Source organism: Mesoplodon bidens (genome assembly GCF_964165515.1).
Source record: "Mesoplodon bidens genome assembly, chromosome: 3".
Lineage (NCBI taxonomy): Eukaryota > Metazoa > Chordata > Mammalia > Artiodactyla > Ziphiidae > Mesoplodon > Mesoplodon bidens.
In genome coordinates this window covers 80,530,645-80,819,002 of record NC_138178.1, presented here as the reverse complement: position 1 = coordinate 80,819,002, position 288,358 = coordinate 80,530,645, and the positions used below count along the sequence as shown (strand labels likewise).

The 288,358-nt window shown below is 41.3% G+C and overlaps 1 protein-coding gene, 1 long non-coding RNA gene and 1 pseudogene across 14 annotated transcripts; 2 read left to right on the top strand and 1 right to left on the bottom strand.

Annotated features, from left to right (window-relative positions):
* Positions 1-143,333: 143,333 nt before the first annotated feature.
* On the top strand, positions 143,334-156,773 carry LOC308613932. Of its 6 annotated transcripts, XR_014015348.1 has the most exons (7): positions 143,334-143,673; positions 144,039-144,073; positions 144,197-144,234; positions 145,964-146,032; positions 146,592-146,677; positions 151,560-151,629; positions 156,407-156,773. It is a non-coding gene; the product is annotated as an uncharacterized lncRNA (long non-coding RNA). The 6 variants fall into 6 exon arrangements; XR_014015347.1 differs by lacking the exon at positions 144,039-144,073; XR_014015349.1 differs by having other exon boundaries at positions 144,039-144,234.
* Positions 156,774-158,985: 2,212 nt separating this feature from the next.
* Positions 158,986-281,809, top strand: CHD2 (chromodomain helicase DNA binding protein 2). Of its 7 annotated transcripts, XM_081227791.1 has the most exons (40): positions 158,986-159,519; positions 159,868-160,000; positions 177,436-177,667; positions 181,050-181,136; positions 182,852-182,913; positions 187,428-187,490; positions 189,309-189,416; positions 192,123-192,263; positions 193,545-193,678; positions 194,903-195,128; positions 196,445-196,545; positions 197,737-197,781; positions 197,922-198,133; positions 200,084-200,208; positions 203,133-203,349; positions 205,235-205,324; positions 206,191-206,381; positions 215,885-216,073; positions 223,629-223,791; positions 224,131-224,283; positions 226,772-226,843; positions 229,897-230,046; positions 230,814-230,962; positions 231,994-232,090; positions 232,756-232,848; positions 234,960-235,130; positions 236,062-236,237; positions 241,462-241,503; positions 242,084-242,223; positions 247,297-247,435; positions 247,629-247,779; positions 248,900-249,022; positions 250,685-250,813; positions 251,726-251,866; positions 253,561-253,695; positions 257,410-257,588; positions 259,602-259,701; positions 262,393-262,606; positions 272,832-273,078; positions 278,232-281,809. In XM_081227791.1, the coding sequence occupies exons 2-40, from the start codon at positions 159,939-159,941 to the stop codon at positions 278,563-278,565; spliced, it is 5,583 nt and encodes a 1,860-aa protein (XP_081083917.1). In that variant the 5' UTR covers positions 158,986-159,519; positions 159,868-159,938; the 3' UTR covers positions 278,566-281,809. The 7 variants fall into 7 exon arrangements, with proteins under 7 accessions (XP_081083917.1, XP_081083920.1, XP_081083916.1 ...); XM_081227794.1 differs by lacking the exon at positions 187,428-187,490 and having other exon boundaries at positions 158,987-159,519; positions 197,955-198,133; XM_081227790.1 differs by lacking the exons at positions 158,986-159,519; positions 159,868-160,000 and adding an exon at positions 163,035-163,806 and having other exon boundaries at positions 197,955-198,133.
* Positions 193,687-194,681, bottom strand: LOC308613777 (translation machinery-associated protein 7-like; annotated as a pseudogene). The gene has a single exon. The product of its transcript is annotated as a translation machinery-associated protein 7-like (transcript).
* Positions 281,810-288,358: the final 6,549 nt, after the last annotated feature.

Sequence of the window (288,358 nt, the reverse complement as noted above, 5' to 3'; positions counted from 1 at the left end):
CCTTCTGGTTCATATACATCAAGTGAGAAAGAAAAACCCTTCTTCCAATCGTGGAATAGAAACCCTCCTCTTGGACTTCCCTCGTGGCTCAATAGTTAAGAATCCTCCTGCCAATGCAGAGGACTCGGGTTCAATCTCTGGTCTGGGAAGATCCCACATGCTGCGGAGCAACTAAGCCCGTGCACCACAACTACTGACTGAGCCTGTGCTCTAGAGCTCGTGAGCCACAACTACTGAAGCCCACATGCCTAAAGCCCATGCTCCACAACAAGAGAAGGCACTGCAATGAGAAGCCTGCACACAGCAACGAAGAGTAGCACCCACTCGCTGCAACTAGAGAAAGTCCGCGCACAGCAGCAAAGACCCAACGCAGCCAAAAAACAAACAAACAAACAAACAAAAAAAAAAAAGAAACCCTCCTCTCAGTCTGATTGGTCCATCTTGAGTTGTAGCCCATCAGGGGAATGTCATGCACTGATTGGATGGGATCTGCCTCAGAACTAGGGTTAGGACAGCCCCCTGAGGAAAATAAAAGGAGAGGGAAGGTTCCGTTAGAGAGGAGGAAGAGAAGATACGGATGCTACATAGTCTTCCCCTCCCATTCCAACAGGCAAGAAACAGGGAACTGAGTCTGGCTGGATTTCTAGAACCAAAGCCAAAATCAGACCCCAGGAAGGATCCTGTTAGGGAAGCTACTGACCAGTGGCCCTGCCCAGCAGACGTTCTGCAGGCTCCACCATCACCACTGCCGCCTCTGTAACTGGACATAGACGCCACTGCCATCACCACTGCCGAAAGAGTGAACCTCTAAGCTGCTTTTGAATCTCATCACTCACTTGAAATTCAAAGTCCTGGGCTGGAGCATCTGATTGGCTGCCCTAAGTCACATGTCATTGTCCCAGCTGTTCAAGGAGGGGAAGAGGGCATATTTCACCCCCTTCAGCTCCGTATGAGAGGTGGAGTCCTGCTTCACCAAGGCTCACACACCACTGAGGGAGGCCACTTCAAACTTAGATGAAAATTCTTCTGAAATAATACAAATCAAACGAGAAGAGAGAGAGAGAGAGAAGGATAGATAAATGGAAAGATAAGAGGTACTTATATATACATGCACATATATGTATATATATATTTATATATATATACACAGCAAACACAAGAGAAGTAATTTAGTCCCAGTACACCATTTACTAGCTGTGTGACCTTGCTTAAACCTCTTATGCCTCCATTTCCTCATCAATAAAATACGGATAATAAGAGAACCTATCTCATGAGAGTATTTCCAGGACTAAATGAGTTAATACTTATAACATGCTTAACATGACATCAAAGAAATGGTACATGCTCAGCCAATGTTAATTATTAAGATATCAGAGCAATGAAGAAGGAACATTGAAATAACTGAAAATACTTAACTATACATTGTTTTTCCAACCTTGAAGGCTCACCAGTACCCAAGGGAAAGAGTTTCCAGTATCCTGCTTGGGACGCCTCCAGGGGCAGCAGCTGAGGAGCAAAACTAGCTACCTTAGTTAATAGTCTAGATTCCTTTGAATTCAGAGGAGGAACAGCCATGGGGCAGCTCTCACCTATTCCTGGTTTCACATCTGTCAGCCCTGAGGAGATTGGTCTCAGGCAAGTAACCTAACCCTTCAGAAGATCAACATTCTCTGTTCCCTGGGACTAACAGCTGACTTGAAATGGAAAGACACCCAAGAAAAAAGATTGGAAAGAAATATATCAACACATTAACAGCAACTATCCCTAAGTGTGCAGTCAGTCATGGGGCATTTGTATCTTCTTCTTTTCCTTACAGAATTTTCTAGTCTCTACAATAAGCATGTATTAATTTTATATTTTTTAACCTGTAGTATATATTTTAATCTGAACTACTTTGTTGCCTAAAATGGATAATGACATGAATCGCCTTCTTCTTAATATAGCTTTGGGGGAAAGGTTTAACAAAGGTGACCAGAGATCAGACTTCAGATTGTGGGTAAGGAAAATGGGAAAGGTGGGCTCGAGAACCTCAGAGCAGGCTCCCTCCCTTTCTGATCCACCCCCAACACCCAACACTCTCTAGTGGAAATAATTTCTAAGGACACATTTAATGGGGGTAAAGAAGTTCCAGATAATAGTGGCCAGTATTCACTGAGCGTTACTTGCGTAATCGCACTTAACCTTCCAACCTTATTTTACAGATGAAGAAACGGAAGCTCACAGCAGTGTCTCAGTTTAGGGACTTCAGAAGGACACACGTGCTTCGGCAATGGGAGAAAGGGCTGGCCTGGAGAGGGGTGGCTTTCTTGCTCCCATTTGGAGGAGGAGGTGAAGGGCACCCATGGCAAAGAAGTGGATGCAACTCAGCAAGAAACCCGGAGGAGGTGGGGGGCGACCCCAGAGTGACTTGGCCAATCTTTCATCTTTTCCTCATTATGTCAGCAGAGCACATGTCCTCTGGAGAGCTTCTTACCACAGCAGCAGATATTTTATAGGCTGGGCACCACAGAGGGGGAGGAAGCATGTGACATGTGGCCTCTGGCCTTAATGAAAGCCATTCGATTTGCAGACAAGACCTACTGGCTGGTAATCTAATCACTAGTAAATAAAGTTTCCAGACCCAAGAGAAAAGGGTCAGGGAGAGTAGGTAATAGGTTTTGAGTGTACTATACAATCATTGCTGGAGAAGTTCAAACAGAGAGCTAATATTTATCGAGTGCCCACTGTGTACCAGGCTCAACCTCATACACGGCATTTCTTTAGCCGTCACAGCAGCCCGCTGTGGTCTGCTTCCCTTCCCACACGCCTGGGGAAATGCCCTGTTCTTGGCTGCTGAAGCCTCCACAGTGCTGTGAATCTCAGAATGCATTTAGGAGAGCAGTGCTGGCTTAGAGGGAGAAACTTCTGGAACCTCGTTCAAAACCTCTTTTGCACAGGCCTCGGTCACTCGTATAAAACATACTCCTGGAATACCAGTGAAATGCCATGTTCAAATGGAATTCTAAAATGGGCCCCTTTATACACATTTTTTTGCCCTCCACATAATAAAAGGAATTGTATCTCTTTAATTTTTACGTGCTTGTACAGTTCGTCCCATTTCTCTGGGGTCGGCTGGGAGGCTTGGAGTAACCCCATGGAGAGGGGGCAGGTGGCAGGGAGGAATGGGAAGGCCCGGACTCACAGTCATTCTGTCACAATACTCTATGACCAAGTGGCCAGGCGGCACAGATGGAGTCACGCAGAACTTGCTCCGGGAAGGTAAGGTGGCCCTCTCCTCCCCTTTCTGCGTGCCAGGTAGGTTAGTGTCCTCATAATCTGGAGAACAGGTAACCGCACGCAGGCTGGAGCTCTGGCCCCGTGACACAGTCTCGGGATGAGAAGGGAGGAAAACTAAAAGCGGACAAATTCAACCCAACCTGACTCAGGAGGGTGACCAGGCTCCAGAGTGTTTGGTCTGGGGGTTCCCAGGATGCAGGACTTTCCATTTTAAAAACAAGCAACTATATAACGATGGATGGAAACTAAATTTTTGATGGTGAGCACACTGTAGGGTATGATGCAGAAATATAATGTTGTACACATGACAGTTATATTAAAAACTAATGTTACCTCAATAAAAAAGAATTCTAAAATAAAAAGAAAATTTTTAAAAATAAACCAGGCTGGTCCTGGACAAACCAGGAAGAGTTGGTCACCTTACTCAGCCTCTCCGTGTTCAAGTACTGTGATCTCTGCCCACATGCACACCCCACCCTGTGTGTTCCCTAGCGGGCAGGCTCTAATAACAGCTAATGTTTATTATTTACTCAGCGTTGGGCACTTTCCATATTTGTCTCATTTGCTCCTCAACACAGGCCTAGGGAGAAGATACAATTATCACCTCCTTTCACAGATGAAGAAATTGAGGCTTAAGGAGGGTAAATAACTTGAATACAAATAGTTCCATAAAACCAGCAACTGCCCACACTTGAATTTAGAAAGGATCTCTGTACTGTGGTTTCTGAAGTTCGCCAGAGAGAGATGGAGGGAGGGAGAGAGGAAATAGGAAGAAAGGAAGGAAGGAAGCGAGGAAGGGAGGAAGGAAGGAAGGGAGGGAGGGAGAGAGGAAATAGGAAGGAAGGAAGGAGGAAGGAAGGAAAGGAGGAAGGAAGGAAGAAGGAAGGGAGGAAGGGAGGGTGGGAGGGAGGAAATAAGAAGGAAGGAAGGGAGGGAGGGAGAGAGGAAATAGGAAGGAAGGAGGGGAGGGTGGGAGGGAGGGAGAGGAAATAGGAAGGAAGGAAGGAGGAAGGAAGGAAGGAAGGGAGGGAGGGAGAGAGGAAATAGGAAGGAAGGAAGGAGGAAGGAAGGAAGGGAGGAAGGGAGGGAGAGATGGGGAGAGGAGGGGAGGAGGGAGGAAGGGAAGGATAAGAGAGAGAGCGTGAGTGAGGGGGGGAGACTTGACCATCCTCCCAAGAGAAAGAGCTGCATCTCAGCAATCAGCCCCTTCTGAAGGCTGCAGCCCCGCCCTCAACTGGCTGCCGCTCAGCTCTCCTGGGGAGCTGACGGCACCAGCTGCAGCTCATTTTACTCCCTGCTAGAACTCAGGGTATTATCATATGATATTCATGCCTATTTTTATAAATAATTCATCTTTTTTTGCACGAAAGTAAAATAGCCTGAAGCCAGAACATTTAAAATGAACGTTGATGCCTTATTCATAAAATAATAATGTGCTGGTTTGCCAGACAGTTTGTAAAAAGTCCTGAAGCTAAAATACACTGAGTTCTAGGTCTATTTTTAGCCTGGAAAAGGCCTCCCGATGTCTTTCTCAGTTCACACTTGATAAGGGCAGTTGTTATGCTTTCTCTGAAACTGGGCTTTCCCAAATCAGTTGCATTCACACAGGGAAATCTAAAAGATAACTTGGCAAATAAGCATATTTATGAAATCCAAACCCCCAGTACACAAATGCTTTTTTTTAACCGCACAAAAACGAATTATAAGCAAAAGGCTGATGGAGTCTCTGGTCAACCACAGTTATGGGAAATGGGGTCACAGACTGTTACCGTTTACGGGACTCTTTTTCCCAAGCCTGACAGGGAGATTTCTTTTGCAGAAGAATAGCAATTCCAGAGCTGGAAATACTTAAAACAACTGTTAGATGATAAGATTTGTGCCCCCGTGTTATCATGGTTTCCTCCTTCCCCAATACTATGCGCTAGTCATTTACGACATCTTTATTTTGTCACCCGTGATGATTTTGTAAATAGTAAGGTCACTCTTGTCAAATTACCTCCAGAAGGACACACAACAGACTCATAATGTCAGTTGTCTATGACATTGGGTGACCAACCAGTTTGCTAAGGACTTTCAGTGCTAAACCAGAAAGTCCCAGACAAACCAGAACCAGTTGGTCACCCTACCTTTGCAGAGGGAGCTTGAATTGCTGGGATGGGGCGGGGGAGAAAATGGTGACTCTATACCCTTTCACACATTTGGAATATTAAACCCTGTGAGTTCACTACCTGTTCAAAAAATTAGGTTAAAAATATTCTGTCAGATGAATGGATAAAGAACATGTGATAAATACACACACACACACACACACACACACACAATGGAATATTACTCAGCCATAAAAGAGAATGAAATAATGCCATTTGCAGCAACATGGATGCACCTAGAGATTATCATACTAAGTGATGTTAAGTCAGACAGAGAAAGACAAATATCACATATCACTTATATGTGGAATCTAAGAAAATGATACAAATGAATTTACAGAACAGAAACAGACTCACAGACGTAGAAAACAATCTTATGAAAAAAAAAAAAAAGAAACTATCTTATGGTTACCAAAGGGGAAGGGAGGAGGGATAAATTAGAGGAGTTTGGGATTAACAGATACATACTACTCTATATAAAATAAACAACAAGGGCCTACTGTATAGCACAGGGAACTATATTTAATATCTTGTAATAACCTATAATGGAAAAGAATCTGAAAAGAATATGTACATACATATATATATATGTATATCACTTTGCTGTATACCTGAAACTAACACACTGTAAATCATCCATACTTCAATAAAAAAAATTCTGTCAGTATCAGGTGAGAGGACTATTTACTTAAATTAGTAGATCTCTAAGAATGACAACAGTCTATTAGACCCAAGTGAAATTAACATCACTACATTTAAGTTCTGCTTTGTTTCTTATTTCATTTGTTTCTAAAATATACCCTCCAATTACTCTTTATAAAAGAACTCAAGGGCTTCCCTGGTGGCACAGTGGTTAAGAATCCGCCTGTCAATGCAGGGAACATGGGTTCGAGTCCTGGTCCGGGAAGATCCCACATGCCGCGAAGCAACTAAGCCAGTGCACCACATCTACTGAGCCTGCACTCTAGAGCCCGCGAGCCACAGCTATCGAAGCCGACGAGCCACAACTATTGAAGCCCGCAAGCCGCAACTACTGAAGCCCGCGCACCTAGAGCCTGTGCTCCGCAGCAAGAGAAGCCACTGCAATGAGAAGCTCGTGCACCACAACGAAGAGTAGCCCCGGCTCGCCGCAACTAGAGAAAGCCCGTAGGCAGCAACGAAGACCCAATACAGCCAAAAATAATAAATAAATTAATTTATTTAAAAAAAAAAAGAACTCAAAATTTTGCAAAGTCCTTTAACACTCATTCTCACAACAGAAAGTAATTAGAGCTTGTATTATTGTTCCATTTCAAAGATGAGGAAACGGAGGCCAAAGGAGGTTATCTAACTTGCCCAGGGCTGGACATGAGTGTGTGAGGGCCTTCTCTCCCCCCGGGCAGCCCTCCCCTTTGCTGGCCGACTTTACATCTGGTTAGTATTGTCAAACCATGGAAACAGCAGGCTGTTGCCAAAGAGAAATATTTCTATCAAAGTTTCTCAAGTGTCCCCTAGGAGAGCCCGCCAACAACCAGTAATGACATAGCACTGGCTGATGGAGCCCTCCCAGCCGGTAACGCTGCGGAAAAAGTGCCACCCACAGAGAAACTTTTAATGGGATTTTGAGAGGACACAAAGTCCTGAGGTGCAAATGTGGGGAGAGCCCCAGTCTCTGAGCTGAGGGCGGACTACCCACAGCTCCTTCTGCAGTTCAGTTATTTGTCTCCTACACTTCAAAGTCACGTTCACTCGTTTTCTGCTCAGAATGAAGACTTTTGAGAAGCAAAGACCACCTGGGCAGAATTAAACAGGCTACAGACTTCTTTCCCCAGAAAAGCTGAGGGGGAGGCGGGGGCGGTGGGAGGGGCAGTTCACCCTCCCGATGGCTGTTTGTAAAACAAATAGCGAATGTGAGGCAGACTCCAGGCTGCTTGTTGAAAATTCACCAGCTGTTGTCTCTGCACGTCTCAGGGTCACCCCCACGTCCGGAGACATCCCCTGCATGCCTATCCCGCTGTGATCCCACAACGGGCATTGTCAGCCTCTCACTGAAGGCCAGAATTAAGTTTCACATTTGCACAAATACATGTTTGAATTCCCAGGCAGAGCTCTTGAAGAGATGGAGACACAGGACAGATCAATTTTGAGGTGATCCCGAGTGGCACTTCTCCCAACCCCCACTGTGTGAATTTCAAACCTCTACCTCTCTGGACCCTTCCATCTCACAAACAACCTGGCCATCTGCTTCCCAAGAAGCGCGGCTCTGCATCCCCACCCATCTTTCCTTGCTCCCTTCTGGTCCCTGGAATATGCCTGCCCGTTCAAGACCACTCCCTCTGCCTTTCCTCTGGATCCTGTCTCCTCCATCTCCTCCAAGGCGTTGCTCCACGATTTGCCTCCACTTTCTCCTGTGCCTTCAGTCCTATACTAGATACTTCCCATTCTGGGCTCCCATCGCTTTCAAAAAAATCCCCTCAACTTTGTGTGTCTCTGTCCTGGCCCCCAACATCTCTAGCTGCTCCTTCCCTGGGCCTCTAAGTGGCATTTGATGATGCTGGGGCTGCCTGCCTTGAAGCTCTCTGCTCCCTGGAGGGCCAGGGCCTCTTTCTCTCTGGGTTTTCCACTCTCCCTCTGACCTTTGTCTCCCTCTCCTCTGCCCTTTGTTCCTCTGCCCTTAGCTCAGTCTACAGGGTTTCCACCTGAGACCTCTTCTCACTCTGCACCCTCCCCCGGGGTCCTCAACAATGGCCCCAGCTTTAAATGACTTTCTCAACTTGCCCCGTGACCATCCTTCAGAGCTTTCGACGCCAGGAGACTCCAATGCGACATGTCCAAAACTGGGCTCTTGTCCTCCCCCCAGGTCTGTCCCGAGCTCTGTGTCTCTGCTGACAGTGCACAGCAGATGGCAGAGCCAGAAACCTGGATGTCCCTACACTCCTCCCCACACCCCTCACTCCCACATCCCCAAATCCTTTCTCTTCTCCCTCGAAATGGAGTCTAAAGCCATCCACAAGTAAGTTATATTGACTGGTTCGTTTGCTTATCCATCTTCCCCAAGCACACACACACACGCACAAATGTAACAGCCATCAAGTCAGGAACTGGGTAGGTTTTGTCCACTGCTGTATCCTCATTAGCCAGAAATGTGCCTGGCACATAGTCAGTGCTCCATAAATGTTGCTCCAGTGAACGAACAAATACGCAACGCCTTAGTTTTCATCAGGTAATGTGTGGTTAAGTGTATGTGAAATCAGAAAGCAAGAGTTTGCATCTTGGCTCTGCCATTTACCCTGTGCGACTTTTTTAACTAAATTAATTTCAGCTAAGTCTGAATCGCCTCATCTCTTACAGAGGCATCAAAATAGCAGCTGACTAAGGAGTTCGATGTTAGGATTATACGAGATAATGCATGTGAAGGGCTCAGCACGGTGCCTGGGACATATCAGGTCATCAATAGGCATTAGATATTGTTGTTGCTATTGTCATCATCCTTTCCTGTCCTCTAGTCTCACCCGTGTTTGAAGAGTCTTGCAACTGTAACTCCCACCCTACTCTCATAACCAGCCTTATCTTTTCAAACGCAAAATCGAGCGTAATTCTCCCTTGCTGAAAACCCTTAAGGTGAGCTCCTTGCCCACTAGAGTCCCGCTTCCTTAATGTGGCCCCAGCTTCCCCATCCCCAGCTTCATCAACCCCCCCCACCCCCATGCACCTCAAACTCTTTAACTCTACGAAACTGCTTGCTCTCCTCCCCTGCAAGCCTTAGACGCCAGAGCTATTTCCTGGTTCTTCCACCAGGAACGCTCTTGCCTATCCCCCTCCCCTCCATTTTTGACCTAAAAGAACTCCAAGTTATTCTATAGAAAGACATAAGCTCCTTTGGGAAGCTTTTCCTGATCTCTTCTCCACGATGCCCCCCACCATCCATGCAAGCCGCAGCCCACATACAGTGAGTGCTCCGTGACAGCCAGGGTGGCCAACTGTCCCAGTTTGCCCAGGACTGAAGAGTTGCCCAGAATTCAGGATTTTAGTGCTAAAACCAAAGAATCCTGGGCAAACAGGGGCATTCGGTCACCTTGATAGCATTGATCACATTGTTTTGGAATTAGCTGTCTTTCTGATAAGATTGGAGAGCAGAAATTTTGCCTCGCTCATCTTCACTTCCACAATATCTATCCTAGGGTCAGGCACATATATGGTCCACAGTCAATAAATATTTGTTAAATGCGTTCATTTAGGGCTTCCCTGGTGGCACAGTGGTTGAGAGTCCGCCTGCTGATGCAGGGGACACGGGTTTGTGCCCCGGTCCGGGAAGAGCCCACATGCCGCGGAGCGGCTGGGCCCGTGAGCCATGGCCGCTGAGCCTGCGCGTCCGGAGCCTGTGCTCCGCAGCGGGAGAGGCCACAACAGTGAGAGGCCCGCGTACCGCAAAAAAAAGAAAAAAAAAGCGTTCATTTAGATAGCAATTAATTGTGACAGCGGTAGAGCTAAAGGCCGTGGTTCAGATCCTGTCCCCCTTCCTGCATGACCTTGGGCAAGTGATTACTTTCACTTATGTATTTATGTACTTGTCCTTGAGTGATTTAAGGCAAATTCCTTGGTCTCGCTGAGCCTACATTTGTAAAATGGAGATAATAACATCCATTTCACAGAGATGCTGTGAAGGTTAAGTGGATATCAAGTGATTAACATAACACCTGGCATATAACAAGCTTTCAATAAATAGTAGCTGCTATTACTATTTATTATTGTTATTTAAATAGTGAGCACAGTGCACTCCATAAGGTTTGGTTCCCTTGCCCCTATTAAAGAAATGAATACAGGTGGCCTTATACGTAATTATACCATAGAGAAAGCTTCCCTTCAAACACTGGTCGGCCACCTTGGCTATACATTAGAATCCCCCAGGGATCTTTTGCAAAGACTGATGCCCAACCCGACCAATTAATTCAAATCTCCAGTGATGGATCCATGCATCAACTCCGTTAAAGGGTGATGCTAACAGGAAACCACGTTGAGAACCTCTGCCTTAGGGCACTGGATTAGCTGCTCTTTAACTTTTGTGTGTGTGTGTGTGTGGTATTCGGGCCTCTCACTGTTGTGGCCTCTCCCGTTGCGGAGCACAGGCTCCGGACGCGCAGGCTCAGCGGCCATGGCTCACGGGCCCAGCCACTCCGCGGCATGTGGGCTCTTCCCAGACCGGGTCACGAACCCGTGTCCCCTGCATCGGCAGGCGGACTCTCAACCACTGCGCCACCAGGGAAGCCCTGCTCTTTAACTCTTAATTGCTGCCCTGGGTCTTTCCAAATAGTTACCCCTAATCTAGCTGTTGTCAACAGCAAGTACTTAATTTCCTTTGTCCCCCCTCCCTTTGCCTTCAGGGCAAGAACTGGAGAATTCTCAGCCCACCTGAGGGGAACAATATTGCCTCTCCTCTTAACCATTCCAGGCTGGTACCCTCATTCCTATAGCCCTTACCTAGGCCTCTGCCTCTCCATTCCTTTCAGAATCTTCACAGTTTGATATTCTCTCTGGAATTTGGAGAAATGAATAAGAGGTCACTTTATCTGTGTCTTCCCTAAGGGTACATAGAGATGGTTTCATTTTCTAGCCAGTGTTTCTCAAACTGGGATCCACAGACATCTCAGGGATCCACCCTTTCTGCATGACAATTTTCTGTTTGCATTTTCAGTTTGCTAATATATGACTATTGTACATTATCTAGTCGCCCTTTTATAAGTTACCTGCAAGATTTGAGTGCCCGTGCTTGTATTTGGTAGCATAAAGGCAGTGTACATATGCAGATTTTGAAGTAGTCCAAGCAGAAGGACCAAGGCACAAAGCAGTAGAAGCAGACAGATTCGAAGCGATCAGCAAGTAGCCATTAGTGTCAAATTAGCTGCAGAAACGGGTTCAGTTTGTGCGTCCTGTCTACACATAACAATTTGTAATAAGGATTAAATATACATTTAAGATATTTTCTTTTCCCATTCCAAAAACAGTAAGAGAAACCCCATTTAAAGTAGATTTTAATAAGGCTAACCATATCTTTTCATGAACATTAGCCATCTACAGATTACCAAGTGATACTTCATTAAAATCAACACTTCGGAATTACTCACTGGCCAAATTTTGGTCATATAGTGCCTGATGGTCCAGCATTAGCAAATACAGTCATGATTTTATCAATACCATTTGTGCCTCATTCCTATGAGAAGAAACAGTCTTTGTGTTAGTATTGTTAAAGTGAAAATACAGAAGCAGATTCTAGAACAAGACCCAAGTCTACATCTTTCCATTATTAAGCCAGCAATAGTGATTTATTTTTAGTAGATCCTCATCATAAATCCCATCAAAATAATGTTGTTTATTTAGGTGTTGTGCCCATTTACTCTTGGCCTTTTTTTTCTAAAGTTGTTTTCGGTTTGATAGGTGTATAAGAGCAGTAAGCATGAACAATGTATACCTAGTTTTATTGAATCCCTAATTAAGAGATGATAAAATAATTCTAGTTACTATTGTCCCTTGTCAATTATCTTTTCCCTCCTGGTTTGAAACACTTGTCCTGGCTGTAGAACAGAATCAGCTGGGGCGCTGCCAGAAATTCAAGCTCCCAGGTCCTGCTCTGGGCAACCAGAGGTTAGAGACAGGAGTCTCTAGGAAATGACACTTCCTGGGCTCCAGGGAAATCAGTTCCATTTCCTATGACCAGTCCCCCTGGCTCTTTTAAATTCTAAATGCTCTTCAACTGATTGATTGATTGCTTTTATAGGACCTTCCTTGTCTCAAATTAATTGGTAAGCTTCTCCTTTCCAGAGTAGTTGGTTTCTACTTCTCTGATTCAAGGTCCTTCTCACCTCCATCTGGCCTCAAAGATATGAGCCTGTAACTAGAGAGATGGCAACTGGATTCTTACACTACTTTTTTTTAAAATTGGACCTCAGATGTAGGGGTTGAATTAATCACACTCTTCAAATATGACCTACGATCATCCTGGGTTAGTGCAAAGCCCTTTTTTGTTTTGTCTTTCCCTTTTTTATCCCTTTCCCTACTTACACACACTTACGCACACACACCGCCAGATTTAACAACCATTCTAATGTCTTTCATGTGAATTTTTTTTTTTAATTTACCATCTTAACCATTTTTTTTTTTTATTTTTGGCCGTGTTGGGTCTTCGTTTCTGTGCAAGGGCTTTCTCTAGTTGTGGCGAGCAGGGGCCACTCTTCGTCGCGGTGCGTGGGCCTCTCTTGTTGCAGAGCACAGGCTCCAGACGCGCAGGCTCACAGGCCTAGTTGCTCCGCGGCATGTGGGATCCTCCCAGACCAGGGCTCGAACCCGTGTCCCCTGCATTAGCAGGCAGATTCTCAACCAATGCGCCACCAGGGAAGCCCCGTGAATTTTTTATAAGTATTTTTCTTGTAAACTTAGTACTGCCAGATAAAATACAGAACATCCAGTTCAGTTTGAGGTTCAGATCAACAATACATAACTTTTAGTGTAAGTAATAATTTTTAGTATAATTTTTCGTTTTTTATCTGAAAGTCAGATTTAGCTGGACATTCACTTTGGGTTGTTGTTTTGTTTTGGGCTCTATCTGGGAACCCTAGGTAAAATGTAAACTCTCACATACATAGATATTAGGCTACAGGGTTCAATTCCTTTTTTATTTCATTCAGATCTAAGTTGACTCATCCATGTGGCTGTTTTTACATAGTCCTCCATGATGTATGTACCACTTTGTATTATTCATGCCCCCATGGGGACACAGCAGTCTCCTCCAACTCCCCACTACCTTGAGCAATGCCACAATGCGCACCTTTGTCCGTGTCTCCTAGTGGACTTGTGTGATCATGTTTTTGACATATAAATATGGTATGCACATCCTTAATTTGGTTAAGACTGTCAGGTGGATCAGAGCTGCTATGTAGGTCAACCCTCCCACCAGCAGTGCATGAGTCCCTGTGTCCCCACATTCCTGCTAACAGGTGGCATAATCCACGTGTCTAAGAGTGCCTCTAATAAATATCACCTGCCAGCTCTTTCTTATTCTGGTTTGCATTTCTCTTATTACTAATGACTGAAGCATCTTTTCATAGTAAAGTTTGGTTTCCACTTCTATAAATTGCTCCTTTGAATCCTTTGCCCATTTTTCTATGGAAATGCCTATCTTTTTCTTCTTTTTTAGGAATTCCTTGAATTTTTTAGATATTAGTCCCTTGTCATACCTTAAGCATTGCAAATATCTCCCTCTGTCCTGTTTTCTATTAAGTTGAAAATGATGTCCTTTATTTTGATATGATCAACTATACCTTGCGCTGGGAAGTTTTGTCTAGACAGTCTTTTTCTATCCATAAATCACAGAGATACTCTTCAACATCAACTTCTGTTAACTTTGTTGTTTACCTTTAAATGTTATGTATTTAATTCATCTGGAGTCTACCTTTGTATGTGATGTTATGTGGGATCCAGTTTTATTTTTCTCTATTTAATAAGTTTCCCGAACACCTTTGATTAAACAGCCCATCCTTTTCCCATTATCCTTTTTTTTTTTTTTTGCATTAAATTCCCGCATACGCTTAGATCCCTTTAAGAGCTGTCCTCTCTGTTCTATTGGTCTATCCATTTTTCCGTTAAGTCCATTCCATATTGCCTTTATTATTAAGGCTTTGATATTGTCCTAATACCTAGTGGGCATACCCCTCCCATTCTTTGCCTTTTTTTAGAGTTTGCTTACTTTTTTGCGGACCGGTGTTCTTCCTTACATTTTGATTGTTTATATCAGTTTAAATCGTTCATATTTATAGTTTTTGAATTCATCAAAATATACAACTGGAATTTTTGTTGGTGTTACATTGAGTTTACAAATGAATTAAGAGAAATTTAACAATATTAAATTATCCCAACAAGAGCATGGACTACATCTCCATAGATGATCCTCTGATTCTCAGAGGTTTTTTTTCCAGAAAGATTGTGTATATTTTTAGATATGCCAATATCTAGATATTTGTTGACACTGTCAGTGGTATCGTATTTGTACTGAAATTTTTTTTTTTTTGGCTGTGCTATGCAGCATACGGGACCTTAGTTCCTCAACCAGGGATCAAACCTGTGACCCCTGCATTGGGAGCACAGAGTCTTAACCCCTGGACCACCAGGGAAGTCCTGTACTGAAATTTCTAATGGAATATGACTGATGTAAGAAATACTATTGCTTTGGGGTTTTTTTTTAGTGATCTCATATCCAGCAAGATCTTGCCAAGTCCTCTTATTAGTTCTAATGGTTGATCCTGTTGGATTATCTACGTAGATATTCATATCATGTGTAAACAGTTTTATTTTTTCCTTTCAACTCTTTATCTTCTTATTTATTTCCTATCACCTTAAACAGTAGCTCCATTCTGTGTTAAACAGGGCTATCTTAAACTAATATCTCTGGCCCCTCTTAGGAGTGAGACATTGGGCAAGTTTCTTCACCATCTTTTTTTTTTTTTTGCGGTATGTGGGCCTCTCACTGCTGTGGCCTTTCCCGTTGCGGAGCACAGGCTCCGGACACACAGGCCCAGCAGCCACGGCTCACGGGCCCAGCCGCTCCGCAGCACGTGGGATCCTCCCAGACCGGGGCACGAACCCGCCCCCCCTGCATCGGCAGGCGGACTCTCAACCACTGCGCCACCAGGGAAGCCCCACCATCTTGACTCTCAGTTTCCCCAGCTGATAAGTCTTCCTCATAGAGTTGTGATAATCACGATAAGAAATTCAAAGTTCCTGGCACACAGTGGGTGCTCAAAGCATAGAGTGTAGTTTTACTAATTCCCCTAATAAAACACAAGTCACCCATTTCCTTGGTATCCCATTCCCACTCTTACAGAAAGTTGTACCATTTAAAATATGTAGGATATCTATGTCAAAGAGTGTCCTGCCTATGTTTTCCTCTAAGAGTTTTATAGTGTCCGGTCTTACATTTAGGTCTTTTAATCCATTTTGAGTTTATATTTATGTATGGTGTTAGGGAGTGTTCTAATTTCATTCTTTTACATGTAGCTGTCCAGTTTTCCCAGCACCACTTATTGAAGAGACAGTCTTTTCTCCATTGTATATCCCTGCCTCCACTGTCATAGATTAGGTGACCATAGGTCCATGGGTTTATCTCTGGGCTTTCTATCCTGTTACATTGATCTGTATTTCTGTTTTTGTGCCGGTATCAGACTGTTTTGATTAGTGTAGTTTTGTAGTATAGTTTGAAGTCAGGGAGCCTGATTCCTCCACTATGTTTTTCTTTCTCAAGGTTGCTTGGCTATTCATGTTTTTTTGTGTTTCCATACAAATTGTAAAATTTTTTGTTCTACTTCTGTGAAAAAATGCTAGTGATAATTTGATGAAGATTGCATTGAATCTGTAGATTGCTTTGAGTACTATAGTCATTTTCACAATATTGATTCTTCCAATCCAAGGACATGGTATATCTCTCCACCTGTTTGTGTCGTCTTTGTAGTATATTTCATCAGTATCTTATAGTTTTCTGAGCACAGGTCTTTTGCCTCTTTAGGTAGGTTTATTCCTAGGTATATTATTCTTTTTGTTGCAGTGGTAAATGGGACTGTTTCCTTAATTTCTCTTTCTGTTCTTTCATTGTTAGTGTATAGGAATGCAAGAGATTTCTGTGTTTTGATTTTGTATCCTGCAACTTTACCAAATTCATTGATTAGCAGCAAGAACTTTTTTGATCCACCTCCTAGAGTAATGAAAAAAAATGGGATCCAATTAAACTTAAAAGCTTTGAACAGCAAAGGAAACCATAAACAAAACAAAAAGACAGCCCTAGGATGGGAGAAAATATTTGCAAATGAAGCAACCAACAAGGGATTAATCTCAAAAATATACAAACAGCTCATGCAGCTCAATATCAAAAAAACAAACAACACAATCCAAAAATGGGCAGAAGACCTAAATAGACATTTCTCCAAAGAAGATATAGAGATTACCAACAAACACATGAAAGGATGCTCAACATTACTAATCATTAGAGAAATGCAAATCAAAACTACAATGAGGGACTTCCCTGGGGGCGCAGTGGTTGAGAGTCCGCCTGCAGATGCAGGGGACATGGGTTCATGCCCCGGTCCAGGAGGATCCCACATGCCGCAGAGCTGCTGGGCCTGTGAGCCATGGCCACTGAGCCTGCGCATCCGGAGCCTGTGCTCCACAACGGGAGAGGCCACAACAGTAAGAGGCCCGCATACTGCAAAAAAGAAAACTAAAATGAGGTGTCACCTCACACCGGTCAGAATGGCCATCATCCAAAATGTACAGACAATAAATCCTGGACAGGGTGTAGAGGAAAGGGAACCCTCCTACACTGTTGGTGGGAATGTAAATTGGTACAGCCACTATGGAGAACAGTATGGATGTTCCTTAAAAAACTAAAAATAGAACTATCATATGACCCAGCAATCCCACTCCTGGGCATATACCCAGCAAAAACCATATTTCAAAGAGATAACATGCACCCAATATTCACTGCAACACTATTTACAATAACCAGAACATGGAAGCAACCTAAATGTCCATCAACAGAGGAATGGATAAAGAAGACATGGTACATATGTGCAATGAAATATTACTCAGCCATAAAAAAAGAACAATATAATGCCATTTGCAGCAACAGAGATGGACCTAGAGATTATTATACTGAGTGAAATAAGTCAGACACAGAAAGACAAATATCATATGCTATCACTTATATGTGGAATCTAAAAATAAGGGTACAAATGAACTTATTTACAAAACAGAAGTAGAGTCGTGAATGTAGAAAAAAAACTTATGGTTACCAGGGCATAAGTGGCGGGGGGCAAATTGGGAGATTGGGACTGACATATACTGATTACTATATATAAAATAGATAATTAATAAGAACCTGTTGTATAGCACAGGAAACTACTCAATACTCTGTAATGGCCTATATGGGAAAAGAATTTTTTTAAAAAAAGAGTGGATATATGTATATGTATAACTGATTCACTTTGCTGTACCCCTGAAACTAACACAACACTGTAAATCAGCTATACTCCAATAAAATGTAAATAAATTAATTAATTTAATTAAATATGTAGGATATCTAAAGTAGAGAGATGGTCATTATTATCTGAATCCAAAATGAATGATATACATGACTGGTGGAAAGGATTTCAGCCCCCTACCAACTCTAAATCATTGTTCATGGAAGTTATTAGCCAGAGGGAATTAGCAATAGCAGCAGCAGATGCATAGATATCCCAACTTTTCACTCTAACTTCATAATGTATGTGTCAGCAAACTCATTATGGACACATTTTTAAAATAAGCTCTCATGATCAAGATGATGGTCGTGGAGAATCTGAAATAAATTGAATTTCAATTATATGTAGAATGGATAAACAACAAGTCCTACTGTATAGCATAGAGAACTATATTCACTATCCTGTGATAAACCTTAATGGAAAAGAATATATATATACATATACATATATTATATATAACTGAGCCACTTTGCTGTGCAGTAGAAATTAACACAACATTGTCAATCAACTATCCTTCAATAAAATAAACCTTAAAAAAATTTTAATATTTATTTATTTATTTATTTTTGGCTGCATTTGATCTTCGTTGCTGTGCGTGGGCTTTCTCTAGTTGTGGTGAGCAGGGGCTACTCTTCATTGCAGTGCACAGGCTTCTCATTGTGGTGGCTTCTCTTGTTTCCGAGCACGGGCTCTAGACGAGCAGTCTTCAGTAGTTGTGGCACGCGGGCTTCATTGCTCCGCAGCATGTGGGATCTTCCCGGACCAGGATCAAACCTGTGTCCCCTGCATCGGCAGGTGGATTCCTAACCATTGCACCACCAGGGAAGTCCCAATTTTTTTAATTTTTAAAAATTAAAAAATGAATTTCATATGCTTGACACTAAAGGGCAATGATTGAAAGTGAAAAAAAGCAATGTAAATATTAGTTTTTTATTTAACCTAAATATTTTGGTGAGGAAAACACAATTACCTGTTATTTATCATATGCAAAGTTTTAATTTGTATATAGTAGACCAATGCTTAAAGTATTATAAGTGATATAAATGCATTAATAAATTCTAAATTTTATTCAATCCTTTTTTTAAACAAGGTACAAGCCATCAGGCAATTTTCTTTATTAAATTAGATTTTTAATTACATTAAGCAAAGGTAGTAGCTCCTCTAATTGTTGATACATGCTCTTGCTGACGAGCTGGTCCTCCCTTCTCAAGATGCATGTTGAAATGCTGATAAGTGGATCACCAACAGTAATTATAAATATTCTGGGGATGTGATTTCACAGCGCTGATTTTCAGGAAATTGTTGTTGTTGTTGTTTTCTCTATTTGGGTGGAAGCATGTTTGCAGTAACAACTTAGTAATAAACACCATCTTTGAAAACTATTCTATTCTTTGATGTGGCTGCAGGGACTTTTCTCATGGCTGATGGCTAGGATTTTAAATAACATTTGCACAACTTGGACAGATTTTCTATTCTGCTTGGAACTGGGTGACTTAGCGATTCCCTTTAGTGACATCATGCTGAACAGAACAACGATAAATATGATTCCCTCCCAGGGTGCACATTCCTCACTGTGCCTGATGGATGGTTAGAGCTGTGGAAATGGAGCTTGATCCCCTCCACAGACTGTTCTGATTCTCTAATCTCAGCACCTTTCCCCCTGTGATCCTAAGCTGGAAGATTGTTTCATATGTGAACTACACCACAATGTGTTTAGAGTGGAACTGTAGAATTAGTTTTAGAAATTACCTTCCACATCAACTCTCTGTATCCCTACCACCTACACCATCTCCACAAACATGGAATAGAGGAGGCACGCAAAGAATTTTTAGGTATTTGAAAGCTTATATGAAGTACGAGCTATAAGCCTACCTCCCTGAAAGGGGATTTAGCCTTATTCTATCATCTCCCTTGTGAGATAATAAAATATATATGTACTGGCCTCTGCCTCCAGTTCTGGCACAGGTCTCCTAATACCCTTGTAATTTCCTAGGTGATAGAAGTGTCTTTTGTTCGAATGAGGTGACTCTGGGTGAGCTCCTGGGTGACCCCTGGAGGGGGCTGGTCACTGGAAAGACGAAGCCTTGATTAGAAGCTTGGAATTTTCAGCCCCACCCCCAAGTCTCTTAAGAAGGAAGGAGAGTTGGAAATGGATTTCATAGTCAATCATGCCCCCATAATAATCCAAAACGTGTGAGATTTGAAGAGATTCCAGGTGGGTGTACACATCCATGCCAGGAAGGTGATGCATGCCATCCCCATGGGAATAGAAGCGCCTATGCTCAGGACCCTCCCAGACCTCACCCTGTGTATCTCTTCATCTGGTTGTTCATCTGTATCTTTTATCATATCCTTTAATAAACTAGTAATGTTAAGTGTTTCCCTGAGTTCTGTGAGCCATTCTAGCAAGTTAATTGAACACAAGGAGGGGGTCATGGGAACCTCCGATTTACAGGCAAGTCAGGCAGAAATTGTGGCTAACCTGGGGACCTGTGACTCACAATTGGCATCTGAAGTAGGGAGCAGTCTTGTGGGACTGAGCCCTTAACCTGTGGGATCTGACACTACCTCCTGGAAGATAGTGTAAGAATTGAGTTACATGGTAGAACACCCAGCTGGTGTCACAGATCTGTTTGGTGGGGGAAAAACCCCCACATCTGGTGTCAGCAGTGCTGTGAGTGAGGTATTCCTGTGAGAGCAAAGGAGACACACACAGATGGATGGGGTCATCCCGAGTACATCTCCCAATGGCCTCTGAGATGGTTAACAGCAATAATAACAACAAAATCACCAATAATAGCTGTTGAGAAAGCACATCACAGCAGTTAAGAGCCTGATCTTGAGTCAGAAACCCTGTTTTTAAATCTCAGCTCTGCCACTTAAGTTGTGTCACCCTAGTTTCTTAACCTCTTTGTGCTTTGGTCTCCTTGTCTGTAAAATAGGAATAATAATAGCACTACCTCAAAAGGCCATGGTGGGGATTAAATGAGATAACGCAGGTGACGTGCTATATCAGTTACAAATTATCTTCAGCTGCAAACGACACGGTTTTGTTTTTCTCATGTAAAGAAACACCCAGAGGTGGGTGAGAGTTGGGGCTGGTCCAGCAGCTTAAGGTGCTGGGACTGAGGCTTCTAGGCCTCCTCCTCCTTGTGGTCCCAAAACAGCTTTTGTCCAGCAGGCCATCACATCCAGATTCCTGGCAGGAAGCAGGGGAGTGGGGTTAACCATGCCCCACAGTAGAGTCATCCCAGCCCCTGAAATTGCCTTCCCAGAAGTTCCTCTGTTCCTTCTCACTTCCCACATTCTCCTTGACCTCACCAGGCTCTGGCCCACCTCCTCACTGAAACAGCGCTTCCTAAGCTTATTCATGACTCCACATTGCTAAATTTAGCAGACGTTTTTCATTCCTCATCTTTCCTGACCTCTCTCTCTCTCAGCAGAGATAGATGCCTTTCTTTTTTTTTCTTTTTTTTTTTTTTGCAGTACGCGGGCCTCCCACCATTATGGCCTCTCCCGCCGCGGAACACAGGCTCCAGACGCACAGGCCCAGCGGCCATGGCTCACGGGCCCAGCCGCTCTGCGGCATGTGGGATCCTTCCAGACCAGGGCACGAACCCGTGTCCCCTGCATCGGCAGGCGGACTCTCAACCACTGTGCCACCAGGGAAGCCCAGATGCCTTTCTTGAAATTCGTTCTTCCCGTGGCTTCCATGAATGACACTGTGCTCTGCATCTCTCCCTGCATCTCTGGTGGCTCCTTCTGGCCCCTTTGCATGTTCGTTCTCCTCCACAGAACCACTAAACACTGGTGTCCTCAAGGCTGGGCCCAGGCCCTCTTCTCTGCTCCACTGACTTCCCTCTTTGGGCATCTCAGCCACACTGCAGCTTAATTTCCACCTACACACTAATGATGCCCAAGTCCCCTCTTCAGCCCAGACGTCCCCGCTGAGCTCCAGATCTGTGCAGCCACCCCCCACCCCCGACTCAAATCTTCACCAGCTGGTTCCAAAGGCTTCTCATACTCAAAACATCCAATAGGGGCTTCCCTGGTGGTGCAGTGGTTGAGAGTCCGCCTGCCAATGCAGGGGACACGGGTTTGTGCCCCGGTCTGGGAAGATCCCACATGCCGCGGAGTGGCTAGGCCTGTGAGCCATGGCCGCTGGGCCTGCGCGTCCGGAGCCTGTGCTCCACAACGGGAGAGGCCACAGCAGTGAGAGGCCCGCGTACCGCAAAAAATAAAAAATAAAAAATAAATAAAATAAAATACAAACACACATGGGGCTTCCCTGATGGCACAGTGGTTAAGAATCCACCTGCCAATGCAGGGGACATGGATTCGAGCCCTGGTCCAGGAAGATCCCACATGCCACAGAGCAACTAAGCCCGTGCGCCACAACTATGGAGCCTGCGCTGTAGAGCCCACGAGCCACAACTACTGAGCCCATGAGCCACAACTACCGAAGCCCACTCGCCTATAGCCTGTGCTCCACAACAAGAAAAGCCACTGCAATGAGAAGCCTGCACACCACCCTGCTCGCCGTAACTAGAGAAAGCCCTGCGCAGCAACGAAGACCCAGCGCAGCCAAAAGTAAATAAATAAAATAAAAATCTAAAAAAAAATAAAATACAAACACACAAATACAAATAAAAGGACATACATCAAACATATTAGACTGGTTGCCATTAGGAAAATTGGAAAATGGACATAGAGAATAAGATAAAAACGTATAAAGATAAGTGAACAAGAAAGGGACATTGCACTGACCAACAATGAGGTGTCATTAACTCAACCCTCTGTCTCTGAGGTCAAATAAAGTGCTTACACACAGATGTGAGGATTAAATGAGATATGTGGGTACTATTCTTGGCACATCATAGATCCCTAATAAATGTTCATTTTCCTCTGTTCCTTTTGACTCCCACCATCTTCCTGCTCTGCTAAGGAATAAACGTGATCTGATAAGTTAATTCACTTTAAGGTACTAGGCACAGGTAACAGCTTTATCCTCCTGCCTCCTCAGCAGACGCTTTCCAGAGAGGGCAATACTTACGAAATGAATCCCTAATCAGTGAACTCCCTGCATTGCAGCAGAAATCTTCATTTCCTTAGGGCCAACATTGCAAGGGTGATTTCGGGAGAGCTTGGATCCGCCCACCAGCCCACAACTCTTCAGGTGGCAGTCTGGGTTTGTTTCCATCTCCTTTCTTCTAAATCGAATATATCAACACTAAAAAGCCCACCACCTGCAAGCTCATCCCAGGAATCAGAGAACTCTGGGTTGCAGCTTGGGCTTAAGTGAGCATTGAAGTGAAATATTTATGTGCTGAGCTTTGCCCTTCCATCTAGCTGGAAAGATTTCCGATTCACGCCCCACCCAACTACTGCCAGAAGCCAACATCTACCATTTCCTCCTCTGCCTCTATGACCATGACTACCATGTTCCTTCCAAGCAACGTGTGAACTTTTAATTCAAAATCACGTTTCGGGTGACCGGTTCACTGAGAATCACTCAGAAGTTACTAGTGACTCACCCTGTAAATTGGAGGCCCAGCAATTGCCTTGGAGTCAGTGGCACCTGACAGCTGCTCGGCAACTGAAGGAGAAAAGAAGCAGAATTCTACATGGGTTTATGATAAATAGACACTCCTGGTCCATCTTACAAGAGCTGTTGGAGTGAAAACTGATCAATTAGCCGTGTTCTTGGCTTCAGCTTGGCCCCAACAGGTCAAAGTTAAGGTCAGCTGTCAGCAGAGGGAAGGACATTTCACCATCTGAATAAAGCCCAGCCCATGTACACCTCTTTACCTAGCATATTCCAAGTTGTCTGTCACCATGCTGAAAGACCCTGAGAAAAGTCACTCTAAGACCTTTGCTTTTGAATTTTTAATAACCTAGCGAGGGATATAGAAACCTATATAGAACAAATTGAGACAGTACAGCTAAGTAACCATATAACTAGCTGGCATTCACCTCTGTCTGGAATAACTTTTCCCACCTTAACTGGTAGACCTGAATTCTACACATGCCCAAATGCCACTACCTACACAGAATCCTTCTCTGGCGACTTACCTTGGCACTCCATTTTCTGCCTGGCCCCTCTGAGGTAGCAGGCTGGGACCCCCCAGGATGCACAGACCCTCCCCCTGCCCTCTGGAGCCCAGCCCTACTCTTAGCTGATCACTCATGTGTTAAAGAGGAAGAGAAGAGTGTAGTCAAGGTGGATTCTGATGGCGTCTCTATGTTTGGGTGGGAACTGGTGAAGTCCCCTCTCCAGCTCCTTGCTTCTTGAATCCAGTGTTATTTTGAGCAGATGCACCTGTGTACATTATCAGGCGTACTGACAGTAACAAGTAACTGACAAAACCATCCAGAATCACGGGCAAGAGCTTTGACTTACAGGGCCAGGCGCAGATTACATTCAGAGTCATTAATCTCCCCCACCGGCAGGTTAGGCTTAGACTCTGCTGCGTCTGGACCGCTCAGCCACATTTGTATTGCTGGGAACAATGTCCCAATTGCACAGCTCAGAGGTCTAATATCTGTCACAAACGGTTCCTGGACTTATTCTTCTCTCCCCTCCTTCCAAGCCTCTGAGCAAGCAAATGAGGGCTTTCAGCCGTAAGTGACTGAGTTACCTAATCAAACTGACCAGAAAATGGTGGAAGCAAACAAAATAAAAGCTAAAATTTGAATGTAGCCAAAGGAATCGTACAACAGGGAATAGCTTTTCGATCTGAGAAAGCCAAAGGTAGATGTTAAGAAAATTAACTTAGGCATTATTCATGCATCAGGGGCTCCGTGTTAGCCAAAAGAGCTTAGAATCTTGGTTGGGGCATTGTCTTTAGAGACAGTGAATGTGAGAGGATTCGGGACAACCCAGCATGGATGCTTGACGCAGACCATGAATCTGGCTCTCTCCATGCTCAGCCATCTTATCTCTGAAAGCTGTGATGAAGTACAACCCAAAAACAACAATTTCACTTTAAAAGTCCATTACTTAGGATAATGGACTACTACTCTACCAGTTAGAGTATTTGGTGAAGCAAGCAAAACCACCTCTCTTAAACAAAATGGGAATCTTTTGGAAAGATACAGGATGGCTTGCAGGATGGAATGTAAAGCTGATCCATTGGCCCTGGAAAGGTCAAAATCAGACCCTCTCTAAGGGTCTGGGGAGCTGAGGGTGATTGACAGCTCATGGAGGCCCTACTGCTGAGATAAATATGGAACCCATACATTTTCCCTGTGTCATTCCTACTCAGGATTCAGGGTTCCCAAAGAGAGTCTGACTACCCAGCCCTTGTCCAGGATTGGTTCAGGCACTTTGACTGACAGCCCTAAAAAGCCAGCACACACTGGGGAAAAGGGAAGTCCCACAAGGAAATCTGGGCACCATTACCACAAGAAAGGAAAAGGAAGTCAGGCAGGCAAACACATGTCACTTAACCGCCTCTTACCAAATCCCATGCAGTGAAGAATAAGGAGGTCCCAGCGTGTGTTTTTACATAATTTCATGTACTAATATAAAAGACTGTCCTCCCTAAATGGCTGTGTTTCTGAGAGAAAGACACTTAACCTCCCTGAGAAGCAGTTTCCTCAACTACAAATGAGAAAGTTGAGCCAAAGACGTTTCAAACTAGAAGGACCTCGGGCAAGAACAAACAAAGGACTCTGAGGGTCAGTCTCATTGGCTGAGTGGTGGCTGAGGACACAAGGATGGTGACAAAACGTGGCTTAAGATCATCCTCTGTCCAGCAATATTATTCTTGTGTGAAGAGAATAGGTCAGAACAACATCACTGCCCAGATTATGGTGAAAATAAAGGAGAATGGACAACACCAGGGATATGAGGGCCCACATCATAGAGAATATAGTAGGAAAGAGGAGAGCAGAGAAAGAGAACTGGGAGGCAGAACTTTTTGTAAAATGAAGCTACGCAGTGGCCATAATCCTTTCTTCAAACTGACCATGGAATTTCTCCACCTCTAATCTGGATATTAGGGATCTCTCCCAAATAGACAGTCGGCTGACTGCTGGCAACAACACAAAGTGGTTGGGGCGTGGGGCACCTTACTCATACACACCCCAAGTCTCCATCAGTCCACTCCCACCACCACCTGTCTTTGATATGGGCAACTGAGGCTTTCTCAGTCATAGCAAGACCTATATGAATACAGCTTCAGTGCAAAACCCTTTCAACCTGATTGCTGCCCCAAATCCCCCCACCTCAGATAGAAAATTTGAAGTCACCATTGGATGTCTCCCTAAGAAGTTCTGACAAACTTGGACACTTCTGGCTACACGACTATGCAATTTACATCCCGGAAGATGATGCTACGGAAATCCAGACACACACCATTGAAATGTGTCCAGCAGTTATTGTAGAGTTTGGTTAACCAGATCCTTGGATCAATTATCATATGTCCCAGTGGCTGCTGACCCCAGAATGCCACAGGTCAGTAGCCAAGACCAGCAAGTCCTGGCTTCTCAGAACCTCGGGTTTTGTGGCATTGGCAGGACGGTCTCATGTGATGCTTTGTGTTTTAGGAGTGCTCCCTCCCCCTCAGCAGCTGACCAGACAGAGGTTGGAGGTGAGTTTGAGCTACGAGGTGTAACAATTCTTACCTTTTATCTCCCTTTCCTGTGGTTTATCAAGAAAGGCACATTTATTTCAATTTTGTGATCACTAGGGCAACATGGAGGCAAAGGCAGGAAAATCTGTATGGAGATCTAAGGAACAGGGGAGACCTTCAAGATGGAAGAGGAGTAAGACGCGGACATCACCTTCCTCCCCACAAATACATCAGAAATACATCTACACGTGGAACAACTCCTACAGAACACCTACCGAACGCTGGCAGAAGACCTCAGACATCCCGAAAGGCAAGAAACTCCCCACGTACCTGGGTAGGGCAAAAGAAAAAAGAATAAACAGAGACAAAAGAATAGGGACGGGACCTGCACCAGTGGGAGGGAGCCGTGAAGGAGGAAAGGTTTCCACACACTAGAAGCCCCTTCGCGAGCGGAGACTGCGGGGGGCGGGGGGAAACTTCGGAGCCACGGAGGAGAGCTCAGCAACAGGTGTGCACAGGGCAAAGCAGAGAGATTCCCACACTGAGGATCGGTGCCGACCAGCACTCACCAGCCCAAGAGGCTTGTCTGCTCACCCGCTGGGGCGGGCGGGGCTGGGAGCTGAGGCTCGGGCTTCGGAGGTCGGATCCCAGGGAGAGGACTGGGGTTGGCAGCCTGAACACAGCCTGAAGGGGGCTAGTACGCCACGGCTAGCCGAGAGGGCATCCAGGGAAAAGTCTGGAGCTGCCAAACAGGCAAGAGACCATTGTTTCGGGGCGCGTGAGGAGAGGGGATTCAGAGCACCACCTAAACGAGGTCCAGAGATGGGCGCGATCCGCGGCTAACAGCGCAGACCCCAGAGATGGGCATGAGTTGCTAAGGCTGCTGCCGCCGCCACCAAGAAGCCTGTGTGCGACCACAGGTCACTCTCCACACCTCCCTTCCGGGGAGCCTGTGCAGCCCGCCACTGCCGGGGTCCCGTGATCCAGGGACAACTTCCCCGGGAGAACGCACGGCGCGCCTCAGGCTGGTGCAACGTCATGCCGGCCTCTGCCACCGCAGGCTCGCCCTGCATCCGTACCCCTCCCCACCACTGGCCTGAGTGAGCCGGAGCCCCCGAATCAGCGGCTCTTTTAACCCCGTCCTGTCTGGGCGGGAAGAGATGCCCTCAGGTGACATACACGCAGAGGCGGGGCCAAATCCAAAGCAGAACCCCAGGAGCTGTGCGAACAAAGAAGAGAAAGGGAAATTTCTCCCAGTAGCCTCAGAAGCAGCGGATTAAATCTCCACAATCAACTTGATGTACCTGCATCTGTGGAATACCTAAATAGACAACGAATCATCCCAAAATTGAGGCAGTGGACTTCGGGAGCAACTGTAGACTTGGGGTTTGCTGTATGTGACTCACTGGTTTCCGGTTTTATGCTTATCTTAGTTTAGCATTTAGACGTTATTATCATTGGTAGATTAGTTTATTGATTTGGTTGTATGCTTCTCTGTGTGATTTTGTCTGTATAGCTTTGCTTTTACCATTTGTCCTAAGGTTCTGTCTGTCCTTTTTTTTTTTTTAGTATAGTTTTTAGTGCTTGTTAACATCAGTGGATTTGTTTTCTGGTTTCGTTGCTCTCTTCTTTACTTCTTTTCTCTTTTTTTAAATTACTTTTTAATTTTTTATTTTTAATAATTTTTTTAATTTTTTATTTTAATAACTTTCTTTTATTTTTTTCTTTCTTTCTTTCTCCCTTTTCTTCTGAGACGTGTGGCTGGCAGGGTCTTGGTGCTCCAGCCGGGTGTCAGGCCTGTGGCTCTGAGGTCAGAGAGCCAAGATCAGTACATTGGTCCACCAGAGACCCCCCAGCTCCACATAATATCAAATGGTAAAAGCTCCCCCAGAGATCTCCATCTCAACGTTAAGACCCAGCTCCACTCAACAACCAGCAAGCTACAGTGCTGGACATCCTATGGCAAACAATGAGCAAGACAGGAACACAACCCCACCCATTAGCAGAGAGGCTGCCTAAAATCATAATAAGGTAACAGACACCCCAAAACACACCACCGGACACAGTCCTGCCCACCAGGAAAACAAGATCCAGCCTCATCCACCAGAACACAGGCACTAGTCCCCTCCACCAGGAAGCCTACACAACCCACTGAACCAACCTTAGCCACTGGGGGCAGACACCAAAACCAACAGGAACTACGAACCTGCAGCCTAGAAATAGGAGACCCCAGACACAGTAAGATAAGTAAAATGAGAAGACAGAGAAAAACACAGCAGATGAAGGAGCAAGGTAAAAACCCACCAGAACAAACAAATGAAGAGGAAATAGGCAGTCTACCTGAAAAAGAATTCAGAGTAATGATAGTAAAGATGATCCAAAATCTTGGAAATAGAATGGAGAAAATACAAGAAACGTTTAACAAGGACCTAGAAGAACTAAAGAGCAAACAAACAATGATGAACAACACAATAAATGAAATTTAAAATTCTCTAGAGGGAATCAATAGCAGAATAACTGAAGCAGAAGAAAGGATAAGTGACCTGGAAAATAAAATAGTGGAAATAACTACTAAAGAGCAGAATAAAGAAAAAAGAATGGAAAGAATCGAGGACAGTTTTAGAGACCTCTGGGACAACATTCAATGCAACAACATCCAAATTATAGGGGTCCCAGAAGAAGAAGAGAAAAAGAAGGACTGAGAAAATATTTGAAGAGATTATAGTTGAAAACTTGCCTAATAGGGGAAAGGAAATTTTAAATCAAGTCTAGGAAGCGCAGAGAGTCCCATACAGGATAAATCCAAGGAGAAACATGCCAAGACACATATTAATCAAACTATCAAAAATTAAATACAAAGAAAAAATATTAAAAGCAGCAAGGGAAAAACAACAAATAACATAAAAGGGAATCCCCATAAGTTTAACAGCTGATCTTTCAGCAGAAACTCTGCAAGCCAGAAGGGAGTGGCAAGACATATTTAAAGTGATGAAAGGGAAAAACCTACAACCAAGATTACTCTACCCAGCAAGGATCTCATTCAAATTAGACAGAGAAATTAAAACCTTTACAGACAAGCAAAAGCTAAGAGAATTCAGCACCACCAAACCAGCTTTACAACAAATACTAAAGGAACTTCTCTAGGCAGGAAACACAAGAGAAAGAAAGACCTACAACAACAAACCCCAAACAATTAAGAAAATGGTAATGGGAACATACATATCGATAATTACCTTAAATGTAAATGGATTAAATGCTACCACCAAAAGACATAGACTGGCTGAATGGATACAAAAACAAAACCCATATATATGCTGTCTACAAGAGACTCACTTCAGGTCCAGGGACACATACACACTGAAAGTGAGGGAATGGAAAAAGATATTCCATGCAAATGGAAATCAAAAGAAAGCTGATGTAGCAATTCTCATATCAGACAAAATAGACTTTAAAATAAAAACTATTACAAGAGACAAAGAAGGACACTACATAATGATCAAGGGATCAATCCAAGAAGAAGATATAACAACTGTAAATATTTATGCACCCAATATAGGAGCACCCCAATACATAAGGCAAATGCTAACAGCCATAAAAGGGGAAATCGACAGTAAGACAATCATAGTAGAGGACTCTAACACCCCACTTTCAACAATGGACAAATCATCCAAAATGAAAATAAATAAGGAAACACAAGCTTTAAATGATACATTAAATAAGATGGACTTAATTGATATTTATAGGACATTCTATCCAAAAACAACAGAATACACTTTCTTCTCAAGTGCTCCTGGAACATTCTCCAGGATAGATCATATCTTGGGTCACAAATCAAGCCTTGGTAAATTTAAGAAAATTGAAATCGTATCAAGTATGTTTTCCGACTACAATGATATGAGACTAGATATCAATTACAGGAAAAAATCTGTAAAAAATAAACACACACATGGAGGCTAAACAATACACTACTTAATAACTAGAGATCACTGAAGAAATCAAAGAGGAAATTAAAAAATACCTAGAAACAAATGACAATGAAAACACGATGACCCAAAACCTATGGGAGGCAGCAAAAACAGTTCAAAGAGGGCAGTTTATAGCAATACAATCCTACCACAAGAAACAAGAAACATCTCAAATAAACAACCTAACCTTACACCTAAAGCAATTACAGAAAGAAGAACAAAAAAAAAAACCCAAATTTAGCAGAAGGAAAGAAATCATAAAGATCAGATTAGAAATAAATGAAAAAGAAATGAAGGAGATGATAACAAAGATCAATAAAACTAAAAGCTGCTTCTTTCAGAAGATAAACAAAATTGATAAACCATTAGCCAGACTCATCAAGAAAAAAAGGGAGAAGACTCAAATCAATGGAATTAGAAATGGAAAAGGAGAAGGAACAACTGACACTTCAGAAATACAAAGGATCATGAGAGATTATTACAAGCAACTATATGCCAATAAAATGGACAACCTGGAAGAAATGGACAAATTCTTAGAAAAGCACGACCTTCTGACACTGAACCAGGAAGAAACAGAAAATATAAACAGACCAGTCACAACCACTGAAATTGAGACTGTGATTAAAAAGCTTCCAACGAACAAAAGCCCAGGACCAGATGGCTTCACAGGAGAATTCTATAAAACATTTAGAGAAGAGCTAACAACTATCCTTCTCAAACTTTTCCAAAATATAGCAGAGGGAGGAACACTCCCAAACTCATTCTACGAGGCCACCATCACCCTGATACCAGAACCAGACAAAGATGTCACAAAGAAAGAAAACTACAGGCCAATATCACTGATGAACATAGATGCAAAAATCCTCAACAAAATACTAGCAAACAGAATCCAACAGCACATTAAAAGGATCATACACCATGATCAAATGGGGTTTATCCCAGGAATGCAAGAATTCTTCAGTATATGCAAATCAATCAGTGGGATAAACCATATTAACAAATTGAAGGAGAAAAACCATATCATCATCTCAATAGATACATAAAAAGCTTTTGACAATATTCAACACCCATTTATGATAAAAAGCCTCCAGAAAGTAGGCATAGAGGGAACTTACCTCAACATAATAAAGGCCATATATGACAAATCCACAGCCAACATCATTCTCAATGGTGAAAAAATGAAACCATTTCCTCTAGGATCAGGAACAAGACAAGGTTGTCCACTCTCACCACTATTATTCAACATAGTTTTGGAAGTTTTAGCCACAGCAATCAGAGAAGAAAAAGAAATAAAACGAATCCAAATCAGAAAAGAAGTAAAGCTGTCACTGTTTGCAGGTGACATGATACAATACATAGAGAATCCTAAAGATGCTATCAGAAAACTACTAGAGCTAATCAGTGAATTTGGTAAAATGGCAGGATATAAAATCAATGCACAGAAATCTCTTGCATTCCTATATACTAATGATGACAAATCTGAAAGAGAATTTACGGAAACATTTCCATTTACCATTGCAACAAAAAGAATAAAATACCTGGGAATAAACCTACCTAAGGAGACAAAAGACCTGTATGCAGAAAACTATGACACTGATGAAAGAAATTAATGATGATACAAACAGTTGGAGAGATATACCATGTTCTTGGATTGGAAGAATCAACATTGTGAAAATGACTATATTACCCAAAGCAATGTACAGATTCAATGCAATCCTTATCAAACTACCAATGGCATTTTTCACAGAACTAGAACAAAAAAATTCACAATTTGTATGGAAACACAAAAGACCCCGAATAGCCATTCTTCAGAAAGAAAAATGGAGCTGGAGGAATCAGGCTCCCAGACTTCAGACTATACTACAAAGCTACAGTAATCAAGACAGTATGGTACTGGCACAAAAACAGAAACATAGATCAATGGAACAGGATAGAAAGTCCAGAGATAAGCCGACACACATATGGTCACCTTATCTTTGATAAAGGAGGCAAGAATATATAATGGAGAAAAGATAGCCTCTTCAATAAGTGGTGCTGGGAAAACTGGGCAGCTACATGTAAAAGAATGAAATTAGAACGCTGCCTAATACCATATACAAAAATAAACTCAAAATGGATTAAAGACCTAAATGTAAGGCCAGACACTATAAAACTCTTAGAGGAAAACATAGGAAGAACACTCTATGACATAAATCACAGCAAGATCCTTTTTGACCCACCTCCTAGAGAAATGGAAATAAAAATAAACAAATGGGACCTAATGAAACTTAAAAGCTTTTGCACAGCAAAGGAAACCATAAACAAGACAAAAAGACAGCCCTCAGAATGGGAGAAAATATTTGCAAATGAAGCAACTGACAAAGGATTAATCTCCAAAATTTACAGCAGTTCATGAAGCTCAATATCAAAAAAATAAACAACCCAATCCAAAAATAGTCAGAAGACCTAAATAGACATTTCTCCAAAGAAGATATACAGATTGCCAACAAACACATGAAAGGATGCTCAACATCACTAATCATTAGAGAAATGCAAATCAAAACTACAATGAGATATCATCTCACACCAGTCAGAATGGCCATCATCAAAAAATCTACAAACAATACTGGAGAGGGTGCGGAGAAAAGGGAACCCTCTTGCATTGTTGGTGGGATTGTAAATTGATACAGTCACTATGGAGAACAGTATGGAGGTTCCTTTAAAAACTAAAAAGAGAACTACCATATGACCCAGCAATCTCACTACCAGACACGTACCCTGAGAAAACCATAATTCAAAAGGAGTCGTGGACCACAATGTTCATTGAAGCTCTATTTACAATAGAAGCTCTATTTACAATAGCCAGGACATGGAAGCAACCTAAGTGTCCATCAACAGATGAATGGATAAAGAAGATGTGTCACATATATGCAATGGAATATTACTCAGCCATAAAAAGAAATGAAATTGAGTTATTTCATTTCATAGTGAAGTGGATGGACCTAGAGTCTGTCATACAGAGTGAAGTAAGTCAGAGAAAAACAAATACCATACGCTAACACATATATATGGAATCTAAAAAAAAATGGTTTTGACAAACCTAGGGTCAGGACAGGAATAAAGATGCAGAAGTAGAGAATGGACTTGAGGACACGGGGAGGGAGAAGGGTAAGCTGGGACGAAGTGAGAGAGTAGCACTGACATATATACACTACCAAATGTAAAACAGATAGCTAGTGGGAAGCAGCTGCATAGCACAGGGAGATCAACTCAGTGCTGTGTTACCACCTAGAAGGGTGGGATAGGGAAGGTGGGAGGGAGGCGCAAGAGGGAGGGGATATGGGGATATATGTATACATATAGCTGATTTACTTTGTTGCACAGCAGAAACTAACACAACGTTGTAAAGCAATTATATTCCAATAAAGATGTTAAAAACTTAAAATAAAATAAAATAAAATGCAGGTTCTGCCTGTTCTGTTCCACTCATGTGTCTATTAGAGGGATCTACTGAAATGAAAGATGTCAGAGCACTTGGAAAATATTGAAGTGTCATTCAACTTTAAGGAGGTGGTGTCAGCCATCGACAAGAAAGAAGCCACAAAATAATCTGCTGGTTTCCACATGCTATTCCTCTTCAACTCAGCTCAGCTATTTATAGATCAGGTAGAGGTGGTCTAGAGATTGAAACCAAGAAGAGGAAGGAAATGAGGGAGACCAACAAAAAGACAGGATGTAGCACATGCTGAAATAAGCTTCACGTTATTGGCCAGTGATTTACACACAGCACCAGCAGCCAGGAACCAGTGGTTCAGTGTCTTACACTCCAAGAGCATCACAAAATTCATATATATGCTGTATGTATTATTTATAATATTGTATATGCTATATATACAATATAAATACTATATATACTATTGTATACTACACATGTCTATATTATATGTAATACTATATGTATAGTTTTTATATATACCTACACACATATATAATACTATACATAATAGTGTACAAACACTATATATAATATACTAGTATATACTATATAATATACAGTATAATATTATATATATGCCAGTATATAGTATATATATATGTATATAATATACATATACCCTAAGAGCAGGTGCTTCCTTTGGGCCTTCAGTGCCTCATCACCTCACCCTAGTCCTGGCCCTGGCCAGCTCACTCCTGTCTCCTGTTTCCCATTAGTCAATGTTCACCCCACAGGGTGACCCTCCCTTGAACTTGCAGATGCTAGACCTCATAACTACAGTGGTGCTGCTGTTTATTCAAGGCCAGAAATTCTGGAATATGGCTGGTTGGCCCAGTTGCATGGCAGAAGAAAAGGGATGGGCCCAACATTCTCAGGGCAGGTGACTGGTTGACTGCAGTGGTGGCAGTAATATAACCCAGGAGGTGCCTTCAGATAAAAAGGAGGCAATTGAAAGAATCTAGGATGATACAGATACAGGAATTCCCTGGCGATCCAGTGGTTAGGACTCCAAGCTTCCACTGCAGGGGGCACGGGTTCGATCCCTGGTCAGGGAACTAAGATCCTACAAGCCACGTGGTGCAGCCAAATAACTTAATAAGATGGTGCAAATAGACATAGGATACATGGACATAGTCAAAGAATACCTACATCAAGAACCATTAAGTTAGTTATCAGAAATGAGAGAGGGGAGGGAATTCCCTAGTGGTCCAGTGGTTAGGACTCTGTGCTTCTACTGCTGAGATCCCGAGTTCAATCCTTGGTCGGGGAATTAAGATCCCACAAGCCATGCAGTGTGGCCAGAAAAAAGAAGAAAGAAAGAAAAGAAATGAGAGAGGGAACATCACTACAGATCCTGCAGTCAGCAAAAAGATAATAAGGAAATGTTAGAACAATGTTATGCCAATAAACACAACTTAGGTGAAATAGACAAATTCCTTGAAAAAAAAGACTAAGTTGACATGGCCCAAGGCTGTAGAACAAATCTGAAACTTCAATTGCAAATGGAAGGAAAATGCCATCATTTACACATCTACACACTGACACTTTCCCACTTTCTCAAAACCATTCAAATAAGAACATTCATAAATTTAGCAAGCCTCATAATTTGAAATCAAATAGCAAAATTCTTTAAGACAAGGTCTTAGCAGAGAGACTCAAATGGAAGCTTACCTGCCAGGCTTAAGATGAATACCAAAAGAGGGTTAATAAAACCAGTCAAGGGAGTTGAGTGGGTAAGACAAATCTGGAGAAGAATCTAAGAATACTAAAACCATACCCCAACTGCTCCAGAAAGTTTAATCCAGAAAAGTACTGTGATGACAGCTGGTTGCCAGGTCTTTTACATCAGAGATGGCAAACTGGGACGCTAAAGGGGTCACAGACCAGCTGGGGCATCAAGGAGTGCAGTGGTAAGATGCTGACATGCTCCTTGCAACTCCAAGGCTCCATCTGGTTTTGCAACTACAAGGGTAGTCAGGGACTCCAGATTTTCCAGATTGTTATTTGAAATCCCCCAATGTTTAAATGTTGGCTCAAATTGGAAAGAAAATAAAAATACTGTGTGGGCCAAACAAACACATCAGCAGACCAGACACAGCTGCACCCTACCAGTATGTGGTCTTTACTTCATGTTCTGCTTTTAGGAGGTGGAGCGTGGAAAGGGGGGACTGGGGGTGTGTGCTTGCTTGTTTGTTTGTTTGTTTGGACTTTTTCTTATTTTAAAAAGCTAAGGGGCTTCCCTGGTGGCGCAGTGGTTGAGAGTCCGCCTGCCGATGCAGGGGACACGGATTCGTGCCCCGGTCCGGGAGGATCCCACGTGCCGCGGAGCGGCTGCGCCCGTGAGCCATGGCCGCTGAGCCTGCGCATCCGGAGCCTGTGCTCCGCAACGGGAGAGGCCACAGCAGTGAGAGGCCCGCGTACCGCAAAAAAAAAAAAAAAAAAAAAGCTAAGAACTCACTCTTTGGAAATGTTTTTCTTTCTTTGTCATGGCCCTTGGGGCTTAGGGACTTCAGAGCGAAGGGAGACAGCCACTGTCACACACCTAACTCCTTCTCCCCGCTGCCTCCAGGATCCAGCAGATAAGGAGCTAAATCCTAAGATTTGAAGAGGCTAGGTTTCTTCTCTCCCCTTCAGGCTGCCACGAACTCACAGTCCTGTCTTCAGTTTTTGAAACACAGTGGTGGTTTTGTTTACTGCGGTTTCCATGTGGTCGAGCCACGTGGCAGGGCGGGACAGGGGGGTGGTGTGTGGAGGACAAACACTGAGGTTTCATTTTACTCTGGTAAGTTGTTATCCTGTGTCAGGAAACAAAATGAAAAGGAAATGTTCCTGAGATTCCTGAAAAGAAAGCAGACTAATTTGGGCCTCCAATCCCAGGCACTGATGTGCAGAGCTCCCGTCATCTTCTGAATCTGGCTCTCATGACCACCTGTTCAAACTCCAGTGAGCCAACCCAAGGTAGCTGGCTCCTACTGTAGGAGATGCTTCAAACGGGCACAGCCGGCTCCGTGGAGAATGCCTGGCACTAATGAGCCATCTCCCACCAGCACCCGGTCTCCCGGCAGGAAGAAAACTTTCCAGCATCACCATGAAGCACGATGGTTGTAAGGCAAAAATGAGATGAAAGGGCTCAGGAAGACAGGGCGGGGGTCCCAGCATCCCCCGACCTGTCAGAGAGGAGGCTGAATACTCAGAAACTCAAAGGGCTATAAGAGCACTGCGGGGAGCCCATCAGAATGCAAGGGGATGCTGAGAAAATGTCCTCAAAGCTGCTCTCCCAATGCACTTTGATGGGCCCAGCCGAGCCCCCCACGGATCCAGCCCTACGCCCCACAGAGCAGCCCTGAGCAGTTCAGGCCCCAGTTGTCCATGTCCTTTGTGTGTCTCCATCAAGGCCACTCAAGCCACAATTTTCAGCAATAATAATCAGTAAGCTTGCAGCAAAAGCGTCTCTTTTCACACCAGCTCAAACAGCAGAGGGTTTCCGAGGCGTCCTGCTGCTCCTAGTCTACCTGGACTGACTTCAACTCTCCCAGATCCGTGGAGGAGAGGCTGAACCCACCTCGGACTTTAACAGTTTCCACCCAAGCTGTACCTGGAGGAAATAGGGAGGGCGTGGCTTCACAGGACAGGCTGGCAGGGAGCCAAGAGGGTTCTTCAGGGGAATTAAGGGCTGTGCAAAGGCTTGAGGTGTCGAGAAAGAGCTCCCCACACATAACCCCTGCCCAGTCACCTGGAGGCCAGCTGTCCCCTAAGTAAGGCAGGCTTTGTTCCCGGGATGGTCTTCTCTGGAAAAATGAGAGCATATTCAGAGAATGAGCCACATTAATGTTCCAGGAAAGAAAGAATTGAAAGGGGAAACAAGTAGAGAAGTATTCCTACTTGTCTAAAGGTCTTCCCAAATCCTGAAAGAAGTTTTGCCAGAATCGTAGAGTTGAGTATTTATAACGGGAAAAGTATCAAAGTCAAGGCAGATAATAGTACCTCAACTTAGAGTGAATGTGCTGTTTTAAGTATTAGATATATGAACTCTTTGTATCCTTACAGCAATCCTATGTGGTAGGTACTGACACAGCTCTCAATCCGCTAATGAGGAAACTAGAGCACAGAGAGGTTAGGTAACTTGCCACAGTTACACAGCTAACAAGCAGCAGAGCTGGGAGTTGAACCTAGATTGTCTGAGCCTCTATGCACGGCTGCCTCCTGTAAACGAGATGAAAACAAAAACTTAAAGAGTGTGTTCTCGACAAAACTGTAATTTGAAAAGATACATGCACCCCTATGTTCATAACAGCACTATTTATAATAGCCAAGACATGGAAACAACCTAAATAGCCATCGACAGATGAATGGATAAAGAAGATATGGTCCACATATACAATGGAACATTACTCAGCCGTAAAAAAGAATGAAATAATGCCATTTGCAGCAAAATAGATGGACCTAGAGATTATCATACTAAGCAAAGTAAGTCAGAAAGAGAAAGACAAATACCATATGATATCACTTATATGTGGAATCTAAAATATGACACAAATGAGCATATCTATGAAACAGAAACAGACTCACAGACATAGAGAACAGACTTGTGGTTGCCACTGTGGAGGGGGGTGGGGGAGGGAAGGATTGGGAATTTGGGATTAGCAGGTGCAAACTATTCCATATAGGATGGATAAACAACAAGGTCCTACTGTATAGCACAGGGAACTATATTCAATATCCTGGGATAAACCATAATAGAAAAGAATATGAAAAAGAATGTATATATGTGTATAACTGAGTCATTTTGCTATACAGCGTAAATTAACACAACATTGTAAAGCAACTATACTTTAATAAAATTTAAAAAAAGAATACTGATCAAAATTTGAATCTAAATTGAGGTCAAACTATAAAATAAAGAAAATCAATCTGGATTTAAATCCCTTGAAGATGGAAACAAAAGAGCATGTTCCGGGCTTCCCTGGTGGCGCAGTGGTTGAGAGTCCGCCTGCCAATGCAGGGGACACGGGTTCGTGCCCCGGTCCAGGAGGATCCCACATGCTGCGGAGCGGCTAGGCCCGTGAGCCATGGCCGCTGAGCCTGCGCATCCGGAGCCTGTGCTCCGCAACGGGAGAGGCCACAACAGTGAGAGGCCCGTGAAACGCAAAAAAAAAAAAAAAAAAAGAGCATGTTCTAACTAACAAAGTGCTTTCACTGATTTATTCGTTCCCTCAAAATATTTTTGTTTAGAACCCACCGAATGCAGATCCCAGAGATAGAGTAGTGAGCAAGTGGTACCCAGGTCCTTCCCTCATGGTGTTTCTCCTGGAGTAGCAGAGGCAGACCAAGTCACCCACTCCTGAAATTAAACATAAAGGCAGTAAGTGCTAAAAAAGAACGGATATAAGGGTCATCACTTTCTGAAACAAATATTTTCTTGATTTTACAGATAAGGAAACTGGGATTTCAGAGTGAAATGCAATATAATAAAAAAAACACCCTTTCTGATTATGTTTCATGTCAATAAAATTTACTTTTAAAAGGAAATAAAAGAACACCCTAAATTTAAATTTTTTTAATTTACTTATTTTTAGTAGATTCTCAATTTATCCATATGATTTGACATTCAAAAGGTACCAAAGAGTATACAGAGAAAGTCTCCCTTCCACCCCACCCCAGCCTCCCAGAGGCAATCAGGGATGGGAGACACACATAAGCAATCAAATACACACACGTTTTCTTTATTTACACAAATTATAGCACTGATCTGCACCTTGGGGTTTTTCTCCCGCAAATAAACACACCATACACTTCTTCATTTTCTCCTGGCCTCATGGCATTTCATGGCCTGCTTTAGCCAGTCCCCTACAGATGGTCATTGAGGCAATTTCCAATCTTTCACTAGCACAAACAGTGCTGCAGGAGCCCACTAAATAAACAGACTACTTCACACACAGGTGAGTGTACCTGCATGATAACCTCCCAGAAATGGAATTCCTGGGTATATGGCCATGTGCATTTGTAATTTTGATAGGTATGAATCATATTGTCCATCTCTGAGATGTCCATAATTTACACTCACCCAGCAGTGCGTGGGAGTGCCTGATTCACCAAACCCCAACCCAGTGAGAGCGCACTGCTTGAGAATCAAATGACCCGGGAGCCCACTCCTTCCCTGGTTAACTGTGGGCCTTTAGCCTCTCAATCTCTGATCCTCAAGGACCTCACAGGAAAAGTGGGCTTAGTAGTGACCCCTGCCCCGTGTTCCTGAGATGTCCAACCCACAGCCCGTTGGAGCCAAGGTGGGAAGTACTGGAGTTCCCCAGGAGAGCAGCTCACGAGAGATGTCCCCAAGGCCAAGGCTGAGAGCGCCAGCTGCACTGGGCCAGGGGCCAGACAGGGCACCTCGAAGCCCATACCAGCAAAACGGCTCAGGCTCTGCAGCCAGACCGGCCACTGCACAGGCTGCGTGACCTTGGCAAGCTGCTTCCTCTCCACTTTCCTCCCCTGTAAAGAGTCAGGCAGGCGAGCACGTGAAGCACCGAGCACAGAGCAGAGGCTCCAACGCCAGTCATGGTCACTGGGCAGACCCAGGGGCCTGAACACATTCCTGAACACACCAGCACTTCACCCCCATGACCACCTGTGGCTCCCTGCTCAGGGTGACAGGACTGCTCTGCCCTTGAAGGGGGGACAGCCCTCAACCAATGCAGGATAGGAGCTGGGGACGGAGAATCCGGCTTCCCTGTCCCTGGGAGAAGGGGCACTGCAGTGTGTTTGGCACAGTCTCCCAGAGGCCCTCAGGGGCACTGCACCCAGGTGCCCACAGCGATAATGGCTCATCAAGCTGTCCTCCTGGCTCACTTCCCTGTCTCACCTCTGACTCCCCACCAATGCATCCTGGGACACCCCTCAAATCAACCACTTGCACTAGGATCCCATCTCAAGCTCTGCTTCTGAGGGAGCCCAACCTAAGACCGTCATTTTATCGCTGAGCAGAGGAGGGATGGACAGACGAGGGAGGGAGAAGTGGCCAGACACGGAGGGGTGTAGATGAGGCAGCCACGACCCAGGCCAGAGCTCGTGGTTCTCAGGGCCGAGAACAGCATCATCTTGCGTGTTGGGCAGGGATGTTCCCGTCAGGCCTAAGGTAAAGCCTGCTCAGGGGAAGCCGCTGGGAGACACTGCTCTCCCCTGCGCCGCCCACCCTGGAGGAGCAGGGCCAGCATTTCTTGACTCTCTAAGTAGCAGCCCACCAAGCTACTGAAGGCATGTTTGGGGTAGGTAGTAAACCCCAGGGTGTTTTCCAGAAAATTCTATAACTGGCTTAGGCCCCTGGAAGTGTGAAGAACACCCCAGCTGTGTGGTTTGGTTTCCTCTTCTGGGTCACTGAGGCAGCTGGGGGATTGCAGAGATCCTCAGGGTGCAGGGGTAACCACTAGAAGACCAGTTTTTAAAGCATCAATGTAATCTGTTCCAGGCTTACATCCTGGTGGGCAGAGGGAATGTGTGAGAACCACGGCAACCCACTTCTGCATTCTAGCTCGTTCCCACAAGAAATTTAAGGACACCAAACGTCATCTCCAGGGTGTGGTGGTGCCACAGGCAAATTAAAGGAGGATTCAGAGCTTGGAGTAGAATCTTGGTTGAAAGCCTGTGGCTAGAAATGGGTGGAGAGTTTGCAGGACAAACTTTAACGTCAAGATAGAAAATAAGAGAGAAGTCAGAGGAAAAGAATCTAATAATGATGAGATAGCTACTGTCCTTGCCCTGCCCACACCCTGTGGGCCAGTGCTCTGGCTGACTGCCACTGCCAGTGTCATCTCTTTGCTCGAGGCTCTCTCAGAGCTGTAGAAGATCAGCAGGCATTCAAGGAATCAATACCCCCAGCTCTCAACCAACCCCTGACAAGTTGGAGTATAAATACCGCCACTCCCTTGCCCCTCTGATGGGATAATCTTCTACTATTGATACATCCCACATTTCAAGCTCCAGCTGCCCATGGTGGGAACTGGCTTCCTAACACCCCTTTGTTGGCTGCCTGCCCTCCCTTGTCTCATTTCCCCCAACTTCTTACAGTATGTCTCAGGTTTTGCTTCCGGGGGATCCCAGACTAAAGAAATTGGGCACCTGCTGTGTGCCAGGCACCAAGCTAGAGGCTTTATATATACCGTGCAGACCTGATACAGCTTCTATCAAGAAAGGAAAGCACACAACACCACCACACATAAAGGGAAAGTCCAGGTCTTTGTTTCAAAACAAACGTCCGAGATGACACAGGGGGAGTGATCCAGTTTGAGGCCAAGCCAGGTGAACAAAATGTGACTGAGCAGATCTTTTTCGGGTCATGAAAGCTCTGACAGAAGAAAAACAAAGCCAATGGAGGGAGAACCAGGTTTCCAAAGTATATCAAATGCACACCCATTGTCTGGGGTTGTGTGTCCTTGCTGAGAACACACTCTTTGGGGAAATCGTATTGCCAAAGTAGTTGGGGTTTAATCTGCCCAGCCTTTGCAAATCTGCCCCTCGCTCCAGGGTTGGCCTGAATTCACCACAACACGTTAGAGGAAGAGGGAAAAAAAGAGTTTTCTGTACCTCTTCCAGGAAAGGCAGAGTGAACTCTAGTTAAGTTTGGGAGCTGATCATTAGCATCTCATTAATGACTCTAACCTCTCCTAAGCGCAGAGAAGGCACAGAAAATCATTGCCTAAGCCACGAGCTATAATTGCTGCCATCCCTCTAAGCAGGGGGAAAAACAGGCCATGCTTTGTGGCTTCTCTCGAACAAAAGCCCCGTTCGTTAATGAGGTTTCTTAATTTAGGGCAGGAGAAAACTTTTGGGTTATTAATAGGCCACAAGTGAAGGCTTGTGTTTCACTTAACTGCCCCACTTAACAAAAGAAAGTTTGCTTTGGTAATTAAAGAATTATTTTTAAGTGTTAGAGGCTTCTGGATAACCTTGAATGAAGCCTCACACTGTAAAGAGGCTTTGGTGCCCCATCTGTAAATTTAACAAACTGGGGCAAACGATCCCAAAGGCTTTGTCCAGCTCTAATGATCTATGGTTTTGTTCATCTCACTGCCTTCCCCTCATAGAGATCCCTTCAAAATCCACATCCTAATGTTATCTGTTCTTTCTAACACTTGGGGTCTTTGGATACTGTTGGGGACCACAGCACCTCCGGTCTGTCAGGCATCTCCACTCTACTTCCCACAGAGGATCCCATCTAAGGGCTAAACATCTCACCTCTGCCACCCATGGAAAAACTTTGTCAGTTTCTGATGTTAAGTCATCGTGTATCGTCTGAGGTCTCCTCCTGGCTGAGTGAACAACACAAATCATCGCCGCAGGAAGAAGTTCATGGGTCCTGGAGAGGGGCAGCCCTGCATTATGAAGGCTTTAAAACCCATACTCATAAAATATGGTGGGGAAATTCATCTTTGAGGTTTACAGCCAACAAAACCTGCGATGTCTCTTTTATGGATGCTTTTAATGTTCTCTGCAGAGCGGTGAGTGGCTGACCCTGGGGGAAATGTAGGGTTGAGCTGCTTCCTGAGTGGAAACAAGAGGTGGTCACCGTGTGTCCCCCATCGGTGACCCTGCCCAGGCTGGTAAACCAAACACCAGGCTCCAAGGGATAACTCACCCTAGAGTCTTCTCAAGACACCTGGCTACACACAAAATGAGATGCATTCAGTTCCACCATCCAGGGTATGGGGGCTTTCCTTCAGGCATTTGTCTGGGAAGGGGTGTGAGTGACCCCAGAATGACCAGCTACCCTCATGGGTTCTCTGTCTGAGGTCACCATGGAGACAACATAGGATGCTCTTTGGGAGCCCTTGTGAGCATTTGCTCTCCTTGCTACTAGCTCTTGACTCCAAAGCCACCCACCATTCCCATCACACACCTAAGCACCTCGAGGAGCCTGGATCAGGCCATGGGGAGTCATGCGAGGTCCCTGTGTGCCCTGAGCCAGCCCTTCCCATCAGCCTGGCCCTCCCCAGTTTGAGCCTCCTTGGTGAGCTGGCATCTTTCTGCTGCTCCCTAATTGCCCTGTGCAGATACTAAGCATTGTTCCTTCACAATAAACAGTAAACCTCCTGGCAGAGATCCAAAAACCAATCATCCTGGAAATTTATCACCGGCTTCTCAGGAAAAAGGCCCCATGTCCTGCCCCAGCCTCTCTCCTCCCAAGCTTCCTGACTTCCGGTGAACTTGCTGCACTCTGTTTCAAAACACTTCTCACTCTGTTCACACTGCAAAGGGCAAAGACATTTAATGAAGTTCGAGCCAACCCATTTCCTCCAAGCATCACTCCATGTTTTCAGTAATGACAACACTTTGTCTCCTTATGAAGCCTGCTGGCTCATATTCCTGGCGTTAGCAGACCCTTCCTGCCCCAGGGAGGAGTCTTTTGCAGAGGAAGCTGCGTTGGGCAGATGGAAACTCCAGGTGTCATCCAAGCGTTTTAATTGGTCTAACTGAGCCTTCAGGGTGGGAACCCTGGCACGCGTGTCATCATCTGGAAGGATGAATGTGGTCCAAGAGCTTCAAAGGGCTCCCAGATCCTAGGGAGATGCTGGTGACACTGGACTGTTCCAACTGAGAATCAGAAATCGGCTCGGTGACCTCCAATGACAATCTTAGACTCCGGTACTGAGAAGGAGGCTAGAAACAAGTTAGTGCAGGACTCAGCGTAGGCTCCTCTCTGCTACAGATGCCTCACACAGGGACAAGATCTGGGGGAAAGCAGTTCTTGAGGAAAGGAATTGGAAGTCTCTCTGTGGCCACGTCAACCTAAGCAACTCCCTGGTTAACTGAGTATGCACTGGGCTTCTATATACGTGGCTACTGTTTCTGAGCATTTACTGCATGCCACGAATTGTGCTGAGAGCTCTTTATGCCCTATCTTGTGTATTCCTCCAACCAAGCTATGTGGAAAGAATTATTATGAACCCTATCCATCAGGTGAGGACATTGAGGCTCAGAGCAGCTGTGGCTCACCAACATCATAGAGCTGTTACATGAGGGCACTGGGAATCTCAGGGGACCACACACTGGACCCCAAACTCTTCACCACCAGGCCACACTGCACAAGCCCATGACTGAAGAAAGACTCGTGACTTAAAATAAATAAATAGAAACCAATTTCTCCAGGAAATGTAAATCAAAACCACAATGAGAGACCATTTCGTGCCCATTCGAATGGCTATTATCAAAAAAAAAAAAGAAAGAAAAGAAAAACCACAGAAACTAACAAATGTGGTCAGGATGTGGGGAATTTGGAACCCTTGTGCATTGCTGGTAAGAATATCAAATAGTGCAGCCACTGTGGAAAACAGTATAATTGTTTCTCAAAAAATTAAACAGAGCATTCTTATTTGATCCAGCAATTCCACTTCTGGGTGTACAACCAAAAGAATAGAAAGAAGGGACTCAAAGAGATATTTGTACACGCATGTTCATAGCAGCATTACAGTAAGTCCCCTACATATGAACTTTCAAGTTGCGAACTTTCAAAGATGCAAACGTGCATTCCATCAACGTCAGGTGTGAGTGAAATTGCAGCTTGCCCTCCTTCTCCTGTTGCTGACGACCCTTCAGCTCTACCATCTCCCACCTCCTCTCCCTGCTCCAGTCAGCAACTCTTCTTGCCAGTTCACTCGATGCCAGCCCCTGGATGCCAGCTGTTGTACTGTACTCCTATACTTTTCAAGGTACTGTACTGTAAGAATAAAAAATGTTTTCTTTATTTTTTGCGTTTGTTTTTTCTGTATTATTTGTGTGAAGAGTATTATAAACCTATTAAATACAGCACTGTATAACCAATTGTGTTAGTTGGGTACCTCGGCTAACTTTGTTGGGCTTAACAAACAAATTGGACTTATAAACGCGCTCTCAGAACGGAGCTCACTTGTATGTAGGGGACTTACTGTATTCACAATGGCCAAAAGCTAGAAGCGACCCAAGCATCAGCGGACATTTGGATAAATGGATAAACAAAGTGTGGTCTATACATACAATGGAATATTATTCAGCCGTAAAAAGGAAGGAAATTCTGACACCTGCTACAACGTGGATGAACTTTGAAGACATTATGCTCCGCGAAATAAGCCAGATACAAAAAGGATAAATGCTGTCTGATTCGTCTTACATGAGGTCCCTAGGGTCGTCAAATTCATCGAGACAGAAAGTAGAATGGTGGATGCCAGGGGCGGGGTAAGAGGGGAGTGGGGAGCTGTTGTTGAATGGATACAGAGTTTCAGTTTTGCAAGATGGAAAGTGATCTGGAGATGGAGATGGTGGCTGCACAACACCGTGAATGTGCTTAATGCTACTGAACTATACACTTTAAAACAGTTAAAATGGGGCTTCCCTGGCGGCGCAGTGGTTAAGAATCCTCCTGCCAATTCAGGGGACACGGGCTCGAGCCCTGGTCCGGGAGGATCCCACATGCCGCGGAGCAACTGAGCCTGTGCGCCACAACTGCTGAGCCTGCGCTCTAGAGTCCGCGAGCCACAACTACTGAGCTCACGTGCTGCAACTGCTGAAGTCCGTGCTCCGCAACAAGGGAGGCCACTGCAGTGCAAGGCCCGCGCACCGCCATGAGGAGTAGCCCCCGCTCACGCAACTAGAGAACGCCTGCGTGCAGCAGCGAAGACCCACGCAGCCAAAAATAAATAAAATAAATAAATGTATTTTTTAAAGTAAAATAAAATGGTAACTTTCATGTTCTATATTTTACCATAATGAAAAAGGTTTTTTAAAAAAAGATGAATATGTTGTTTTATGTTATGTATATTTTACCACAATTTCTAAAAAACAAGCTCTCCATTCTTTAATTGAAAAGGTGGGCCCAGGGACTTCCCTGGCAGTTAAGACTCTGCTCTTCTAATGCAGGGGGCGTGGGTTCGATCCCTGGTTGGGGAAGTAAGATCTCGCATGCCATGCTGCACAGCCAAAAAAAAAAAAAGAAAGAAAGAAAAGAAAAGAAAATGTGGGCCCAAAGAGGAGAAACGACCTGTATATATGGACTTCTCCTCTCTACCACACGTGGCTGCTTCTGTTCCACCCCTTTTGTTAGCCTATAGCCACCAGGAAGCAGAGATGTGTGGGCCATCCACTTGTGAGAGGTACTGCTGGGCAAATGCTCAGTCAGGAGCAGCCTGGGAAGCAGTTCCACTCCTCTGCCTTCTTCTCCCCCTTTCTCCATCTACTGCTCACCGCCTACCTGCCTCTTCCACAGATTTTGAGGTTCTGAGGATGGGCACCAGGGCTGAAAAGTTTGTGGAAAGCTTGTGGAAAGGCTTCCTGAAGAGACTCGAGGCTGTGAGAGTGGGCAAAGGCGAGTGCTAACTCCCCCTGCTTCGCAGGGCCCCAAAATGCCATCTCTCACCGCAGGTCACCCCTTTTTTTTGTTTGTTTGCTGGTTGGTATGCGGGCTTCTTACTGTTGTGCCTTTTCCCGTACACAGGTTTAGCGGCCATGGTTCACGGGCGCAGCTGCTCTGCAGCATTTGAGGTCTTTCTGGACTGAAGCACGAACTCTCGTCCCTTGCATCAGGGAACGGACTTTTAACCACTGCGCCACCAGGGAAGCCCCAGTTTACCCCGCTTTTTACTTCAGGTCTTTCTGGTCCCCTGGAAGCAAATCCCTCTCTACTTTGGCTCTCTGGCGCCATCTTGTGTTATTTTTTAAACAGCCACAAAGATGATATATTTTTTTAACGAATATCTTTAAAGAACAAAATAGTTTTCTAAGTTTTATCGTAGAAGAACTTCTGCAATACTCTATAATAACATAACAATATAACAACACTAGTCTAGAAGAAAATCAGCTTCACCCACTGTTTTAGCAGCAAGCGGTCAAAGCCTTTTTTTCCCTGAACGTATTCATAAATATTTCAAAGATAATCTTAAGTGTAGAAGTTGGTTTTATTCACCCTGCCTTTAGCATGCCTTTGACAGAGAAACCAACTGTGAAATAAAAAGGAACCTACAGGGCTTTCCTGGTGGCACAGTGATTAGGAGTCCGCCTGCCAATGCAGGGGGACATGGGTTCGACCCCTGCTCCGAGAAGATCTCACATGCCGCGAAGCAACTAAGCCTGTGCGCCCCAGCTGCTGAATCCCGTGCGCCTAGAGCCTGTGCTCTGCAACGCGGTAAGCCACCGCAGTGAGGGGCCCGCTCCCTGCAATGAAAAGCGGCCCCCACTGGCTGCAACTACAGAAAACCCACGCGCGCAGCTACAAAGACCCAATGCAGCCAAAAATAAATAAAAATAAAATAATTTTTTTAAAAAGTAAGGTACATTTTGTGCTTAAAGTTTTATCACAGCCAGAAGAGGAGCAGTGTAAGTAAAAGATTTTTTTTTCTTTTTTTTTTGGCTGCGCTGGATCTTTGTTGTGGAGTGCAGGCTCTTCATTGCAGGTTTCTCTCTAGTTGCGGCACACAGGTTTAGTTGCCCCGCAGCATGTGGGATCCTAGTTCCCCAACCAAGGACCCAACCCACGTCCCCTGCATTGGAAGGTGGATCCTTAACCACTGGACCACCAGGGAAGTCCCAATAAAAGATATTATAAACCCTCATCTTTACCTGGTGTCTCAGCTCCACACATTGTATGTGGGCATGACTTCAACAGGTGCTAGAAAAACTGTCTTGTTCATATAAAGAAAATGCAGTCCAAGGACACTCCATAATGACTGAATCTGTACTTACAGATCTATAGGTCTATGCGGTGGGTTATGTTGTTAAAACCAAAATTGATACCTCAAAGGGAAGGAGGAGGAAGCAAATGACACCTAACTATGACAAGAAATCAATCACTGGTTAATCTAGTAAGATCTAATATCAGGATTGTAAGCACCTGCATGTCAGAAGTTTCCTGAGCCTTTCTTATTCTTGTGGAATTGCAGACAAATCTGCCCTTGTTTCACAAGGAAATCAAGAAATGAAAAGTGCTCCTGGAAAGCTGCACAGGAAAAAAAAGAAAGGCACCACTTTGGTGTTATAATCCCACCTCGTGTAATCTGTGACATTGAGAGGGCTTTAAAATACCCACTCTACTCACAGGAGGCCCTAAGCCGAAGGGACACTCACAGACCTGGACTGTGTTCTGGAGATCCAGACCTTTTTCCACTGACCGACTCCATCAAGCCTTTGGAGTTCACATAGAAGAGAGAGGCCACAAGACCCCAGGAAAGGGAGGGAAGCTGGAGTCTTCCACATGGGCAACCAAGCCGTAAACCAATTTATTTTTAATTTATGAAAGTAAATCCTTACAACTTGAAGTAGAGAAATTCTCAGAAAGAAAACACAACACTTACCCAGAGAGAAGGAAAGCAGACAGAGGCCTCATTTTTTTTTCTTTATATACATGTCACATTTGTCAACCCTGCAGTAAAAGGAGTCGGGCTTGGAGGTCAGAAGAGTTGACTTTAAGGCCTGCTTGTGTCGCTGTCTGTGTGATTTTGAACGGCTTTGGCAGCAGCTCTGGGCCCTAGAGGCCTCATCTTGACACTAAGGTTAACAATACCTGCCTCGGGAGATTGAAAACAAGCGAAGCACCCCTAAAACAGAGCCTGACCCAAGCAGGGGCTCAGTAAATGACTGGTGGCATCTTGATGATGATGACCATCCTACAGTTCCCCTCCTCTTGGACCACCATCCTCCCAGACACAAACCTGCCTCCTTTTCTAACTGGCAGTCATATTCCCTTTATAGCAATGGCTAACATCCGTTGAGCACTTACTATGGGCCAGGTGCTGTGCATTAAATTGTTTCACTTAATTCTTAAGATACCCAAATGTAGCTATAGCTAATACCCACCTGTACAGGTAAGGAAACAGTTTCACAGAGATTGGGTAATGTATTAGGGTAGGCTTACTGCTGTCAGAAATAACCCCAACCCTTCAGTGACTTGACATGGTGAAGGTCTCCCTCTCCTCCATGTCCTTGTGGGCAGAGGGCATGGAAGAAAGGACTCACTCTAGTAGTCTTTCAGGGACCCAGGCTCCTTCCATATTGTGACTCCACCACCCCCCTCACCTAGGTCCACCTCTGGCTCCTCTGCATCTATCTAGCAGGTGAGAAGGAGTGAGAAAACCCATGGCTCTTATCTCCTCAACCCAAGGTGACACGTGGCACTTCTGCTCTCACTCCACTAGCTAAAACTAATCTCTTGACCCCCCCATACATGCAAGGGGTTGGGAAATTCTGTACTGGTGCTCCCAGGAAGAAGAAAACAGAGATAGATATTGGCAAGCAACAATAGTTTCTACCACAATGAACTTGCCTAAGGTCATGCAGCCAGTGAGAGCAGATGTGAGATGTGATCCCAGGTAGTCGGAGTCCAGACCCTAATCTCCTAACCACTTGGCTACACTGTCATCTAGGGAACTGTGGCAATTTTAAAACACAGCCCCCAGATTCTCTACCATTCCTCCAATCATGACGTGGTGTCAGTGTTGAAACTGGGCTATGTTAGTCCTTGGCCAATAGAACAGAGCAGAAATGACACTATAATGGTGTCCAGGCCCTCAAGACACTGGCAGCATCTACTTCCTACCTCCTGGGATGCTCACTCTGGGAACCCAGCTGCCCTGCTATAAGAAAGCCCAGACTAGTCTATTCAAGAGACAATATGGAGCAGTTACCTTTATTTGTTGGAGAGGTCCCAGTCGTCATCCAGAATCACTGACCAGATGTGTGAGTAAAGATGCTGCCATTCTGGATAAAGAAGATGTGGCACATACATACAATGGAATATTACTCAGCCATAGAAAGAAACGAAACTGAGTTATTTGTAGTGAGGTGGGTGGACTTAGAGTCTGTCATACAGAGTGAAGTAAGTCAAAAAGGGAAAAACAAATACCATATGTTAACACATATATATGGAATCTAAAAAAAAAAAAACAATGGTTCTGAAAAACCTAGGGTCAGGACAGGAATAAAGATGCAGACGTAGAGAATGGACTTGAGGACACAGGGAGGGGGAAGGGTAAGCTGGGATGAAGTGAGAGAGTGGCATGGACATATATACACTACCAAATGTAAAACAGATAGTTAGTGGGAAGCAGCCACATAGCACAGGGAGATCACCTCGGTGCAAGAGGGAAGAGATATGGGGATATATGTATATGTATAGCTGATTCACTTTGTTATAAAGCAGAAACTAGCACACCATTGTAAAGCAGTTATACTCCAATAAAGATGTTTAAAAAAAGAAAATAAAAAATAACACGATGGATATTTTGGCAAAGAAATCTTCTTAAGCTAATAACAGGATGGATATTGAAGCATTTTAAAATGTAAAAAAAAAAAAAAAGATGCTGCCATTCTGACCAGTGTGAGGTGGTACCTCATTTTAGTTTTGATTTGCATTTCTCTAATAATTAATGATGTCGAGCATCTTTTCATGTGCCTGTTAGCTATCTGTATGTCTTCTTTGGAGAAATGGAATGCTACTCAGCCATAAAAAAGAAGGAAATAATGCCATTTGCAGCAACTTTGATGCAACTAGGGATTATCACACTAAGTGAAGTAAGTCAGAAAAAGAAAGACAAATACCATAGGATATCACTTATATGTGGAATCTAAAATATGACACAAATGAACTTATCTACAAAACAGAAACAGACTCATAGACATACGGAACAGACTTGTGGTTGCCAAGAAGGAGGGGGGTGGGGGAAGGGTGGATTAGGAGTTTGGGATTAGCAGCTGCAAACTATTCTACAGAGAATGGATAAACAACAAGGTCCCACTGTAGAGCACAGGGAACTATATTCAGTATCCTGTGATAAACCATAATGGAAAAGAATATGAAAAAGAATATTTATGTATAACTGAATCACTTTGCTGTACAGCAGAAATTAACACAACATTATAAATCAACACTACTTCAATTAAAAACAAAAATGATGCTGCCAGAGGATTCCAGCCCCCAGCAGTCAAGTCATCCCCAGCTGGAGCCCCAGACACCATGAAGCAGAGACAATCCATCATGGCAGTGCCAGCATTGAATTCCTGACCCATGTCATCTGTGAGCACAAGAAACTGATTTATGCCACTAAGTTTTGGAGTGGTTCGTTATGCAGCTGTAGTGACAGAAAAGAAAATTATATAAGAACTTCATGTTACTTCGCCCCTGTTATTTCTGGGGGGAAGTGTTTCCAAAGTCTCTTTTTTTTTAATTTATTTTATTTATTTATTTGGCTGTGTTGGGTCTTCATTGCTGTGCGTGGGCCCTCTCCAGCTGCAGTGAGCGAAGGCCACTCCCCACTGCAGTGTGTGGGCCTCTCACTGTGGTGGTCTCTCTCGTTGTGGAGCACAGGCTCCAGGTACGCAGGCTCAGCAGTTGTGGCGCAAGGGTTCAGCTGCTCTGCGGCATGTGGGATCCTCCCAGACCAGGGCACTAACCTGCATCTCCTGAGATGACAGGTGGACTCTCAACCACTGTGCCACCAGGGAAGCCCCCAAAGTCTCTTTATACCAACCTTTTTATCTTCTTTTTTGTGCTAGTTGATATTTTCCACATTTCCCACAATAAAACTTTATAACTTTTACCATCAGGGAAAAAACAGATTTTTAAATGACTCACTCTCTGCTAATCACTAAACCCCACTAACCTCTGTGTGCTCTTGTCCCTTGACTGCCAAGAAAATGACACTATTTGGTCCACATGGTAAAGCTGGGTGGCTCTGTAGATCCTAGGGGTCCTTATGCCTGTTCCAGTAGGTCCTTGCTGTTTATGTCTTTTATATATAGTAGTGTGTGTCTGCTAATTCCCCCACTTTCCCCTTGGGTAACCATGAGTTTGTTTTCTGTCTGTGAGTCTGTTTCTGTTTTGTAAATAAGCTCATTTGTATCATTTTTTAGATTCCACATATAAGTGATATCATATGATATTTGTCTTTGTCTGACTTCACTGTATATGATGATCTCTAGGCCCATCCATGTTGCTTGTTGCATTTTTTTTAATGAAAATACATAGGTGTTCAATTCTACCATAGGTTAACTAGTTATTTGGTGCTAGCTCCAGCCTTAATATGATTTATATGAGGAAATACAACTCAAATCCTAAAATCCAATGATATATATGAACAAGTATAGTACAATCACTTCTTGGGTTTCACATGCTTACACTCTAGTACTATTGTTTTTAAATTTTTATTTTTGAAGCACCAGAATAACTATTTTATCATGTAAGAGCTAAGCAGTGTCCCAAAATGAAGAAAATATATAAAATTGGAGCTTCTGTGGCTGAAGGGGATGAGGCCAGAGTCCAGCCTCTTCAGCATCCTCATCCCTCCCTTCATATTTCCTGGCATCTACCGTGGACCCTGGGACTCCCTGGGACACAACATTATGTTCATAAATTAATCTGCATTTTCAAGATCCAACACTAGTGGGCCCACAGCTGAGCCTCAGCTGAGCTCTCAATTCATTATTCAATCGGTGCCCAGGATGATAAAGTTTCCTGTTGCAAACAACATTTCTATTTTATTATTTTTTTCTTTTTTAGGCCATGCCATGCAGCATGCAGATCTTAGTTCCCCAACCAGGGATCGAACCCACATCCCCTGCATTGGAAGCTCAGAGTCTTAACCACTGGACCACCAGGGAAGTCCCAAACCATATTTTTGAAGAATCCATTTTCAGAACCTAAAGTTTAACTCTTTTGGAAATACAGGTCTCCATTACAAAAGCAAAAGTTGGGACTTCCCTGGTGGCGCAGTGGTTGGGAGTCCGCCTGCCAATGCAGGGGACATGGGTTCGAGCCCTGGTCCGGGAAGATCCCACATGCATCGGAGCAGCTAAGCCCATGTGGCACAACTACTGAAGGCCACGCACCTGGAGCCCACGCGCCGCAAAAAGAGAGGCCCCAGCAATGGGAGGACTGCACACCGCAGGGAAGAGTAGCCCTCCTCGCCACAACTGGGGAAAGCCAGCACGCAGCAGCGAAGACCCAGTGCAGCCTAAATAAATAAATAAATAAATAAATTTTAAAAAACCTTCAAAAACAAAAGTTGTTGTAGAATGCCCGGGAATATTAAACAATTGAGTAAAACCATCCTTCAGAAGATCAGACTTCTGCAAACCTCAAACAGGAAAACAGCTAAAAAAAGCATTCAATGAGAAGGCAATACACTTGGGCCTTGATGGGGGACAAAACATGCACAAGCTTAGAAAATAATTTTTTAAAAACATAATAAAATAATTATATTAAGTCTTTAAACATAATGAAACCATCTCATTACGCCTAAATTAATTTAAAGGTCAACAATGCATAATTTATGTAGGCTTATAAAATGCATTATGCAAATGATGATTAAACCAATAGCTCCTTTTTCTTATCTCTATCCTATTAACTCTAAAAACACTAGAACAATGGTGTATTTTATGTGATACTAACAAATTTTAAAGGTATGATGTTTTCCTAAGGTTATTTCTGATAAAAAGTAACCCAAACTCCACAGACTCCAAATTCACTGACATTTTATCAAATTCCAGTTTGTGTCCAAGGAGATCAGCATTGTAGGGAAGGAGCTATAGGGAAGACTCTATAGGAGGGAAGAAAAATTGCCCAAGATGAGATATGCCAGTTTCATAATATGGCTGGGAACTGCCCTAGACATTCGTTTTCAGTACTAAGGAGCTGAGCCTATATGAGTCTCAGTGGAGAAAGATTCACTCAGCATTCATCTGTTCCAGGCCCTGGGAATACAGATGTGACCAAAAAAAAACAAAACTCCCTGCTTTCATGGAATTTACATCCTGGTGAGGGGAGGCAGTTAATTAACAACTTGATTGCAAGCACTATGGAGATAAACTAAATCAGGGGAGACGGTAAAAAACTGTGAGAGTAGGTAGGACTGAAGGGATTTACAATTTCAAATAGGGTGGGGGAAACCTATTCCAGGAAGAGAGAACAGAAATGGTAAAAGCCGCAAGGCAAGTGCAAGGAATAGGAAGAGGGTCAGGTTGGCAAGAAGACAGTGATTAAAATGGAAACTAATAGGGACACCAAGTCAGAAAGATAAGATAGGGTCAGGGTGGGGAATACATTGGAGGACATGCAGCTGACTGCAATGGTTTGGGCTTTATTCTGCGGGAGGTGGGTTGCCAGTGGTTGGCTTGTAAAGAAAAACTAGCATGTCAGACTTAATGTTCTAATAGGATTACTCTGGCTACTAGGGTGAGAATAGGCTATAGGGGGCAAGGGTACAAGAAAGCATATGACAAAATTACAGGCAAGGGCTTCCCTGGTGGCGCAGTAGTTGAGAGTCCGCCTGCCGATGCACGGGGTATGGGTTCGTGCCCCGGTCTGGGAAGATCCCACACGCCGCGGAGCGGCTGGGCCCGTGAGCCATGGTCGCTGAGTCTGCGCGTCCAGAGCCTGTGCTCCACAACGGGAGAAGCCACAACAGTGAGAGGCCCACGTACCGCAAAAAAAAAAAAAAAAATACAGGCAAGAAATAATAGTGGGTTGGTAATAGCACAGTAACTCAGCATAATATCAGACTACTCCTCCTGATGGGCTCAGCTATAAACTCTGGACTTTAATAAATACAGCTGTTGAGGACTTCCCTGGTGGTGCAGTGGTTAAGAGTCCAAGCACGGGGCTTCCCTGGTGGCGCAGTGGTTGAGAATCTGCCTGCATTAGCCCTGCTCTGGGAAGATCCCACATGCCACGGAGCAACTGGACCCGTGAGCCACAATTACTGAGCCTGCGTGTCTGGAGCCTGTGCTCTGCAACAAGAGAGGCCGCGATAGTGAGAGGCCCGTGCACCGCGATGAAGAGTGGCCCCTGCTTGCCAAAACTAGAGAAAGCCCTCACACAGAAACGAAGATCCAACACAGCCATAAATAAATAAATAAATAAATTTAAAAAAGAGTCCAAGCTCCCATTGCAGGGGACCCGGGTTCAATCCCTGGTCAGGGAACTAGATCTACATGCATGTTGCAACTAAGAGCCAGCATGCCGCAATGAAGACCCGGTGCAACCAAATAAATAAATATTTTTAAAAATAAAATAAATACAGCTGTTTAAAGACACTGTAGAATGACCAGAAGCAGACAGAAAAATAAAGAGATTTGGCATTTGGAAAAAAGAGAATCACACCAAGTAAGGTCCACGTGTATAGGGCTCTAGCCATTGCAAACTCCCCAGTCTGTCTGGCAAGGCAGATAGCGTCAGGCAGAGCCTAGAGATTTTTGGTCTGTGGAGTCATGAGAGAAGTTCAAGGCTGCAAAAGCAACTGGTTATTGAATAGAGGAACTCACAGAATTCCACAGAATGGAGGAAGCCACAGAAGAGGTAAACTCAAAATCTCCATAGAAACTCCTCTCAAATCATTGGCTGACACCAGAACTGCACATGTGTAGGGCAAGACTACAAAGAGCCCAAGAGAAAAACAACTGGAAGGACAAAAAAGTCAGGCTGAGATTTTAATACATGCCCACTACAGGGAAGAAAGAGTCTGTAGGTCAAGTCCTCCCAAGTTAGAAGGGCTTTCCATCAAAAGGCCACATGTAGCAATAAAGACACCTCCCAAGACTAAGGTATTCACTTTAGAAGCAACAGTAAAACTAAAATTGACCTGCCCTAACAAGTGTAAAATCAAGCCTCCAGAAGATTATGGTGATGTAAAGTAATTTAACTACCTCCTAAAACAAAACTCAACTTTCTTCAAAGGTAGAAGACAGATTTGAGATTCTCTACAGTACATCTCCCACAAGGTCCGTATCAATAAAAAAATATTAGAGAGGTGAAAACAAAAGAAAATGAGACATAATAATAAGAAAAATAATAAACATAAGAGAAAAATAAGTCTATAGAAACTAATTCCAAGATGACTCAGAAGTTGGAATTAGTAGACAAGAACTTTAAAATAGCTATTATAGGAGTTCCCTGGTGGTATAGTGGTTAGGATTAGGCTCTTTCGCTACCATGGCCCGGGTTCAGTCCCTGGTTGGGGAACTAAGATACTGAAAGTTGTGTGGTGTGGCCAAAAAAAAATTTTTTTTAATGGCTATTATAAATATGTTCAAAGACTTAAAGAAGAATATGGTCATGATGAATGAACAAATTAAAATATTATCAAAGAAATGGAAAATCTAAAATGGAAATTCTAGAACTGAAAAATCCAATATCTGAAATTGAAAAAACAAAACAGAAGCCACTGAATAGCTTAGTGTAGATTGGACATAACAGAAGGAATCATCGTGACCTTGGAAATTAGTCAATAGAAACCATATAAACCGAGGTTTGATAGTACTCACCAAGTTTCCAGAATAATCAGTAAAAAGGGATTCACACAGAATCAGTGGAGAATTTAACCATCATTATCATCCCTATACCTAAAGAGGCAAGAGGGTGAGGTATTAGAGTTGTAGAATGAATGACCTCATCCTCCTGCTCTTGATCTCCCCGTGCCTGCCAGTGGCCCAACCAAGCAGAAGCTCAGGGGCATGGGAGTCGATTGATTCAGTCTGCAAAAATCCCAGGGCCCAAAGCAGGGTGGAGAATATGGAGACTGGATCTAGAGAGGCAAATGGAAAATATCTAGATCACACATCTAAATACATCTGAGTAAGTGATTTAAAAGACAAAGAGATAAAAACAAACCAAAAAAAACACTCTAGCATAAATCCTAGGTCACTTACAAAGGACTAAAACTCACACTTGCCCAGAGTTCCTGCAGCAATAGCAAGACATCCCGAAAGACAATAAAGTAATAATATCTATTCAATTTTGAGCAGAAATGTTGCAATCAAACATTTTAAAATCTAGTCAAAAGGTTTTTCACGCGTAAAGGCAACAGAAAGTTATTCTCAGATGTCCAAGGATTAGAAAACATATCCTGCACGTTGCTTTTAGAAAAAATTATTTGAAGACATACTAAGGCCAACTGAAAGAAAAGCCAAAATTAAGAACTCAAAAACAGGGAATTTGTGGTATAAAAGAATTTCTGGGGGCTTCCCAGGTGGCGCAGATGGTTGAGAATCTGCCTGCCAATGCAGGGGACACAGGTTCGAGCCCTGGTCTGGGAAGATCCCACATGCCGCGGAGCAACTGGGCGCGTGAGCCACAATTACTGAGCCTGCGCGTCTGGAGCCTGTGCTCGGCAACAAGAGAGGCCGCGATAGTGAGAGGCCCGCGCACCGTGATGAAGAATGGTCCCCGCTCACCGCAACTAGAGAAAGCCCTCGCACAGAAACAAAGACGTAACACAGCCAAAAATAAATACATACCTTTAAAGAAGAAGAAAGAAAAAGAATTTCTGTAATGATTTAATTTATGCAAGGAAGGGCTTGCACATTAGCATTATCTATTCTTTTTTTTAATTTACAGTTGAACAACATAAAAGAGATGATGGTATGCATCTCACCCATAGCCTGCTCCTAGGGTGGGAGGAAAGAGTGGGAGGCTTGGAATCACCACAGAGACAAGAAGTTTGAAGAAATGGTCCATGTAACTCACCCATAGCCTGCTCCTAGGGTGGGAGGAAAGAGTGGGAGGCTTGGAATCACCACAGAGACAAGAAGTTTGAAGAAATGGTCCATGTTATGTAGGCACTGGGCTATTGGATCTTCCTTGCCTCCGCTGGGCACCAAACTCACCAATCCCATTAGATTATGTCCTATCTGATGGAATCTGGAACTTGGGGCAAGGCTTGGCCTTGCATGCTTTACTCGTGTTCCCATTCTGGACCCGATCCTCCCCCACTGCTACGTTCTTCACCCTGCAAAACATACACAATCTCCCATGTTTGATTCCCTTGAAACAATAACTGCATTGCCCTGCTCCATGACCTTCTAACAATGGCTAAACTTTTTAGAGGATTGGGACACAGTGCGAAGAATCATTGAAAAATCTCCACAAAAATTGAGTTGTAATAAGGAATCACACAATAGCTAATTTCATTCTAAAGAAATGATTTTTCTTATTGAGTGAAGAAAAAAAATCTGGTGGAATATATGTCAGACAATTAACAATGATTACTTCAAGGGGTAGGATTATGGCAAACTTGGACTTTCCACATTAAAAATTGTAGTTCTATAATTCTTCTCATTTTTTGCAACAATCATGTTATATACGTTAACTAGAAAAGCTTTTAAAGATAAATAATTTTAAAATAAAATAAAACACAAGGGATATAGGAACTAATTAAACAGCAGCACAAGGAAACAAACTGACAAATCCAAATGTAGGATATATTCTAAGACAATTGAACTAGTTTTTGCAACATGACAATGGCAGTGAAAGGGGATAAGGGGTTGGTTTAGATTTTAAAAGAATTAAGGATCAACAAGCAAATATAATATACTGACCTTGTTTAGATCCTGATTTAAGCAAATCCTCTAAAATAAGACTTTTTTTAGGTAAAAAGGGAAATTTTATCGTGGACTGGAAGATATCAACTTTTGTTGGGTATGATTATGGTGTTGTGGCTATATAAATAAGACTATATTATTAGATATGCATACTAAAGTATGTGGCAGCAAAATGACATGATCACTGGAATTTGCTTTTAAAAGAAAAAAGGAATAGATCCTTATGTGGGAAAATTTGATAATTATTGAATCTGGGTGAAGGGTATATAAAGGTTCATTGAATTATTCTCCTTATCTTTGTGTATCTTTGGACATTTTCATAATTAAAATTTTTAGTGAAATTTAAACATTACTTTTAAGAACTAAATTGCTAGTATTGGTAACTGTTGAAGAGAAGTTAACTGCCAGTAGCAGAGATTACCGGTCACCAAGGCTTATTTTGTATTGTCTTTCATCTAAGACCTTATCTATTCCTATGTTAACTTTACTGAAAAATAAGTATATGCACTGGTTTTCATTATGTACAAATTGCAAAGAAAAAAAGACCCTAAGATATAAGTAATAATTTTTAATGAGTTAACGTTTATCACATGCTTATCACAAGCATTTTCTAAGAATTAGTTCTTTTAGTTTTCATAACAGCTTCATAAGGTAGATTGTAAGATATCTTCAGGGGGACCTAGGTGAGAATTCTGGGCCACATAACTCAGACCTGTGGTCTGGAGTCTTAGCTCTGTGCCAGTCTACCTCAGGAATATTACAGATTTCTATCTCTTACCATATGTTAAAGAGTGTACCTCAGTGACCCAATGTTCATTGCAGCACTACTTACAATAACCAGGACATGGAAACAACCTAAATGTTCATCAACAGAGGAGTGGATAAAGAAGATGGGGTACACACATATAATGAAATATTACTCAGCCATACAAATGGACCTAGAGACTGTTACACAGAGTGAAGTAAGTCAGAAAGAGAAAAATATCATATATTAATGCATATATGCAGAATCTGAAAAGATTGGTATAGATGATCTTATTTACAAAGTAGGAATAGAGACACAGACGTATAGAGAAAAAACATATGGATACCAAGGGGGAAAGGGTGGGGGGAATGAATTGGGAGATTGGGATTGAGACATATACATTATTGATACTATGTATAAAATACATAACTAATGAGAATCTATTGTATAGCACAGGGTTCAAACCCTGGTCGGGGAAGATTTCACATGCCTGCCACGGAGCAACTAAGCCTGTGAGCCACAACTACTGAAAGCCCACATGCCTAGAGACCGTGCTCAGCAACAAGAGAAGCCCCTGCTCACCGCAACTAGAGAAAGCCCGTGCACAGCAACAAAGACCCAATGCAGCCCAAAATAAATAAATAAATAATTTTTTAAAACTCTAAAAAAAAACATATATATATTCTTTTTCAGATTCTTTTCCATTATAGGTTATTAAAAGATATTGAGTATAGGTCCCTGTGCTATACTGTAGGTCCTTGTTGGTTATCTATTTAACATATAGTAGTGTATATATTTTAATCCCAAACTTCTATTTTATCCCTCCCCCCTCTTTCCCCTTTGATAACAATGAGTTTGTTTTCTATATCTGTGAGTCTATTTCTGTTAGGTAAATAAGTTCATTTGTATCATTTTTTAAAATTTCACATATAAGTGATATCAATGACATTTGTCTTTCTCTGACTTACTTCACGTAGTATGATGATCTCTAGGTCCATCAATGTTGCTGCAAATGGCATTATTTCATTCTTTTTTATGGCTGAGTAATATTCCATTTTCTATACATACCACATCTTCTTTATCCATTCATCTGTTGATGGACATTTAAGTCACTTCCATGTCTTGGCTATTGTAAATAGTGCTGTTATGAGCATTGGGGTGCATGTATCTTTTCGAGTTAGAGTTTTCTCAAGATAAATGCCCAGGAGTGGGATTGCTGGATCATATGGTAACTGCACTGATTTTTATATGCTGACCCACCCTTGCATTCCTGGGATAAATACGCCTTGGTTGTGGTGATAATCCTTTTCCTATGTTGCTGGATTCAGTCTGCTAGTATTGGGATGAGGAATTTTGCATCTATGCTCTTAAGAGATATTGGTCTGTAGTTTTCTTTTCTTCTGATGTCTTTGTCCGGTTTTAGAATAGTAGAAAGAATGAGAATATTTTCCCCTCTTCTGTTTTTTTGGAGGACTCTCTGAATGATTGGTATTTATTCTTCCCTAAACATTTGGTAGAGTTCACCAGTGAAGCTATCTAAGCCTAGGTTTCTTTTTGTGGGAAATTTTCTGATTATTAAGTCAATCTCTTCACTTTTTATAGGTCTATTCAAATTTTCTATTTCTTCTTGAGTCAGTTTTGGTAGTTCGTGTCATTCTAGGAATTTGCCCATTTCATCTAGGTTATCTAATTTTTTGGGATACAGTTGGTCATAGTACCTCCTTATAGATTCACATTTTATTTCTGTAAGATCAGTCGTAATGTGTCCTCTTTCATTCCTGATTCTAGTAATTTGAGCCCTCTCTGCTTTTTTCTTTATCAGTCTAACTATAGGTTTCTGAATTTTATAATTATGTTAATGAGATTAGAAACCAAAATTTTCACTATAAGGGAAAACAGGTACAAGGATAAAACCTAAGAAGTTACGTAAATGCCTTGGAATGATCAATTGGAATTGTAAGTATCAGTATTAATGCATTATTTGTTTGTTTGTTTGTTTGTTTATTTTGCCACTAAAAAGGTCTAGAAGCAATGAAAAAGCCTGAACAGTAGTACAGAGTATTGTACAACTCAGACTGTAGTCTCCAACAACGATTCCTCACAAGGGTAACCAGAGATCATGCAGAAATACCTGGTTCCAGGTCTGAGGAAGGAAATGCCTGCGACAGCTATACAGAAAGCAGGGAAGCTATCTAAGAATAAATAATGGGATCATTTCAAAAGGACACAAAAGCCAACTTAAAAGGATCCTCATTGGCTGTAGACGGTACAGTGTGAATATCAAAGGCAATTAAGGGCTTTATTTGAATAAACTTGGTTAATCCTTACATCAACCCTGTGAGTTATCTCCAGACTATAGACGGGGCAACTGAGACACAAAAAGAGGTTAAAAGTCACTTGGCCCCTTTCTCACTGTTGGGAAGTGGTGGACCTGAGCTTAAACCCAGGCCCCCAACCCCAGAATGTGCACTTAACTTCCATTTTTATCTGCCTGTCAATAGTTATTTTATCATCAGAAAGAGAAAATGTTGTTTTTCAAAACTCTTACCATATACTCTGTAAGTTTCCTAAAGTTGAAATTATGAAACTAGCACTGACTTTTTAGCATTTGAACTTGGCTCTTTGGGTGAAATGCCTCAAACTAATGGTAGAGGCGGAGCATTATTTAAGATCATGGCTTTCATATTCTTTGGCTTGGTAAGCAGAACTGGGTTCCAACTCCAAGGTGCTGTCTGGAGGTTGCCCAGTTCTGTGCTGGAGGCTTATAAATAGATAGATACATCAAATGCCAGATATTCAATCCATGGCAGCTCTTATTAATATGAAGATCCCATTTACAAAGGGCTTTTTCTACCCAATTGAATTGGCCCAGTAAAGTAATCCTGTTGAAAAGAAAAACCTGTCTCCAGAGTCCCAGGAGGAGTTGCATGTTATTTCCATAGATTTGCATATTAATTAATAGCTGGTGAAATTCCTCATTAAGGGGTGGATTTCTCCAAGCTACTGAAATCCAAGGAGGCAAGTATTTTTCAACTAATCAATGTAGTAGATTGGAAGTAACCTCTCTTTCCCTGCTACCAACCTCTCACCTCCAAAAAATAATAATAGTAAGTCTTCACCCCAAACCCAGGTTTTCCCTGGAAATTCTAATATGGGGTTGGGAGCTGGATGTCCATTGGTTGAGGATTCTGAAGGAAGGAGGCAAGAAACACACTTTAGGCCAGGAGCCAGCTCAAATCCAAAGGTAGCATCCTTCTCTGAGATCCAGACCCTGCAAAGGAAGCCCAGACCAAGGGCAGGAGCCCCTGGCTTCTCCACACCATTTCTTTTCTCTGGTTTTCCCTCTCAGCTGCCTTATCTGATTTCCCTCTGCCTGTATCCAAAATTCCTTTAGTTCCATCCTTCCTTTCCCTCACATTCTTCCCCTCATCTTCAGTGTCCCCCTCTATAAAATGAGGAAAACAATAGCATGACCTCAAGGATTAAGGAGGGAAGGCCTAGCTCTATACATTTTTTTCCGAAAGTTTTATTGAAAAATAGCATCTGTGGCTAATTTAGGATACAAATTTGGATTCTTTTTGGCTCACATCTTATTTGGCTTTTATATATATATATATTCAGAGAAATTTTTGATTCAGCAATTACTTATGAATAAAAAGAAAAGTTAAGAATATAACAGAGGTAATTCCCTCGTGGTCCAGTGGTTAAGAATCCACCTTCCATTGCAGGGGACAGGGGTTCAATCCCTGGTTGGGGAACTAAGAACCTACATGCCGCGGGGCAACTAAGTCCATGCACCGCAACTACTGAGCCTGAGCACCACAACTAGAGATCCTGTGTGCCACAACTAAGACCCAACACAGCCATAAATAAATAAATAAATATTTTTTAAAAAAAGAATATAATAGACAATACTTTTGGGAAAATAGCTAATGCTAATCCTAAATATTAAAATCTAAGTGGCTGGGATCACATTGAATCTGCAAACCAAATTATGGATAATTGACATCTTAACACTATTATCTAGCACTATACTGCATAGAATAATCAAGAAATGTTAGCTGTTTGTCTGGGTTGTCTGCATAAAAAACTGCCTTATGACTTAGTGACATAAAACAACCATTTTGCTTGCTCAAGATTCTGTGAGTCAGGAACTCAGAGAGGGCTCAGCTGGTGGCTTTTCTGCTCCACATGACATCTCCTGGGGTCATTCACTCAGCTGCATTTGGCTGGTGCTGAACTGGAGTAGAATTCTCAAGGCTTCATTCCTCTGTGCTTTTTCATGTGGCTTCTCTCTTTTCACATGCTTAGCTTGGGCTTCCTCAAAGCATGGAGGTCTCAAGGTATTCATACTGTTTACAGTCTGATTCAAAAGGCAGCATTTTGAAGATTCTTCAAAAGAAAGAATTCCAAAGAGGAAAGCAGAAGCTGCCAATCTCTTAAGGCCTAGGCTCAGAAGTTACACAGTGTCACTTCCATTGCTTTCAGTTGGTCAAAATTAGTCCCACAGCTAGCACAGATTCAAAGAGCAGGGAAATAGGCTCTACCCGTTGATGGCAGAGTGGCAAAGAATGAGCATCCATCTTTTTAATCCACCTCATTGTTGTTTGGCAATGTTGTCCACTTCTATGCTCTGACTATGTGACTATCTTCTAAACATTTATCTATGGCCCTGGAAGTTCTCTCAAACCTGAGATCACAGGTCTTTTCAAAACACTCACTTAAACATGTCATCCTCTCTCTATTAAAGCCTTCTAGGTTCCCACTGTCTATGGAAGAGAAGCCAGATTCCCTAGCTTGGCATTCAAAACCTTTCATAAATTGCTGAGCTCTGCAGCCTAACCTCTGGCCACTCCACACACACACATGTGCAAACATATTTCCTCCCAGAGACACTCTCACACAAGCAAGCACGCAATACACACACTCAAACACACACACGCTGTTGACTGCCAACTTCCCAGAAGGACCACCAGAATAGCCTGTGCATCACACAGAGCCATGTCCTTTACCTAACCGCAGTCAGAGACAGCAGCTCTACCCTGACCAACCCCAGGAGGGTCTCAGAAGGGGGAGACCAGGGCAGATACCTACTGGTTTTTGGGGTCTGAGCTCAAGTGGTTCAAGACTGGGAAGAGTTCATGATGTTATAGTTTACAACTGGTGGCCACACCAAGGCAAGAGCCCTAGAGCAAGTCTTTATAAGTAAATGGTTGTTTGGCTAGTGGACTTCTTGCCCAGGTGAGCAGCCAGTTGTTCTGAGAATGGGGCTATGTGCCCAAATGTACAAGTCCTTATTAAATAAACTGGTTTTCAGGAATTTCCAAAGCAAACAGTGAAATAGTTAATTGTTTACAGTTTTATCTTCCTGTGCAAGAACTTTCTGGAATACACAGCAATCTTGTTGACACAGTTGGTTTCAGTCTTCCATCCTGAGAGCTAACCCAAGTGTGTCTCACTCCTAGCATAGAGTCACATGCACCCACCTCAGCCAGACTCGGAGTGGTCTTGCTCTTCCTCCAGCTTTGCATTTTCACGTGCTCACTCTCTTTCCTTATAAAGTTTATTTTCTCTCTTTATAAGTGTAATGTGTGCTCATCCCTGGAAAGTTTGACAAGAAAAAAGGTTAAAAGAAGTCATAGTGTACACCTGGGGGTTAATGGAGAGAGATGGGGTTGTGTTATTTTCCTAGGGCTGCCAGTAACAAATTACCACGAACTGGGGGACTTAAAACAAAAAAATGTATTCGCTCATAGTCCTGGAGGCTAGAAGCCTGGATTCAAGATGTTCGCAGAGTTAGTTCCCTGTGGAGGATGTAAGAGAATTTGCTCCATGCTTCTCTTCCAGCTTCTGATGGACCCCAGAAACCCTTGGCTGTCCTTGGTTTGGGTTTGTCTTAACTCCAGCCTCTGCCCCCACCTCCACCTGGCCTTTTCTGTGTGTGTCTCTGTGTGTTTTCTCTCCTCTTCTTACAAGGACACCAATCCCTGGATTTATGGCCCACCCTAAATCCAGGATGATCTAATCTTGAGATCCTTAACTCAATTACATTTGCAAAAACTATATCCAAATCAAGTCACATTCTAAAGTTCCAAGTGAACATGAATTTTGGGAGGCCACTATTCATCCACTGTAGGAGTATAAGAGATTCAAATCCTCATCTACCTTATCAGGAAGCCAACAGATGATGTCTAAAATTGATAAATCAAGAAATGTCAACCTAAGCATTTTATCGTGACCTAGGGGTGGGGAGAATTAAAGTCTTGAACAGGGTTCCCCAGGAGACTAGGGAAAAGTTGGACGGGGGACCATTCTTTTTCATACTTAATGTTTTCCAGTACTTCTTGACTCTAAATTATCAGATTACATTTTTTGATAACCCAAAATTAAGAAGAAAGTCACCCATGTGCTTTTTATTCATTATGCTTTTCTGCACTTATCTAGAAAAAAATTTTTTTTAATTTCAAGTGAATGAAAATTCCTCTTATCCGGTGATAATTAGAGTTAGCATGTTGGTGTATATATATTCTCCCCAGACTTTCTAGGTTGATCAGACTATGCAATAGTGAAACCAGTTAATTTCCACCTAACTTAATAATATAAACATATCTTCATGTTATCTTTGTATCATAATGAACATTATTTTTATTGGCTACATAAAATGCCATATAGTAAAAGAACCATAATTTACTTTAAATTAGTTCCTATTTTTTCACATTATAAATAACAGTGAAATAAATATCTTTGAGCAGTTTTTTGCTGTATTCAGATGACTTCCTTGAAATATATTCCAATTTCCAGAAGGTTCTATTACAGAGGTGTGGCTGTTTTGAAGACTTTGGATATATTTACCAAAGTACATTTTGGGGGAGAAAGAGGTAACAATGTGTCCTACCACCAGGTCATATAAAATTTTGGTCTTTCTTCTCAACCTCCTCTTCTCAGTGAAAGCCTATATAATAGGATATTGATTACATTTTTCCTGCTGCCCCCAAATTTTACTTATAGTCCCAAAGCAGAGGACTCTGATAGTACCCACAGGGCTTACTGAAAAGTAGGCAAACTGTCCTTCAATGCTTACCTCCAGCCAGCCAATAGAAGTAGAAAACTGAAGTCCTTTTGACAGATCCCCATCCATTTTTTTGGTTTTAGTTTCCTTCTGTTCTGTTTTTTGATCACTTCTTTACTTTCTGTCACTACGAGGTGAACCAGGGTCATCTTATATTTTCCCTACCCCAGCCCTAGAATCAACCATTTCTTCAAGGAGCCCTAGTTCCTTTTATTGGAGAATGTGGTTTAGAAATTAAGATGCGGGCTTTGGGGCTTCCCTGGTGGCGCAGTGATTGAGAATCCGCCTGCCGATGCAGGGGATACGGGTTCGTGCCCCGGTCCGGGAAGATCCCACATGCTGCGGAGAGGCTGGGCCCGTGAACCATGGCCGCTGAGCCTGCGCGTCCAAAGCCTGTGCTCCGCAATGGGAGAGGCCACAACAGTGAGAGGCCCGCGTATCGCAAAAAAAAAAAAAAAAAAAAAAAAGATGCGGGCTTTGAGTATGCTCATTGTTACCTGAGTGTCACTCTTTCAGGCCCTCTGGGCAGAAAGAGCTAGGAAATATATGTATCCATACCACCTTATGTTATTAAACCAGCTTAGGGCATTTTTTGCTTTATACTGCTAAACTTCAGGTGCTGAGGAAAACATCAGGGCTTGAGCCATCCTGAATTTTCTCTGTCCAAGAAGGCAACCTGCTAGCGAAAAAAGGGACCCCAGCAATTTTTTGTTGCATGTACTACTGTGGTAGATAAAATAAGTCTCTCAGTTAAAGTGGCATTTCAGATAAATAACAAATAAATTTTTAGTATAAGTATGTCCCATGAGAATATTCTTTATCTGAAATTCCGATTTGCATGGAGTCTTATATATATATATATATATATATATATATATATATATATATATTTTTTTTTTTTTTTTTTTTTTTTCAGTACGCGGGCCTCTCAGTGTTGTGGCCTCTCCCATTGTGGAGCACAGGCTCCGGATGCACAGGCTCAGCGGCCATGGCTCACGGGCCCAGCCGCTCCGCGGCATGTGGGATCTTCCCGGACCGGGGCACGAACACGTGTCCCCTGCATCGGCAGGCGGACTCTCAACCACTGCGCCACCAGGGAAGCCCTGGAGTCTTATATTTTTATTTGTTAATTCTGGCGACCTCACAGTGGGGGCAGAAGTTGAAGTAGGGGTTATAAGAGCTTGGATAGAGGAAGCATCATCACATCAAAGAAGTACAAAGACCTGAGCTCCTGCATAATCTCTGTACCTGCTCCCAACAGGGCCTGTCATATAAAGGGCATCATGAGCCATGAAAAATCTATAAATAACACCAAGGTCAATAAACTTGGTACACCTAGCTGTCCTTCAGAAGGCAGTTCAAATGTCACATCCTCTTTGAAGTTTCTTTAACTCTCCCCCAAGCCAAACAAACAGCAACTTGGCTGTGTTCTCCAAAGCCCCATGTCCACGTTCCCATACAGGCCCTAGCAATCTAAAGAAGAGGCAGGCATTGTTGTTGGACCATTGAGGTGATTGCCCTGCAGGTCTCTGAGCTCTCCATGTGCAGAGCTCTCACTCTGTCAATCTCTGTAGAAACAGTGCCTACCATAGTCCCAGAAAGAGTCTGCAGAGGCTCTATAAACGTTTGTTCAACGAACAAGTGAATAAATGAATGATCGTTCCCATTTTAGAGATGGAGGAACCAAGACCCAGAGAAATTCAATTCAATTTAAGTCCACACTTTTGTTTGGTTCTGGGTTTTGTTTTTGGTGGGGGGGTCTATTTTAATGGGTCCATCATGAACAAGAATAATAAATGATGCTTCAGAAGCTGGAGTGGAGGACCTTGATGTGCAGTGATGGGCACAGACGTCTGCTGTGAAGGACACTGAGCCCTGCCCTTCCTAGCCTGGGGCCAACATGGCAGTGAAGGTGGCAGGCCAGCTGCTGCCTTTTGGATTGAAGTCAAAAGCTTCAGGTTCCATTCTGACTCTGACCTTGGGCAAATCACTCTGTCTCCATTTTCTCCTCTGCAAACTGCCAGGAACGATCTAAACTAAACAATCTCTGAACGGCTTTGGGCTTGTTTCTCTGTTTGTTCATCAACTAGCATTTGTTGAGCCCCTTCTGTCTGGATCTCTGAGGATACAAATTGAGATACAGTCCCTGTCCTCAGGGAACTCGCGGCCTACTGGAAAGACAGAGAAGTGAAATTAACTGGTCTGCAGTATGGCTGGTACCATGATATTAAAAGCAGTGGCCTCCATTTACTTTGCAGGCACACTCACCATGTGCCAGCCACAGCACCAATTCCCACTGTCGTCTCATGACTGGGTGTCATTTTAATCCTCATTTAGGGAGGTGACATGACTTGGTCAAGGTCACTTAGCTAGTAATCGCTAGAGCTGCCATTGAAACTCAAGTTTGTCTGATTCAAAAAACTAGCACTCGTAACCAATCAGGCATGCAGCTTCCCTGATAAAAGTATGAAAAGAGCAATGGAAGGTGCAAAGTAGGGCATAGGGAAAGTTTCTTAAGGCCTTTCTAACTATGACACAAAATCTGGGAGCAATTTAAAATAATTTAAATAATAATAGGTATCAAATATAGAATTCACCATGTTCTATAGAGAGCACTGTTAAAACTCTTTAAATATATTAAATATATTAAGCATTTAATCCTCAAAAAAGCCATATGAGGTCGGTACTATAATCCCCATTTCACAGATGAGGAAGATGAAGCACAGAGAAGCAAATTTCCAAAGTCACACAGCCTATTTACTGGCAGAGCTGGAATTTGAAGCTAGACAGTTTGGCTCCAAAACCTGTGCTCTGATCCATTATGCTATAACTCCATAGAAAAATAGGCAAAGCTTATGAATAGACAGCTCACTGAAATAAATACATATACGAAAAATGCAGATTTTAAGTCTGCTGAGCTACCATTTCTCAATGACCAGATTGGCAAAAACCCAAAAGTTTGACAAAACACTCTTTTGAGGCTGTGGGAAATGGCCTCACATCCATTACTGGGGGGAATGCAAATCAGTATAAGATCTATGGATGGCACTTTAAAATGGCAAACCTATATGTTTGGCAATTCTACATCTAGAAATTTTTCTCCAGGTAACTCTCCCATGCAAAATGGCATTAATGCAAGGCTCATCTTGCAACCTTCTTTGTGACAGCAAAGTCCTGAAAACAACCTTAATGCCCATCAACAGAAACTGGTTGAATACATTTGGCACATCCATATAATGGAATACTTTGAACTTTAAAAATGTTGAAGAAGCACTGTATGGATTGATATGAGACAATTTCAAGATACATGAAGGAAAAAAGGTGCAGAACAGTGTGCGTGATATATTATTCTCTTGTGTATATTACATATTCTTTTGTGTAAAAAGAAAAAGAAAGGAATATTTCTTGTATTGACTTGTACAGATATAAAAAATACCTTTGGGGCAAGAGAGGAAAGGGGTAGATGGAGGGCAAGGATGGGATAGAGAGCTTCCTTGTATATCTTTTGCATTTTTTGAGTCTTGAACCACATATTTGTATTTATTATATTTAAAATTTAACAAAGAATTTTTAAATGAAAAAAGAAAGGCCTTTCAGAGGAAGGGTCATTTTAGGACTCTGGCTCCAAGATGACAACTCAATGGTCCTGTAATGAGATAAACTCTTAATGAACCCATCAGGGTTAAAAAAACAAAAGGGATATTAAAGATCCCCATGGGTGCAGGGAGATCCATTGCCTTTCCCCATTACGCTCCTGAGGCTCATTCAAAGCTAAGACTCGGGCTCCCCTGGTGGCGCAGTGGTTGAGAGTCCGCCTGCCGATGCAGGGGACACGGGTTTGTGCCCTGGTCTGGGAAGATCCCACATGCCGCGGAGAGGCTGGGCCCGTGAGCCATGGCCGCTGAGCCTGTGCGTCCGGAGCCTGTGCTCCACAACGGGAGAGGCCACAACAGTGAGAGGCCCGCATACCGCAGAAAAAAAAAAAGCTAAGACTCAGGCGTCACTGACATCTGGTAACATAGGTAACCGTCGGCAACCAGGCTTCTCTCATGGTTGTCATGGCAACGGTGATGTTCCTACAGTTGGGTTTTCATTGTGAGCTAATTATCAAGCCTTGTGGTGGGCTCCTCCACATTTGCTGTTATTTACATCAATGACTGTTATGTATGAGCTTAAATCAGCTGCAATTTCAATCAAACTGTTAAGAGAGGCTGCAAACTGAGTCAGATTTACATATCTTTCCAACAAGGCTGGCAAACCTTTTGAATTGTATGCCTGGTGCAGTTCAGGGATGGGGGACCACTTGCACAGCAGCCATCAAGCCGCTGGATGGCCAGAGACCTCCCATGCTCCAACCCAAGATGGACAGTCCTGTCCTTTCCTCCCCATCCACTGCAAGTCGTAGGAGCTGACCCAGCAGGCTCTTGGTTTCAACCCAGTATATAGAACAAAATTTCTGATTTATCAGAACTTTGTTAAACCCATAGCCCTATATAATTAGCCTTACTTTACACTAGAGAAATCTCAAGTTTCTGCTGCCCAGAGCATCTCCCCTGGAAAGTGATGGACCCAGGATCATTGCCACATCTCCGAGCTCCTTCCACTCTTGCTACCTCACTCAGGGGCTGGAGATGAAAATTTTCTTTGTGTTTGGAAAGTGACACTGATTTTCATAAAGTTCATGTGTCTTAGTGAAAAGAACAAGTGCTTCTGCATCTACCAGCCAAAAGTCAGTAGGAAGTGGCTTGGTCCTGGCAGCCAAAGATCCTGCTTGTCTCTGACAAGCTCCCAGTGACTCTTAACCCCATATACACCTTTCACCCCTGATTGGAGTGGATACATTATGCTCACTGTTGACTGAAAAAAATTGCACAACCTAAAAGTTGAGAATTGTGTTTTATTTGGTGGACTTACTGAGGACTTAATCCTGGGATACATACAGCCTCTCAGATAGCTCTGAGGGACTATTGCGAAGAGGTAAGGGAGGAGCCAGAATATATAGGAGCTTTTGCAAAAAAAAAAAACCAAAACAAACAAACAAAAAAACCCAGGTGGTCAAACATCAAAGATTACTGCTAATTAAAGAAAAATCTCAGGGCCTCCCTGGTGGCGCAGTGGTTGAGAGTCCGCCTGCCGATGCAGGGGATACGGGTTCGTGCCCCGGTCTGGGAGGATCCCATATGCCGCGGAGCGGCTGGGCCCGTGAGCCATGGCCGCTGGGCCTGCGCGTCCAGAGCCTGTGCTCCGCAACGGGAGAGGCCGCAACAGTGAGAGGCCCGCATACCGCAAAAAGAAAAAAAAAAAAAAAAAAAAGAAAAATCTCAAATTAATGAATTTAGCAATTTTCTATGCATGGGAAGATGCAAGAGCCTGGGCTTAATGAAATTATTCCTTTGATAGGCACCTTAGCCATCTAGGGCCAGTATCCCATTTTTCTCCATCCTGAATCCCCTGAGGGTGCATCATCGGGACAGCTGCAGTGGCCAATTGTTTGATGGCAGCAACTTCCTTTGTTTATTAATATGACAGATGCCAATCTTTGTCCACATCACCCACATTCAAATACATTACCATCTCTCCCTGTGCTGTATTATTCGACTCCTCTGCTATGTACTCTCTTAGAAGTGAATCCATTTTGATGGCCCATCATTGAAATACAATTAAAGGAAGGAAACAGAAGAAAGGAACTATCTGGTAGGTTTTTTGGGTTTTTTTTTTTTTTTTTTTTTTGGCCGTACCTTAGTTCCCTGACCAGGAATCGAACCTGTGCCCCCTACAGTGGAAGCTCAGAGTCTTAATCACTGGACCGCCAGGGAAGTCCCAGAACTATCTGCTGTTCGGAAGAAGCATTGACTATTCCCCAACCTGTCCACACTCCTGCGCCAGGTAGGTGACGTATGGCTTCCTTTGAGCCTCAGTCATGTGGGGCAGCTCCAACAAGAAGAGTTGGGGATGAGTGAGGAGGACAATGGGGGCAGGGACCACGCACTGCTCTTAGCTTTGACTGGTCCTGCATGTGTGAGTCCCAGCAACCAGCTTTTTGGCTTCAGAAGGAAAGAGGATGGTGTCAAAAAGCCATAGAAAAGCTCCACATACATTCTACCTCTTATAGTTTTGTTTGGATCAACCAACCCTTCTTGACAGGCAAAAAAAGTGCCCTGAAGAAGTTCCACTCAGGCAACCTTCATCCTCAGGGTCAGGGCAAAGGTTCTTAACCTGGGATTGAGCCATATATCCTTGGGTGGGTTTCCAATACCAATGAACCCAAGGATAGTGTATACAAAATGTTCCACATGCAGCAGGTGTGAAGCTGCAGCCACCAATGCGGGTGTGTGAGAAATTTAGCAATTCTTTACTTTTGCTCAATGGATTTAAATCTGTGTCTAAACGTTATACATTTGGTTTGGCCAGAAATTCAGACATTATTGGTCCTCCTACCATACTATCACCTCTACCTTTATCCCACACTTCACCTCCATTTTGTGATGGTCTTGGCCCACGTGCAGCAAAGAGGCATTAGGAAGTCCCCTTGGTCATCGATTCATACTGTTTATCACTGAGATGTCTCCTGTTCTAGCTCACATGGTTCTCAGATTCTGGAACCGTGCTGTGTCTGTGCCACATTTGGGCATTGGCTCTCCAGTGTCCCCTCTGAGGACTTAGATCCCAGGTACCAGTGGGAGCCTTCAGATCCTTGACCTCAATACTAGGATTTAGAACTGAATTTGTGGACAGCAATAGGATATACTGTGGGAGAGGGTGATATAAAGCAGGGGTCTTCAAACATTTTTGAAGAGGGAGTGTCCCCCCAAAAGAGTTTTATAAATCTGTGCCTCTTCAGAAATTTTAAAGTTAGCATGCAAATGTTTTCATTCCCCAACTACATAGTTGCAAATTACATAATTTCCAATATATTAAAAGAGCAGCATTTTATTTTTTCTTTTAAAGTTATCTTTTCCACCTTTTTTTTTTTTGGCTGCATTGGATCTTCGTTGCTGCTCACAGGCTTCCTCTAATTGTGGCGAGCGGGGGCTACTCTTTGTTGCGGTGCACGGGCTTCTCATTGCGGTGGCTTCTCTTGTTGTGGAGCATGGGCTCTAGGCACGTGGGCTTCAGTAGTTGCAGCACGTTGGCTCAGTAGTTGTGGCCTGTGGACTCTAGAGCGCAGGCTAAGTAGCTGTGGCGCACGGGCTTAGTTGCTCCTCGACACGTGGGATCTTCCCAGAGAAGGGCTTTAACCCATGTCCCCCAAATTGGCAGGAGGATTCTTAACCGCTGTGTCCTGAGGGAAGTCCCAAGAGCAGCATTTTAAAACAAAATTGTTACACTACTCTTTTAAACATAGCCAGTAGAATCTAAATATAGTGAGTTGATACCCATCATTAGTCTTTTAAGAAATACATGAATGAGCTCTTCATCAAAAAGCAAAAAACTTTTCTCAGTGCTCCCCAGCTAAAAATGATCAGAAACAAAGCTGAGTTTATTGACTTTTCGGAGAACACTTACCATGGGGAACTGTGGGGCATCTCAGTGTCAGGGTATTAGAAAGGACCCACAGGATTTGGCTCGTGTTAGGTACTTTACGGAGAATTCAAGGAAGTGGGTCTTTGCTCTGAATTAGATGCTGTCAGGATGCAGTGGTAATTCCATGTCGGGTTAAATACATCTTAGCTAGAAGGAGGGAAGAATAAGGAAGACTAAAGCTTTCATTGGTAGACAAGCAATCACTCACAGTAGCTGGGAGAGCAGAATTATATTAGTTTTCTTGCTTCATACAAATTACCGCAACTTTAGCAACTTAAATCAATACCATTTAAACTTTTTTTTTTAATTTAGTTTTGGTTGTGTTGGGTCTTCGTTTCTGTGCGAGGGCTTTCTCTAGTTGTGGCAAGCGGGCGCCACTCTTCATCGCGGCTCGTGGGCCTCTCACTATCGTGGCCTCTCTTGTTGCGGAGCACAGGCTCCAGACACGCAAGCTCAGTAGTTGTGGCTCACGGGCCTAGTTGCTCCGCGGCATGTGGGATCCTCCCAGACCAGGGCTCGAACCGTGTCCCCTGCATTGGCAGGCAGATTCTCAACCACTGTGCCACCAGGGAAGCCCTATGCCTATTTTATTTTTTATTTTTTTAACATCTTTATTGGAGTATAATTGCTTTACAGTGGTGTGTTAGTTTCTGCTTTATAACAAAGTGAATCAGTTACACATATACATATGTTCCCATATCTCTTCCTTCTTGCGTCTCCCTCCCTCCCACCCTCCCTATCCCACCCCTCTAGGTGGTCACAAAGCACCGAGCTGATCTCCCTGTGCTATACGTATGCCTATTTTAGATCACTGATCCCGTACACATGGATAATTAGATGGCTTCCAACTTTCTGCTATTTCAAACAATGTTGCAAATTAAATCCTTGGATAAAAATTCATTCTCTGTATGAAAGGATAAACAAAATGTGGTATATACATACAATGGAATTACTCAACTTTAAAAAGGAAGGAAATTCTGACACATGCAACAACCGAAATGAACTTTGAGGACATTATGCTAAGTGAAACAAGCCTATCACAAAAGGACAAATACTGTAAAATTCCACTCATATGAAGTATCTAGAGCAGTCAAATTCATAGAGACAGAAAGTAGAATGGTAACTGCCAGGAAATGGGGAGTTAGTGTTTAATGGGTACTAAGTTTCAGTTTGCAAGATGAAAAATGTCCTGGAGATGGCTGGTGGTGATGGTTGTACAACAATGTGAATGTACTTAATGTACACTAAAAAATAGTTAAGATGGTAAATTTTACCTTATGTGTATTTTACCACAATTTTTTAAAATCCATTTTCCGTTTTCTTATTTATTCATTCATGCATTTGTCTAATCATTCCATAAACCTATGTGTGCCAGAATCACACAGAGTTATGTAAGGACTTATCCTTGAGCTAAGAAAGACAAAAAGGAATTAAACAAGCAAAGAAATGACATGGGGACATTCCAGGCAGAAAGTTCAGGATGTCAAAAATCAAAAAGCTGCACTAGAGAGAAGAGGATGGAGAGGTAAGCAGGGGCCAGACATAACAGCCTCAGGTAGGGACTTCCCTGGTGGCGCAGTGGTTGAGAGTCCGCCTGCCGATGCAGGGGACACGGGTTCATGCCCCGGTCCGGGAAGATCCCACATGCCGCGGAGCGGCTGGTCCCGTGAGCCATGGCCACTAAGCCTGTGTGTCCTGACCCTATGCTCCGCAATGGGAGAGGCCACAACAGTGAGAGGCCCGCGTACCGCAAAAAAAAAAAAAAAAAAAAGAATCTGCCTGTCAGTGCAGGGGACGTAAGTTCAATCCCTGGTCTGGGAAGATCCCACAGTCCTTGGAGCAAATAAGCCCGTGAGCCACAACTACTGAACCCGCATGCTGCAACTACTGAAGCCCATGTGCCTAGAGCCGGTGCTCCACAACGAGAAGCCACCGCAATGAGAAACCCACACACTGCAACAAAGAGTAGCCCCCGCCTGCTGCAACTAGAGAAAGCCCGTGTGCAGCAACCAAGACCCAACACAGCAAAAAAAAAAAAAGACCTCAGGTACCTTGCTAAAAAGAGGGGGTTTTATTCTGTAAGAATAAGTAAATATTCTGAAAGGTTTATACAGCACATCAACCTAACCTGTGTGTTACAGGGCTCTGGCTTCTGTGTGGAGGCTGGATTTGAGGGGGCCGGGCAGGAGGCCAGACCCAGAGGAGATGAGTGAACAACCCTGCCAAGAAATGATGACAACCTCCACCAAGGCTCTCAAATTCACACATCCACACAGGCCAGGCACAGACATTCCCAAAAAGGCCACATGAGCCAACACTGTTGGACCACAGGACCTACAGCGGCCACCAGTGTAAGACCTCTCAGCTGGCCATGGCAGATGTTGTTAATGAAGTCCTCCAGAGCATCAGACGAGCCAGACCCAGGTTCACTGACTGCTGCCAGACAGGAGCCATAGAGACTGAAGCTGAAAAGGAATCCCTCTGTCCTGCTTTCCTCCAAAGAATGAAGAGTAGCAGTGATGCCTGGGGAATCTTGACCTGTCCAGACAAAGGCAGAAAGCAGAAACAGGTGGCAGTAAATTAGGGTATAAGTCGCTGCTCTAGCAGTTTTCAAAGTGTGGTCTCTGGATCAGCCACATCAGTGTCTCCTGGGAGCTGGTTAGAAATGCAAACTCTCAGGCCTTCCTGAATCAGGAACTGTAGCATAGCCCAGCAAGCTATGCTTTAACAAGCACAGGTGATTCTGATGCAAGTTCAAGCTTAAAACCATATCTCTAGAACATAATTCACCACAGGTGTCTTTTAAATAGCATGTTTCAGGCTTCTCTGGTGGCGCAGTGGTTGAGAGTCTGCCTGCCGCTGCAGGGGACGCGGGTTCGTGCCCCGGTCCGGGAAGATCCCACATGCTGCGGAGTGGCTGGGCCTGTGAGCCATGGCCACTGGGCCTGCGTGTCCGGAGGCTGTGCTCCGCAACGGGAGAGGCCACAGCAGTGGCCTGCATACTGCAAAAAAAAAAAAAATTAATAAATAGCATGTTTCTTACTCCTCCACCCAACTTGCTGATTAAACACTCTGGCTTTTTTTATTGCAGTATAGTTGATTTACAATGTTGTATTGGTTTCAGGTGTGCAGCAAAGTGAATCAGTTATAGATATACATATATCCACTCTTTTTATTTTATTTTATTTTTTTGGTTGTGCCACAGGGCATGTGGGATCCTAGTTCTCCATGCCATGCAGCATGTGGGATCTTAGTTCCCTGACCAGGGATCGAACCTGCACCCCTGCAGTGGAAGCATGGAGTCTGAACCACTGGACCACCAGGGAAGTCCCTATCCACTCTTTTTTTAGATTCTTTTCCCACATAGGCCATTACAGAGTATTGAATAGAGTTCCCTGTGCTATACAGTAGGTCCTTATTAGTTATCACTCTGGCTCCTTTTAACTTACTCAAAAAGTAGCTCATTTACTCAGTAGATAGAAAGAAAATGTTATCAGGACTTCCCTGGTGGTCCAGTGGCTAAGACTCCTAGCTCCCAATGCAGGGAACCTGTGTTCGATCCCTGGTCAGGGAACTAGATCCCACATGCATGCTGCAACTAAGAGTTCGCATGCTGCAACAAAGATCCCACACGCAGAAACCAAGATCCCGCACGCAGCAACAAAGATCCTGCGTGCTGCAACTAAGACCTGGCATAGCCAAATAGAAAGGAAGGAAGGAGGGAAAGAAGGAAGGAAGGAAGGAAGGAAGGAAGGAAGGAAGAAACAAAGAAACAAAGAAAGAAAGAAAAGAAAGGAAGGAAGTTCCCTGGTGGCACAGTGGTTAAGAATCCTCCTGCCATTGCAGGGCACATGGGTTTGAGCCCTGGTCCGGGAAGATCCCACATGCCGCAGAGCAACTAAGCCCATGTGCCACAACTACTGAGCCTGCACTCTAGATCCACAGGCCACAACTACTGAGCCTGCATGCCACAACTACTGAAGCCCGTGCACCTGGAGCCCTTACTCCGCAACAAGAGAAGTCACCGCAATGAGAAGCCCACGTACCGCTACGAAGCGTAGCCCCTGCTTGCCGCAACTAGAGAAAGCCCACACGCAGCAACAAAGACCCAGCACAGCCAAAAATAAATAAATAAATAAAAATTAATAAATTAATTAATTTTAAGGGAAAGAAGGAAGGAAGAAAATATTATCAAATTTACCTCCCTAAAATTTACTTGCATAAACTTGTCACGAATATAAAGCAAAGAACAACTGTTTCATACATTTTACGTATATTCTACGTGGTTTCAAAAAACATTCAAGGTGGCTGGTAATTAATGTAATTAATATTTACCACACTTCTCGAAGGCACCTTTTGAAGACTGTTAAAAAACTTACTCCATAAAAGATCTGAAACTTTGTATGACCTGAAGGCCAGAGCTGCCTAGGCCAAAAAGTCAAAAAGCCTAGGAAGGATGCACCAAGAGAGACCTGTGAACCATCCAAAAAATATTGGGTATCAAATTGTCCTGGGGCCTTTAAAATGAGAGCATTCACCAGTTGTAGCCTAACCAGAGAGCATTCGTCTGTGAATTCAGACGTGTTATTGAAATTCCAGGAGCCCCATAGGAAGCTTCTCTAGCTACAAAATATATTTTCTGCCATTGAAGAGAGTTTTGTTCAGTCCTTCTGCAATCACTACAACGATTCCAGTTTTCTTATGGGTACATTCCATGTAATAAATGGCAGAAACACAGAAGCAGTGGGGCACAGTGGAAAAACACAGGCTCTGCATCCTGGCGTTGAATTTCAGGTCTCTTTACTAGTGACCTTGGGAAGGCAGCTTACACGCCCTTTGCTCAGGTATCAGGTAGGCAGTGTTGTGAATGCCTACTACAATACCTGAAACAAGGCAAATACTCAACAAGAATCTATTATTCATGTATCGATTCACTTCTGGGCCAGGAGTACAGCGACAGATCTCTGTAAAGCGAAATCAAACGACTGAGAATGGGCCCAGCAGTATAATAAACATCAGTCACCACTAGATGGCAATAACGGTGCTAACTAATTGGTTATTAACGTTGGTCCTCAGAACTCAGCACTACTTCTGTTACTGGGTTTTTGCTCCTTCATTCATTCCACAAGTATGTATTCAATGCCTGCTGTGTCCCTGGCACCACAGTTAGGATACAAGAATCCGCAAAGGAAGACATAGTCCCTGTCCATGGCCCTTATGGTCTAGGTGAGGAAATGGACAGAGCATCTCATCAATAAAATAACACACCTTAGTCAGTGCTGTGAGAGAGCACAGGGGGAGAACCAGCCTGCTGGGGAGGGGGGAGGCGTCCCTGAGAAAGGGACGAGGAAAAGGTGGAGGAGCCTAGATCCCGGGAAAAACAGGAGTTGGTAGGTAAGGGGTGGGAAGGCAGTGCTCAGGCAGATGGGATGGCCTGTCAGTGGCTCCTATTGAGCAGGATGACTGTTAGGCCACTTGGCTGGAGCCCAAAGAGAAGGGGTACAGGATGGGAACTGCCCACCCTGGAGGGACGAGCAGGAGACAGGCCATGCAGGGCCTTTGTTCTCTGGGGGGATTTGGGTCTAGATCCAAACAGCAGCAGGAGCCCATTGATGGGTTTTAAAGCCCAGGAGGGGAGAGAGCCGGATGACTAGAGTGTATTTGCATTTGACAAGGTCAGATTTGCATTTTGACCGGGTGACTGGGTCTGCTCTGGGGATTCAGCCAAAGCAGGAGCCTAGTGGATGCCCCGGAGAGCAGTTAGAGAACTACCATTGGAATCCAGGGAGGAAGGATTAGTCTTGGATCAGGGTAGGGGCACAGAGTTGAAGGGAAAGGGACTGAGAGATGGGGAAAGTACCAGAACTCAATGGCTAGGGTTCGTGCAGAAAAGAGGGTTGCCAGAGCTGACTCCCCAGTGTCTGGCTCAGACAGGCCAGCAGGTGGAAGGGAAACTGAAGGAGGCAAGGGGTCTCAAATGGTGACTGGGTAGTAGAAGAAGAAAGTCATGAGTTCACTTTTAGGCATGCTGACTTTGAGGGGTTTTTGAGATATCCAAAGGGAAATTCCAGAAGGCAAAAGAAACTTTAAGTCTAGAGTTCAAAGACAGAATTGACTGAGTCAGCTGGGCTGGGATGAGACCACCAGGGCATGAAGACAGGAAAAGAAGCAAGGTCACCTGGATGAAGACCAACAGCTTGGGCACTGGAATCCAGCAATTGTCCACTGAAAGAAGGATTTGCTGAAGGCAGCATTAGAAATCTAACAGAGACAGAGATTGGGATAGAGATAGGGAAGGTTTCAAGAGAATTAAGGCATAAAAAGAACAAAGACTCGGAGATAATAGATTATAAGAAGCATGTGACTCAGTTCCCTTCCCAGCAAATTGCTCTCACTTTTCCCAAACTCACTGTCAGAGATGAGGGATGGCTCCTTTCCGTGGTCCCCAGTCGCTGCAGGGGCTGTTTAAAAAGCCGGGTCCAGAAAACTGCGGGCTACATTCCGGACACCTTATCACACAGTCAGCCTTCAGCTTACATGCTGTGGGAGGAGAGGGACCTGGCCCAGTAGGTCAGGGGCTCTGAAGGGGAGTTCTTAACATCTGAGAGACACTTCCCTTGTCCGGTCCTGTTTCAGACGGTTAAAGCATAATCAACTTGACCATCAAATCAACACCTTGTACACCTTAAACTTACACACTGTTATGTGTCAATTATATCTCAGTAAAGCTGGAAAAAAAAAACAATTGACGAATCTAGGGGATATGGCTCTTTATGAGACTATTCTTGTAATTTTTCAGTAGGCTTGAAATTTAAGTAAAAAGTGTTGGGGCATATAAAACTATCTGGCGGAGAGAGTGGGTATGAGTATAGATTAAACAAGATTGGCCATTAGTTAAGAATTATAAAGTTGGTGACAGGAGACTTCCCTGGTGGTCCAGTGGCTAAGACTCCACGCTTCCAATGCAGGGGCCGCGCGTTCAATCCCTGGTGAGGGAACTAAATATCACATGCCTCAACTAAGAGTTCGTATGCCTCAACTAAAGATCCCACATGCCACAACTAAGACCCAACACAGCCAAATAGATAAATAAATATTTTAATAATAATAAAGTTGGTGATGGGAACATAGAGTTTCATTCCATTATTTTCTACTTCAGTGTATTCATTGTTTTTTTCATAACAAGTTTTTTAAAAAATACGGTTGCCCTGTGGGGTAAAAGATATGCAAAGTACCAGCACATGGTTGTTTGGTTAGTGGAATTGTCCTTAATCCCTTCCCATTTATTTTCACTTGCCCTTCTGCCCTAGGGAACACAGGTTGCCCTACAGTGCAATTTTCTTTTCAGATTTACTGTGATCGTAATTTGTTGCTGTTGTTGTTGTTTTCATTTCGTCTTAAAACAGCTGAAAATTGCTGATGACTTATTGGAAGCTTTGCACAATTCTTGGATTTAAGGGCGTGACAGCTGAATGGACTTCCCTTCCAGCAGGCATACCAACCCTGAGCCATAGAAAGCCAAAAGAATGCTGGGGAGGTAAATGCAGAAAGATAGAGGTCCCCCTTAATTGCACATTCACCCCACACTGCTCTGGCCAAATTCTGAGGTTCCCAGACTCCTTCCTCTTGGCTATCGGGGCAGAGGCGGGCTGGGGGGGCTGGCACCTCCATTGAGAAGTGTCCCTGCACTTTGGAGGCAAGTGCCTCATCTCTTGCCCCACTCTTCCATCACCCCACATTCCAGCCACGTTAAGGCAGTTCCAAGGTGGACTTGGCTCTCTCCCACGGGTATGTTTTTGCCCTTGATCATACAGTAGCTCACACCTGAAATGCCCCTCCCAGCATTTCCCTAGCAACCCTGCTTTTTCACTCACCAGCTGGGTGAAATTAAACAAGCTAGTTAACCTTCTAAGACTCTCTTTTCTAAGGGGTTATTAATACCTTCCTCCTAGAACTGTTTGGAGGATCAGGAGAGATGGCACATAGAGATGGCACTTAGCACAAAGAAACAGCTCGACAAATATTTATTATTATTTAACACTTATCAGACTCTACTGAAATTATCTTATTCCCACATCTTTTCCTTGCTAGATTGTAGGCTCTCTGAGGACAGGAAATGTATCTATTTATCTTCTTTGCATCTCTAATGTCTATCATAATACCTGGTACATAGCAGATGGATGGACTTGCAAATGTGAAAGAATCATATGAGGGTCTGGTTTCTTTTTGTGTCAAAATACAGCTTCCTGGGCCCCAAGCCCTATTGGGGAAGGGGACCTGACTTGTTCACAGCAATGACAGCAAGGAATGACCCTCTGTGATCTTTTTTTTTTTTTTTTTTTCTTTTTTTTTGCGGTATGCGGGCCTCTCACTGTTGTGGCCTCTCCCGCTGCGGAGCACAGGCTCCGGACGCGCAGGCCCAGCGGCCATGGCTCACGGGCCCAGCCGCTCCGCGGCATATGGGATCCTCCCAGACCGGGGCACGAACCCGTATCCCCTGCATCGGCAGGCGGACTCTCAACCACTGCGCCACCAGGGAGGCCCACCCTCTGTGATCTTTATCAGTAGCTAACCTTCATCTCTAATATGGATCTTTGCTAAATCATATGTAAAGTGCTACTTCAAAACAAGTCTTGTCCTACCCTGTATGAGTTTCCTAGGGCTGCAGTGACAATTTACCACAAACTAAGTGGCTTAAAGCAACAGAAATTTATTCTCTCATAGTTCTAGAGGATAGAAGTCCAAAATTAAGGTGTTGGCAGAGCCATGCTCTTTCTGAAGGCTCAAAAGGAAAATTTGTCCCACACCTTTCTCTCTGCTTCTGGTGTTGCCAGCACTCCTTGACATTGCTTAGCTTGGAGACTCAATATTCCAATCTCTGCCTCTGTAGTTACATACTCCTCTTCTGTGTAGTCAAAACTTCCTCTGTCACCCTCTTATGAAGATACATATGATGACAATTAGGGCTCACCCCAACAATCCAAAGTCATCTCCCCATCTCAAGATCCTTAACTTAATCACATCTGAAAAGGCTTTTTTTTTAAAAAAAACAAAACAAAAAAAAAAAACCAAGTGAATTAAATTCACAGGTTCCAGAGACTAGGATGTCTTTTTGGGGGGAAGCCATCATTCAGCCTCCCACACACCCGAACACCATCAGATTAAATTGAGGCAGATTTATAAGCTTCCCATGTGATTCTAATGTAGCTATGAAAACCATTGAGATGGACACTTACCAGTTTGCTGAATGAATGAATGAATAAATGAATGAAAAAATGGCTTCCTCTACTGTAGAAAATCTCCCTCTTCTTCCATCCACCTCCTTCACTGACTTTGGATATAGACCCCCAGGCAGAGAGACCCTCCTATAATAACCCACTCCTAAAAAGGTCTAAACACACATACACACACAGTTTTTGGAGTTCCTGACTCCAGAAATACAATGGGTCACAGACACCTACCATCAGTGAAGAGTATGCCCCGCCCCCCATTTAGTTCCCATTTGTTCATGATGCAAGTTTCCTCAGGAGGGTTAGATGTCTGCCCAGACTGCCCAGTTTCTCCTTTGTCCCAAGAAACTTATGCAGTACTGGACTGATTCACCCAGGAAAAACTCATGATCCACCATTTGTTTATAGTTTGGTTTGATTAAGAGATTAAGGCTGTTGAAACATTGGCCCCAAGGCCACTAAGGGACTCCTGAGTCCACGTATATTGTAACACTGGGCAACCTGAGAGGAGCTAGGTGCCTTCTCTGGGCTTCTCCCAGCAGGGCCTCTGCTGTGGGGTGACAGGCTGTGGGATGCTGATACATGTTTAACAAGCAGTTCTCCAGGGCAAAAAAACTTGGATCTGTAGTGTTCACCTATTTCTGGGGAATAAATAATCCCATTGTGACTAATTTCAAGCTGCCAAAATGATATCACTGAAAGTGCAGTTGGGAAGAGATGTGCACCATCATTCCCACCAGCTGACCCCAGCATGTCACTGCAGCTCCCAGCCACTGACTTATGGGAAGCTCAGTCTCCTCTCAGAGAAAATTTGCAGGCCCAGGAGCTGGACAATGTAGCTTTTAGAGCATCACTACAGAGAGCCAATTTCCTAGTTCCAGGGATCAAATACTACTGCTAGGAACAAGTGTCAATTCACGCATCTTTACAATCCCTTCCAACAATAAAGTTCTAGGCACAGAACAAACACTGACATCTTCCTCCTTTGAACTGTCATCAAGTTTTATTTCTACATCTCTTTTTTTTTTTAAGTTAAGATTTATCTAACATTGACTCTGTGCCAAGCCTTGTTCCAAGGCAATGAGAAGCCCGTGCACCGCAAGGAAGAGTAGCCCCCGCTCGCCACAACTAGAGGAAGCCCATGAGCTACAATGAAGGCCTGATGCAGTGAAAAATAAATAAATAAAATAAATGTTAAAAATTTAAATTATTTATTTGGTTTTTTTTTTTTGGCTGCGTCGGGTCTTCGTTGCAGCATGCGGGATCTTCATTGCGCCTTGTGGGCTCTTTGTTGCGGCATGCAGGCTTCTCTCTAGTTGTGGCACACGGACTCCAGAGTGCGTGGGCTCTGTAATTGTGGCATGCAAGCTCTCTAGCTGTGGCTCGTGGGCTCAGTAGTTGCAGCATGCAGCCTTAGTTTCCCCACAGCATGTGGGCTCTTAGCTCCCTGACCAGGGATCAAACCCACATCCCCTGGATTGGAAGGCGGATTCTTAACTACCACAAGGGAAGTCCCCTTCATGTATTTTAGATATAGATTCATGTAAAAATTAAAAAAGCATTATTTATACATAATTAATTGTAAACGGAACCTAATAGATATATAAATATACTGATAAAATTCTTCACAATGATTAGTGTTGGGAATAACAGCACTTTGCCATCTCTACTGAAAGAGCTCAAATACCTTTGCAATGAACAATTAATGACACATCAATATTCCTCAGAGGCTAGGCATTACATTTACGGTCTGTTTTATGGTTATTTTATAGCTGTTATTAGTAATGCACCATACAATATGTCATGAAGGGACCAAATTTAGACGTGGTCATTGTTCAAAGGTTAAAAATAGAAACTAAATTTCTAACTAATAAGTATTTCATTATTAATAACATAACAATACTTCAAATTTATATAGCATTTTATGTTTAAAAGCCAGTCACGTGTAGTCAATAGAGCACATGGAATCTGCAGTCACACCTGAATTCCAATTCTGTTTTCAGTTCTATCGCTGTTCTAAGTACAATTTTTACCTGTTTAATTTTATTTGGAATAAGATATAGATTCATATTGATGAAATAAAATCCATATCTACGGCAAGACAAGAAAATTTTAAATGTAAGTTTTTTTCTCTGCCCGTTTGGTCCTCCTCCCTCCGGTTAGTGTATGTTGTCCATCTGCATTAACCAGACCTCCTTAGGAAATAACATTCTTTCTTAATCTCATAAAGGGTCACAACTCCTTAGGAGGCAACCATCCTTCTTAATCTGGTAAAGGGCCATGATGACCCATGACTCACTTTGTACACGTAAATCTGGATTTTGCAAACTGTCTATAATAATACGTCATTTGACAAATAACCCTTTCGTCTCAAAAAACTTATATAACTGTGCTTTGACCTCGAACAGGTGGCACAGTCCGCAGAGTTTTCTGAAAGAGTGTCTCCCAGGTTATAGCCCTCATGTTGGCTCAAATAAAATTTTCCATTTCTTTCTTACATCAACTACTGATTAATTTTTCATCAACAATGTGACAGACACTCAAACTTTACAAAGACTTACAGAGGGGGAAAAAAAAACCTCTTCCCATCTCAGTCCTTCTAGCAACCTGCCTCCTTTCCTTGGAGGAAAGGCAGCATTAACTCTTGATAGCCTTCCAGGGATACTTTATGCGTATGAAGTACAAGCAAATACAATAGCACATGTAAGTTGACACCATTTTATACAAATGTTAACATTTTACCACATAGGATGTTTGCTACAGTTTCCTCTCCTGTAAAAGGGCGTGGAGAGGATTACATCACAGAATTAGGAAAATTCCTAACCCTAGTGCCTGGCACGGAGTTTGCACTCAAAGGGAAGCTGTCTTCCCTTTCCTTACTCTTAATAAGGCTACGAGGTAAGGGGTGTTTAGGGTGCCTCAGAACACGCAGTGCTTGTTAATCACAGATCGTCTCCCGGCCCCTCAGGCTTTCCAATTTAGCAGGTCTGGCGTTGTCCCCGCTATTTGCATTTCCAACCAGCCCCCAGATGCTGCAGGTGGTGCTGATCAGAGTCATCTGACCACCTCAAGGCTTAGTGGGAACTTAGATGCCCCAGATTCCAACGCAGGTTCTGCCTCTGGACCAAATTACTCACTGGGCTTCGGTTTTGTTTTCTTTTTAATAAAACAACGCTCGTCTCAAAGGCTGTTGAGCATTTTAAATAAGACACAACATATGCAGGGGCCTTTCTCATGGCAAACGCTCAAGAACTGAAATGTGAAAGGAACGTGGATAAACTGGTAAGGCGGCGATCGCCCGGAACACAGGAATCGTGGCCCTTGGCTGCACTCAGACCCCGTACGTCGTTCCCCACCCCCTGCCCGGAAACGGACCGGGCCATGCACGCGCTCGGGGCCAGGGACCCAGCTGGGATTCGGTCTGCGAGTGGAGGGCAGAAGCCACATCTGAAAAGTGAGGTCGGGGGCTCCTGTTTGAAAGTCCTGAAACACCGAGTGCCGCGTGCCGAAAATTCCTGGATGCAGTTGTATGGGGCTTACTGTTTAAACTGCGTGTAAAGGTGCCGATAACCCTCATTTAGCCCCTGTGGAAACGTCCGCGCCCAAGGCTGGGTGCATGGACGCCCCGCCCCGCCCCTGGAGCACGCCGCTGCGCTCGGCCCAGGGACTCGCAGCGGGGCGCGGACGTGCGGCCGGAGGGTAAAGAAATGGCGAGGGCTGGGCGGGGCGGAGTGCGGCCGGCCGCCAGGGGGCAGCCGCGCGTCTGCGGGCCGCGGCCGGCTGGAACCGGTCTGGCCGGAAGTTGGGGCGGTGTCTCGGCTTCCGCTGCTACGCGCCACGTGGCCGGCCGGGAGGGCCGGGAGCAAACAACAAAATGGCGGTGGCGGGGGGGCGGGGTCATCGGGGGCCCCTGAGGACACGGGTCCCTTAAAGGCGGCGTTGGCTGGGCGGCATGGGCTAAGTGCTGCGAGGTCCCTTTTGTCTAGCGTCCGAGGTCACGCGGCCCGGCCTGCACAGGGCCGCGGGTAGCTGCGCGAGGCCGTCGGGCCCTCCGCCTTCGGAGCCCGTGGGCCCGGACCCTGCCCCCGCCCAGGGTCACCGCGGCGCGTTAGCGTGAAGCCGCCGGCCTGCTTCTCATTTACGGCCCGTTTTCTTTTGTCCCCGCGTTTGCCGCTTTCTGCCAACCAGGGACGGGGAGAAACGCCTTCCTCAGGGCGTTTTCGTTCTTTAGGAGAGATTAGGTGCTGCATATCGAGCCGGGGAGTCCTAGTTGGATCGAAACGCACTCTTTCCAGCAGTTCGGACTGCCTTCCTTCTGATGAAGGCAAAAAAAACTACCCTCAGTGATCTGGGCCTTAAGTAGCTTCCTGGCCCTGTCCAAGCGTGGTCGGAGTTTGACTTGTACACAGGAGCTGCTCTGGGAGCTCGAGTGTGTGGCAGCCTGAAGTTCTGTTACTTCATGTCTGCCACCTTGGATGTGTTTTCAGAAAGACTAATGTAGATGTGGGTTGTTGCATATTATAAAATGCAGGAAATAAAGCAAAATCAACTAGTTAAAGGCCCGCAGTCTCCCGTTGTTGTCCAAGGATCTGGAATTGATAGACCGAGCCCTTCCATCTCTGCCTGGCCAGTGGCCCGGCTGGGTTTTCATTTCTCATCCCGTTTCATTTTACATGAGTTGGACGCTGGAGAGCCAGTGTGGGTAAAAATAGTTAACACAGTCATTCGGCTTGTGGTGGTATATTTAGAATAAAGGAGACGTTTGTCCTTGGTTTCTTTTTTTTTTAATAAGTTTCTCATTTTAGAGTTAGGATTCTTTGTCTCTCATTCTCGCTAATTTGTGAGGCTGTTGGCAGACCTGAAACAACGAGACTTTTGTTTTTAAATAATGAAATTTGCCTCCGAAAGGTTTGGGAGGTTTAATAAAAATTTCTGAATGTAACAAGGGCCCTGCTACAGTGACAAATCTCGAGAAGGACATTACTTTCTCTGTGAAGGAGCCCTTATCGTTTCCTCAGTCTGGTAGAGATTTTAACACTTGTGCTGTGATCAAAACTGCGTTGCTGTCAAGAAACAGTATAATGAGATCAGGAAGGGGGAAAAGGAAAAAACGTGCTCAAGGTTTTAGTTTTAAGGCTTAAATGCGGATTTTTTTTTTTAAACCCAGAGATTTGAGAGAATTTCCCTTCGGCCCCTCCATTTTGTAACCGTGCCTTCAGAGGTTTCCCTTCAGATTTGTCCATCATTTGGCAGGAAAAGGGCTGGACAGAGTTTCCAAAGAATACTTTTACCTGGAGGGGTTAGAACCTTCCCTTCCTGAGCATGGGAAAAGAATGCAGTTTCCTTCACAGCATTTCTTCTGAAGGAGCCTGCCTCGTTGTGTTTATGTTTTGCAGTGATTACCCGCTTCTCTCTCTCGTTTTGTACATACAATTCAGATAGAAACTTGGGCAACTTTTTCTGCAAATGCCCCTGATATACAGGAGCACAAGAATTAGCATCCTCAGGCCTTCAGTTATTTGTTTACAGAATTTCACTAGCACTGCCATCCTGTTAAAAGGAGAAAATGTATTTTAATTTTTTAAATGTTTTATTATAGCAAATTTGATTTTTTTTTCAAAAAAAGGAAAAGTAAAAAAATTTAGAAGAACTGTAGTCTAACAATTCAGAGATACTTGTCCTTGTAGGCATAGACTGAAGTTTTGGGGAGCTTATGTTTGTACAATTTGTTACCTTCTTCACTTGACTTTTTAAAGTATATTGTTTTAGTTCATATTACTTAAAACATTATGCTCAACACAAAACAAATAATACAGAAGAATACAAAGAAAAAAAATCACTCAATGCCATTAGCAAGGAATAACCACTATTAAACAAATTGTGGTTGTCTTAAAAGAACACTAAACCTAGTTTGTAACCTACATTTTGCATTTAGCAACTTGTAATGTACATTCTCTAAGGTCAAATAAGAATCTTCATGATTTTTAGAGCCTGCATGATATTCTATCAGATGAATATACAATAATTACCCACTAGCTTACTATTAGACACCAAATTTGTTTGCTATTTTTTGCTCTTATAAATATAACATTGGTATGAGTACTTCTGTACAAAAAGCTTTTTACAAATTTCTGTAGAATACAGCTTACAATGAATCTGAACTTTTTAAGGTTGGTTGATACATATTTGACTCCCCAAATTATTGAATTCATTGTGTTCCATCTGGAGTCTTCAAATGACTGTGCATCAGCATTCCAACCGAGGTAGATCCCATCTGTCTTACTTTTTTTACCCTCACTCTTCTAAATTTATTTTTAAATTATAAATCATATATTCTTTGTTATTTTTGTCTCTTCTTTTTTTAACTGAAGTATAATTGATTTACAATGTTGTGCTTTGTATATTATTTTTGATATGAGTGTGTGTCTAATAACTACCAGACATGGATGTTTAACTTCAAGTTAAATATTTAAGAGGAGTCCCTTCATTGTCAGCCTATTAACAAGACCTCGAGGCCTACAGAGACCTCTTATCCTTTTAACAAGTTACTATCTATGTATAAATGTGGTACAAAAGAAACTAATTCCTGACATTTTCTTTCCAATGTACAGCAAATATAAAAACTGTAGTTCTCCAAAATTATCTAATATAAATGAACTTTGGGGTGGGTTTTTGGGTTTTTTTAGGGTAAAATCGTCTAAACATCATCTATCATCATTTTATTTGCTATTTTCAATTGTTTTATTGTGAGTATACTGCTAAAACTTTATCCACAGGACAGGAAAGACAGCTCTGTTCAAAGCAAGGTGATCAATTAATTCTGTTTCTCCTCTATATTAGTTTAATGATACTTGGATACTCCTTACCAGGAAACCATTCCATAGCCTATTCTTCCAAAATCAAACTCTATTTCCCACAATCTTTCCTCTGCTCTCTAAAAATGATTTAGAAAACACAGAGAAGTAAAGATGAATAAAACAAACACATGAATAATCGGAAAATACCAACCAGCACCCTTTACATGATCATCTTAAAATCACCTCAGAGAATGTGACCCTCTTTCGGGGGGTAATGTCAGTTCTGATCACCACATATACTTTAATCAACCCTAGTTTCTCTTTAGATGAAGTCCTTCTAATTACTATACTTGGAATAAGATACATTCCATTAAAATGGAGAACATCGTTTAAGAATATTCAAAAGGATTTGGGGCTTTAAGAGCTACTGTATATGGCAATCATTATTATTCTGTAATAGTCTTCCTGTTAGTGACAATACCCCAGTGCAGAGGCTTATGTCTGGAAATATAGCATTTGAGGCCAGTTACTAAATAGTCTAATTCTACAGATAGACAGCAATAAACATACAAAGATTTTTTTAGCTACATCAGCCCTGTGTGTCTGAGATTAAAGTCTATTATCAGAGGTTCATTCACTGTCATCCTTTCAAAACAGCTCTAGACTTGTTTGTTTGTTTTATCATTTAGATTTCATAGCTGATACCCAAGGCAGTAAATGGATGAGTATTTTTCATTTTAGTTATTTTAAGGGGCATTGAATTTGAATAGCTTTTGGAGACTATAACTCTTAGAAACCTGTCTCCTAGGAGCTGAAGTTTAAAAATCTGCTGATATAGGACTTCCCTGGTGGCACGGTGGTTAAGAATCCGCCTGCCAATGCAGGGGACATGGGTTCGAGCCCTGGTCTGGGAAGATCCCACATGCTGCGGAGAAACTAAGCCTGTGTGCCACAACTACTGAGCCTGTGCTCTGGAGCCTGCAAGCCACAACAATTGAGCCCATGCACCGCAACTACTGAAGCCTGTGTGCCTAGAGCCCGTGCTCTGCAACAAGAGAAGCCACCGCAATGAGAAGCCGCAACTAGAGAAAGCCCATGAGCAGCAACGAAGACCCAACACAGCCAAAAATAAAATATAAGTAAATAAATAAATTTATTTTAGAAAAATCTGATATAAATGAAGAAGTCGGGGGAGAAGAAAAATTATATTTTATTTCCAGAGCCTTTGAAAACATCAAGATTCCACTCTCAGCAGGGGAAGGAAAAGTTCTTGTAAATTTGCCCCTTAACTCAGCACTACCAAAAATCAAAGAGGGAATCTAGGTTGTCTCCTGTCCTAGACTTTAGGCCCAGAGTCTCGGCTGCTATGTTGGCAAGTTGTGGGCATGTTCCAACAGGGGCAGGGCTCTCCAGGCCTCTGCATCACTACCTTCTACTCTCCCTAATCTCCCTCTCTTCCCCATATTAAATAAGCCTAAAGCCCTGCTTTTCATTCTTTCAAGGACCCTTGAAGCAGCAATTAAGAACTGGGGCTTGGGCTTCCCTGGTGGTGTAGTGGTTGAGAGTCCGCCTGCCAATGCAGGGGACACAGGTTCGTGCCCCGGTCCGGGAAGATCCCACATGCCGCGGAGCGGCTGGGCCCGTGAGCCATGGCCGTGGAGCATGCGCGTCCGGAGCCTGTGCTCCGCAATGGGAGAGGCCACAGCGGTGAAAGGCCTGCGTACCGCCAAAAAAAAAAAAACAGAACTGGGGCTTGAAAGTCAGAGGAAGTCAGAGTTGGGTTCTAGATCCGTCATTTACAAACTGTGTTACCTTGGGCAGGTTAACATCTCTGTGCAGGATACCTTAGTATCCTTTTCCCAAATTTGGGATATTTCTTTCTTTGTTGGGAGGATGAAATGATGGACAGTATGTAGGGCTTAGGACAATGCCTGACACAAATAAGCTCTCAATGGATGGGAGGGATTGTTAACACTTCTGCTTCCTTAATCCACTTTCTACCTGTGCTCAATTCCTCGTTCTCTTTTGGACAGTTGCCTCCTGATGGGTCTCCAGCCCTCCAGCCTAGATCGCTGAGCTGCTTGCTGTTCCTTGTGCCACCTTCCCTTTAAACATGCTCTTTGCTCTCTTATCTGCCTAGTAAATGCCTCCTCATTCATCAAAACTCAACTCAAACCTTACTATCCTAATGATGAAAGTATAAATTGATGTAACTTCTTCAAAGGGGAATTTTTACAAAAACTATCAGAATTTAAATGCACCAGCCTATGATCCAGGAATTCTACTTCTAGGAATGTATCCTATGGATAACCTCACACATGGGCAAAAAGGGAATGTATACAAAGATAGAAGACTGTAAAATCCTACATGTCCAATGGAACACTAGTATAAAATTTTTTATTTATCCCTACAATGAAATATTATAGGGTTATTAAGAAGGAGTGAGCAGTTCTATATGTACTGATTTCCAAAACATATTGTTAAATGAAAAAATCAAGGTATAAAGAGCTGAGTAGAAGATGCCTCCATTTGGCTGAAAAGAAGAGGGAGGATGATGCATTTATATTATATTTATATTAATGGAATGGTGGTGGTGACCTGATGAGCAGTCAAGGGTCTAGGTGAAGAAAGATTTCCTTTTCACTGTATACTTTTTTGCTCTGTTGGGAAAATGTATAACTATTTGCATGAAGTATTAAATTTATTTAAATTAAAAAATATCTTAATTCCAGCATCACTTCATTTTGGGAAGGCTTGGCTGGCCGTCTCCCTCCCTTCCCAGGGAGTTTCTACCTCCTTCTTACTCCCTGTGGGTTTTTTTTTTTTTGCGTTACGTGGGTCTCTCACTGTTCTGGCCTCTCCCGTTGCGGAGCACAGGCTCCGGACGTGCAGGCTCAGCGGCCATGGCTTACGGCCCAGCTGCTCCGCGGCATGTGGGATTTTCCCAGACTGGGGAACGAACCCGTGTCCGCTGCATCGGCAGGTGGACTCTCAACCACTGCGCCACCAGGGGAGCCCACTCCCTGTGTTTTGAATGTAACTTAAATCCTATTGTAATGGATGTAACTGTCCACATGACTGGTTTCCCTGCGAAAGCCAGAGCATCTAGCAGGTAGGTTTTTGGGGTTTTAAAAAATAAATAAATAAATTTATTTATTTATTTTTGGCTGTGTTGGGTGTTCGTTGCTGCACGTGGGCTTTCTCTAGCTGCGGCGAGTGGGGGCTACTCTTTGTTGTGGTGCACGGGCTTCTCATTGCATTGGCTTCTCTTGTTGCGGAGCACGGGCTCTAGGCACGCAGGCTTCAGTAGTTGTGGCTCGTGGGCTCAGTACTTGTGGTGCACGGGCTTAGTTGCTCCGCGGCGTGTGGGATCTTCCTAGACCAAGGCTCGAACCCGTGTCCCCCACATTTACAGGCAGATTCTTAACCACTGTACCACCAGGAAAGTCCTAGAAGTTAGGATTGATACTGTATTCATTTTTATGTTGTAAGAATTCAGCACAGGGCTTCCCTGGGGGCGCAGTGGTTGAGAGTCCACCTGCCGATGCAGGGGACACAGGTTCGTGCCCTGGTCCGGGAAGATCCCACATCCTGCGGAGCGGCTGGGCCCATGAGCCATGGCTGCTGAGGCTGCGCGTCCGGAGCCTGTGCTCCGCAACGGGAGCGGCCACAACAGTGAGAGACCCGCGTACCACAAAAAAAAAGAATCTAGCACAAGATGATACACACACACATGCACACACACACACACTGGGTTTTTTGTTTTTGTTTTTGGAAAGAATGAATTGAAAAGGTCTCCTATCACTGTCTCTCCCACCACTGCCCTGATCCTATTCTGGTTGTCCATAGGAGAATCTGAGCTCTGTCTAGCATCACCTTTATAATCTGGCCCAGCTTTTATTATCTGACATTCCCAGCAAACCCTCTTGCAGCTCCGGCTACACCTAACTTTTCACTGTGTTTGTAGTTGTTGGTTTGTCTTGTTCTGGTTAATTTTTTTACAGTGGACAGTGTCTTCACACTTCTTGCCTTTGTACATGTAGTTCCCTCCACTAATGTCCTTTCCTACTTCAGCAGCTTAGTCTCCTTCATTTAAAATCACTTCCTCTTTGAAGCCTTCCTGTTTTTCTCCTGCCTTAGTCAGATAAACTTAACGTTCCCATGAGTCTCTGATCAAACTCGTCATCACTGGTAGTTATTGCAGTTATTTTACCTGTTAGTCCACATGACAAAAATAAGGATTTTTCAAAGACAGGGATTTTTACCTTGTTTATCTTACTCTTCCCAGAATTTATGCCTGCCATAAGGCAGGCACTCAATCAGTATTATTAGTTGGATGAATGAACAAGGCAATAGTAAATTTTTCTAAATATCAGCCCTTCATGATATTTCGAAGGGCTGCACGTGGTGGCCATCTACAACTTATTTGGGGCAATATACTTGTGTGCTGTGTGTATTACATTCACATCTCAGCCTGGCACCTTGAACCAGAAGCTTTTGGTGGTGTCACCACTCTACCCTTTTTAAGCCCCTTAAAGCAGGATTGTTAGATTTAACAAATAAAAATACAAGTTGCCCAATTAAATTTGAATTCCGATAAACAACAAAGATTTTAATGTGATTATGTCCCAAATCCCACTTATACTTAAAAAAAGTATTCATTGTTTATCAGAAATTCAAATTTGACTGAATGCCCTCCTGTATTTTGTCTGGCAGCCCTACCTCAAAGACCGAATTCCCAAACCCTGTCTTCCTGCATTCAGACCCAGTAATTCTTCTTAAAAAATGTTATGAACTATGCAATTTTATCATCTTTATTAAATATAAGCAACCAAAATCTACCAACTCTGCTTACTAAAATTTTCTGCATATTTAAACACTTTGCCTTCTTCCAAAACTTTTATTATATTTCAACCATCAGATTTATATTCTAATTTATTTGAATTTAGCCTCTTAGCACTTAACAGTAGAATTGTATCTGAGAGGGAAAATCCAGATGACTCTCTACATCTGAAGTCTCTCTTTTTTTTTTTTTAATCTCTATTTTGCAGTAAATTTTAAGTAACAGGAGATTATCTCTGGGCTCGGTAGGGCGATAGGGCCACTCTCGGCCATTAGAAACCCCGCAGCGCTGTTTGGGCTGTAAAATGCCACTTCCCTGTGGAGGAAAGGTGGTAGTCACCTGCACTGGCCAGCCCTGCAACCACTAAGTATTATTACAGACTAGGTTTTCCACGACGAGACTATTTTAAAAATTAGAAACATCATCTTATCTGAAATGGGGCATTTTCCTATTTCAGTTTCTTGGCATTGGTAAACGATCTTGTAAGCAAAAAGAAATGCAAGCACCAAATGCAGCTGCACCTATTTTTGTTTCAAAGGCACAGTTCCCTTTACATCAAATCACATTCCCCTGCAGCTTCAGGATAGATGACGACTCTACACGACACAACTTCTGGTTTCATGTAATTAATTAGTTTTCCCCTGGTTCTGGAAACTAAGATAATGTGTATCCCTTCTTAACATCCAAACTTGAAAATTACAGGCTAAACAACGTCCTAGGTGTCTAAATCCATGCAAAACATTTGCTTAGTACTCCCATGTCTCAGCTCTGCGTTCTGAAAAACAAGAAAGGTTCATCAAAAATAACTAAGAAGTGGCGATTGTAATGTGAAGGATAAAAAGGGACGTGTTAAAGGGGGACTGGAGTGAAAGTGTGGCTTAACATGGCCGAGAAGCTTGGGGGAAATGGCTCAGTTGGGAGTGGAAAATCAATTTGCCAGGGCCATGATAAGACTGGACCATCACCTCCACAGTTGTAAGAATCCACTCTGACTCCCCCACTACTGTCTGCAGCCAGAGCCTGAGGACAGGAGTAGTAGATGGGTACGCCTGATGCCAGTTCACAACCGAAAAGACAACTGCCACTGAGCAAACCATCCGAGGAGGAACCGAGAGAAGGACGGTCTTTCATCCTTTCAAATGGAATGAAGAGACTTAAAATGTGAACAGCTTTACTTCAGGGAAGACCAGTATCTCCATTTCATCCAGTTGTTACCAGGATGGCTTCTAGTAAATATTGCTTGGTAAGGGGACTCATTTCAGAGCCACGGAGAATATATCTTAGACGTTTACGTTACAAAAACCAGGAGAATTATGCTATTTATCTATCTGTTCGTTCCGAAAAGTAAGACAGCACTAAACTACCGCTTAACTTGTAAATCAGAAGAGCTTCCAACATGGAGAAAAATTCTTTGACGACTAAGAAGCAGGAAAGAAATCCCAGAGATTATTTTTTTGTACTGTAAAAACCGATCTACAAAAGGATAAATTTTCTGATGCATGCTAAACCCACCCTGTTGCTTCTTACACACGTTTATTCTGGTTTTTGGTAGTTTTTAGTATAATCTGTCAATCCGTTTGTCAAAAATGAGTTTGCTTCAGAACCAATCATTTTTAAACCTGTTGCATAGTCAATGTGACATTATTCATGCAGTTGTTTCTTGCGTCCCGTTCCTGTGTGTTCAGTAGCTTTCTGCACCAAGAGTCGGTATGTCAGATTTTCAGTTTTCTTTTCTCAACTCGGTTAAGAACAAGCCTGTTCATTCCGACATTACTTGCCTAAGTATAGACTAATGCTGCCCTGCAAACTCCGAACTAAATTTTATTTCCTCTAGGAATATAAAACGGACACGCCGCTTCTACAAGGGAGACTAAGTAGGAAATGTGCGGGCGCCTTTAAAAGGAAGCGCGGTAATTTTCCACCGCCCAGCCAGCCCTGCCCACGCGGTAGGTGGCTGGGCGCCGCGGAGTGCGGCTGCGCAGCGCGCGCCTCCCGTTGCCTGGAAACCACCTCTTCCACCCCCGGAGCCCGAAGCTCTTTTGTTTCCAAAATGGCCTCTGAGTCCTGTCGTAATACGCTAGGTACAAGGCCAGTTGAACACTCTTGAATTTAGCAGAAAGCAGGAGTCGTATGGCTAGTTTTAACAGTGTTCTGTGTCAATATTTATTTACTTTTATAAAGTTACAAAAATCCTTTCAGTTATGTTGTCTGGGTGGGAAAAAAAATCAGGGAGTGCCTCAGGGTGTATAAACCATGGTCTCTTAGCCTTTCCGTGGTAGGGCTTTTCGCTTCAAAGTTGGTCATACATTTGTTTCTTTTGATAAGATCTGGCTTTTCCTGCTAAACTAGCTCAGGAAGAACTCTTTTTAGATTTAAACTAGACTATGACGCTTAACCACGGAGACCATGTAATTACATGGAGCTCAATTAGGGTAATAGCCCCTGACTCTGTCCCCGCCCCTTTAAAAATACCTGTTGATTTTTCTCTTTCTTGAGAAGTTAGTTTATGCCAAAATTAATGGTACCATTATAGTTATTATAAGATTGTAAATTCCTCTGGGGATAAGTAACTATGTTTTCTCCATCTTTGTATCCCAGAAGTGTTTCTGCCTATAACAAACCTTCAAATAATGTTGTTAAATAATTCTAATTAACTACTGAGGCTTTATACTCTGCAAAGCACTGTGCTATGAAGTAGGTACCCGCATTTTGTCTCCCGTTTACAGACAGAGAAACAAAGACACCAGCAGGTTAAGTACCTGAAGCATCACAGCTAGTAAAGGATGGAACGGAGAGTCAAACCTGGACAGTCTGAGAGCCTGTGCTTGCCTGCCATTGTGCTATACTGCTGTCTGTAAATACTGCAGAGAGTACATGATATCTTCTAATTGCAGCACTTCAGAGAGGAGTGTGAAAGTCTCTTTCTCTGAAATATGTTCTGCTTTGTCATGAATAGACTTCCCACATTTTTATCAGTCAGGGCATTTAGATGCTTACCATACCCTGAGCTGAAAGACCCAAACCTAGCCAACCTTGGTGGCAGGTGTTGAGGAAGTATAATTAAAAACAAAATCTCCTGCCAACCCCAAAAACCTCTCCACAGAAGCAGAAGAGAAAGAAAACCGTTTTACTATTGAATAAGCATTAAACCAAAATACTATGTGCATCACAGGCAATCCAGTTAGAGATTGCAAAGACAGAAAGGAGTTTCACTTGTACAGAGCTAAGCAGATATATGCTATTACTACCTGTTCTCAAGATAAACAATAACTAGTAGAAGGACTTGACAACACCATTTATCACATAGTTCATCCTAAGTTCACCTCGGTAATTGGCAGCTGCTATCTGTGTCAACTAGTTTATCCAAAGGAAAGATTAACTTCTTTTTTTTTTACAACAGGAGGTAGGTTTGCAACTTGGAAACAGGGACCTACCGAAGTTAGACTCCTACTCTCCCAGGGAGAGTAATCTTTCCACAGAGAGGAAATAGGGATGTTATCTTCCTTGATGATTCCATTTCAAAGAGATGGCTCCCAGGTCATTGAGAGAGATGTTCCTGTGTTGTAAAGCTGGCAAGAGGCTTATTTAGCTTTTAAAAAGGTTTGTGTAATTCTCAAAGGGACAGAGAAAGAATTTACAATCACAATATTTCTAATGTAAATGGTGAAAGAAACAGAGCTGGGGGAGGGAGAGTCTCTTTCCCTTTCAGTGCTAAGGAAATTTATTTATTTATTTAGATTTGTATTTACCCTGACACAGGATACAGAAACAATTCAATCTAGTTCTTCCAATCAAAGGGTCAGCTTGCATTCAAATTTTCACCTCACTGGCCCATCATTTTCACAGACATAATAGCCAAATATAGGAAGCCAGGAGAAGTGTATTACCAAAGGTTGAGGGTTGAGTTTTCTATTCTGATTCAAATTCTTACTTCCTAGTTTCTTTGAAATGACAGCTAATTCCTAGCAGATGCTGAGTGAATATGTGTGCTGCACCAGCCAGGAGAAAGTGTCTGAGAACTGCCAAACAGACAACTGGCTTTGATGTTTTTGGAGTTCAGTCTTCAGTCTTTAGTCCTCCTGCAGATGCCTGACAGGGAGGACCTCTTCCCTCCACTGCCCTCCTGAGTCTCAAACTTGTATCTTAGCTTCTTTAACAAAAGGCACTGGCTGCTTATGGCTCCCACACCTTAGCATGTGCTGATACCTCAGCCTGGACCACCACCTTTCTCCACCGTTTCTGCTTGCTTGGCTCAACTAGCAAGATAGCTCAGCTAGACCATCCTTCAGGAATTCTTCCCTGACCCTCTTCCCTACCCACTCACCTTCCTCTGATTTGGTTTCCCCGGGCTCGCAGACCACTTGGTAATTTCCCCTGTTACAGCACATACATAGATAAGTGCATGTACTCATGTACGATATACTAGTCCATAAATTTTGTGAGAGCAAAAATCTTTTTTTTTTAAAATCGTTGTATTCCCAGCATCTCACAGCAGAATACCTAGGTGAGTAGGTCTGAGATCTCAAACTGGTTACGTTTTTGTTTGGCTCTTTCTCAAATTTATTTTTAAAAATTTCAGGTCACATTTCAAAATCTGGATTTGCATACAAACCAGTGTCTTTGACTTCTCTTGAAGAATAAGATATGGCCCCTCTGGGCCTGTTTCCACATGGTAGCTGGCGCCTGGTGCAGAGATGGTTCCCTCTGGCTGAAACATGAGCTCTTCACTTTATTTCAGTCTTTGCCACTCCCTGTTGCTTCCTCATTGAGGCTCAGTGTGAGGTGTCATTTATATTGAATGTTCACTGATATTTTTCTTGGAGTGAACTATCTCTCAGTACCAAAGAGAGAACAAGACTAAAGCATCTTTCAGGAATAATGGGGGAGAGCTCATTTCTTGGTGGGAATGAAGAGTTGCCTCTGTGTTTATTAGGCACATAAAAAGTGTCTATCTCCATTTTTCTTAAATCCGCCTGCTTTGCTTAGTTACATTATCTTCTTGGCCCCTATAGGTATTTGAGTTTTTGACCCTTAGGATAGATACTCAAAAGCTGTTTGAGGAAAGAAGGAAGGAAAGAAAAACAAGTTCGGCAAATGGTTAAGATTGCAAACTTTTAAATCCAGCTACTTAAACAGACTTCCCAAAATACCACCTTTAGCCAATCCTTGAATTTCACCCTGAACATCTTTTTAAACATTTGTTGCATTTTGTTTGGGTGTGCACATGATACTCAGATCCCTATAGCAACTACCTTATCAAAAACCAGTGAGATAAGTTCACATGTATGCCCTCTGTCCTTAATGACTCAACAGGTATAGAATGCACACAACAAAAAAAGGCTCATTTATGCAGGTAATTAATTTTCCAGATCATTATCCACAGCACCTTATATATGACAGACAATGTTTGATGGGTAGAACTGAGAACTATTTTGTAAAACTTAGAAACAAGAGGAGATAGTTAGTCCTGTTATTATCAATGCTTACCCATCAAAATGAGCGTCTAAATATATATTGTCTTCGTAAAGATACATGCACCACAATGTTCATAGCAGCACTATTTATGATAGCCAGGATATGGAAGCAACATAAGGGTCCCTCAACAGATGAATGGATAAAGAAGATGTGGTATATTTATACAATGTAACATTACTCAGCTATAAAAAAGAGTGAATTTTTGCCTTTTGCGAGAACATGGACAGACTTGGAAGGCATTATGCTAGGTGAAGTAAGTCAGACAGAGAAAGACAATACTGTGTGATATCACATATATGTGGAATCTAAAAAATAAAACTAGTGAATATTGGGTTGGCCAAAAAGTGCATTCAGTCTTTAAGTAAAAATAAGACACATTTTTCATTTTCACCAAGAACTTTATTGAACAACGTATTCACCCTTTTGTTCCACTACCTTCTGCCATTTTTCAGGCAACTTCATAATTCCACCTTCCCAAAACTTTTTATGTTTTTGAGCAAAGAACTGTTCCAGGTGCCTTTTACAGTCTTCCGGGGAATTGAAATTTTTTCCATTAAGAGAATTTTGTAAAGACCTAAATAAATGAAAATCTGAAGGTGCAATGTCTGGTCAATACGTCAGATGAACCAGAACTTCCCAGCCAAGCTGTAACAGTTTTTGCCTGGTCATCAAAGAAACATGCGGTCTTGCGTTATCCTGATGGAAGATTATGCGTTTTCTGTTCTAATTCTGGACACTTTTCGTCGAGTGCTGCTTTCATTTGGTCTAATTGGGAGCAGTACTTGTTGAAATTAACCGTTCGGTTTTCCGGAAGGAGCTCATAATAGAGAACTATCTTCCAATACCACCATACACACAACATCACCATCTTTGGATGAAGATTGGCCTTTGGTGTAGTTGGTGGTGGTTCATTTCACTTGCCCCACCATCTCTTCCATTCCTCATTATTGTACAGTATGCACTTTTCATTGTCCGTCGCAATTTGTTTTAAAAACGGAACGTTTTCAATACGTTTAAGTAGAGAATCGCTTGTGGAAATACGGTCAAGGAGGTTTTTTTCTGCTTAACTTATGTGGAACCCAAACATCAATGCGATTAACATAACCAAGCTGGTGCAAATGATTTTCAACACTTAATTTGGATATTTCGAGTATGTTGGCTATCTCCCGTGTGGTATAATGTTGATTGTTCTCAATTAATGTCTCAATTTGATTGCTATCAGCTTCAACTGGTCTACTCGACTGTGGAGCATCGTCCAGCGAGAAATCTCCAGCACGAATCTTCACAAACCGCTTTTGACATGTTCGATCAGTCACAGCACCTTCTCCATACACTGCACAAATCTTTTTTTTTTTTTTGCATTTCGGTTGCGTTTTTACCTTTCCTGAAATAATAAAGCATAATAATAAAGAATAATAAATAATAAAGCATAATATGCCGAAAATGTTGCTTTTTTTCTTCCATCTTCAATATTAAAATGACTACACAAAAATTCACCAATTTTAATGTCTTTTTTTAAATGCACACTGATATGATAGCTGTCACATACAATCTAACAAAATTGTCTCGAATGAAGTTAAAGACAACTAAGTGCTACTAGAGCCATCTTATGGAAAAACTGAACGAACATTTTTGCCAACCCAATATAACAAGAAACAGACACAGAAAACAAACTAGTGGTTACCAGTGAGGAGAGGGGAGAGGGGAAGGGCGAGATAGGGGTAGGGGATTAAGAAGTGCAAACTATAATGTATAAAATAAATAAACTACAAGGATATATTGTTCAGCACAGGGAATATAGCCAATATTTTATAGTAACTATAAATGGAGTATAACCTTTAAAAATTGTGAATCACTATGTACACCTGAAACATATATAATTTTGTAAATTAAAAAAAATACTATCTTTTCTCTCTAAACACTAGTGAGATGAGAAGTACTGATGCATGTACAAAGTAGAAGGATATTATTATTCTGTCTCGCATAAAATATACCAAGACAACAAATCCATATTTAAGAAGTTATAAATATTGTTTTTAATTCCAGAGATTTAACAGTGCTTTTGTTTTCAAGGAAAGATTTAAAATTATTATTTCCTTCTAAATTCTCATAGCTTAGAGTTACCTTATTTGAACAACAATCCTATCTGGTTTAGTGGAGTAGAAAATCTTTCTGAACACCTGGAATGTTCCCTGTCCTGTAATATTATTGAGTGTGGAATGATGATGTGGAGTCAAGTCAAAGTGTTCCTTTCTGCTCCACACCTGCTGTGACATAATAATATATAACTCAAGTCATCTTTCCCCTTCTTCTTGCCCGGGATTTTAAAGTCATTAAATTATTGTTTTGCCTGGCCTTATTAGTCCTTTCCAAATGTGTAGAATTATTAGGGCCGTCGTTGGGGCTTGGATCAGTTAGGAAAGCCTCGCAGTTAATTCTGACAAACCCTGCCCTTAAGAACCCCCAGTTTTCCTTTTAGGCTCACTTACAAACAAGTCAAGGGTATACAATGGGGTTCTCAAGGGAAAGGGTGCATCAGATAATTTTACATCTATTAAACTCATGACTAAAGAATTCTATGGAGAAGGAGAAAAAACAATCAGCTATGCAAAATGCTTTTACTTTGGACTTGAGAAAAACAGAATGAAGCCACCACCCACTAGCAAGGACCTAAGGCAAAGTTAGAGTCCTAAGACCCGTGTTTTCCTGAAAAGACTAAGTAGGGATGAGAAGGTGGCTGTACCAAAGAGAAAATGGAAATAAGTCTCCTCAGAGCTTAGAAGCTGCCCCTAAATTTATTTATTTTATTTTATTTTATTTTTTTAATTTATTTTTGTCTGCGTTGAGTCTTCGTTGCTGCACGCGGGCTTTCTCTAGTAGCAGCAAGCGGGGCTACTCTTTGTTGCGGTGCGCGGGCTTCTCATTGCAGTGTCTTCTCTTGCTGCGGAGCACGGGCTCTAGGCACATGGGCTTCAGTAGTTGTGGCTCGCAGGCTCTAGAGCACAGGCTCAGTAGTTGTGGCGCACGGGCTTAGTTGCTCCGTGGCATGTGGGATCTCCCCCGACCAGGGCTCGAACCCATGTCCCCTTCATTGGCAGGCGGATTCTTAACTACTGTGCCACCGGGGAAGTCCCTAAATTTAAATTCCAGGCTCTGTTGGAAGAACCAAACCACATAGCATATAGTAGGGTTGTGTTTTTAATACTTGTTTGAAGTCATCATCCTCCAGATGTTTCAACAGTTATGCTTGATTATGGTGTTGGTACAAGGACCACAAAACCTTTAGTAGCTAAGGAAGCTCATTGGTAAATAGATTAATTGTATATGATATAAGACAGGCTCATTCAGAGAACTACACATTTACTTGTGGTTAGATGTGAGAAATTGAAGCCTTGAATATTGCCATTTCTCTAAGTCTGCTGCAATAATTGTGTCCTGTCTACAAAAATGAAGTAATACTTAATCTTTGGAGATTTTCATTCACTTCAAAAAGGGTATTGCAAATACTTTGATACCTAACCTTATTTAAATTTATTCAGGGCTGTTACTTCATTTGATGAGGAAAACACTCTGCTGCATGCTTACCTCCCAGGTTCAAGTTAGAACCCAGGTCCTGAATCTACACAGGATTTCTTCCTATCCTTTCTATATTTATTTCTTTTTTTCTACGTTTTCCTATTTTGAATATTTTCTTTTAAACACCCAAAAATGTAGTTAAGTAGAAGAAAGAGGCCAAAGCAGCAAGAGTTCAAAATCTGTTATCTATGACACACTTGCAGAAAGGTAGTCAAATGTGTGGTCTGTCTCTCAAGCTTTTGCACTGAGATGTCTCGTGAAAGGCAAAAGATCCCACAGTCCAGGGAAATCTACTGATCCAGTCTCCCAAGGAGAGTAAAACTTGCTGACATCAAGGAAGGGTTCCATACACGAAAATGTGAGGGGGGGCGTGATGATTAATACCTGCTTTAGAACCAGGAGTGGACGACTACAAGTCTTAAGTTTAGCCACAGGAAGTGATTGGTCAAAATTTCCGTTTATACAAATCACCGGTAATGTAAAATCTAGTACTGTAGCCAGCCAGGCCACAGGCTTAGGCAGACTAGAGGTTTAAACTAAGTTTGCTTCATTTTATAGGACCGTCACACAAGCTGTAAATCAAAGGACCCCTGGCTTTAGGCCTCTTTCTGTTTGGGGACGTTAAATTTAAATCCTTTGTCCCCAGAACACCAACTCAAAGCAGTAACCTTGACTACTGCTGCTGCAGATTTCCAGTTCTATATTCAGGTTTAGAAAACTGGTTATGGTGAAAGGGAAAAAAACAATTTCACTTTGCCTCAGTTATTGACACCGAGAAGCACTCCTAAGACTGTTCAGAGGGGAAACAATGAGTCATTCATGCTGTCAGCCCAGGTGGTGCATGAATTCCAGACAGGCCGCTGAGTTAACCCCTGCAGGCCTCCTCTTGGCCCTGGGCTTCCCGCAGCCTCCGGGGAAGCAGGGCGGCCACAGAGGGGCCCTGTGCTGGGCAGCAAGGCACAGCCAGTAACCAAGGCACTACCTCTGCAGTGTCAGTCCCAGAGGGCCTCTGAGCTATTTGTCACCATGTGATTGGCTCCAGGAGAGGGGTGGAGAAGTGAAAACACTCTGCCCAGGATATATTTAGTTGAAGTGCAGCTGGGGAAGCGCTTGAACAAGGGAGCTTTTGTCCTCATGCTGAAGTGTTTTTCTTAACTCCCCAAGGGTGAAAAACTCAAGCCACCCACTCTATTTTCTCTTCTTTGGGGGATGTTCTTATTCTGAAAGTTTAGAATTATCTAGGGTTTGTTGTCTACAAGGAAACTGAGCAACTTTGATGCAGCGTTGACACAAAAATTTCAAGCAGACACCCTTGTTGGAAGACACAGTTAAGAGATTAATTAAAATGCAGATAATTTCTGAACACATTATATGTGTTTACCTTCTTGCAATTAATTTTCTTTTGGTTCAAACTGGAAATTAGGTATTTTCAAATGTCTTTACTGGGACAAATTTATGGAGTTAAAAACATAATTAAGTTTTATAAGCTGACAGAACCCTGTTTCACTTGAGTTGATTCACACTTTCCAGTAATGAAAGATTTACTTCTGCGCTGATGAGCACAGCTTCTTTGCAACAGATTACTGATGAGCCATGTAATGGCTCCTGCTCATGTCCTCCTCAGAAGACCACTGAGAACTGCCACCCTATGCAGCCACTATGTAAGTGTTGTATATCAAGGGCACACTGCCTACTATTAAGAAGTAGCACAGGAAATATTTTACATGAAAATCCCATTTGCAGTTACAAACCAAGGGCAAAAACTTCTGGTCAAGAAGCTCATGGTTTTGGTGATACTAGAAAGCCAGGCTGTATTAGTCAGGGTTCTCTAGAAAAATAGAACCAATAGGGTGTGTGTGTGTCTCTGTGTGTGCTGAGAGAGAGATTGATTGATTGATCGATTTTAAGGAATTAGCTCATGTGATTATGGAGGTCAAGTCCAAAGTCTGGAGGGTAAACTGACAGGCTGGAGACCCAGAAAGAGCAAGTGTTGCAGTTCAAGTCCAAAGGTAGTCAGCTGTTTAGAGCAGGTCAGCCTTTGTTCTATTCAGTCCTTCAACTGATTGGATGAGGCCCACCCACATTATGGAGGGCAATCTGCTTTACTCAAAGTTCACTGATTTAAATGTTAATCTCATCCAAAAATATCCTCACAGAACCATCCAGAATAATGTCTGACCACATGCCAGGCACCATGGCCCAGCCAAGTTGACACATAATATTAACCATTTCATAGGCTAACACACTCACTTTGAAAAATTCAGTTGTTAAATTACAAGGTTGCTTATCAGGTTGAAGCTGTCATAAGGGTATAAAAAAATGGGTAAGATAGGATCTCTGTTTTCAGGAATCTCCCTCTCTCTCTCTCTCTCTCCCTTCCTCCCTCTCCTCTCTCAGGAGGCTTGCCCTGGGAACCCAGGCACAGTGTTGTGCAGAAGCCCAGGCCACATGGAGAAGCCATGCATGTGTATTCTAGACAATAGCCCCCAGCCAACACCAACATCATCTACCAGATGTGAGAGTAAACCAGCCCTCTGGGGCTCCCGTCCCAGCCTTCAGTCTTCCAGCTGTGCCCAGACATGATGGAGCCACCTGCACCCTGTCTCAATCTCTGATCCACAGAAACAGTGAGAGATTTTTTTAGAAGTTAATGCTATTTTAAGCTACTAAATTTCGGGGTAATTTGTTACACAGTAATAGGTAACTAACATATAAGATTATGGTTAACTTTGTAAGAAACTACCAAACTGTTTTCCAAAGTCATTTTAGCATTCTACAATCCTACCAGTGGTATATGAGGGTGCCATCTTTATTATTATTATTTTTTTTTAATAAATTTATTTTATTTATATATTTTTGGCTGCATTGGGTCTTCGTTGCTGCACGTGGGCTTTCTCTAGTTGCGGCGAGTGGGGGCTACTCTTCGTTGTGGTGTGTGGGCTTCTCATGGCAGTGCCTTCTCTTGTTGTGGAGCACAAGCTCTAGGCGCACAGGCTTCAGTTGTTGTAGCACACAGGCTCAGTAGTTGTGGCGCATGGGCTTAGTTGCTCCACGGCATGTGGGAATCTTCCCAGACCAGGGCTCAATCCCATGTCCCCTGCACTGGCAGGCGGATTCTTAACCACTGCACCACCAGGGAAGCCCTGTTCCATCTTTATTAACACTTGATATCTATCATTGAAGTCTTTCTAGTGGGTGTGGGGTTGTTTCTCATTGTGGTGTTAATTTGCATTTTCCTGATTTGCCACACCTACTTTTCATCAGAAATATTATTACCCAACTTAGAAACCAACCTTATTTACCATGATATTTCATAGTCACATGTCATAAAACCAACTCATCCTCGCCCCTGCTATCAGAGAGCTTGTGCTGACATGTCCAATTTGTTTTAACAATAATTGCTACTACAATGAATCTGTATAGTTAAGAATTATCCACATCGGCATTTGTCAAGTTAGTTTGCAAGCCCCTGGAAGAGTGAGGAATAAAAGCCGTCTAGCCACAGATGTGGGACTCCTGGGCCTAACAACACCATCATCTGTTGTTAATTGGTATTAATTTTTTTTTGAGAAATGCTATGTGCCAGGCATTTTACATGTAGAAGTTCACTTACCACAACACCACTATGAGGTCCATGTTATTATCCTCAGCCTATTCCTAAGGAAGAGGAGGTTCAGAGAGCCCAAGAAAGTTGGCTATGGCCACATGCTGAATTTGAACCCAATATCCTTTTACTTGATCTAAAACAGATTTCTCCTCACTTCTTTCTAATTTTATACCAGAATGTAAGAAGATATGTTGGCCTAAAGTTAACAGTGTAAAATATTCTAGACTGGGAGTTGGGAGATTAGGTCTTACTCCTGGCTCTGTCACTAATCAATGGTCCCCTCTTGGGCCAGTCCCTCTGTGGACCACAGTTCCTCATTACTAAAAATAAAAGGTTGGTTTAATACATTTTCCAGCTCAAAACTTGCTATATACCAGGCACTATTCTAAGCATTTTACAAGTGTTAACTTATTTATATCTCAGAAAAGCCCTATGATATAGGTACTGTTGTTTTGCCCATTTTACAGATGAGTAAACTGAGGTACAGAGATTAAATAAGTTTCCCAAAGTCACAAAACTAGAAAATGGTATAGCTATGGTTTATTTATTTATTTATTTATTTTGGCTCTACCATGTGGCACGTGGGATCTTAGTTCCCTGTCCAGGGATTGAACCCACGCCCCCTGCAGTGAAAGCTCCGAGTCCTAACCACTGGACCACCAGAGAAGTCCCAAGTTGTTTATTCATTTGTTTGTTTGCCGGTATAGCTATGATTTCAAACCAGGCTGTCTGGCTCCAGAGGACGTGATCTTACTCAGCTAGGCAACATTTATGGAAAGCTTAATTTCATTTTATTTTTATTTTATTTTTTAAGGAAAGCTTAATTTTAACAACGACTTTATGACATCATTAGCAGCATTTTTCTCTCCCCATCCTCACCCTCCCTCCTACTCTTTGAATGAAAACACTGAGGCTTTAAGAATTTATGTCCCTGGGGACTTCCCTGGTGTCACAGTGATTAAGAATCTGCCTGCCAATTCAAGGGACATGGGTTCGAGCCCTGGTCCGGGAAGATGCCACATGCCACATGCAACTAAGCCCGTGTGCCACAACTACTGAGCCTGCACTCTAGAGCCTGCGAGCCACAACTACTGAAGCCCATGCGCCTAGAGCCCGTGCTCCGCAGCAAGAGAAGCCACTGCAATGAGAAGCCCACACACCGCAGTGAAAAGTAGCCCCCACTCGCCACAACTAGAGAAAGCCCGCACACAGCAACAAAAACCCAACGCAGCCAAAAATAAATAAATAAATAAATTTATATTAAAAAAAATTAATCATGTCCCAAGTCTCACAGCCAGTCAGTGGCAGAGCCAGGGTGGGAAGCCCAGACAGCTTGTCATCAAAGTCTGGGGTGAAGTGTCCCCAGGAGTCAGAGCCCTAGAGAGTGCGAGAGACCACAGCTCTGCTCACCCCTGGGACTCTTGCCAAAGGCCCACATGGAAGCACCTAGAGTGACCTGACATGGCCTTCCACTCCAAACTCCATCCTGGCTGGTTTGCCCTTCTTTCTCTTCCTCCCCTCTTACCAAACCAGTTGCCTGGAAATTAGAAATTAGAGCTGCAAATGCCCAAGGGAACCTGCCCTGGGGCATGGGTGGGGCGGGGGGCCTCCCAGAACGAACACTGCTGCAGGCTTTTGGGGTCTCCCCAGCAGGTCCTCACTGTGATGTGACCTGGTCTCCCACCCTCCAGACCCAATGTTGAATTCATTTCCTGGGACTCACAGGAGAAAAGGGAGCTTAAGCAGCCTGAATACTATAGTTCTGCTGCCTTGAAAGTCTGGCTTTGTTTCTACTTTTTCTAGGTAAGTAATTTTTTTTTAATAGCAAATATACACATGATAAAAACTCAACACATAAAGCATATTATATCTAGTGAATATGATTCTTCATTTTAACCCTGCCCCATCCCCAAACATTAAGCCAACCTTTCTTGTCCTTCCAGCCAAAGATATTCTGGCATTTCTAACCATAGAGGTATATATTTTTAACCGCACATACCATACACTATTCTGTGTCTTCCTTTTTATTTTCATTTCTAATGCTCAGTATAGCTTGGAAATTATTTCCTGTGAATACCTAAAGCACTCTCTTGCTTTTTTAAAGGAGCTGCGTAGATTCCTATTGTAGGGCTGAGTCATAATTTATCTAACCAGTCCCCTGTGAGAGCGTTTAGGTTGCTTCTAATCAGAAGCTCCAACAAGCCAGCACCGTGAATCTGCTTGGTTTTTTGTTTCAATGCCAGGTAGGCCCCTCTGAGATCTTTAATGTCACCTGTAGGGGGAGGGAGGGCAGGAGGGGAGTTGATGGCAAGCCCTCTCCCAGCCAGCAAGGCATACATTACTGCTGGAGTTTCCTCCTTGGGGCTGTAGTCAGAAGAGAATTCATACGGCTACATGGGGGTACAGCTCAGAAAAAGCATCCAGATGGCAGCTCAACTGATCACTGAAATCTGGCAGCAACAGCAGCAGCGGTAATGGAAACACACCATAACTTTTCCCAAATATGTCTGGCCAGCATGCCACTGCCATCTTTTACAGCAGGACCTTCAGTCCCAGGGACTGGGCTGATTCTGTGACTTGTGCAGCTGGAAGCACTGCTTAGAATCCAGGGACCAAGAGATAGGGAACGAATAGGATGGGGTTCTTTGAAGGTTACCTACCCGAGGCAGTTCCTCCTGTGAAAAGACCTGGGCATCCTGATTCAACTCAGTTCCCCTATTCTCTTTGCTAAAATCAGAGCGTTTGGTAAGGCTAGTGGTTCTTCCTAGAGAAGCTGACAGCTGAATGTCTGCTTCAGCCCAGCTTTGTCTGAAGATGCCTCACTCGACCGACTGCCAGTCCTGGGTGAGCCCCTCCATGATTTTCCTCCCAAAGGGAGACACCAACACTGAGAAACCACACCCCCACTGCAACCCCAGAATACATTCAGCCAGGACAGAGGAGGAACCTTCTTAATATGGTGTCCACTGTTAACAACAAAAATTAGTTAAAAGTGACAAACATAAAGCCATTGATTTCCCCCACCAACGTTTTATCGTGTTTATTACAAACAAAAAGAGGCATTGAAAGAATTATGCAGTGAACACCCATCTAGCTACTGCTTAGATTCTGCAATGAACATTTTGCTGGATTTTCTTTCCTTATGATACATCCTTCAATCTCTCCAAGCTACTGATGTCTGAACCTTTTTAAAAACCTGGCTTAAATATTCAACTCATTTGCTTTTACAACTTCAGAACCGGAAACGTAACGCCTTGTTTAGTGAACACAGAATAATTTAGTTCCATTCCAAATTAGGCTAGTAGGGAGGGAAGAGTGAAAGAAGGTTAGAGGAGAATGGAGAGGGAGAATGCGTCCAGGGAAGGCAAAGAGAGGGTGAGAGATGAGAAGGGGCCGCAGAGGGAGGGTGTGAAGACACAGGGTAAGTGTCTTGGGGTTTGCAAATGAGTGTGGATCAGGTCAAGAGCTGGAGTGTAGAGGTTTTATACCCAGGCAGCAGCTGCTACGTGGTGAGGGTAATGCTGAGGCCCAGAGCAGCTCCCAACACTGAGCATGCCTGTTGACCTCCCCCTGCCATGGTTAGGACAGCCATAGGCAGCTGCCCCAGCACTCCTCGTGGAGTCCTGGCCATGGAGCTCAGCTCTACAGACAGCGGTCAAAAGGAAGAGATCTGGGATTTGAACCCCACCCGTGTTATTTACTCCTGACACACAAGACCTTGTACAGTTACTTAACCTCTCTGAGCAGCTATATTCTCATCCATAAAATGGGCATATTAAGAATATATACCGGGCTTCCCTGGTGGCACAGTGGTTAAGAATCTGCCTGCCAATGCAGGGGACACGGGTTCAAGCCTTGTTCCAAGAAGATCCCACATGCCACGGAGCAAGTAAGCCTGTGCGCCACAACTACTGAGCCTGCGCTCTAGAGCCCGTGAGCCACAACTACTGAGCCCGCGTGCCACAACTACTGAAGCCCGCGTACCTAGAGCCCGTGCTCCGAAATAAGAGAAGCCACCGCAATGAGAAGCCCACGCACCACAACAAAGAGTAGCCCCCGCTCGCCACAACTAGAGGAAGCCTGCGTGCAGCAACGAAGACCCAATGCAGCCAAAAATAAATAAATAAATAAATAAATAAATAAATAAATAAAAAAGAAGGGAAAAAAAAGAATATATACCTCATGGGATATATATGTGTGTGTGTGTGTGTGTGTGTGTGTGTATATATATATATATATATATATATATATATGTTGGGTAGGTAAACAGATGAATGCATATATGTAATAACGGTTAATGTGTTGCATGCCAGCCATCTGCCAGGAATTGGGAGAAATGGCTTACACACTTCATCTCATCCCATCCTTATATGAGCCCTAGGAGGTGGACTTTATTATTGGCCTCATTTTAGAAATGTGGAAACTGAAACTCAGATTGGTGAAGTCACTTCTTCAGGTGGCCTAGCTGGTAATGGTGGAGCCAGTCCAGGCCCCCCTGCCTGCAGAGGCCCCATGCTGTGCTGCCCTCAGCACCATGCCTGGTACAGACCTTATAACGCGTGACTAAACAGGCCTGCCACAGAGCGTTCTTGCAAAGTCAAAGTGAGACAACCCATGTGAAAGTGCGAAAACTACCACATCCTTTAAAATGTTTGTTGAATGACTAAATGAATGTTGGTGAGCTCATCAAATACTTGTCATATTCTTCAGGGGCTTTCTCCAATCATTAACTCTATGGACGCTTCCCTGGGATGGGGATAACCTTGATGAAAAATCTCCCTAATCCCGCACGATACAAACGTCAGGTTTAACAAACAAATTACAAGGGAGTTGATCTTCTTTGTGTTCTGACCTCATTGATACAACAGCAACATCAAACCTATTATATGTTTTGCCTGTTATCAAACGATAGGGCAGCAGATTACAAATGCCAGGGTCTAGGGCAAGCCCTTCCTTCTCTTGCCTGCTCCAACCTGGCATTGGACTTCTCCAGTATGCCAAGAGCAACCCAAAACCCAGGACAGCCCCAGAGAGCAGAGCCGGGAGCCTCTTCACCCTGTGTGACTTTGGTAAGGCCCCTCCATGGACTGGTTGCAGTGGGATGCTTTGCGTAGTAGTTTTCCACGTTTTGTGATTGACTTCCCTTTCAAAACTCATAAAATAATAACCCTATGCATTTATCCCTAACTGTAATAAAGATACATAGAATAAAGCAAGATCATCTATGGAAAAGTACTTTGAAAGTTTCTTTACAATTTTTATTCAAATGCAGGACTTAAAAAATCAGTTCAATAGCCAAAAAATGGAAGCATCCCAATCACCTATCAGTGGCTGAATGGATAATATAGTCTATACATACAATGAAATATTATTCAACCTTAAAAAGGAAGGATAGTTTGACGCATGCTACAACATAGATGGACCTTGAGGACCTTACGTTAAGTGAAACAGTCACAAAAGGACAAATACTATATAATCCCACTTATATGAGGTATCTAGAGTAGTCAAATTCATAAAGTCAGAAAGTAAGATGGTGGTTGCTAGGGGATGGAGGGAAAGGGGAGTTATTATTTAATAGGTATAGAGTTTCATTTTAGGATGATGAAAAAGTTCTGGAGACGGATGGTGGTGATGGTTGCACTGAACTGTACATTTTAAGATGGTTAAGATGGTAAATTTGATGTTATGTGTACTTTACCACAATTAAAAATAATAAGTAATAATCAGTTCATTTGCGTTATGGTGGTGGTTTTGTCTCATTTCTACCTTAGCCAGTTAAGAGGACATTATATTTTTCACTTTTAGTGAGATACAGGGACAGGAGCGAGGAAAGAGGCCGAGACAAGGACGAGGTACAGGACTTAAACCCGGAAGTTAGGGCTCTTAGACGCAGCTGTGGTCCAAAGGTGACGGCAACTGCTTCCCTGACTGTCCTTTCCTGGAGTGGGGACCCGGTAGTTTTCAGGACTGAGTGAATGATGCCTAATTGAGGAGTGTTAGGAGAGAAGAGATTTGGAATGACAGGAGGTTCCTGGGAGGGTTTGGGACCATAGTACTGTCCTCTACAAAAAGAGGGGCCTTGGAGCCTGTCTTCGTTCCTTCTAGCTCTTATGTAGCATCGGCACCAACAAAGAAAGAACTCAACTCATAGACCTCTGCTTTTAGACAAGACCACAGTAAGCCAATTCATCAATTTTAAGGGATATGTGATGTTTGGAGAGAGTCAGAGCAGAAAGTTCCAAGTTAAGTGTTTTCAATTCACCTCTGTAGTTGTAAACACAGCGTGTTACCAGTCCTCCTTTTCGGGGGGAGGGGGGTGATGATTTAAAATATCAGCAAGTCTCTGCAGTCTAATTTTTGTATCACGGAACACTACATCTCTTTCCAGCTTTTAATTTCCAGGACAAACTAATACTTTTTTTTTTTAAAGGCCAAGTCTTTTAGTGTGTCATTGTAACTGGTTGTAATTTCCATTTCTATGTGTTCAGGATTGATATAAAGGAGTAAAATCTTTTCCATGCCCTTCATTACTTCTTTCTCAAAGGTGAAATTTAACTTAATGTTACAGCAACATTTCCGCAAGTTATGTCCCACATGCTGATTTCCCTTTACACATTGACACTGCTTGACCAAACCGAAGCTAACAGATGTCTTCTTTGCTGACTGTTGAACATTTCCGTATGCAGCAGGAAAGAGGTGGATTATTGTAGTCAGGTTCTAGTCCAGCTCCACCCTTTCATAGCTGCATGGCCTCGTGCCTCCATCATTATAAAATGGGGATAAATTAATACTGCTTTGGAATTGTAGAGAGGAAAAAAAATGAGATGATATTTACATATATATTTAATTCAAGTATAGTAGATTTACAATGTTGTCTTAATTTCAAGTGTACGGCAAAGTGATTCAAATATATATATATATATATATATATAAATATATATATTCTTTTTTAGATTCTTTTCCCTTATAGATTATTACAAAATATTGAGTATAGTTCCCTGTGCTACACAGTAGGTCCTTGCTGTTTATCTATTGTGCATATAGTAGTGTGTATGTAATAGGGAAGAATCTTTTGTACTCTATTACAAGTTAATCGCTAAAGGTATGTTGCCTATAAGCTTAATTTATACATAATGGTCCATTTCTGGGAACCCTGCCTCCCAGGTAATGAACATTAAGCTAAAATACCTTTGTTTAGCTCACAGGAAACATCCTGACCAGGCCCACCTGTGAAGGGCTGCAGGGAAGACGAAATTAACAATCCCCTCCGGAGGCAGATGGGAGCCCGGAAGTGTTTGACTTTCCTCCCTCCCCTTTTAGTATAAAAGAAGCCTGAACTCTAACTCAGGCAAGGTGGTTCTTTGGGTGCTCGAGCCCATCTTCTGGGTTTGCTGGCTTTCCAAATAAAGTCACTATTCCTTGCCTCCACAACTCATCTCTCTATTATTGGCCTGTCCTGCGGAGAGCAGTACAAGCTTAGACTCGGTAACATATATGTGTTAATCCCAAACTCCTAATGTATCCCTCCCCCGAGATGACAGCTATAAACGTTAGCTCCTGCCTCTTCCTCTTAGCCGTTTCATTCTTGCTTATTCTCTGTGAAATGAGAATTTCTTCACCTTTTGTTTTTTTCCTTTTTTCTTTTCTTTTCCTCCTTTGTTCCTCCTTCTTTCTCTTTCTCCTTCCTCTTATCAAGGGAAACACTACGGAAGCCACAAGAAATACAGCACACGGTTCCCTCTCCCCTGATGACAAGGCACGCCCTTCAGATTTTACTGGGCTGCCTTCCCGGATTTCTGGCCTCAAGCTAGCGATTAGCAACCGGTGATCTGTCAGTTGGTGCCCTGCGATCTAGATACAGGCCACTGTTACCAGCGTCTCAATCTTTATTTTCTAGTTTAATAAAAATTTCCAATTTCCCACCATCTAGTTTAAGTGCATTCCAGCGCATCTGAGGGTTTCCTTTCATTGAGGAATTGTGAAGCAAAGTCCCCTTCCACTAGCTGGGAGAACTTGGCTCATTTCTTTTTTCTTTCTTTCTTTCTTTTTTTTTTTTTTGTTAATATCTTTATTGGAGTATAATTGCTTTACAACGTTGTGTTAGTTTCTGCTGTACAACTAAGTGAATCAGCTCTTTGTGTATATATATCCCCATATGCCCTCACTCTTGAGCTTCCCTCCCACCCTCCCTATCCCACAAAGCATCTAAGTCATCACAAAGCATCATTTGCTCATTACTTTTCAACGAATTTGGTCCTCCTCACTCTCTTGTTAACAGATCTTATTTGCACCTCTGCCTCCAATTCTGTGTTTTGTACTTCACTCAGCATCAAAGTAATTTCTTCTGTGAATTTCAGAAACAAAAACAGATCCTTTGTTCAAAATTTCCTTCATTCTCTTCCTCAGGCTCCCTCCCCCACCCCCCTCCCGGCTTTGTTTGTACTTTGTATCGAATAGTGGCTGTACCTTCCGGAACAGTCCTGAGCTGTTTTATGCTATACAATGCAGAGAATGCATTTTCTCATAATCTGGAGTTGCTGGCCGAGCAAAAAGAAACAAACAAAAGCTGCATTTCAGGAACTTCATTTAGTGAAATACACTTCCCTTTTGTAGTTTGCCAGTGAATTTCCTCAGCCCGGATGATATTTTGAAAGTAAATGGCTATGGGAAGTGGGGGGCTGTTAGTCAGTGAAAGGAATCAATATACTAAATCAAGTGCCAGTTTCAAATGATGTTATCATTCATTCATGAAACTGTAAAAAAGAGGTAAATTCACAGGTGGATGCAACTTATTACCCTAACTACTCTGTTGCCTGTCTCTCATATAGAGGAGAATAAAGAAAGAAAAAAAAATTGATGATAAAGGGATTGCTGTAGATTACAAACACCTCACAAACTATATTAAAACAAACCTAATCTCTTAGAAATGCTCAAAATGGACCCTATATTATAAGGGATTTTTTTGTAATAAGTAAAACTTTGAGATTATATATTTCCCTGCTTGTTGTTAGGGGGTCTTTAAATTAATTCAGCTATTAAGATTACAGGATATGTAGGCATTAAAGAGGTATTTTGCATTTCTCCATACAGAGTTTCATCAAAGAATTTCATCAATTATCTTGTTTTTCTCATTGGCAGATTAGCAAACTATGGTATAAAAGATATGTGATACATCTTAACACATACAAGTCAGCGTTAAAGTAATACCCAGAGTGATTGATTTTAACTTCTACTCCCAGGGTCTTTGAGCACCAAATTACATTATTTTCTTTCTTTTTTTAAAAAAAATTAATTTATTTATTTATTTTTGGCTGCATTGGGTCTTCATTGCTGCACACGGGCTTTCTCTAGTTGTGGTGAGAGGGCGCTACTCTTTGTTGCAGTGTGCAGGCTTCTCACTGCAGTGGCTTCTTTTGTTGCGGTGCGTGGGCTTCAGTAGTTGTGGCACGTGGGGTCAGTAGTTGTGGCTCACGGGCTCTAGAGCGCAGGCTCAGTAGTTGTGGTGCACAGGCTTAGTTTCTCTGCGGCATGTGGGATCTTCCCGGACTAGGGCTCGAACCCATGTCCCCTGCACTGGCAGGCAGATTCTTAACCACTGTGCCACCAGGGAAGTCCAAATTGCATTATTTTCTGTTCAACAGGTGTTTTTGAGCCCCCATTATGTGCCCCAATTGTGCTACACACTGTAGAAGAATGCAAAGAAATAGAAAACAATCCCTTCCCTTGAAGAGCTTTCCACATTCAGGAAGATGAGACACCCGTGAAATCCCTTGAAAACAACTCAAGACATCTCTATGAAAAATAAGATTAAATTCACACCATGCACTTTCAAAACGTTGGCAAAAATCCATGGACATGTTGAAAAAATTCAAGATGGTACAAAAGAGTACAGTGAAAAGTAATTCTCTCTCCTACCCCTTATCTAACTGATTTTCCAAAGGCAATCTCTATTTTGAGTTCCTTGTACAGCCTTCCAGTGACAGTATAAACATGTTCAAGCATGTATAAATTTATGTATAATCATATACATCTATTTATTTACACAAATTGTACGCACTTTTTAAAAGAAGGCTAATCTAGAGCACCTAGCCATTGTTTAGCAATCTCAGGAAATGATCACATAGTGGGCACCCAAATATTTCAATGACTAAATGAATGAACCATTCCTCTTTGTTAGGACACTTTGATTTCTTGCTATTTTAAATTAATCTGTGTGAAACATTTTTGTGATTCAACCCTTCTTTAGGTAGATATTCCCACAAGAGGAATTTCTAGGTTAAAGCTTTTAGGTATTGCCAGATTGCTTTCCAATAGGCTATTTACTCCCATCAGCACCATCATGGGTAGTTTCATTTTTCCTATATTTGCTAATTTGATTGATGTAAGTGTGATCTCATTGTTGCTTCTGTTTGCACTTCTTTGAATTAGTGGGGTTGGGCATATTTTTGCAAATGTTTGCCAGCCATTTATATAACCTGTTTTTGAGAGTTACCTGGTAGAAGACTCCTTTGCACATACATGTATTGGGGTTTTTCTTACTGAATGTTAAGACCTCTTTAAATACTAAGACTGGGCTTCCCTGGTGGGGCAGTGGTTAAGAATCTGCCTGCCAATGCAGGGGACATGGGTTCAAGCCCTGGTCTGGGAAGATCCCACATGCCGTGGAGCAACTAAGCCCGTGCACCGCAACTACTGAGCCTGTGCTCTAGAGCCCGTGAGCCACAACTACTGAGCCCGCGTGCCACAACTACTGAAGCCCATGTGCCTAGATCCCATGCTCTGCAATAAGAGAAGCCACCACAATGAGAAGCCTGTGCACTGCAACGAAGAGTAGCCCCCGCTTGCCACAACTAGAGAAAGCCCATGCGCAGAAACCAAGACCCAAAGCAGCCAAAAATAAAATAATTTAAAAATATTAACCATAAATACTAAGACTATTAATCCTGTTCCATGTCATTAATAAATAGGTCCCCTGATCTAGTGTTTGCCTTTTGAGTGTTGATTTAGTTAGCTTATTTTTGGCCTAGAAGATGTACATTTTTATTTGTTCAGTTCTTTCCATCGAGTCATCCATAATTCATTTCATTGCCTTTGAGACTAGAATAACCTACTTATTGCATCTTTTCAAGAACTGCGTAGAGGTGGAAGGAAAGTCCATCTTATGCTTATAGCCTGTCAACAGGGGAATTTTCTAAGCATTTATTTGTAGAGGTAAGTTTAGAATTCATACCATCTTTGGATCTCAGGTATGTGGACTTAAGAAAACATCTTAGACATCCTTCTGTTAAGGACTTTGCCTTATTGGTGCAACTTCCAAGTGGGAAGCAGATCATTTGGAGTTCTCAAATGCCATTATCTTTCTCCTCTCTTTCTCTACTACCCAGAGTGGAAAATTACTGAAGATTTGGTTTCTAGCCTCTCAATTAGTTCATCTCAAATACTTCTTTCAAACTTATCCTGTTCTCTAGGCTACAACTAAAAAAGAATCTGATCATGTCAGTCAGGGTTCTTGAGAAATAGAACCAATAGGGTACACACACACACACACACACTCTCTCTCTCTCTCTCTCTCTCTTTCTCTGTCTCTCTCTCACATTAAAGCAATACTGACAGTGAAGCACAGAGAGAGAGATTTATTTTAAGGATTTGGCTCACACGATTGTGGGTGTTGGCAAGTCTGAAGTCCAAAGGGCAAGCTGGAAACTCTGGCAGGATTTCCACATTACAGTCTTGAGGCAGAATTCCTTCTTTTCCGGGAAAACTTAGATTTTGCTTTTAAGAGATTCAACTGATTTGATGAAGCATTATCAAGGGTAACCTTCTTTACCTAAAGTCAACTGATTATTAATGTTAATCACATCTACACAATATCTTCACAGCGACATCTAGACGAGTGTTTGACCGGACAACTGGGTACCATAACCTGGGCAAGTTGACACATGAAATTAAACTTCACACTGATCTTCCCACAGGATTGACTTTCTTTCTTTATATCACACACTTAGTCTTCTTTTCCTTTAAAGGTCCCTCTCAGCCCATGCTTCCATGACCCTGAAAGCTTGTCTGTGAGTATGCAGCCCACCAGCTTTTATTAAATACATTGTAAGAATGTGTTAGTACTCACTTGTGAGCACAATCACTGCCAGAATGTTTCTATGGTTGGTTCACTGGCTATGCAAATGTACTGCTCTGAAAGTAGAATTTCAGTGAATTCCATTCTAGGAATTAGGAATACATCATGTATAGCTTTGACAATACAATTATTGGAGAGTTTCAGATCTAATAGCACATGTGATAAGAGGGATTGTTGAGTGTGCAGTTATGTACCCCTCGTCTGGGATTGGTGTGGAGGCTTGGGCTAAAAACATTAGCTCTGCCCTTTATTAGTCTTGGGAGAACAAGGCAGGGCCTGGGAAAGGGAGACTGGAGTCATTAGTTAGCCAGGGTGCCACTAAATCAGAAGGAGAATATGGAGCTAGATGTGAAAACCTGCAACTGCTCAGGTACTGGGAGGGTGAGGGGTGGGAGCTATGCCATCCTAGCAATGGGGATGGAGCCATGTGGGTAGCTGCTGCTAAGCTGGTAATGAAGCTTAGCTTATGTATTAATACAAGGATCGGAGTTGGGTGAGAAAAAAGGACTTTCCACCACCAGCACTGATGGAGACAGTCCTGAATCCAGGTTCTCATCCAGACAGAAGAAGTAAAGTTGGACCTGCTTCCCTCTCAGCCTATTGAATAGGACAGGTCCCCTCCTTCATCTCCTGGAGACTCAGGAAGTAAGAACAGTAACAATCACCCTTCCTAAGAAATGCAGAATCTGAGGTCCAGAGAGGGTAAATCTCTCACACAAGGCCATTTACCATAACCACATTCACATGTGTTATGAGTTGTGTCCCCCCAAAATTCATATGTTGAAATCCTAACCCCCAGCACCTCAGAACGTGACCATATTTGGAAATAGTTCCTTGCAGGTATAATTAAAGATGACGACATACTGGACTAGGGTGCGCCACTAGTCCAATATGGCTGGTGTCCTTAAAAAAGTGGGAAACTTGGACACAGACATTGCACACAGGGAGAAGTCATGTGAAGATGATAGCAGAGAGCAGGGTGATAAAAAAACACCAGAGAAACACCAAAGATCACCAGCAATCACCAGAAGCTAGAAGAGAGGCTAGAACAGATTCTTCCTCACAGTCCTCAGAAGGAACCAACGCTACTGACATCTTATCTCAAGCTTCTAACCTGCAGAACTGTGAGAATAAATTTCCATTGTTAAGCCACCCAGTTGGTTGTACTTTGTTACAGCAGCTCTAGGAAGTGAACAACTTGGAAGCATATATTACTCCTTTTTTTGTTGTTAATGAAGGGAAAGTTCTAGGCAATTGATTCAATTTCTCATTTTAAGTGAGAATATTTTTTGCTTAGCAAATTGAAACAGAAGCTCTTATAATAGAACAAAGATAATGGCATGAAAACTCAGACACTAAGTGTGTACTTATGCTGTAGAGAAACCAACAGCTTTCTCAATGAGATAATTTGAAGGGGTACCTTCTTTTTTACGTGAAGCTGTTCAGAATGCCCACAGAAACTTTTGAGAATTGCTGACTTCAAATCACAATCTCCGATTGTACAGGAGTTTCAGAGACCTACTATGTAAGGGAAGCAGGAACCAACATTCAAGTTTCTCTACAATCCATCATGAAACTAAACTATATTTTTTGATCTTTACTTTCATGATCATTTGCTCAGTAAGAGCTGTTTTGAAAGTCACATTGCAATTTCATCTGAATGAGCTGGAGAGGTTCATTTTAATTAAGTTTTTAAAAAATTTACTGGAATTTGTAAAGATTGAAAGAATAACCATCTTTCTGTATGTTTAGCAGCAGCAGCAGTTGCTCAGGAAGACCTCTGGCTACACAGACATTTAAAAAATTTGTCACTCCACAGAATAATATGAAAGACAGCTAACTAAAGGGAAGAGTTTCTTGGTGAAATCTAATACGAGAAAGTTTAAAGTATCAAAGTAAAGATTACAGTCCTGTTTGGGAGATTTTTTTGCTTTTGAAACAGCAAATGGTCAATCATAAATAGTCAATCACAAGTATAAAAATGCTTAAACCAAAGGTAATTTGAACCATTCAAGGCTACCTTGGAAATTTTAGCCTACTCTGTGGTCCTTTAATGTCCAAGAATGGAATTCTGTTGACTGGTTTGAACACTGTTTAGGTACCAGAAACAGGAAGTCACTTCAATTTGCTTATTTACTTTTTCATCTTAAAGTTAAGTAACATACCTGATGATCTTACAGGAAGAGAACAAGGAAAAATATTCGTAGAGAATTTCAAGCTAATGCATACCTTTTAAAATTATTATCTAATTAAAGTACATGCTGCTTTAATGCATTTTTCATAAAAATAAATTCCATTACAACTATTTTCTTCATGTAATAATTGCATTTCAAGGTCAAGATAATCTTAATTGTCAATAAAGATGATTGCTAACATTAAAATACTTAGATAATTAAAAAATTCACTGAATTTATTTATATTACATGCCTGAAAAGGAACGACCATAAAATAACATGTTAGGGGCTTCAAAAGCATCCAAATTCCCCAGAAAATTGTGAAGTTGAAAAAATACAGGGAAATTATGGTAGCAGGCAGCATAATCAGAGGACTGACCAGGTTTCTTACCTCTCATCCTAGTACTGCACCCAAACAGCAGTCAGCCTAAGAAGCGACTAAAACAGTGATGTCTTAAGATTTCCCTGTGTTGAGAGTCCCCAAGACCGTCCCCGGGTTCAATAATTTGTTATGAGGACTCATAGACCTCAGCATATGGTTGTATTCATGGCTACAATTTATTACAGCAAAAGGGTACAAAACAAAAGCAAAGGGAAAGGCTCTCAGCTGGGCTCAGGCCCAGCGTCACAAATAGCTCCTCTGTCACTTCTACCCCGGTTTTGATTTGTTTTGTTTTGACTTCACCCTCTCGTATTGACTCTGCTCCATCTCTCTCAAGGCTCAGTTGCAGAAACATCACCCTCTGTTCCACCTTCCACTTCTCATGTTTCCTCCCTTTCCTCCTATAATAATAATAGCCAAGTCTCATAGCACTTAAGACACACCAGGCTGCTCTAAGTGTTTTGTATACTTACTCAATTAATCCTCATAGCAACCCAATAAGGTAGGTATTATTACCTCCGTATTAAACAAGAGAAAACGGAGGCAAAGGAGGTTAAGCAGCTTCTCAAGGTCTTAAAACTAGTAAGTAGCACAACTTCAATTCAAAGCCCTGCAGTCTGGCTCCAGACCCAAGCTCTCAACTCTGTAAGACTGCCTCTCAGACTATCACACTCTGAGCTGCACATAGGCATGCGCCCATGGCCCAACACTGAGCTGGTAACAGACCTTCCAGACACGGTGAAAAACAGGAACACTAACAGGTTTGAATAGCTGCTATATCAACATATTAACTTTAAAATGTACGGCTTTTCAAAAGCATGGTGTAGGGGGACGGACGGCAGCCCTGCTGCTTCCTACAGGTAGGAGCATCTACCTTCTACTTTTGCTTACCCAGGTCCTCACAGCTGAGGGTAAGTCCCCTTCTCTAAGAGGCTCCCCAGGCAATTTCCACCCACTCTGATCTTTCCATCTCTAGACCTCACAGAACCATTCTTATTTAGCCCCCCAATTTATTATTTATTTATTTATTTATTATTATAATAATTATTATTTTTTTGCGGTATGCAGGCCTCTCACTGCTGTGGCCTCTCCCGTTGCGGAGCACAGGCTCTGGACGCGCAGGTTCAGCGGCCATGGCTCACGGGCCCAGCCGCTCCGCGGCATGTGGGATCTTCCCGGACCGGGGCACGAACCCGTGTCCCCTGCATCGGCAGGTGGACTCCCAACCACTGCGCCACCAGGGAAGCCCTAGCCCCCCAGTTTAGATCCTTAAACATATTCTGCTTGGATTAGTCACAATCATTTCATAAATGCCCATCTTGCCACCTGACTTAAATGACAGGTTCTCAAGGGCAAGGTTCTTAGCACTTATTTGTGTTGTATCCTCAATGTTCCTGCCAGATTCCAAAAAGACAAGAGCTAGGAGGCTCTGGGAGTGTGCTGAACCCCCTCCTGAGAACATTATTTCTGGAATGAATCAGTTACAACTCTTCTCAGTCTTTTGATTTTCTGCTCAAGATTCAATTGACAGGGAGTTCCACTTTCACCATATATATGTATGGTATATACATATATACATATATATATATACCATATATATATATATATATATATATATCTCCTATTGGTTCTGTTTCTTTGGAGAGCACTGACTAATACAGTGATTATAGTCAAACAAGAAGAAAGGACTAAAATTAATGACTGAAGTTTCCAGTGTCAGAGCTATGTAAACTTAACGTAACTAGAAAGAAGAAAATAAAAATGAGAGTAGTAATAAATGAAATAGGAGACAACAGAAAAAATTAAGAAAAAGGCAAAGTTGGATCCTTGAAAAGCTCAACACAGTTGATAAACCCCTTGTTAGACTGCTCTAGAAAAAGAGTAAAAATATAAATTAAAGACATGTCATCAGTACAGGCCCTACAGATAATAAAAGCATAATAATATTCAACTGAACAAAGGGGAGAGCAGAGGAGGGGTGAATGCGTGGCTAAGTTTGATTCATGTGCTGGTAGAGGGTGAAGATTTATGATGGTTTCTCTAGACAGTCTCCAATGAGGCAGGAAAGTTTCCCCAAAGCAAAATCAGGTGAAGGGTTGCTTAAATGGTCTAAAGAAAAAAAACTAACGGCCGACATGTCAGCCAACAATGACAATACACTGAAATAAAGTGAGAACAGAGGTATGTACAAAGAGCATATGTCTGAGAACTGTGCTCTCTCACTCTTGAGCTGGAGGGTAGGGAAAAAAGCTGGCCTTGTGCTGGAGCTGGTAGTCTCTGTTTTAAAGGTGAATGTGGAGGAGGAACTGACACAGGTACTTTGGGCCATAATCACAAAGCATATTACTTCACCGATCCTTCCATTTCCCAATGTACAGCACACTTGCTTATAAAGGGAGCAATGACAGAAAACAAACTTCTAAGGTGAAAAAAAATCAACACGAGAGAGTTGCAAAGAATTACATTAATTGATAGAGATACATACAATTTGACCACGTTCTTCCGATAATTAGGGGTATTTTGGAACCCTGGTTCACAAACTTTGAAAAAACCTTGGGCATTTTAAGTAAGGCAGACAAGCAAAAACCAGACCTCCTCCAAAAGTAAACTCTTCACCATCACTGATTTTTTTTTTTTTAAAGAAGATGTTGGGGGTAGGAGTTTATTAATTAATTTATTTTATTTTTGCTACGTTGGGTCTTCGTTTCTGTGCGAGGGCCTTCTCTAGTTGTGGCAAGCGGGGGCCACTCTTCATCGCAGTGCGCGGGCCTCTCACCATCGCGGCCGCTCTTGCTACGGAGCACAGGCTCCAGACGCGCAGGCTCAGTAGTTGTGGCTCACGGGCCTAGTTGCTCTGCGGCATGTGGGATCCTCTCAAACCAGGGCTCAAACCCGTGTCCCCTGCATTAGCAGGCAAATTCTCAACCACTGCACCACCAGGGAAGCCCCCACCACTGATTTTAACTGCTTCTGTAAAAGAAAATAACTAAAATAAGTAGCAAGAAGAACGGCCTTTAGATTCTGAGAAGCTGGGGGCTAACAGGAACCTCAAAATTCACCAAATTCATTCATTAAGCAGACAGGTGTAAAATGTTAATAATAAAAGACTACTGTACCTTCTCCACTTGACTAAGTGGTCACTGAAAAGCCAGGATTATTAGATGTCTAATTAACTGGACAGATCAGAGGAAGATCTCATCCATAACAGTCAAAAGTTCTTCTGCTGGTTTTAGACAACTTCTAATATCCCTTCCTATTTAGGGCACTATATGGAAAGGGAAGCAATCCTATTACATAATTTCTCAGAAAAAGAAGCCATGTTCTCCTTAAGTGGGAAAAGGGTCTACCAAAGAGAAAAACAAAACAAGATGGAATCTCCCTGGATATAAAAGTTTACTTAACAAAAATACAAATACTGTATGATATCACTTATATGTTACTGAAAATAGGCATATTCATAGGGACTGAAAGTAGAATACTGTTTACCGTGGGTTGGGGAGGGAAGAATGGGGAATTATCATTTAATAGGTACAGGGTTTCAATTTGAGATGAAGAAAAAGTTCTGGAGATAAATAGTGGTGATGGTTGTACAACATTGTGAATGTACTTAATGCCACTGAATTGTACATTTAAAATAGTTTAAATGGTGCATTTTATGTTATGTATATTTTATCACAATAAAAAAACTTAGGGCTTCCCTGGTGGCGCAGTGGTTGAGAGTCCGCCTGCCGATGCAGGGGACACGGGTTCGTGCCCCGGTCTGGGAAGATCCCACATGCCGCAGAGCGGCTAGGCCCGTGAGCCATGGCCGCTGAGCCTGTGCGTCCGGAGCCTGTGCTCCGCAAGGGGAGAGGCCACAACAGTGAGAGGCCCGCCTACCGCAAAAAAAAAAAAAAAAAAAAAAAAAAAAAACTTAAAAAAATAAGTAGCAAGAAGAGCAGTTTTTGATGAGACAGTAATGAGATGTCACAAATAAATTACTTAATTATACAGGAAACAAAGAAATTAATGCTACAAAAAAATTTTAGGTAAACCCTTAATTACTATTCCACAATCCATACTTTAAGAACTTAATACATAAAATATATAGTAAGTATAATTATTATACAAAAAATAATGACATTGTAAAAAACAAATGGAGAAGGTGTTAGCCTGTTCAAAGTTATGATTATTCCCTGCGTACAAGCCTACAATCTGGAAACAGATCAGGCCTGAACTACGTCAGCTGAGTTTCACTTTGTAAAGGATATGGATTGAGGATGGGGATTACATCCTATTTCTGGGTCCTGGAGAGGCAAAGCAGTGGTCAGGGTCACTCTGCTAACACAGACATGCTCCAAGGCCAGAACCTAGAAGCGGGATAGATCTCGGTATGTGTTAGCTGCCGTGGGGTTTGTGAAGGTCACCATCCCATCAATGTAGGAGTTTACAGCTCAAGCTGGATTTGCTAATCCCTACTCAAAGAGCAGGCTTGAAGGTAAACGATTGCTAATTATTATCCCATTTTGTGTACGAGCTGTTTAAAAGTGTTTTTTTCCTCCGTGATCTCATCTGACCATCTCACTTAACTGTCCTGCAAAGAAAATGGTGCAGATATAATCATCCTTGTTTTAGGACTGAGGAAGTCATGAAGGTGAGGTCCAGGAAGTCCAAGTCTTGAAGCTTTTAATGGCAGAGTTGAGGTCAGAACCAAAGCCTTTTGGTTACCAGGGTCCCTTTTCTCCAATTCTACCCTAATGGCAGGACTGGGATTAAAGTGAAGGCACTTGCCTCAGGCACAGAATTTAAGAAGCACCAAATCAAGACAAATACTATTTTAATGTAATATTTTAAAAAGTGAAAATTAATGCTAAAATATCCTTGATGAACAAAATATCAAACATTTATTTATTTTTAAAACTAAATTTTATTGGAGTATAGTTGCTTTACAATGTTGTGTTAGTTTCTGCTGTACGGCACAGTGAATTAGCTATATGTATACATATATCCCTTCTTTTTTGGATTTCCTTCCCATTTAGGTCACCACAGAGCACTGAGTAGAGTGCCCTGTGCTATACAGTAGGTCTTTATTAGTTATCTATTTTATGCATAGTAGTGTATATATGTCAATCCCAATCTCCCAATTCATCCCACCACCCCCTCTTCCCACTTGGTATCCATATATTTGTTCTCCACATCTGTGTCAATATCAAACATTTAAATCAAGACCGGGTGTTTGCTTGTTCTCTGACCCTGCATTATTGTGTAATGGGAATAGCTGTTTCCCATCAGCCTGAGGCTTCCAGGTCCCCTAGGCCAGCTCATCCACCTCTCGTGGGTTTATGAGGGTTGACGATGGTGTGCAAACAGATGGGGCAATGTGGGGCTTTCTACAGAGTCATGATTTTTGATTGTAGAGGAGTATCAGAACGTGACTGGCATCAGAGAGCCAGGGAACAGCCAAGTCCAGGTTGGATCTCACAACTGAGGATGCCAAGGTCCCTGTGCTTTGCTTGCTGCTGTACCGCCTCTGTCCACTCTCTCTCTCCCCAGTGCCTATACCTACTAAAGAGAAAACATGTCAAGGAATCTCTACTGCACCCTGAAAATGATAAGAGCCCAGGTAAAGTCCCAAGGAGTTCTCAGGATGGTGATACTTCTGGTTGTCTGGTCAGGGGCTATTGCATAACATGCCCATGCCTCAGGGAGTCTATCAGAGTGCCAGGGGCAAGATCTATTTTTGACCACCGACATATATGGTGTGTCTTACATTTAAGGAGCTCTAATAAGTGGAAAATTCTATTTACATAACAAGTACATTAAATTGTGATGATTTACTTTGGCTAAATCATGCAGAAGCCCATTCAGTATCAAGGTCTCCTAATCTATTCAATGCAATTTGATTTACAGTTGGTGGGTATTTTAATAGAGCAAATCTTCCATCAGCTGTTATTTGAGCATCTACAACTGTGCAGTGGTAAACACAGTCTAAGTCAAGGTCTCTGCCCCTAGTCAAGCCACGTGGAGGCTACTCAGGGAGATATGATCCATATACCCAAGTAGACAAATATTAACTTATGATAAGAGCCCACTGAGTACTGAATAACATAGCCCTTAACTCATAGAAATTCCAGGGAGGGAAAGTAGTCACTTTGGAAGACAGAAAACAGAATAGTTTGCATGAACTGGTTCTGTCCAACGAGCACAGCCCACTGTACTCACTGGAGATGTGGGCTGCACACATTGGATGACTGTGCAAAGGTGAGGGGCAGTCAGATGCAAGACAGGATCACAGGAGCATGACACCATCCGTCTGGCTGAGTAGCTGCTTTATGAAGCTGGCGAAGCACCAATCTGACGCTTGAAAGTGGCTAGGGGAAGATGACTGAGAAAGAAATGGCTGAATCTCTCAGAAGAAAGCAGGGACAGTGCCACGTCAGGAAGGTCCAGGTCTGAAGAGTTCCAAAAGGTGAGGGGTCAGTGTGTGATGCAGGAGGAAAGTCAAGGAGAGAAACACTTGAGATTGACAGCCATCTCTGTAGAGGAGGGAGTGTCGTGATGGCATGACTTCACAGGGGCTCTACCCATCGGTTTGTCTGATACTGAACTTGCCCTTGACCCTGAAGTCTTTGAGCCAACAGATAAAACATAATCACACTCTAATTCATCTCAGTAGTGTGATCCTTAAATAAAATCTGAAGTAACTTTGGATACTTGACCACCGACATAATATTCCATTTTAATACGGGGGAAACTAGTTACATTAATTGCTTTCAGAGAGAAGTGCTGGGTGGAATGGGAACAGAGGTGGTTGACATTTCACTGTATACCTTTTGTACACTTTGAATTTTGAACCAGGTGTTAACTATTTAAAAACTTTTTAAAAATCAAAACATAAAATCCACATGTGTTGAAAAAAATGAATGAAATAGGAAAAAATGTTTCAGGACTACAATCTTCACAGGATCCTCCATCAAAAAACAAATAAGCAAACAAACACATTTTTGAAATTTTTAAAGAAACAGCCTTATTGAGGTATAATTAACATACGATAAGCTGCATATATTTAAAGTGTACAATTCGATACGTTTTTGTTTTTTTTGTTTTTTTTTTGCGGTACGTGGGCCTCTCACTGTTGTGGCCTCTCCCGTTGTGGAGCACAGGCTCTGGACGCGCAGGCTCAGTGGCCATGGCTCACGGGCCCAGCCGCTCCGCGGCATGTGGGATCTTCCCGGACTGGGGCACAAACCTGCGTCCCCTGCATCGGCAGGCGGACTCTCAACCACTGCACCACCAGGGAAGCCCTCGATATGTTTTCATGTGCATTTACATCTGCGAAACTATCAGCTTAGAAAAGATAATGAATATATTCATTACCCATCTCCAGGCAACCAAAGCACTGATCTGCTTTCTATTAGTTTGCATTTTCTAGAATTTTATATAAATGGACTCATATAGTATGTACTCTTTTCTTTTTTTGGCTTCTTTTACTCAAGCAGAAAAATTATTGAGATCAACACTGTTGCCTGTATCACTTCATTAAAAACTGTTGAGTAGTATTCCTTTTTCTTTTTTTGGCCGCACTACGCAGCTTGTGGGATCTTTGTTCCCTGACCATGGATTGAACCCGGGCCCTTGGTAGTGAGAGTGCGGACTCCTAACCACTGGATCGCCAGGGAATTCCCAAGTAATATTCCATTTTATAGACGTGCCACCAGGGTAAATATGCTAAGTATGTTTAACTGTAAAGAAACTGCTAAACTTTTCCAAAGTGGTTGTACCATCTGGCATTTTTCACCAGCAAGGTATGACAGTTTCAGTTGCTCTATCTATATCTTCACCACCTGGCAGAGTGTTTTTATTTTTATTTTTCTTCTTCCAGTTTAATTGAGATATAACTGACATATAGTATTGTATAAGTTTAAGATATATAGCATAATGATTTGACTTTCGTCCATCATAAGTGATTCTCACAATAAGTTTAGTGAATATCCATCATCTAATACAGGTACAAAATTAAAGAAATAGAAAAAAATTTTTTTTCTTGTGATGAGAACTCTTAGGATTTACTCTTTTAACAGCCTTCATATATAACATACAGCAGTGTTCATTATATTTACCATGTTGTACATTACACCCAGCTGGCACAATCTTCTATTTTAACTAATTAATTAATTAATTAATATTTTTATTTTTCCTGCATTGGGTCTTTGTTGCTGCACACGGGCTTTCTCTAGTTGTGGCAAGCAGGGGCTACTCTTCGCTGTGGTGCGCAGGCTTCTCATTGCGGAGGCTTCTCTTGTTGCAGAGCAGGGGCTCTAGGCATGTGGGCTTCAGTAGTTGTGGCTCACGGGCTCTAGAGCGCAGGCTCAGTAGTTATGGTGTACGGGCTTAGATGCTCCCCAGCATGTGGGATCTTCCTGGACTAGGGCTCGAACCCATGTTCCCTGCACTGGCAGGTGGATTCTTAACCACTGCGCCACCAAGGAAGTCCCCAGTCTTTTTTTTTTTCCCGGTACACGGGCCTCTCACTGTTGTGGCCTCTCCTGTTGTGGAGCACAGGCTCTGGACGCACAGGCTCACCGGCCATGGCTCACTGGCCCAGCTGCTCTGCGGCATGTGGGATCTTCCCGGACTGGGGCACGAACCCGCGTCCCCTGCATCGTCAGGCGGACTCTCAACCACTGCGCCACCAGGGAAGCCCTCCCAGTCTTTTATTTATTTATATATTTTAAAACATCTTTATTGGAGTATAATTGCCTTACAATGTTGTGATAGGTTCTGCTGTATAACAAGTGAATCAACTATATGTATACATATATCTCCATATCCCCTCCCTCTTGTGTCTCCCTCCCACCCTCCCTATCCCATCCCTCAAGGTGGTCACAAAGCACCGAGCTGATCTCCCTGCGGCACAGTCTCTTAAGCTTTCAAGTTCCTATTATGCACATAGTGGCGTCTCACTGTGGTTTCAATTTGGATTTCCCCAGGGACTAATGATACTGAGCATCTTTTTTTTTTTTTTTTTTGGCCGAGCCACATGGCTTGCAGGATCTTAGTTCCCCAACCAGGGGTTAAACCCGGGTCCCCAGCAGTGAAAGCGCCCAGTCCTAACCACTAGACCACCAGGGAATTCCCCTGAGCATTTTTTCATGTGCTTATTTACCATCTGTATATCTTCCTTGGTGAACTCTTTATATATTTTGCCCATTTAAAAACTTGCATTGTTTACTATTATTATTATTGAATGTTGAGAGTTCTTTATATATTCTGGAAATAATTCCTATCTCAAATAAGTGATTTGCAAATATTTTGTCCCAACCTGTGGCTTTTCATTTTCTTAACAGTTTCAAAGATGAGATGTTTCTAATTGTTATGAAGTCAGGTTATGAATTGTTTCTTTTATGGCTCATGCTCTCCTTCCCCAGGTACTCTGCCCTGGTAACTCCAGCCACCTTGCTCTCCCTGGATTCCCAGCCCATCTCCTCAGTTCAGGGAGATAGTGGGGCTCTGCCTGGGTTACCCCTTCCAGTACTAAGGCTTGGAGACATAGTTGTAATCCAGGCAGTAAGCTGGGGCAATAGCAGTGCTCATCTCATTTGCTTCCTGCACTCAAGAATCACAGTCCTTTGTTACCTGATGCCTGATGTCTTAAAAACCCTTGCATTGTCTTGCATTTTGTCTCTTTTTTAAAGCTGTTTCAGGTGGGTATGTAAATCTGGTTCCTGATACTCTATCTTGGTTGGGAAGCACAAATTCCCTTACACTCCCTTTTGAAGTTTGATAAAACCAGACTTTCTGAGTAAAAGGGAAAGAGCATTACCAGAAAAGTCTGGCTTCAAGATGGAAATCTGAGTTCAGTTGCTAAGGTCAAAGGAGAGAAAAGACACTCTTACCCTGAAGTGCTTGCATGGACTGCAGGGGGTCCACGAACCTCCAAAATTACATGAAAAACTGTGTATGTGGGATGTCCTCATTTCTGAGAGTGCCTAAAGATTTCATTAGAACTCAAAGGCATGGATAATTTTTAAAATGACTATTCATCAGTACTCGGAGAAAGTCAAATTTTAAAACACACAGAGATTGAAGTTAACATTTTCACACGCTGCCATGGACCCAGGAAAGATGTTAGTGAAACTATCAGATAAAAGTTACTATATGGGAATGTAAATTGGTAAAGCCACTATGGAAAACAATATGGAGGTTCCTTAAAAACCTAAAAATAGAGCTATCATATGATCCAGCAATTCTGCTCCTGGGCATATATCTGGAGAAAACCACAATTTGAAAAGATATATGTACCCCAATGTTCGTTGCAGCACCATATACAATAGCCAGGACATGGAAGCAAGCTAAATGTCCATCAATGGAGGAATGGATAAAGAAGCTGTGGTACATATATACAATGGAATATTACTCAGCCATTAAAAAGAACAAAATAATGCCATTTGCAGCAATATGGATGGACCTAGAGATTGTCATACTGAGTGAAGTAAGTCAGACAAAGACAAATATCTTTCTTTCATATCAAATATGATATTGCTTATATGTGGAATCTTAAAAAAATGATATAAATGAACCTATTTACAAAACAGAAATAGAGTCACAGGTGTAAAAACAAGCTTATTGTTACCAAGGGGGAAAGGTGGGAGGAGGGATAAATTGGGAGATTGGGATTGACATATACACACTACTATATATAAAATAGATAACTAATAAGAACCTACTGTATAGCACAAGGAACTCTACTTAATACTCTGTAATGACCTATGTGGGAATAGAATCTAAAAAGGAGTGGGAAAAATAAAAATAAAAATAAAATAAAAAGGAGTGGATATATGTATACGTATAGCTGATTCACTTTGCTGTACACCTGAAACCAACACAACATTGTAAATCAACTATACTCCAGTAAAATTTTTTTTAAAAAGTAAAAAACAGAACTTGTTATAAATGTGGACAGCTAACCTTGGACAGGTTAGCTGGTATTCAGAGTAATAAAAATACATGAACTCTCCCCTACTGAAAACTCCCCCTGCCAAAAATAAAACATGACCCAGATTCTTACAGTGGGTATCTGTTCCCGATCATTTTGGCCACACAAACCTGGGGAGGAAGGCAGTGTTTGCACAGTATTTTTTTATATTGACAGCTCTTGGTTTGCTGGTTCAGAATCCATTCCTCCTCCTTTTGGTAGTAGCAACTCGATTTTATTTCCCCCTCACAAGTTTGTGGTGCCCATCTCAGAACTCCAGAGCAATGACAGACCTGGCTGGCCAGCCACTGCTTCAGAGATGGGCATGTGACACAGGCTGAGCCAATCATCAAACATGCTAAGAGCTTTTTGTGCAGAGGTCAATGGAAGGTTTAGGAGCAAGGCTTGATTTCCTGGTGGTCATCTTGCCACCACGTGGGAATGGTCTTCCTGAAAGAAGCCAACAGAGTAGAGGGCAGAGCTGAGAGGTGGGGAGAGTCCTGATGACTTACCTGTACCCATTCATGATTGCTCCCTCTCCCTGCCAGAGGTTACCCATTCTCCTGAGTTTTGACTTCATTTGAGTTAATCATTCTCTTTCTTTTTAAAATATAGTTTTGAAAAAACCCACCTAGATAGGTCTCCCCGAACAGTTATCATTTAATTTTGAAAATCTGAGTTGCAAGCACACACCTAGCTATCATGAGATATTGCCAGAGTTAGATAAAGCCTCCCAGGAGAAGACAAAGAAAATGGTCTGCAGGTTGTAGTCTGACTGCGGCTTCCCTGGGAATTTACCAGAACCTCTCCTAGGCAATGTCATGAGTGAACCCTGGAGAAGACATGGTGGCAGCATAGTCGGAGGATTGGTAGGACAAGCATAGGAGGCAGATGTGAGACGTGTGGCAGTTATGTGGTCGGGGAGTACGCTGCTCTCTTTTTATCTGCTTCTCACCTCAGCCTAGGAGTAGATCAAAGCAGACCATGTCTGTGGGGGAAGAAATGAGTCTTCAGCTGGTCTAGGTGGCAAGCCTTACAGAGGAGAGAGGAACTTTATCAATACATGGTCCAAGATAGGTCATGTACAGATTAGAATCTGGGTCAGGTTCACCTGGTTATGAACAATGGCAGGCAGCATCCGGATGAAGCCATCGTCATGTCTGTCTCTTGGATTACATTGCTCCAGTTCTGACTGGTGGCCGTCTGGAGCACAGTAGACAGCCTGGAATCTCCCTGTACCATCCACCCAAGGATTCTGTTTGCCTGCCTTTTGCAATAAATCTCCTCTGTCCTCTATCTTATGACTTCCTCTTTCTTGGTTTGCTCCCTTGTGGAATCCATTTTCCAATAGCTCCTTGAGAAAGCATGCATGGGAGGTAAAATTTTTTGAAATTTTGCATGAAAATTGTCTTCCTCCTATCCTCCTATTTACTAGATGATTTGGCTAAGTATAGAATTTTAAGTTGAAATTCATTTTCCCTCAGCATTTTAAAGATGTTGCTTCACTATCTTCTTGATTCCAGTGATGTTACTGAGAAGCCTGAAGCTGTTGATTCCTGGTCCTTTGTATGTGGCTTTTTTCCCCCTTGAAGCTTGCAGAATCTTTTCTTTGCCTCCTATGTTCTGGAATTTCACAATGATGGGCCTCAGTGTGTGTAATTCATCTGTTGGTCTTGTTTGTTGGTCAGCCTTTCCATCTGGAAATTGTGTCCTTGAAGTCTGGGAAATCTTGAATTATTTAGTCGATAATTCTTTCCAATTCATTATCTTTGTTTTCTTTTTCTGGAGTTTCTATTATTCAAATGTTGAACCTACATGACTTGTCCTCTAATTTTCTCTACTAGTGTCCATCTCTGTCCTTTATGCTTTGTTTTCTGCGAGTTTTCTCCAATTTTATTATTCTTTCTATTGAGTTTTCCATTTCTGTCATAATGTTTTTGATTTCCAAGAGTTCTTTTTGGTCCTTTGAATTATTTCTTTCCTTGTTTCATGGATGCAATGTTATCTCTTTTCTTTTTGAAATACTAATGATGATTAAGAAATTTTATTTTTCGATGTCTTTTCCCTTCACGGTCTGTTTTTCCTTCAGATTATTATTATTTTTTTCCCTGTTGGTTTTGGTCTTTATCTTTCATGTGAGAAGTTTTCTTTAGTTGTTTACCATTAACCATTTATTCCTGATTAAAAGCACAGATTAAAAGGTTGTTTGGAAGCTCTGAGTGTGGTATTGGGCCTTGTTGTGTCTTAGCCAAGGTTTCTCCCAAAGCAGAGCCCAAGAATTACACAGAGGAAGCTCATTTAGGAAGTGATCCAAAGAAGCAGAAATGAGGGATAGTGGGAGGGAAAAAAGCAGAGAGAAAGACAGTATAAGTGTTAGATATGTCACCCAGCTGGCCATTGCTGCAGTGACTGGTGCTGCATTCCATGGGATATCCTGAGTCTTGTGGGATGTGTCTCAGAACTGTCCACTCAGGGGATGAAAGAGGGAAGCCTTTGTCCTCAAAGGTAGCCCCACAGATGTTATCGTCCCTGACTTTCTGGGTTCACAAGACTGAATGCTGATACTGAATGGTTCTGCAGACCCACATAGACGTTAAAGCTGCTTTGGGACAGAAAGCAAGATTCAGGGAGGAGATAGGTGTAGATATAGATATTATAAGGAATTGGCTCATGTGATTATCCTGAGAAGTCCCATGATCTGCCATCTGCAAACTGGAGACCAGAAGAGCCAATTGTGTAGTTCTAGTCCAAGTCCAAAGGCCTAAGAACCAGGAGAGCCAATGGTGTATGTTTCAGTCTGAGTGTAGGAGAAGACCACTGACCCAGCTCAAAAACTATAAGGTGGAGAGACTGAATTCTCTCTTCTTCTGCCTCTTTTTTTTTTTTTTTTTTTTTCTTTCTTTTTGCGGTATGCGGGCCTCTCACTGTCGTGGCCTCTCCCGTTGCGGAGCACAGGCTCCGGACGCGCAGGCCCAGCGGCCATGGCTCACGGGCCCAGCCGCTCCGCGGCATATGGGATCCTCCCAGACCGGGGCACGAACCCGTATCCCCTGCATCCGCAGGCGGACTCTCAACCACTGCGCCACCAGGGAGGCCCTCTTCTGCCTTTTTTGTTCTATTCAGGTTCTCAACAGATTGGATGAAGCCCAATATCTGCTCTGCTCAGTCTACCAATTCAAATGCTAATCTCATCCAGAAATAGCCTCACAGTCACACCTAGAAATAATAGTTAATATCTGAGCATCTTGTGGCCAGTCAAATTGACACATGAAACTAACCATCACACTTGCTCTGGGAAGCTGTACGGAACTTGATGGAACAGTGGCTGCAACTCTGGGTAGAGTAAGAGGTGAGGCCAAGAGGATTAGGAGCAGTGCACAAAAGGTGTCTGATACATTGATCCTGAGCATCACTGAAGGGTGACCTGGTTGGACCATTGTTAGGAGTTAGGAGGTCCCCCCATGTCAGATCCTGTGGGCCTTCCTCATAGACTGAGTAGATTCCTCAAAAAGAGTCTTCCAGGCTTCCCTGGTGGCACAGTGGTTGAGAGTCCGCCTGCCGATGCAGGGGACGCGGGTTCGTGCCCCGGTCCGGGAAGATCCCACATGCTGCGGAGCAGCTGGGCCCATGAGCCATGGCCGCTGAGCCTGCGCGTCCAGAGCCTGTGCTCCGTAACGGGAGAGGCCACAACAGTGAGAGGCCCGCGTACCGCAAAAAAAAAAAAAAAAAAAAAAGAGTCTTCCAATCTCCGACTGAAAGGTGAATGTCACACTGCCAGCATCCTAAGAGCCAAATGGGGCAAGACAATTGGAGTCGCCGAATTTGCTGTGCATCTGGCCTCTGGATCCCCCCATCTCCAGTGTGGTACCTATGCCCTCCGTGTGCCTGGCATCCTTCAGACCAGAGACTCTTCTTGTAGGATAAATCTCCAATCTTCTGCTGGGATCAGGGATGGGATGTGGGATCTAATGTCTTCTCAAACTGCTTTCACTCAGCTCTCCTTATTTTAGCCTTCCCCTCCACCCTCAGTCCCAGTGGTCCCCAGTTCTGGTTTCTGAGCCTTCTGAGTGTAAGTCAGGTTGGATCTCAGCTTTCTCAGGCCTGCTAAATTTTTTTTTTTCCTGAGTTGTACACTTTTTTAAAATTTTATTTTTAACATCTTTATTGGAGTATAATTGCTTTACAATGTTGTGTTAGTTTCTGCCGTATAACAAAGTGAATCAGCTATACATATACATATATCCCCATATCTCTTCTCTCTTGCATCTCCCTCCCACCCTCCCTGTCCCACCCTTCTAGGGTGGTCACAAAGCACTGAGCGGCTCTCCCTGTGCTATGCAGCAGCTTCCCACTAGCTACTGATTTTACATTTGGTAGTGTACATATGTCAGTGCTACTCTCTCACTTCGTCCCAGCTTGCCCTTCCCCCTGCCTATGTCCTCAAGTCCATTTTCTATGTCTGTGTCTTTATTCCTGTCCTGCCCCTAGGTTCATCAGAACCTTTTTTTTTTTAGATTCCATATATATGTGTTAGCATAAGGTATTTGTTTTTCTCTTTCTGACTTACTTCACTCTGTATGACGGACTCTAAGCCCATCCACCTCACTATAAATAACTCAATTTCGTTTCTTTTTATGGCTGAGTAATATTCCATTGTATATATGTGCTATATCTTCTTTATCCATTCCTCTGTCGATGGACACTTAGGTTGCTTCCATGTCCTGGCTATTGTAAATAGTGCTGCAATGAACATTGTGGTATATGTCTCTTCTTGAATTATGGTTTTCTCAGGGTATATGCCCAGTAGTGGGATTGCTGGGTCATATGGTAGTTCTATTTGTAGTTTTTTAAGGAACCTCCATACTGTTCTCCATAGTGGCTGTATCAATTTACATTCCCACCAACAGTGCAAGAGGGTTCCCTTTTCTCCACACCCTCTCCAGCATTTACTGTTTGTAGATTTTTTGATGATGGCCATTCTGACTGGTGTGAGGTGATACCTCATTGTAGTTTTGATTTGCATTTCTCTAATGATTAGTGATGTTGAGTATCCTTTCATGTGTTTGTTGGCAATCTGTGTATCTTCTTTGGAGAAATGTCTATTTAGGTCTTCTGCCCATTTTTGGATTGGGTTGTTTTTTTTTGTTATTGAGCTGCATGAGCTGCTTGTAAATTTTGGAGATTAATCCTTTGTCAGTTGCTTCATTTGTAAATATTTTCTCCCATTCTGAGGGCTGCCTTTGCATCTTGTTTATGGTTTCCTTTGCTGTGCAAAAGCTTTGAAGTTTCATTAGGTCCCATTTGTTTATTTTTGTTTTTATATCCATTTCTCTAGGATGTGGGTCAAAAAGGATCTTGCTGTGCTTTATGTCATAGAGTGTTCTGCCTATGTTTTCCTCTATGGGTTTTATATTGTCTAGGCCTGCTAAATTTTAAGTTACCATTCATCCATCTATTTTCCAGCTTCTGAAACTGTGTTGCTATTTTCTTTTGCTTTCCTTTCCTAATGAGTTTATGAAAAGAAAGAAAGGAAGGAAGGAAGGAAGGAAGGAAGGAAGGGAGAAAGAAAGGGAAAAGAAATCTCTTTAGTGAAGTTTTGGGATGGAGCAAAATTAGTTGCATGCATACCATCTGCCACCTTTACCCTGGAACTGGCGTGCACATATACACATAGCTGCCTCCTTTGTGTCCTTCCTGCTTTAACTTAAATGTCACCTCCTCAGAGAGGCCTTCCCTGACCACTCAACCTGAAATTAGGCCTTCATCATCATAGCACTTATCACTACCTGGTATTTTCTTAGGTATGGTCTTCTGCCCCATTAGAATAGAAGCTCCACAAGAACAGACACCTCAGTCCATGTAGCGTCCCCAGCTTCTAAAATAGTACCTGGAACATGGAAGAAACTCAATAACTCTGTGTGGAAATATTTTGAGTATCCAATGAGTTTCAACCCTGTGTGTGATGTACCCTGGGAAAAAGAAAGAAAGACTGCCCTGTGTAAAGAAGGAGCAGGGTGTATCCAGAAATAAGAGAGAGGCTGCATGTAAGTCATGTGAGCATGAGCAGCAAGAGAAAAGGCAAAGAGCAGGAGCAGAGCTGCTGGAATCTGAAAAGGCCTGTATTTGAAAACTGTGTCTCTGACTTGAGTCAAGGTCATCCTGGGTTTCGGCAGAGCCTCCACGATGAGTTGGGCTGAACCTCTCAGTGAGACACCCTAGGCAAAGGTGGACACGTAGGACAGGAAACAGGGAGGAAAGCATATCCTGCTTGCTCTTCTTTAATTACTGCAGGAGGAGAGGAGGACAGAAATGGGAAACAGACCTGGGGAGCTGCAGGGAAGCAGGGAGCACGGCAGGAAGCTCTGTTCTGCAGTGTGTGAGGCCACAGTACATGGGAAATGGGAGCTGCTGCCCATTTTATGTACCAGGGATCCTTACCATCAACGAGGGACATTTCGGGGGCCGTTCACATCCCTGTAGGTATTGAGTGTTGTGTGACCTTTATTTCAAAAAAAAAAAAACGTTACAGGTGTTTAGTGTAGCAAATGCAGATGACACAATAAAAAAAGTTTTAAGTTACCTTTCTAATTAGTGTCAGCTTTTAGCTTAGGAGGTTTAGTTTATGTTTTTTTCTTTTCTTTCTTTCTTCATTAAAAAGGTAATACATTCACATGGTTCAAAATTCAAAAGTCACAAAGCGGTATAGAGTGAAAAGTGCCCTTCTCACCCGATTCTCCAGCCTCCTCTGAGGTCTCCTCAGAGGTGAGGCGTGTAAACAAATCCTAGTATCCTTCCAGAAATATTCTCTGCCCATCCAGGTTTTCTTTTGGGCACGATTAAATAGGAACCGAAATACTCAGAGTGGGACTTCCCTGGAGGTCCAGTGGTTGAGACTTCACCTTCCAGTGCGGGGGCAGGGGCGGGGGCGGGGGCGGGGCAGCCGGCAGGGGGCGGTTTCGATCCCTCGTCGGAAAGCTGGGATCCCTCGAGCCTCGTGGCCAAAAAGCCAAAACAGAAAAAACAGAAGCAGTATTGTAACAAATTCAATAAAGACTTTAAAAATGATCCACATCAAAAAGATCTTAAAAAAAAAAACTACTCAGAGCACACACACGCAGAGGCCTTTCCTCTAAGTCAAGGCTAAGGGCTGTGCTCTTCATTTTCGCTGGTAAAGAGACAGCAGTAATAGGACCCAGCGGGGACTGGGGGAGGGAGGGATCTCCTCTCGGTTCATTGGCAGATCACTTAGCATGACAAGGAACTGTGGTGGAGATAGAATGTGGTCCGCCAGGTGTCAGGTGCTTTTTATTTATTTTTGTTGAGGATGGAGCTAGTCTAGGTTTAACGAGGATGGCTAAAGACTTGGTGTAGATGTGGCGTAAGAATGACTGTCATGTGTGACGGAAAAAAGTTTCAATGTGGCAGAGAACGGCGTTCTCTGAAGAAGGCGCTGTGTGGGATGTAAGCTTGGGAGAAGAAAGCTGTTTTCTGTAAGACACCCAAAGTGTATCTCTTAAAGGGGAGTCACTCCACAGTTGAACTGTGGGGTCCGCAATCAAACAAGGAGTAAAACAAGAGAACTAGATGGTTCCCAGGTGGCATGCCAGGAGGTTGACAGCAATTGGGTGGAACCCAGGTCTGGGGATTAAGTTAGTATGGGTCTGATATTCCCCAATTGGAGGGAGGCCTGATTCTGAAGGTGAAGCACTTCAGTGAAGTTGGGGAGGGAGCAGCTGGCAAATCAGACAGCTCCCCACAACAGAGATCCAACTGAACCTATCTGGCAAGGGGGCAGTCTTCAAAAAAGAAAAAAAAAAAAAAACTGGGAGAGGCAGAAAGGAAAGGTTCTGGAGTCAGACAACTGGGTTCATTCCTGGTTCTAATAGTTCTTATCAGTGTGAACCTGGGCAAGTTAAACTCCTTGTGCCTCAGCTTCCTAATAGAGATAATACACAGAGATAATAATAGTCTCTCACAGGGGTGTTGTGTGATCACCTGAGTTAACCACCAATGAGGGCTTAGAACAATGCCTGGCACATAGCTAACTCAATGTTTTTCAGCCATACCTATTTTTTTTTTTTTTTAGCCATGCCTATTTTTAATAAAGACCTGTTCAGGCCAGTTTTGCTGGCATAGAGGTACTTGGTGATGAATCTGGACAAGCAGAATCATAGATGGATTTCAGGTAGTGATAGGAGGGGAACAGAGGGGGTGAACAATAGCATAGCAAGAACACATCAGGAAGAATGAGGAAAAAGGGTTCAGGGTGGGGCTGTTTCAGAGAAAACAGCCTGTTGCAGGTCTACAATGTTCAAAGCTACATTGTGTAAGGGAATTCTCTTGGAAGTTAAATGGAGTAAGTTTAATTTCAATTCAAGAAGCATTTTTTTTGTGTGGCCACTTGAAGCTCAAATTATATTGCTAAGGAGGATGGCCAGTCTGCATAGAAGGAACCCAAGATCTATGAGTCAGGAGACTTGGGTTCTAGTTCTAGTTCTGCCCTAAGTAGCTGATGCCGTATTGAATCAAGTTAATTAACAACTGTGTCATCTTGAAAAGAAGGGGCCAGACCTAGTTCCTAGGCCTCATGAGTATTTAACATTCTCTTATTCTAATCCAAGAACAGGGTCTCAAGAGAATTTCCGAGTTGCTCACCTTTCCCCAAGACTCCTTCCCTCAAATAAATCCATTAAGACTAAGAGCATCTAGCGTTCCTTTACTTTTTACCAGGTCCCCAAAGGTGCAAGATTTCTAAAATGCTGGCATTGGGAGAGAGCCACTTTTTCTCTTCCCATCCATTTCAGGAAGGTTTAGGTTTTCACTTATTCCTTGGTCTGCCAAGAGTTGCTTCTAGATTGAAGTAGGAAGAAGTAATGAAAACAACAACAGAAAAAAGGTGAGATTTGCTTAAAAGAAGCGAAGCTTGGAAGCTTGTTTTGCCTGATTCTCTGGCAGAAGGTGGTTGGCAGGTAGACTATGATTGTTCAGCTTCAAACTATCCCTTTAACAAACACTCCCTAAAGGGTGGAATCTGGCCCAACCAGGATTATGAGATACTGATTCATAATGCCGATGGACACCGGACATACTAATAGCCTGCTTCTCATAAACGGGGAACAAGAAGCTTACAATTCCTCAAATAAATGGCATCTCAATTCGGATATTGGGCTAGGGGGATGCGCTGGTTTAAAAAAATTGGCCCTAACTCTGTGACCCTTAGGGAAGGACTGGTTGTTTAGAAGAAAAATCTTGAGTTCTATAGCTCCTCAGATATGGCTGCTTGCCCAAGGGCTATGAACCTGCATCTTGTTTGCTCGTCATCCTGTCAATCATTTTCCTTTTCTTAAAAAAAAGAAGACAAAAATCTGAAGTCGAAAACACCGAATTCCAAGCTTTTTCCAGGGGCGAAGCCCTTATCTCTAGGGCACTGTACTAATAATACTGGCCTGGCCTACCCCGCTCCAGGAACCCCCCCTCTAACCTTCCCCGAGGGGTCCGCACTGCGAGGCGCAAAGCAACAGCCCAGCGCCAAACCCAAAGGTTCCATCACCAGCCAATCGCCAGCTGGGATCCCTCAAGAAAACCAGAAACACCTACGGAAGGTGAATGGCATTAAGACCAACCTATCCGCGGGGACGTAGCTGAAGGGGTGGGGTCAGAATTAGCCAATAGTATTGAAGTGGTTGTTGTTAGGCGGGAGGAAGACGCCTGCGAGCGTGCGTGGGGCCGCTCCCGGGAACGGGTGGAAGGAAGCTCGCAGAACCAATGGCCGCGGCGGGCGGGCGGTAGTGCGCATGCGTACTGCGACCTGGGGCTGCGGGCGGGAGGCGGGGAGGGTGGGGGAGGGGAGCGGGCAGGAACTCGGCGGAGGCTGCTGCCGTCGCAGCAGCCGCCGCCGCAGCAAAGAGGCCATGTTGTGTGGTGTGTGGGGCGGGGGGGGGGAGGGCCGGGGGGGGAGGAGGAGGAGGGAGTAAAGCCGAGAGAGGAGACGGGAGAGAGACACCACACACACACGGCACAAGATGGCCGGAGAGGCAGCAGCACCCCGAGCTGTCAGGCGTTCCGCCGCGGCCGCGGGGCCCGCCGGCTGGCGGGGACTTGCGCCCGGGCGGCCCGCAGGCCCGCGGGAGCGAAGCGGCCGCGGCTGGGGCGAGGCGGGCCGCGCGCCGGGGTCGGAGCCCGCGGCAGAGGCGCCCGGGACGGCCGGGCCCGCGACGCGGAAAGCGCCGCTGCGGCAGCGGCCGCGGAGGCTCCCCGGGGCCCGGGCGGCTCGACCCGGTACGGGCGGGAGGCTCGGGCGGGCGGCCCGGCGCGGGACTCGGGTGCGGGCGACCGGGAGGTGCCGACCGCGGAGCTCGGACCTGGTGAGTGGCTCCCCGGCTCCTTTTATTGTCCTTTGTCCTTGGGAGGAAAAGCAAAATGTCCTTGAGCGTGCGAACAGGAGGGGGCGGCGGGCCGGGCCTCGCCGGCCGGCTCTCCCCTAGCGGCCCCATAGGCGCCGCACTCTGGCTCTCCGGGCGGGAAGCGCCGCGGGGCCCGGGGCTGGGGGCGCGGGGGCCCCGCTGAAGACCGGGCGGGGGGTGGCCTCGTTGCCGAGACCGGCCCCACCGGGAAAGGGGCGGCGGCGGTGACCGCGGGCGGGAGCCTGAAGGGGACTGCGCGAGGAGAGCCCCTTTCTGTCCTGGTGAGTTATTTTGATATTTAGGGTAAAAAAAAAAATCCTTTTCAGGTTCTCCGACGGGGGAGCTTTTTAACCCCTTTCCGGTGAGGTGGGAACTCATCTTCGTTTTCGAATTTAAAAGAACAATGGAACCCTGACTACGTTTCAACAAAAATAAAACTTGTTTTTTTTTTCCTTTTGGGTGTTGGCTTTTAACTCTTTCAAAGCCGATTTTGAGAACGGCTGCAGTGTTGCAGATGAGAAGGTACTTGCTGCTTGTTCAAACCTTTATTGACGTTAAGGTTGTCTTTTAAAAATGCAAGTTGGAGGAGTGCTTCTGGTATTTCAAAAATTACGAAGACAAGTTTACTATGTCGTCAAGGCTGTTTAATGGAAATAGATTTTAATTACGGTGCTAGACGATGACGTTTGATTAAGGTAGTTTATTTCACTGAGTAATTACGCCAAGATTATTTGACATTCTGATGTTTGAACAATGATTAGATCTACTGCTGGTTACTTTTAAAAAGGTCATAAGGAGCCGTTATCTGTAACTTACCACACCTGAATGTTAGACCGTACTTGGGTTAGTTCCTAGACTTTTAAAAGTTTAAGTTCATCATTTGATGATTTTAAAAAATAATGTGTATTATCACAAGCCATGGTTGACAGAACTTTTACAAAGGAATATTCTGACACCATATCTCTTTGTGAAGTTACTTTATCGTAGTGTAAATATTAAAGTAGGACTGCTCGGTAATGGGCGATGAAGAGGAGCCATATTTGTTGCATTTGTTGCATGCATAAAAATCCAGATATGCTCAAAGCGAAACAGTATTTTAATAGTGTATTTTGGTTTTTAAAAAACTTGCAGAGTCCTCTGTATAGTCTAGGAATTTAAAAAATTGTCTGAGAGGGAATTTGAGTTTAGTGATTTGAAGAACAAATCACAAATGCACAAACCTTTGTGTATTTTAGAATATATTTGTCTTCATCCTGCGGTAGCTCTGGTGTTGTAGAGGTGCAGATTTACGTAAAAATAGAGTTGGGCAGATTTACGTAGTGCTTATAAAATCAAAGATACTGGTGTAATGGACTGTGTTTTTGAGGGTATTTTTGTCAGTGACATTGTTTTATTTTCCTAATAGCATTCATATAGTGCTACACGTTACATCAGTTGCGCATATCTTGATTTTAGAGACTCTGTTGTTAAAGTAACAATTTTGGTTTTTCAAATCAACATTTCTGAAATTTTTGAACACTGCAAGTCGTTTGAAATTAATATTCTGAATCTAGTTTTTTTGAATAGCGAAAGGCAGAATAATTGCTAGCAGTTTAACCTCATAACATCTTTTTACATGAGAAATGGGGGAAGGGAGAGACTGAAAATGTTCTAGACCCCAGTTTGAAATTGAATAAAGGTCATAGATACTACATGTTTTAGATTTGCTTTAAAGACAAAGCTAATATCACACTTGGTGAGATCAAATAACTTGTGGTTTAAAAATTTAAAGTAACCAGTGGCCATTTTAACTTCACTAATTTCTCCTGGAGGAGTTAATTTTTAATTGCTCATAATTGTAAAAGGTATTTCTAGACGGTAAAGAAAATTTTAAGTTGATTTCAGTCTTTAAAAATGGTAAACTTTTCCTTTGTTTTCGTGTATTGCTTGCCATCAAAAGAAGAATAAAAATGAAAACAAGGTCATAATCTTAAATCTGTCCAAAAATGTGAATTTTTTGTTGTTAATCTCAATGCCTTAATCTCTAGTGTTTGTCCATACAACCAAAAGATGAGGAAAATAAAGACTGATAGGTATTAAGATAAATAACTGCAACCTTAAAATGTACAGGTAGCGTGTCGAGCCATTTCTTGAATTTGTCCAATGATCGTTGTCTCTGGAATATTTTCTCATTGTTTCATCACACTGAAACTTTGGCCAAGAAGTGTTTAAAAATCAAAACATTGATAATCATCTTCCTTTTTTTTTAAAGGTAACTTACAAGATTAAAATTATATTTGGTTGATGATGGTTCTGAACAAATACAGCTCTTTTATTTGAGGTAAGAGTAAATTTTTATTACTTTGACATAAAAGTAAACTTACTAGGTTTTTATTTTCTTTGATAATATATATTTTTAGTGAATAGTGATTATGAGTATGAGTAAATATCTGAAATAATTTTGCAAGATCTTTAAACCTTTTCATTGTATGAAAAGTGTATCTGCATAGCCATTGTAACTTAATGTGCCTTTTGAATAGTTTAAAATACTGAAGGTCCTTTAAGCCTTTGTTTAGTTTTGGGAACAAGAAAAGACTGATTATACTTTGAGGAAAACCATAAACCAAAGATATGCTTTTTTCTTTTTTGCTGTCTAATATACTGTGCGAACAATTTAAATCTTTTAAATATTTAAAGAAATAAATTTTTTGGGAAATTTAAGCTAGTTACTATTCATACTAATGGATTTTAGGAAAGAATGCTTTAAAAATCGGGTTTTGTGAGTATAGATTTTATTTTTTCTTCTTTGTAATAAAAAGTTTTAAAACACATATTAGTATTTGGCTATTGGTGGTTCCATCAATAAATTGTTTAGAATATTGTTTTTTTTCCCCAAAAAGGTATGCCATTTTGAAGACTGAGACCGTGGAATTTTATCCTTGAGGATAAATGAAATCTTTGCGATAGTCTGTATTTTATATAGCAAGTAAGTAAATGTTTTTATCCAACATCTGAAATCTAATAGCTACCAACAGGAGAATATCACTAAAGTTTGTCAGTGCGACATAAACTGTAGACCTTATCTCGAAAAAGGGATCAGAAAAAGCCCATCAAATTCTTTTCCTTACATCAAAGCAGTTTTGTGTTAATGTTAAAATAGTTGATACATGTAATTTACATCAGCAGTGAGACATTCAGTATTTTTCAATTAAATGGTGCTTTAGAATTATGGTTAAATCAGTAGTTGAGTCATCAGAATTACGTATCTTTACAATCTGAAATGTACATTCTTTAGCCATTTTTTTGGCGATGCAGATTGTTTTAGAAATGGCCTAAAATTTTGTATTTGCAGATCTTATGATTTATCTTAAAAGAACTATATTTCAAAAACTTAATAGACCCTTTCATATTCTAGTTATTATGTAATGGGTTTAAAATACTCATTTTACCTGTTTTTATGAGTCTTTTTTCCAAACAGGTGCAAAAGTAAGTTATCTTTCAGGAAACTAGAATGTGACTAAAGAGATCTCTAATCTATAGCTTAGTCTTTTTAAAGCATAAAAGGAAGAAATAATTTCAACGTGTATGGTATTTTGACATCTTAAAATTAGGTACATGAATGAAAAAAATCTGTACAGAATTTTCAAGAATTACTTCTTACTCTTAAGTTAACACTGAAAAGGGGAAGTTACCGTCAAGTAGTATATATTAGGAAGGGATTTATCAGAGGAAATATATAATGAGATACCTTGGGAAGTTTTAAGAATAGCCAAATAACCAATTAATTAATGTAAGGGCAGGTTTACCTTTGTCCTTGTAATTTTTGTGGAAAATTCATCGTTGGTGTTGGCTTATTCTGTTGATTCAAATAGGTGATAAAGGTAATATTTTTATTGCTTTTGCTTTAGCTTAATTTTTGCTTTTCAGCCGTTTTGCAGTTTGATCAGATTTGTGTTTATTATAGTGTACAAAAGAAAACCAAATGTTAGACCTTTAACAATAATGTTTTAAAGATGTAACATATATAAAAAAGTTAAGACGTCTTTCATCCCAAGGTCGTTTATCATAAATGCCAAGGTTAGGGTTTCCTCTTTGTAAATGATAGGATATTAGGTTGGCATTCAGATGTGGTTGGACACTTATAAAAATTGAGAATTGGGCCTCTTAAGCCACAAATGTATGTGAAGTTTAACCTAAGTTTAAGTATAAATTGGCAGTAATTTATAATGGCCTACCAAAGGCGTAATTTGAACCCATAGAATAAAAAATGAATGGTTAAAGAAGATTAGAAATGTTAAATGAAAATTTTTATCTTTTTTAGTCAAGTATTAATAATTATAAAAATAACTTAAGTCTTGTAGTAACTCCTAAGTTAATGTAATGGAGTATAGTTTTCCCTTTATCACCAACAAGATAAAGGATTATAATAAGTCACATTTTAAAAAGGCCTACATGTACTTCGACCTTCATGATAATATTTAGAGTCAGTGTTTTGAAATCTGCTGAGCCAAGCCTGTAAAATTGGCAATATTTTTGGTGGACAGAAATAATGGACACATGGGGGCAAATATAACTGAAGATACTGTTGTTTTTAATTACTGTATTTCATAAATACATTGTTCAGTTTACTACTATTTTCTGCTTAAGAACTGAAGTGATAAATATTTAAATATTTGTTTTTATTTTAGCATTTTGAATTCTTGAATCATAAAAGTCACCTGATGAAGTTGGTGATTGGCTTGCATTGCGTTTGTTATTATTGGTAATAACTGTTTAAAAAATTCCCTGGAGTTCCACAGAAATGAAAGAAGCCATGCCCCATAGTTAACAAAAGGTTTTCATGAACTACGACATAATAGAGGTTGGATTATGTAGAATAGGTAATTTTGAATAAAAATTTTCTTTCAAGTTTCGTTTACTGTTCACAGTTTCTTGATTATTTAAAAATTTGGACTGCGGACAACCAATTATTTTACCTTTTCTCCTCTGATTTTCTTTGTTGAGAGGCATAAGGGGAGAAAAGTTAATTTGAGGACATCTCCATCTTTTGCATTAATGAGAGGTGTGTGATAGAGTGGAAAATATAACTGTGATTCAGCAGTCAGGAGACCCAGCTTCTAATGTAAATTAGCCCTGTAATCTGGACGTTTTATTCACTGTGGACCTTAGTCTCCTAATTTGTATAAAGTATTTGGAGTTTCCAATCTCTTAAGATACATTTTTGCTCCTGAATTGTGTGGTAAAAATAGAGTGTCTAGTTCTCTTAAACTGGAAAGTAGTTTTTGTAATTTTTGCATTGCAAATCATGGATGTTATTTCTTTGTTAAAGTTATTTGAATAAGATGAAACCTGGGCGATAGTGTACCTGACTTTCCTAATTTTAGGTGTTCTAAAATATTAATAAATAGTATAAATGCAGGCATAATGGAAAGTTGATCTTAAGCAGTTAAGGTGTGAAATTGTCTTTAAAAAATAAAGATTTAGAATGCTGCAATGAAAGCATTGTTTCGAATTTTTTCCTAATAATTATTTTATTAAATAATTTAAAGATTAGTGTATTTAACGTAACATTTGCACCTGACCATTGTGATTATAAATGATGATTTATAGCTTATGTGCTTGACATAAGCTATATAATTTCCCTTAAGAAATCTATATTTCAAAGATAAATATCCTCATCTTACCCACTACCTTTCCCTTCCAGATTGAGTGGGTCAGTACAAACTTTTAATTTTCAAATTGACTTATTTCTGAATATAATTAACATTTACAACTTAAATTCAGGGATATTCTGAACTTTATAAGTAAAAACTATGTGCTTTGATTGTTTACATAACTTTCAAGTAACATGTTTCCTACAACGATTTGATTTATATATTGTGTAAAGCTAGAGATAATCCAGTGTTTTAGAGAACAATCTTTGTTTTTTGAAACTATACCACTTACTTGAAATTGAATATTTCCCAAACAGGCAGTTATATCCTAATGTGTGTATTACATAGTAGTCAAAATCATTTTAATTTAGGTTATCAAGCTAAATTATTTTTGCTTAACTTCAATGGTTTATGAGTTGTGACAGTTTTCTTATGACTTAATGATTTTATCACTAGTACCTTATTTTTGTGGATGGTTTCTTGTATTTCACAGTGCCCTCGGGTTTTATTCTTAATTAAAATGTAAAAATTGTTTTAAGGACTTTAAAAGGTGACAAAACCAAATCTTAAGAAAAGCACAAGTGAGCTAGTAATGATAATATTAAGACTTGACTAAAGCCGTCTTTGCCTTTTATTATAAAATGACCAGCAACCAAAGTTGTTATTTATATTATACCTATAATTTCATACTAAATGAGGATCCTCGATTGCAAAATATTAAAGATAGATTGGAGTATGAGCAAAACTATCAACTTTCGTAATCTGCTTAAGGTGAAATTGGCTTACCCCCCCTTTAAAGGAAGGCAGAGTACTACTTTGTCAATTTTGGGGAAGGAGATTGAGTGGTAGATTACATTGGTGTCAGTAATTTTTGTGGTGGTGCAAAGTGTGATCCAAGTCCTCCTCTGGTTTCGATGCAGTGAGCACCCCGAGCCACATACTTGTACTGGTAGGTAGCCTTTTTATAAGCATGTTGTCAGACTAATGTGTGATGGGTTTCCCTCAGACATTTCTTTCGTGGGTATTCCTTAAGTCATTTCTGCCCTTCTCTTAGGGGTTAAATCAATTTTACTTGATTGATTTAGGTTTTGTCATTGTTCAGTGTAACTGTCTTTATAAGATCAGATTAAATTTGGAAGCTTAATAATAATGCTGTTTCTTGTAAATTGCTTTGTTTTATCAACTTGTTGGGAGGATATTTTAGCACCTTGCTCTTAAAAGAAATCTTGAAGCAGATCTTAACTATTTCTTGGTTATGACTAGTCAAAACAAAGGGATTTAGATTTGGTAAGATAATCAGGAACTTGCTTTATAATTTGAAAAATTGGAAACCTTGGTCATGGAAAAAGCATTTAGGTAGCTTAGTTTTAGCTTAGATCCTAAACTTTTGCTTTTTAAAAATCCTTAAATTGGTACACTTTAATATTGAACTTTTGAACAAAGCTTTTTGGGTAGTTCTACCTATTATTGTGATTATTATAATCATACTTCGGCACAGGAGTGACTGGAAAAAAGTATATGCCTGTATTCTCAATTTATTTGAGATACAGGAAACATCTTCCATGTTTATGAGGTATTTCAGTCTAACCACTGAAAAGTAATGGTTATCAGTAACCAGATAAAAAGTAGTTTTTATCATGCACATATTTTAGAAAGGGTTAGTGTTGTGTAGGTCAATATGATTAGTAGAGAAAATTTGAAATTATGCTTAAGGTTTCTATCCTAGAAGAGAGTTGATTAAAGTACATGATATTATGAAATAATGTAGTAATATTGAAGAGTGAGAAACATGGCCTTGCCAGGTTGGTGATGGAAGCTTTCCTTTAGAAGTCTGGAAAGCAGATTAGTTGAAGGACCAGAAGATAAAATAATTCTGTACTGTTAAGGAAGGAGTGATGTTGGCTCTGGTAAACAGCTATTTTGCAACCATGAGTACTTGTTAGGGAGCCCAGATTTTTACCTAGGAAGTTCTTGGGGCCTGAGACGTAACGTGTTTTTATAGTAACTTTATTCTACAGGTGAGCCCTGTGAATGAACAGCCAAACTTAAGATCCTCTGGATCAGAACTTTTGATTTTCTGCTTGGATTGTATTTATAAATACATGTATGTCTCGGTCTTCTGGCTAGTGATACTGATAAGATGTTGAAGTTTCCAAATAAATCTGTTTTTGTCTTTTTCTGTACATACAATTATATTCTTTTTGATTTCTACAGAAATGTGAATCCTGAGGCTGAATTATCTAAGGGGCCAGCACAACGAAATAGATGTTGGTGGAAGAATTTAGTAAGTTTTTCTCAATTTACATGTTTAATTTGTTTTTTAATTTTAAATATGACTTTGGAAATTTTGAGTAACTGAGTCAGAGTCTGTAAAAATATAGAGGGATTTAGTGAGGCTCAAAGCAGTACAAAAATAAATCAACATGGTTAGATGTATGTGAAGTTTATTATTAAAATCTTGTGCGTTAATTTACTCCAACCTTTTATTATTTTCTACTTTTTTTTTACTTAAGGTCAGGCAAAGTTAAAATGGAAAAAAACCCAGATTTGAACATGCTTTTAATACTGCACCCTAGGACTTCCTGGTGGTCCAGCGGTCAAGACTCCATGCTTCCACTGCAGGGAGCGTGGGTTCGATCCCTGGTAGGGGAAAACTAAGATCGCGCATGCGCTGTGCGGCCAAAAAACCCACAAAACCCTGCATCCTAGATCTGGGTGTTGGTAAACTCCCCCCTATTTTTATAAGTAAAATTTTATTGGAATACAACAGCTGTGCTCTTTCATTTACATATTATCTGTGTTTGCTTTCCAACTACAGCTACAGAGTTGAGAGTAGCTGTAGCTAATGGCCACAAACCCTATGAAATACTTAGTATTTTTTCCTGTTAGGCAACCTTGCCTACTCTTTCCCTGGATCGATCCTTTTTGTCAACTTCACATGTGTAAAACTCAGAAGCCCTTAGGTTCTCTTGGTAATAGAGCGTACTTTTTAATGGATTTCATTGTTAGTAATTCAAATAAATGAAGTAATTATGAGCTTTCCTTAAACTTGAAAGCCCAACAAAAAGTGTTTTTTCACACTGGGGTTTTGCCTTGATATTAGAAGGTTTGGTTACTACTACTACCGTGGAATTTCTAATTCCCCATCTGAAAAATAGTGGGAAAAGAGTTAGTGGTAAGATGTAGAAATGAATTTGGATGAATTCTCAAAAGGATTTATTATTGACAAAACTTTTTAGGTATGATAATTATTTAGTAGTTGTTTCATAAAAATAATTTTTTGAATCACATTCGGGAATCTAGATTCTAGGTGATAATCTTTGCTTCTAATTACTACTTGAACTTCTATTGTATAAATGGCTACCAGGGCCTGTAAAATAGTGAAGTTTTTTTTTTTTTTTTTTTTTTTCCGATGGGGGATGGTGAGAGCAGAGATGAAAACTTTACTAATGTAGTGTAATTTATTGACTTCATGCCTTATATTTTAAAATGATTGCCTGGCACATAGTGGATGCTCAATAAATACTAGTTCATTTATTGTATATACTTGCTATTAAACATTATCAACTAGTGTTTTGGGTCTAATCTAGTAAAAAGTGAAATACATTATTTATAATGCTTTAAATACTAATTTTTAGGTACGCTTGAATGCCAAAACTTGACTCAGTAAAATCTTTAAAGTTACAAGAGACCACAGCTTTCAATCTTTCATGGACATGTAGTCAGGTTTTAAACTAAATGGGATAATGGGGAAGATTGGATTTGATTGTAAAAACCTTAAGTAAGATGACTCTTTCTTAGTCAGCAAAGTTGAACAACATAGTTTAACAATGTTGTGAACAACAGCTGGCTGGGTTTTTTGTAGTTAGTTTTTTATGCCTACTTTATTTAGGACCCAGACTTATTAATAAGTTTTAATCCTGTTGAGGAGTCAAGCTTTTTTGGTAATAAGACAAAATATGTGAATTCACTATTAAATGTTTTCAGATTTAAAGACAATACGAAGAAGATTGAACTTATGTCATAAGTACCAAGAAGCTTAATTACATGATGAGATTGGTCATCATGTAAGCATCAATTTCTGCTTCTTATTGTAATTTTGTACCCATTTGTCCCACTGGTTTTACAGTAACAAATTGTATTTATTAGAGCCACTTGTTTAAAAAATTAAGAATCATTAATCTTTTTCCTTGTACTCTTTCCCTGTCCCAAACATTTTTTGTTGCTGTTAAAATGGGGGTTTGCTGGGAAGTAGAGGTAAGGAAATTGAACCCCTCTTAAACACATCCAGTAATGAATCACTTGCTTGCATTTCAAATAACAACTTATTTTACAATATCCCAGTGTTTTTTTTGAACAAATTTACTGAATTAGAATTTAAGATCTCCTTGCTCAATTGTATGTTTTTAATTTCTGGATGTATAGTATTTGGGGATTTTAAGCAGTAGCAGGTACTTATTACCTTCTTACCATAGAAGTCTTTTCTTCCTGGAAATTATCTTAGAACAACCAATTTGTTCTTAAAAAAAGGAGGTATAAAATAGTGAACATCATAGTGGAAAAATTCTCCTAACTTTTCATAGTATTAGCTTGAAGCTTGTATGTTTGATGATGGAATTCTAGATCAAACCATCATCTCTGCAGTGTTTCCAGTAATTCAGAAATCTGGAAAGATGTGGAGTAGTAGGGCTTAGATACTAAACCCTACTCAGTTTTCTGTACTGATCTTATTTTAATGCAAAATTAAATTCTCTTTAAAGCAGAAACTGTTTTGTCTTTTACAAGTTGACCCCATGATCCTATAGAGTTTTCAGAGATATCATGGCCATTGGAATATAAATTATTTTGATTCATTAAAGTTAGTTTGTAGGTCCTCAGGTACTTTGGTTACTGTGGTATATTGGAGGTCTGTTTATTGAGGTCTTTCTATATGCCAGGTAATGTAAAAGCTATAAATGTACTAACTCATTTAATCCTCACTACTACTGCCACGTAAGGTAGGTACTACTGTTACTTCTATTTTACAGATGAGGAACTGGATTTTGTTACCCAGAAAATTTCCAGGCTCAAAGAGCTCATGCCTGCTTTCTTTTTCACTTTTTAACTTTGCTTATTTGCAAGTTTAATTTTTGCAAGAAATTGGAATTCCATGAAAATAAATGGGTTTATTCCTAAATCCTTTAATGTTGTTTAGGTGCTTTGATATTTGACTGAGCACTTTTGCTTATTAACAGAATTCTCACTTCTGGATTTTCATTGGCTTTATAGGAGTGCAGATTGATCATGGCTTTCTTGTAGCCTTCTTTTTCTTCTCCTCCCCCTGCCTTTTTTTTTTTTTACTATGTTAAATATATGACAGTATATGTGATAGCACGACCAATATGCTAGTATTTTTAAATCTCTATTTTTGCCACACAAGCTGGTGCATTTTATTAATTAGTATTGATATGGTTTTAATACCATTGGGCTTTCTTTTGAAATTTTTTTTAAAAATGTGGTTTTAAAGAGAAATTTCTTATAGTGTCTGCGATGAGGTTTTTACCTCTTACCTTGTGGCAGAAGAATATAAAGCACGGAGTTTATCTCTTAATGTACTAGATTGAATAAATTGCACCTATAGCCGTTGAAATGACTGTAGCTTGATTATGAATGCATTAATATCACCGTTCATCATAGTAGTATTTACATTCCCAACTTCATTGACAACTTGATCCTGCATTGTAACAGTAGAGATTGGGGAGAAATTGGTTTATAATTAACTCTGCAAGAGGAATGATGGTATTTTTATTTTTATACTTTAATATAGAAATATGTCCCTTAATTGTAAGGAATGAACAAGTGGAAGATATTTTACTGATATGGGGAATAAATGAGTTATTTTTAGTTCTCCTTTTAGGCTGGAGAGAAATCGGCAAAAAATGTTTCGGGAGAAATAGCTTTCGTTTGATGTTTATTACTGATGTTGTGATGCTCATTTTCAGTATTTTTTTTAATGAGTGGTGGTGTCTCTTGGTTAATCAAATGGTTTATTAAGTGGATTTTTGCATTGTATATAATAGACAAATCCTCATTGTAGTTTCGGAATCAAGGTACTATCTAATGAGCAAAAAATGCCCTTATATTTAATAATCTCCTAGTCAGTCACTCAGACTTTATTACTATAAATTTAGTTGGAGAGCTGCAAAATTTATAAAGAAGACCAGGGTTAAAACTTATTTTTCTAATTATGTTTTATCATGATGAATCAGGACCATTTATTTAATGGTAAAATATCCTGGCTTCCCTTAATCTCCTTACTTCAAAATTATTTAAGCAATGAATTTTTTTTAAAAAAAATGAGGAACGTTTGATGTTTTTGCAATGAGAATATTTTATTTGTATTGAATTTGAAATCTGATAGCATTTTATGGCAAATATCAAATAAGGCAGGGAGATATTTTGCATTTCTGATCATTTTGTTTTCTAGTGGCTACCTATTTCCTGCATTCTCATATATGTAGCTAAAGATGGTGACATCTATATTGGCCATTTGTGTTATCTATGCAAAATTAATTAAGATCTGTTGGACTGGAAAACTGCTGTGATCCACTGCTTCGGGTTTTTTTTAATCCTTTAAGATTCTTTTCCATATTTAGTTTTATTTGAAGAAGCTTGGAAAGTTTTCTGCATTGAGATTTAGAATCCATAGTGTTGCTGTAATTTAGCTTTCCAGAATTTTTGAATTTGAATTTTTGTTTTCACTTCTCATGTAGACAGTATAACAACATTACATTTAACTATTAAAAATTTGACTCTTCACTGCCACATTTTTATGGTTACTGTGTATCTGTGACAGTAAAAGAACTTCGTTACTGGTGTGCAGTTTTGCCATGATTCTCTTATTGAGAAGTTGTATGTGCCGCACATACAACTTTAATACAGTTTTATAGTTTAAAGCTGTTATAAAATTATTAAAGCTTTGTGTATGGTAAGAGTATCTTCAAGGTGGGTGGATGTTCTCTGAAGGAATAAGATTATTGATATTCCAACAGCATTTTTTTTCTTTTAATGTTTTCATCAAGCACCCAGTCAGCTTGAAGTGTCTCAAATGGACCCTACCACTGAGAAATCAAGATGGCAGTCCACTATGGGGAATTGAGAAAAATGGATTAATACAAGAGTGCTGTGATAATATACAACCAAGACAGGGTTCTTTTAACATGGATTTCATGAAATGAATGAAGATATAGGTTTCTTACCCAGCACAAATGGACAGTGAATTTGACTTTCTAGAGACTTTGTATCATTAAGAACATTTTTGACATTTGGAGAAGAAAGATGGCACATTAACAGATGATAGTGTGTATGCCTGGAATTTTTTGCAGTTTGATTTGTATGAGTATGATCTTGTGGAATGTTAACTTTAATAAAATTTCTAACACTTTAAAATTTCTCAGTTTGGGCTTTTTTTTTTTAAGCTGAAGCTTCATTAAATACTCGGTGTCGCCTTAAATAACACTTTGACCTTTACAGTTGCCCAGCAGTAAAGTGTACTGAATAAAGCTGGTAAAATGGAAATGGTGTACTGGAAAATGTTTTACTTGGTTAATATTTGTCTTTTTACAAAGTTGTGGAAATTTATTTGTGCTTTAAAAGATGGTTGTCCAGTTAAAATGCTATTTTATGCTTTCTTGAAACATCTTACAAAATAGGTTAACCAGTGGGTAATAATAGAATGTTTAATTTGCTGTGAGATTTTAATGAACTTTTAAAACAAAATGCCTTTTGCCTCAAAATTCAGCATGAGTGATACAGTATTATTCTGACTTATTTTGTTTTGATGGAAAAGGTCCCTTTAACCTATGCTTATTAAATATTATAAATAAAACATCTTGCAGAATATCTGAACACTTAAACTGAATCCTCCTATTGTCTTAATAGTTAATATTAGGTGAAGAGGTGTTGGATTTATAAGGGAAGGTAGGGAGGTCCTTAGGGTATTCACAAAAGGACTTGAAATTTTGGTGGCAATAATGTCTGCAATAGATTTTATAAAATAGGATTGATTACTGTATTTTTATTATTCTGTACATTTAGGAATTTAGAATAAATGAACCACACTATGTCATAGATAACTTCTGTTTGAATCCTAGATGAATACTGGTTTCACTCATTGATAACTAAAATCAGTTTCAGTTACTATTATGGGGTGTAGTAGGCTTTATTTTGATAAACCAGATGAGTTGTTGATTATATTTTCCTGTTATACAGAGAACAAGTAATAGTGTAGCTTTAATTTTCTTTTGGTGAGAAAGTGTTAATCATACCATGTTTGTGATTAATGTCAAATACCAAGGTATACACGTCGATGATCAATATATATGCAGTATTCTCATTGGCTGATTTGAGTTGGTTGGTTTGTATAAATCAAAAGTGAGATTTTGGATTTTGATTTTGGTGGAGAATTATCTTGTAGAAAGTATGGAATTGAAGCTGGGTTTTGATTATGGATTATACATTTACCTAGGTGTGACATTGTTGCTTTTGTTGGGTGTAGATCTAAAATGGATTTCTCAGTGAGGGAAGGACATTGTTCTGGCAGATGATAATGTTGAGTAAGGAAAGTTGATTTGATTTGTTTTGGATGTGTGAATGTTTTCTTGGGGTGCTTGTTGGAAAGTGTTGAATAATTTGGTTTTGGCATTAGTAAATTTGTTTCCTTAGATCTCACGGTTTTGATATTTAGGAGAATTTGCCCCGTGACATTACTTTGATAACTTTCCATCAGATATGACAGATTGTTATTAGTTTACCATTGTTGAAATGGGTATATACTTAGAATTTGATTTGAAATACAAGGGAATGGTTGAGATATATGTGTTGTGTTGGTTTTGGAGGTGGAGTTTCTTGGGTTTGTTTTTTCATGATAGTTCCATGCTCTTGAATTTAAGAACATTGTTTTGCCCAAATCAGTGTGGTATGAGAATTTTTTGGGTAAGGTTTTGGCAAGGTTATATAATGGGTTAAAGAATTTTGTGAAAGTACGAAGAAAATTTGAGGTTCTTGAATAAAAACTAGTTGCATTAATTTTTGCCCTAATGCAGCTGAACACTAGGGAGGCGCTCTTGAGTTGTACCCCTTTCTTCCAGTTGGGATGGAAAATTCCCCCTTAAACTTAGTCCTTAGATAATTTTTAGGCTTCCTAAAGAAGGCAAGACTTGAATTTAATTTATTAAGTTGAGGTTTTGCTTTTATTTAGAAACCATTTTACCCATGGTGGGGGGTAGTTTTTAAAAAGATTAATACTTAAGCTGAGCTTTATATACTCTAAGAATTATCCCTCTTTCAAAATGGCTTGATAAAACACCACTTCCTGTCCAGAGAGGAAGTTATTTTAGCTCAAGGACTGAAATATTTAGCAGATCTTTAGACAAAAGGAACAAATTACATTTCTCTCTGGCTTAAAAAGGGTGCTTGAGCCAGAGGGGGTTAAGAAAACCCTCCCCCCTCGCCCTGATGGGGTGGTCTGGAGGGGCAGGGAGGGGTGGGGGTAGGGGTCCTTAGGCTCCCTGGGATGGAGGATCTTTTTTTTTTTTTTTTTTTTTTTTTTTGGTGGAGATGAAGGGGTGGGTCTATGGTACATCACCTGAGTTGTGGGGTAAATGTAGAGAGTGTCAATCAAAGGCAGAGCTCTCAGAGCTGGGAAGGAGGCTCTAGATGGCGGCTGTGCCTTAGAGAGAGCGCGCTCTGCTCCCTGCCTTCGCCTCACTTTACGCAACTTTCCCTAACTTTCAGGCAGCCTCAGGGGGCCCCCACAGCCCCCTGCCTGTCCTAGTGACTTACTGGGGTCGATTCGAACCTTTTTTAGGGAGAAAAGCAGCTTTTGGGAGCTTTCTTTTCGTGCCTTGTTGGAAAGAAGCAGCCGTACTGAGAGCCCAGGTCGTTGTTTTTTCCAGCTTAGAAGCCATGGCGCACCTCCATTTTTGTGCGCTCTCCTAATGAGGTTTTTTTTCTTCCGGACCCGTTTTAGGATTAATTGTTGCTGTATTTTTTTGACCAGTTAACATATTTGAGGATAATTTTATTTATTTTTTGTTTTTTAACGGAGGATTTTGTTTTTATTTTTAATTATTTGGATCTGATATTTTTCTACTACTAGATAGGACTCTTGCTTTGGACCTACTACATGGATCAGGTAAGTTCATGATCATTAGTGATAATTTAAAAGATTTATATGTTTATGTTTGCTTTATTTTCTGTAAATATGAGAAATTCCTGGATGACGCAATAAGATACAGAGATTGTTATTTGTATCCAGTGTGTTACTTTGAGAAACTTTCCTTATTGATAGTGATGATTCTCCCTGTTCGGTTTAGCCTGTTTTTATGTGGTTTTTTTTAAAAGAAAAAATAGAAATATTTTGCTTTTTGGTGCTTACCGCTGTTGTGTTATAACAATATCGTTACATCGTCAGGACTTTGTTCCTGATAATAAAAACCATCGATAGAAGCTGGGACCTTACCTTTCTTTCAACTTTTGACAGTAAATACCTGGGCACAGGACTTCAAAGCAAACACAGATTCCCCCTCCCCCTTAATATTTAAGAATTAAAAGATGATGAGAAATAAGGACAAAAGCCAAGAGGAGGACAGTTCGCTACACAGCAATGCATCGAGGTATGAGCTATCAACTTTCTTCCTTTTTTCCTTTTTTTTGGGGGGGGAAACCTCAGCTTACATTGTTCACCTTGACAGACAAGGATAGCTATCTGTTTTATTTTAAGTATTTTACTAATTTGGATTCGTTTTTTAAAGCGTGACCTTGAGATTGCTAATATGCCACACCCTAATTTTTTGGTAGCAATTTATGAAAGTTAAGTTGTGACTTAAGGCCTCTTATAGCAGTCAAAAGGTAAGGTACCTTTATTCAAGGGGGCCTTTCCTGTAAACTACAGTTTTTTTGTCAATAAATTTCAGTTTTTAGGTTTTCGTGCTGTAGGAAAATGACCTTGTCGGTTTAGCCATTGCTGCATTGCACCATTTTACATACAAGGCAAATTTTTTCTTTGAAGAATCTAGGATACCCAAACTTGTAACTGAAGGCCATAGAGGAGCCTTGTGGTAGTAAATTATAGTAAATAGACATTTGAGAAAGTTATATGAATGAAAAAATGTACATTTTAAAATGAAATTGCAAAAAGGACCCTTTGACTGATGCCTCTCAGTTTATATTTTTATTTGACTCTGTATTTCTTTTGATACACTTGACATTTTAGGAAATTTTGATAAGATTTATCAAAACCTTTACTCTCGATGATTACAGTTCCTGCATTTATGAGATCAGACCTGTGATCACAGAAATCTTGGAATACTATTAATATGCTTGTATTTTGTGTTTGCTACTGATTGTAATTGTATATTTTATATTTAAAATACTTTATGGTTTGCATTTGTATGCTTATATTCAGACAATGCTCTCTGGTTGGTAGATGAAGTATTTTATCCTTGTATTTTAGTTGTAGCTGCTTTAAATTTATTGATTTATTTCGACAGAGTCGCCTGGAATGCTTTATCTCCTGAAGCTTACAAATGTACTGTTTGTTCAAATCATGATTTGTTTCACATTTGTTGGAGTTCACCATATTAGTGACTAAGGAATAAAGCCTCTTAAGATGTTTTTGTTGTATGAAAAGCCTCTAAGATGTTTTGTATGATCTGTATATTAATTTTTAAAGTATATATGGAAACATTTCTTGATGTGTGTTCTATGAATTGTCATGTTATAAATTTTAAATCATGCATTTAACAAGAATTTGATTGGTTATATGATTTTTTTCTCCCCAGCTTTGCTCTTTTATAATTTTATATAAACAATATACTTTATTATTAGGTTAGTGATTTGAAAGTTTTGAAAATGGTTTATTAATAATGTTAAATTTTTATGTTTTATAAGACTTAAAATATTTTGACCCTTGCTTTTCAAAATACCTTTCCAAATTCTTTTGCAAATTGAGTTGTCACATAGTTTGGATTACTGTCTTTGGAATTGAATTGCCCATGTAATTACCTAGGTTAGATTTAGGACAGAAAACTTCTCTACTGATTCTAAACTGATTTTTCTGAAAAGTGATGGTGATTTGAACAAATAGGAATCCCCAGGTATCTTTGACAAATTATTAAAGATTCAATACCTAAAATTGGTACTCCCTTGAGTGTATGATTTGCATATCTCACATGGGTTTTGGCTTTCTCAGGCAAGGTTTGTGTTTAACATCATTGATCAGACTCTGCTTTCTAATTTAAAAAAATTAAGCGGTGTTGTTATTCTTTCTTTTAATGATACTCTGACCTGGAAAACTACATGGAAGTTGCCATGCATTTGTCTCCTGGTAATGAGGTTGCAGCTTAACTAGAGGCATGCACTGTACTTTTGAATGTGTTTCTTTGTCACGTATATTTTGATTCATATACCTGATGAGTGTCAAAAAATATTTGAGAGACTCCTTGAAAAGAAGATGGAGTGTTAAGTTACTGTTACCCTAAATTGCATACCTTAATTAATGCATGCACATAATTATGACATCACTTCCTTTTAAAATTGTAAAGCTATAGAATGTTAGGGGTGTTTTATTGTAGTAGATTAATGTTATTTTTAAGTGAGCTAAAATTAAGGTGACTGTTACGGTAGCTAGAACTTGGTTCCTTAATCCATTAGAATTTCTCCATAAGGACCTAGTTTCTGTGGCATAAAGTCTAGCATTTAGGGAATACTACAGAAATCAACTTTTGCAGCCTGAGCCACAGGAGAGGAAGGGAGGAGTTAGCAGGTAAAGTAAACTTTTTGGTCTGAGATTTACTTTAGGACCTGAAAGAATTGAGTATAAATTTAGGTATGGCTGGTATGCTCCTGTTTTTGGAAATAATGGCAATACTTAATAGTCATTATGTAAGTTTGTTGTTCTTTTGAAGTTAATGCTAAAGTATAATGTTATACTTTGTATATCATGATTTTTGAAGGTTAAAAAGTTCACTTTCAAAAACATGATTTTAAAGATACTTGATATCTTTAAATTTTTAAATATTTGAAACAAAGTTTTTGTGATGGACATATATAGAAATGTATACCACACACTTATCTAAAATAATTTGCGGTTTGGGGTAACTTCAGTAATAATCACAAAATGGAAAGAGAAGGAAATGTGAATGGAACTGCACACAAAGAGCTGTGTGTGTTCTAGGACGCTGCGTTTTCAATTTATCATAAGAACTGAAACAGTTTATTGAATTTATCTCCAAAACTTCTGCCTCTGAACCAGATTTTATTTTGATAACCTGAGGTGCGGGCAAAATCTTTTTAATCAGCCTTTTAGTTGTTACTCTAAAAGGCTGGGGATAGTTAGAAATTGGCATAATGCAGTTGCTTGTGGAGTGGAACAGGGAGTTTTTAAAGTGGCAGCCATTTTATGATGCTGATAATTCTTAGGAATCGGGATTTTTTGAGAAGATTGAAAAAGTGAATTGAAACCTGAAATACCGAAGTATCTGCCCCCTCCCCCTTTTTTGTTCTTTGGTACTGAAATAAAGGGCAGCTTGGTAGTTAGCGCCGGCAGCAGCTCTCTGAGCCCCTGGCATCTTGGTGCAGGTCCAGCTCAGTCACAAAATGGCTGTTCCTTTGTGCCGCAGCGCTGACAGACATACTGCATTGCACTGTGTACTCGCCAAACAGCAGGAAGTTGCCGTGCCGAGTTCAAAGGCCGGCCGGCGCCGGCGCCGACTGCTGATTGGCTGTGCGCGCGCTTGGTAACAGCGGGTCAACAGCGGCGGCCTGTGGGCGGGCTCCGCCCTGCGACGTCAGGCGCCTCGCCGCCGGGAGGAACGAACGCAGTGACGTTAGGCTGCGTGCGCGGCCTACGTCGTTCCTCGTCGCCTAGGCAGCCGCACGCCAAGGGGCACGGGGTGGGAGCGGGGGTTGGTAGGGGGAGGAGAAGGGAATGTTGTCTGGGACTTTCCGGTGGGCGCCCTCTCCTGCGCGATTTCGCCCCTGGCGGCGCCCTTCGCCCAGCCCTGTGGCCGTCTCCACACCGCAGCGTGTATTTTTTGCCCATCCCTAGGAACGGTTTTCGTCTTTTAGAAGCGGCTTCTGCTTTTGGAGAAAGTAAAAGGCACTAATCGGAAACCTTCAAGTCGAAAACCTGCCAGTTTTTATCGTTTTCGCTTTCCTTTCTCATATCCTAGCGGGTCTTTTTTTTCTCTTTTTCTTTTTTGTGTTCACTGTGACGAGATTAGTGAGTTTGTTACCATTGACCAAAAGCGTTTCACTATCAAGAGATATTTTTATTTTAATTGAAACTTATGAACGGTGTTAGAGCTGTTGTTTAATACATGGCTCACAAACAAAGGGAAGATTACTTGAACTTGTCCCCGTGCATTTTTACTTGGTACCAAACATTTTCTCAATTGGCATTTGATGGAGAAAAACTCAGGTCAGTATGTGCAAAGTGATTTATTTTTAAGATTAACAACGGGATAGTTAAGTACAAAATAGCTAGAGATTTTCACCTGATAAGTAACTACTAGGTTACTAATATTAGGTTAACTTAAAACAACAGAATACAGCAATAGGCATTCATAACTGTGCAAACGAGTGTTAGAAAACAACTCTTCTTAAGTGTTAAAGCACTTGCTGAAGAATAGTGACTCCCAAAGCTTGGCCAGTAGTGGGATTACTTGGCAAAATCTTAGGAAGCGTCTCAGATCCCCCATTCTGGAAATTTTAATTCAATCCTGGTAAACTTGTTAAAATGCTGTAATGATGCTCATGGTCTGCCGTGTTTGGAAACCCTTGCAAGGATTTCTGGTTAAAAAAAAAATCATAGCTTACCAACGGGGACTAATTTGGTCACAAGTAATGAATTTAATTAAGAAGGAAAGACTGTATTGGTGTTTTCTTAATCGTACCCTGGTGAAAAGTTTTTTCTAAGCTTTTGGAGTGTTTTTAGCAATAACGAATGATCTGTCATAGTTGGCAATAGTTCAGAAATTTTTTATTGAGTAAAAGTATGGTATTTTGAAAGAGATGTTTACCTGGGTATATCGTGAGTTTCTGAATAAAGTTTATAGAAGATAAAATTCACTACATTATTAATTGGTTTTGTAGGTTCGCCATAGTCTTGGTTCTTTATGAAGAATTATTTGTGGAAACTTTAGGTGAAATTGGGTTTTCAGTTTGTTTTATAGACTCGTTCATCAAAGCTTCTGTCAGTGATTTTTAAAGTATATGCTCAAATATATATGATGAAATTTTTAACAGCCTTAGGGACAAATACTTAAGAATTTGATGATCATTAACATATTAGCAACTTCTGAAGGTGGATATAAAGCAAGAAGAAGAAAGGTTCTTTCTGTGTATTGAGATTGAATTCTGGTTAGTTGTATTAAAATTATATTTGCTAAATACCCTAAATTAAAAGATAGAATTAAGTAACACTGCAGTCGTGTTCCAGGATATAAACTGCTCTGTTGTAGATGTAATAAATATTGTTACTATGTGAGTTAAAATGAATATTACGATATAGCAGTATATCTGTGAACAGTTTGCATGCTACTTGGAGCCAATTAACTTTAAAGAACCAGAGTATTAGGTCTGTTCATTGAGCTTTCTGTGGGTTTTCCTCCTGTGTGCAGAATGTAATGAAATGGTGAGAAAAGTGCTGATTAATCTTTCCTCTTTCTTTTGGATTCTTGTTTTGAAAACCTGCAGTTTCCAATTGATATTTGGCTCTTTGGAGAGTAGCATCTTTTGTAAAGGTTAAGCAGTTGCAGGAAGGTGGGCAAACAGTATTTCATAAGAAGCTTTAGTTATAAAAAGTTTTAGCAAGTTATTGTTTGAGAGATGAATCTGGAAGTTTAGTTGAATTTTACCTGACAGTATGTGAAACTCACAGATTTTATAATTGATTGGTTTAGTTACCCCCTCCCATATACAGCAAACCCCTGACAATTGTGAGAGATACCTCCTAAAACCACCTATTTCCAAACTCCTATCATTCATTACTTGTGACCAAATTACAGTCACCATAAAATGTGGCACAGTCAACTTGCTCCTGACATAAAAATTAAGTGACTGCTTTGTGTGACATTCGGTAAATTTATTCTGGGCATGAGCATCAGTTTTTTAAGGTCTTTTAGCTTTTTTGTTTGTTTGTTTTGAAAACCTTAGAACTCAGTTGACTTTCTTAAGGAGGGTGTTTTAGCGACGAAACAGTGTTCTTTTTAATCACCTGAGAGTTATTTTGTATACATATAAAAACAACTATGTTGGCCTACTTAGCTGGTGTTTGGTACTATAGCTGAATAATTCCCTCCTGCATTTCAGCCTGATTGATTGGGCATTGAATTCAAATTCATACCTCACCAAAATTGCCTATTACTACTTCTTTGGAACTTTAGTGTTATTAGTATAAATCCAAACAACAAAAGTTGACACAATTCACCAAATGCCCAGGGTCTGTTTTATGTTTTCAGTAATTTAGCACAGTGTTGGAACACATATTTTATATGTTACGACCTTGCCCCTAATCAGTCTAAACTAATTGATAAGGGAAGTCTGGGGGCAGAGACCCTTTTATTAAAAGCTCCTATACTGGGTGTATTGGAGGTGGGGGGACAAGGCTTTGCGTGGTGAAATAAATCATGGAGAATGTAGGTGTATGGAAGGCACTCATGCTGCATTTCAAAACAGTTCCAATTTAGCTTCTTACTGTTAACACGTTTGGTTATCTCACCTTTTTTTCTTCCAGTTTTATTGAGATGTAATTGACATACAGCACTGTATAAATTTAAGGTGTACAGCATAATGATTTGACATACATACATCATGAAATGATTACCACAATAAGTTTAGTGAACATACATCATCTGGTAGATACAAAATTTAAGAATTGTTTTCCTTGTGATGAGAACTTTCAGGATTTACTTTTTAAACAACTTTTCTATATAACATACAGCAGTGTTAATTATATTTATCGTGTTTTACCTTACAGCCCTAGTACTTATTTGTCTTATACTGGAGGTTTGTACCTCTTAGCTATCGTCATTCAATTCCCCCTCCCCCCAGACCCCTCACTACCCCCCCCATCCCCCAACCCTGCCTCTGGTCCACAAATCTGATCTCTTTTTCTGTAACTTAGTTTGTTTTTGAAGTATAATTGACCAACAACATTATGTTAATATGTTTGGCTAAGGTCACCATTTTTGTTATTTTAGTGATAGCTTCTGGAAAGTCCCCACAGTTTAGGGGAAAATGTGATTACTCTGATCTTGATGGGGAGAGTTGCAGAAGAGCAGCAGCTAAGGCATCATTCTAAAGATAGTCTTGATTTTATACTTTAGGATCCAGTTCTGATGAGTTATTTTGTAATTTGTGAAGTCTTTAACTGTTCCTTCCGTGCCGGGCAAGAGCTGTGTACAATGATGGGCACTAGTGCAGCATTTACTTTAGTACTGAAAACGTTTCTTCCCAATTTAGGCTCATGAAGTACACTGTTGGAATTTTCTCATTTCTGAAGTGTGGATATGGGACTTCCCTGGTGGTCCAGTGGTTAAGACTCCGAGTTTCCACTGCAGGGGGCTCGGGTTCGATCCCTGGTCCAGAACTAGGATCCCGCATGCCGCGCGGCACAGCCAAAAAAAAAAAAAGTGTGGATAATGATAGTCTTCACTGGGTTATGAAGATTAAATCGTACAATGCCTATAAAGTATTTAGCAAAGAGAGACTGTTACACTGAAAGTACTCAGTAACTGCAAGCTGCTAGTAATATTTTATTCCTAATGCTTCATCCATCTTTCCTTTTCTGTTCTTTCTAATTCCCTCTTTAAAAGCCAGGCTGCCCGTGAGGTTCTGTGGCTGGTGACCTGGCCTCCCACAGGAGTCTGGTCTATTTAGACAAGTTAGGAGAGAGGTTTGTTAAAATGACTTTAGGAGGCAGGTCCTCTTTTAGTTAGTTGAAACCTTGGGTGTATTTTGCAGTTAATCCTTTAATTGTTTTTATTTTTAAAATTTATCCCTCTGAGAAACCCAGCCTTTTGAAGGGAGCATATGATTCTTTCTGGACTAGACCAGCTTGTGTGAGTCATAGCCCTCCTCTTGGCAGTCACTCTGAGTAGATGCCTTATTTCCTCCTTCTGGAGCTGGTGATGATTGCCCTGGTTTACCCTCTGCCTCATTTCCCTCTCAAGCTGTACAAGAGTGAATAATTAATACCAAGGTGCAGTGCTGTTTGGATATAAATGTAACTGCAGTAATATTTACAACAAAATCTAATTGGCCGTAGCTTGCTTTTACTAATCAGTCTTCACCATAGTGGCATTTGATTTAACATAATGCCTAATGTCCAGTTTATTCTGTTAGGCCTATAGTCTCATGATTTGTGTTTTGGGTTTTCTCTGCTTTCTTCATTTCCTTTACTTTTGGTTTATGAGTTTGTTGAATCCTATTTTTTGTTTCTACATCAGGTCTTGGAGAGCTTCTAAAAATACCAATGTCCAGCCCAACCCCTGTGATTAATTTTTAAAAGCTCTCCATGTGTTTCCAATTTGCATGTGTTTCCATATGTTTGCATGTTTCCCCATGTGTTTCAAATCTTCTGATGGAGCACTTGTTATATCTAATCCTTTGTCTCTCCATTCCTTGTCCTATTTTCTCAGTTCCCTTTTTAGGGCAGCTTGAATTTGGAGGTCTGGAAGCAATGGGGTGCTGATAAGGGGGAGTTGTATGCTTGATGGAAGAGGAAAAGTTTCCATTTCAATGTCATGCCAGATCCTGCTGTAGCATACCTTTGAAATGTTTATACTGATGGGATATTTTCACCTCCAGTTGCTTTAAATTCTAGTGCTATATCTTCGTTACTGTGATTGTCTACTTGAACCCATTTGGAGACCCAAAAGTTTGGATTCCAGAATTAACTTTGAATGCAGTTACATTCCATTCAGAATTCCTTTTCCCCCCAGCTGATAAAGGTAACTTAGGGCTAGAGCAGTGGCCCTGGATTGTGCTATGAATCAGTTATTTAGAGTGATATTTGTCACCCACTGATGGGTTGTGAATTGTAACCAGCGTTAAAAACAGAATAAGAGAATAGAATATAAAAATAAACCTCAGGGTATTGCATTTGTATGAGTTATTTCTTAGTCCAGTCGTGGCTGGTAATCTTTCATTTGGATTTTGTCATGAAAGAAAATAACATGTGAATACCAGAGTAGATTTGCATTTTATTGAGTGCTCTCTGTGTCAGGCACTGTTTCAAGGAGTTTTGAATGTATATTTTATTAGGTGTGAGAGTTATTGTAGCAGAAATGATAGTGACCTCCTTCCACTAGCATTCCCAGGTTAACTGTCACAGAGCTTTCTTCTTTTGAACTTCTGTGGGTGGTCCTGTGTCCTGCTGAGCTCTTCTTATACCTATGTCATCCTGTTCCTTCAGTGGGGTTGTATACTTACTGAGGATTTATAGTTGCTTCTCCTATCCGTTTATTCTGGTTCTGCTTACAGTTAAGTATCAAACCAGTAGATGAAATGATCGTTGAGATGTTTCATTGAAAACTGCATTGATTGTTTTGGAGAGATTCAATAATTGCTAACAATAGTGCCTACTATGAGCCTGCACCTTGTTCTAAGTCCTTGATATGTGTTACTCTGAGTTGTCCTCACATCAGGTCTGTGAGGTAGGTGGGATTATCACCCCTCTTTTGTAGATGAGAAAACTGAGGCACAAGGGGGAATAAAGGGTAGATAGAACTGGATTCAGACACGGGCAGTTTGGCTCCAGGATTAGATACATAGGTAAGAGGAAACTATGTAGGTGATTGGGGAAAATAGCAAAACTGTAGACTAATTCTGTACTCTATTTGTCTTAAAAAACTTTACATTTTTAAAGAAACCAAAAGCTGAAAAATCACTGGTGTGATTTATGCCAGAGACAGATTGCTTTTCAAAAGGCAGTGATTTTACATGGAAAGATTCAAGTTAAGTTGTATCCAGTGATTCCCCTGGGGGTAGTTTGAGAAACCGATGGGGAGTAGTGCGAGGAAAGGTGGTGGGTGGAGGGGTGCTGGAGAGGAGAACCTGGCCCTCGTCTGGTTGGACAGACTCCAGCGCCACACATGCACTTTGGATTTGGCCACAGTTTGTAGACTGAGCTTTGCTTCTAATTTTTGTTTTTTGTTGTGGTAAACTTAGTTCCCACATAGGCTTTGCATCAGAATCACTTGTGAATTTAAAAAACCCGGGCCCATACCTGATTGGATTTGGGGGGTCTTGTAGTGGGAGGGGAGGGAGGGAAGAGGAGAGAGAGGAGGGGAAGGGAGGAGAGGGGAGGGGGGAGATAATCAGGATTGTCAGAAGGGCTCCAGGTGTGTCCATTGCAAAGCCAGTGTTGGGAACACTTGTCCTATAGACATGCCCTCTGGGGAAATGGTTCCTGAGTGTGGTGGCTGTCAAAAACTTTAATTAGAGGACGCCTTCAGTTCCGGTTGATAATGCTGGTTGATTTGACATTAAAATGGAGGGCAGTATATGGCTGGTAAGTTGTCATTTTGAGGGGAGGGGGTGATGGGTCAAATTCTTGCAGTGTTCCAGTTCCCTTGCTTGATTAAAAAGTTTGTTTCCTCTGAATTTAGCTTTATATAGGCATTTAAGTCCCCAGATTTACTTGCTAAGAATCACCTGGGGTGCTTGTTAAACATATTTCCAGGTTTCTACCCTGGAAGTTTGAGTTCAGTCATTCTGGGGTGGTGCCCAGGAATCTGTCCGTTGAACAACAGCCTCCCTTGATTCTTGCACTGAGGCAGGTTTGGGAAATAAGGGCTAATGGAACGGGGACTTTGGGTCTCTTTTCTGTTTCTTTTTAGCTGTAGAATCTCGGGCAGGAGCCTCTGAGCTTGTTTCTCTATCTTTAAAATAGGAGTAAGGGTATATAATATGTCTCTCTTGGGGAAGTTAGAATTAAGTAAAATACTGTTTTTATAACACTAGTTTTCAGTTTGGGGACACCACCTCCTTCCCCAGCAAGACTTTTGGCAGTGTCTGGAGGTATTTTTGGTTCAGGTCGGGGTGCTGCTGGCATCTAGTGGGTAGAGGCCAGGGATGTTGCTCAACATCCTACAATACACAGGACAGCCCCCCTATTCTCCCGCAACAAAAAAACATCAGTGATGCTGAGTGTGAGAAACTGGTCTAAAACACTAAAGTGCTTGCCCCAGTGATTGTTGGCTGTTATTAAGAAAGTTGGGAGCCCTCACTTTTCCTTTTCTGTGGCCTGATTCAGGGACTTCACTTACTTCCTATGACAGTGTGGTCATAAGTTCCACATTTACTATTGAGATTAGCAGCCAGGACAATTAAATCTCCTTTGAGCTTTGGAGTTGCTAATTTATAAAAGTCTAAAACTATAGTCTAGAAGTTGTTAATAAGGAAAGAAGACTCGAAGGGCTGAAAGGAACTCCTGGTCAAACAAGTTCATCTAACCTCAGGGTTCTAAATGGATGTAAATACATCAGTTGGTATGGTAGATAATAGGGAGAGTTCTCTCTGTAACTGCCTTTCACCGAATGAAGTGTTAGTCTTCCATGTTGTTAGCCGAGTAGAAAGCTTGCCTTGCCTTTTATGTTAATCCTTAGTGCTCAGCCAGACCCAGATTGGGGTAGGTATTTGTGAAATGAATATTTAATTTGTACCTTATCCAGGCTTCTTGTTATAATTCACTTTTCCCTAATGATGTGTATGCCTGGGTTCCATTTGTTTAATGGTTCCTAAACTATATAGGACTACTCAAATGTTTACTGGTTGTTGGGGAGCAGAAGTAGCATAATAGAGATAAAGGTGACTTCTGCCTGGCACCAGTTGAGAATTTTAGAAATATGGTTATTAAAGGTAGACTTTTTTTTCCCTCCTTTACCATTGGGTTTCTTAATCTTGGGGTGGGGTGGGGTGGTTTACTGATGGGACTGAATTAACCCTTTATCTTCTGAAACTACACAGCATTTTTGTGTGCGTTTTGTCTCTTGCATATATGTACCTTTTTCTGAAAAGAGGATCCTTAGTGTGTCCAGTGTTAAAGTGAGTTCCAAAAGAATTGCCGAATCCTAGGAAGGTCTACTCTGGGATACTGATCAGTTCTTCAATGCTAGAAACAGCTCTTTTTTTTTTTTTTTTTTGCGGTACGCAGGCCTCTCACTGTTGTGGCCTCTCCCGTTGTGGACCACAGGCTCCGGACGCGCAGGCTCAGCGGCCATGGCTCACAGGCCCAGCCGCTCCACGGCATGTGGGATCCTCTCGGACCAGGGCACGAACCCTTGTCCCCTGCATTGGCAGGCAGACTTTCAACCACTGCGCCACCAGGGAAGCACGAAACAGCTCTCTTTAGAAATTAAGAAAAATTCAGAGAAGTTCAAAGAATAAAATTAAAGTTTTCAACAAGTTAGATATAGTTAAAATCCTATTCACCCCTTTTCCCTAGTCACTTTCATGAACTTGGCATATAAAAACCTTGGCATTTTTAAAATGCACATGGTTCATGTAATATATTTTGTGTTTAAAAAATATGATAGTTTTGAAATTGTCATATTGATATTTATAGATCTGATTCATCCCTAGTCTTAACTGTTGTAGTTAATTGCATAGTATGAATGTTTCACATTTTATTTTTGCATTTTCATACATGAACATTTAGGTTATTTCCTTTTTTTAAATCTTATGAGCAGAGCTCTGAACATTTTTATACTTTCCATCTCCTGCACACGTTTGATAATTTGTTTAGGTTATATACCCACTGATTGACTCACACGATTCATGCATATTTCTAGGGTAATATAATGCCAAATAGCTTTCCAAAGCTTCTACTGATTACTTTCTCAATAATGGTATATGAGTACTATTTTCCCTACTTTCTCATCATATGTTAATGTTAACCAGACTTTAATTTCTGCCAAGCAGATGAGTGTAAAATAATATGTTGTAAATAAGCTTCCCAAATTACCAGCGAGGTTTAATTACCTTTTTATATGTTTATGGGCTATTGCAGTTTGGGTTTTGTAATTGTCCATTTCCTTTGCCTAGCTTTTTATTGGATTTTTCTTTGCTATGTAACTCTTCATATGTTGTATGTATAAATCCTTTGTTGTGTATACATTGAACTTTCTTTTCTCAGTCTCTTACTTGTCTTAGAAATTGGTTTATAATGTAGCTTATTTTCAGAATCATAGGACCTGAACCAGAGGTGGAGGAGGTCTTAAAGATACTGTTCAATTTATTTAAGGAGCTACAGCCAGTATTTTTTTCATCAGTAAGAAACTCGTGACTTAATCTTTGCCTTTCTATCCTCTTATGACACATAGAAGTGACTGAGAAGGACTTGTTCTGCACCACCCTTGGAATGATTCTGGTCTTAATCTCTTGTTGGGTGGTTTAATAATCTGTTTAACTGATTATGACAGGGACACCAACACCACTTAGAGGTTAATAGTAGTGTGGATTTCATAATTGAGGCTGTGGGGCTGGGGGATGACATACACACACTTGGGTTAGGCCTCTTATGTAAAATGAAGAGAAGGATTAGAGGGGAATGTTTGCAAATGGCACAGAAGTGCTCCACAAATGTTAGCTATTTTAATATTGATAGAACATAGTCTGGAGATAAACTTTATGGAATTCCAGTGTAGATGGCTTTGCGTTTTTACCAGATTTTGCTTTCACCACCACCAACAAAAAAAATCCAGCTCTGCCAAGCAGTTCAGCCATTTTGTAAGTTTAGGAAAATAAACAGTACCCAGTAAGTGCTGAAATGGCAGCTCTTGGGCTGAGAACCCACAGGCTTGCTCTGTAGCGAAGTGTTGCTGTGCTGCCCTCTTGTGGTTATTTGGGAAGCGGTGATTAAAAATTAAAAATGGAACAATAGCTGTTAATGCTGCTTGCTTCTTCCAGAGTTCAGTTGTAAGAGGCACTTAATCACTCCATTTTTGCCAGCTTCAAAAAGGATTTTGAAGAGATGTCAAATCCTTTTTATCAGTGAGTGAAGTGTTAAGCTTTTTTTTAAATAAGCATTTTTCTATTGGAATTGAAAAACTCCCAATTTTGACTTGTCCCTTTTATTTATTTTTGCATTGTATTTCCCTTGTGATGATTGTTCAGTCAAAAATTATGAAACTTGTTTGCAGCTTAGGTTTTGAGTAATTTTAGGTTTATTTTTCATGAGGATTCTGTATTTATGGTGGTTAATCATTCCTGGAAATTCCATTTTTAATTGCCTTATAACTATTAATGCCATTGGAAATCAAGTAATTTTATTACTTTAGATGAAAGCTTAGCTAAAGGACTACTCACCCACTAACTTGATTTGTCCCTTTTTTCAGTCCTGTGGACGTCCCACATCTCCTATTCTAAATCAACATGACAAGCTACAACTTAATATTGATAGTATTTAGTATTATCATTCGCATTAATAGTGAATCTGCATAATATTTCAGGAAATATCCTGCCCTTTGAATGAATAATTAGACCATCAGTGCCTTAAATGTGAAGGTATTTATAGTTTTTTCCTAAATATTCTTTTTCTATTTCAACATTTAGAAACTTGTCCTCCTAGGAGAAGTATGCAAATTAATTGAGTTATGCCTTTATTAAGGCTTATTTTTAAAAACGTTTTTCCCCCCGAATATTATTTTAGGTCTCTTAAATCTGACTTGTTTCAGAAATGATGGGAAAAAAAAAAAACACTTGGTCTCACCCTCATTCATATCTTTAGCTCATTTTGTATAGGATTGGGGATACTTAACATCCCTTGCCTTGAATTTGACTCTTTTGGTTGGATTTTTTATGAACCATTTGAAACATTAAAAAGATTAATACTTACATAACAAATGACTATGAACTCAACCACTCATCCTCAGTCATAAAACCCACCAATATCATTTTTTTTTTCCTTTGGTCTGTGTCAGCTCTTAGTTGAGGCGTGCAGGATCTTTTTTTGTTGTGGCGCGGGCTCTTCCTCTTGCATGGGCTTCTCTCTAGTTGTGGCGTGCGGATTTTCTCTGTCTAGTTGTGGTGCGTGGGCTCTGTAGTTTGCGGCATGCACTTAGTTGCCCTGTGGCACGTGGGATCTTAGTTCCCCCCGACCCACGTCCCCTGCATTGGAAGGTGGATTCTTTACCACTGGACGACCAGGGAAGTCCCCCACCAATATCATTTTCTGATTACATCTGCCTCCCTCAACCCCCAGAGGTAAATACAATTGTAAACTTGATGTTTATCTTTTCTTGGGTTTGACTTTCAGAGTTACTAATTTTTTTTTTTAATTGCCCCAGTAAGTAGTTCATGGAATCCACTAGGTACTTCAAATAACCCGTCCCACAGAGTAAACCACTGTTAGCAGTTCGGTGATTAAAATGTATTTATGCACATAGACATAGATGTGTTTTTTACCTAAAAGGTGTTATATGTATTTTTATGTTTCCAGAGGTCAATTTCCTACACAAATACAAATACAGAGCTGCACATGAAGGCATATATACAAAGATATTTATAGTTTTATTGGTTATAGTGAACAAATTGGAAATCTAAATGCTCAGAAATATAGAGATATGGAAGTATATCACAGACATTTGTCGCTTGTTAAGAGAACAGTTTAAAAATAACCTAAATGTTCCATTAATAAGGGGGCAGTTTAAATAAATGTAGTGTATCATCCTATGAGGCAGTTCAAAGAGAATGAGATATTCATATACACACATATACCCTGATGTGGGAATTGGCATTGGATGTTTCCATCACATTTGCAATGATTTATGTCACAGGTTAAAAGAGGGCACAGGCCTGAGATGATCTAGGACGGAGACCCAAGCCATGGAGGCCAGAGCCTACACCTTTTAACTGTACTTCCTCTTTTTTCCTCTTGCCTGGTGACCACCTTCTGAGTGGTCACGGTGGAGAATAAGTGACTTGAGATGCCTTAGTCAGCTGGACTAGTCAGCTTTACTGTGCAAAGGACCAAGGAGTCAGTAAGTATAATGAGGCTTTGTAGGCACTCAGTCGCTGTTACAGGGATGCCTGACTGGTTTTGGATGTTGTGTAACAGGGATAAGGTTTATTTTCTGAGTCTCTAAGGCTTTGAACTCTTGCGGTAAAATAGAATATGAGCTTTTTAGAGCCACACTTGAGGTGGAATTCCTGCTCCCCTCCCCGACTCCCCCAGCACTTTCTAGTTTTGTCATTGGCCAGGTTATTTAAAACTTCTCAATTTTTTCATCCTTCACATGGGAATAATAGTGTCTAAAAGTGTTGTTCTGGGAAGTAAGCAAAATGAACATATACGGTACTCAGCATATTGCCTGGCACCTGTTAGATGATCAGGCAATTAGTCAATGGTCTTCCCCTTCTGCTCCCCTTCCCAAGGTAGTCGCCCTCCCCCTCCACTTATTCTCATTGCTTTCTCATCTTAACTAAAGTCCCCTCAACTGCATTGTGCCTGCTGTGGATCACACTGGACATTTGGGTCAATCCCCATCCCCAGTGTACTCTCCTGTTCATTCTGTGGACATGTTTGTCAAGTGATAGGGCCTCATTTCTAGTTTGGAAGGGAGTGGTGGTAAATAACAAAAATACAAAGCCTCTCTCTCTCTGTCTTTCTTTTTTTTTTTGAGCCTTTCTGGCTTCGTGCTGTGTGTCTTTTATCTCCTAGTTGCTAAACTCGGGGGGCCCTTTCTGCTGATGTTACTCTAGGTTGTGGGTTGCTGCTTGCCTCCTCCTCTGCTCTGCCTCTCCTAAATGAAAAGGTAGTTTTTAAGCAGAAGAGTTGAGTGAGCTGTACACTTTTTTCCTGTAGAGTCCATCAACGTTAGGTCTTCTCGCTTTAGAGTATCCTCATTCCTACCAGCATGCCCATTGCTTTTTTTTTTTTTTTTTTTTTTTTTGCGTTATGTGGGCCTCTCACTGTTGTGGCCTCTCCCGCTGCGGAGCACAGGCTCCAGACGCGCAGGCCCAGCAGCCATGGCTCACAAGCCCAGCCGCTCTACGGGATGTGGGATCTTCCCAGACCGGGGCACGAACCCGTGCCCCCTGCATCAGCAGGCAGACTCCCAACCACTGCGCCACCAGGGAAGCCCTGCCCATTGCTTTTTAACTGTTGGAGAACAGGGGGTGGTATATTGCCTTCAATCTTCCCTGGCCGGGGGGGGGGGGGGGGGGGGGGGGGGGGGGGGGGTGTGTGTGTGTGTGTGTGTGTGTGTGTGTGTGTGTGTGTGTGTGTGTGTGTGTGTGTGTGTGTGTGTGTGTGCGTGTGTGTGTGTGCGTGCGTGTGTGTGCGTGTGTGTGTGTGTGTGCGCGCGCGCGCGCGCGCGCGCGCGCGCGCGCTTTCATCTACCTACTTACCATTGCTGGGTTAGGCTCTTCGTTTATTCTTTTCTGTTAAGTCTACCAGGTCTGGGACTCACTGCAGGAGATTGCAAGGCAGGAGTTCTGGTTTGGGGTTCATGTGTATGTTTTAATTTGCACCTATTTTTGAGAACCACTGACTGGATAATTGCAACCAGATTGCATTTTTATTCTTCAGGTGACTCTGCCTTGGTTTTGTTTTGTTCTCCATTGGTTTCTTTTTTGTTTGTTTGTTTGTTTCATTTTGGTTTGTTTTTGTCTTCGTCTTAAGTAGGGAGGGACTGATGATGAACAAATAAGACTTAGTGGATTCAGGCAGATGGTCCTGGTTTCAAATCCTACCTGTGTCATCTTGGGAGAGTTATTTAACTACTCCTGAGCTTCAGTTTTTCCTCATCTGAATGAAGGACAAAATAATATCCCCCTTTTAATTTTTTTTAAAAAAAGCTAATCTATATAAATTAGGTGGCATATGGCATCATGTACATACTCAGGAAATGGTAGCTATTAGGGATGTTGAGAATGGGACTAATGACATTGTTTGCAAATAAGACTATAAAAGTGAATTAGAAAATTCTGATCTTGTATTACCAAATTACTGTCTGCTGTCATATTAACACTAGGATTTTTATTTTAAAACAGATTTATGTGGCAGTTCTTAAATATTTAAATTTTTTTTTTTTTAATTAAGTCATTCAGCATCTGAAGAAGCTTCGGGTTCAGACTCAGGCAGCCAGTCGGAGAGCGAGCAGGGCAGCGATCCAGGAAGTGGACATGGCAGCGAGTCAAACAGTAGTTCTGAATCTTCGGAGAGTCAGTCAGAATCTGAAAGTGAATCAGGAGGTTCCAAATCCCAGCCAGTTCTTCCAGAAGCCAAAGAGAAGCCAGCCTCTAAGAAGGAACGGATAGCTGATGTGAAGAAGGTATCGGCTTTGCTGTACAGTACAAACGTGCCGTGAGCTAGGACCAGCTAGCAGACCTTTGTTTCCCACGGAAAACTCCCTAGTGTATCTTGATAATGAAAACTCATCTACAGCCATCTTTTCTAATATTATACTGTCTGTGGGTCTAACTGGGGAATGCTTTCTGCTCTACTCATTAGACACAGGGCTATAAGGAAAATAATTACATAAACCATCAAATTATAGGGCAGAAAGACCAATTTTTGTTGTTTTGGTTTTTAACATTTAAAAAGGGTGGTTAAAATATATATTTTTTAATACAGCACTGAATTATACCAGAGAAAGTCATTCACAGATGGTTGTGGAATGCAGTTGTAGTGTGATGGATAATCCCAATTCAAGAATAAGGGTAGTTTTTGTTCTACTGAAGAATGGAAGGAGAAATACTCCTCACAGAAAAGAAATTATCTGTACCTAGGCAATGTAGGTATTCTTTGCTTAACGAGAATCTTCCAGCAGAGAATGCAAAAAGGCAAAAATTGAGTTGCATAGCATTTTTTCATTGATGTCCAAACTTTGGGATGCGTCCCTTTTGGGGAAGAATTAATGACTTGATCTAGTTAGTCATGAGAAATGCAGCTGATCTTTTAAAATTCCCTTTTGAGAGAATTAAGTTAGAATCACTGAAAATATAAAAAAGATTGCTTTTAGAAATTTAGAAGTAAAATGTCTTAAAGAAACTAAAAGCTTTATGCTAAATCAGTTTTTCTTCTAAAATACAAACCTACATCTGCACACAAAGATTTTCGTAGAGCTACAAACAATTTAAAATTACCTACAAGCTTTACAAAATAGCTTCAACAGTCCTAAAATTAAAAAACAAAAACTGCTTTTAACTCTTGAAACAGAATTGGGATTAACTGTGTTATTTCATTTCTTCTATTCCCAGCATAGTCATTACTTAATGGTAAGTGACGCTTAAGAGCTGGTGGGAGGTTGGGGAATGCTGATAGTAGTGTTAGGGATAGGAAAATGAAAGCTGTCCTTGCTGATTAACTCATCACCAGGGAAGTGACCTTCTAACACTCAAGTGTTGTGCTTTGTTGTCTGCTCAGTGTGGGGGGACCTTTCACAAGAGACATTTCAGGTGCTGACCTATTTCAGAAAGACCCTGAATGTCGAAGTACCACTTAGAGATCTTCTCTGAGTGTCATTCAACTCAGAAATTTACCTGCAGAAGGTCTTGCTTGGCCATCTTTTAATTTTCTTCTGTACAGGGGAGAGTTCTTTACTTGCAGAGAGTAAAGGAAGCCATAGAAAACACGACTTGGGTCAGGTGTTTAAAACTTTACTGAATTCATGCTCACTGTCTGGAATTCACAGTTTAACTGTAAGACCATATACATATATATATATGAAACTCCCTTTAAAGAGATAAAGGGGAATAAGACTGAATTTTAAGATAGAAGTACAGCTTTAGTTAGGTGATAAGTTCTAAAAAGTTAATAAATACATGGATGAATGTACTAGCCAGTTAGAATGATTGGATTGTGACTTTAATAATTATTCTAAAATGAGCTTCTAAAGAAAGCTCTTTGTTTTCTGTACACACTTCCCTTTCACATGGTAGCTTTTTATCGAATAGTTGAATTGGATATCATTAGCCCTCAAAAGGACAAACCAGGAACACAGGATGATTTTAGGATGTATGCATTACAGTATATACTGTGATAAAGTCCCAACAGGTGAGCCTGAATGCTTGTCTAATATTTTTAAATGGTAAAACTAATTGATGTAGTGCCATTTAAAGCATTGAGCCACCCAGTTAATAAAAGCTCCATAAATACCTGTGCTGAGTCATTTCATAGCTCTAGGAGAGGTCCAAAAAAGGATGGGGGAGGGGTTGGCAGGCAGCGCTAGAGCCAAGCTCTTTGCTGCCTTTCTTTCTCTGCCCCATTTGTTCAGAGTGTATGGCATGTGCTGTCTCTTTTGCCTAGATTTCCTTCTGCTTGGTTATTACTGACTCCTGGTTGGACCTTTTGTCCTCCAACTCATTATTCTAAGGTTGTTAAGGATTTTCTACTTTTATAAACTGAATTTATAAACTGAGGATGCTGGATTACATGATTATAGGCTTCTAGTTCTAAAATGCCTATTCCTAGAACATCATGCTTGTTACCTTTGGAGGCCTTGTTTTTCTTCAGCTTACTTGGCTTTTTTTTTCTTTTTTTAAAGGCACTGTTGATTATGTCCTTCCTTGGCTTAGTGACATTACGTGTTTTTGGATCGTCTTTCATCATTTTTGTCTTTTTGGGGGTCCACTTTCCACACATTTCATGATGAGCCTCAACCTGTGGCTTCTTGCTTCACTCCAAATATTTTCATGACCTTAGCTGTCAACCGTGTTTCGATGACAAACCCACATTTCTAATCTTGGCTTTCAAGCATCTCTTCTACATGTTTAACTCCTGTTGAGCATCTTCACTTCATTGTTCCACAATCCGTTTAAATTCATTTTGCCTATAGGTGATTGATTTCATTGAAAGAACACACAACATACCTATTAATAGTTATCTGTGGGAAGGAGAGTGAGGCCAGGGGTTAGACTAATTGTTAGAAGTGGAAGAAGGGGGGCCTTTTATAATTTTTTATATTTATTGATTTGAGTCTTTTAATAAAATGGTGTCAGTATATTGTGAAAAAAATGTTCTCCTCAACTGATTCCTCTTTAAACTTTGATCACTAGTGAGGGCTGTTACTAAAAATCAGGTCTTAAAGGCAAAGGGTTAACTACTGTTAGAGAATAAAATGAAGTGTGCTAGAGCAAGGGTGCCAGTGGGTCTCATTCTGAGAACGTCTAGCTAAACGTTAGAAATACCGAATTTGCCTGTATCTGGCATGTTACACATCCTGAGGAATTAAAAAAATCTGCAAATGCACTGATTCTTATTTAATGAGAGTTGGTGGTGGGGCCCTGCTGAATTTTTTGAGTTTCTCAGATGAGTCTTGTACAGTCAAAGCTGAAACTGAAAGCATTAGGGACTTAAAATTCATCAGTAGATATTTTGTCTTTAGTGGAAGCAGTTGTTCTCTTATGTTGCCATATTATTCAGCTGTAAGTTTATATTTTAACAATGGGTAAGCAGTGTGACCTCTAGTTTAATGCCATTTAATAATGAAGAGGCATCATTACAACTTTAATGAGTTCCCGGATAATATGCCTTATTCTTTTTAATAAGATGGTCCTTCACTGTCTCATAAACAAAGCTAACAAAACAACCCTTTTGATATATAACCAAATAACTAATTGAATTCTCTTAAATTGAAATACATGTTCCAGTAATGTAAATAGTAAATGGGGGTCAAGAAAAAACGATTCATGCGTGGTCTATTAATTTTACAGATGTGGGAAGAATATCCTGATGTTTATGGGGTTAGGCGGTCAAACCGAAGCAGACAAGAACCATCACGATTTAATATTAAGGAGGAGGTAAGAAAAAAAAATGTTTTAAGGTGTTACATTCAGACTCCTTAATTATCTTATCCTTTTTGACTCTGATATGTATTACCATTGACGAGACTGAACTTCAGGCATGGGAGTTAAGTGACTTGAGAGTGAGCTTTCTCAATCTAATACAGAAGAAAAGCCACATGTGGCTTTTAAAAAAATAAAATTACCAGAAAGATCATGTCATAGTGAATGCTCTAGTAGAGAGTTAGAGTATTATATAGAACTGGCCTCGAATTCTCTTTTTTTTTTTTTTTTTTTTTAATGTTTCTCATAGTGCAGTTGATTTTAGCAAGAAGTTTACTTTTTAAAATATCTAGTATCTAAATCTTCTAGATTTTGTTACCTGGGTAACTAAGCAAATGTAACAATGGAAGTAGTTTCAGATTTACTGCTGAGAAAGGAAGGAGAGTTTGCTTAAGTATTTTATTTTACCTAAATGGTTTAAATTTGGTTTCCTAGTTCATTTTTAATGTGTAGTATAAAATGTTTAACACATATTTACTCTCTGATCAAATTGTCAGAGACTGAATAGATAGATGGTTTTTAAAATTAGTGTTATGTACTGGGTTCTGTTGTTTCTATAGAATCAGACCTTTTCTCAGTTTGTGTGATGTTTTTACGGAAATCCTCTTAAGTTTTACCTCTACGTTAGGTTTATAGACTGCATTCTGAAGACACGTTCTTTGGTCTCTCAGTGAAATGTCCCCTCTCTTCATTCTTAGGAGAACTTTGCTATTCTTAAATATATAATATCTTTCTGATGAAAGTTAAATATTAGTAGGCAAAGGTTAGTGAGTTTGGGGTAGTAAATACACTTAAAAAATTTAATTGACTGTAACACCTGCATTGCATTTATGGTGTTTTATTTTCAGTGACCTCTGAGCCGGTTTACCTTAGCTACCTTTCTTTTTTCCATGTTTGTTATAACCAACCACATCTTTTCTCTTTTGTGTATAAATTAACACATTCTCTGTAGGGCACAAGACTAACAGCAATGGGAGTAGTTTGCCAATTTGCTTAACTTGGGGGAAAAAAGAGTTGTTAAAATGTCTGTGACTGTAAACTTACTTGGCCTAGTGCTTTTAGCAGAGGGCTGCTGGCTCATGACTAAACATGCTCTTTAATGAGTCTGAAATGAAACAGGTCCGTAGTCACCGCCTTTAATGGCACACTAAATGTGTGTGGCATTTTTGTGTGACAGTCTATATCTGCAGCATCCAGTTTGGTCGCCATTAGACATGTGTCTTTCAAAATGTGTATTAATTAAATTTAGGTAAAATGAAAAATCCATTCCTTAGTCACACCAGCCACATTTCAGGGGCTCAGTCACATGTGGCTGCTGGCTGCTCTGTGAGCCACTGCAGATACAGGACATGTCCATCATCACAGAAAATTTTATTGGACTGTGTTCTTTCAGAAGTCAAGCTGAAAAAAATATTTCCTGGCATTTGTGTTCTTTCAGAAGTCAAGGTGAAAGAAATATTTCCTGGCGTTAGAAGTAACTCAGCAGTAACAGACAAATTAATTTTCAAAGCAAAAGAAGAGTGAGCACCACCAATCAGATGCTTAGGTTTCTTTCTGTCTAAAAACTCATGTTGAATATATTGAGTAGATTGTTGAACCAGGGGGTAGTGTTATCCCTAAGAACTGTGAATTAAAGTCTGTAATCATTTTTTCCCCCTCACACACTGAAGGCAAGTAGCGGGTCTGAGAGTGGGAGCCCAAAAAGAAGAGGCCAGAGGCAGCTGAAAAAACAGTAAGTCTTTCATGGGGGAAATTACTTAATTTGGTAGTTTGGAACATGTGAGCATTTCTGGGACTGCCTTCATTGTGTCTGTAGCGCAGCCCAGGGCCCAGAGTCCGCTTTTGTCACTTGCTATCTTGGATTCCTGTTCATCTGAATCTGCTGCAGCAGCAGTGGCATTTGAAGCCCAGGATTCTTAGTTTTTCACGTGTAGGTGTTAGGCTACTTTTTGGGGCAAACCCCAGCTATTCCATCTGATTTGCCCAGTTAGCCCAATTATTTTTTTTCTTAAAAATGTGCACAAATATCAAGCATATAGGCATTTGGTATTCTCTTCTAGATAAACAAGGAACACATTTAGATTGGCTGTTTTTCCTTTTCATTTGTTCTTTGTGTTGGCATGGCAAAGTTATATTGGTTGGACACGCATTTTAGTATGAAATTTCACATTGTTGTTTCCATGTAGTTTTACTATTGCAGTTCATAAGCCAGAAAATTTTAATTCATGGGCTTAATGTGAAATCCGTTTATGATATAGATTATATATTTGTTATTTTAAAACTTAAAAAATTCTACTTATGGTAAAAAAAATTTGACTTTTTTTGTGGGGGAGAAATAATTTAAAAAATCTTTTTTGGGGGAATGTGTGGATCCCTTTGACAAACTGAATTTTACAGCCCGTCTCCTCAGAAAAATGCTCAAAACTCTGCACACAAATTCAGGGGGTTCTCATGGTAAACGATAGTCCTTGGCTCCCACTGAGAGCCCCAGTTATATATTCTCTGCTTTAAAGTATTAGTGATCCTTAATTTAAGTGTTTGGCCTAAAGCAAAGTAATGTGAGTTTTTAAAATCCATTTCTTCCTCTCCAAAATAGAGTAATACTTATTCTGCTGACCTAACGGGGTTATTAGAAACTATGCTAAGAAAAGTCAAGTAGTATTTAATATTGCCCTGCCCAGAGGGCATACGATTTTCATTTGTGTTTTAAATATTTCGTTAGAGTTGGAGAAATGATAACTGAAGGCAAGCCTGTACTTATTGGCAGCTCAGAATTCTCTTGTTCCCCAGTCCCAGGGCCTGCTTGGGAGACTCTGTTCTCAGCTTCCCAGGCTGATGGCCTTTTGGGGGCTTTTGGGAAGTCCATGCATGTGCTTTTTCCTCCACCGTCTGGCTACATTCTGCTGGTCTCTTGGCTGTACTTGAAAACGTGAACTCCTCATTTTTTTTCTTTCTTTTTTTTGGCCGTGCTGCATTAATTCCCCAACCAGGGATCAAACCCGTGTCCCCTGCAGTGGAAGTGTGGAGTCTTACCTACTGGACTGCTGGGAAGTCCCCGAACTCCTCATTTTAATGGCTTTATCTGGGTGTGGAGAAGCCTTCCATTTTTTCAGTCCCTGTGTAACACATCGGACTTACTCTTTTGACTGGCTTCTGGCTTCTTTATTTACTTTCCCTCTCCTATCAATCCTGAGAGCTCTTCAAAGTTGGCAACTCTCAGTGGCCTTCATGGACCTTTCTTTCCCTTGAGTAGAACCTTTTCATTCCTTGTGGGGGGTTTGTGTCTTCTGTGATGCTGCTTTTCTACCCCTGGGTGCTTCCATAAGAACTTAGCATAAGCTGAGGTTCTCCTCATGCTTGTTTATTTGGGCCCTGGGCTGGCCTCACTTCTTGTAATCCTCTGGGCAGCTGGAGAGTACTAGGGCTTATGGGGACCTCTCTCCTTCTAACATTAATTAGAGGAGGTCCTACAACTGCTAAGGCTCAGGTTGCAAGGCATAGCACTACAGGGGCCTCTGTGATCTGAGCAAGGGTAACAACCCAGTGTGTGTGCACATGAATTTCAGAATTGAGAGACTCACTCAAAGGGAGTGGAAATTTGGAAATAATTAGCACAGGGAAGTGTTTTTCTGAAACTCTGCCCTACAGATTGTATCACAGATTTTAAAGTTTTTAAAAGGAGCCATTTTAAAACTTTTTTTTGGAATTAATTTCAAACTGGAAAAATTGTAAGAATAAGAGTAGTACAAAGAATGCCTGTGTACTTTACTGAGATTTACCGTTGGTTACCATTTTTGCCCCATTTGCTTTATCGTTGTGGGTGCTCTCCTTATATATTGCACACATGTTTCAGACTAAGATTGATACATCAAGGTCTTTCACCCCCGAGTACTAAGTGTGTATTTCCTAAGAATAAGGATGTTTTCTTTCATAAGCACAATACAGTTTTAACGTAAATAGATTTAACATTGCTACAACCCCTTTGTCTAATTTATATTCCCATTTTGTCAGTCAACCCAATAATGTCTTTCATAATATTTTTCCACCCCCAGGACAGGATCCAATCTAGGGTTAAATATGTGTTAGTTGTTAGGTTTCATTAATCTAGAGCACTTTCACAGACTTTCTTTGCTTTTATGACATCGTTACTTCTGAAGTACAGTCTTGGAAGGGAGTAACTCTCCTTGAGTCATGTGAATTAGCATTTTAAAAGCTTAGAAGAGGAAAACATTTTTTGAATTAGTTGGCAGTGTTGAAAATTGAGGGATAGTATGTAAGAATCTAGATTTCTAGTTTTTGAGAAAAGCTGTCAATGCTGCCCCATATAACACTGGTCTTTGTAACCTTTGGAGAGGCCGTGAGTTCTCCATTTGACCCCATTTACGGTCCTTACCTGGCCCCGGTGGGTATTTGAGATTATAACCCCTGACTTAAAGTCATACAAACAAAATTTTGAGTTTTGCTTCACCCACTCATGCTGTTTTGATCATTGAACCCTTTTTTTTTTTTTTTTTTTGCGGTATGCGGGCCTCTCACTGTTGTGGCCTCTCCCGTTGCGGAGCACAGGCTCCGGACGCGCAGGCTCAGCGGCCATGGCTCACGGGCCCAGCCGCTCTGCGGCATGTGGGATCTTCCCGGACCGGGGCACGAACCCGTGTCCCCTGCATTGGCAGGCGGACTCCCAGCCACTGCACCACCAGGGAAGCCCCCATTGAACCCTTTTTTATGTAGTCCCTATTCATGTTATCCTAATCTGTGAAATGTTGTACGGAATTTCTCCTGACTCGTTACGGTCCCAGTAGTGCTTACCCCCACTGTACAGTGGTTCCAAAACCCTCTCTTCCAACTGGAATTTTAAAAAGTATTTCAGCTGTAATCATTTGAAGTTATTCTCCTGGGATTATAGTTATTTTTCCCTTTCCACTGCTTTGAATTGAAAGTCTGTCACAGTCCTGTGACAGTGGAAGAGAATCCTCATTAGCCCCAGATTTCCCCTCTTCACTGGGACTTGGTACTGAAAGGCATTCTCTTCGGGAAAATCTACTGAAAATCAGTGAAGTTAAAGTGGCTCTTTCCCTCTTTTCCTTACCTGCCTTCTAAAGTGTAGGAGAAAGGAGTTCCCTTCTTTGAGCTCTTAGAGGCAGTTAATAGGAAGCCTCAGTGGCTCTTGACCAGAGTTTACGCCAAAAATGGCTTTTGTTCCTTCCCTCCTTTACAGTTCAGATTTGATTTGTGTCCTACCAACCACCTTTTCTTAGTAAAGGAAGAAAACTATACCCAGTTCACTTGCATTCTGACTTTTTCCTATCTATTTATATTGCCTTGAGGCCTCAGTGGCCAAATCTTGGTAGTTTTCTCCCCAGTTCCCAAAGTTTTGGCAAAAATTCCATTGATTCCCTTTTAGGGAATCCCACTGATGGCCTCTTAGAGCTGGATCTGGCAATTCAAGTCTCCTCTAGTGTATGAAAAATATTTTAATCACGATCTCATATTTTAGATTTCTCTTCGTTGTAGCCCAGCATATAATACACGGCTTAGTCAGGGAGTCTCCCTCATAAAATTTGCATTATATAAGAAGCTAGCAAACTAGAAGTGGACATTGGTTTCACTTGTTGGAGAGCCAGGGTTGGGCAGTAATCTTTTTGTAATTGATTGCCCTTTTCACCCCTTATACAAAATGACTTAGTATTGCTGGTTGTAACTTACTTTTTCCCCCCTCTATTCTGGAAAATTAAAATGAAATTTGAAGTAATCCAGCCAATTTCAAATACACATACATAAGACTCATTTAGATCTTTTAGGCCTCTGATTGTTCAGATCCTCCCAGAATGTATAAGCCTGGCTTTAATGTTTGCAGATTCTGTGGTCTTCAGTAGGTTATGGTTGAGAGTAGCAGGGTTGGGGATTTGACATGTACCAAACAGCTTTTGTTCTCCCTGGTCTTGAGTTTCCCCCTACCTGGGAAGAGGCCTTGGGACCAGACGATTTGCTAATTTTTTGTACATTCTTATATTGGGAGATTCTAAGTCCTCCTGGTTGTCTGTAAGTCTACAAATCTGCAGTTTAACTGGAAAACTAGACTCAACATCTATTCTCTCAGTGTTTACTGCCAGTTTAGTCTCTTAAAGTTATGGAAGTGGACCTTATTAGCTACCCTGATATAGATTCTCAATTTCTGGCAGAGTTATGTAAATTACAAATAATACTTGACTGTGGATCTTTCTCATCTGATCTGCTCTCCCTTAGGTCTTACGTGCATGTTCTTTCAAGCTTGTTGCCTGTGAAACCACTTCTCTCCAGTTTGACTGTGTGAGTTCCTTCTAAAGGGTAAACTGTTCTGGACTTGGCCCAAGGGAGACTGTAGCCTTAGGTGCCAATCTCCCAATTGCTGGAGACATCTTCCTTTTTTCCTTCCTGGCTGTCACCATCTATTCCTTGCATTCCTTAGCAGACATTTATTGTACGAGGCTCTAGGCAAGGAGAATAATAAAGCAGGTGCCCAGAGTATAGTTTGCTTTAAAGAGAGAGTGAAGGATATTAGGTGACAATAGTAGGCCTTAATATCTTACCAGTCTGCTTCCAAAAGCACCCTACCTGTCTGACAGTCTGATAGGACTCATTCTTTAATTATTTCTTTATTTAACAAAGATGTATCTCCATTTGCCTGCCTTTGTGCTAAGCTCTGGTACAAAGATACCCTGCCCACATATAGTGACCTACTATTAGGTAAATGGATATGAAATGGTAGTGCCAGTAGAACTTGAGTAATGTACGTAGAAGTGCTCCACTGCGTTTTCATGGAAGGCTTGAAAAACATTTTTTCCCGTAATGTTTCCACTAATTCAAGTGCAGGGTGGCTCCTGGACCTGTTAGGAAGGTTCTTCACCTATTACTTTGACTTACTCTCCCATGAAGAATATTGATTTGACTTTGCAACTTGGCAAGGGTTGTCTTTAGCATAACCTCATTTTCTATACACAGACCCAGAGGCACAATGGTAATTGTTTTGTTTAGAGAGAACCCCAGGTTCTTGCCTATTAAGTTTTTTTTTTTTCCTCTAGATATTTCATGCCCAGTAGCTATTATATATGCTCCTTCCTTCTTCCCTGCAGGTGAGAAATGAGCTGAGTTTATGTGATGTCTTGTTTGGTATTCAAGTAAACTTCAAAAACTGTTTGGGGATAGTAGGGCACCTATAGGGTATGGCTCTCCCAAGTCTTCTACGATCTCGAGGAGCAAAAGAACACCTACTATATTTAATAATTATTAAAAACTACTTCATTAGTTGAACAGGTTATTTAGTAGGTAGTAGATTTATCATTGAAAAATAATTTTGGGGATTGTTTTCTCAGTATATTCTAAAGTTGTTAAAATAACTAGTATAGTAGTTCTCAAGTCTCTCACTAGCATCAGCATCATCTGAATTTGTTAACATTCAAATTTTTAGGCCTCACATTACACCTACTGAATCAGAAACTGGCTGTGGCCCAAAAATCTCTCTCTTTTTTTTTTTTTGTGGTACGCGGGCCTCTCACTGTTGAGGCGTCTCCCCCTGCGGTGCACAGGCTCCAGATACGCAGGCTCAGCGGCTATGGCTCACGGGCCCAGCCCTCCGCGGCATGTGGGATCCTCCCGGACCGGGGCATGAACCTGTGTCCCCTGCATCCGCAGGCGGACTCTCAACCACTGCGCCACCAGGGAAGCCCCCAAAAATCTCTTTTAATAAGCCCTTGAGGTGGTTCTGATCCATGCTAAAATTTGAGAACCTCTGATTTAGTATATATTATGGCTTCAATCTGGTCAATGATAGTAGTAAATAAAAACAGAATATTAGAGGTTTAGCAGCATTTTTTTTTCAGAACAAATGGTTTAAAAAATACAGCCTTAGCTTCCATTTTCATTTATTTTTGATACCAGATATAAAATAGGAATAGATATTACACAGCCCAGGAAGGAACACAAGCAAAATTTAAATGGAGCTAGAACAGATCTTTTAGCATAATATCTAGAATATACATGTTCTGCCTTTTTGGCTAATCAGATTGTCAGATTTGTCAGATTCTTCAAGCTAAACAATCTTGAAGAATTCTTTTAGAAAAAAAAATTTTGCTTTGCTTTTGATCACAGAGAAAAATGGAAACGGGAGCCCTCAGAAGATGAACAGGAACAAGGCACCAGTGCAGAGAGTGAACCAGAGCAAAAAAAAGTGAAAGCCAGAAGACCTGTCCCCAGAAGGTGCAGTGTTTGCTTGAACATCTCTGCTTCTGGTCGAGCTTAGTTTGTGTTAGATTGAGAAGGACGATGTAGTGCTAACCCGAGGGCCTTAATTGCTGGGGTACAGTGTGTTGTGATTCCGGATTTTGAATGCCTGGATAACTTCTTGCCAGCCTGCATCATTAGCAAGTAATTCGATTACTGAGCTACTTATATTGATTTTGTGTGTTTGCATGGTACGTAGCTCAAGAGTGGATCTTACTGTTCATACTCCAGGCAGACTAGTTATGAGGAGCGAATGTATCTTCCACTCTTAAAAAAAGCTCCCTGTGTATTTGACTAGTGTACAAGTTCTTTTTGGGAGAACAAATGTTAAGTTTAATTGGCTGGTTCAAAGCATACTTTACTGTTTGTTATCCTGTTCTCATAATCTTTATAACGTTAAGCAGAGAATCTGTGCAGGGAAGGAAGTAGGTGGAGATGAGAGGAAACTGGTAATTTTTGATCAGACATATGGCAATGAAAGGTACTGGTGATGGGGAATGGAAGGCAGGAGGCAGAGAGGCCCCAGGAAAATTTACCTCCTTGCAGTATTGCTTAGGATGTGTTTGGCAAATATTGACTTTGGGCCAGATCCCACTCACCACCTATTTTTGTATGGCCTGCGAACTGAATATAGTTTTTATAGGTGAACATTTGTAGTTTGGTGATGGGGAACACTAAATTTGAACCCTAGCAAAGTGAAATGTTATCCCTTCGAAAAGAATTCTATTCTCGTTAGTAGATGTTGTATCACACAACAATGATTATTGTACTCAATGATTATTATTATTTTGTTTTGACTTTCGTCAATAAAATATTTGTTAAAATTTATCTTCTCTTGTTATATAAGTACCTATGTAGTGGCCTCAACTTTGCCTCTTGTCTGAGAAAGTAAAAAATACTTATCCTCTGGCCATTTACAGCAAACCTGTGTCTATCCCTGGCTTAGGACGTTGTACCTGACCCCTCACCTCACACCCCAGCAGGGAAATTCATCAGTGAGTTTTGTCTCCTTTCTTCTCAGTTTCAGTTCTCAGGACTGGAATCTACTCCAGTTCTGTCTTCTAGATTTTACCCATCATTTATTGAATCTTTGATCATCTGTCTGTGTAGTGTTGGTTATGGCAGGTATGAGAGAAACAGGTGACTATGATTGTGAGTTTCCGTCTCCCTCTTTCTCCTTTCACCTTTTTACCACTGATGGAGAACTTGGGGATTTCCTTTTGAGAGCTCCTAGTCTGTGGCTCTCAGTCCTGGCTGCAGGGAAGTCACTAGAGGGGCCACCTCCTCAGTCCGTTCCATTGGTCTGTGGCAGGGCACAGTCTCTCAGGTAGCCTTCCTAGTATATTTAATGTACATAGGAGAAAAATATATGTGTAGTTATTTCTTGTCCTTTACTTCCTTTATACAGATGATGGCATTCCATGCGTCTTCTTCTGCATTTTTCTTTCATTATCTTGGAAATCTTTCGTTATCAATGCAAAGAAAACTCCCTTTTTTATGGTTGCGTAGTATTCTGTTTATTGAACTAGTTCCCAGTTGATGAATGTTTAGTTTTTCCAATCTTTTGTTACTGCAAATGCCACAGTGAACACCTTACTGTGCCTGTATCAGTCTATATCTGTAAAGTCAATTCCCAGAAATAAAATTGTTATATTTGTAATTTTTTAAAAAAAATAATTTATTTTATTTATTTATTTTTGGCCGCGTTGGGTCTTCGTTGCCGTACACAGGCTTTCTCTAGCTGCGGCGAGCGGGGGCCACTCTTCCTTGCGGTGTGCGTGCCTCTCATTGCGATGGCTTCTCCTGTTGCAGAGCACGGGCTCGGCGCAGGGCTTCAGTAGTTGTGGCTTGCGGGCTCTAGAGCGCACGCTCAGTAGTTGTGGTGCACGGGCTTAATTGCTCTGTGGCATGTGGGATCTTCCTGGACCAGGGCTCGAACCCGTGTCCTCTGCATTGGCAGGCGGTTTCCCAACCACTGCGCCACCAGGGAAGCCCTGTAATTTTGATAGATTATTTCCAAATTGCCCACCAGAGAGCTGCCATCAGCAACGTGCTGCATGTGTATTTTTATGTCAGGTGATCCTGAGGAATAGTTGAGAACCGTTGCCTCAGAACCCACAGTACAGTTGTCCCTTCGTCCCTGCGGGGAATTGGTTCCAGGACCCTTGTAGATACCGGAATCTGCAGATGCTCAAGTCGCTTCCTTATATAAAGTGCTATAGTATTTTCGTATAATCTATGCATCTCCTTCCGTATACTTTAATCATCTGTTGATTACTTATAATACCTAATACAATGTAAATGCTATGTAAATAGCTGCTAATGCTCAGCAAATTCAAATTTTACATTTTGGAACTTTGTGGAATTTTTTTTTGCAAATACATTTTTGATCCATGGTTGGTTGAATATGCAGATGTGGAACCTGCAGATACAGAGGGCTGACTGTATTCCTATAAATGACTGAAGGGTATTAGCAGTAGAATCACTTTCATGTTTCTAGTGAAGCAGATCTCTAGTGAATTAGAATTTCAGGGAATGGGACTTGGGAATATTCATGTCTAACATTCCCCTGGTTAATTCCTATGTATGAACCCTGCTCTGGGAAATAACAATTATATAGATTTGAAGTAGACAACAGATGATAAAGTAAGGACTTTGCCATTTTTTCTTTTCTCATTTTAGAGCAATGCCCAAACCTCGTGTTAAAAAGCAACCTAAGACTCAGCGTGGAAAGAGGAAAAAGCAAGATTCTTCTGATGATGAGGATGAAGATGATGAAGCTCCCAAAAGGCAGACTCGCCGCAGAGCGGCTAAAAATGTTAGGTAGGTGATGCCCCAGAAGGTTTTCATTAGTGTGAAGGGAAGGTGATAGTGTAGTTGGCTAGAGCTTGGTTCTGATAAGTCCAGGATTAGGCATTTGATAGGTAAAAATAATGACCTGTGTCTTGAGGTTGTATTCGGAAATCTGGTCAGGGTTCTTGCAAAAAGAATGGTTCTGGCCAATAGGAATATGGAAAGAATAGTTATATCTCATTTCAAGCCTTCATTCCTATGAAGAGAACTGCTTTATTTCAAGTTCATGTTTCGTTGAGGTGGTAGTGATGTTATCTTCATTTCATAACATCCTGTTTTAGGAAGGACATTAGGATTGTATTTTCACTTTTGAATTGCTCTTTGAATCAAATTCTTCTAAGTTTCAGCTTATGTATTATTTGGATATAATAATCTTATCAAGCTTACGATACGATATGAAGCATTAATAGAAAATGAAATAAAGGAATAGATATATGCAAACATAAATATTTTACTTTATATGAATCAAAGGGTATTTAATTTCCTTTTAGAGGATATGCAGGTTTCTTTTGGTCTACTTAAAGATGGTGAAGCTGAGTCCTGGAGTTATTAATAACCTGTTCAATGTATCCAGTTAATACTTTGAAAGCTAGGACTAGGTTTTGAGTATGTTAATATGTAGCTTAGCACTTTTTCCTCCTACAGCTGTACTGCATCCAGAATTGTGTTTTTCTCTTCTGTAACTCCCAAACCATTTTTTGTTAATATATGGCGGAAGGTTACATTTTAATATTTTATTACCAGGAAGTATGCTCAGTAACTTGAGAATACTTAAATTTCTTATTCTTGTTATTGGGAGACAAAATGCAGGGTCGATACATTCAATCTTAGACCTGTTGCTCCGCTTTTATCTAATGGAATACTAGTAATTTTTTTCATTTGTCATGCATTTTCTTTCTTTGTAGTTGTTTTCTTGTTTATACATAGTAATGATCTCATTAAAAAATGAAAACATAGGAGTGTCTTTGTAGTAGTTTTCTATGTCTTGCTTACAGAAATCACTGTAGTCAGTTTCTGTTTTGAAATATGAGTTAGCCATGAGTTAGCCTTCCTGCAGCTATCTGTGAACATGCATTAATACTTTAAGCAGGAAAAAAAAATGAACTTCGAGCCCACTTTATCATGGCTGATCTGCACAACAGCATGTTGGAGCCAAAAGGGTGTGGTTCCTTGTCCTGATGATACTATGTATGGTGGTGTTTGAATCTGAAAAGATAGCTTCTCATTTATTCATCATTATTCCTCATGCAGTTATAAGGAAGACGATGACTTTGAGACTGACTCAGATGACCTCATTGAAATGACTGGGGAAGGAGTTGATGAACAGCAGGATAATAGTGAAACTATTGAAAAGGTCTTAGATTCAAGGCTGGGCAAGAAAGGAGGTATGTGAAGACAACACTTCATTCTTGCCATAGGTGGCAACAGATGTTATGGCAGGAAATCCAGATGTATAAACAGGAATAGAATTAAGGATCATCATTGCCGCAGGCACAAGGAACAGCTTACTTTTTGCCAGATTTCTTAATTCCACCTGTGGACAGGGACCCTTCCCCTTGGCCTTTGCTTTTAGCTCCTTGAGTTACTTTGCTCCTCTTTCTGTTTCTGCTTGAATGCTTCACCTTCCTCGTCCATCTCCTTAGCCTGATTCTTGGGTTGCTTCAGGGGCTTCTTGCCACCTTTGCAGCCAGACATGACATCTGCTGCCCCTTCCCTGCCATTGGAAGCTAGCAAATTACTTTTTATATCTGCTCGGTAAGGCCCAAATTTTATGTATTCAGCTCTGAAGTGATGAATTTCAGCCCATGCCCGTATTTGTTGTGAAATGTGGAAGTTTTTCTGACCCACAGAAAAACTGACCTGAGACTATAGGGCTGTGTCCCATATGTCTTTGAGATTTTAAAATTTAGCTGGTTAAAGATGTTTTAATATCTTAAAAACCAGTGATGCAGCAGAGATTCTTGATTATTAACATTAAGTAAATCTACCTTTAGTTACTTCTTTTTGAATCTCCTTGTGATAAGTGTCCAACGGGTTAAATACATATTTGGACAGTAGTGAAGAATTTTTTATATCCAAATTGAGATATCTCACAACTCAGTTTTTTAAAGTAACCTTTCCATATCGGAAATATCAAAATAATACCTAATTCATTTTTCTTTGTCTTTTTTTTTTCATCCAGCCTTACTTGAGGTTAAGAGAGTTAACAGGGAGTTTTGGGTGGATGAGTAATTGGGGAGATTTTAAATTCTCTTACCTTGTTCTTAATATTCCTGGAGAGAGAGACAGATTTGTTTTCTGAGTTAGTAGGGGCCAAAACAAAAGGATATTGCTGTTCCATTTTTATTGTGTTTGGATCCAGAGATTTCTTTGATTTCACCAGCAAATTTTGTAATGTTTTAAGTAGTAAAAATTGGGTTTGCATCATGAAAATATTTGAAATTGTTGATCATGTTCATTCTGTATTGTTTATGAATTTCTGCTTATTTCAAGTCAAAGGATTTTGTTGCTTCATCCATAAAGAGACTCTTTAGACATTTGTGTATTTGGGAAGCTTTTCAATGTCTGGTTTAATGTATCTTTTAAAATTTAACTGAATCCTTTTTCAGCCACTGGAGCTTCTACTACTGTATATGCAGTTGAAGCTAACGGAGACCCTAGTGGTGATTTTGACCCTGAAAAGGATGAAGGCGAAGTCCAGTACCTCATCAAGTGGAAGGGCTGGTCGTATATCCATAGCACGTGGGAGAGTGAAGAGTCCTTACAGCAGCAGAAAGTGAAGGGCCTAAAAAAACTGGAGAACTTCAAGAAGAAAGAGGATGAAATCAAGCAATGGTACATTATCCATCCTGGATAAAAGAAATACATTTGCAGCCTGGAGGAAGGGAAGGTTTTTAACTAGTCCATGGAGATCACAGCTATCCAAATTTTGCCTTTAGCATCTGAATGAACGTGGAGGCATCCACGATTATGTTTTATAAAACTGTGAGCTGAAGATAGTATATATTTTTGTGTATAGCCACCAAGTCTGTAGAGTTTAATAATAACTAGGTTGTGGAGCATTTTTCAGACATGATCTCATTAATCCTCACAGTAATCCTATGAGATTTGTACTGTTGAAGAAAATGTTTTTTTGTGGGAAGAGTGAGGTACAGAGCAACTCTGTGAGAGGGCCAGGATTGGAATTCTGGCAGCCTGAGTCCAAGGCTAACATACTTAAGCACCGTGTACTTTCTGTGGTGGTGCTGGGGTAGCTTGAATGTCAGGAGTTAATATTCTAGAACTCTCTGGGTTATGATATACTTAAAACTAATCTTGGTTTTACACAGTTTACAGAAAGGATGTGACAGATATGTTCTGAAACTGAAAGCCTGTTGTTTGTAGTTTACTTACAGCTTTGAACATGCTAGGTTGCATGTGAGACATACGTGGGGTCACAGCATGCACACACCTAAACTGACAAAAAGAAGCATAAGTTCCCCCCGAAGACGTGTGTCAGTGTCATGTGATGAGGTTATTTTGTGTTAGGAATAGGGACAAATGGGTTCCGATTCCTATTTTATTACTATGCAAAATATGCTACCTCAGTAAATCAGAAGTTTTTTTCTTTGAGTCAAAAACAAAAATATGTATCCCTAAGATATGGGTAGTTTGTAAAGCGATTAGAATTTTAAAAATCCTTGAAAGTATAGTAGTATTTAATTTCAAGTTGCTGGTGTTGTCGTTTTATAAGTATGAATAACTGGTTTTCTAAAAAAGCCATATTTAATCACACCTAAAGCCCATACATATTTGAAAAAAGGCAGGTTTTCTTGTAAATCTGCAAGAGTTTTATTGTCCTTGTCTATTAAGATATATGAATTTATCACATGAATTCATCACTCAAAATAGTTATTTTTAGGTTTCTTGATTAATGGGCCACATCAGAGAGAATAACTCGTGTGTCCTATAAGTCTAAGGTTTTTAGTGTTTTCTGTAAGTCTTACATGTTTTTCTTAAAATCTCTGGCCTAATTATTAGTAAACGATTACTAAGGGACATATGAAAGTAAAGACTAAGTTTCCTTTCCTACCTTGACTTTGCATTGATAGATGTATATGGATCCCCCAAATCTAATAAGTATTTATTTTTTCTGTCTGTCTTCTGTCCAGGTTAGGGAAAGTTTCTCCTGAAGATGTGGAATATTTCAACTGCCAACAAGAGCTGGCCTCAGAGCTGAACAAACAGTATCAGATAGTAGAAAGAGTAATAGGTAAGCACATGGAAACTCATCTAAGCAGTGTTTGAGCTCCAGGAATAATAGAACTTTTACTTTTGGGAGTAATGTATATATATTGAAAAAATGCGGGACTTCGCTGGTGGCAGAGTGGTTAAGACTCTGCGCTCCCAGTGCAGGGGGCCCGGGTTCGATCCCTGATCAGGGAACTAGATCCCACCTGCATGCCACAACTAAGGAGCCTGCCTGCTGCAAGTAAGATCCAATGCAACCAACCAACCAACCAACCAACCAAATAAATAAATAAACAAATATTTAAAAAAAATACATTTTTGTAGGTATACTTTTGGAGAATAGACAGATGCCTAGATTTATTTTGAAGGAAAAGCTAACAAGCTTTGCCGGTAGATTTGGAGATGGGGGAAAAAGAAAGAGCTGGCAAGGATGGTGCCAAGATTTTTGACCTGAGCAAATAGGAGACTGGAGGTACCATTTACTGAAATAGAAAGATTAAGGGAAGAGCTGATTTTTGGAATGGAAATCAAGAACTTATTTTGATATTTGTCAGTTTGATATACTTCTCAGTCATCTAAGTGGATAGTATTGTGAAGGCTGTAGCATATATGAGTCTGGACTTTAGAACTCAGTCTGGGCTGGAGATTTAAATTTGAGGATATAATCCGTATGTAGATAGTATTTAAAGCCTAAGGTTTAATGAGATAATCAAGAATGTGTACGTGGTGATAGTAGAAGTCGGAGGGCATTCTAGCTTTTGGAAGTCAGGAAGAGAAACCAGCAGAGGAGAGTGAGAAAGGACAGCCAGTGAGATAGGGGGAGAGCCGGGAGAGGGAGGTGTGCTGGGAGCCAGGTGATTCACGCGGCCCGGGCAGGAGGAGGCGCTGCCAGTCAAAGAGGACTGGGACTTGATCCTTGAGCTTGGCAGCAGGCCTGGCCCTGGGGAGATGGACCCATGAGGTGGTGGGGCTACAGGCCTGATGGGGTGGCTTCAGGGGAGAGTGAGGGGACAGTATGAAGAAAGCTCCCCCGGGGAGCCTTGTTGTAAAGGGGGAACAGAGAGATGGGGTAAGTGCTAGATAGGCTGCTTTTTCTTTTCTTTTTTTAAAGATATGAGGTAGTAGAGTATATTTGTACTCTTATTCAAAGGACCTAAAATGTCACCGTTTTCTTGGTTATGGTGATAACTTACCCAGCTTTCCATTTATTTAGCTGTGAAGACGAGCAAATCTACACTGGGTCAAACAGATTTTCCAGGTAAGCAAGACAACTTGTTTATAAATGCTGTTTAGCATTTAAGAGCAGTTCATGTTTTGCAGAATATTTACAGCTTTGCCACATGGTGTTTCCTTGGTCATACATAAAACAGAATGTCACTCCTCTCCTTTAATTGACAGTTGCTGATCTGTACATTTTTATATGTGAAATAGCTCACAGTCGGAAGCCGGCACCTTCCAACGAACCTGAATATCTATGCAAATGGATGGGACTGCCCTATTCAGAGTGCAGCTGGGAAGATGAAGCCTTGATTGGAAAGAAATTCCAGAGCTGCATCGACAGCTTCCATAGTCGGAACAACTCAAAAACCATCCCAACAAGAGAATGCAAGGTGTGCTGACTGCTGGCTTTTGAATTTTCAGGGGAAAGGTGTATTGCTACAAAGGGTTGGCCACATAGATAGATGTTGGGAAAGGAAAACACTACAAAAGTAAGTGATAATTCGTATTTTGAAGTGAAAGAAAATGACTTAACCTTGACATCAAAGGAAAATAATTAAAACAAAAGGAGAGGATGAGTTGTATAATGGCTTTGCTGACTTCTTTAATCTTCTTATTTACACAATTAGATATATCTAATATAGAGATATTGCAGAGAATACTGGGAAGAATTAAAGCACTTTAAAGAGAAATGACAGGAAAGAGGAGTGTCTGAATTCTAGGTTATAAACCAAATATATAGGCTCTTTTATTTGCTGGATTGGTTGTATAGTTCCTTTTCTTTCGTTGGAATTCATTCCCTGTGTAAATTGGTATGCTTGGGTCCTCAGTAATAAATGTTTATGTAAGACATGGCCTCTCTCTCCAAGAGTTTGACATTCAAATTCATGGCACCAAGCCTCTATCTGTGAAAAGCAGTGTGTAACTGAAGGTCAATGAGTGTGATAAAGACTATTCCAGAAGTAGGAGTCACTGAGCCACAGGGATCATTGAAGGGGTTTTAAAATGAGGAAATTGTGGTGCTTGAAGTGCCCTGTCCTTGAAGAATTGATTGGAGCTGGTTAGACAGACAGAAGGGGGCCCATGTTATTGGCCTCCCGTGAAAGATATTAAGAGAAAGATGTTCTTACAGTCAGTAGGAGGACCACCGGACCTCAGGGTAGGAAGAGAGGTAGGTGATATTGGCGAGTCACAGTGTGTATGTCTTGAATACCTTGGAGGGTATTTGGATTTTATTCTGTAGGTATTCATAAGCCTACCCTCCTGAGTAGAGCAGCAGGCAGGAAATAGTATTTCGTTTAGGAAGTTTCATCTAACGGCCATGTGTTGGAGACCAGAGTAAGCAGTTGTTATAAAGCCAGAAGGTCCCCACCAGGAAGGTGTCGTAGAAGCCCATGGAGGGAGAATTAGCGTGAGGACGGGGGAAGTGGCAGCAGCTGGGGGGTCGGATGGGAGAAGCACTGTGGGGCAGACGTGGCAGAAGTGGACAGCCAGAGGCGTCTGATTCCATTTACTGCCAGCTGCTCACAAAGGAGAGCTGCAGCTAACAATAATTACCTTATCAAATACATTATTAGGACGACACTTCTCATAATGGGGCACTATTCCAGAGAGTGCTAATCTTCAGAGAAATGCTCCCTGAAAAAAACACTATTGTGGCCAAATAACTTTGGGAAGTATTCCTGAATGAGTTTCTCCTGTAAGTTCACAGCATACACAAGAATGTTAGACTTTGAAAAGTCAGGAGCCGTGAAATTTTTATAAGTTTTTAATCCATTGTTTCCCAAACTGATTTGGCCACAGAATCCACATTTTGTGCACACCACAGAGACATGGCTTCACTCGACTGCCAATTCTTCACACCTCTGGAGGTGAGAGCAGCATCCTTCCCTTCAGAAACCAAACTCACACAGTTGGGGGTTCAAAGTAGGTGGGCTGCAATTCAGAATTTACAAAAGCTGTTATGGTAAAAGTTCCGCTGCATTTAGCATATACAGACTTTCCCAGAGTCATTGTTTAGAGTAAGCTGATGCCAAGATGAAAATAGGAGACTCAACTGCTGTACTGTAGAGATGATGTAAAGTAAGTGCTATTTAATGATGTTCACAAACTTACTTCAGGAAAGGAGCAATAACTAAAAAATATTTCGGGATGCAATCTGGCTTTGGGAACGCAGACCACGATGCAAGAGCTCGTGGTGGGTTGGGTGTGGTTGGTGATTCAGATGTGAAATTTAAATCCTTATGCTTTGGTGTAGAGCACAGAAATCATGGCTAGCATTTTAACATAGGAACAGGAGGAAGGTTTTCTTCAAACCTGGGCTTTTAAATTTTGCATTTCAGGCCCTGAAGCAGAGACCACGATTTGTGGCTTTAAAGAAACAGCCGGCGTATTTAGGAGGAGAGAATCTGGAGCTCCGAGATTATCAGCTAGAAGGTCTCAACTGGCTTGCTCATTCTTGGTGCAAGTAGGTAGAAAAATATGTTTGATGTTTTCTCTGCTGTTTCTGGCTTTTTAAAACTGTTAGGTATAAAGAATTACTTCCTTTTCTTGTACATTATAGAAATAAAAAAAATATATGATTGAGAGGCGCCACTTCTGGGAGTTTTTATGTATGTATAATTAGCAGCTTAGTCTGAAGTAAAAAGTACTTTGTTATTTAGTTATTTGGGGGTTAATTTCTCATAGCCAGAGACCTATGTCTTACTATGTTATTTATGAGTATAAATAGCAAGGTAATTGGCCCATATCTTTAGTGGGGAAGGAGTTATTCTTAGAAGAAAGGAGAAAATGTCTTTTCTCCATTCAGTTGTCTTTCTGAGCCAGGGAAACCTTTAATTTTACATAGTGGTGCTGTAGAGTGATGTTAACCCCACCCCCCCGATTGCTGTACAGGCCATCCCTTGTAGAGGAAGTTCTCTGACAGTTGGACTTGTGAAATTATCCTTTACTTTTTTGTAACAAGATCACCATAGTCTTGGAAAAAAGAAAAAAAGAGATGAGACAACGAGGTTTAAAGGTACTTTGAGGCTGTACTCATAAATTTTATTCACCAAATTCAATTGCAAATTCAAGTAGTCCCTAATTACTATGTATTAGGGACCTAGGTAGGCCTGGAGAATTTTTTTTAAAGATTTTATTTATTATTTATTAATTTTTGGTTGGGGCTTAGTTGCGGCACGTGGGGTCTCTGTTGAGGCATGTGGGATCTTTCGTTGCAGTGTGCGGGCTCTTCGTTGTGGTGCGCAGGCTTCTCTCTAGTTGTGGCGCGCAGGCTTCTCTCTAGTTGTGGCGTGTGGGCTCTGTGGTTGTGGTGCACGGGTTCCAGACCACACGGGCTCTATAGTTGGCAGCACGTGGGCTCTAGTTGAGGTGTGGGAGCTCAGTAGTTGTGGCGCGCGGGTTGCTCCAAGGCATGTGGGATCTTAGTTCCCTGACCAGGGATCGAACCCACGTCCCCTGCATTGTAAGGCGGATTCTTTACCACTGGACCACCAGGGAAGTCCCAAGTTCTCAAGACTTAAATTCTCAAGTCCCTTGAGAATTTAATAGTGAACCAAGACAAGACAGGAGTTCCCTGTCTTCATGGAACATACAGTGTGAGAAGTACCTTTAATGTATGTCTCCAGATTCCTCCCCTCACATGTAAACTCTTAATTTCTTCAGTGTTTTATGGCAAAGCAAGAATTCTTATTTCAGAATTAGACTACAGCCTGAAGACAAAAACATGCCAGCTTCTTTTCTCAATGCCGAAAAGATGGTTTTTAAGTTACAGAGGTGCATTTACAATGACTTTCCCAATTGAACCATGTACTACTCTGTCTTGTAAAAATTTATGTAATATTTAACGTTCAATATGAGAATCACAGACCTTGATGAGATTCAATTTCTGTGACTGAGAATGGAAGTCTGATGTTCTAAATTCCTTGAAAATTATTTTTGTTTCAGAGAATAGTGAGACCTGATCTTCCTAAAGGACGGTTATAAGCTAGGTGGAGCCTTAAGGAGTTGTGTAACTAACCCTTTTGTTTTGTAGTTGAGGGCTCTTAGGAGCCCTTGTCCAAAGTCACACCATGTAGAGTCCTGAGCTAGCATGTTCTACTTTAAACTAATTCAGAATCAGCTGAAAAGGGCCTAGGCAGCTACTAGGCCCTGGTCATGGGAACCTTGAGTTAAGTAACATGCTGTTTTGGTCTAGTTCCAGAAAAGCAGGCAAATCAATCCAAACTTCCTTTCATGTGTATAAATGGACAGTGGCAGTTTGCTAGGGAGAGGAAATGTTGGAGAAAATTAACTGTTTCCTCCCCAGTGGTGTGAAAAGGTGAGAGAAATATGAGGAAAATTACTCAAAGGAATCTCTTCTTGGTGAATTAAATGTCTTGTTTTTCTAATTGATTAAGTTGTCTTTAACTTGAATATTGGTTTTAGTTCTCTCCAGTCCACTGATTAAGCATGTATTGGATATGTGTAAACCTCCCATGGCCTGATTTTCAAGAACCTTTTAATATTTTCAAACTTATGGCATACACGCAGTCCTGGTTTCCTGCCAAGTGGGCTCTTTTCTATTTCTGGAACATACTTTCCTAACTCTGGCTATTTCTTTCAGTTTAAATTAACTTAATTTACTTAAAGGTTTTTTCTTAGTATCTTTACAATCCTTTTCTATTAGGATCCTGTTGAAATCCTGCCCTCTGCCTGTCTCCTAGAGCCTTGTTTCTCAAAGTGTGGTCCAAGCCATATACCCATAGCGCAATATCCAGAAGTACTTGTTAAACGATACGGATTCTTGAGCCCTTCCCCAGATAACTCTGATTCAGTAGGTCTGGGGTGGGATTCAGAGATCTGATCTGCAGCCTACCTCTGCTGTAGAGTAGTGTATTTAAAACAAACTCTGTGTACCTGCAGCATTTAGGTCTAGGGAATAGTGTATGTAGCATTAAACAACCCAGTGACCTGCAGTGGAATGGGTGGGCACTTTGAACAAAGGCACATGACTGTCAGCCTGTAGGGTTCATCAGCAGTGGGGATAGCCCATCTGCCCTTGCTTTCTGTACTGATGGAACCCAAGGTCATGTGCTTGCATACACCAGTATAACAAAACCTGCCTTCTCTGTTACAGGGGATAGATGTAAAAGACCAAAATGCAAGATAAAGAACATATAGTCTGAATAGGCTCTTGTAGTAATCCAAACCTTGATTATACTTAGATTACTTGTTACTCGACTGTCTTATGTAGGAGGGTTAATTGCAGAGGAGAGGAAAGACATTAGAGTCTCACAACCCATGTCTTGCTTGGTGACATTGTGAGGCATTGATGCCTTTGCTGTTTGTGCACATACTGTCTTTTTGTGAACTAATGATATTTTTGTTTTTATCTTTTTCTTTTTGCAGAAGTAACAGTGTAATCCTTGCTGATGAAATGGGCCTAGGAAAGACCATCCAGACCATATCATTCCTCTCCTACCTGTTCCACCAACACCAGCTGTATGGCCCCTTTCTTATAGTCGTCCCTTTATCCACCCTCACCTCATGGCAGAGAGAGTTTGAAATCTGGGCACCAGAGATTAACGTAGTGGTTTACATAGGTGACCTGATGAGCAGAAATACGGTGTGTAAACAAAAAGAATTGGGATAGAATCTGTGTTATAAATGTATTTTTGGAAATTGACCTAAAGCCATTATAGTCTTTAGTAAAATTGTGATTCTGACACGGTGCTATGCTCCTGATATTGGGAGATTGATGTATCCCAAAAATACAATTCAGATAGTCTTATAAACATATGCTTACTTTGTAAAGAACAGCAACAGCAGTACATGAATGGGAATCTCTCTTAGTTGGATTGCAGTATTAAGTTTTTCTTCTTTCTTTCCCCTGTACTTTCAAGACCACTTTATTTATAAAGGATTATAAGATAGAGTTAATGCCTTGTGGAATGTTAATATTATTTTTGCTATTTGAGCAGAGAGATATTACTGAAAATAATTGAGTTCTTAGAGTTTGTTTCCTAAACTTTTAAAATAGTGAGGTGGCATAACTTACAAGAAAGGAATAAAAGGACAGTGAGCCATTTTAGAGCTGCAGAAATGAGAATTATCTGTCTGATATCAAAGTGAACTTGAGCATCAGGAACTTAGAACACATGGGCTTAAGTTTGTCTTTGTCTGGCAAATCTTTTCTTGATAACAACTTTTTTAAAGGTACTTACTATGTGCCAGGCTCTGTGCTGGGTGCTTTATATATATTACCTATAATCCTTATGATAGTCTTCAAAGTAGATGATGTTCTTTCCAATCTACTGATGAAGAAATTGACTCAGAGAGTTTAACAATTGTCCCCAGGCCAGCTGGAATGTGGCAGAGCTGGGATTGGGACAAAGACCCGTCTGGTCCCAGACCTTTGCTTTTTCACCACTGTGTGTATGTTGGAATAAACTGTTTCTTGGGGATTGCTTATAATAAGAGCAAGCCATCAGGAGTCCTCAACCTTTGAGAGAGATGTTACAACCATATATTACCATGCTAATGCAAATTCATTTTTATTCAATATTTTCATTAAAATTTTCTAACCTAAACTCTGGCAGACTTCATTGCTCCAATTTTGAGTTTCTAAGTCTATAGTAGTTCTTAAGTTTGTTAATCCATTCGTTAACCATTAAAAAAGGAAAAAGTTCTAGATTGTGCAGCATTGCTTCAAGCACTACTGCATTGAAAGGTGAAGACAAAGAAAGTGAACTCTAAAAAACTGTGGAATCAGGGACATTTTCTTTTCTTTCCAGTACTCCTTTTCTTTGTGGTGAGTCCCTGCAGCTCTCCTTGACTTGTCCTCCAGTTGTTAACTTGACAGCCAAACTGTAGGAGCTCTGTCATGGGCCATTGTGCTTACTGGGTGTCCAGTTAAATACATTATATTATACTTCAGTACGAATGTGTTAGTTTTTGTGTTCCTTTGCGTTGACGTTATTTTCATTCATATTAAATTGTATTTTCATCCTGTAAGCCTCCTTTTCCTTTTTCTTGGGGGCCACATCTTTCTGCTGTATGATTAATGAAATTTCTGATCAAGCCAGAGGTTGGAATTTGTTTTATTTACTAATAAAAGTATGCCCTACCCAAAGAATGATCAAATTGTATTTCCTTAAGAAAGTTCTCATTCTGGGAGATCCCTAGATGAGTTCAAGTTACCAGGGTTTAATTGCTGATGAAATGCATTTTTGTGGTCAAATATGTTGGGGGTGGAGGGGGGCAGAGGGAGATGACAATTTATTTGAATTCTGGCAATAAAGTTTTTGCTGCTCCACGATAGATCTTTTAATTCTAACTCATTGCTCTATACTTTGGTTGCTTAGGTCAGTTTAGAATGTATAAGGTATTCATTAAATTCTAATCAGATTTATTTTTTATTTGGTATATTTATTGCATCTGTCATAAGACTTGTTGGTGATACAGAAAGGTAAAGGTAGAAATTATATCTTAATAATCGTTTTCTCTTATAGATACGAGAATATGAATGGATTCACTGTCAGACCAAAAGGCTGAAGTTCAATGCACTTATAACAACATATGAGATCCTCTTAAAAGATAAGGTGTGTAATTGGTAACCATAAGGCTAAATTTTGGAGTGTGATTTGTCCAAATGATGGGGTCTTTGCCTCCCCCTTGCCATGTTACTTTTCTTATTTTAAAAAAGCAAACAAATGAACAAACAAAAAAATCCATGAAGAATATTAAGGTTATTAAAAAATAAACAGAACCTTACAGTTGAAGGGGACCTTGGGTCACCTAAGCCAATTGAATTAAATAGGTGAAAGGGTATTGAGACCAGTAACTTACTGGAGATTCTAGTCAGTCATTGGAAGCTGGTCTTGAGTGCCCTCTCAGGTACTTCCCATCTTATTATTAAGCATTTCTCCAGAACAGATGTTGTGTAAGGGTCTCTGAGGAGGAGGACAGAAAAATGAAGCTCTTTAGATTATCTCCTTCCCACAGTTACTAAGAAATGTGTATGTGCCAGGTGATCCCACTGGTGATAATAAGCATAAACAAGTTCAATTTGGTGGCTCTTGGTGTTTCCATGCTTCAAGGTTGGGGTGGAGAATAGGCAGAGAAGAATCTTGATTAAGGAGAGACTGCAAAATCATGTATTTTTTGTTTTTGTGTTGTTTTTGCCCAGCATACCAGTTTTTTTGTTTTCACTTTGAGGCATGCAGCAAAACCTGGCATAAAAGACCCCCCCTATAGCTTTTAGAGGATGACCTGCTCCTTTGAGTAGACACCAATCTGTTAACTAACAGAATAAACAGAAGAGTCCTGATATACTTTAAGTCAGTGAAGAATAAATGTTTCTTTGTATACCTTTGTGATGGTATTTGTACAGAGATAATTAACACTTGAAAGTACTTTTGGGTTCCCTTCTGACCTGGTGGCTCGTTCTGTTTTGTTTTTACTTTAGACTGTGCTGGGCAGTATTAACTGGGCCTTTCTGGGAGTGGACGAAGCCCATCGGTTGAAGAATGATGACTCTTTATTGTATAAAACTCTGATTGATTTCAAGTCCAACCATAGGCTCCTGATTACGGGGACCCCTCTTCAGAATTCCCTCAAAGAGCTCTGGTCCTTGCTGCACTTTATTATGCCGGAGAAGTAAGCTCCTTCCTATGTGTTTCAAAAGATGCTAGAATGTCTGAAATGCCAATGCTCTTTAACTTTTTTAGTAAACCTTAGGGAAAACAGATGGCATGGTTTGGGGAAAGCAAAGCATTGAAGCAGCAACAAAAGTAGTAAAATGTTTCATAACAAATGATAGAAAGCTCAGAAATCAGTCTGTTAAGAAAGAAAGCATACTGTCTACCAAACATTTGAATCATTTAATGCTTTGGGGGAAATAATTGATAAATAGGAAACATCAGACCTTCTCCCTATTGTTATAAGGTGATCAATATAATTGAAAAAAGTATACAAGGTACACAATCTGACAAGTATTAAAAAATACCTTAAGTCTAACCTTTTGATAACAATAGCACTGGGTTTAGGTCTTATTAAAATCTAACTTAGTCAAGAATTGTGGAATGTCTTTACTGAAAAGATTTTTGTGGGAAAGATGGTATGCACGTTTCATAAAACTTAAAATTATCCATTGGTGTTCAGTGATACTTAAAATGAAATCTAAATTCTTTACCCTGATTTGGAATACCCTACTTAGTCTGACCCATCTCATACCACTTTCTCCATTACTAATTGTGCTCCAGCCATCCTGGCCATCTTTCTGTTCCTTTAACATGCCAAGCATTGCTATTCTTTTTGTCTGGAATGTTTTTTCTCCTCCTTATCTTCATATGGCCAGTCACTTATTAACATCTTTGCCTCAGCTTATATGACCACCTCCTTTTAGAGGTCTCCTCAGACCACTGAACCTCAAGTTCCTTATCAGACATGCTTATCATCCATACCCCATTTTATTTTCTATATGGCACCTCTCTCTTTTTCATTTATTTCCTCATTCATACCATGTCATTAATTAAATTATGCATTCAGAAGTAGCAGAGATCTTATTTACTTTATTCATCCGTGGTCCACATTGCCTAGAATGGTACCTGGCATGCAGTAAACAGTTAAATTGAGAGTTGTCAAACTGACAGGTAAATGCTCCACAGTTTTTTTTTTTAATTTAGAAAAGACTGAGTGCCTACTGTATGCCATAAACTGAACAAGGCATTTTGGATGGCCTAAGGAACAATAGAGAAATGGTCCCTTTCCCGATGTGTTGTTACCTTTTTTTTTAAACAGCCTATTGGGATATAATTTACATACCATAAAATGTACCATTGCAAATATATAAATTAACATTTTTTAGTAAATTTATAGAATTGTGCAACCATCACCATTAGCTACTTTTAGAATATTTTCCTCACTGAAAAAAGTTCCCTCTCGTCTGTAGTTAATTTCTGCCTCATCTAGCTGTAGGCAATCACGAATCAGCTTTCATCTCTAGAGATGAAATTTCTAGAAATTTCATCTAAATTAAATCCTAATAAGTAGTCTTTTGCTTTTGGCTGCTTTTATTTAGCATAATAATTTTGAGATTCTCCCATGTTATAGAGTTTATTAGGAGTTATTTTCTTATTATGGAGTGATAGTCCATTGTATGCACATCCAGTCACCAGTTGATGGATGTTTGGATTGCTTCAGTTTTGGATTATTTTGTCTTTGTGTGGACGTATGACTAGATCTATAGGAGTGAAATTGCCAGGTTGTTCAGAAAGTGTATATTTAACTTAAATTACCGGCTGTTTTCCAAAGAGACTGTACCATTTTATATTCTCAGCAGAAATGTTTTGAATTTTCTAGTTTGTCTGTATCATCACCAGTACTTGGTGTATTGTCAATCTTTTGGATTCTAGCTCTTCTGGTGGATGTGTAGTGGTATCTCATTGTGTTCTGACTTGCATTTGTATAATGACTAATAATGTTGCACACCTTTTCCTGTGTTCATTAGCCATTTGTATATCTTTGGTGAAATATCTGTTAAATCTTTTACCCATTTTTCAATTGGATTGTTTGCCTTCTGAGTTGAAGAGGTTTTTAATTTTTTTTTTAAATAGTCTGTATTGAAGTGCTTTATATTAGACTCAGATCTTCTCTAAGTAAAGGCTGTAATACTTCATTTCTCCAATGCAGGTGGATGCCTTTTATCTTTTGCCTTATTGTACTGGCTAGAACCTCCACGTTGAGTAGAATTGGTGGGAGTAGGATGTTACAGAATTTTTGTTACGCACCCTTTATAAGGTTGAGGAAGTTTTCTTGTAATTCCTAGTGAGTGATGGATTGAGTGTTGGATTTTGTCATATGCTGTTCTTCTTTATCTTTGAGGTGACCATGTAGTTTTTGCTCTTTATTCTACCAGTATGGTATGTAACATTAGTTCCTTTTTAGCCAACCTTTTAATCCTGGGATACATCTGAGTTGGTCAGAATGTTTAAGATTTATGTTACTTTTTTTTTGTGTGTGGCACACGGGCCTCTCACTGTTGTGGCCTCTCCTGTTGCGGAGCACAGGCTCTGGGTGTGCAGGCTCAGCGGCCATGGCTCACAGATCCAGCCGCTCTGTGACATGTGGTATCTTCCCGGACCGGGGCACGAACCCGTGTCCCCTGCATGGGCAGGCGGACTCTCAACCGCTGCGCCACCAGGGAAGCCCTATGTTACTTCTTTTTAAAATATTTGATAGGATTCACTAGTGTTGCCTTGTGAGCTATAGCTTCTGTTTGTGGGAAAATTTTTTTTTTTTTTTTCTTTTTGCGGTATGCGGGCCTCTCACTGTTGTGGCCTCTCCAGTTGCGGAGCACAGGCTCCGGACGCGCAGGCCCAGAGGCCATGGCTCACGGGCCCAGCCGCTCCGCGGCATATGGGATCCTCCCAGACCGGGGCACGAACCCGTATCCCCTGCATCGGCAGGCGGACTCTCAACCACTGCGCCACCAGGGAGGCCCTGTGGGAAAATTTTTAATGACTATTTCTGTTTCTAGTTATAGGTCCATTCAGGTTTTCTATTGCATTTTGACAGTTTTGTTAATTTGTGTCTTTCTGACAATTTGTTTATTTCATCTAAGTTGTCTAATTTGTTGGCATAAAGCTGTAGTATTTCCTCATAATCCTTTTAATTTTTGAAGGATCAGTACTGATCTAAATAATTATTTGATTATGGCAATTTTGTGTCTCGTCTCTTGGTCTTTTTAGGTAAAGCTTTTAACAATTTTGGGGATGTTTTCAAAGACACCAGCTTTGGATGTTATTTTGTTTTTTCTCTATTTTAGAATTTCATTTATTTCTACTCTCATTTTTATTATTGCCTTCCTTTGTTTTTCATTTAATTTTCTTATTTTCTGTTTTCTTAAGATGGAAGCTTAGATTATTGATTTAAGTCTCTTTCTTCCTTTTCGCAATATAGGTACTTAAAGGTATAGGTTCCCCCATGTCCTGCTTTAGCTGCATCCCATAAATGTTGATATCTTGTGTTTTTGTTTTCATTCAGTTTCACCTATTTTTGAATATCTCTTGATTTTTTTCTTTCATGCATGGTGGTTTTTTTTTTTTTGAGAAGTGTGTTATTTAATTTCCAAATATTTAATTATTTCCCAAATGATCTGTAGTTTACTTTTATCTTAGAGAACATGCTTTAAATGAATTGTTACTTGTTATATGGTCTACTATGTTTTCCATCTTGGAGAATATATTGCATGTGTACTTGAAAAGAATAATGTTTATTCTGCTTTTGTTGGGTAGAATTCTGTAAGTGTCCATTAAGTCAACTTGGTTAATAGTCTTCCTTCTGTATCTTTGCTGACTTCATGTCTAGTTGTTCTATCAGTAATTGAGAGTGAAGTATTTTAATATTTAACTACAGTTGTTGAATGACCTACTTCTTTCAGTTCTGTCAGTTTGGGGGTTCTGTTGTTAGGTATGTGCACATTTGTATTTGTTACATATTCCTGATTTATTGACCTTTTTATCATTGTAAAATGTCCCTCTTTATCTTTAGTAATATTTCTTGTTCCTTAGGTCTATTTTGATTTTCTTATAGCTCCTCAGCTCTCTTCTGGTATCTGTTTGCATGGAATACTATTTTCCATTGTTTTACTTTGAACCTGTTTATTTGGGTCTAAAATGTGTCTCTTGTAGACAGCATATAGTTGGATCTTCCTTTTTTCTCTAGTTAGACAATCTCTGCCTTTTGGTTGGAGTGTTTAGTTCATTCACATTAATGTAATTATTGATATGGTTGGATTTATGTCTGCTATTTTGCTTTTTCCCTTTGTATGTCATATTTCTTTTTTGTTTGTTTCTTTTTTACTGCCTTCTTTTGTTTCAACAAGTAGTTTTTAGTTTGCCATTTGGATTCTTCTGTTAATTGATTTTTTTAAGTTTTATTTTGTAGTGCTTGCTCTAAGGTTTTTAGTATATACATCTTATCACAATTTTCTTAAAATTAATACTGATTTAATTTTGGTAAAATATAGCAACTTTTCTGCATCATAGTTCCATTTTCACCTCCTTCCTTGTGTTGTAAACCTAAGAATACAGTGATATAATTATTGCTTTATTCAGGCTTCTGTTTTAAGGAAATTAAGAAAAGGGAAAAATATGTTTATACAATCTTTTATGTTTACCCATTTTATGTTATCATTTCCAGTGATCTTCATTTCTTCCTGTGGATTCAAGTTGCCATCTGGTGTCACTTACTTTTTAGCCTTAAGGGCTCGCTTTAGTACTTCTTGTAAGGGAGGCCTTCTAACCACAAATTCTGTCTTCATTTGTCTGTGGCTGTTCTTTTTTCACCTTCTTTTTTTTTTTTTCTTTTTTTTGGCTGCATTGGGTCTTCGTTGCTGTGCGCAGGCTTTCTCTAGTTGGGGCGAGTGGGGGCTACTCTTTGTTGCGGTGCACAGGCTTCTCTTGTTGCAGAGCATGGGCTCTAGGGCATCTGAGCTTCAGTAGTTGTGGCTTGCAGGCTCTAGAGTGCAGGCTCAGTAGTTGTGGCACATGGGCTTAGTTGCTCTGAGGCACGTGGGATCTTCCTGGACCAGGGATCGAACTCATGTCCCCTGCCTTGGAAGGCGGATTCTTAACCACTATACCACCAGGGAAGTCCCTTCACCTTTATTTGTAAAAATTTTTTATTTTATTGCGGTATGCGGGCCTCTCACTGTTGTGGCCTCTCCCGTTGCGGAGCACAGGCTCCGGACGCACAGGCTCGGCGGCCATGGCCCACGGGCCTAGCCGCTCCGTGGCATGTGGGATCTTCCCGGACCGGGGCACGAACCCGTGTCCCCTGCATCGGCAGGCGGACTCTCAACCACTGCGCCACCAGGGAAGCCCTCACCTTTATTTTTGAAGAGTAGTTTAAGACTCTTCAGAAGATGGATAGAGAAACTTGACCACTCTGGTTTTGCATACGCTCACTATAGCTGTTAGTAGAACAGGCCTAGACTGTTTCCTTTTTTGCAGGTATCCTCACTATAGTATGCTTCTGAGAGAGGAGGCCCCTCTGCACCCCTGCTTCCTATGCCTTCCCTTAGAACAGGGTTTTCCCAACCTTAGCACTATTGACATTTTGGGCTGGATAATTCTTTTTTACAGTGGGGGCTCTCCTTTGCATTATATGATGTTTAACAGCATCCTTGTCCACTACCCACTACATGCCAGGAATGACTCAGTTGTGACAACCAAAAATGTCTTGTAGCATTGCCAAGTGTGCCCCAGAGGGGCAAAATTACCACCAGTTGAGAAGCACTACGTGAGCGGGTTCCTCAGTTCTCCCCACATTGCTCATTCTGTCATCCTCCACCCTCCCCACCCCGTCTCACTGCTAATCTTTTGCCTGTCCTGCTTCCTGCTCACCTGGATCCTCTGTTCCTTCCATAGAACTCTGTAAGTCAATAGTAGTCACCTTTCTGAGGAGGGAGGCAGTTGCCCCCTTTTCTTTTTGAACATTGTGTCCATTCTGTAGTGAATACCCTGTCCATACCATGTATTAGCAGAAGCCCATGTTTTTATAAAGTGCGCTTTTCAAAGGTTATATGTGCTGTAAAACAGATAATGTATAAAAGTTTAGAGACAGCGAGGGTATCAATTATTAGTTATTAATCTTTGTTTTCTGAAATGGATAAGAGAATTTTCATGTATATTACTTTATAGTTTTTATATTGTTTTCTTATATCTAATTTTTGATACACTCTCTACGTTTAGCCTCAGATTGTAATAAGAATATGCTGTCATAGAGAGATGATGAAAATGTGTCTCATATCACGCGGTTAATAAGTGGGTGGACTGAGTTCAGTTTCTGGTCTTCTGTGACCGAGGCCAATGTCCTTTAAACTTCAAAGTCTAAGAGAAATAGTACATCCTTCATAGCACCATTGAGATGAAGTAAAAGCATTCTACGTAGTAGGGATCTTGAGGCACTGTGGGAACATATGTGCTCGATATTTAGAAAAAGAAATGTGATGCCTAGTTTCCTCCAACGAATGATTAGCTAAGATTTGCCCTTCTGTACTTGGCTACTGAAGTGGATGGTAGGGATTTTGGCTCCTAAATGGCCATAATTCATTTTTTGTTGCTGTTAAGCACCTGTGGCATTCCACCCAGCATGGGCTACGTTTTGGAAAGAGAGGAACTTTGAATTACTTTTTCCATTAGAGATGATCATTCAGATAGTGTCTGCCAAAGTTTTCCATATGGCCAGTTGGATTACTTATTGAAGGATGGATTGGAGTTAGAGATGCACTGTGTGTGTGTGTAAGAGAGCCTTTTCTCTTTGCAAACTTTGTTTTTAAAACATTATTATTTTCAAACATTTAAAAAAAACATTATTTTTCACAAAGATGCGTGTATAAGAAGGAAACCCATTAGTTAAGGAGTGGAGATTTTCCTTTATTTCTGCCTGAGCTTACTGTGTGGGTGACAAATCCTGTGAAGTATTTTCCCCACCCTTAGCGGTAGTTCCTGAGGTTCATTATGGCTCTATACAACCACTTGTTCTTTTTAAGGAAATGATCCACTGAAGAATTGTTATTGTACGGAAGAGAATTAGGTTTGCTCAGGTAACTTCTGGACTCTCCCCTCCTCAACTGTGATAGGCCATTGTTCGCAACATCCAAAAGTTAGTCGTCTTTCTAACCAACTAAAATGCTGTTTCCTTTGTGCAGAGTCAGTCCGAGCACATTTCCTGCATGGCGGCTCTGGCCAGGAGCCTACCCTTACTGTATGTTATTAGTACCCTTATTATAGGTTTATATCAGTGAGCCACTTTGTTTTGTATGTAGTATTTTGCACAGCATGGAGCTTGGTATTAAAGATAGAGCTATGACTACATCAGAGTTCAGCTTATAAAGATAATCGTGTGCAAATATGTACTTCATGCCCACCCTACAAAATAACTCAGTTTGATAGAGTATTTTCAGAGATCTTAATCTCTTAGTGTTGAAATCTTTTTTTTACTTTTGCTTCTGCTGTCTAGGCCAGTCTGTGAATTTTTTTGCACTTTTCCTTTCACATATTTATCTCATGACTTCTAGTATACCATTCTCACTGCTTTGATTTAATTTCTTTTTGTTATTCCTCAGTAGAGTGAGCTTCTGTTTTTCTAAAATCCCAAGATATGGAAAATTTAAATAATCAAAATTGTTTCTACTTTGGTGAGAGACATGTTAAATACAGAAGTTGATTAACAGGGAAATAACCAAAATAATGACTCTCTAGGCTGTGGTGTGGTATCATTATATCATTATAAGTTCACCACGCTGACCATATACCTTTTATATATGTGGTGTTATAAATTGACGGTTGTCTATTGCAGGGAACAGCAAACTTTTTCTTAAAGGACCTGGTAGTAAACATTTTCAGCTTGTAGGCATTATGGTCTCTGTCACAGCTACTCATCTGCTGTATAGACAGAAAGCAGCCACAGGTAGTTCATAAACAATTCAATGTGTATATAAAGAAATAGTATCTCATATTAACTCCTTTAACGTAGTAAGAGTACAGTAGGTGGGTGAAAATATTTGTTCCCTAAAACAGTAGGGGAAGTAAGTCTTGTAAAAAAAAAAAGTTTATTATTTAAGTTTTTAGACTAGTAAAGTTTTAATTAATTATAATATGTGTTACATAAATTAAAACATTCTTTTGAAATTATCTCTCAGTTCTTCAGAAAATGGCCTGATATATAGTGATGGTCCCTCATTTCCAGTTGCCTCATACATTTTGTGTGTGAGATGGTATTGAGATAGCTTAGTTTACATTGTTCCTTTTAATCCTCTTATCAGCTTTAACTCATTTTATTTTATGTTCTTAGAGTACCTTCATAGCAGTGTGGCAAAATACAGTTTACTTTAGTTTTGTTGAGCTAGAAGCATTAATTATGTTTTTAGATCTCTACCCCAAAAGATCGTTTTGTCTGCTTCTCCAAACACGGTTGTTTCAGGCATTTCCAGCTGTCACTAGGGCTGATACTGATGCTCCTAGTGCCTGATGAAATGCTTGGCCATTCATGAGTTCAGAAATGACAATGGCAGCAGACTCTGTTGACATCCTTTTGCCCGGTGACAGTGCTGGCATTTGCTCTCTTTGACTTTCTGTCTTATCAGAGAGTGTATTACATAGCTCTTGATAATGTCGAGTCACTGAGTTTATTATTCTGGGACTTCACTGGCCTCAGCAGAGCTGGGCCTCCTGATGTCAGAAAGCAGACCATGGGGCAGCGCCTCACCCACTGAGCTTCAGTCTGCACACAAAACTAAGCAACTTCTTCCAAGTGCTTTGCTGGCTTTCTAGTAGCAAGTCAGAGCATATTTTCCTAAGCCTCATGAAATAAATTTCTTTCAATTTTTATTTTTGAAAGAAATTTGATGTCCCATACTGGATTTCTGCCACAAATCCTTTAGTGAACCAAAGATGGTTAAATTAAGATTTAAACAGGAGAAACTTTTATCTGTAGAGTTCAGGCAAAATTATTACGGGTGATAACATTTTAAAATTCATTAGTAAATTTTGTGTCCCCAAGTTCTATTAGTATTAATTTTGTATCACTTATATTGCTCTTCTTGTCTGGGGGCTGTCACTTGTTTACTGTCATTATAATCCATTAACTTTTTAATCTATGAGCAGTGAGGATTACTGATGGAAACTGTATAACTTTTACCTCTGACTAGTGATAGCTGTAATATCACCACTAATTATTCTTTGACCTCTGAATTTTGTTTTCCCAGTAAATTGCAGCTTATTAAAAGATACCTTATGATTAATTTTTCTGCCTAACATTTTATCACAGTAACTTATTATGTTACTTACATACTACTTGCATGATACACTGAAATATTTTGTGAACTCTAGATCCAGTCTCAGAATTGGAAACCTGCTGTTATCTAGTGTAGACTGATGGAATTGATTCAGTTGGTTTTCCCTTGCCTTTTTGTTTTCCCCTCTCTTGTATTCAAGAGCTAGCGACTGATAAAATTTATTTTTCCTTATAGGGAAGACTCATTTTTTTTTAACAGATTTTTTTTCCTATTTGGTTCCTTAAAAAAGAAATTTTAGTTGGAAAAATGCTTTTTTTCTTCTTTGTAATTAAGTAACACTATACTGTGTCATCTCTAGGTTTGAGTTCTGGGAAGATTTTGAGGAAGACCATGGGAAAGGGAGAGAGAATGGCTATCAGAGTCTTCATAAGGTGCTAGAGCCTTTCCTTCTCCGGAGAGTGAAAAAAGATGTGGAGAAATCCCTTCCTGCCAAAGTGGAACAGATTCTCAGGGTGGAGATGTCAGCCCTTCAGAAACAGTATTACAAGTAAGTTATTGGCTGGGTTAAGCCTGAGTGGGATTAAGATCAGTACCAGGGGTACTTCCCTGGTGGTACAGTGGTTAAGAATCCGCCTGCCAATGCAGAGGACATGGGTTCGATCCCTTGTCCGGGAAGATCCCACATGCTGTGAAGCAACTAAGCCTGCGAGCTGCAACTACTGAAGCCTGTGCGCCCTAGAGCCCGTGCTCCACAAGAGAAGCCACCGCAATGAGGAACCCATGCACCACAGTGAGGAGTAGCCCCCACTCGCCGCAACTAGAGAAAGACCAAGTGCAGCAATGAAGACCCAGCGCAGCCAAAAATAAATAAATAAAATAAATAAATTATATATTTTTAAAGAAGATCAGTACCGGGGGCTCCCCTGATGGCGCAGTGGTTAAAAATCTGCCTGCCAATGCAGGGAACATGGGTTCAAGCCCTGGTCTGGGAAGATCCCACGTGCCACGGAGCAACTAAGCCCGTGCGCCACAACTACTAAGCCTGTGCTCTAGAGCCGACAAGCCACAACTACTCAGCCCACGTGCCACAACTACTGAAGCCCGCACTCCTAGAGCCTGTGCTCTGCAGCAAGAGAAGCCACTGCAATGAGAAGCCCGCGCACTGCAACGACGAGTAGCCCCCGCTCGCCGCAACTAGAGAAAGCCTGTGTGCAGCAACAAAGACCCAATGCAGCCAAAAATAAATAATAAGAAATAAATAAATTAATTTAAAAAAACCCCAAAAAGATCAGTACCAGGAAGCCATGAGATATATAACTGACAAGTAAACTGCCTTTTCCAGTGAAGCCTCAAGACAGATTTAAGTAGCAATTTATTTATGGTCAGAAAGAGGAAGATTTACTGTTCTTCCTTTTTTAGGTGAGAATTTGCACAGTACTTTTCATTAAGTGGTCTGAAATATATGTTCTTAGGCTTATCCCCCTACTAATAAACAGGCATGTTTTATTCATTCATATATTTCTTCTCTGCCATTCATTCAGTCATTTGCTTCAAGTTCTGCAACATGCCAGGCATTCTGCTAGATACTGGAAATATGAAGGTGAATGGAATGTGTTCCTGCCAGAAACCTGTTGTTTAGTAGAGAAGATAGCCTAGAGACAAATAATACAAAGTGTTGTTTATAACTGAGGCATATGCAGGGTAGTATGGAAGTTCAGAAGGAAAAGCACTCACCTCTGTACCAAAGGTTGAAGACTCTTTTCTTCTAGCACTCCAAGTGGCATGGGCAGGTTATGGACTTGGTTTAGGTTATAATATGTTAAAGGTAAAATGGTGGGTTTGAGGCAGAGGGTGGTATATAAGGTACTTGTCATGGGCTTTCAGTTTTGATGATTTAAAGTTGGATCTGGAATGATTGGAAATAATTGTATTGCCATGAAAATTACAGTCTTTTAAAGTTAGAGGTCTGGTAATCTTCCTAATGATATTCCTTGCTTTTTTTTTTTTTTTAAACATCGTTACTGGAGTATAATTGCTTTATAATGTTGTGTTAGTTGCTGCTGTATAACAAAGTGAATCAGCTGTATGTATACATATATCCCCATATCCCCTCCCTCTTGCGTCTCCTTTCCACCCTCCCTATCCCACCCCTCTAGGTGGACACAAAGCACTGAGCTGATTGCCCTGTGTTATGCGGCTGCTCCCCACTAGCTATCTATTTTACATTTGGTAGTGTATATATGTCCATGCAACTCTCTCACTTCGTCCCAGCTTACCCTTCCCCCTTCCCGTGTCCTCAAGTCCATTCTCTATGTCTGCGTCTTTAGTCCTGTCCTGCTCCTAGGTTCTTCAGACCGCCCCCCACCCCCCGCTTTCTTTTTAGATTCCATATATATGTGTTAGCATACGGTATTTGTTTTTCTCTTTCTGACTTACTTCACTCTGTATGACAGTCTCTAGGTCCATCCCCCTCACTACAAATAACTCAGTTTCATTTCTTTTTATAGCCAAGTAATATTCGATTATATATATGTGCCACATCTTTTTTATCCATTCCTCTGTCGATGGACACTTAGGTTGCTTCCATGTCCTGGCTATTGTAAATAGAGCTGCAGTGAACATTGTGGTACATGACTCTTTTTGAATTATGGTTTTCTCAGGGTATATGCCCAGTAGTGGTATTGCTGGGTCGTATGGTAGTTCTATTTTTAGTTTTTTAAGGAAGCTCCATACTGTTCTCCGTAGTGGCTGTATCAATTTACTTCCTGCTTGTTCTTTTTTTTTTTTTTTTTTTTTACATCTTTATTGGAGTATAATTGCTTTACAATGGTCTGTTAGTTTCTGCTTTATAACAAAGTGAATCAGTTATACATATACATAGGTTCCCATATCTCTTCCCTCTTGCGTCTCCCTCCCTCCCACCCTCCCTATCCCACCCCTCTAGGTGGTCACAAAGCACCGAGCTGATCTCCCTGTGCTATGCGGCTGCTTCCCACTAGCTATCTGTTTTACGTTTGGTAGTGTATATATGTCCATGCCACTCTCTCACTTTGTCACAGCTTACCCTTCCCCCTCCCCATATCCTGAAGTCCATTCTCTAGTAGGTCTGTGTCTTTATTCCTGTCTTACCCCTAGGTCCTTCGTGACATTTTTTTTTCTTAAATTCCATATATATGTGTTAGCATACGGTATTTGTCTTTCTCTTTCTGACTTACTTCACTCTGTATGACAGACTCTAGGTCCATCCACCTCATTACAAATAGCTCAATTTCGTTTCTTTTTATGGCTGAGTAATATTCCATTGTGTATATGTGCCACTTCTTCTTTATCCATTCATCCGATGATGGACACTTAGGTTGTTTCCGTCTCCTGGCTATTGTAAATAGAGCTGCAGTGAACATTTTGGTACATGACTCTTCTTGAATTATGTTTTTCTCAGGGTATAGGCCCAGTAGTGGGATTGCTGGGTCATATGGTAGTTCTATTTGTAGTTTTTTAAGGAACCTCCATACTGTTCTCCATAGTGGCTGTACCAATTCACATTCCCACCAGCAGTGCAAGAGGGTTCCCTTTTCTCCACACCCTCTCCAGCATTTATTGTTTCTAGATTTTTTGATGATGGCCATTCTGACTGGTGTGAGATGATAACTCATGGTAGTTTTGATTTGCATTTCTCTAATGATTAATGATGTTGAGCATTCTTTCATGTGTTTGTTGGCAGTCTGTATATCTTCTTTGGAGAAATGTGTATTTAGGTGTTCTCCCCATTTTTGGATTGGGTTGTTTGTTTTTTCGTTATTGAGGTACATGAGCTGCTTGTAAATTTTGGAGATTAATCCTTTGTCAGTTGCTTCATTTGCAAATATTTTCTCCCTTTCTGAGGGTTGTCTTTTGGTCTTGTTTATGGTTTCCTTTGCTGTGCAAAAGCTTTTAAGTTTCATTAGGTCCCATTTGTTTATTTTTGTTTTTATTTCCATTTCTCTAGGAGGTGGGTCAAAAAGGATCTTGCTGTCCTGCTTGTTCTTAATTAATACAACTGAATAAAAACAAGAATTTAATTTTCAAAAACTACTATCTGACTTTTTTGCCTATCACTGCCTTGATTTTTAAAAATCTTTTTATTATGGGAAATCTCACATACATACAAAAATAGAATGGTGTGTATCCATAATCCAGCTTTTATATTTACTGACTCCTGGACAGTCTTAGTTCATCCATATCTTCTTTTGCATCCCCATTTCCACCCCCAGGTCATACGAAACATATTCCAGGTCCAAATCATAAGTGTTTCTATATATCTCTAAAAGATAAGGACTCTTAAGAGTTAAGTAAAAAACCCCCAAAACCCCCCAAGCTCATGGAACAGATTGGTGGTTGCCAGAGGCAGGGGTTGAGGATGGTGAGAGAAATGGGTGAAGGGAGTCAAAAGGTTACAGAGTTAAGCTATGACATATATGTCACGGGGATGAAATGTACAGCATGGTAACAATAATTAATAATTCTGAATTGCATTTTTTTTTGAAATTTGCAAGAGAGTAGATCATAAAAGTCCTCATCACAAGGGAAAAAAAGTTGTAGCTATTTATGGTGATGGATGGTAACTAGACATTGTGGTAATCATTCTGCAATGTATACAAATACCTCATTATCATGTTTGATGCATCTGAAACGAATATGACGTTATATGTCTGTACCTCAGTTAAAAAAAAGTTAAGCATAATTTCAGTACTATTTTTATTATGCCTAAAAAAAACCCCCCAGTAATTCCTTACTATTTTTGTAATGTACAGTGAGTGTTTACGTTTTCCTGGTTGTCCTAGACACACACACACACACACACACACATTTTGCTTGTTTGCATTGGGATCTAAGTAAGCTCCATACATTATGATTGGTTGACATATCTCTTAAGTTTAAGTCATTTTCCCCTCCGTCCATGTAAATTTTTGAGTGAATAAACTGAGTCTGTGTTCCACAGATTTTTTTCACAGCCTGGATTTTCTGATTCCAGCTCTGTGACATCATTTAATATTTTCCTGAGAACACATTGTTTCCTTTACATTCACAGATAAGAGTAGAAGGTTGGTTAGACCCAGATTCAGTGTGAGTATTTCACAGAATGCAGTCTGTTATAGGAGGTTGTCTTCTTGTGATATTAGCAAATGTTGATGAGCATTGCCTAGATCATTAATTGATTAGGGATTACAAAGTGGTAATATTCAACTTTTATTACTCCTTTGTTTATTAGCTGGAATACTTCTGTAAAAAGAAACTTCCCCACATCAATGAGGAACAGTTCATATAGGAAAGACAGAATAAATGCATGGTTCTTTCTGATTTTTGAATTTAAAATTTTTCATTTATTTACTGTTTTTTTAAATTGAAATACATCCCTTGGTAACTACAGGGGTTTGGTTCCAGGGACCTCCCCTGCCCCCTGCTCGGATACCAAAGTCTATGGATCCTTAAGTTCCTTACATAAAATGGCAAAGTATAGTTGGCTCTCTGTATTTGCAGATGTGGAACCTGTGGATGCGGATGGCTGACTGTACATTTGACGTATAATGTTGTACAGTTTAAGGTGTGTAGCATGTTAATCTGATGCATTTATATATTTTAATCTGATGGCCATTGTAGTGATAATTAGCACCTCTATCACATTACATGTGATCCTTTCTTTTTAGTGGTTGGGATTGTTAAATCTAGTCTCTTAGCAAGGTTGATGATTATAATACATTGTTGTTGTCTGTATTCACTATACTGTGCATTAGATCTCTAGGGATTATTTACTTCCCATTCCAGGTTTGTACCCTTAAACAACATCTGTCCTATCCCCCACTCCCCACCCCCGGTAACCACTATTTTACTTTCTGTTGTTACAAGTTTGGCTTTTTTAGATTCCACATATACATGATATCATACGTTACCTTTTCTATCTCTGTCTGACTTATCTCACTCAACATAATATGTTCAAGGTTCATCCATGTTGAATTTTTGACGTTTTCAAAAGAAAAAATGGATTATCTACCTTCCTTCCAAGGTTTGACCAATGAGGCTTATTGGTATGATTATGAATATTTTTGTATGATTATTGATTCATCAGTAAACATATTTGTGTTTTATTCTGTTGCAGTTATTATCTATACTCATGGTCTAATGGTCCCAGTTTTAGCCAGTGGGAGCTTGTTGAAGTTCTTTTGACAAAAATCCAAGTTGTAGTTGATAGCTTCTTTGCTTTCTGGAATGATAAAATGCTCAGATTCATCTCGTTCATTTCCTGCCCCAGAACTAGAGTCAGCCAAAAAGCTTCACATACTGTTTCATTGGAAAATGGTATTTGGAGGTCACAAACGTCACTGGGGGTGCTCTTTGCGACTGCAGCGGATATTATTCACTGGTCTTTAAAGTGGTCAGAGTTAGGAAACTTGTTTCTTTTTAAAGTTAAAAATACATCATGAGTTTTGTTCAGTTAAATAGTATTACAGAAATTTTATTTGACCTTGATGAATTTGTACCCATGCCAAACATTCGACTTCTCAAGTGCACCAGCCTAATTCACACTACACACACAGTCTTAAAGTAATGGTGCCAGGATTACCACTAGCAAGATGAAGAACAAAAACAGGTTAAGGTTTTTTAAAATAGTATTTTTTTGTTTGTTTTTAAAGGTATATCCCACTAGAAATGGGTAAGAGGCTTAAAGCACTTGAGATGGTTTTTCTTCTCTTTGGTTAGGTACTGACTGGATACAATAGTTTATTTACTTCATTTTAGTGTTTTTTTTTTTATTTTAGGGATTGCTTTGTTTAATTTTGGTCATGATTATTTGTAATATTTATAGAGTTCCAAAGGCAAAGCTGACATGCCTGGCATGTTCAGAGATATCTGGCTTCTATCCTTGTCTCCTCCATTCTAGTCCCTTTTTTCCTTAGGTAATAATTACTTCTGTATTTAAAAATCTTAATGTTTATCTTTCCTTTATTTTTTAATTTTTAAAATATAAGCAGATACATGTTAACTTTTTTTATTGCCTCCTTCTTGTGCAAGTGGTAGCATACTGTATGCATTTTTCTATACCTTACTTTTCTCACTTAGTGATGGGGATCGGCTGTGCTGGAGAGCACTCCATAGTAGTTTATAGAGACAGTCCTTTCTTTTTACAACTGCATAGTGTATCTGTAGCATAGTTTATTCAACTAGTCTCCTAGTGATGGACATTTGGATAGTTTCAAATACTTTTATAAATAGTGCTACGGTGAGAATCCTTGAGAATTCCTCTTTGAGATGGATTCCTAAAAGTGTGATTGCTAAAAGTGTGATTGCTAAAAGTGTAAAGAAATTTCACTACTCAGAAAAAAATCAGTTCTAATATTTTCAAACTGGGATAGAAAACATACTTGTTCTGAACACTGTATTATGTAAAATACCCTTTTACAACAGTTTAAATGGGTATGTAGCTTCTTTTTTTTTTAAACATTTATTTATGTATTTATTTGGCTGTGCTGGGTCTTAGTTGCGGCATGAGGGATCTTTTAGTTGCGGGATGTGGGGTCTTTTAGATGTGGCATGCAGGCTCTTAGTTGAGGCATGCAAGATGTAGTTCCCTCCCCAGGGATGGAACCCAGCCCGCCGGCATTGGGAGTGTGGAGTCTTAACTGCTGGACCACCAGGGAAGTCCCTGTAGCTTCTGTCTTTCGTATATCTAATTTATTTAACTGATTTTCTAATTTGAGACCTCTTAATTTCCACTTTTATACTACAATAAAGACTGCTTCAGTGACAGTCATTGTTTATATAAAATACATATATGTAATATATGTTCTATGAATATATATATTTGTTGCTATTATTTTCTTTTAATATTCCTGTGTTCATCCAGGTTGAAATAGCCAATAGAATGATTAATGGTCTGAATCTGACTGGAGATGTGTGAGGGTTCCTGGTTAGGTGGCAGGAGCTATAAAATAAAGCATCCCTCCCTGCCTTTTTAACTCCCCCCGCCGCCTCCCACCCTCAGTAACACTATTTTCTTTTATAATCTGCTGGTATCCCCAACTCTCTTTCTTTGAATTTAATAATATCATTATTATCTTAATTTGCAGATGGATTCTGACTAGGAATTACAAGGCTCTTGCCAAAGGAACAAGAGGCAGCACATCTGGTTTCCTTAATATTGTGATGGAACTGAAAAAGTGCTGCAACCACTGTTATCTCATTAAACCTCCCGAAGAAAATGAAAGGGAAAATGGACAGGAGATTCTTCTGGTGTGTGCTTACCTTGTTTGTAATTACTTTCTTAAAGACACTTTAGTTTCTATAGATGCTTTTTACCAAAATGCTCCTTTTCCTCCTTGATAATTTCAAGGAGCATCAAAAGAAGCTTTAAAAACAGGTGAGAAAAGTCAAATAGCTAGGAAAAATCTGGAAAGTATATTGTCACAGATACTAGGTAAAGAGCATTTGAGGAATTGCTTGTCAGCTAGGTTGCAGAAGGCTTCCAAAAGCTTAAAGATGATTTTAAAAATATGAACTCTTATTAGAGAGGAAGGGCAGATTGAAGTATGCTTTTGAACATGATGATTAGAATGTCTTTTCAATCTTCAGTCTTTGATCAGGAGCAGTGGGAAGCTGATTCTATTAGATAAACTGTTGACAAGACTTCGAGAAAGAGGGAACAGAGTCCTTATCTTCTCTCAGATGGTGAGAATGTTGGATATCCTGGCTGAGTACCTGACTATTAAGCACTATCCTTTCCAGGTGAGCATGCTTGGTACTTGGGGTCTCTCCCTTCCTCCTTTCCTCCCTCCCTCCCTCTAGGTTGTATGCTTTGCTTGCTAAATTATCCTAAAGGAGAAAACAAGAGTTTTCTTGTTTGAAACAAATTGAGATTAAGGTTCCAGGCGGGTCTTAATTTTTACTTCCATGCCTTTAGGCTACCCTGTAATGAACAAGATCATGGGAAGATTATTCTTGTTTGGTGGGCGAGGGCTGGGGATTAGAGAAAGGAAAATTGGGCAAGAGAAGTGTTGTTAGATGGTATCTCACATCTCTGAGCCTGTGGTAAAAGTAGCGAGGAAGGAAGTGTGAACCTGATGACAGAAGCCCAAATCCTAAGAAAGAAAGAAGAAGAGAGGTGACAGTGTTTTATATTACACCCCAAAGGAAGCTGACCCTGGCTGTGAGGCTGGGGACTCAGGAGAACCGTATACGTGAAACCTTGGTCGTCCCTGAATACACTTTGCAGAATTATAACTTTGGGTTTTTGTCTTCATTCATTAATCTCTTATAAGATGAGAAAAATAAGGGGGAAAAAGAGTTTCTTCAGCATAATATTTTTCTACGTGTTAGACAATGGGAAACTTACCTGATTTATTTATAGACGTGTGCAATTTACCTTGATTTTTGGCCTAATATTTTTATAATGCCTTGATTTTTTTAAAAAATTAATTTTATTTTTGTCTATGTTGGGTCTTTGTTGCTGCACGCGGGCTTTCTCTAGTTGCGGCGAGCGGGGGCTGCTCTTCGTTGCGGTGCGTAGGCCTCTCATTGCAGTGGCTTCTGTTGGTGCCGAGCACAGGCTCTAGGTGCACAGGCTTCAGTAGTTGTGGCACATGGGCTCAGTAGTTGTGGCCTGCGGGCTCTAGAGTGCAGGCTCAGTAGTTGTGGCGCACAGGCTTAGTTGCTCTGCAGCATGTGGGATCTTCCTGGACCAGGGCTCGAACCCGTGTCCCCTGAGTTGGCAGTTGGATTTTTAACCACTGTGCCACCAGGGAAGCCCTGCCTTGCATTAAAGAAATTTTTTCTTTAATTTTGGATGGACTCATGCAGTTATGCTGATACTGAAGATACTTGAAGGCAGTGATTCTCTCTAAGAAGGCCAAGCTTTAAAACTCAGTAACAGGTTTTCTTTCAGCATACCCTGAAAGGCGTTGTTATATCCATAATACCTTGTGTGGTCTTTCAGCAGTTGTCTTAGAATATAGTTAAATACTGTGGTTGTTACCAAAAATAGCACAGTACAGAGAGTCAGTGATCTCTCAGTACATCTGACCCCTGGGAGCTTTCAGGTCTAGCTCATCATTTGGTATCAAGTAAAATAAGAATATGTTATTTTTCTCTCTAGGGAATGAGTAGTCTGGTGTCCACTCAGGTTATCATGCCTAATGTCTTCTCTTAGAATATTGAAAAGAGGGCATTTGGGTTTTCTCATTTCAAATACTGGTTGTGAACATGCCATTTAAACTTATCTTTGGGTCAAGGCTCTCAGTAGAGTTGGTAGTCAGAAAGAAGAAAGGGGGTTCCCATGTGTGATTCTACCTGTGATCGGTGGCTCTGGGTTTGGTGAACAGAGCGCTGAGCTGTAGGTCCTTCCACTGACTCCACCCCTCCCCTGTCACTGATCACCGGTCAGCTGACATCTGCCTGGTCAGTTTTGCCTTCGGTAAAATGAGGTGGTTTATCTCAAGTGGTGATTAAGGGAAAGTAATGAGAAAATGATTTTAAAGAGTGAGAAATGCTTTATATACAGCATACAAGTAGTAATTCTTCAGTATTTACATATTATATGGTTTCTTTATGGTGACATTGTTTTGGACCTAGAATTGACATATAGTCTAATGTAAGAATTGTATATGCTAGTAAATGCCAGAGGCTCTCTTGAAGATACATTTTGGCTGTTTGAACACTTTGCTCTGATTTTAGAGTGTAATTTTCAGAAAAGCTGGGATATATGACTCACTTAATTTTAACATTTTCAATATTATGGGGAAATGTTTTCCAAACAAAATTATGTAAATAATTTTTTGGTTTATGGAGCACTTAATAACAGGGCAACTTTTAGCCATGTAGCTAAGGAGCACCATTTTTCTTCAGGAGCTAATTATGAGGTGACCAGTGGTACTATTTCCTAATCTCTTTGGTACCCACAGATGTAGAAGCAGACAAAGCCTCTAAGCACAGCTGGGGTTGCCACCTTTCTCCTTATGTCCTGGTGGCCATTCTGATCCTTGGATAAACTTAGATGGCCGTTAGAATCAGAAGCTTCTGACCTTGAGTTTGTAACCGGAGAGCTTGGGGCAAGTCGGGTGTGCTGCTGAAGCACAGCCCCTGGACAGCACTTTGCCAGTGTGTTCCAGTTATTTTTACTCAGTGGGTGTTGGAGTGATGAAGGTTACAAGTCTGGTGTTCTATTTTGAGTGTAGCTGATCTTCCTACCTTATGATTTTCTTATGGTTTATTTTTACAGCGTCTGGATGGTTCCATCAAGGGAGAAATCCGAAAACAGGCACTGGACCACTTCAATGCAGATGGGTCTGAGGTATAGCATGCATGGCTTTGTTATTTGGGCAGCTTGGGCTCTGTATCAAGGGGAAAGCCTTTCTAGCTTAATGTATTCTGTTTCAGAAACATTTCACAGTGCAACTCCTCCTACCTGATAAGGGAAGGAGAAATCACTAAAGATGCCTCTTAATTTTGTTGTTTGTCAATCCAGAAAAGCATATGCATGTTTGTTTGTCTCCCCTGGTCTGGATTAATGACTGTAGTTCCGGTATCAATTGAGGGTTCTCTGGTGGCTTTCAGATGCCAAATTTCTGGGCCTAGAAGAACCACAAGGCAAGGGTTGGGGAGGGCTGGCTGGTAGGATTAATTTTGACATGTATGTTACATCAGAAGGTTCTGATCTAAACTTTTTTTGATGACTTGCGTCTTGAAAAGTATGTTTGCTATGTCTCAGATTTGTCGGACCCCCTGGTAGGATGTGGCTTAATTCCCTTGCTTGGGCTAATAGCAACATTGGTTAATCTGTTAAGTATCCAACTTGAATTTGGCATTATAAAGTATTTTGTTTTTAAGGTACATGTGGAAGAGCACTTAGGACAAGTTAGAAACCGTGGTAACCTTGTAATTTGTGCATATCAAACTATTAAATACCGTGGGATGTGAGAGAAGAGGGGAAAAGAAGTTTAGTGTAAGTAAAGCTATAGTGGCGTGAGGAGTTAAGAAAGCCATGGTGAGGTCCAGAGGTAGAACTAGAAGTGTTTTGGAGAGAACGTTAGAGCTTCTGAAGTCTGGGCCACTATTCTGTATAGATAGACCAGGCTTAACTTTCTGCTTTCTCAAGAGCTTTGAACACTCTTAATGTCTGTCTGTCACTCCAGAATGGTATGACTCTTGCCCCTTGAATAGCACATAAGCCTAGTTAGACTATGGTATTCTGGCTGTTTCTCCAGCCTAAAATTTTAGTTCTCCTTGAGGAATTTTGGGCACTAATCTCCTCAGAACCAAGGCTCTCAATGGTCAAGGAGAAGAGGACTGTAATTACTAAAAACATTGATAACCATCTAAGTCCATCCTCCTCTCTCTCCTCCCTATTTTCTCAACTGTAAAAGCACCCTGATGCCCTACTTCATAATCCTGCTGTGATGACTAAGTGCAATACTCCACACATAGCACTGAGCGTAGGGCCTGGTACATAGCAAGCACCCCATCAGTGTTACCTGTTTCTCTTCTTCAGTATTTGTTGAGATTGGTTTTTTGGTCCATACCGTTAGTTTAAAACACAGTGTGAGTTGAATGTTTCATATCGCCCTTTCTCAAAAAAAAGCTAAAGTGGCTTTCTTCGTAGTTCTCTGTTGATTCCCCTGGCTGATGGCTAGATATAGAATAGAGATTCTTTACCATTTTCTGCGACTCTGAGTCTTTTTAAAATTAATTTAAAAAATTACTTTATTACTGGGGGAAAGTATTATAAACACATTTAGAAATTTTAGAAGATGGTGAAGAGTACAAAGAAGAAATACTATACAAAGAAGAAAACTTCCATCCCAGAGAAAGCGTGCTGTTCACATTATTTGGGTGCATTTCCATTCATCCTGGAAGAAACCCTTTGTTTCTTTCTATGTTTGCCCAATTGGGATCATGCTGCATATAGTTTTGTGCTCGCCTTTCATTCAAAATTCTACTCTGAGCATTTTCCCGTGTCATTAAAGATTTAAAAAAACTAATTTCTAATATTTTCTCATGCCTGTTCCATCATTTATTTGACCATTTTATTGTTGTCAGATGTTTAACTAGGATATGAGCATGTAAAAAAGATTTTGATACATTTTGCTAAATCACTCTTCCCAAACCATTTATATTCATAATGTTTATGTGTGAATATTTCCATTTTACTATTTGATAATAGGCACAAATAATGTCAATATAATTCATATTGTCTTTGATAAAGAGTGACATTGAAAATATTTCTTATGATCATTCAGACCCCAGATTTCATTTAAGTTTTAGGTGTCTCATTCTCAAGTGTTTACCTGCAGGCTTCTCTTCAGAGTGTGGTGTTGCTTGGTATCTCTACCAAGGCTCACAGACTATGCTTCAACCCCCCTGTTAATCAGTTCTTTATTGGAATTGTTTAAAGCTCTTGTGAGACAGCTCTCTCCATTTTTATTTCTATGGCATAATGTTGGTGAATGTGACTGTTATTTAGAATGTGGAGACCTTTTCATTGCATCTGTGTATATGTATTAAATACACCCATTTATCAAAACGTAACTCAGAACTACCAGTTTTTGAGTGCTATTTCCATGCCAGAAAGGTGTCAGTCTTTGATACATGACCAAATTCCCTGGAAATAGAAATCTGTTTGGCTTTGGTTTTCTCTGGCTTATAGAGTTTATTCTCTGCCTCCTGCCCATTTCTTTTCTGAGCACTCAGATGCAGGCATGCAGTACTATGCCTGCCCAGTCTCTATTATCATTGTTGTGGAAACTGGAATATGTCAGTGCCTGGGTCTTTCCCACACACTGCTGTTCGGCCACACCTGCTCTGGTTTTCTCTGTGCATGTTCCGTGGTGATTGAGGATCCTGTGCTGTCCAGTGGTTCAGTCATGTGATCTCTTAGTGTATAGTGTTTCTATATTCCTCACCAGCCTAACAAATGAATGGACATTTACCCAATAAAGTCTCCTTGCTCATACTGACTGCCTTACATGGCATAATCCACCTTTACCCAGGAAATAAGTATCTAAGCAACTTGCTGAAACGATCCTCATGATAATTAAGTTTGTCTGGTTTCTGTTAACTGCTTGTATACTAGTTTTAGCCAGGAGAGAACACCAATTCTTTTGCTCCTGTTGCCTTATCAGATTCTACTTTACTCCTTAGTTCATTGCACTGACTCTTACCTCTTAATCAAATGAAAATTCACTCTGCCATCAAGTCCCTAACATTCTTGTAGCCTCCATAAAGTTTGTCCATCATATCTCACTTTTCTTCACACCTGCAGGGGTTTCCAGGTATAAGGGCTTATTGGACTGTGAAACTGTTTCTGAGAAGGCCACTGCATAAAGTAGTATATTGCATTGTGTACAGGACTTCTGTTTCCTGCTCTCGACAAGGGCTGGTGGCCTGGGAATCAATCTGGCTTCAGCGGACACAGTCGTCATCTTTGATTCTGACTGGAACCCCCAGAACGACTTGCAGGCACAAGCCCGAGCCCACAGAATTGGTCAGAAGAAGCAGGTCAGTGGAGAGGGGCCTCTAGATGTGGCTTGGAGGGGAGGGGGGCAGGGGAGGTTATTCAGCCCTTTCAGGATGTTTGTAAAATGCTTTTTTTTTTTTTTTTTTTTTCCTGTTTTGTCTTCATTTCCCCAAGGGTAGATGTCTGTTTGTTAATTAGTACAGAGAAGCTGTCTTTGGGGCTGAGATGAGCTTATAGATACGAAACTATTCTCTTTCTCTGTTTGAAAAGTATATCACCAGTAACTTTCTGGCTTACTCAAAGATATATGATGAATAGACTTAGAATTGAAATTTTCCATCTATTTTATTATGGAAAAGCTGTTAAAATATTCTAACATTGTTCAAGGTGGTCTACTTTTATTACACATGACCAGTATTAGCTCTGTGGTATGTTGGAAACGTACACACTTGTTTCCTTCATAGATGAATTTCAAAGCCTGCCCTAGTACTGGGTACCTCTTAAGTTTCATATGTGGCCAAAGATTCAATTTCAGTGAGACAGATCATTCTTTAGCAGCATTTTTATTGTTAGAACAAGGCTATAATAACAATTCCTTAGAGGCTATTTTATTTAAGAATGTAACGTGCTGCAAATAGTAAAAATATTGCATGTACAATACTTAAGTTGTCTGCTTGGATGGATGGCTTACAAGTGGTATGCCATAGCAGAGGACAAATATTTTTTTATTTTCCCCCTTGGTTTTAGGCAGAGGTAACTTTTTTGTATGTGTGATCAGGCATAAGCATAACATTTCCTTTTCCTACAGGTAAATATTTACCGCTTGGTTACAAAGGGGACCGTGGAGGAAGAGATCATAGAACGGGCCAAAAAGAAGATGGTATTGGACCATCTGGTGATTCAGCGCATGGATACCACTGGCCGGACAGTTCTGGAAAACAACTCTGGAAGGTCCAAGTAAGTGCCAGAAAGATGGGAGAGGTAGCAGAGTCAATTTTATGTCAACATTTGGTATAATTCATTTTTCTAATAGGATGCTTTACAACAGACATTAATCCATTAGTTACCTGGAAAAGGCCAAGCCAAAACTGCAAGAAGATTGCATTTTCATTTTATTTTGCTCTCACTGTTTCTCCTTCTTCTTTGGGTTCTTTTTTTTTTTTTTTTTTTTCCCCATATCAGCCCTTTTCTTATGTGCCCTCTCTCTTTCCTGCCTCTCTTGCCTTTTGCTTTTGGCTCTGCCTGTGACATATGACACAGCAGCAGCAGTGGCAGCTGTGTGCTCCCCATTGGGCTTTCATCCTGGCACAATGTTGCCTTGGACTTTTCAGCAGTGCGAATGCACCAGATTGAATTGGTATCTGTTTCTTACTGTTGGTAAAAATGTTTGTGTGGAGATTATCTTTCCTATTGAAAACAGAAGGCTATAAAAGGAAAGTGGTTAAGTTTTAGTTGGCTTTATTTGGAAACACAACTATTTCTCTTAGAGAGTTTACATTTTGACCAAATTGTTGAGTATCTTCTGAGGCAGTCCTACAACTTGTGTTACAGGTGAGATCAAATGAGCCCTTCCTAATTAGATGATGATAATTTTCCATTAAAGAGGAAACTAGGCAGAAAAAGCTTGTTCTTTTATTTTGGACCAGAGATGAGGAATTTGAAAATTCTTGGTGAATGGTAACTTTCTGAGTCAAAGGACAAAGAGAGAACTCCCTTCTCTCATGTTGCTAATTATCTTTCTTGCTTAACCATGTAACAGATGAATCAACAGGAAAATAACTGATTTCTTAGTCTTTTGTTAGTTTAGGTTTACCACTGCTGAATCGTCCTGTGGATTAAAAAACATGCAATATTTGTGAGATCATTTTTCTTGTGGCAGAATTTATATCTTCACCAGTAATTTGACCTCTATGAAGAATAGATATTTAGAACTCCATAGAGGTTATCTGACATTCCTAAAAGATTACAACTACATTTTATTTCTGCAGTTCAAATCCTTTTAATAAAGAAGAGCTGACAGCGATTTTGAAATTTGGAGCGGAGGATCTCTTCAAAGAACTTGAAGGGGAGGAATCAGAGCCTCAGGTAGTCAACAATAAGGGAAAAAAATTTCTTGATAAGTATCATCTGTGAGAGTCTGACTTTTTCTGGAAGTGATTCTGAGTCTGAGGCTTTTATAAGGAAACGGTAGTTACTTGCAGAACATAGTTTCTCTTTTTTTCTTACAGAGCTAAAAGCTCTTACTAAATTGACTAGGAAAGAATGAGAAAAGCATTTGAGGATTTTGTCTTTGGTCTTTTTTTTTTTTTTTTTTTTTTTTTTTTTTTTGCGGTACGCGGGCCTCTCACTGTTGTGGCCTCTCCCGTTGCGGAGCACAGGCTCCGGGCGCGCAGGCTCAGTGGTCATGGCTCACACAGGCCCAGCCACTCCACGGCATGTGGGCTCTGCCCGGACTGGGGCACGAACCCATGTCCCCTGCATCGGCAGGCGGACTCTCAACCACTGCGCCACCAGGGAAGCCCCTTTGGTCTTTTTTATTCCAATTTTATTTCTCATAATTTCTGAAGTTTCATCTTATCATTTGTATAAATAGTAGCTTGAAACATTAGATATCAAGGACATGAAACTGAGAGTATAAAAGAAAATGGAATATCAGAGAAGAGAGTTGGTTTATTTGGACCAGTCATTTTCAGTAAATGCTTAACGCTGCTTGCCTTTTTACCATGTTTGTGTTGCTCTTGTTCTTTTAGGAAATGGATATAGATGAAATTTTGCGCTTGGCTGAAACCAGAGAGAATGAAGTCTCAACAAGTGCAACAGATGAGCTTCTGTCACAATTTAAGGTATGAAAATCATTGTCTGAGAAAGTCTTTGGCATTGATTCATGAACCAATAATAAGTAATGCCTGTCAGTACTTTCTGGGTGCAGGGGACTCTGCTTTTCTCTTTACCTAAGTTGACTCATACCCCTCAAAATTATTCTCTAGAGTTCCAAGTATGATGTGGGTATAGACTGTATAGTCCTCCCCATGAGGGTCACCACTGAAGTGGTCCATCCTGCCCAGATTCAGTGGGTAGAGGAAAAGAAGTCGGTGTGACAAGGGCTGAGAAGAAGCTGTCAGTGGGATAGGTGAAGAACTTGATAGTGTGGAGCTCTGGTAGGGGTGGAGAGGTCGTGGGAGAGACATTAATAGAATCATAAGAAAGAGAGGTCAAAGGTGTGAAAATAGAAGGTGACAGTTGGGAAGCTCTTGACTTGGTGGGATTTTTTTTTTTTAAGGATAGTTATGGGGTAGTTAGTGGTAGTTGATAGAAAATTAAATGAGATTAGGACTAAATGCAGAAGCTGGGCACCTGATGAGTAGGAGATGACAGCACTGGGTCTAGACATTATTAAAAAGCTTAGTGAAGAGAACAGTGAAAGTAAAGTATGAGGATAGAAGGGTCAAGCAAGGCAAAGCGTTTGAAAGGTGTTACCACGTTTCTAGGTTGAGGAAAGAAATTGAGAATAGGGAAATACTGAAGGTTCTAAGGAAAGAAGGAAAATTTGATTGCATATTGCCCAGGAGGAGACTGGAACAGATATAGTCAAAAGCACAGATGGAGGAACCGGCCTTTGAAAGAAAAAGGGAAGTATACACTTCAGGGAATAGAGGGGAGAGAAGATGTACGAGTTCCAACTGGTGACCTTAATTACCAGTAAATTAAGTGAGGTGTTTGCTGAGAAGTGGAAAAGATTTGGAATAGTCCCATCCAGGGGCCAGGAGTTGCCAGGAGGAACTTGGTTTAGGGTGTAGAGCTGAATTTAGAAGATGGGGCTTCACATTAGAGCCAGTCAGCAGGATCATATGACTTGCTCCAGAAATACTTGAGGTCAGAGGAGTTGAATCAGTTGGCCATCCCAAGGTGGGAGATTGGCTTGGGAGGCATCGAAGAGTCATCAAAGTGGCACAAGTTTCCCAGATTCCAGTGAGAACGTGGTTGAATGGATTCATCATGGTTTGATTCCATGCATGTTAGAGAAGCAGGGAAGACCTGGAGGTTACATTGATGGTTATGTGTGGTAGACCCATAAGGGTTGAGGAAGAAGTGTTTGAAAGGAGGCATTATTTTGTGATGAAGTCCAGGGTTGGCCACAGGTAGAAGTTGTCCTGGTGGAAGAAAAAGGAAGGAGTTGAGTGGATCACGGAGCTCTAGGATCAGAGTTAATGTGTCTGTGGATGCAGAGGATGGAGGTGAATTGCTAGTGTTTCAACTGGATTTCACTTCTATGGCTACTGCTCCCTTCTTAAATAGAAGTAATCTTCATGATGGTGTCCTGGTCTAAATATCTTAAATATTTGATATGAAATAAATGGAATATTCTTCCAGGTTTGTTTCAATTTTTGCATTTTGTGTTCTTGTTTTTATTCCTAAGACTAACGTGTAGTTTTGAGCATATGAAATTCTTACATACCTTTAGCTTCTATACTTTTGATAAAAATGAATAAGGTAACCAATAGCTACTGCTTTGAGTTACGGGTTGTTTCAAATGAGCTCTATTCAGTAGCGATTTATAATGTATAGGACTGTAAGTTTGTAATGGATTAGTATTAGGTTTTCAAATGTTATAATCTAAATAAATCTAAAATTTCTAGTTAGTACATAAGAACGTGTATGATTTAACAGCAAATCTTTCAATAAAACTTACAATAAGACAGTTTGTAGCTTTATATCTTTCCCTGTTTTTCAGTAAAATTTCTGATGAACTTCAGGATTTGGCAAGTAGATTTTGTTGGGGGGGCGATAAGGGAGAGATGAGTAGAAAATTGATTATTTGATTATGTAATATCACAGGAGTCCTATTATCATTCATAGCATGTTAGATTAAAAACAGTGCTTGAGTTGGTGTGTTAGTAGATGGTGTTTGGGAAATAGGGAAATGTCAGACAATGGGTTGTCCATTTGTTTTAAGGTTGCCAACTTCGCAACAATGGAGGATGAAGAAGAACTAGAAGAGCGTCCTCACAAGGACTGGGATGAGATCATTCCAGAGGAGCAAAGGAAGAAAGTAGAGGAGGAAGAGCGGCAGAAAGAGCTGGAAGAAATTTATATGTTACCTCGAATTCGGAGTTCCACTAAAAAGGTGATCAAGTAACGTGAAAGATACGGAAGTATTGATACTTCTTATTTTGTTCACCTTATGTTGTTGTCCGGATGTGGAGGGTTCCAGGGCAGAGTTACAGGAAACCTAGCAGAGGGAAATGGAAAAATACACAAGGCTCATGTGCATACCTATGAGCCATTTGATCTTTGCAGATTGGCTCTTTGTGAGATGGCTGGACAGGATTTGAGTTTGACAGAAGTTTACATTTTGCCCTTGAGATTAGAACCAGTAAGTCTAAGAGTTTGGTTCTAATTGGCAAGGCCTTTGACTCTGAGTCAAACCTCTTTTCACCTTTAAGTGTTTGTTTATAGCACTTGGCATACATACTTAGTAAGAGATTATATAAAGGTGCTTCAGTTTACAAAGCTCTATCATAGGCACTATCTAATTTGATTTTTGCAACAACATTTAAGTAGATAGACTGTTTTATTACCCAGTTGTTGGAGATAACAGACTCAGGTTTGTCTGAGAACCTAGTAAATCAGTACTAGCTAATAGTAGCTATCATTGAGTATTCACTGTATGTCAGGCATAAGTTAGTGCTTTTCCACTTACTGACTCATTTAATACGTATGAAAACCCTGTATTATAGGTGCTATTGTCCCCATTTTACAAATGGAAAACAAAGGCATGAAGAAGTAAAGTAATTTGCCCAAGGAAGTAAACATGAAGCCACAATCCAAATATTTTTATTCCAGTTTACTTAATGACATTACAGTATGTCTCTGGCAGAGCGACTATCCCAAGCAGATCTTTCATCACATGCCATCTGCCTCCTTCTTTCTTAAAGGGAAATTGACTTGCCTGATACGATGGGAAGTTCTGAGTATTAAGGAGTTAAGATGGACTGGTCTTAGTCCTTAGATCTCTTGGACCTGGCACTTGCTACAATGTGACTTTGCCTTTTCAGGCTCAGACAAATGACAGTGACTCTGATACTGAGTCTAAGAGGCAGGCCCAGAGATCCTCTGCCTCTGAGAGTGAGACAGATGACTCTGATGACGACAAGAAGCCCAAGCGCAGAGGGCGCCCCCGAAGTGTGCGGAAGGACCTCGTGGAGGGATTCACTGATGCCGAGATCCGGAGGTTAGTGGGGGCTCTGCTCTCCTTCCCCCTCACATTTGGAAGGACATGCTGTAAGCCTCAGGTTGATGGATCCCTGACACTGATGACAGGGAGGTCAGAGGAAGGCAAGGGGGACTGAGTCATGCTCCAAGGCCCCAGGATGATTCTCCCTTCTCCAAGGTTCTCCTCAGTTGAGCTCTTTCTTTTTGTTTACTTCTTGTTCTGGGTTCTGAACATTTCACAAAGTAAGTCCAGCCAAGAGGAAAGAGGCTGTTGGAGGTAAACTTGGATTGAAACTTTCTTTTTTGTTTTTATTGAAGAATATGAATAAATACATACATACATATGTATCAATGTGTATAAAAGAAATGGTATAAATATAAAAAATTAAAGTAGTACAGATAACCCCAGTTTACTTTCCATCAGTGTTAGTGCTGATATCAGTTTGGTTTATTGGTATATACAACATACTGTTCTGCAGCTTCTTGTCACTTATAACCAATTTTAGGCATCTTTCTATGTCAGTACTTATTACACATTTGTTGGTGTCTGATTCACACCCCTTTTCCCTCCAGAAAAATCTAAAATTATTGCTTCCAAACCACTTTTCCCCTAGCTGCCATGTTATTTTTTTTTTAAAGCTGAAGAAAGTAGAAAATATGAAAATGATTAACTTTATGGTCTAACCCAAATTTTAACTATTATCAGATAGTCCTTTTAGGTCAGTATTTGAAATCACAAGGTCTTTGTTTCCCACTAAATGTTAATACCTGTTCTTTTATTCTTTCTTTGTTTAATATATTATGGAAAAATGTAAATGTATACAAACATTGATAGAATATTAGCGCACCCCCTCCCCGGGTAATATTTTAACCATTATGAGTTTGTAGTCAGTCTTGTGTGTGTGCCATATTTCTGTTTTCCCCAACCCTCAGTGTTATTTTGAGAATAATGTATATTCTGCTGCAGTTGAGTGGAGTGTCCTATAGATGTTTTTTAAGTCTATTTGGTTTACTGTTGTTCAGATCTTCCATTTCCTTATTGATCTTCTGCCTGATCTATCCATTATTGGAAATGGTGTATTGAAGGCTCTATTATTGCTGTATTGTTTATTTCTCCCTTCTGTTCTGTCAGTTTTTGCTTCATATGTTTTGGGCCTCTGCTGTTAGGTGTGTATGCTTTATAATATGTTGTTTTGATGAATTGACCATTTTCTCATTATAAAGTGTCCTTCTTTGTCTCTAGTAACAATTTATGTCTTAAAGTTTATAACTTGGTTAGATATTAGTGTAGACACTCCAACTCTCTTTTGGTATTGTATGTGCAGTATCTTTTTCCTTTTTTATTTCAATCTATTTGTGTCTTTGGATCTAGCTTGCAACTCTTGTAGGTAGTATATAGTTAGATTTTTTTTTAAAATCCATTCTATTGATCTCTTCCTTTTGATTGAAGTCTTTAAACCATTTACATTTAATGCAGTTACTTATAAGATAGAATTTATGTCTGCATTTTTGCTGTTCGTTTTTTATGTCTTGGGTCTTTTTTGTTCCTTTATTCCCCCATTACTGCCTTCTTTTGTATTACATATTTTTTAGTATACTATTTTAATTCTCTTGTTTCTTTTATATTTTAAAAGTTATTTTCTTAGTGGTTTCCCTGGAGATTATAATTTAATGTTTTAACTTAGAACAGTTTAGTTTGGACTAATACCACCTTAATTTCAGTGGTATTCTAAAACTTTACTCCAGTTTACATACATTTCTTCCCCCTCTTTTGTGCTTTTATTGTCACACAGATTATATCTTTATACTTCTTAAGCCCACCAACACAGTTTTATAATTATCACCTTATGCAGTGATAGTTAAAATCATTTAGGAGAAGAAAAGAGTTACTGACAAAAATACATATCCACTGTCTTTTTATCTACTTACTCAGGTATCCTCCTGAGGCTCTTATTTATTCATGTGGATTTGAGTTATTGTTTCATGTCTTTTCATTTCTGCCCAGAGTACTCTCTTTAGTATTTCTTTTAGGGCAGGTCTGCTAGGAACAAATTCTGTCTTTTTACTTATCTAGGAATGTCTTAATTTCTCCTTTGTTTTTGAAGGCTAGTCTTTATTCTTTTTCTGTCTTTCACATTGGATAATCTCAGTTGACCTATCTTTTTTTTTTTTTTTTTTTTTTTGTAAACGCATCTCGTTGTTTTAATTTATTTTTGGCTGCATTGTGTCTTCGTTGCAGCAAGCGAGGGCTACTCTTTTTTCTTAAATTAATTAATTAATTAATTAATCTTTGGCTGTGTTGGGTCTTCATTTCTGTGCGAGGGCTTTCTCTAGTTGTGGCGAGCGGGGGCCACTCTTCATCGTGGTGTGCGGGCCTCTCACTGTCGCGGCCTCTCTTGTTTTGGAGCATGGGCTCCAGACGCACAGGCTCAGTAGTTGTGGCTCACGGGCCCAGTTGCTCCACGGCATGAGGGATCTTCCCAGACCAGGGCTCAAACCCGTGTCCCCTGCATTAGCAGGCAGATTCTCAACGACTGCGCCACCAGGGAAGGAGGGTTACTCTTCATTGTGGTGGGTGGGCTTCTCATTGCAGTGGCTTGTTGCAGAGCATGGGCTCTAGGTGCGTGGGCTTCAGTAGTTGCAGCGTGTGGGCTCAGTGGTTGTGGCACGCGGACCCTAGAGCACATGGGCTTCAGTAGTTGCAGCACACGAGCTTAGTTGTTCCTCGGCATGTGAGATCTTCCCAGACCAGGGATCAAACCTGTGTCCCCTCTAATGGCAGGTGGATTCTTAACCACTGTGCCACCAGAGAAGTAAGTCCCTCAGTTGACCTATCTTTTAACTGATTGTTTTTCTTCTGTCAATTCATATCTAATCCTGAGCCTCTCTAGTGATTTTTTTCATCTTAGTTATTGTACTTTTCAACTCCAGAATTTATATTTGACTCCTTTATATAATTTCTGTCTCTGTTGATATTCTCCATTTGGTGATATATTATTCTCAAATTTTCTTTTAATTCGTCAGACATGGATTCCTTTAGTTCTTGTATATATTTATAATAGTTGATTAAAACCTTTGTCTAATAAGTTCAACTTCTGGACTTCCTCAGGGTCTATTTCCATTGAAAACCATCTTCCTTCCCTGTATAGGGACCATACTTTCTTGTTTTCTGTAATTTTTTGTTGAAAACTAGACATTTTAAGTAATACAATGTGGCAAGTCTGGAAATCAGATTCCCCCTGCCAGCAAGAGTTTTTTGTGTTTGCTGTTTGTTGTTGTTGTTGTTTGTTTAGTAACTTTTCTGGACTAATTCTGTGAAGTCTGTCTTCTTTGTCTTTTGAAGTCTCTGCTCGTTTAGCTTAGTGGTCAGCTAATGATTGGACAGAGACTTCCTTAAACACCTTAAGTCTACCAACCAGTAAATCTACCAGCCTTTGCTGAAGGGCTACTTGTGTATTTTGGGGACGTCTTCAATGTTCTGGTAGGCAGTTTACAGCTCTGCCTTAGCCTGCAGTTCCTGTTTGTGCAGAGCCTCAATGCTAGCCAGAGGTGAGAGATTCACAGCTCCTCAGGTCTTCTCTGTGCCTGCACATAGCCCTGCATATATGCAGCCTTCTAGATACCCAGGAATATGCCTGAGCTTTTCAAAGACCCCTGTGGACATCCTTTCCTCCAAGTTTTTCCATTGCAGTTTTTGGTCAGCCTGTTCGTATTGCCAACTTATAATGCTGCCTCAGGCAGCTGTGGTGTTAAACCTTTGCCTCTAATTGTTTTTTGACTAATGAACTACAGACAGTGTTCTTCATACAGAGTCAGGTCAAATGAAGACAAGTCTGAGAATAGAGCTTCTCAGGGTGCTGTCAGTCAGGTCAAATAGCACTGTTCTCTGGGGAAAGAGCTTTTGGGGAGCTCTAGGCCTGTTCTGCTCCCTCTAGTGGCTGCTGTTTTGCTTCTTTGCACAGCTGCAGTAGTGGGAAGGTGTAGTTTTCAAGGCAGTCGTGGAGCTGGGGAGAGGGCATGGGAAATAGAGCAAGTCAAAATGCCAGAGAGCTCACTGTTCATACTGAGATTCAGCCATTTTCTTGAATAAATGCTCATAAGATGGCTGCAAGCCTTTGGTTAATTTCCAGCATTCTAACAAAGTTGATTTTGACAATTTTGCCAGTGTTCTTGTTGCTTTTACGGAGGAGCAGATTTTCAGAGGTCCTTACTCCACCATTCCCGGAATGCTTCTCTGTCTCAATATTATTTTGAAGTAATCACAAATGGCATATTATTTCAGATGTAAAATATTTCAGTATATATCAAGAAGAAGAAATGTAGAGTGGAGGAATAATCCTCAGGTTTGCTTTCACATATAGTACTTTCCTAATCCATGCTATTCCTTTAATATTGTTTCTTAGCTATTGTTATATTCATCCCCATTTTCTTTAATTGCTGTGCCCTCTCTTTTCATTTTTTTTCTCCATAGTACCTCTCCCTTCATTTTTATCTAACCAGGTAGTTTGGCATGTTACAGTGATGCCCTTGATATATCATGGCATCTCGCTTTTTTAGTGAAAGTCTAGTGGTTGGCTCTAGGGAGGGGAGTGGATTACACATGGATTGGCATATAGCATGGTTTAGGCTAGAGACTTGTGGAAGGATAGATTAGATTTTTGGCTGGAGACAGTGTTTGGCAGAAGGAGTCAGAGTTTCCAAAATAGTTTTGCCTAAAAAGTTTAAAATCATATGTTTATTTTACTTTGCCTCATTACAAAAAGTATTTGAGGCAGTCCTAAAAACCTTATATTTGTATTGTTGACAAGAAAGTAATGGAAAATATTGTAATGTGGAATTGAAAGTAACAGTAGTGGACTGAATAGACCACTTAACTGTACTGGATTTTATTATAAGAGGTTGTGGTTTTTAAATCATTTATTATGTATTGAACTCCATAAACTTGTACCTTCTAAAAATGATAGTACTAGAGTTAAGTCACCATTCTCAGTTATGTCCCTAAGCAGTTTCATGACCAGTCACTGAGAATAAAGTTAATCTTTGGTTTGAATAGATTTTTAGCACTCATTATTTTAAGCTGGCCATTTTCAAAGGCCACCTTTAGTTCATTTAGTGGCAGTCGCAAGGATTGGGCCCAGTCTCTTTTTGACAGTTTTTATGGCTCATATTTCATCACAGGATGTGTTTGCATTAATATAGCTGAAGTCTGTTTTTTTAATGTGATTTATTGATTATTTTCTTAGGTTCATCAAGGCGTATAAGAAGTTTGGTCTCCCTCTTGAACGGTAAGCTTAGTAATATAATAGTTCCTTATCCGCCTCTTTTTCACTTCTGTATTGTAGAGGTTTCTTTTTTTGGTTCTACTTTCCATTTTTAAGGTCTGGCACCTTTTGACAGCCTGGTTTTTAGACATTAATTTACTCACCTGCTCCAGATGACTTGGAATGGAGATCAACGAAACATATTGTACATGTAACTGTACTTCGCTTCTAGGAACATTGCAGTGAATGGAAGTAGGCTAGAGAAAGGAAAGTGAGCACAAAGAAACAAACTAGTGCAAATAGCTTTGGGGCACTTCACCTGCTACTGTTATCAGACAGCACATTTAGTTAATAAAGAAAGCTGAACCCTTTCCCCTCTGTTTTTTGAAATTAGTCTGTTTTTGTGGACTATTCCAAGTCAAATTCTTATGAGGAAAGTAAGTCATCAGTCACTGTCCGAGGGTTCTTGTTGGAAGGATCAATTAAGGCATGTAGAGAAAGGTCTTTGCAGGAGCAAGCTTATGTGAAACCAAGTGGTAGCTCACGTGACATTAGAAACGTGGGCACAGGGCCTTGAGGTATCCCCGTATTTGTCTTTCCTCAGGCTGGAGTGCATAGCACGTGATGCTGAGTTGGTAGATAAGTCTGTAGCAGATCTGAAGCGCCTAGGGGAATTGATTCACAACAGCTGTGTGTCAGCAATGCAAGAATACGAAGAGCAGCTGAAAGAAAATGCCAGCGAGGGTAAGTCAGCATGTCTCCCTCAGTGATTCTCAAAGACCTGGCACTTGTGGATTGGGATCTCTGCTGCTAAGGATCTTTTTTTTTTTTTTTTTTTTAAGATGAACACACTTATATCCCATGCATCCCTAATTTTTTGAGGTGTGTATTCTCACCTGCCTTTACGTGAGCTCAGTTTTAAGATTCCAAAGATTTACTCACAAATGAAGTTGATTTGCAGAAGGTGCAAAGTAATGAACAAGATGAATGATTTCTTTTAATGTTACTGTAGAAAGTTTAGATTGGTTTGTATGATGTAAAGACCTGAGTGGATAAAGCTGAGTGGACACATTTGCATTTTGGCTGTAAGTGAGGACATTACAGACCACAAACATCAGTAATTATTTTGGATATACATACATGTATTGTTTTGTTGTGATCAACTTAAAGGATTTAGAGAATTAGAATAAAAATAGTAGATGAATATTGTAAACCTTTTAGTGCAATGAGACTCTCTTGGCACTAGAATTTGCTGTAATTTGATTCGACCTGTAGTGTGTTTTGTCTTATACACCAAGAGTGCTTTTGCCTGTCTTTTAAAAGCAGGAGGTGTCAGGAGAGAGCTGAGGTCCTTGTTGTTAAAGGACACCCTTATAGTTGAACCTCAAACAAAAAGATGAGGGTGTGGTCATTCTACAGTTCACTGGACTGTGGTTTATCTGTGCCATTGCCCCCATTCTTTTGTCACCCTTCACTGATGTTACAGGAGGCTCTGTCATCTGTGGTTAAGTATTCATGCCCTGGAGGCAGCCAGTTTACCTGGAATCTTGGTCCTGCCATTTCTTAGCTGCAAGACCTGAGACAAGTGATAGCCTCTTAACAGTCTCGTGTGCAAAATAGAGTAGTAGTCCGTGCCTCAGAGGGTTTGGATGGTCACTTGAATAATTCCATACATGTGAAGTGCTTGTCATCACATCTGGCTTGCAGTGTTAGCTATTTCATTAAATAAAGAAGTATTTGTGCTTTGAAATTTTCTTCTTAAGGCTGTTACTAAAAGTAATAAAATTTTAAAATATCTTGAATATAGTCAAAAACATTTTTAGATTCTTTTTTTCCATGAAAGAAACTTAAATAACTTGAGTGGTTTGGACAGTGATCCAAATATGTGCTTTTATAGCGCCAAGAATACATCCAAAAGTAAATCTTAACTTTACAGTTTTTTTTTCTGTGTAATTGTTTTGAATAAGTATTACATTCACATGGCTCAAAAATGAAAAACAGGTATCCCTATTTCTTGTCTCCTTCTAGAAATATAAAAATACATATGTTCAAAAAATGAATAGATACTGTTTTAACACAATTGGTGCTGTAGCATGTACACTGTTCTGTACCTTGCTTTGTCCATCTCACAGCATATTTGGAGATATTTCCTTGTAACAGTCCCTTCCTTTCCACATGTTTCTTTTCTCTGCATGTTCACATTCTGCATCTGGTTGATCGCTTCCTTCTGGCATTGCTTAACTTGTTTCCATATACCTGTATTTTCTATAAATTGGCATTTAGCATATTCCTGAGTCCAGGTTAACATTTCCAATTCTAATGTAAGATTATTGATATCTCTTTGCTTAAGTTGAAAATTTTGTTCCTAAAAATGTTAACATAATCATGTATTTGTCTTATACATGTTTCCAAATATTAATACCAATTTTACTGTTTTTGTTTGTTTTTTTTCTTCTTTCTTTGGCTGTGCTGTGCGGCTTGTGTGATCTTAGTTCCCTGCCCAGGGATTGAACCTGAGCCATGGCAGTGAAAGCGCTAAGTCCTAACCACTGGCCTGCCAGGGAATCCCCCTAATTTTACTGTTAACTATAAGACTTCTTAATGCAGAGTTTGATTTCTTTGTGTTTCTTTTTGTCCTTAAAATACACCTCATTAGCAGTACACAAAGTACTATGTTTTAAAATTATTTGAAATTGTTCTTTTATCTGTGTGGTTATACCACCAACTTAATATATAGTTTAGTATCTTTTGTTTTCTTTTCCTTTCAGTTTCTAGGGACTACTTTTCTCCTTTTGATGAAACTTTGTTTCTTTAATTATGTAAAACATTTGCATGGCCCAAAGTCAGAACAAAACCAGGAACACGATGAGAGAATCTTGCCTTCATTCCTGTTCCCCCAGTACTGTTCTCTTCCTCCCCTGTAGGTAATCATTTCTGTTAGTTTGGGGCTTATCTTTCCATTGTTTCTTTTTAAAATTTTAAGTCTGTGTGTGTGTATTTCCTCTATTACAGGAGATATCATACATTATATTCTGTTCTGCATCTACTTACTTTTACATATGGCGTTCACTCCATCTTACTGTGTAGAGTTCATACCTTCTTCCTTTTACAATTGCACAGTATTCCACTGTGCAGATAGATGTTAATTCAAACTTTATTGTCCCCTAGTAATAAATATTTGGGTTGTTTTCAGTCTTCTGCCACTATAAATAAAGCCACAATGAATAAATAGTCTAATGAATATGCTGTTTCATATCTCTGCCAGCATATCTTTGGGATAAATTTCGGGAAGTGGGATTGTTGAGTCCTGGGGAAAATGCATATGTAATTTGGTTAGATACTGCCAAATTCTTCATAAATCTGATACCATTTACATTGCCACCTACAATGTATATTCATACACAACAGAATGTATTGTCAAATGTTTGGATTTTTGCCAAACTTACAGTTGGGAAATGGCATCTCACTTTTCTTTTAATGGGCAAGGTTGTGCATCTTTTCTGAGGGCCACTTGTGAACTGTCTGTACGTATATTATGCCCATTTTCTATTGAGCTGTTGGTCTTAATTTTTAGGATCTCTTTTTCTTGTCTTTTTTTAAGAAGATTTAATACAGGGAATTTTAAAAAAATTTAATTTATTTTATTTTTGGCTGTGTTGGGTCTTTGTTGCTGCGCGCGGGCTTTCCCTAGTTGCGGCGAGCGGGAGCTACTCTCCTTTGCAGTGCGTGGGCTTCTCACTGTGGTGGCTTCTCTTGTTGCGGAGCAGGGGCTCTAGGCATGAGGGCTTCAGTAGTTGTGGCACACGGGCTCAGTAGTTGTGACTCACGGGCTCTAGAGCGCAGGCTCAGTAGTTGTGGCTCACAGGCTTAGTTGGTCCGCGGCATGTGGGATCTTCCTGGACCAGGGATTGAACCCATGTCCCCTGCATTGGCAGGTGGATTCCTAACCGCTGCACCACCAGGGAAGTCCCAGGATCTCTTTTTCTGATAAAAGTTGCCAGTGTTCTCCTCCAGTTTGTGATTTGTCCTCTCACTTTGCTATGGTATTTTGTACAGAAAACTTAAAAAATTTTTATATAGTCAAATTTATCAGTCTTTTACCCTATTGTTGTTTTGGATTTTGATTAGTTAAAAACATTTTCTCTACAAAACAGAAACAGACTCACAGACATAGAAAGCAAATTTATGGTTACCAAAGGGGAAAGGGATAAATTGGGAGTATGAGATTAGCAGATGCACACTACTATATATAAAAGAGGTAAACAACAGGGATTTAATATAGCTATAGCACAAGGAACTATTATATTCAATATATTGTAACAAACTAAAAAAAAATTTTTTTTCTACTCTGAGGATATAAAGGAAGTCATTAAGATCACCCCACCACCACCACCACCAATACCTATGTGATTTCATTTACTTTTATATCTCTGATTCACTTGGAGTTTTTCCTGGTATTGCATTCAGGTTTTTTGGATTTTGGATTTTTTCTATATGGCTACTATATGTCTCAACACCATTCATTAAAGATGGTTGATCTTTTCTCCACTGCCTGATTTTTTTTTTTGTTTTTGTTTTTTGAAGAGCTACATAATCTGTTATGGATTTACAATATTAGTATCCTGTTAATGGGCGTTTAGCTTTCCAGTCTTTTGCTTTACAGTGTTGTGGTAAATAATCTTGTGTGTATGCCATTTGCGCCATATCCTCCCACCAGCATTGACTAGAATGGCAGTGTCTGTTTCCTCTTAGTCTCACCGACATATTTTCAAATCTTTGAATTTTCCCAACCTGAGGTTAAAAAGGCTATGTCTGTATATTTAATTTGCATTTCTCTTACCATGAATGAGGTTGAGTATTTTTCACATGGAACCATTTGTATTTCCTTTTCTGTGAATTGTCTCTTTATCCTTTGCCCATTTTTCTGTTGCAGTCTTTTTATTTTACAGATGAGGAAACACAGACCCAGAGAGGTTAATAACTAGAAGTGAGAGGAGAAAGGGGACAGGGGGTAGTTTGTACAGATCTGGGAATAAATCCCAGATTTCTGATCTTCAGAGGAGGTGCCTTTCCCATTTTGCCACATTCTGTTCCAGAACTCATCAGTATTGTTGGGAATAGCATTTGCAAGTGAAATTCTAGTGGATTATGTGAGAATCCCTAAATAATTGTTTATAATTGTAGTGCCATTTCATCGACTTGAATGTTAAAAAAAGAAATCTTTTCTCAGGCTCTGAGCCATCTTTTCCCTCACAGACAAGTGTCATTATCATGCATTTTGATTTGGACTCTTTGGTTAGAATTGACTGCTTTGTTTTTACTTCTAGGATTACTTTAATTGGAAACTTGGGCTAGGGTAACCTTTCCATGACTTCTTTTGTTCATCATTTCAAATGTGTTAGGTATTAACTTGATCTCATACTTTTTTAGTAGAAAAGATCATCTTAAAGCACTTAAAAATCTGTTGATGGGTTAGAAAAACAAAAAAAAAACTTCAGCATTAATATTACTCCTTTAAAATCTTCCATAAATTTTATTAATTTTAGAGCCAAAGTATAAAACAAATAGGAAGATTAAAATATAATTATAAACACTACTGGATTAAAAAATTCTAAATCTTAAAAAACTGAATTGTTTAGAGATTATTTTACAAACATTAATTGAGAAAATTTTTTGCCTTACTTGATTATATCTTTGAATTAATGATAAACCAGAGATATACGCTGAGGGGATAAGAGTTCAGGATTTGTTGACCTATGTTTTCTGTGAAACTTCAACGAATTCTCACTTAATGAATATGAAATTGGTGTTCTTTAGGGAAAGGACCAGGGAAAAAGAGAGGCCCAACTATCAAGATATCTGGGGTTCAGGTTAATGTGAAATCTATTATCCAACATGAAGAAGAGTTTGAGATGCTGCATAAATCTATCCCTGTAGACCCTGAAGAAAAAAAAAAGTGAGTATAATACATGCCCATGCATGGGTGGTTGTGCCATTAGAAAACAGATTTGAAGTTACAGTTATGTGTAGTTATGTAGTATTTTCATTGTCTTTTGTCTAACATACCAGAATGCTTTGCTCATTGGTGTTTATTCCCAAATCAGAAAGACCCCTCCTCTAATGTCCTCCTGCTTTGGAAATCTTTTCAGATACTGCTTAACCTGTCGGGTCAAAGCTGCACATTTTGATGTCGAGTGGGGAGTAGAGGATGATTCTCGCCTATTGCTGGGAATTTATGAACATGGCTATGGAAACTGGGAGCTCATTAAAACGGATCCAGAGCTTAAGTTAACTGACAAAGTAAGTGTTTCTGTGATGCTGGAGATGTCTAGAAGATTTGTTGTATAATATTTTTATATTGATTACTTACTTTTAACTATTTTCTGGGGGGTGGGGATCAAATTGGAAATTAGAAGAATAGTAAATTCCTGGGATTTCTTTATCCTTGGAAACATTACCATCTTTAGTGGACTGTGGCACTATTTCAGAGATGACGATAATAGCCAGGTGAAATTTTGGGGAAATTATAGGAGAAGTCTTCAAATTCTGATTTTTATTGTAGGTCAAATCTCATTGCAACAAATACCAGGGTAAGATTATTAATAATAAGAGCATTCCTCGGCCTTAGTTGTTGGCACTTTCTTTAACAATATTTGAAACAGCCATATTTCAGTTCTACACATGAAGAAAGAATGAGCCATACCTTGGTATTTTTTGTAATGGAATTAAACTCTGGCTGTACTTCTCCCACAAAATCGAGCCTCCCACCCTATCCGTTGCACATCAGGCTACCAAGTATAGTAAGGCCGTGCTCAGAGCTGTAAGCAGGGAAAGCTGGCTCAAATTTTAGTAGGATGCGCTCCATGTTGTGCTCCTGGCAGGGCTTTTCCTGGCACGTCAAACAATGCTCATCCCAGGTGCAATGTTCTCAGAGGGTGACAGCACCCTGCCATCAGCACTGAGACCAAATCCAGTCTGGCCTGAGAGGTCCAGCTGTGTCCTGGCATAGCTCAGTGCTTTCCAGCAATGCTCTAAGAAGCATTTTCAATCTAAAACGAAGCTTTAACCTAGCTCCAGGGATTCCCTGCTCCTGGAAGGAGGAAATCCACGACGGCTGGGATGCTCTAGCAGATGAAGCCAACAAGCCCCTCCTACCTGAGTTGTTCTACCCTGTTAACAGCACAGGTAGGAGCCAGTGGGAGAGCTGGATTTCTCCATCCCATTTTGTAAAACGAGAACGGCTCATAAGGGATTTTCAGTGACTGGGAGCCATGGACATGAGATAGGATCTGAGGCTTTATCTGTATTTTGGGTGGTGGGGAGGGAAAGGACTGCTCAGTTGTTTGTCATCTCTGTTCATCCTGATCCACTAACCGGGCCATGGGCCGTGGCGGGTACTTCTCTTCCTTTCCTGTTGAAGATCCTGCCAGTGGAGACAGATAAAAAGCCCCAGGGAAAGCAGCTGCAGACCCGAGCGGACTACTTGCTGAAGCTGCTCAGGAAGAGTCTGGAGAAGGAGGGGGCCGTGACGGGCGGGGAAGAGGTGAGTGCAGCTGCCAGCCGGGCACCGTCCACGGGTCTGAGGCTCCAGCCCTGCAGGGTTAGGTAGGGGAAGAGATGCCCTCTCCAGGTGTCTCCACAGAACGCTAACCCTCTCCTTGTCAGGTGTTGGTATTGAGGTTCCAGTAATGATGGTTTGGTTGGGTAATGATAGGAATGTTCATTTAGTAATTGACCTAAACATCTTGGCATTCTCCTCAAATATTGCCTCAAAATAGTCCTCATTTCTCCCAGTGCCACTGGTCTAGACATACTGCTGCTGTGTCTTTATGCTCCTTCCTCAATTTTGGAATATAGTTCTCAGTACTGTGTGAATATCACTGGGTTTGCCTGTTGTTACAGCTAACACTCGGCTACTTGTAATCATGGGTCCCAGGGATAAAATGGGGAATTAGGATACACAGTTAATTCAGAAACCGGACTTCAGTTACAGTTGCCTTACTTGCTGAGTGAAAAATTTCAACCGAGTTACTAATGGACTCATCTGAGCTTTAGCTTTTATTTCCCCAACTTTTCATTTCAATTCAGGCCTAAAAAGATGAGAATCACAGTTAGGAGATACTATAAGTTACAGCCAGTAGTAGTAGCCTTTGTGTGTGCATGTTCCTTAAGTGCTCTTAGAGCTATGCCATTTGTATTAATTTCCCTATATTATAAAGAAAGCAAATTTTAGAAAAAAAAACAATCCCATACCTTGTCCTTTTTTGTGGAGTAGTGTCATAATTAATGTCATTCTTCACATAATATGTTGAGGATATTCTATAAGTTAGGTTCTGGGGAGGTAGATGGCATCATGTTTGTTTTTTTTATTTTTTGCGGTACGCGGGCCTCTCACTGCTGTGGCCTCTCCCGTTGCGGAGCACAGGCTCCGGACGTGCAGGCCCAGCGGCCATGGCTCACGGGCCCAGCTGCTCCACGGCACGTGGGATCTTCCCGGACCGGGGCACGAACCCGTGCCCCCTGCATCAGCAGGCGGACTCCCAACCACTGTGCCACCAGGGAAGCCCCTGCATCATTTTTTTTTTTTGCGGTACGCGGGCCTCTCACCGTTGTGGCCTCTCCCGCTGCGGAGCACAGGCTCCGGACGCGCAGGCCCAGCGGCCATGGCCCACAGGCCCAGCCGCTCCGTGGCACGTGGGATCCCCCCGGACCGGGGCACGAACCCGCGTCCCCTGCATCGGCAGGCAGACTCCCAACCACTGCGCCACCAGGGAAGCCCACGCATCATGTTTTTACTTGCTTAAATTACTGTATCTGTTTGAGTAGATGAACACCTTTTCATTATTTTTAGATATAACATGCTTCTTCTAGTTTTTTTAATGTTACTCTGATTTTACATATTATCTTTATTTATATCTTTGTACATAAGGTTTTTTTTTCTTCTTTTGAATTTTATCTTTAGATTGAATTCCAAAAAATGGAATCAGTAAGTTCAAGGGTATGGATGTTTTTGTGTGGCATAGGAGATTTATAAGGCCTATAGTTTCTTTTTTTCTACTTCAGGTAAAATTGGTTGCACTCCTTTTAATTTTCTCTGAGTTTCCTTGTTTGAATTATATGGCTGCTGCTGTTCCAAAGAATCATGATGTTATTTGGTCATGCTCTTGAGGGACTTGATTTATCATCATTTTCTTACCCTTTCCAGGCCAAATTAAAGAAGCGGAAGCCTCGAGTAAAGAAGGAAAACAAAGCACCGAGGCTGAAAGATGAGCATGGAATTGAGTTTTCATCTCCTAGACACTCAGATAATCCATCAGAAGAGGGAGAAGTAAAGGTATGAGGCTGCATTTCAGTTGAGATTATTTTTAAGTTACATTTATTGTGCCAACTCGTATAAAATCATTTGAAATGTGTTTAGTTTACATGCCAGAGTAGATGAAATAAAAATAGAAACTATGTTATGTCTTTGCTTAACCTGTGAGAGAGGAATATAGTTGTTCATTTAAAATCAGCAATTGAAAATTCATAATAGAAGTAAATTTGTAGTGGAAGGAAATGAAGGGAACCATGCAAATTTCAGTGATAAATGGCAATTGACACTCACCCTCATTGCTGGGAGCGATAGGGAGTGGTGGAGACTCTGGTTAACCAGGGAGCTCATGCCTAATGTATAGGGGCAGCTGTTATCACTGTTGGGCCAAACAAAACTCATCTGTGGATCAGGTTTGGCCCAAGGCCTGTCAACTTGTAACCTCTGGTCTAAGCAATATGAAAAGTAACTTGCTAGCATTCAGTCTGTTGTTTCAGTGACTGAAAACTTTATGGGATTTCATTTTGTTACTCTTCAAGTGTAATTGCCCTTTGAGGTTATTTCCAGGATCAGCAGTGGGTATGTGAACTAGCATGGATTTGAGTCAAGCATGCATGAATTCAAATACTAGCAACCTTACCAGTTACTACCTGGCAGGTATATAATCTCTTTGTTCCTCAGTTTTTTCCACCTGTGAAATGGGAATGATAGTGCCTGTGTTGAAGGGTTGCTATGAGAAATAAAGAGAAGATGTAAGTGAAGAGCATCTGCCTCTACAGGCTTCACTTTAAGCAGATAGCTTTAAGGCTTTATGCTTGAGAACATGCTTCTGTGGACACAGTGATGAACCATTGGGGGCAGTGCTTTTTTTTCTAGAAAGTAAATGAGGAAATGTAAAGTTTGTGGCAAAAGCTCATAACCTTGTTTGTTTTCTAGGATGATGGCTTAGAAAAAAGTCCAATGAAAAAGAAACAGAAGAAGAAAGAGAACAAGGAGAACAAGGAGAAACAAATGAGTTCTAGGAAAGACAAGGAAGGAGACAAGGAAAGGAAGAAATCAAAAGATAAGAAAGAGAAGGTATTGATGTCATTCTACTTACTGAGATGCCCGCAGCCTTTGAAATTCCCTTCTAGGATTTAGAAGTAGAATGGGTTTGAGGGCCTTGAAATAATTGTCATTTTATGAGTATATCCCAGAAGGAAGGATGGGGCTGTCAGGGGGATGCCTGCACCTCTTCCTGCAGAGAGGGGAGTGTGTGAGTTGTGGTGTTCTTTAATATAGAATCCTTTATTTGCTCCTTTATTACACATTTCAGAGGGGCTGTTGGAATGATACAGGACAGGTAACTACTTGATACATGGTCTCAGACTCATGGTAGAAAAGCACAGTCCACAGATGAATCTGAATACATGAAATACTGTCAAATACTATCAAGAGTTAAGCTTTTGGAGTAGAAATGGGTAAAAGCCCTACTATTATTGTATAATCTTCATGTTGGGGTTTTATGAAGTTCATTCCAAACCACAGAATTCTGGTACAGTGTTGCATCTTGCTGACTTCTGATGAAATTATTTTGCAGTTAATCTTTAATCATTGTTAAAACATACAAACAAATAACTGCCTTAATTCCACCATCCAGTTATAGCTCTAACAGATTTCTTGATGAGCACCTTTGGAACTTCTTTATTATGCATAAAAGAACAAATATAAAATAAAAATCAGACCAGACTGTTTGGATAACCTTTTCTCCCCACTTAGCAATATATCACAAACAGCTTTCCAAGTGAATAAATAAAAGTTAAAATCATTTTTAATAGATAAGGAAGATTTGTTTGATTATAACATTTGGGAAACAATTTAAGTTTCCCATATTGAAATTGCTTTCAAATTTCTAATGTTATAAACTGTACTGTAACAGATACCTTTCTTTGCATCTGTGCTTCTGCAGAAAGGTATTCTTCTTTTAAGGTGAAATATTTAAAAAATAAAAGCACAAAGAATGATTTAGCCAGCATCCATCTGTCCACTACCCAGATATTGCAGCTGTTGTTAACATTTTTCATGTTTACTTCAACTGGTTTTTTTTGGGCTACTGTATTTGGTATCCATGCACTCATTACTGGGACTCCCCTCTGTTTCTTCTCCCAATTTCATTGCTCTCCTCCCTCTTCTCTCCTCTGTAACACTGCCCTGAAGTTCGTGTGAAACCTTCCTGCCCACGTTTTTATACTTTTACTACATATTACATAATCGTAATCAAAGCATAGTATTGTTTTATGTTTTTAAATGTTCATACATAAAGTTATTTTTTATATGTATCTCTATGTCTCCATCCTTCTGCACCCTTTCATGGATAAATGAACTTTACCCATGTGGATTTATGTAAATTTCAGTCACTTGAAATATTTTAGTTAATACAGTTTCCAAGATCAAAGTGTACTTTCATTTTTAAGTTGCTACAAGCTACTCTGTGAGGGCTCTGCCAATTCACAATCTTAACCTCTTGATGACATTTTTATGCATTTTATGGATAAGGGAATAGAAGCCAGAATAGCATTGATGAAGCTAAAATTATAATTGGCTGTGTTTAGAGACAGAAGTGGGAATGACATATGACTAAACTGTTAATCAAATAGGTTTGGCTTCATGATGTCTCAAAACTGAGGCCATCCTCTGTACCCACTTGTAGTGATGTGACATAGCTGAGAAGTCCAAATTGCAAGACAGGAGTACACAAATGACAATGATTCCTTGTAACTCTTTTTTAAAAGCCTAAAGGTGGTGATGCCAAATCTTCAAGTAAATCAAAGCGATCTCAGGGTCCTGTCCATATTACAGCAGGAAGCGAACCTGTCCCCATTGGAGAGGATGAGGATGATGATCTGGACCAGGAGACATTCAGCATAGTAAGTCCTGAAGTTGAGGAATTCTGGTGTCTGCAGCCACAGTGCTTGCTGCGGCTTTGCCTTTCATAGTTCCCGCCACACAGCCTCAGTCGGTCTAAGCAGCATGACCTGAGACGAGGCTGGGGTCCTGGCTGCGTGAGCTGGAGCGGTGGCGAGCACGGCCTATCTTACGTGTTCCCGTGTTGCGGGGCTAGGAGCCAAGATGTGGCCTAGGATGTGGTCCATCTCCTCATAGGAGACAGGGCAGGTGAGGGGAGGAGTCATGGACCAAGCCTTGTATGGGATGGAAACAGGCCAGTGCGTCCTCAGGGACTTAGGCCCTTACCGGAGCTGCACGTGTATATTTCATCGTGTTCCACTAGCTTCCCTTCCCCTCCTCTCTTGAGGTCTTTTCCTTTACCCAAATTTTCACACATCACTGTTCACTTGAATAGTTAATTTAGTTTCAGAGAGAAAGTGATCTTCCAAATCTCAAAATATTCCTGCTCTGGGGAAGCAAAGCATAGAATTTTGACCTCATCCTGTAAGGCAGTCTTCTCTCTTTTTACCCATTTTTTCCCGTGTTCCCAGAAACCTGTATGCATACGTGTATTTTTTTTCTCTTCGCACTTATCTCATTTTTCTTAAATCCCTTTACTCTTCTTCCTGTGAGCTCTCTGAGGGCAAGTACTGTGTCTTATATAAAGTATGTGTAGATGCTAGAAGTAGCTCAATAAATGAGTAAATGAATAAATTCATTACACAACCAGCTCTCTGGTCTGTTTCCTGCTTCTTCCTTAGCCCCGTGTTTATAAGAGAAAATCATAACTAACGCGTCTGTGGTACCATACTATTTAAAAAATTGCTGTTATACGACATTGTAAATCAACTATACTTGAATTAAAAAAAAAAGAAAAAAAATTGCATTTACATACTGGCTCATTTACTCTCGTTTTTATATTATGATATCTTCTAAAAATACAGAAAAATTTCAGGAATGTAATAGGCATTGATAGAGGTACCATCAAGTTTTGTCAGGTCTGAATTTTTTAAGGCTCAGGCTGTAGAGTTGAAGCTTCTGGTCATGGTTTGTTACCTCCCTAGAAGTGACCACAATTCTAATTTCAGTGTAGATCAAATCGTAATTCTCATGCGTGGTTCTAGAGTTTTACTACTTAATGTCTCTAAAGACAGTAAGTAATAGCTCATATAAACAGCCAGGCATTATTAGTGTGCTTTTTGTGTATTTTCTCCACAACAACCTATGAGGTAGGTAATTATCTCTATTTTACCCCTTAAAAAATAAGGTGAGGAGAGTTAAGGAACTTGTCCAAGATGTAGAGCAAAGATTTGAACCTATCAATAAATGCCACACTGTGTGTATCCTGTAACTTATGTTTCCTCCCTCGGCATGTACACTTTTGAGATTTATCCATGTTGATAATTATGTCTCTGATTTCAGTGTTTCATATTATTCTGTTTTATGACTTGCACAATTCATTCTTTCTCCTATTGATGGACATTGGGGTTTTCCAAATGTTTGCTACTACAAATTGGCTGCAGTGAAATTGTAAATATTTTCTTATACACATGTGTAAGAGCTTCGCTCGTGTGTAGCTTGAGCTTTTCTGCTGGGTGTTTCTTTGGGTCTGCACATCTACTGCTTTTAGATGTTGTGGAATTAGTCTTCAAAGTGATTGTAGAGATTTGTACTCTTTCCGGCAACGAATGTGAGTTCCAGCTGCTTCCAGTTCCAGTCTTGGAAATACTTGGTAATTTCTAACTTCTTAATTTTTGCCAATCTAAGTGGTATGAACTATTGACCAGTGGTGCTGTTGACCATTTACTTTCATATTTATTGGGCATTCATGTTTCTGGTGAATTGCCTTTCCATATCCTTTGCCTGTTCCAGGTAATTTTTCTCTTCTTACCTTTTCTATAGGAATCCTGTATCCATTCGCAATACTAATCTTCTTTCTGTTACAGTCATGTATCTTCCAGTTTATTTTGTGTGCTTTTAAAAAAATTTAAGTACAATACTGAAAAATAAATTGTAAGTATATAGCTATGGAAATTATCACAAAGTGATGGAAGTTTGTCAGATTTTCACTCTTCTGAAGTTACATGGACATGTGCCTTAATAGTTCCTTATATTAGATACTTAGTGGCTGACAACCATGCCCTACAGGTCAGAGAAATTTTCTTAAATTATTTTGTGATAATTTCCTCCTCAGTTCTTAATTTTATCCTGCTTTTTGGATATTGGACTTTGGGAGTGGTCCCTAATATTATCTTAAACTTTCTTCCATTTCTTCTTTTCTAACTCTACTTTCTTGGAGATCTCCTTAGCTTTATCTGCCATTATTTCTTTTGAGGTTTTCATTTCTCTTGTCATGTGTTATTTCCAAGATCTTTTTTCCCCATATGGTTCTCTGGATGTTTTTATATTTCTCTTAGATTTGTTTTCCGTCACTCATGTTAGATATTTTTCAAATGGCTTGGTAATCCTTGGTTGTCTGCTCGTATTTAAGAGTAGGGACTAAACATCGGATTGGAAGCCCTGAACATGTGGGTGGGGCTTGATCGACTTTGAGAGTGTTCTCTGTGGGGTGATCTGGCTGGGCTGCTTCCTTGGAAAACTTCCGAAAGTTGGGGGGGCAGCATCATTTGATTCTTCCTCTTGGGTGGTCGGATTTTGGGAACCAGAGTCCTCCAGTCTCCTGACTGGAGGGTTAAGGCCTGGCTTTCTTCGTTCTAGAATCTGAGAGGCAAAAAATAAACAAATAAATAAAAAGACTGGGCGGTGGCTTATCTAATATGCATATATTCATACAGTGCTATTCTTAGTGTCGTAGCCTTGCCTCTCAGCTATGCCTGTGTAGCCCAGTTCAGAGACTTTTCTTTTATCCTCTCCAGAGAATAAACCTCCGTATCTTTTGTCGGGCAGAGTTGGAAGTCTGGGCGTCTATTATAAATCTGTTCCTCTTAGGCAGTCTTAAAAAAACAAAACAAAACAAAACAAAATCCTTATTTTTAGCCCTCATCCCTACTTCCAGAGTTACTTAGCTATCCTCTACAAGAATTGCAGTATAAATCAGGTTGGTTCTCAGCTCTCTCCACTGCTGGGTTAGGATTTCATTGTCTCAGGTCTATTGAGGCATTTCACTTGCTGCCAATATTTTGTTGCTCTTGCTTCCTCTCATTTTCCATGTCTTTGTGGGCTTATCTCTTCTTATGGTGATTCCTTTACTGTTGTTTTAGTGGATGGGGAGGGGGAGAAAAAGATTCTTGTGTTCAGTCTACTATCTTTATCTGGAAACCGTTCTCTCAGTTTCTTACAAGTCTAAAGGACTTGTAAATATTTTATCCTGTAGTTTTAGATAGTTTGTGATGGGAGGTTTTCAGGTTAGGTCTATAATTTTGCTTCTCATTTGTCTTCATAATGGCCTTGGGAGATTATTATGCCCCTCTTGCAGATGAGGAAACAGAGCAGCGTTTTGAGAGGCCAAGTAAGCTGTAAAAGTCATCGCTCTAAGCGATGGAGCTGGGACTTGAACCTCAGGTTTTTCCGACTCTAACATTTATACTTGTTCCCCTGCCATTACCTGCTTCTCCTCTAGTAATTATGTGGCCTGGGGGGCGCTGTGTGTTCTCTGGGAATTTAGGGCACAGTAAGCACAGCTGAAGCTGTCTTTGCTGCAGGTGTTTTATGTCTCTACTCTTGGTCTGTTCCAGTGTAAGGAGAGGATGAGGCCTGTGAAAAAGGCACTGAAACAGTTGGATAAACCTGACAAGGGGCTCAGTGTACAGGAACAGCTGGAGCACACCCGGAACTGCCTGCTGAAAATCGGGGACCGGATAGCCGAGTGCCTTAAAGCTTACTCAGACCAGGAGCACATCAAACTGTGGAGGAGGTAAGCAGCCACAGCCTCAAATTGCTTGGTGTGATTTGATGACAAAGTGTGTGTTAGGGGTTCTGTTTTGTTTTATGCAACATGACACAGCCACCTAATAAAAAATTTTTTTCCCAGCAAAAGCAGTCTATTAGCAACATACCTGCAGGCTTCAGTTTTCTTTTCCTGAAATAGGCCATTCCTCTGAGACCAATCTTTTGAATGGGTAGGATGATGTCATTGTTTTATGAGAGAAATACCGTGATACTGGATTTGCTGGCCTGTCCTCAGAAATAAAGACTCAGTCTTTAGGCCTGGAAGGGATAGAAACCATCTATAATTTCACTACTTTACCCATCTCAGGTTAATATTCAGAGATAATATAATAACTAATTGGTTAGTTCTCTGCTAACCTCATGAGAGGAAGCAAAGGCTAAAACCACCAGAGCTATGAGTTCTCTTCTCTTTAATAATTGAAGAGCTCTAGTAGTAATTTGGATTAATGCAGTTAATCCAGAACTTCAGTTTGTAAGGCATTATGACTTACATATATTCATTTATATATTCACTTTTGATGTTTTAAGAAAACATGACTGGAATTTCTCAAAGACAATTGTAACATTAAGTCTCTTTCCATACTCCACAGTTACATTGAACTCATATATTGATACTTCATGGTTAATGTAATTATCTTTGTATAATATACCTAATATCAGTGGATTGGCTTTTGAGTGAAAAAGAGATTTAAGAAAATCTTCTGTCATGATGCTATCCATAGCATGCTTGACACTCATTAAAAAAAGAAGATCTAAGTTTTGAAATGTGACTTGACTTTCCTTTTACACTGTTAACCAAACCAGATCCCTGTATCTAGCCATCTGGTTTTCTGTGTACTGAGCTTAATCCCTATTGGAAGATAACGAAAATGCATCATCCTAACGTATAGATCCACGTATAGAAGCTGGGCTGGATACTGTGCACTGGGGCCAGTCTGTGTTTAGATGTGCCAGGTACTATGGTCCTGGACTGCTGTGGTTCATAAGCAGTTCCTTGCCCACTTGTGAGGAACTGTCCATGATGAAGTGGTGATTAGAAGATCAAGTATAGTAGGAATTCCAAGAAGGAATAAGCACATGCAGAGGCGTAGTGAGGGAGGGAAGTCTTCTGAGGGCTGGGCAGGTGCACTCGAGCCGCCCTGGAAGAGCAGAGTGGACCTGCTTAGATGAGGAGAGGTCTCAGGCTTCAGCAAAACCTTGAAAGTGGGACAGTGAAGGGACTGGGAGGGTCTTAGGGTTTAAAGGCAGTTCGGTAAGATGACTGAAGCCCTATTACAGAAGGCTTTAGAAAGGCAGGCAATGGTTTTCCACAGTCTGCAGCAGGTTTACTTGTCCGGAGCCAGGGCAGCGTCTTCTGAGTGGCATGGCACGGTGTGGTGTGACTGCTCTCCGGGAAGTGTGGGAGGATGTGAGCCTTCCGTTCCAGCTCACGGAGGTTACCTATGCCTCCTTGTCCTACACACCCATTTTACCAGTCACTCCCCTGTTGACAGTAATGCCATGCTAGAGTGAGTGCAGTGGAATTGGAGGAGAAGAATCCCTTGGAGTTTTAAGGTAGAAACGACAGGCCTTGGTGGTGACAACTGGGAGGAAAGAAGGGGCAGCAAAGCAGAGATGCCCAACCGTACATAGATCCCCACCTGGGATATGGTGGTAATGACAGATTGCCCGGCAGAGTCCAGGGAGTGCAGAAGGTGGAGGAAGACGTTAGGTCCAGAGTCCTAGGTGCCAGTGAAATAAATTAGAGGGGTTTTAGCTGTGAGACAGACCCTCGTCTCCAGACCCCTAGGTCAAATTCTAGACAGTAGCATTTAAAGGTGTATTTATTATTGATGCCAAGACCTGAAAGATTATTTCTGTAACTTATTTTCTATACTTGGAGAGTATTCCACAGCAAAATTCAATAACTTGCCATCTATAAAGAGAATAGTTATTTTTAAAATCCTGTAATTTACCAGAACAAAATTTTTTTTTTAAGGAACCTATGGATTTTTGTTTCCAAGTTTACAGAATTTGATGCTCGAAAATTGCATAAGTTATACAAGATGGCTCACAAGAAAAGGTCTCAAGAAGAAGAGGTAAAATACAAATTTAATCCTATTTCATACAAACAGATAAAAAACATTTCCACAGAAAAATTCCTTAATTACTGTTTTTTTCCTGAGGAGATGATCATAGACTCATAGGTTGTTGGTGCTAGAAAGGGCATGGGTCCTCTGCCCTTAGTTTGCAGATGGAGGTCTAGGTCCAAGAGGGGGTGCAGGAGCCCACCACAGCCCAGCCTGTCTTGGATGGTGGGCTCTTTCACTGTGTTAGCTGTGCAGTTTCTCCACATGTTCCACGAGTAGTCAAACTAACACTTAAGACCTGATGGGTAAAATAGCCAATGTATTGGAACCAGACAGTGTGGAAATTCTGACAAGGAGTTGTGTTCTTACATCTCTGTGTTCTTACATCCTGGAATCATTTATTCACCAGGGCTTTTCTTCCATATGCACATGTCTTATGGTAGCTTATAAATGTGGCTCCTGAAAGATAACAGTTATGGGCAGCACATAATTTTTCTGTTCTTTTCTGGGCCACATGTACTTGGTGTCCTTCCAGCTTTTGTACGTAGGGTCCCAACCGCTCCTGTAAAGGAGCAAACATGAGAAGGTGCCCAGAAGCTGCCTCCCATTCTTTGGTGGAGAGGCATGGGCATGAAGTGATTTGGCCGATGCTGCAGGGGCAGCGTTCCTTGTTCAGGCATGTCCCTTTGCACATCTGGTGACTTGCCACGTGGGCCCTACCCCAATTAGTGCCAGTCTAGGAACATTTAATACCTCCTTCACTACCATGTCAAGGCTGAGGTCTTATGTCTCTCATCCCCTCCCGTATCCTCAGCACCTGGAATGGTGCCAGGCGCAGGGCAGGTGCTCAGAAGTATTTGTTGCATGAGCATATCCTGTGCCCAGCACTGTGCTGAGCTGTGGAGTAGCACCCTCAAGTGGTTTATAATTTAATCTTACGTGGAAGAATATGGTAGAACAGTAATATACAGGAATAATATAGTAATACTGCTGAATGTTACTGTGAATTTTATACATTGTAAAAAGTCTCTGAAAGAATAGTCAGGAAAAGCCCCAGGAGGGAATGAAATGGTTGGGGAAAGGCCCTCTAGGAAATAGTGAAGGTTAGGATGAGTGAAGTTGGACAAATGATGTAAAGGGTAAAGGGCTTCATTAGTCTAGGTATCAGAAGTTAGGATAAGATGAATAATCAAAGTAGTGGTCCCACTAGTTGGGGTTATAGTATACATTCACAACCTTTCTGGAGGACAGTTCAGTAAGATTTACCAAAAGACTAAAACATGCAATTCTCCTTCTAAGAATTTAGTCGAAGGAGATAATTAAGGGTTTAAACATGATTATATGGAAATGACTCGATATATCCATATCAGGGAATATTCAACTATAAATATAATATTGTGGAAGTAAGTATTCACATAAGATTTTTACAATACATTAAGTAAAAAAAGAATATCAAATAATATTTTTGTTTAAAAAAATACGCACGCATGCACACATACACACGCACGCATGCACACATACACACGCACGCATGCGCGCACACACAGACAGCAGTTCCCCCCACTGTGGTTTGCTTTCCACAGTTTCAGTTACCTGCAGTCAGTCATGGTCTGAAAATATTAAATGGAAAATTCCGGAAATAAACAATTCATAAGTTTTCAATTGCGCACTGGTCTGAGTAGCGTGATGAAATCTCGTGCCGTCCTGCTCTCTCCCACGTGGGACGTGAATCATCCCTTTGTCCAGCGTATCCACACTACACGCTACCTGCCCACTAGTAACTTGGTAGCTCTCCTGGCTATCAGATCGACTGTTGTGGTATTGCAGTGCTTGAGCTCAGGTAATCCTTATTTTACTAAATAGTAGCCCCAAAGCACAAGTGTAGTCATGCTGGCAATTCGGATATTCTCTTACTGTGCCTGATTCATAAATTAAACTCTCATAGGCATGTATGTATTAGAAAAAATGTAGTATGTATAGGGTTCAGTACTCTCTGCAGTTTCAGGCGTCCACTGGAGGTCTTGAAGTGTATCTCCCGTGGATTAGGGGGGTCTACTGCATTATGTATAAACACGCAAAATGGCTCAGAAAGACGTAGACCAAATTATTAACAGTAATTCCCTTGGTGGTAAGATTTTAGGTCACTTCACAGTTCTTATTTTTTCCTTATTGTATTTTCTGATGTTTTTATGTCAAATATCTCACTTTTGTGGTAAAGGTATGGTGTTACTTAAACATTTAGATGTTTAGCTTGGTGACTTTGGCATGGGAACTAGTTCCCACTGGGCCAGTCAGGGGTTGTTCGTTTGAGTTAGCCTGAAGAAGTTGGTGGTCCCAGTTTTACATGGCCTGAGAGCAATTTCCAAGAGTGCTGACAGCCTGACCCCTGTTCCTCGCCCCGTGCACTGACATCCAGCGGCCTGGGCCCTTGTTCTGACAGCTGCAGGTCACTGGAGATTGGCTTCTTTGTAGTGGCCTGGCAGGTTGAGCAGCAGATGGAGCTCTGTGAGGCTTTCCATGCCCTGGGAGCTCAGTGGAATTTATGAGCATTTTTTTCCTAAGAAGGTAGTAAACAGCAGGGAAGCCGAGAGGGATTTGTCAAAAGTCAAGAGGGAAATATTTAAAGGTGATGATCTTTATACTGTTCTTGGGAATTCCACCTGGGATCCTAAGGGTCTTTGGTTTCCTTTTACTCTACAGGAGCAGAAGAAGAAAGATGATGTGATTGGTGGTAAGAAACCATTTCGACCAGAGGCCTCGGGTTCAAGCCGGGATTCCCTGATGTCTCAGTCCCACACCCCGCACAACCCTCACCCTCAGAAGCCTCATTTGCCTGCGTCTCATGGCCCACAGATGCATGGACACCCAAGAGATAACTATAGTCACCCCAACAAGAGACACTTCAGTAATGCAGGTGAGTCATTAAGTGAAGTTTTAAAAACAGGTGCCCAGGGGACTTCCCTGGTGGTCCAGTGGTAAAGAATCTGCCTTCCAGTGCAGGAGATGTGGGTTTGATCCCTGGTCGGGGAACTAAGATCCCACATGCTGCGGGGCAGCTAAGCCCAGGTGCCTCAACTAGAGAGCCTACGTGCCGCAAACTGCAGAGCCCACACATTCTGGAGCCCGTGCGCCACAACTAGAGAGAGAAAACCTGCACGCCACAGCTAGAGAGAAACCTGCACGCTACAACTATAGAGAGTGTGCGACTCAGCGATAGGCCCACACACCGCAACTAAGACCCGACGCAGCCAAAAATAAATAAGTAAAAATAAATAAACAAATAAATAGATACACCAAAAAACAAAACAAAACAGAACTCAGTTGTTAAAAAAAAAAACAAAAAAAACGGTGCCGAAAGAAGAATCTTTTTTTTTTCCAAAGACCATGGCTGGACCTTTGTGCTTTATTCTCTTCCATCACTTTATTGTCCTCTTTTTTCTCAGTGAGATGAAGCATGAGATCCAAAAGGCTGTTAATTCAACTCTAAGAAGAACATAACCAACATAAATAAGCAAAAGACAAATGAACAACTCAGGGAAACAATTTACATTATATATGACAGTTAAATGATTAAAACTTCTAATATTGAAAAACTCCTTATGAATTGATAACAGAAGGATAACCAAATAGAAAAATGGACAACGGTTAGGAATAGGGAATTCATTTGGAAGAGGAGATTCAAATGGCCAGTAGGGCAAGATGAACAATTGCTGCTAGGGAAATGTACATTAAAGTAACAACAAATTAACCAATTTCTTACCCATTCAGATCTGCAAAAATTAAAGGGTGAAATGCACACAAGTTGCTAAGAGTGTGAATTGCTACAGTCTTTCCAGAAAATAATCTGAAATATCTAAATATGTAGGCCCTTTTTCTGGGAGTCTGTCCTGTAGTAATGCAAACACATACATGTATGAGGATGCTGTTACAGCCTTACAATGGCAAAAAGCTGGAAATAAATTGCCCATTAATAGAAAAATGGTTAGATGAATAATAGGACATTTGTACTCTATATTATTAGCCGTTGTTAAAAAAATGAGTTGGCTTTATAGGTAAAAAAAAAATTGGAGGGAAAAAAAAGCAACAGCAACAACAACAGAATCTCTGTTTGTGTGTTTAACTTTATTGGAGTGAAAATCACATAACATGAATAAACGTAACCATTTTAAATGAACAGTTCAGTGGCATTTAGTACATTCACAATGTTGTGCAACCACCACCTAAATCAACTGCCAAAACACTGTGCTCACCCCAAAGAAAAAACAGTTTTCATTCTCCCCTCTCCCCAGCTTCTGGCTGCCACCAGTCTGTCTTGTGTCTCTATAGATTTACTTATTCTGGATTCTCTGTATTAAAGGAATCACATGGAATCGTACAATATGTGTCTGACTTCTTTCACTTGGCATCCGGTTTTCAGCGTCCATCCATGTTGTAGCATGTATCAGTATTTCATTCCTTTTTGTGGCTGAATAATATCCCATTGTATGGTTAGACTAGAATTTGTCTTTTCATTAGTTGACGGATATTTGGGTTGTTTCTGCTTTTTGGCTATTGTGAATCGTACTGTTGTGTACATTTGTATGCAACTATTTGAGTACCTATTTTCAGTTCTTGTAGATTTATACCTAGGAGTGTGGAATTGCTTGGTCATGTGATAATTCTATGTTTAACTTCTTGAGGAACCACCAAGCTGTTTTCTGTTGTATATATTTGAATAATATATTTGTATAAGCACAGAGAAGGATGTGAAAACATACACATACCAGTTACCTAAGGCTGGTAAAAATATGGACGGATTGTAGGAAATTAATAATTTCTCCACTGTCTGTTACTTCACTGGTTACAATGAGCATGAATTACTTTTAAAGATAAAAGTAATAAAAAGAAAACATAGTACAAAACCTTAAAAGAATATAGTATATATAGAAGCATAGTATAAAATTTTACAGAGAGTCAAGTGTTCCATAATCAAAATGAAGTATACATTTTTGTTAAACTTCAATGTTAGGATTTCCTTTTTTTTTTTTTTTTTTTAAGTACATTCTAATCTTCCAGTAAAATTCTCAAGCTTCTAGGAAAATTGATTTTCTCCATCTTTTCCTCTTTTTTGGAACACATTAATTATAGGTATTTAAAAATTCTTGACTGTTATTTCTAATATCTGAATTATTGTGAACCATTTGTATTGTATGTTTTTTTTTTTTTCTTGGTTTTCAGCCATACAGCCCTATCTTTTAGCATGGCTGGTTATTTTTTATTGTAGACACTGTGTTTTAAAAATTGTAAAAGCCGGGCTTCCCTGGTGGCGCAGTGGTTGAGAGTCCGCCTGCCAATGCAGGGGACACGGGTTCGTGCCCCGGGCCGGTAAGATCCCACGTGACGCAGAGAGGCTAGCCCGTGAGCCATGGCTGCTGAGCCTGTGCATCCGGAGCCTGTGCTCCGCAACGGGGGAGGCCACAACAGTGAGAGGCCCTCATACCGCAAAAAACAAAACAACAACAAAAATTGTAAAAGCCCCAGATGATGTCACTCTGCCCCAGAGAGGATTTACTCTTTCCTCCCCAGGCACATAGAGTGGGAGACTATCATCTTAATCTAGTTCTCGTCTGGTCCCCCTGTTCCTGGGGTTTGGCTCTCCAGGGCACTGGACGGAGGGCCTGCTGCACTCTCTGCCCCACCACACTGGCAGGTCTTAAACTAGGACCTTGGTTTCCTCAGCACCGTTAGACTATGGTGCTGAGCACCATTCAGAGCACCCTGAATGGCTCTGCTTTTCAGAAGGTAGCTTAGCTTAGCTTTTAGCCTCCTGCTCCCTGCAGATTCAGCAAATGTTCTAAGGGAAAACTGGCTGTGTGTTTGCAGTCCCTCAAGTGTCCAGTGTCCCTCTAGCTTAGAAGGACCACCAAAAGCTCTGCCGGTGTCTCTCTTTCTCCAGCAGTGGTTCTCGGCTGGGAAAAGCCCAGATATTCAGCTTCTTGCCCAGGCTCAGAGTCACAGATCTCCCCAGTGGCTGCAGAAGTCAAGTCAACTATTATTACCTCTGAGTGTTTTTTTTGCTCTTCAGAATCTTAGTGCTTCTAGTCTTCATTGCTTTGGCTGCTCTTTGATGTCTTTAAGCAGATTATTTTCTGTTTATCTGGTGTTTTCTTATTGTTCTTGGCAGAGTGTAATTCTGTGGCAGCTACTCTGAATTACCTGGAAGCAGAGGTTCCATATCTTTTAATCTTAAAAATTTTAGTTCAATTAATTGAACACCATTTTATTAGTGTGGGGAGGTAATGACTGTACAGAAAGATGGTTGGGAAATGTTTCCATGTTCTTAGATGTAGTTGTATCAGTTGTATTGATTTTTCTCCTGGGATTAGACTGGTTTTATGTCATTCATATGATGTCACTGATTTTATATTCTGATCCTTTGAAAGGACTCTTCTTATTAAGCTAACTGTAGTCTTTTATTTAAACTTTGGATTTCTCATTCCTCTCCTTAATAGTCAGTACTTCCTAACCAGTTATCTACCCCATGAGGGTTCAAGAAGAAAGAAAAGCACCGTTTACTTTCTCTGGAAATAAATGACTTGGCCATCTCCATAGTACCACAGACCTTGATACCCTGTTTGAAACCTACCTTTCTATTTAGTTTGAAGCCATCTTCAGATGATCCTTTCATGTTGTGAAGGTGTCTCTTTTTGTTGTTTGTTAATTTTTACGTTGAATAGTCAAAAGTGTTTTACTTCTTGGTTCCCTGGCCTGCTCCACCCTGGGTCAGCAATGAATTTAAGCCACTGGTTGACTATATATTGTTTTGATGGTATAAATTTCTAAGCTACACAGGTTCCTTTATGGTATTATTCTTTGGCTCTGTAAAAAATGCTAGAAGGCCAACAAAATGAGTAGAGATATATTTGGTGGCATGTCTTTGATCTTAACAAATTGTAGCTGGAAGATGGATTTCCCATGAGGCCACATAGTTCCTACTAGTTAAGCCTCTGTATTAGTTTTCTAAGACTATTGTAACAAAGTGTACTACAAACTGGGTGGCTTAAAAGAACAGAAATGTATCCTGTCGTAGTTTTGGAGGCAGAACTCAGAAATCAAGGTGTCACCAGAGTTGGTTCCCTTTTGCAGGATCTGAGGGTGAATCTGTTGCATGCCTCTATCCTGGCTTATACTGCTTACCAGCAAGCCTTGGCGTTGTGGCTGCACTGCTCCAATCTTTTTTTTTTTTTTTGAATTTTATTTTATTTATTTTTTTATACAGCAGGTTCTTATTAGTTATCCATTATATACATATTAGTGTATATATGTCAATCCCAATCTCCCAATGCATCCCCCCCACCCCGCCGCTTTCCTCCCTTGGTGTCCATACATTTGTTCTCTTCATCTGTGTCTCAATTTCTGCCCTGTAAACCGGTTCATTTGTACCATTTCTCCAGGTTCCACATATATGCGCTAATATACGATATTTTTCTCTTTCTGACTTACTTCACTCTGTATGACAGTCTCTAGATCCATCCGTGTCTCTACAAATGACCCATTTTCGTTCCTTCTTAAGTATGAGTAATACTCCATTGTATATATGTACCACATCATCTTTATCCATTCGTCTGTCAATGGGCATTTAGGTTGCTTCCATGTCTGGGTTATTGTAAATAGTGCTGCAGTGAACATTGGGGTGCATGTGTCTTTTTGAATTATGGTTTTCTCAGGGTATATGCCCAGATTGCTGGGTCATATGGTAATTCTATTATTAGTTTTTTAAGGAACCTCCATACTGTTCTCCATAGTGGCTGTATCAATTTACATTCCCACCAACAGTGCAAGAGGGTTTCCTTTTCTCCACACCCTCTCCAGCAGTTGTTGTTTGTAGATTTTCTGATGATGCCCATTCTAACTGGTGTGAGGTGATATCTCATTGTAGTTTTGATTTGCATTTCTCTAATAATCAGTGATGTTGAGCAGCTTTTCGTGTGCTTCTTGGCCATCTGTGTGTCTTCTTTGGAGAAATGTCTATTTAGGTCTTCTGCCCATTTTTAGATTGGGTTGTTTGTTCTTTTAATATTGAGCTGCATGAGCTGTTTATATATTTTGGAGATTAATCCTTTGTCCCTTGATTCGTTTGCAAATATTTCCTCCTATTCTGAGGGTGTCTTTTCATCTTGTTTGTAGTTTCCTTTGCTTTGCAAAAGCTTTTAAGTTTCATTAGGTCCCATTTGTTTATTTTGTTTTTATTTCCATTACTCTAGGAGGTGGATCAAAAAATATCTTGCTGTGATTTATGTCAAAGAGTATTCTTCCTGTCGTTTTCTCTAAGAGTTTTATAGTGTCCGGTCTTACATAGGTCTGTAATCCATTTTGAGTTTGTTTTTGTGTATGGTGTTAGGGAGTGTTCTAATTTCATTCTTTTACATGTAGCTGTCCAGTTTTCCCAGGACCACTTATTGAAGAGACTGTCTTTTCTCCATTGTATATCCTTGCCTCCTTTGTCATAGATTAGTTGACCATAGGTGTGTGGGTTTAACTCTGGGCTTTCTATCCTGTTCCATTGATCTATATTTCTGTTTCTGTGCCAGTACCATATTGTCTTGATTACTATAACTTTGTAGTATAGTCTGAAGTCAGGGAGTCTCATTCCTCCAGCTCCATTTTTTTCCCTCAAGACTGCTTTGGCTATTTGGGGTCTTTTGTGTCTCCATACAGATTTTAAGATTTTTGGTTCTAGTTCTGTAAAAAATGCCACTGGTAATTTGACAGGGGTTGCATTGAATCTGTAGATTGCTTTGGGTAGTATAGTCATTTCCACGATATTGATTCTTCCAATCCAAGAACATAGTATATCTCTCCATCTGTTCATGTTATCCTTAATTTCTTTCATCAGTGTATTATAGTTTTTGGCATACAGGTCTTTTACCTCCTTATGTAGGTTTATTCCTAGGTATTTTATTCTTTTTGTTGCAGTGGTGAATGGGATTGTTTCCTTAATTTTTCTTTCTGATCTTTCATTGTTAGTGTATAGGAATGCCAGAGATTTCTGTGCATTAATTTTGTATCCTGCAGCTTTACCAAATTCATTGATCAGCTCTAGTAGTTTTCTGGTGGCATTTTTAGGATTCTCTCTATATAGTATCATGTCATCTGCAAACAGTGACAGTTTTACTTCTTCTTTTCCGATTTGTATTCCTTTTATTTCTTTTTCTTCTCTGATTGCCGTGGCCAGGACTTCCAAAACTGTGTTGACTAATAGTGTTGAGAGTGGACATCCTTGTCTTGTTCCTGATCTTAGAGGAGATGCCTCCAGTTTTTCACCATTGAGAATGATGTTTGCTGTGGGTTTGTCATATATGGCCTTTATTATGTTGAGGTAGGTTCCCTCTATGCCCAGTTTCTAGAGAGTTTTTATCATAAATGGGTGTTGAATTTTGTCAAAAGCTTTTTCTGCATCTATTGAGATGATTATATGGTTTTTATTCTTCAATTTGTTAATATGGTGTATCACATTGATTTGCGTATATTGAAGAATCCTTGCATCCCTGGGATAAATCCCACTTGATCATGGTGTATGATCCTTTTAATGTGTTGTTGGATTCGTTTGCTAGTATTTTGTTGAGGATTTTTACATCTATATTCATCAGTGATATTGGTCTGTAGTTTTCTTTTTTTGTAGTATCTTTGTCTGGTTTTGGTATCAGGGTGATGGTGGCCTCATAGAATGAGTTTGGGAATGTTCCTTCCTCTGCAATTTTTTGGAAGAGTTTGAGAAGGATGGGTGTTAGTTCTTCTCTAAATGTTTGATAGAATTCACCTCTGTAGCCATCTGGTCCTGGACTTTTGTTGGTTGGAAGATTTTTAATCACTGTTTCAATTTCAGTACTTGTGATTGGACTGTTTATATTTTCTGTTTTTCCTGGTTCAGTCTCGGAAGTTTATACCTTTCTAAGAATTTGTCCATTTCTTCCAGGATGTCCATTTTATTGGCATAGAGTTGCTTGTCTCTTAGGATGCTTTGTATTTCTGTGGTGTCTGTTATAACTTCTCCTTTTTCATTTCTAATTTTATTGATGAGTCCTCTCCCTCTTTTTCTTGATGAGTTTGGCTAATGGTTTATCAATTTTATCTTCTCAAAGAACCAGCTTTTAGTTTTATTGATCTTTGCTATTTTCTTTGTTTTTATTTCACTTATTTCTGCTCTGATCTTTATGATTTCTTTCCTTGTACTAACTTTGGGTTTTGTTTGTTCTTCTTTCTCTAGTTCCTTTAGGTGTAAGGTTAGATTGTTTATTTGAGATTTTTCTTGTTTCTTGAGGTAGGCTTGTATTGCTATAAACTTCCCTCTTAGAAATGCTTTTGCTGCATCCCATAGGTTTTGGATCGTCGTGTTTTGTTGTCATTTGTCTCTAGGTATTTTTTGATTTCTTCAGTGATCTCTTGGTTATTTAGTAACGTATTGTTTAGCCTTCATGTGTTTGTGTTTTTTACGTTTTTTTCCCTGTAATTGATTACTAATCTCATAGCGTTGTGGTCAGAAAAGATGCTTGATATGATTTTAGTTTTCTTAAATTTACTGAGGCTTGATTTGTGACCCAAGATGTGATCTATCCTGGAGACTGCTCTGTGCGCACTTGAGAAGAAAGTGCAGTCTGCTGTTTTTGGATGGAATGTCCTATAAGTATCAATTAAATCTATCTGGTCTGTTGTGTCATTTAAAGCTTGTGTTTCCTTATTAATTTTCTGTTTGGATGATTTGACCATTGGTGTAAGTGAGGTGTTAAAGTCCCCCACTATTCTTGTGTTACTGTCCATTTCCTCTTTTATAGCTGTTAGCAGTTGCCTTATGTATTGAGGTGCTCCTATGTTGGGTGCATATATATTTATAATTGTTATATCTTCTTCTTGGATTGATCCCTTGATCATTATGTAGTGTCCTTCCTTGTCTCTTGTAACATTCTTTATTTTAAAGTCTATTTTATCTGATATGAGTATTGCTACTCCAGCTTTCTTTTGATTTCCATTTGCATGGAATATCTTTTTCCATCCCCTCACTTTCAGTCTGTATGTGTCCCTAGGTCTGAAGTGGGTCTCTTATAGACAGCATATATATAGGTCTTGTTTTTGTATTCATTCAGCGAGCCTGTGTCTTTTGGTTGGAGCATTTAATCCACTCCCGTTTAAGGTAATTATCGATATGTATGTTCCTATTATCATTTTCTTAATTGTTTTGGGTTTGTTTTTGTAGGTCCTTTTCTTCTCTTGTGTTTCCCACTTAGAGAAGTTCCTTTATCATTTGTTGTACAGCTGGTCTCGTGGTGCTGAATTCTCTTAGCTTTTGCTTGTAGGTAAAGCTTCTGATTTCTCCATTGAATCTGAATGAGATCCTTGCTGGGTAATCTTGGTTGTAGGTTCTTCCCTTTCATCACTTTAAATCTGTCATGCCACTCCCTTCTGGCTTGTAGAGTTTCTGCTGAGAAATCAGCTGTTAACCTTATGGGAGTTCCCTTATATGTTGTCATTTTTCCCTTGCTGCTTTCAATAATTTTTCTTTGTCTTTAGTTTTTGCCAATTTGATTACTGTGTGTCTTGGCATGTTCCTCCTCGGGTTTATCCTGTATGGGACTCTGTGCTTCCTGGACTTGGGTGGCTATTTCCTTTCCCATGTTAGGGAATTTTTCGACTATAATCTCTTCAAATATTTTCTCGGGTCCTTTCTCTCTCTCTTTTCCTTCTGGGACCCCTATAATGCGAATGTTGTTGCATTTAATGTTGTCTCAGTGGTCTCTTAGGCTGTCTTCATTTCTTTTCATTCTTTTTTCTTTATTCTGTTCCGCAGCAGTGAATTCCACCATTCTGTCTTCCAGCCCACTTATCCGTTCTTCTGCCTCAGTTATTCTGCTATTGATTCCTTCTAGTGTATTTTCATTTCAGTTATTGTATTGTTCGTCTCTGTTTGTTCTTTAATTCTTCTAGGTCTTTTTAAAACATTTCTTGCATCTTCTCGATCTTTGCCTCCATTCTTTTTCCGAGGTCCTGGATCATCTTCACTATCATTATTCTGAATTCTTTTTCTGGAAGGTTGCCTATCTCCACTTCATTTAGTTGTTTTTCTGGGGTTTTATCCTGTTTCTTCATCTGGTACATAACCCTCTGCCTTTTCATATTATCTATCTTTCTGTGACTGTCTCTCCATTCTCTGTCTTCATCTCTCCATGGCCTTCCTCTCTGTGTCTCTTTGTCCCAAATCTCCATATGCCTTTCTCTTAACAGAATATCTGTCATTGGATTTAGGGCCCACTGTAAATCCAAGATGATCTCAACTCGAGATCCATCATTACAACTTCAAAGACCCTATTTTCAAGTAAAGTCAAGTCAGAGGTTCTAAGTGGACATACATTTTGGAGACCACATTTCAACCCAGTATAGCCTCCTTTCCTCTACTTCTGTGTCTTCACTGCCTTTTTGGATTCAGATAAGTGTGATTCTTCTCCTCAGGGGAAAAGGGAGGCTTACTGAAGCTAATACAAATTTCAGTTTGGCTCTGTCCTTGAGAGTTACAGAATCCAGAGTTAGAGCAATCACTTTTTACAGGAGGAGTGCCATTCTTTTGGTGTGGGCTAAGGAAGAAGAGTAGAATCAGTAGGTATAGTCTGAAAAGATTTTCAGGGACCAGGCACAGCTGATGGTACCAGCAGGTAAATAAACCTTAGATGTGTAAATGGAGTGTATTACCTTGTGGCTGTGAAACTCAGCAGTGCCTTTTTCCAAATTAATGTTTGTTGTGGGTTTTTTGTTTGTTGTTGTTGTTTGTTTGTTTTAGTGAAATCTCATTTTAAGGGTAAGCCCCAGGTTGGAAGGTAAGCAGGTGTAGAAAATGAAAAGCAGTAAAAAAAAAAAAAAAAAAAGAAAGAAAGACAATGAAAAACAGTGGTTCTTAAATTTCAGAAGGAGAAAGGTGAATTTTTTTTTTTGCCTTAAAATTTTGGGGAAAGAATTTTGGACTCATTACTTGTATGATAACCAGCAGCAAAAAGGCCAAGAAGGAAGAAATGTAGTGTTAGTAACATATGTCAGGCCTTTTCAGTTTAAACTTTAGTGGAAGTGAAATGCAGCCAGTTCTTGGAATCATGAGATCATTATTTCTTTTTCTGCAGATCGAGGCGACTGGCAGAGGGAAAGAAAGTTCAACTATGGTGGTGGCAATAACAATCCACCCTGGGGTGGTGACAGGCACCATCAGTATGAGCAGCACTGGTACAAGGACCACCATTATGGGGACCGGCGACACATGGACGCCCACCGTTCAGGGAGCTACCGACCCAACAACCTCTCCAGAAAGAGACCTTATGACCAGTACAGCAGTGACCGAGACCACCGGGGACACAGGGATTATTATGACCGGTATGCAGAGGGCCCTCAGACACCAGGCACTGACCTCTCTGCCAGGGGCTTACTATTTATAGGTGGAGAGACAAGCAACAGAAACTTAATGTGTTTATCCATCAGATGCTCATTCTTACCATGTGCCAGGCATGATCCCAAGTCTGGTGCTGTGTTTCTGCCATCAAGGCATTTTCAGAGTGTTGGGGAGAAATCGTGATGTAGGCAGCTGACATTGTGTGCTGAGTGGACAGTTGAAAGAATGGATTTTTGAGTTTTTCCTGAGGGCTGAGGAAGAGGGGAGGCTGGTGATTGTTGGTTTGGGCCCTGGAGAATCAGCTAAGCAGAGAGAGATGGACTAGGCATCACAGGCCCAGGCCAAGGATAGGCCCCCAGGAAGGGATGCCCAGAAGATGAACAGGTTGGATGTGGGGGTGGGGCTTGAATGCCAAGTTACAGGTTTGAAGTTTTATTCTCTGGGCCAAGGAGCCATTTATGGTTTCATCATCACACTTGTGCAGGGGGAGTTTTCTGCCATCGTCTGAGGAAATCTAGAGAAGTGGTAGCCATAAAATATTAGAGTCTGCAACCAAAATGATTAAGCTCTGTGCTATGCTGTCAGCCACACTAGGTGGGTACCAGCCTGTGGTCCTTTCATGCTAGGAGCCCACAGTTTAGCGGTCAAAGTCTTTTGAAGTTGTCCCTTCTCTACAGCTATATAATATCATGATATAGATGGGCCAAGGTTTTGTGGGAGTAGTTGTGAGAGTTAGCAAGTACAGGAAGGGCTGAAGAGGTTTTATCTATTCTTCTTAATTTCAGGACTTAGCTGTATTTTAGCTTCCTAGCAACTTTGGTTTCCCCTAGGCTAAAGATATGCTTTGACTGCACCTTGAAATTAATATAGGAAAATTTCATATAAACATCTCCATGTCCTGCCTTCTTTTGGAGGATCTGGTAACACCAGGCTGCTTTAGCACAGCAGCTGTGGCCGAGTAGCAGCAGCCTCTGTTAGGAGGGGTCTGTACCCCTCACCCCCCACCCTTCTGTACCATCTTATCTGACTCCAGTGGGCATTTGCCCTACCTACATTCTTTTGTGTAGATCTGTATTTCCATTTTGTATCATTTCTCTTCTGCCCGGAGGACTTTTGTTTTAGTGTGAGTCTGCTGGCGATAAATTCTTTTAGCATTTGTATGTCTGAGGAAATCTTTATTTTGTCTTCACTTATGAAAGGTATTTTCTTTTGGGTATAAATTTATAGATTGACACTTCCTTTCAGTACTTTAAAGATGTTCCTCTATTCTCTACTTGTATTGTTTCTGATGAAACATCTGTCATCTTTATCTTTACTCCTCTTTACATAGTATGTCTTTTTCTGCATCACTGTTTTTTAGCAATTTGATGATACTGTGCCATGGTATATTTTTCCTTATGTTTCTTGTGCTTGGGAATTCTTGGGTCTGCACCTTTATCATTTTATCAGATTTGGAAAATGTTTTACCATTATTTCTTCAAATACTTTTTTCTGTTCCCCCACTCTGCTTTGAAGATTTCAGTTACACCTGTGGTAAGCTGCTTGAATTTGTCTCACAGCTCACTGATGCTAGGTTTATTTTTTTAAATTATGTTTTCTCTGTTTCATTTGGAAAGTTTCTATTGCTTTGTCTTCAGGTTCACTAATATTGTCGTTTTCAATGTCTAATCTGCCTCGAGGCCCATTTATTGATAGTATATTTTGTATTTCTTACATTGTAGTTTTATCTCTAGAAGTTGCATTTGGGTCCCTTTTTTTTTTTTTAATCTTCCATGTCTCTCTTTGACCTTTTGAAATCTGGTATACAGTTTCAACATGGTATTTCTATCCTTGTCTGCTAATTCTATGATTTGGGTCAGTTTCAATTGATTGATTATTGCCTCATTATGGGTCTTATTTTCCTGGTTCTCTTCTTTTTCATGTTCTTTTCCATTACGGTTTATTACAGGATGTTGAATATAGTTCCTTGTGCTATAATAAGTAGGACCTTCTTGTGTATCTATTTTATATATGGTAGTTTGTATCTGCTAATCCCAAACTCCTAATTTATTCCTCCCCCACATATTTTCCCCTTTGGTAACCATAAGTTTGTTTTCTGTGTCTGTGAGTCTCTGTCTGCTTTGTAAATGAGTTCCTTTGAATCATTTTTTTTAGATTCCACATACGAATGATATATGGTATTTGTTTTTCTCTTTCTGACTTACTTTCACCTAGTATGATCTCTAGGTCCATCCATGTTGCAGCAAAATGACATTATTTCATTCTTTTTTTTGGCTGAGTAGTATTTCATTGTGTGTATGTACCACATCTTCTTTGTCCATTCATCTGTCAGTGGACATTTAGGTTGTTTCCATGTCCTGGCTATTGTAAATAGTCCTGCTATGAACATAGAGGTGCATGTTTCTTTCTGAATTATAGTTTTGTCCAGATATATGGGCAGGAGTGAGATTGCTGGATCACATGGCAACTCTTATATTTAGTTTTTTAAGGAACCTCCTCCGTACTGTTTTCCATAGTGGCTGCACCGACTTAAATTCCCACCAACAGTTGCAGGAGGATTCCTTTTTCTCCACCCCTTTCCAGCATTTGTTACTTGTAGACTTTTTATTGATGGCCATTCTGACCAGTGTAAGGTGATAACTTATTATAGTTTTGATTTGCATTTCTCTGATAATTAGTGATGTTGAGCATCTTTTCGTGTGCCTATTGGCCATCTGTATGTCTTCTTTGGAGAAATGTCTGTTTGGTTCTTCTGCCCATTTTTTGATTGGGTTGTTTGGTTTTTTTTTGTTACTGAGTTGTATGAGCTGTTTGTATATTTTGGAAATTAACTCCTTGTCAGTTGCATTGTTTGCTAATATTTTCTCCCATTCCATAGGTTGTCTTTTCATTTTGTTTATGGTTTCCTTTTCTATGCAAAAGCTTGTAAGTTTGATTAGGTCCCATTTGTTTATTTTTGCTATTATTTCTCTATGCTGGGTAGTTTTTGATTAGATACCTAGTTAAGTGCTGGACATTTTTGTATTCCTATAAACGTTCTGGAGCTTTGTTATGAAACACAGTTAGGTTACTTGGAAACAGTTTGATTCTTTCAGATCTTGTTGTTAGGATTTGTTAGGCAGAACTGGAGCAGTGCTCAGGCAAAGGCTCATGATTTCCCACCACCGAGGCAAGGACTCTCATGGTACTCTACCAGTGCCCCTTGGATCTTGAGGTTTTCCCATCTGGCTGGTGAGAAGAGAACAGGCACTGTTCCAACTCTGTGTGAGCACAGAGCACTGGCATCTCATCCTTCTCAGTGTTTTTTTCTCCTGGCCTTTGGGTAGTTTCCTCACATATACACCCTGAGCAGTATCCAGCTGAACACTCGAGGGGGAACCTTTGCTGGTCTTTGAACTTCTTTCTCTTTGTAGTACTTGCTTCTCTTGCACTCTACACTTTGAACACCTCCACCCCAACTCAGGAAGTCTGGGCTTCTCCTGAGCCGGTGCTTGTAAGGCTTATCTCATTAGTTTCTCATCGCATAGGGATCGCGGTTCTTTGTTACGTGACACCTGGTGTCTTGAAAACCATTGTTCCATACATTTTGTCCCTTTCTGATTGTTTCAGCAGGAGAGTGAGTGTAGCCCCTGTTACTCCATCTTGGCTGGAACATGGGCAGTCTCTCTCTTTACCTCTCTCCCTTCCTCCCTTCCCCTCTCCCTCTCCCTCCCTCTCTTTTATTCAGGTGAAATTCACATAGCATAAATTAATTATTTTAAAGTGAACAATTCAGAGGCATTTAGTACATTCACTATGTTATGCAAGCACCACCTCTGTCAAGTTCCAAAACACTTTCATCACCCCAGAGAAAACTCTGTAACCACTAAGTAGTCACTCTCCATTCTTCTCTCTCCCTAGCTCCTGGCAACCACCAATCTTCTGCATTCTGTTTCTGTGGACTTACTTAGTCTTGATAGTTTGCATAAATGGAATCATACAGTATGTGGCCTTTTGTGACTGGCATTTTTGACATTTACCATAATGTTTTAGAGGTGCATCCACATTGTAGCATGTATCAGTACTTCATTTCTTTTCATGGGTGAATAATGTTCCAGTGTATGTACATGCTCCATTTTGTCTATCCATTCATCCATTGATAGGCATTAGAGTTTTTCCACCTTTTGGCTCTTGTGAATAGTGCTACTGTGAACATGGTATATAAGTGTTTGTTTGAATATCTGTTTTCAGTGCTTTTGGGGTATATACCTAGGATTGGAATTGTTAGTCAGTGGCAGTCCTATGTTTAACTTTTAAGGAACCACCAGAATGTTTTCTACTGCAGCTGACCTATTTTACATTCCAACCAGCTATGTGTTAGAACTGCAATTTTCCCACATTTTCGCCAACATTTATTTTTAGTGTTTTGAATGTAGCCATCCTAATGGGTATGACATGGTATCTCATGGTAGTTTTGATTTGCATTTCCCTGGTGATTAATGCCCATTAAAGATGTCGAACATCTCTTCATGTGCTTAGTAGCCATTTGTGTATCTCCTTTGGAGAGATGTCTTTTTAGCTCCTTTGCCCATTTTTGAATTGTATTGTTTGTCTTTTTGTTGTTGACTTATACAGATTCTCTGTTAATAGTATAACAAGCAGTTTGCCATGGTCCTGACTAAAAATTTTAATATTCTTCACATTGAGTACATTTTAAAATAATTTAATTAACCCTGCACTTGCTGTCGCATATTTAGGTTATAATTTTTTCTGTTACTAATAACTTACAAAATAATTTCTGTGGCTCTTTTTCTCCTGGGCTGGGTTGAGGAACATGAAGATGTTTGTAGATCTTGCCAGTCTTCCTGAAGGGAATGTGAGTTTACAAAGCCATCAGTGATTCAAGTGTGTACTTGTTTCACTGCAGACTTGATGAGGCTTATGTCATTTCATAGGCTGTGTTTTGCCAATAAGTATAAAATAGCCCTTTGTTACTACTTTAGTTTTGTTTTTTTCGATTTCTAGTAATGTAAGTATTTGCCTCTAAGTTTCTGGAAGCGGCCTTAAATATGAGTGCATGAGGAAGAGCCAGTGGGTGACGGAGGAGGGGTGGGAATCTGGCTTTGGTCTCCAGCTGATCCTTGTATCTCTGTTTCAGGCACCATCACGACTCCAAACGGAGGCGATCCGATGAATTCAGGCCTCAAAATTACCACCAGCAGGATTTCCGACGAATGTCTGATCACCGCCCTCCTATGGGCTACCACGGCCAGGGACCCTCGGACCATCACCGCTCTTTCCACACAGACAAATTGGGGGAGTATAAGCAGCCCCTCCCCCCGCTGCACCCCGCAGTCTCAGATCCTCGCTCGCCCCCTTCTCAGAAATCTCCTCACGATTCCAAGTCACCCCTGGATCATCGGTCTCCTTTGGAGAGATCACTAGAACAGAAGAACAACCCAGATTATAACTGGAATGTTAGGAAAACATAAAGATAGTTTGGAGAGAAGGGGCGTGTGCAAGAGTCTTTCAGCACCTGGAAGTGTTTGGTCTGATGCACAGGAGCCAGTTGTCTAGACCAGGACGGCGTTCCTGGACACGCCGCTGCTCTCAGCTCGCCACCGAGGGAGCACCTCAGGGAGTGGGGGGCCTTTCGCTCGGTCCAGCTTTGATTTGGGTCACCACTCCCGCACTTGGGCACCCCATCCCATTCCAGCCTTGTCCTGGCCTCCCACTTTGATGGGTGCTAGGAGGAAGAGATGACGTTTTGTCTACCAGCTTCACGGCCTGTTCCCCAGTGAGGGAAGAAAGGATCTTAGAGTCATGAATGTTTTATCACCAGGGCTGGCGCGCCCTGGACCTTGGCGCGTGCTCGGGGAAGGCGCGTGCGCATGAAGGCTGCCGGGACCTGCTGGACAGCACGGGGTTCGGTTCACCATGACGTGACGGATGCTGCTGATGGGGAGCGGGGCGTGGGGACGAGCGGGTGGGGTCTCGCATCATAGGACTTGAAGGGGATCAGCTACCCCCCTCAAATGTGTTCTTGGGAGAAGTGACACTCGGCCTCATCGTGTGACACCTGTGGTGCTGGGGGCCTGGGGGACAGAGGGGGAAACATTTCCACAGCAGCCGCTTCCCCACCAACACTAAGTTTTCCCACACTGTACATTTCAAAGGTTTGATCTCCCGGGTGGGCCTCGTTTGCCCCCTGTGCCAGGGAAAGTAGGGCCTGTGCAGCTGACTTCTGAGGACTGTGAGTTGGGCAGCATTGACGTGGGCGTGGGTCCTGTTTGGTTGGGAGTGGGCTGCACGCAGAGCAGGCGGGGCGAGGGCTGGGTGTGTGTGGCCAGGGCACTGGAATCCCTGGTGGATTCCGATTCCTGGGATGAGCAGTAACGGTCCTGGGCCTGGCGAGGAGGGGGCCGAGGGAGCAGGCCTTCTGACGAGCTGGTTGCTGGCAGCACCAGGGCGGGCCGCTGGGGAGGGGCGGACGGGTTTCCCAGCCTGGGGGTTGGTAGTGTGGCAAGTGGGGGAGGGCCAGTGTGGCAGCTGGTCACCATCCGCAGCTGTGTCGGAGTTCCCTTCGCCCAGCTTGAAGAGGTAAGATTCCACAGAGTCACACATCTGCCGCTCACGTGGTGGGTGGACAGACACAAGTTGCCTGTGGTGAACACGTTTCCACTGCTAGTTGGAGATCATTAGAATTGAACTCAGTATCTTTTAGAATGAAGTCAAGTTAAGTGTAAACCTCAGTTCATTTTTTTTTTTTTTTTTTTTTTTCCAAAACAGGAAACATCCAAGGACAGGGTAACTGAGCTGTAGATAGAGTCAGACTAGAGTTGAATTGAGTCAGGAAGGGAGGCAAGTTGGTTACATACGTTAAGGAGGCTCCTTTCATTTTACTGGTTCTGGGGCCTTCCGTTCTGTTCACTTTAAATATAACTTGCCAGTAATTGTTAGAGTATCCAAAGGCCTTTCTAGATGGAGACAGAATAACTGACTTGAACATACAGTGTGCCTATATGTGTCCAGGCTCAGAGCTGCTGGAAACCCTTCCACTGGGCATATACAGGGTTAAGCTCCCCGCACTGACCTGAGGGGACTTCATAAACTCATGATCACTTACGTGCTGGTGTCCTGGGCAGCACCATTGATGCCTTTACTGTTGCCTCACCAGGGAAGCAGAGGTGGCTTTGGGGGGCCGTCACACTGCTTCCCAGAGCATCCTTGGGCTCGCCTGTGCTGAGGTCCACGTGAGAGTCTGGGTCCGCACAGCTCGTGTGGGGAGCTCAGTGGGCCCACCACCTCCTGATCTATTTCTCCTCCTGGTACTTGGCGTTGTTCACCCTGGGCTTGTACGACACGTGCCCGGAGCACAGCCCCAAGGGACCACAGAGGAGCCCCCGGCCACCGTCACCCCAGTGAGGACGTGTGAGACTGCTCCGTGGGGTTAGATAGGAAATCATGCCTCTGCTTTGGCCACAGGTTGGGTTTCTTGCCAACAGTACTGACACTACTTGTGTTTGTCTTGCTCAGGCCCAAGGGGACGGGCAGCCTGGCTTGCAGATCCTTGACCCATCCACAGGCCCTGGAGGTGGGCAGGGTGGGCCCCAGCACGGCTTCCCCTGTGGGAAGTTGGGTCGTGTCCTTTCAGTTAGAGGAGGCCAGGAGGAGGAATTGGAGGGCCTGCATTTCAATGCTCATCAAGGTTTTTTTTTTTTTTTTTTTTTCCCATGAAGTTGTTGATAGGAGATGTGAGTTATTCCCAAAGATGTCTCATCATGAGGAAAAAGGAACTTCCTTTTGTTCACATTCAGGATTTTTCGTGCCATATGATGTAGCAAAAGGCAATGTCAGCCAAGTCAGTGTTAAATTCATTATGAAAAGTACGGTATCCCCATAAAAGCATCTATTTTAGGTGTCGGAGTATGTTTGAAGGGTGGGTTGGGAGAAAGGAGGCATTTCCTCATTGTCCTGAGTCAGTATGAATACTGTATGCTTATATCAAAACCAGAAATTTGCACAGGTAGGAATTCTCTCACTTGTGGATGGGAGAAGCTGCCCCTGGAATCTGTGAGGATGGTGTTCCATGGAGCCTAGCTTTGAAAGATTTAGTTACTAGGTAGAAAGAGCAGGGGCTGAGGAAGAGGGAAGTTGAACAGAACCCGGAACCTGAACAGAAACCCGGATTTACATGTATGTCCTAGACCTGGCAAAGGACACGGTAATTCCAGACTCGTCCCCGCCATCCATCGCTGGCCCCGGTCTCCCCTTCCTTTTAGGCATTCCGTAACGCTCTTTGATGGGAACCCAGAACACTTCTCACGTCCTGCTGCAGACACTGTAGCCTGAAGTCTGAGAGCCGCATCAGGGTGCACGGTGCAAACACGATTCAGTTATGAATTCACACAGTGACACTGAAGTCCTACAGACCAAAACCAGTGCGTCAGCAGGAGCGGTGGCCCGGGGCCCAGCGCCAGCGCTCGCTCCTCTGGCTCATCCGAGGGCTGCTGTGTCGGGCGAGGAGAGCCAGGCCAAGGGTCCAGGCTGCTTTAGTCCATCTGTGTCCCACTCGGTTGGGGACAGATGGTTTTTCTTTATTGTAAAATTGTGGACTTTTAAAACCTGTTGACTAAACATTAATTTATATTTGTGAAAAATGCCACTGTCCTAGTGATTTCTGATGTAAATAATGTTGTTTATATAGTATGTATTAAATTTTCCTACATTGTAAAACTGCTGTACTTTTGATTCTTGTATATTAAAAAGTGTTACTAAGGATTTTTAGAATTGGGCGAACACGTTGCATTGCATTGGCGTGACCCGCGACTGTGCCTGCCTCGTCTCCCTCCCTTTGGTTGCTGGGTCATCAAGATTGACAACTTGTGAAAGGGAGCCTTTTAAAGTTGCGTCTCTTCCCCCTACCCAGGCCCAGTTGTGTTGTCGGGTCCGGGTCCTTTCACCACACGTTGTAGATTTTCTCTGAGTAGCTGAGGCTGACAGTCCCCCGGCCCAGCAGCAGTCGTCTTAGCCCGAGTCCCTGCACGTGATGAGTTGCCGCCAGTGGCTGAGCAGAGCCGCCCTCAATTTCCATGTTGGTCGTGCCGGGCGGGGAGGATCCCGGGGAGACCCGTACCCATCAGGTGCCCATCAGCAGGGGTCCCGCAGCCCCCATGTCAAGAGGAAATCAGAACACCGGGTCTGCCAGCCTGCAGCCTTGAGAGTAATTTTACGGTTGGGTTGTATATTCTTGAAGGGGGAAAAGAGCACTTTATAATGGAAACACTGACACAAATGTTAACCTGAGCATTTGGCACCGGGACTGGCCCAGCTCCTGCGAGCCCCAGACAGAGGAAGGGTGGCACAGCCGCGGCTGGAGAGCCGTCTGAAGAGGAGGCGGAGAAGTTTGCCAGACCCAAGGGGTTTTGCTAATACTTAGGTGACTCTGAAACCAAACTTCAGTCTTTGTGAAGGTCTTAATTGCTGATAACCAAATAAACCCGTGTGTGTGCTCAGGGCTGAGGGCTTAACTCCTGTAACTGTCAGCCCAGGACACGTGGCTGCAGGGAGCCTTGCCCGCCTGGTGGTGCCGGGGTTTTAGTGCATGCAGTGGGAGTCAGAGACTCAAGAGCTGAGGGGTCTTCCTGCCTATAAACTTAACTCACAATCGTGTTGCAACTCACAGCTCGGCTGGAACAACTTTGGGAAATTTTAAGAACAAGTGCAATAATCAGCTTACGATTTACAATAGCAACCAGGCTTCTAAACTGACCGCTGCCAAAAAACGCCTGCCTTTTACTGGAAGGAGCAGGCCCAGGCCCCTCCGCGCTCCCTGGCAGGGCCTCACACATCTGGCATCAAGGCAAGTCCTTCTCAATTAGCGCCAACAGAAAGGTCACTTATTGAAACACAAGGCCCCGCAGTTTGCCAGATCTGTGGCTCTGGGTTCCAACCTGTGGCTCTTAAAGGAGTAGGACCAGGTTTGTCTTGGAGGCAGCCTTTCCATCACGTTTTGAGTCTGGAAAACTACTGGGCTTATGTCACCTCCCAACCTGCATTTGTTCTGCTTTGTGAAGTGGGGAAGAGACATGGCTCATCGGAATAAGTGCTCCTTATCCTGTAGAAACGGGGGCCCTGGTGGGTCTGCCCCTGCTGCTGCTGGTGGGGTCCTAACCTGGGCTGAGTCTTGGGGATTCCTGGTCAGTTCTGTGCCGTGTGACCGGGCTTCATGTGGAACACAGGCAAATCTCTGACCTACGGACTTCCGACCTCGAAGATGGGCAGAATGACAGCCATTTCCTGGGGCCAGAGCTGCCCCGCAGAGGGTTCATACGTGCTGTCTTTTTCTTAATGTCTTTCGTGATCCAAGAGGGAATTGTCGTCACTAAAGCATGGTCCCCACTGACCCCGTGCACTGGGTTGGCCTTGGGGGGCAGGGATGGTCTAGGAGGTGGGCAGGGAAGTCGGTGCCTTGTCTCCTTTGGTCCTTCCCTGTGTGCAGTAGGGCAGGTGGATTTTTCACCTTCAGTTTCACACGAAGCAGGCAGCTCCTAGGGTTAATGTGGTTTGTAAGTGAGAGCTCCAGCTGTGGGAAAGGAAGAGGTTTGCGAGCCCCGGGGACCACCCGGAAGGAGACAGCGTCCATCAGTTCTCAGCGGGGGAGGGTGCAGGTAGAGGAGGGGAGGTCAGGGGTACCTAGGATGTAGCAGCCCTCGCCCTGGAGGCGGCCAAAGAATTGGAGCTGCCTGTCCTGGGAGCCCTGGAAAGGGGCTTCTGCAAAACCTGCTCTGGGCGATTAAACCCAAGGAGGAAGGCCCAGCAGGGACTGGAACCATCTAAACACAGAGACAAGGCTCCCAGTCTGGTGGGGGAGACACAGCTGGGACTAGACAGTCATGAGAGAGAGTTTCTCCCTGTGGGCTGGGCCCTGTTCTAGGTGGTGTGGACACGCACAGAAAGGACGGGGCCCTGCCCTCTTTGAGTTGATTTCCTAGATGGGGGGATTGGGGAGGCAGACCCTAGGCAAGCGAACAATAAGAGGACAGACACAAGGTCTGACAAATACCAGGGAGAAAAGAGCCAGGAGATGAGTAGAGGGCGGGGGTCCAGGGAAGGTGTGAGGACCAGTGGGAGGCGTGGGTCTGTGAGCTGCACAGACTTGGCTTTGAACCAGCTGGCGTTCTTGGGCGACCTTGCCGCCTCTCCAAGCCTCAGACTCCAAGTCCGCATGAGAGCCCTTGGTCAGGCTCTGGTGGCCTGAGTGAGGTCCCTGAGGGGTCCCTGATATTATCAAAGGGGGATGTTGAGACATCCTGAGGCGCTGGGGAACTGCACCTGGGAGACCACTGTTGCCACCCATCTGGGGTCTGCGTTGTGTGTTTTGGGATCAGCTCCCGTTCTCCGATGGAGGGCCCTGAGCGAGTATGGTTCTAGAACCGTCCTGCAGGGGGCAGCAGATTCCCACTACAAACGGCCTGTCTCGGCCACCACCTGAACCCAACCCTGGGAGGGCTCAGCCGTCACTCCCCTGCCCCCTGGGGACCGTTCTCCTTGGTTGGGAGCCCACACTGGAGCCAGAGACCTGGAGGCACCTTGTCCCTGCCGGAAGTGTGACGGGGCGGGGACCCAGGAGAGGGCTAGAGGCTGCAGGGAGAGGCTGGCCTCACCTGCTTCCACCAGCAGGAGGCCCAGGGGCCGTGCTAACCACCACCACCCAGCCTCAAGAGGGGCCTCAGGCAGCCGGGTGGGCTCTCTGCCCTGCAGGGTGGACGGGGCAGCCCTGCTTCACGGTCACCTCTAGCCATCCTTCAGGGATACACAGGCTCCTCCCAGCTCCAGCCTCTCCTCCCTCCCACCTCCATGTGGCAGGAAGAGGGTCCGCCCTGAGCCACAAGGCCCAGGCATCACTCTGCTGCGCTCCCCTGTGACTTTCCCCTTAGCTCTAAGCTCGTTGGTTTGGGTCCGAGGCCGTGGGCAACAACCTGCCCTGCTGGCCACGCTCATCTTTGTCTCCCTGAGCCCCTGGCTGCAGCCAGCCCAAACTGCTCCTGCAGCTTCAGATATCTGAGGGTCTGCTTCTAGGCCACTGTCCCCCTTTCCCCACCTCCTTCACCTCCGTGTGCCTTTGAATCCTGTTCAACCTCAAGATGCAATTCAAGCTTGGTTTCTTCTGAGCAGCCTTCTCTGACCCTGCTGTCCCTGTCCCGTTCCTGTCTGTCCCTTCCCGGTGCCCACAGATGCCATCAGAGCCCCTGGCATACTCTGTTGCCCCCATGTTGTCATAGCCACCATGCCCCCCTGGAAAAGTGGGGCTCCCAGCGGGGACCAGGTTTCCTTCACTTCCAGCTCTGAGTCCTGACTCCGCATGGGCCCCGTGGGTGCTGGGCTTGAAGCCTTCTCTTGTGAGGTGCCCAGAGAAGGGATCCGGGGAGAGGAGGACCGGGGTGCTCCCTTCCCTGGAGGATGAGCGGGCTGGGGGCTCAGGCCAGAGTTCAGGTCCCAGTCGGCAGGCCTCCTGGACCAGGAGGACATTTAAAGCAGTTAGAAGCCAGTTCTGGGCAGTAGAAAAACTTCCCCAAGGCTTCCTGGCCTGCCGGGCATTAACCCTTCATTTGCTGGATTTTTAGAATCTCCAGGGAACGGACTGGAAGGATGATGAGGCTTTAGAAGCCTGGGGCAAATATTAAGTAGAGGCAATTTACTAGCCATGATGGTATTATTTCAGCATCGTAGCTCCTGGAAGGGTGGCTATGCTGCGGCAGGCATGCGGGTTCCTGGTCCCCGGCTGCCTCACCCGGGGAGGGAGGTACCCAGGCCCGGCCTGGGGCTCGCTGTACCAGGCAGGAGGGTGAAGAGGCAGCAAGGTCTGGGGTGGCAGCGGCAGGGTGGAGAGCCTAGTGGACTCACACAGGAGGGCCCCAAGGCCGGGGGAGGAGATCCAGGGCCCTCATAGCAGCCTGGCTGACAGCATGGGTACCAGAGAGAACGTCTCACTTCAGATCAGGCTGCACCCCGACTGCTGTGACCTGGGTCAGGTGTTAACCTCTTGGTTGGGGGGGGGAAGCATCACCCACTTGATGGTAGAGCAGTGCCCAGCCATGCTAAGCACCATGCAAGGGAAACCTTAACTGCTGTGGCCAACTCCTCGGGGCTGCTGGTCCTCAGCATGGACCAGCCTGGCCTGGGCCTGGTGATCTGTCCTGAGGCCCAGCCCACTCCCTGCCCTCCCTGCCCTGCAGAGGCTGGAGATAAAGGCTCTGCGGGCCTCCCTGCCTCCTTCCCACGTTGCTCTGGGCTCCTGTGGTCCCCAACCCCCCACCGGGGCCTCTCTGCCTCCTCCTCTGAACCCCATGTCACGTCACTCTGTCCCCTGCACAGAGCCTCGTGGTCCCCTTCACCTCCTGAGTTCTGCTCTGACAGTGGGTGTGGATGGGAATCAGATTAGCTAACTGTCGCCCGACTAGGTCCTAGTTCAGTGTTTCCTGAACTTGGGGCCAACAGATGTATGGTGGGGAGGGTAGTCCTTTGAGATCTCCAGAAGAATTGAAATTTTTATATGTTTTCATATTGATGGACATCTTTTTCAATCAACTGAAGCGAATCCTGGGTCATTGGGAAGGGCAGGAGGGAGAAAGGAAGCCGGGACTGGAGGGGGTATTGGAGCCGAGGAATCAGTGCTACTTCCCCGGGGGGACGAGGGAACTCACAACCGAGACGGGCTTCCCAGGGTCAGAAGACTGAAAGGCAGGGGGACAGATGACAGGCAGCTGAGCTGGGGAGAGCCTGGCCCGGACACTCCCACCTCCGCCCCCCTCCATCGCACGGAGAGGGCCCACTTAGTGTCTGCAAAACATCACGCATTTCTTAAATTAATGCTGTCCCTTTGCGTTTTATTGGTTTTGTAGTTTTGTATGGGCTTAATTAATAAATGTCTTGATTTTATAGTTGAAAGGAGCTATAATTACAAAGATTCTCTCCCTACTCTCATAAATTATACAATGAACTCCAGCCCTGGAGGGCCTGGGGAAATATTGACCCCTAGAAAGCATCTGTATGTTATGTATCTTTGGGAACCCCGAGCTGGTCACGGCCTTTTTCTTTTCGGCGGTAAGCGGGCCTCTCACTGCTGTGGCCTCTCCCGTTGCGGAGCACAGGCTCTGGACGCGCAGGCTCAGCGGCCATGACTCACGGGCCCAGCTGCTCCAGGGCATGTGGGATCTTCCTGGACTGGGGCATGAACCTGTGTCCGCTGCATCAGCAGGCGGACTCTCAACCACTGCGCCACCAAGGAAGCCCCTGGTCACAGCCTTGACTTGGGTGTGAGTGAATAAAGCAGCTTGAGTGATAGGCCCGTGAGCAGAAGCCACCATCTACAGAGGGTTGGTTACTGGGTGCCAGGCTCTGGGCCTGTTGTTTATTGTGTTTTCTCGTTGAGTCCTCACAAAATTGCCATGAGGTCGGATTTATCCCCATTTTCCAAGTGGGGATCCTGAAGCCCAGAGACTTGAAGTAACTTGTCCAAGATCACACAGCTAAATGGTGGAGCGGATTCCAACGCGGTTCCTCCCACCTCTAAAGGCCGAGCTTGTCCCCTACCTTGTTCAATGGCTTCTCTGTCACCCAAGTGCCGTTGACTGGTGTTATCTTATTCTCCCGACGACCCTGTGACCCAGTCCTAGTCCTTCCCCAGGACTAGAAAGAGAGGCTCAGGGGCAGCGTGTGACTGCCTCAAGGCCAGAGAACAAGGTGAGCAATGTGAGGACCAGCGCAGGGCCATTTCCCGCCGCCGCCGTTCTCATCCCCTCCCTACTCTGTTACACCCTGTGTAAGTCATCTGGGGAAGGCGGCCACACTCGTCTCCTGGGAGCACTGCTGTGTCCCCAACACCACTCACAGCCCCAGACACGGCATAGGGCCTCACTGAATGTGTGTGGACTAAATGAATGTGTCCCCAAACCCACATCATGACCGGACACACAGGGGAAGCACCAGCGGGTGTCTGTGCAAGGACCAAAGAGAGAGAGAAGGGAAGGTTAGACCCAGTCAGCACCCAGAGGGAGGGGCCTGGGCACTTCCTGGAGGGATTCTCCGCCCCCTTCCACCGTGACCATTAGCAAAGGGCAGGATGTGTCAACTCACCAAGGCAGATGCTGGAGTTGCCCTGCCCGGCTCACCTTGGCATTGGTCCCTGGTGGTCCAGGCCCCCAGCCTTGACTTGAGGGCCACCTGGGAGCCCTGCTGACCAAGCCCCTCTGATGGAGCCCAGGATTCCAGTCCCCTGAGCTT

Coding starts and splice junctions, on each gene's coding strand:
- CHD2 (XM_081227789.1), top strand. CDS start 163,706: ATGGCTCACAAACAAAGGGAAGATTACTTGAACTTGTCCCCGTGCATT. Junction 187,491..189,308: donor CTTCTCTCCAGTTTGACTGT/GTGAGTTCCTTC, acceptor TTTTGATCACAG/AGAAAAATGGAAACGGGAGC. Junction 198,134..200,083: donor TCCCAACAAGAGAATGCAAG/GTGTGCTGACTG, acceptor TTTGCATTTCAG/GCCCTGAAGCAGAGACCACG.